The sequence below is a fragment of the Phycodurus eques genome, chromosome 9 (genome assembly GCF_024500275.1).
Source record: "Phycodurus eques isolate BA_2022a chromosome 9, UOR_Pequ_1.1, whole genome shotgun sequence".
Lineage (NCBI taxonomy): Eukaryota > Metazoa > Chordata > Actinopteri > Syngnathiformes > Syngnathidae > Phycodurus > Phycodurus eques.
Window position 1 is genome coordinate 29,164,623 of NC_084533.1, and position 252,200 is coordinate 29,416,822.

Below are 252,200 nucleotides of genomic sequence, written 5' to 3' on the forward strand. Positions count from 1 at the left end.
AGAAAAAGGTGATGGACGGCGGGAGGCGGTCACGTGGTCGTCATAAACGCGAGAAGCAAAGTGGGCTCACGGCGGGGGCGGGGGTTGCAATCAGCAGTAAAAGCTTGACGTCCTCCAAGGGGGGCGAGCGCCGTATGTGATTCCATATTCCAAATGCATCCCGTTCACGAGTCGCCGTTCCCAATTCCTCCTCCCAACATCTGCAACGCCGCAGTCGTACAGGAAGTGGCGGGCGTGAAAAAGGAAGTGCTTCATATTTTGAGGAAGAACACACCAATATGTCTGGTGCAGAGATATTCTGCATATTATTGATCTATTCTATCATTTTTTTTCTTTTACTTTGTTTTATTTTATCTATTGATGTTTCTCTATTTAACTCTATTTCATTTTCTTTGCTTTATTTGTTATTTTAAATTACTTTATTATTTTTAAATTGGTATAGGTATTTTTTTTAAAAATCTATTTAAATTTGAAGAACAATATTTTGTGTTGTATTAGGTGTTTTGTATTGTATTTTGGTTTATTCACATTTATATTTAGTTTTATTTTGTTTTTTTAAAATGGTATTTTATTGCACTGCTGCAGTTTCCGTTGAAAGGCTTTTTGCTTTTTTTACTGTGTACGCTCCATAAAATTATAATGAAAGTATATATAAAGACATACTTTATATATTATCGCACTTTACAGAATGTTTAAATGTGTAGCTAGTATAGCAGACATGAAAGGTCATAAATGTTATATATATATATATATGCATGTATATAATGGTGGAAATACATGGTTCATCAACTGCGCTGTGCTGCCAACATATAAAGTTGAGAGAAGAGCAATAAAGTTGACGTGTGCTGTTCTTCTTCTCCTCCTCCTCCACATGGCTTTTACGCGCCGACTTGTGAATATAAACGCAAATCCGATTATGAATGAGGAGCGGACGCACGACGGGGACGCGGGGATCGAACAGGCGGCTCGTGGCGCCACCGGAGGTCCGCTTCAGCCCCGCGTCAATCATTCATGCGCAGCGCCCTTAATCTCACCTCGCGTCATTATTCATGATGTCACGTGATCAAGCGGCTCCTTATATGGCCTGGCGTCTGATGTCATCAAATGATGTCTTCAAATAATGTCACACTGCATATATGATCAAACTGTTTTTATAAGTTAAGTGTAATTACTGTATGTACTGTAGTCTTTTGTGTGTTGGCTGTGTCCCTTTAAGGGGCGGGGCCTACGGAGTAACGTCAGAAACTGGAGTTGGATTAGTGTACGTGTGAGCGTTCGAGCGTTAATTGTAGCCGACAGCAGCTGCTTGCGAGCGCTGCATCATCTTGGTGTGTGCAATCTTTTTCATTTTTTCAAGATTTGCAATGACTTTTTTACCTGTTTAAATTGGAACAAAATATGTTATTGTATTTTTGTATTGTATTAGTTATTTTGACATGTATTTTCTACTTTTACTATTTTATTCATTTATTTTAGTTTTTCATTTCATCTATGATTTTTAGTGTACTGTATTTTATTTTTTATTGTTTTGATTTATTCATTATTCATTCAAATATTTTATTAGTTATCTTTATTGTGTTCTGTATTTGTCTTTGTTGTTTTTCTTATGTTTATCCATCCATCCATTTCCTTTTATCGCTTCTCGTCACGCGGGTCGCGGACGTGCCGGAGCACATCCCAGCTATCTTCGGGCGGGGGGCGGGTCACACCCTCAACCGGTCGCCAGCCCATCGCAGGGCACATAGAAACAAACAACCATTGGCACTCACATTCGCACCTACGGGCAATTTAGAGTCTTCAATCAACCTAGCATGCTTGTTTTTGGGATGTGGGAGGAAACCGGAGTGCCCGGAGAAAACCCACGTAGGCCCGGGGAGAACATTTAAACTCCACACAGGCGGGGCTGGGATTTGAACCTCGGTCCTCAGAACTGTGAGGCAGATGTGCTAACCAGTCGTCCACCATGCCAGCTTCTTATGTTTATTTTACTTATTTTAGTTTTTAATTCTTGGGTTTTCCCCCCATCTCCTTATTTAATATGATCTATTGCATTTACTGTATATTTTATTCTATTTTTATTTTTAATATATTTAAATATTTACAAAAAAACTATTGTATTTGATTATTTTATTGTACTTATTGTGTTTTTCTTTTTCTTTTAATTACTCATTTTAGTTTTCATTATTTTCATTTTATTTCATATGTATTTTTTCATTTGATTCTATGTTGATTTTGCATTTTAACATTTTATGTTTGTCATTTATTTTTGAAACAATGAACATTTTCCCTTTATATATATTTGATTGTATTTGATTAGTTATTTTCTGATGTTTATAATATATTTTGTTTTTCTATACTTTTGTTATTCATTCAAAGTGGTAAGCTGTCGCACTCACTAGTACGTCAGGGTACGTTGACGTCAGCTGTCATGTGACAGCCGGCCGGGTAAACGAGATTTGTAGGCGTGTGCGATGATGTCATTCGCGATGTCGTGCTATAACGTCAACATGCGCCATCGTGTCACGTTGTGATGTCAAGCTTGTATTCTGCATCAGCATCCAATCAAAACGGAGTTTACTGATGGTCATGTTGATGAGTGACTGAAGTCACGTGGTGTACCTCAGGGCTGTGTTCCCTTCCCACTTTGTTTTCCTACATAGCCTGTGCGCCCACGTGCTCACTTTACAAGCCACCATGCTAACTACTGTTGTTAGGATGTCTTATTTGCATTCAGTGCCAACAGCCAATAAAATCGGAGTTCATAAATTAATGAATCATCACTAATTAGATGAGTGATTGAAATCACATTGTATTCCACACGGATGCGTTCCCTGCTCACTTCAGTTTTCTTCCCACGTAGCGTGTGCTCCCGCGTGCTAACTTTACTAGCCACTATTCTAAGTCATTGTCTTAAACCACATTTCAGTTCTTTTTGCTATCGGCTATCATATCATTTATATTGTAAGACACCAGATACTAACATGTATCCACCTAGCGTGGTGACGCAAGCAGTAAATCTCCCGAAGTCCCTTCTCGACGGACATGAACAAGAGTCGACGTGCTTGTCGGAAAGTGTCGCTGAAGTCGTCGCCTCCTAGCCTAAGCTATGCAAGCTGTGTTATCGTTAGCAGCATTGATACGTTCTGCGTTGGCGCTAACGGCAAACTAATGTTCGAGAGTGTGTTCAGGTTCTCGAGTCGCGCACATAAACATGTTTGTCCTTGACTTTCATGAATAAACAAACAAATGTCCAACGGACACACACACACTCAGGCTACGACGAGCTAACGTCGCGGGGCTAAGCTGTCAAAGGCGATTGGATACGATCTCGCACGCGCACACACAAACGTGCGCACAAAACAGACAAACACACACAACCAACAGACACACAAACAAACACGCACACACTAAACACACACACAAAACATGCACACGATCACACACACGTTAAACACATACAACAAACACACAAAAAACACAGATGCACATAAACGCACTCTAAACACACACACACAGAAGGCATACAAAAAACACACACGTACACACATGCAAACCATGCACAAACAAAACACACACAGAAAAGACACACATCTAAACAAGCAAATATACACAAAACATGCGCGCACACACACACACACACAAACACATAGACACACAAAACATACACGCATGTGAGGAAACACACACAAAACACTGAAATGCACACAGAAAACATAGACATACTAAACACACATTCATAAAACACACAAAAACAAAAGCACCCACACATTCAATTCTGCATCCCTAAGGTAAAAAAGACTGACAGGCTGACAAGCGTCTGCCAAAACCACAGGTTGCGCCATAACCAACAAAAAACATTTGAGCCAATCAGAAACCTGAAGAAAGTCATGAGTGGAAAACAACGATGCTGAAAGTGGGAAAAGTATAAACGGCTCGGGATTGCAATGATATGCTCTGATGTTATGCTAACAGCCACTTATATGTAGACTTGTTTTTTTGTTGTTGCTATTTTCTGGCAGTTCTGGACTTGTTTTTGATGGGGTTTTTTTTGCTTGTTTTCTGACAGCTGTGAACTTAGTTTTGATGTTTTTTGGGCTGTTTTATCGCAGTTCTGGACTTGGTTTGAACTTTTTTTTTTTGCCTGTTTTCTTCCATTTGTGGACTAGATTTTGATGTTTTGTTGGCTGGTTTCTGGCAGCCCTGGACTTGGATTTTTGACTTTTTTCTATTTAAGTTTTTTTTGCTATTTTAGGGCAGTTTTGGACTTGGTTTTTGCTGTTTTTGGGTTGTCTTCTGACAGTTCTCGATTTGTTATTTTAACATTTTTCTCCACTTGGATCTTTTTGACTGGGTTGGGACATATTCACATGCTATCTTGAGGATTGCTATGATATTTATGATACAGTCAATCATAACAACCAAAATAAGCACCATTTTGTATCTTCAGCTAGGCCTGAGTGTGTGCGTGCGGTTGTGTGCGCGCCGGTGGCACCCCCACTCACGCGTGTGGACGGACAGTCGGGGCTGCAGGGTCAGCACGGTGAGCCGGGTGCGGACGTGATGGATGGATCCGGGTCCTGACAGGAAATTGAAAAAAGATCAAGTTCAGCATCGAACTCATCTCCACTCTTGTCGCGCTTTGTCACCCAAGTGCGTGAATGTGAGTGTAGGTGTTTATGTGTGAGTGTGTGTGTGTGTCCTTGTGCGTGCGTGTCCTTGTGTGTGCTGCTAGATTATGCCCCTGGTAGTCTGTGATGGAATTGTATACAATTAAGTGAGGATGTGTGTGTGTGTGTGAAGAAGCGTAAAAAGTAAAGCACAGTGAATCATTTCTGGATGCAGTAGTTAGTTGTTGATTTGTTCATTTTGACCACAGTCACATCCCCACTTTTAAGAGCTACATTATCTCTTGTTTATTTTGATTTCCCCTTTCAAAAATGTATTTTTTTTCAATTGAGTCGTGGAGTAGTAAAGGTTAGCGTTCACATTAATGGTGGAAAAAGTTTTGAAATGATTTATCTTGGTCTAATGTTTTGTATCACAAACAAAATTTTGGCGGGGGTGTTTACACTTTTTATATCCACGGTATTGACTTTTATTTTGTTGTTATAATCAGTTTCAAACATGGAAACTCCACACAGGAAGGGTGAGCCACCCGACAACCATCTACCTTCATCGCAGTCACAACGAACACTACCGGACATTAATCCATCTTCAACACTTTCAGTAGAATAATCAATTCTAAAAGATATTCGATAGCTGCTGACATTCGCTTGATGAATGTCATTTTTATTAGAGGAAAATAAATAGATTCAAATCGGAACTCGGATCTTTGTGAAATTTAAGGCAGTTCGCCCCGGCTGTAGTCAAACCACAAAGTTGGGTTCGGAGTCAAACTTAAAAGTAGCTTACGGCTAACACATGCAGGTGTGCATGCACGCGCACGCACGCACACACGCACGCACGCCCTGAAACTCTGCTGATGTGTTTCCTTGTGTCACTACAGTTTTATTGAGGTGCTAAGTACTTAGTGTTGGAAGTGTGTGTGCGTGTGTGTACCTGTAATTTGCAGTGACAGTGCGGCCTGGCAGCATGTTGGGCGTCACGTAAGCGAGGGCGAAGGAGGGAAGAGGCGCCAACTTGACGTGCACGCAGCCCCCCCCACGTGCACGCCCCTCGCCGCCTCCATTGTCACTTCACTTTGGCGACGAGCGCATCAGCCCTTAGGACACACACGAACACGCACACACGCATCTGCGCGTACGCCCCTAAACTGTGTGGAAGGTCACAAAAGTAAAAGAGTCTTCGAGGGTCGTGGCGCTCAGGTGACCTGCGGCAAACATCCACGCTGTGGAAAGTCACACGATCACGTTGACGTATTCGCACCTCACCGTTACGCCGAATAAGCACGTTTAAGCATCGTAAGGTCGACTGGCCAATGAGCAACATTTGGTGAAACTTTCTTTTGTATTTCAGTGTCGCCTCGTTTTGGTGTACGGCACGATGAAAACAACAAATAAAATAAACAAAAACTCATCTATGACAAATTATTTTTTGTCAATAATTGTAATTAATGCATTTAAATCCCGGTCCCAATTGTATATGCAGTATGTATTTATGTGTGTGTATATTTTTTGTATCTATTTAAAGGTGTGTTTTGTACATGCAGTGAGCGCTACAAAATATGCATAAGGTGTATTTTAATGGGGTATTTCAACATCGCGGCTTTCGCGCTTTGTGGGCGTGGTCTGGAACGTAGCCCCAGCGACGGAGGGAGGATTCTTGCAAATTGAAAAATGACACTCGCACCATATAGTGTAATCTCAAGGCTCTTTTTTTTTTTTCTTTTAAAATGAACCACTTCCAATTGGACGCCTTGTTGGCATGTCCTTATCATATCCTCTCTTAGGGAGCTTTGCAAATGGCAAATGTTTCCAAGAGCGCATTCATTAGAAGAAGAAGAAAAAGGAAATGATGTCAAACTGTGGCACATATTTCATATTTAGCCTTTGTCTGGAGGGCATGTTTGTGAATTCCAAATGTGTCATCTTGTCCATTTGGCTCATCGTCGCCTCCTCATCACGCTCGTCTGTTTATTCAAGAAAGTTCCTTCGCTCCAAAGCGTTCCTTACATTCAGGAAGCATTTCACCTCCTCGAAGCAAAAAAAGCCATCTTTATGCGCGTGTGTTATGATGCGTGCGTGATCGTTTTTAGCTTCATGCGGCGCACGTCCGAGCCCGTCGCGCTCGTCGTCGTTTCTTCTCCATATTTGGCAGATAAGCAAAGAAAGAAAGAAAGAAAGAAAGATGGCGCTCTATCGCTCGCCGCTAACAAAACATAGCAATTTCCCGCCACGGAGGCGGGGGAAGAACGATCCATCACGATCCATCACGACCCCCCCCCCAGCAACCCCACACACCCTCTCAGGAGAATGAGCAGGAAGCCTCCGTTTACCGATGAAGCTGCGGCGGCGAATCATTTCGCGAGTTCACTTTACTTTGTGCGCGCGCGCGCGTGTGTTATCGACGGACAGCGCTGCTGTGAGCGTATCGATGACGGACCGTGACTCGGCACTTTTCGTATCGATGACTGACCGTGACTCAGCACTTTTCGTTCATGTGGTTCATCGTCCGGTGTGAACGCGACATTTAGGACGGCCGCTGTTAGCGCGTGCGCTAATCCATCCGCACACGCTTCTCGGTCGTCTTGACCAACAAACCAAGAAACGGCCTAAAGGCCTCTTTATACTTCCGATAACGCCCGCATTGCATCACGTGAACGACGAATTGCCCCGCGCGGCAAAAATTGTTGCTGCGCGTAGAATGCCGCGGAGATCGTCTCTCGTGATCGGTCCGCTTTGGTCACATGCAGTGACGACGTACTCAGCGTGCCCATCGGTTCGACATATACGATCTACGCCGGTCGATTTTGCAGCATCGTTAACCGTATCATCTGATCATCTCGGTCCATTTGTTCTAGCAGACGCCGTTCCACGCTCGCCATTGTTGTTGCTTTGTTCCTTGTTACTGAAAGGAAAGTAAAAACGGCTCAAACAATGCAGAGGAAACTCCACCCACAGCGGCCGTAGCGACGCCCCCGACTTGGAGGTGAACTGCAGCGCACTTTCAAAACAGCGCGCGTGGCTTGCGCTCGAGTATAAAGGCAAACTCCGTCGGCGCGAATATAAAGAAGCCTTGACTCAAGGCCACGTACTGGGCCCTTGAATATAACAGCGGTGTCCGAACTACGGCCCAGGGGCCATTTGCAGTCCACAGTCTGCAACACTTTTTCTAAAAAACTATTAACCGCCGTGCTAAGCAGAGTGAGTACCGGAGTATTAATACTAATGTTAATGTTAAGAGTATGAACTAGTCTTAACCAGAGTGTTTGGGAGTGTAATCAAGGAGAGTATTAACTAAAGTGTGATGTAACGCGTTAACCGAAGTATTAACAAAAGTATTGAGAGTATTACTACAGTATTGGCCAGAGTATCCATAAGTTTGTAAAAGAGAGTTTTATTGAGAGTATGAACCAGCATATTAACCACAATATTAAGGACAGTGTTTACAGGAGTATTACCAAACGTATTAATGATTCATGCAGCAATATAAGTTTTAACAAGAGTATGTTTACGTTCAAGGAAAGTATTAACGAGATTAACACGTGTAGCTTAGCTGTCATTAGCGTGCAAGCGACAAGTACGTTAGCATACGCGCACCTTGCTGTTGTCATTAGTGGCTGGCATTTGGACGCAGGTCACAGAGCAATGACGGTAACACTACCGAGCAGATGGAGGCTAACACGTGCGTCTGTGTGTGTGTGTGTGTGTGTGTGTGTGTACTGTATGTGAGTATGTACACGGTTTTTCCTGCATCCAATTTTTTAATTTTTTTTCTTACCTGCAACCACTACAGGACAACAATCTTATCTCCCACGCAGTCACTACTAACACTGCTGCAAAACAATCTACGTTCAAAAGAGTCACTACAGGACATCGATCGGCCCAACACAGTCACTAGTGACAGTACTGGACAACCATCCACTTAAAACGTAGTCACCACTATCACTACCGAACAACAGTCTACCCATACAAATTTTCAGTCAGCCCAAAAGTGCATTTTTGGTTTCAGACCGAACGATTTTTGTCACCGAAATGAAATGGCCGAAACACGATGCTGTGACGACGTGGCAAAAACTACGGCCAGCGTGTGGTCGTGTACACTATATTGTATACATTTTTAAAAAAAGCACCAAAAAAAACAGCAACGTTCGACAAGCATATCGGCGAATGCTTGTCGAACGCTACTTTGCGCCCCGCCCAGCAACCTACGAGCTGCGGCTAAATACGACGCTGAGCCGCTGAGGCACACGTTCGCTTGGCGTCCAAGTCACTAATCCTCGCCTCCGCGGCAGCGATTAAGCTACACTCGTGACAAGTATCGTTATCGCCAAGGGAGGATGAGGAGGAACCAACGGGAGAAAGACGGGGACGCCATGCTAATTGCTAGGCTATCGTGATGGAGTCACAAAACATTGAAAAAGGGGCAGTCCATTTGTCCCGTAGTTCTGGCTGCCAAATTGATCTTTCTACAGAGAAAATACCGGAATACGTGATAACGCTACACAGTCACACGTACGGGGCCGAAAGAAGTTATTATGTCACTTGATAACAGGGGCCTCTGAGTTTAAAAGTATATTATATCCTAAATATTTGAAATATAAGATAAAATAGGCTGTATTCGTCCCACAGTGGGTAAATTGGCATCGCTTTAACATCAACAGTGGATAGAGGAAATTGAAAACTAGCATGCAAGAGAAGACGTTTGGCTGCAAATGCATCCACCGTTGCAAGCGTGATGCAATAGATGCGTTCAAATAACAAATATTAAAGCCATCATTTCGGAACAATTATAGAGTCATGATTATCTTGTGCAATTGAACAGTATGCAGAATTATTTTTATCCTATTCCATAACATACGGCAATAACTGTCCCACGGTAATTCATGTTCTTGACATCATTTAAAAAATATGAAAATTGTTCTGGAAGTGAATTTTTATGAGTTGGCAGCTCTGCAGTCATACTACTAACTAACTAACTAACTAACTAATAATTGTCATAGTCAATTCTTAAGGTGCTTCGGCTTTAAGTTCCTCGTTTTCGGTTTGGGCCCAAATTCTCATTTTGATGCGTCATTATTATAGAGTGCTATTTTTCTTGATACAAAAACACATGACAGAATGTTCGATGGTTGTTTCGGGAGGCAGGAACGGATTCGTGCATTTTGCACGTCAAGGCGCCGCTGTAATATCCTGTCCGTGGCGCAGTTTTTCTCTTTTAGCCAAAGTCAGTCACCGACTGTAAATTGTCCAGTCGGGTCGCAGTAGGTCGCGCGGCGCGACGGCATCAAAATGGCGGCGGCGAGGCTGAAGTAGCGATGCCGACGCGCCCGTCTGGATGCTGCCGCAGTGTAACGGCGTTGAGATTTAAAAGCGGCTGCTGCCTGTGCGGGATTTTCTAATTAGAGCCGGTGACTGGGCTCCAGCTCGGCCTGGCAATAAATCATTGAGCCTCTCAGGTGCACGACTCCCCCCGCCCCTTCCCCTTCCCCTTCCCGCTATCAGCACGCCACTGGTGTTCCCCTGATGTTTCACTCCAGCAGGAAGCCACTGAGCACGGCGCACGTTCACCGTCTTTACTAGCAAAACATCGACTTTGAAAGCGTTTCCATTTGGCTTCCGTACTGCGGACCCGTGTGCTAACGTACGGCTCGGGTTCGGATCCTCGCGAGGTGAATCGAGTATGTCGCTCAGGCGAGCCGTCCACTGCGCAGTGGATCCTTTTGGATTACGTCGCATTGTTTTGATCACAACTTCCGCAATCAAATCAAGACTTTTGATTCACAGTAGATCAAAGTGGATTACTTTGGATTGTTTTAGATCGTCATCCAGCGTGATCCGTTGCAACCCGCAATGGTCTGCATGCTAGCTTCTCAAACCTTTGACGCACCTCAAAAAACGTTGAGTCTCCAAGTAGCACCATCGTGACCCACATTGAAATACGGCATCCGAGCAGGTCTTATTGTTCATCAAAGTACATTTAATATTATTGAAAGCCACTGTAACATCAGCCGCATTTGGAAAATACAACAAACCGCACTGAACGGATTCAATTAAACGGTACATACAGGTCCACTCAGTAAATTAGAATATGCTAGAAAAGTTCATTGATTTTAGTACTCATACAGAAAATAGATTCATTAAACATTTGGGAAAATAAGTTTCAGAGGGAAGATTCCTGCCAAATTTCTACATTAAAAAGAATTTCTGTTGTTTCGTGATTGTGCGTTATGTAATAGTCTAGTTTTTAGAGATGGCGAATTATGTGTGTGTGTGTGTGTGTGTGTGTGTGTGTGTGTACGTGTGTATGTATATACATAGTATATATAAATCTGTGTGTAGTGCATCTGAGTTTTTTTAAATTGAAATAACAAAATTAAGCTTTATAATGTATTGTGATGCACCTGTACTGTACATACAAAGTGTACGTAAATAAAAAGTTGACCTAAATCAAAGTTTAAAAGCCAACATTTTGTTTTCTCCCTCCGAAAACCCGTTTTTAGGGAACACAGACATATATACCGTATTTTCGCAACCATAACGCGCAGCGTACGAAAAGGCGCAGTCTCAGAACGGAGTCTATTTCTGCATTTAACACGTACATAAGGCGTCCCGTATTATTGGGCGCAGGCATGGTAAAACATACGCTAGCTTAAAACATACGCTAGCATGCACGCATCCACTGGCGAACCGTGGATTCGTTGATCTTGAATTCTCTGGCGCCCGCTCGATTCCCAAGTTCCTCCGCGTAACTGACAGCGTGCAGTTTAAACTGCGCTTCGTAAGCGTGCCTCTTCGTAGGTGCCGTTTTCGGGGTCCTTAGCCAACATATACCTTCTGTCTTTGCTGTTATAAAAAGAAATGTATTTCACTGGGCCGCCACCATTTGCTCTGTCAATAAGGATTGTGTTTACTATGAATGCCTAACATTTGAAATCATCGATAACATTTTGAAAATGAGATTTGAAGCATGGCTGTTTCAGCATGGGAGACATTTAGCCAGTTAAACCAAAGCGGCATCAAAAAATAGCTAAGTTACATTTTTGTTTTAAATTATAGAGTATGAATTTGACCCATATACTCCTCCCTCAACATGGCAAATAAACTGAGCCCTTTTGGCAAATGCAATCCAGGGTCCGCCGTTTTTGCATGCGCAAACCATGATCTGATCCCGATCTGACACATCCGACACGGCGGACGCACTGACGTACCAGTTCAATCTGCTCAAGGCAGAGTCGATTTACATTCGACGTCTATGGTTTGGAATCCCTGGAAGCAGACGTCGCTTCCTCCTCCTCGCCAAGATGCCGCCGACCCGTTGCCCGTTCACCATCTGGTCCCCGCACAGCCGAACACGTCGCCAGCTAACGGCATGTTGGCCCCGCCCATCGGCCAGCCGTGTGACACACATTCAGGGGTCCTGCAGGCGGCAGCCGCCTCATTTGCATTTCTAAGATGGAGGCAGGGGGGAGCGCCACCAAAATGAAACCAACGAGGACGCTGTCCGGCTAATGGGCAAGCGCGTCTTTTATCAGCGTCTCTTTTGTCTGCTCGCTTGCTACTTAAAAGGTGACATCATCCTTGGAAGTTAACACTCGGCTATGATTGGCTGACAGCTGTGATTGTCGTCTCACACGTTTTCAAAATTGCCCGTTCGGTCAATTTAAGACTAAGGACAGGACAAAGTGTAACACCAGAAACGGGACTGGGACTAACATCGGGACTAATGCTGGGACCGGGGACCAAACTGAGATCGGGGCTGAGACTAGGGCCAAAACTAGAACGAGGACTAAGAGTAGGCCCAGACCCAGGCCTCAGACTACTGCTCGGACTAAAAAAAAAAAAAAAAAAAGCACCGGGACTAGGACTAAAACCAAGATCAGAAGGAAAATTAGGACTAAGACCAGATTGAGACTAAGACCAAGACCAGAAACAGGACCAGGACTAATATTATTACCAGAATTAAGACCTGGACTAAAACTGAGATGGGGACTGAGAATTGGACTAGCACTAGGACTAGTGCTCAGGGCCCAGACCCAGGGCTAGGACTAAAACCAGGACTAAAAAACGTGGACCAAGATCAGAACCACCTCCGTAACAAGATTCAGCACGGAAACCATCAACAGGACTTCCACTAGACTCGGACTAGGATTGTGACATAGTTGATTTGCGTTGTTACTTTGATGATTCCCATATTGCGGTCTTGTTTTCGATCATGTTTTTGTTGATAAAGTCTGCATAGGTTGCCTCTCGTTTGTGGTTCTCTGCTGCACTGTAAGAACTTTGGTGGCTTGATAAGAACATTTATCAAGTGGAGCGCACATTCGGAAGAAAAAAAATCATCTTGCAATGATGCAAAAAGTCCTTTGAATAATTCATACATTTTAATGTTGCAAAGACACTTCCTGGCTATTCAACATCAGGACGCTAATGAACGCGCTAACCGCCTAGCCTGGCTCAAAGTCAGAAAAAGAAGTCAACAACTTGTTCTGTTTCATCCTTTTACTGATGACACAATTATTGTTATTTAACATCTGAGCGGCCTGCTAGGAAGGGGCACGAACAAGAAGCAGGAAATGGTTCGAACAGGATGCAGGATGTAGAACTTACATGAAGAGAAGTGAACAGGAAGTGGGGGGTTAACAGGAACCAGGCAGTGGAGTGACCAGGAAGCAGGACGTTAAGCCAACAGGAAGCAGGTGGAACTGTCAGGAACCAGGAAGTTGGACTAATGGGCAGCAGGAAACGGACCTTATTAGAAGCAGGAAGTTGCGCTACCAACAGGAAGCAGACGGTGGAAATGACAGGAAACAGGAAGTGGAACCAACCATAAAGTGGAATCAAACGAACGAACAGGAGCCAGGAATCAGGACTAACAAGAACCAGGATTTGGAACTAAGAGGAAGCAGGAAGTGGAACTAACGTCAAGCTGGAGATGCCACTCACAGGAAGCAGGAAGTTGTGTAACCAGGAAGCAGGAAGTGGAACTAAAAGGAAGCAATAAGTGGAGCTAACCAGAAAGTGGTATTAACACATCAAAAACGAACCCAGGAGTGCAACTAACGGGAAACAGGAAGTAGTTGGCGTGAAGAAGCCGAGCTGGTGAGCGTGTGCTGTTTTCTGCTGCCTAATGACGACTTGCTTGACTTCCTACTCAGGATGCACACCTGTCAATCACAATCAATGTACATGTGTCAGTGCGCACACACACACACATGTGCACACATTATTAGTTGTGTTTTTTGCTCACAGGAGGAAAATTTGACATCTTTGGACAGGAAGGCCTCATTCCCCTCTGAGTGCATGACTGCAGAAACGTGTGTGTGTGTGTGTGTGTGGCACAGACACACTGAAACGTCAGCTATTTACAAGTCCAATATTTTCCGGCACAGTCAACAGTTGCCTGGAGGCACAGAGGAAGATCCCATTTGGCTCAGCGTGTACGCCCCCCTTCATAAGCGCACACACACACACACACACGCTTGGGTTTAATAAACTATTGCAAGAAAGATTCAAATGGAGAAAACGTCCATTGACTTTTATCAAAGGCTGACGAGCCTCGGGAGCGCCGCGTGAATGAAAATCATGTAACACACACGCATTATGTACACACAAACCTGTTAGATTTGGTGCTGAAAGTGCTCCTAAAGTTGATTTCAGCGAGGATGTTCTTCGTTTTCATTGCGCTCAATGATGCGCTGTATGGCAAACATATTTTAGCTTTTGCGGCATCGCTAATGAATAAACTGTAACGTTAGCCCAGCTACTAAATAGAATGAGGATTTTTTTTTTTTCAAAAAAGTCTTTCATGTGTCAATATAAGACAAACTATAATATTGAAAATACAGTGTTCATCGTTTGTGTTGCCCATATTTTATGAATTTTCTTATGGGTTTTGTTTTTGTGCGCTTTGGGTGTAGTACCACCTTGCGCCACAACACACTGGGCAGCACTGAGCTCTACGAGAAGAGATGCAGTGTAATTAACAGCAAGAAGAAGAGCCAGAAGAACCCCCAATAATATTCGCTGTTCCTGCAAGTATTGCTTTAGACTGTGTTTGTATGCGTTGCTGCTCCATGTGTGTTAAGTATTACTTGCCAGAAGCTTTTTAGTGCTGGTCCTCATCCTGCTCCAAGTGCTGTCCCTGGTCCTGGTCCCGGTCCTGGTCATTTTCTTGGTTTTTGTTTTGGTACTAGTCTCAATCCTGTAGTCCTCTTCCTGGTCCTGGTTTTAGTCCTGCTTCTAGTCTTTGTCCTGGTCATGGTACTAATCCTGGTCCTAGATTTTAGTCATGTCCTGGTTCTTGTTTTGGCTCTTGTTCTGGATTTGGTCCTACTTTGGTTATATTCCTGTCCTGGTTCTTTCCTCGGTTCTAGTCTTGGTCCTGGTTTTCTTTCTGTTCAGGTCCTTGTTTTGGTTGTGATTTTGGCACTGTTCTTTGTCCTGTTCCTATATCTTCTCCTGGTCCTGGTCTTAGTAATGGTTGTATTCTTGGTTTTGTTTCTTCCCCTTGTCTCAATCCTGATCATTTTGCTGGTTTTTAGTGTTATGCCTCGATCAGACTACAGGATTTTAGCCGCGATATTGGCCCGCTTTACTATCGCGGGTGATTTCCCAGACCGGGCCCGACATATTTTGTCGGGAACGACAAAACCTAATCCACGGCCAAGGATTTGGCCCTACGATAGCCCTACGACAAAAAAGACAAATCTAGCATGTTTGATTTTTGGGGATATCTTCCGCGCAGTGTGACATTTCAACGACAACTCTCCGACAGCGCACGTTGCCGTCCTGGTCCTTCCCCTAGTCTTTGTCCTGGTTCTGGTTCTAGCCCTGTCCAGTTTCTTGTTCTGGCCCTATTTTGTCATCAAACAGCTTCTGACAAGCAACTGTACAAGCATTTCATCCCACACATTGAAGCGCTGAGATTTTTAGCAGCGTGCGACGTGCGCGTTCTCCCCTCCAGAGTCGAGCGTCCGTAATGAGCGCGGGATGAATGAATATTGTAATAATGTAATAAGTCACGATAATGTAGTAATTAACGATGTGATCATCGTGAGTCATGAACGGGCTTCATCATCATCATCATCATGGTCTTTTGTCCTTCAGGTCATTTTGAGTCCAGCGTAGACCCTCTTTTTGGAACATTTCCCGACTGACTACATCACACGTCGCCTGTCTTTGTGTTTTAGCCCCGCCCTCCACAGACTCCATCCAATCATTTGAGAGACCAATGTTGACACAAAACAATCGGGTATTTGTTCTGTGTCGTGGTTGTGTTTAGGTGTACTGTGTAGAAAGTGTGTAGCGGGTCTCCATACCATACCAATATAGTGGTCCTGTGTGTAGTGGTTGTGTGAATACTGTGTAGTTTCCCCGTTGAGGTTGCGTCTAGCGGTTGTGTATTAAGGCTTGAAAAAATGAGTGTTGCGATTGCGTGAATGTGGTTCTGTGTCTGTCGCGGTTGTGTGTTGTAGTGGTTCTGTTTCATTGTGCTGTGCAGTGGTTGTGTTTGACGGTTGTGTGTAGTAGACGGTGAGTGCGGATTTGGTGTTTCTGTTGTGTTTTGTAGCGACTGGGCCCGTTTAGCACCGCAGGCTTAATTTATCACCGTAGCGCCGCCCAAATTGATGTGGGGGGTGTTTGAAAGGTGGGGGTTACGGGCGCGCTGGCCCGTTGAGCCAATCAGTGCTCTCGGTTCAGCAGCTTCCCGCGGCCCGTGATGAAGCTATTAAAGATGGCTGACTGAGGCCAGATGGTCGTCGGCGAGTGGGGAAGATGGAGGGTGAGCGAGAGAGGGAGGGAGGGATGGAGGGATGGAGGGAGGGAGGTCGAGGACGCTGCGGAGACAAGGTCAACGCGGGGAACTGGAACATGCACACTCCGCGTACTTTACACTATATTTGCAGTTGTGGTGCCCAACCTTTTTTTCTGACAAAGTTCAACAGGGCTTGAGTTTCCAGATTGGATGGTAATCGTCGGCAAAGGGGCTTGGGGGTGGAGTGACGTAATGTCCCGATCGGAAGGTAATAATCGACCGTCTTCCGCTCCGTTCAAAAAATCCAAGCTCTCTGTGCCACGGCCCAGTGGTTGAGGACCACTGCGCTAAAGTATTAAGTGATCCCTCGAGTTAGCAACATTTTGATACTTTTAAACATAATAACATCATACTAACAACATGTGAAGTAAACGTACTCACTATTGAACTTGATTCCGATTTTGAAAGTACTGCACAGTCACGCTGATATTATTTTCGTCCTTCTTTATGAAACAAACCGAAGATTTGTTCTTGCCATCATGGCTACTGACAGGCGCAGACTTGCTCTCTTCCTTCGACAGGTCGAGACGTTTCTCGCATCATTTCTACTCGTTAGCTTACACTGCCAGCACCTTCAAAGGCACAGAACATTGGCACGGTGGCGTAGCGCTTTAAGTATTGTAACAAAACACGGTGACTGCGAGACGCCAACAAACGCTCTCTCGGCTCCCCCGCCCCTCGGTTGCCCTCGCACGCACGGAGAAGCGATGACTTCGAAGACACTAAGAAATCTCAGCGCTCAGCACAACTGAGGTCTTGTACTGTACAAGTATTTTATTCCTTGTAATATGTGTTTTAATTGTTATTTTTGTAGTCTAGAAAATGCTTATTTTACTACAACAATTAGTCCAGTCCATCCATCCGTTTTTTTTTTTTGCACTTATCTGGGGTTGTGCGCAACAGCTTAAGCAGAGAAGCCCAGACTTTAGACCAGCCAGGAGACGTAGTCTCTCCAGCGTGTGCTGGGTCATCCCCAGGGCCTCCTTCGGGTGGTACGTGCCCGGAACACCTGACCAGGGAGTATTCCAGGGGTCTCGTCTCGACCAGACGCCCGAGTCACCTCGTCTGGCTGCTCTGCTCTCTCGGCAGCGACTCGACTCCGCAGAGGAAACTCATTTCGGCAGCTTTTAATCGTGAGCTTATTTTTTCAGTCACGACCCACAGCTCGTGACATAGGTGAGGGTAGGAACGGAGATCAACCGCTAAATCCAGAATTCCTCTTCACCTGATACAGAGTCGGCACCAATCCGCCTGTCCATCGTCCGCTCCATTCTTCCCTCACTTTTCAACAAGACGCCAAGAAACTCCTCCACTTGGGACGGGATCTCATTCTCATTTCTTCTCAGTCAGCTGCAAACCGCTCCAGCGTGAGTTGAAGATCCCAGCTTTTTGTTTGCAGATCTTTTAGCCCAGGTCTCTCGGGCCACATCTTCTGATGCAGGTAGCCTAGTCCAAACCTCCCAGGTCAAGAACCTCTGGTCCAGTTTGCCTGGTGCAGCTAGCATAATCCAGATTCTGGTCCAGAACTGCTGGTGCAGGCCTCCTGTTCTACATCTCCAGACCTCCAGGAGAAGATCTCCTGGGGCAAATATTTGTGTCCAGATCTTTTAATCAAGGTCTCTTGGTCCATTTATCCTGGTCTAGAGATTCTGGTGAAGATATCCAAGTCTAGATATCCTGCTCCAGATCTTTGTTTCCAGATATTTTAGTCCAGGTCTCTCGTTCCAGATCTCCTGCTGCAGATCCCCCAGAGAAGATTGCCTTGTCCAGACCTCCCAAGTCATTATTTTCTTGTCCAGTTAGTGAAGATTGCATGTTCCAAACCTCCTCCAGATGTCTTGAGCTCGGTTGTCCGGTCCAGGTCAGCTGGTACAGGCCTCCTGGTCTCTACATCTCATGGTCCACACATGTAGATCTTCTGGTGCAGATCTTTGTGTGTAGACCTCTTAGTCCATGTGTCTTGGTTCAGATCTCTTAGGTCTGATCTCTCAGCCTAGATCTCTTGATACTGATCTCCCAGTTCACATGTCCTTGTCCATAGCTCATGTTCCTGATTTCCTAGTCCTGAGCTTCTTGTACAGATCTCCCTGTCCAGGTCTTCTGTTCCCACCCTGTACATACATAATGTACATAATGTAATCTCTGTATCCACCAAGAACAAACGCTGGATCTTTAACTTCAACATCAAATCAGTCTTAGTTTAAGGATCAGAATCATGTAGGACCACAACAAAACAACAACTACAACAACAACCAGGGAACTCCAGAGCATTTTAAACAGATCCTTGCATAATATCCTGGAAATTCACAGGCCACAACTAATAAGTCATGAAAAGCTGTTGAAAATGACCAAACAAAAACGAAGCCACACACAGATCAGACGGACGAAGTGGGGCTGGATGGGACGCCCAGGCGGCCTTATCGTAGAACCCTGTGATCAAGGGAAGACCCAAGACCAACTGAAGGACCAACTAACCAACCAACCAAACAAACAAAAAATCTACGTGTGTTTGTATTGTGTGTTATATGTACACACACACACACACACAACAACAGCAAAGCTGAGTGTCATAAATAGAAACATTGTCTGCATGGAGGCAAGCACTTTATTGACGCTTGTTGTCCCCTTTATGCACACACGCTTTATTTCCAATATTCATGCATGCATGTGGAAACGTGTGTGCGTGTGGTAAATGTGTTTCATTCACTGTGTGCATCACTAAAGGTCTTGTGGGGTGGGGTGGGGTCTTACTATGACTGGAATAAACCACCACATCAAGCTTAATGTGTGTGCACACCAGAAAAAAGTCACAACACGACACCAAGACTGTGTCAATGGCCTGTAGGTGTGTGTGTGCGCGTGTGTGTATTCGGTATTTGTATATTTGTGTATACTGTCAATATATAGTGTGTGTGTTGTATGTGTCTATGTGTACGTTCTGTATATGTGTGTACACTTCACGTGTGTTTGTGTATGTGTATTCTTATGATGCATACTGTATATTCTGCATGTGAGTGCGTTTGGGTATTCTGTATATGCACTGTATGTGTGTGCGTGTGTTCCGTATATGTATGGGTGCATGCGTTCTTTACTGTATATATGTGTGAATGTGTGTATTGTGTATATGTATATACTGAATGTATGTATACTGTATATGCGCACTGCACAATACTAATACTGTATATGAGAATGTATGCACAGTATGTTTGTGTGTGTATACTGTTTATGCATATGTGTATGTATGTGTGTGTCTGTGTATACTAAACATTTACGTGTGTGTGTGTGTGTGTGTGTAATATTGTCAGGGGGAATTTGAAATGCTTATCGCTCCTGGAGCCGCAAAGCACGTTTCACATTAGAAAAAAAATCATTTCCGTGGCGCTGTCACGGCGAATCGTGACGAACGAGTTAAATCATTGTAATGCCGGTCGCCACGGTGACATCCATTCACGGAGCGTGAGGTGCGAGCCCGCTTCCGGAGTGGCCGATCCGGGCTTTTCGGTACCTGTACGACCGATGACACAGTTTGGTCTGCATTTCCCCATTGACTCCGCCTAAGCTGCCCTTTGTCACCGATTCTGTTCATAACTTGTATGAACGGAAAATGTTAGCACCGGCGAGGCGTTGAATGGGTCCGGTTTGGTGGCTTCAGTACTGCGACTCTGGTTTTTGCAAATGATTTGGTTCTGATCATCGGCGCTGCAAGAGCGGCAGCCTGTTTCATTTTGTAACCTTTTTTATCGTGTTTGTTTTTTTTTATTTCTGAACCTCAGTGTGTTTATCCTACTGCCCAAATATGGACATGGATGCACAATTTGTACTGGCTCGGAGCCATGGCTCAGGGTTTCACCTTCGATCCAGAAGGCTTCTTCTGTTTTAAAATTTTTGGTGTGAGTCTTTGTTGGGCGTGGCCAACAATAGGTTGTTGTTGTTGTTGTCCACTGTGGTTAGCGAAACGACCGTCCCGCGTACTATTCCGTCGTTCATACCGCTTGTTGCAGAACAGCTCGTTAGGGCCACTCTCCCTGTTGAATGGGGCGACCTTCGGGGGGAGAGATGTCAGGACGTTACACGCAGACGATTTCTCAAACGTCCTCCGCTGTTTAGAGATGGCTTTTCTAGTTTAACATAGACGGCTTCTCTTACATCTCTTTTAAACCAGCGGTCCGCCCTATCCAGATTTTGGATGCTGTTCTCTTCAAAGGAATGTCCTTTCTTCTTGAACTGCTGACTCGGGACCCGTAGTAAGGGTTTTCGAAACCTCTAAATCAAGCCACAGTCTTCAATTCTCGCTGGAAAATAAAGCGGTCGGATGAGGATCACCACCTCCAAATCCGGGGCCACGGTCCTCAGTCGGGAATGAGATCCTTCCCCGAGCGTAGGAGTTGAAGTATCACGCGGTCTTTTTCACGAGTGAGGGAAGAATGGAGTGGGATATGTACAGACAGATTGGTCAGTGATGCAGACTCTTTATTGGTCTGTCGTGGTCAAGAAGGATTCTGGATTTAGCGGTCGAGCTCCGTTCCTACCCTCACCTCTGCTCACGAGCTGTGGGTTGTGACCCGAAGAACAAGAGAGCGGATACAAGCAGCCCAAATGAGTTTCTCCCTCAGAGGCTCTCCCTTCGAGATAGTTTGAGAAGCTCAATTATCCGGGAGGGGCTCAAAGTAGAGCCGCTGCTCCTCCGCATCGAGAGGAGCCAGATGTGGTGGCTCAGGTATCTATCTATCCAAGCCAGGACACGCCGGAGAGACTATGTCTCTCCCTCGGCCAGGGAATGCCTCAGGATCCCTCGGAAGAGCTGGACGAAGTGGCTGGGGAGAGGGAAGTCTGGGCTTCCCCGCTTAAGCTGCTGCCCCCACGACCCGACTGCTGTTAAGTGAGGAGATATGGATGGAAAATGGCGCAGTCCCTAAGTTCGGAATCATTCACTCATTCCCTAATCACGATGTAGAGATTTTTCGCAGCGGCATAGTGGGCGTGACCCGAGTGAGGAAAAGTGCTACAAAAAATGGATGGATGGAGATTATTAGCGGCCTTCTTCGTCAATTATATTGTGCACTATATACAAATGCTGTAAATCCAATAAGATATACTGTATAGTCATTAGGGAGTTGGGAATAAGTCAACCATTCCCAACACAGCCTTTGTCTTTTTCTTTGACTTCCCTGCGGTGTCACATTCACCAGTGATGGCAGAAGTTACTTCCTGTGTGTGTGTGTGTGTAGATGTGTGTGTGTCCGTCCCATACTGTGTGTATACTCACACACCTCTATAAGCTTTTGACTTCACACTGTGCCGTCCATTTGTTGTAATGTGATGAGGTGCCACCTTGTGTGTGTGTGTTGGTCCGTAGCCAAAAGCACCATTTTGGTATTCGCCTCCTTCATGTCCTCACCACGGGTCGTTGCACGTCTAACACCTCACACCTTGTACAAGGTTACATCGTCACTCTGGGGCAACCAATCGAATGACGATAGGCGTGGCCTATAAGTGTATTCATCGCGTGTGTGTGTCTTTTATTTATCAGGAAAAAGTCAAATATAAGAGAGGTACCGCATTTGAAATAGCAGGCAGCGGCGTGCCAGAGTTTTTATGTGCACTTAGTGCATTTGTTGGTTATTAGCTTCTCTCATGAAATGTGAATGTCGTTAAAAAAAAAAGAGTGATGACTCAGCTCCTTTTCGGACATCGTCTTTATTGGCAAGCATGAGGATGAGGAACAAAAGCAAAAAACATTTGAGGCATGTAGGAGCGATGGATGAGCAATGAGTGAGTTTTGGTGGCCTGGTAAAAACTAGGGTGCAACCGATTAACCAGCTGATATTAGCCCTTTTCAAATCAACAAAGAATCGGCCCATTTCTTAAACATTTTCCTCTCTGTTGTCAACAAATACTGAAGGACAAAGTATTTACAACGGTCGTATGTTCTGCCTGCCTGTAATTCATACTTTTATTGTTGTAAGTTTTAAAGGACCAAAAAGAGAGTTATTTTATTCATTACGTATTTTAAAAATGAATCTGCCGATTGATCGGTTATCAGAATATTACTCTGCCCGATATCAGAATCGGCATCAGCCTAAAGGTATCAGTCGCTTATTAGTAAAGACCTTCGGCCAGGACAGGAAATGGAGACGATGTTTCCCAAATATAGGAAGCAGATGTAATGGAAAATTTCACATTTGATATTCTATAACTGTTTTTTGTCTTTTTGATCACGAATGGCAACAGTTGCGATAATTGGAATACACGCGAAGTGAATGCAACGTCTGCTCAGGGACAATAGCGAAAGCCGGAAAAGCCACGTGAAGCCGACTGCCTGAATTTCCACGAGAGGAAGGAAAAACATCCAGAGTTTCAATCTTGAGGCAACATAATGCCGCACGGCTCCTGCAGAGTGAGGGAGGGAAGAGGCGGAGTTTTACAACACGTCTCAGGGAGTCGAGCGTTCAAGAGAGTTGTTGTTGTTTGTTGTTGGCGTGTGCACCTGTTAATCAGGACCTAGTTTACAACAGCTCAAGTATCCTTCTCCTTTATTTCTACTTTCCACCCTTTATTCCTTTTTGTATCGCACTAAAAGCATGTGCACTATTACAGTGTTGTAGCAGTGATTATTATTATTATTATTTATTTATTTATTTTAGCCGAAAAAAAATCCTTCGCCTATGATTGTACAACCGCTAGGAGATTTTCCCCGATGTGGAGCCGGTTGACGTCTGTTCGGCGAAGAAGGCGTCCTGCGGTTGTTTGTTGACATTCAAACTTAAACTCGCAGCCATCGCGAGCGACGTCATGCGAACTCTGATAGTACGTTTACAATTTCAGCATCCCGGCAACCTCACACTGGAGACTTCAATCATGTTCCTCTGAAGAGATGCAACAATTAATCGATTAATCGACAACTAGTCGATTACCAGATGAATCTATTTTGATCATTGATGAATCATTTAGCAGCGGCGCCAAACTCATTTTTCTCGTGGGCCACACTTTAGCTTCAGTTTCCCATAGAGGGTCGCTATGACTACGAAACCATAGAAATGTGTCATCATTTTAATATTACACATACACAACAAATTGATGGATAATTAGTTCTGAAGTCAGAAGTGACGGATAAAAGTGGGTTAAACGATTGTTCAATTTACTGTAAAAAAGGAATTTGATGACAAAAAAAAAGCTTGTTGTCACGTGTGGGAAGTTGCTGGACGGAGGCAGATGTAAAATGATGACGTTTTTTGAGGAAAGGTTATGGAGGTGGTCCTGGACGTGTGGACAGGTGGCAGGCAGTGGACAGAAAAGGGCGGCAGCAATGGCGTGGGTCAGGAGCACGGGGCAGCGCTGAGAACGAGGAGACACAAGAGTTAACGAGGGAACGAGGAGTTAAGTGGCTTACTTGAGTAAGGCGGGCCGTGGTACCGCGAGGAGGGACTGCAATACTTTGGCGAGGATTTCCGGGAACAGGCGGGCTTATGTGCACCGGTGGTGATGAGGCTGCTTGGAGACAGGCGCTGAAAACAGAGAGGGGAGGGGGGAGCGCTCCAATAATGGAACTGCAGGGCAATATGTGACACTTGTAATATCTCAATGATACCATTTATTACATATGCAGTTTTGCTATGGAAAATGGACAAGTATCATTTGATTTTGCAGGCCACAAAAAATGATATGGCGGGCCAGATCAGGTGCCCCGCGATTGGCTGGCGACCAGTTGAGGGCGTACCCCGCCTCTCGCCCGAAGATGACTGGGATAGGCTCTCGTGAGGATCAGCGGTACAGAAAATGGATGGATGGATGGGCCGGATCAGGCCCCCGGGCCTTGAGTTTGACAGCGGCGGTTTGGAGACATTGTTTGGCTTAAAATTGTCAAAATCCTCCGAATTTCAGCCTCGCAACAGCAAATATTCTCCTGTGTCTGACATCTTCCATGTTTGCAGAGGGATTATCTTTGTGTTTTTTTCCAAATAAGACATTTGCAAACATCTGCTTTTACTTTGGAAAACAACGATTGACATTTTCTAACAGATGTTACGGACCAAACCAGTAAGTGAATCCTAATCGACTTATGTTTGTGCAGTTTTTGAATCAAGGGATGGAAATGATTATTTTAAAAAAATCCGATTCATCGATGAATTGAGAAAAAAATCGACAGATTAACCGATGATGAAAATAATCGTTAGTTGCAGCCTTGCTCTCTCGTCGACAAACCATTTGCACGACGTCGACCGTGCAGCAAGAGCGACTAAAACGTCGGACCTCCTGTACGCCGACTGCTAACGCCTCTTTTGTACCAGATGTGCGTCAGACAGCCAGAAGGAACAGAATGACTCTCATGGTAAAGATTGACTCTCATGCACTGACCTCGCTCGCCTCTTCATCGCCTCCTCCTCCTCCTCCTCGTCCATGCACCCACATTCCGCGTTCTGTCTGTCACTCCGACACGGACGCGAGCAGATGGACGTTAAACGAGCACCCGACGTCATCGAGCCAAATGATGCTGAGTTAATTGCCGTGCTTCACTCAAGCGCCAAACGAGGAGTTGGCGACCAGGCGGGAACGTCCGTCCCACCGACGTTAACGAGCCCGCCTTGAAATGCTGCCGTCATCGCATTTTAATGGACGCGCTCAACTGATGCCGCAACAAGAACCACATAGCTTAGGCTTTAGTCGACTAGCCGAATGCTAACGCTAACACATAATTGGAAACCCATACGGAGCCCTTTAACCAATCGATATTTGAACAACCCATTTAGACATTCAATGTAACAATACTGGCAGCACGGTGTAGGACTGATTAGAGCATCTGCCTCGCAGTTCGGAGGACCGGTGTTCAAATCCCGGCCCCGCCTGTGTAGCGTTTGCATGTTCTCCCTGTGCCTGCGTGGCTTTTCTCCGGGCACTCCAGCTTCCTTCCACATCCCGAAAACATGCACACTAGGTTCATTTGAAGACTCTAAATTGCCCGTAGGTGTGAATGCGTGTGCGAACGGTTGTTTGTTTGTATGTACGACAAGATGGACGATTTTGAATAGCAAAGAATTTGACTTTTCGTTATTGCGTGTGGGCGGAGCATGGTGGCAAAGTTGGATGAGGTGAGTTCAATGTAGTGAAAATGGGTTTGGTTCGGTTGTGCAACCATTGGAATGTTTTGAAAATTCTCCCAGTCTGTTGCACTTAGCAATGTCACATTAGGTAGACATGTCTGTTACGATTAGACCCACAAACAAAGTCTCAAAAAAAACATGCCTGAAAAGACAGTTAGCCATTTTGGTTTGAAGCGGACATTTTAGGTTCATTTTACATTTCGTGGGGTCCCCGAAAGCAGTTTCACCTAGCAACGTGAAATTTGTTAAATATGTCTATCATGTCTATCAAAACAAAAAAATCTTAAGAAGCCATTCCCCAAAAGACACAGGAAGTCAGCCATTTTGGTTTGAAGCAGCCATTTTGGGCCCACAAAGCCAGTTTAATTTAGCAACATGACATTTGGTAGATGTCCATCATGGGGAGAGCCACAAAAAAAATCTGGAGAAACCATGCCTGAAAAGACACAGCAAGGCTGCCATTTTGGTTTAAAGCTGCTCTCAAGGTTTTTTTTTTTTTTTTTTTTTTGCCGTTTACTGGTGTTCTTCAAAGACAAACTCAAAAAGATTGAGTAAAATTGCTACCAAATTTCAAGGAGAGGGACTAGATAGATTGGCGATCCTCAATTGTCAGACATGCACGTATTTTCGCATTGCACGTCAGCAAAGTTGGATGAGGTGAGTTCAAAGTAGTGAAAATGTACGTTTGGCCGTTTAACTTAGCGACGTGAAATCTGGTCGACATGTCTATCATGAGCAGATCCCCCAAAAAAGTCTCAAGGAGCCATGCCCAAAAAGACACAGGCAGTCTGCCACGAAGTGGCCATTTTGACGATTTCCAGGTATTTCCAGCCCCAAGGCCGACTCCCTGTATCCTCGCATCAAGTCGTCCATCTTTCCCGAGCGCGTCCTTCACCTCGTACGCCGGTACTGTTTGCATCTGGCGAGCGGACATCTCTCCGCAGAGGACTCGACGTGTCGGCTCGCCGTGACGTTTCCGGTCTCGACGCCCAACCGGTCGCCGTGACCTCGCGTCGCAACGTTTCAGATCCGACGCCAGCTTCGCTTTGGCGTCTTCGCACTGCGCACACACCTGAGCTGCTGCTTTGGCCACAAGCGCCCCAGACGTGTTGTTCCATGCGCTCGCTGTTATTTGGAGCGTGTATGAGGGTCAACGCTGCCCCCCTCCCCCACCGCTGCCGTATTTTCCGCCTTCCTTGCAGGGTTCATAACTCAGGAAGATTCAATCTTGACGTCTCTCGCGAGGCCGGAGGAGGCGTCGACGTGCCGTACGGGCGCAGAGGGCCGCTCGGATGATGTTCCATTCCGGCAGGCTAACCGGGCTTAGCGCTGCTACTGTGCTGGAATGCACGGAGGACAAAGAGGCAGTCTAGTCTGATACCTCACGTACATCTAATATGCGCATTTTGGAAACGCAGCGCAGTTTACATGAAAAATGTGAGCGTTGGCCTGAACGGGATTTTTATTTCGACACAAAAAAAAGGCAAAAGGGCACGTGCTTGAGCACCGCGTGGTGTCTGTGTGTGCACGTGCCTCGATCATAATGTTCATGTTTTAAAATGTATTTGACAATTTTTTTTAACCCCAAATGGCAGAATACACAAAATAAAACCAAACAAAAATCATCTCCATGGTAGAAGGAATAACATTTTATTTAGTGTGTGCACTGTATTTACAAATACACGTTTTGTGTTGGACGAAAAGCACTCAAGACGTGTCAAAAATCTTTCGTTGCAAGCTTCATTCTCATTGGCTGCGCACCTCCGGTGATTCAACAATGCAGCTTACGATTGGTCCAAACTGAGCCAACAAGGCTGCCACTAAACTGCAATGAACTGCTTTCGAAGTTTTGGATCGCAAGCGAATGGAACGAAATGTGAACATCGGTCCATTAACGATGACAAAGCGCCTTTGGAAGGATTCTAATCGTAAATGATGACACTTTTGAAAGTAAGTCCCAACTTCATCATTTATTCGACAGTGAAAGCAAATTGTGCCACAGCGCTTTTCGGTATTGCTTGCTGGCTGTCGTGAATTCCCACCAAATGTGCGTCGTTAGTTTCCGGGTGTGAGCGTCTAATACGTCAAAAAGTACAAAAAGAGGAGAAATGCTAATGATGCTAGCATACGGGTAGGTGCACAATTCCCACTTCGGTGGCCACTCTTGCGCGTTGAAGCCATTTCATGAAAAAAAAAAAAAAAAAAAAAACTGAACATGAAAATAAAACACACACTAAACCCCCTTTTATCGCGGTCGGTACGTTCCACCAACGATAGGTGAAAATCCGCGATGTTGACGCCGTATTATTTTTTTAAGATGACTTTACTCCTGGTTAACACACATGCCTCACAGTTCTGAGGTTGCGGGTTCAAATCCGGCCCCGCCTGGGTGGAGTTTGCATGTTCTCCGCGTGCCTGCGTGGCTTTTCTCCGGGTACTCCGCTTTCCTCCCACATCCCAAAAACATTGAGGACTCTTAAGTTGTCCGTAGGTGTGAATCTGAGTGCGAATGGGATTTGTTCATATGTGCCCTGCGATCGGCTGGCGACCGGTTCGGGGTGTACCCCGCCTCTCGCCCGAAGATAGCTGTGATAGGCTCCAGCGAGCCCGCCACCCGCGTAAAGAGAAGCGGTACGGAAAATGGATGGATAGATAGACTTTACCCCTTTACCCAGACGATTGCAAGCAAAAAAAACCACCAAAATGTTCAAGCAAACCATATATTAACAAAGGTCTGCTGACTTAATGCTAATATATAATATGAAATGCCATAGACAAGCTAACACAAATTAGCATAGCTTTTATAGTGTTGCAATAATAATATCAACCAGTGATGCCAGTAAATGCCAAAATCCGCCATTTTGAGTAATGAGCAAAGTAACGCGTTACTTTTCCCGGGAGAGTAATTGGACTCCAGTAACGTCTGCAATCCAACAACAGTTACTTTTGCGTCATCGATGTCTCTCACCAAACGGTCATTTGTAGCTGCCGATTTCAACAAGGAACAGTCCAAGTGTGCAGCCGCACTTCACCGAGACCGCCCTTTTTCCGACAAAGAGAAGCAAGCCATCGGGAAGTGATTGTTTATTACGCACGGTGCGGTACCATAGAAGTGCAACGAAATGCACGATTTCACACTATTTTTGTTATTTTCCTTGGTAAAACGTGGATTTGATTGTTGTTAGCTTTTTATTGACACATTCCGAGTACTGTTTTACTGTTAAACGGGCAATGCGTTGTGGGTTAACGATTCATACCGAGTGCGCGATCATCAATCGGTCGTGGGGGGCAAGGTCTGACTCACTGAAGGACTTCCAATACTTAGCTTCAATTATATTTACAATGAAAAGTGAGAACTCTCAACTTGGGCTGTGAGCTGGTTGAACGCGCTTGCACGGCGAAGACAAAAACCTTTTCTCGCTCTTCGCATCAAAATGACTATGGTGGGAGCAATGGTGTGTTTGTTTGTTTGTGTGTGTGTGTGTGTGTGTCTCACTCACTTTCATGTTTACGTACACACACAGTTGCTTTCATGGACCACAATGTACTGAGAATGGTGTGCTTGTTGACGTTTGGGAACTTCCTGTATTGTGTTGCCATGTCAAGTCTGCACTAAGTTGCTGATTTCATGTAGCTTCAACTTGACAAATATTGAAGTTATTGCTTCATGTCGATGACATCCTTCTGTAACTTGTGTGACGTACGGTTGAGCTCATGCTTTTTTTGTACTGTGGATAAGTGATATTCCTGCCACTTGGCAGCTGCTGAAAGTAACTCAAGTATTTTTTTTCTTTTTCTAATTTACTTACTTTTGAAATCAAGTAATCAGTAAAGTAAGTAAGTTACTTTTTCAAGGTGACTGTGGCAACACCGGTTGCAACTAACTATTATTTCAGGAAATCATTCATCTGTTGGGCGGCACGGCGAACAACTGGTTAGCACATCTGCATCACAGTTCTGAGGTTCTGGGTTCAAATCCGGCCTCGCCTGCGTGGAATTAGCATGTTCTTCCCGTGCCCGCGTGGCTTTTCTCCGGTTTCCTCCCACATCCCGAAAACATGCACGCTTAATGCACGTTAATTGGCAAATGGTTGTTTGTTGTGAGTGCAAATGGTTGTTTGCTTCGATGTGCCCTGCGATTGGCCGGCGACCGGTTCAGGGCGTACCCCGCCTCTCGCCCTCAGATAGCCGGGATACGCTCCAGCACGCCCGCGACCCGTGTGAGGAGAAACGCTACGGAAAATGGATGGATTTCATCTGTGGATTCTTTTTTTCTCCAAATAACCGATGAATCTGAATTTTCATCCCTTTATTCAAAAACAGGAAATTATTTCAAATTGACTGTCGAAAATGTAAAAGCATGAATTGATGTTTAGTGACCTTGTTTAACATAAAATTGTCCAAATCCTTGCAATTTCAGTCCTCCATGAAAGCAGACTGATGATCTTTGTGCTGAATCAAAATAAGACATTTGCAAACATCTACTTTTACTTTTGAAAAGAGACGAGTAACGAATCATCATCAATTTGTTTGTCAATTTGAAATAATGCCCTGTTTTTGAATAAAGGGATGGACCTTTTGTATCCGATTATTGATAAATACATTTTTTTTTTGAAATCAATTCTTAAAATAATCAAAGGTTTAAGAACCGGTCCGATTGTTGTATTTTTACAGTGTCCTCCTTTTTGAGTTTCCGATGATGTCCACACGGTCGCCCCGAGAAGACCACGTCAGCCAACTTTGGCCCGCGGGCGAGTTCACCTTTGGCCCGCACAGCGAGCGCCGGCACGTCAACCCGTGCGGCTCTCGTCCGACGTGACTCATGTGAGAGGATGAAGCGCGACAGCGTTTAGAGCCTCGTCCTCGTCTCTGACGTGACGGCAAGACGGGGCCGCCTTTCCCGTGTTCGGCGAGCGCCGGGCCCCGGGGACGTCTAATGAGTCCGGCTCGTCCGTCGTCCGCCATCAGCGTCAGGGCGGGCCGGCGCACGCGGCTTTCCTTACCTTCAGCGCACACGAGTCAAAGCGACGCTCCTCCTCCTCGCGGCAACATACGGCCGCCGGCCCCGGCTCGGCTTTAGTCGAGTTGACAGGCGCAATTACGTAACGCCTCTCCTCCGTTACCCCCGCCGCTTTCCTCCGTCCTCGGCGTGTGTGGTATCGTCCGATGGCCGACGTGCGCGGAGGGCGCGTCGAAATGGACGTGGCTGATAAGTGAGATGCCGTCTTGAAACGCCAACTTCCTACAGCGTAGTTCGCCAGCGACTTCAAAAGCTTGAGTCCGACATCTAAAAACACTAGGGGACATTGCGGGGCATAATAGGAGACGTTTTGGGGGACTGTGGGCAAAAATGACATCATGGGAAACGATTTAGTGTTTTCCACAGGACCGTAATTGATCTGAGGTGGTGGGTACCCGGCGGCTGGCCGAGGCGGGTGATGAAGTTAAACAAACGGCGAATGAGTTATAATATATTTAAACATTTCAAATATATATATATAATTACTTATTTAAAAAAATAAACAAACAAACAAATATAAAGAAATGAATATTAAATGTCAAATCAAAGACTTAAAGGGCTCTACATTCCATTCTTTTCCATTGGTCGCACTGGACCACGCTCCCATAATTGGCATACCGTAACTTCGTATCAAGTAAAGATCGACAGTGACTCGAGTTATAGCTGCAAAATATTTTACTGTGAATATGAAGTTTGTATGCTACAAGCAGTGGCTTTTATATAATTTTCCAAGCCAGAAGTGAAACATGTTCAGATGAAAGCAAAGCACAACAACGGGCACAGGTTTCCATTGATTCTGTTTTGGGACTCTTCCGAAATGCTGCACTGAAATGAACGTGACAGCAGCATTAACTTAATGTCAGCATAAATGGGCGGTTTGGGTTCAGGAAAACAATGATTCTATAATGCACTCATTTATTAACAAGCAGAATTGTTTTTTCTTATAACAACGTAGCTGCTTTCAAAACATGCTATCCATAAAAGTACAACGAAATACTTGAGTTGGAACTGTTTCAAAAATGATTTTAATGAAGAACTTGTTGATTTACAACAAGAGTCACGTGGCAGTATGAAGTGAAGCAGGACACTGCGTAGTAGTTGCAACGACATATCCTTATTTGTTTCACAAAGATCATTTAAACAACTTGTGGAAAAAGGAGTTAACAGAGTTAAGCTCGTTAACTAACCCTCCCCAAGAACAAACGAATCCCGAATCGGAATTTTCATCCAAAATCAAAACAAATCAAAGAATATTTTTTTCTTCTGGTAAGCGCTATATATATATATATATATATATATGTATATATATATATATAAATATATATATCTGTATGTATATGTGTATGTATATATATATGTGTATATGTGTGTGTATATGTGCTGGGCCTAGATCGGAACGGTTGGAATGTATCCCACCAATAAACCAGGGTTAACTGTAGTGAGGTTAATTTAGTGCTTGTGAAATGTTGTACAAGCGGATGTCCAGATGAAAAAATAAATAAATAAAGGTTTTGTTTTAATCAATTGTGATTTATTTCTCTTTATTAGCACGTGCGACGCGCCAGGGAGCTAGCCTCAGCACAATGAATCACGACTACATGAATATGGATGTGTATGTTACATCAACAAGTAAATATTTGCAATTAGCCCGCTGCACTACGTTTGCGCCCACATATTCCCTCATGCGTGCCACAATCTTTTATGGATGAGGCCAAAGCGTTGCTAAAAGTTGGGCGTCGGGCCGCGGGACACATTTGACTAAATATTAACGTCTCGCTGCAGATATTCATGAAATGATTCATCTAAAAAAACACGTCTCCCGTCGAGCGTGAAGTCAAACGTGTGCTCTTAATGACTCCATAGGAGCTTTTGTGTAATTGTTTTTTTTAATTTATTTTTTTAATTTTTCCTTCGGTGGGAGGGTATGTGTAGAAAAAACAAAAAAGAACAAGTGCAGCTCCGGTCGGGGCCGCCCGCGGGAGCACAGCTGGGCTTTCGGTCGGCCTCGGCGGGACAACGCAGACGAGAGCGTGACGAGCGCAGGATGACAATCGCTTCTGCTTTCGTAAGCTGCTAGCGGAGCGCTGACGCTGGGGAGCATGTGCGCTATTGTTGTGCGCCCTTTCTCACTAGTATGGACGTTCGTCTCTTTTCAACACTGTCATTAGAAGTCAAGGAATTGTTTTTGTCATACCGACACACATTTACACAAATGTGTTATCCAAGGTTCCAGTTTTGCCCAAGAAGTTTCAAGCCATATCATGAAATATAACTGGAATAGGAAATAAGATGGAATAAGATGTGTTTTATATGTTCAGTTGTTGTGTTAATGTTGTCTATTTTGTCATGATGTGCTGCTGACCTCTTGACCAGGTCTTTTGACCCTCGTGAAAGAGATCCTGATCTCAGTGGGGTTTATCGCAGTAAATAAAGTTTTTTTTTTTTTTTTTTTTTTTTTAAAAAACAACCGAAAACTTACTTTCAGTTGTGAATGCTTGGAAAGGTGCTCATGCAGCAAAGCTTTGGAAGCAGTGAAAATACAAATTCCAGAGGCTTCACTTGCACATCATGTTTCCATGATATTTCCACAGGCTTTTGTACTTGAATTAAGTGTTCACCTATGGTGAAAAATGCTCAAAGATTTTGCAGCATGAAGTAAGATTTAGCGGTAGAAACAGAGACTCGGACTATTGCCGGGCACCTGCGTTGCACGGAGTCGGTCCGGCAACTCTCGGTAAAGTGTCGTTCGGGATGTTCCGCTTTGTATGTGAAGAACTGAGCATTTCTTTGCATGTTCGTGTGTCGTATGTACGGTTTTACGGAACATTCACTTATCAGGGTTGTCATATGAACATATATTTACGCAAATATTCAATGATGCACATTTGTGAATTGATTGCTAGCATTAATTAAACTCCTAAAACAAGGTAGCATTGTATGAGAAAAGAGACACGCATGATTATAGACTGTATTTGCTCCAATCCAATCCATCCATCCATTTTCTGTACCGCTTATTCTCAGGCGGGTCGCGGGCATGCGGGAGCCTATCGCGGCCGTCTTCGGGCGAGAGGCAAACAAACACCCATTCACACTCACGTACACACCGACAGGCAATTTAGAGTCCTCGATCGACCTAGCGTGCGTGTTTTTGGGATGTGGGAGGAAAGCGGAGTACGTGGAGAAAACCCACGCACGCACGGGGAGAACAAACCTGCTGAGCCTGTTGAAGGAAACGCACGAGTCCAACATCATGGCCTCCATCATGTGGGCCACTGAATCATTCACTAGTCCCTCAGAACAGCTCAGTTGGATTGAATTTTTTATGCTACTTTTGATATCGTGGACTACAGTGGACCCAGGCGGTTCGGCACCTGTGGAGTCACAGATTTGTTTTGTTTTTTCAATTTTTCTCCATGTTTCTCTTTTTTTTTTTCCCCTTTTCATTTGGGGGGAACCAACCCCGAAAGCAGTTATTGGCGGTATATCCCCGCCTATTCAAGAATTTTTGGGCTTAAAAAAATCAATGCAATTAAAATAGGTGTCAATTCTCCGCAGATTTTCGCTATTTGCGGTCCGGCCTTTTTCCTTATAGAGGCCATACAAATCCTGTTGTGGTGACTTGGCATGAGGGAACGAGTGAATTATTTGGAGTGCAGTAACTCCTGCACAGGTGTCAAATTCAAGGCCCAGTTGCCACGTCTGGCCTGCTACGTCATTTCGTGTGGCCTCCGTAAGCAAATTATGTGCGCTACTTCGTCTTCTTCTGGACCAAAATTTCAAACCGTCTTCAAGTTTAATAATGTCGGGAAATTGCAAGCGTTTTAAAATAAGAAAGTTTGGCGTGACGCAGGCAGGTGGACCATTTTAACTGCACCAAAAAGTAGCGGATGTATGAAAAGTGGGTCAAAATGTCTGCCAAAATTGTATTTTTTTCCAAAACTAGCGGGTTCCACTGTATACACTGCAAAAACTCAAACTCTTACCAAGAAAGTTTTTCTCATTTCTAGTCAAAAGTTTCCAAATTAATACCATTAGACTTATGATAAGACTCATTGCCTAAAAAAGCAAATCGTTTTTTGACAATTGTCACTTGCTTGAAGCAAATTTTAACTTGAAATAAGTAGGAAAATATTATTATTTCTTTATTTATTTTTTTACTAACTCCACTGGCATTTAAAAAAAATGGTAAAGGGGTTAAACTCGACTCCTTAGACATTCCACCAGCCCTCCAAAATGCCCACTTGACTGCGTAGCGCATCGGGAGGGATTCCCAACACGGCCGATGACATCCACGCGCTGCTCGCTAGCTTCTCTCCAGCTTCTCATTTCACCCCAGCTTTTTCTTTTTTTTCTTTTTTTCCCCCTTCTTGGCTTCGTGTGTGGCGTTTGCGCTCGCTAGCAGGTTAGCATGCGAGCCCCAGGCGGCCAGTGGAGCCGCTGTGACAAGGTCAAAGTTCCTTTCCCGTTCTTCTGTCATTTGTGCTTATTTAGTTTCCCTTTTCCCGAGGCCGACCTTCACCGGGGCAACCGCCTTGTTTCTAAACAACAACGAGACAAATCCTTTGCTGCTGAGCACGTGTAGTTAGCATTTGATGCTAATGACTTCTTGTGACGTCAATGAAAGCGCTGCTCGCGCCCTTCCTGGCTCACGAGCGGCTGCTGGATTTGGCCTTCTTAGCGTTCACGCCACCGGAGAGGGCCTCATCGTGTTGCCGCAAAGCACCAGAGGGATCTGTGAGCGGAAGTGCCAGGACGAAGCAGCCATTTTACGTTCACACGAGAGCGGACCGCAAAATACATGCTGTTATTTCGCAGACATAAATAGGAATGTTGCTCAAAGTGTCGCAACTGTTGCATGTCTTTACCGCTATTACGATTGTGTAATGTAATGTAATGGCTTCAATGAGTAGTCGGGCTCCCTTAAGCACTTGTATCCGCAGAGTTTGAAGGGCAACGTATGCAAATTGTGCAACTGAAGCCGTTTATGTCTTAAGCGTTATGCGAGAAGTGTATTTCAGTAGGCCGCCACCATTCGCTGTCAAGAAGGATTGTCTTGACTAAGAATGCCGAAAATGTCAAATCATCAAGAACGTTTTCAAAATAGGACTTTTAGGCGTGGCTGGAGACATTTACGCAGAGAAAAACGTAACATAAAAATGGTTCAATTCGAATTGATGAGTACATATGAAAATGATTCCTATATTAACCTCGAACTTGTCGAATAGCGACGGGTTGCGCTCTCATAAATGTGAAGTGTTGCCGCTCTGCGTAAGCGTCTTTTGCATATCCCGCACAAATAAACTCCAGTTAATTGAGAAAATTAATCAATCACACATCCCTACAATTTGTATCCAAGGTATTAAATATTCATTTTCCCATCACGCGTGCCCTTTCGTGAACATGTTGATTGAGTTGCGAAGCAAGAATGCGCTCAGTCACTGAGCCGCATTGGGTTTTTCTTCTTTTTAAAAAAAACAACAACAAAAAACCAAAAACCTGCATGTGCTCCAAATAAAAGATTTTTTCTGTCTCCCTTCGACAGAGGATGCATTGTAAGGCCTGCTGTTTTATTCATGAGCGCCATCATTGTACGGCTAGAGGTCGTCTGCGTCCTGCGCCGCCGCGCTCCAACCATTTGCCTGCACGCGCGCGTGTGTGTGTGTGTGTGTGTGTGTGTGCGTGTGCGTGCGCGCGTGCGTGCACGCGCCACCCGCTAATAGTTTTCCTTGAGCTCCATTCATGCAACCTGTTATCTGGGATTAAAAGCTCTCTCCCCGGAATACAACTGACGACCTTGGCACCTGCCAGTGTTTGACCTTGAGACCTCACTCGTGTCGGCGTGATGAGTCCGGCTCCCGTTTGATTTCTCTTCTTATCGGGTAGCTAGAAAGATTTCACGTACTTGGCAAGTCAAATGTTGGACGTCGATCACGACGTCCTCGCATTTTTAAATCTGTCATCGTGCGATTCGGTCAAGTATTCCTTCCTCGTGTTGCGCTAACGCGTCCACGTGGACAGGGATGTCACTGACTGCTCACGACAGTATATGTATACACACAGACGCGGATACGTGCACTCTAAATGTGCCACATGAATCGTGCTTATTTATTTTTTTTCAGTTCATCGGCCAATTATCTCAATTTTATTCTGCCAAATATGGGAATCGGCCTCCAAGAATCCACATCAGTCAAGCCCGTAAGATGTCTGTTGGATCGCTTTGGTCAAAATAGCCCAGGGATAAAATAGTAGAACGTAGACATTTTTGCAACATATTTCTCATCATGGAGAAATTGTCTTGTTTTAGGGGCATATCTGGCTCATGCGGCGAGCGCTTGGCGACAGGCCGATGGCAAGGCGGTGGCGCTGAGGCGTGTGTGGGGGGTTGTGACCACCTGGAAAGACAATATTATTTTTTTTTAAAAATATTATTTTCACTGGTGGAAAGTGAAATACAAAAACAAAAAATGCTCATGATTCAGTTACTGGTTTGGTCTCGAACGATAGAAAATTGGCAAAAAATATCATCACAAATGTTTCAAAGTCAAATCAGATGTTTGTAAATGTCTTATGTTAATTTTAAAAAAAGATAATCAATCTGCTTTCATGGAGGAAGACAGAAATCTGATAATATTTTCTGGTGAGAGGCGGAAATTCCAACTTTTTGGACAATTTTACACGAAAAGAAATGAACCGATGATCAAAATAGCTGTTGATTCATTTGATAATCGATTAGTTGTGGATTAATCGATGAATTGTTGCACCTCTGGTCCTAATGTTATTGACAGCTTTTCTTGTTGTTGGGAAATCTAATGAGATTGTGTCTGCTGAGTTATGACGTCCAAATCGGTGTGTTGCGGTCGAGGCGTGTCAGTGAACATGCGCGCACGCGCGCCAGCGAGCAGACGCGCTCACACGCACACATGCACACGCTGCAGTAAAGGTCACATTTGATTTTTACAGCTTGAAGAAAATGAAAAGTGACAAAGCAGCTTTTGCTCAATTGACTCCAAACCCTCTTTTCCCATTTTTTCTTTCGCGTGCTCGGCGCAGGTGAGCCGTGCCGTCTCGCGCCGCTCCTTTTCGACAAAATGTCGCCCTCCGTTCGTGCTGTTCGGCAAGCGTGCAAATGAGGACGGCCAAAACCGAAACCGCGCCTCTCGTAGCGTCGAAGCCGGGAGAGCTTCGTTAGCGAGGCGGCGATGAAGAAACGAAGCGCGTCTTAATGCCACCGCGGCGGCGCATTGCCAGCGGGCCAGCGGGCCGGCGGCGACGGAGGAGCTGGCTAATACGTAGCGGCTAACGCTCCGGCCTCTCTCTTCCGCTTCGTGCTGCTCTCTTTTTGTCAGACACGTCTAAAGCAGACGCACGGTGAAACCAACTCCGTTTATTAGGCCGCTGTACGTAGGTAGGGGAAATATAAAAAAAAATCTGCCATATTGAGAGACCATATAGTTTTATATTGTTGTACCCCTCCTACATGCTTTAAACACATTTAAACTTATCAAATGAATCGACAACTATTTTGATAATCGATGAATTGTTTCCAGACCTTCAAACTCCAGACCAGATCTTCAAATTGTCCAAATCCTCGCAATTTCAGCCTCCCAACAGTGAATATTCATCTGAGTTTGAGTGGCGTCTAGAGCTTCAACTCACGGTTATTCCGTTAATTAAGAATTATTAGAAAAATCGTTTGATCTGTTAATTTGCTATCTTTTTTTCTTTTCCATGAATCAATTGATTGGATTTCCACCCCTTGATTCAAAAACAGGATCTTACTTCAAGTTGATAGTGCAGAAAATGCACAAACATAAATTGATGATGATTCAGTTCCTGGTTTGGTACGTGACATCCGTCAGAAAATGTGTTTTCCAAAGTAAAAGCTCGATGTTTGTCTTATTTTGAAAAGATAATCAGACTGCTTTCTTAAAGGACAACATAAATCAGAGAATATTCGCTGTTGAGAGGCAGCAATTCCAAGGATTTGGACAATTCTACAAACAAGTGGTCTCAAAACGATGAATCGATGATCAAACTAGGAATGATTTGATCCTCGGTTAGTTTCGTATTCATCGATGAATTGGTCGCACGTTGTATGTTCTCGGAACGGAACCTTTGCCACCCGGTTGACGTCATTTCACGCACAGATGTCGGGGCTGCCGCTTCGGTCTGCTCTGTTGTGACTATAAATAGCCCCGCAGCACATTTACATAAAGAGCTTTAATGGCACTTGAAATATTCAACGCTTCCATTTTCACCTGCCATCTTCCTGGGAATTGTGCAGAGACGCTCGACCCGAGCGTCCGCTTTCATGTGCGCGAGCGACAACGTTGTAGTCAACTAGTTTCAAATTAGGCTAATGCAGGACAAACATTTGTGTAACACACAGTAAAGTGAAGTTAGTAAAACTTGACAGAGACGAGATTATAATGTTTGTTTGAAGACATCAAAAGAATTTTGTGACAGCCAGATCTCGACAGGACTTGAAGTGCAAGTCCACTCCCTTCTTTCGTCTTAGCAAGACTCCTGTAATATTTGTTGCATTCAGTGAGCAGTTTTCTTTCCGAAAATATCGTGAGTTACAATAAAATTGTATTTATTGGCGGCACGGTGTCCGACTGGTTAGAGGGTCAGCCTCACAGTTCTGAGGACCGGGGTTCGATTCCCGGCCCCGCCTGTGTGGAGTTTGCATGTTCTCCCCGTGCCTGCGTGGCTTCTCTCCATCCCAAAAACATGCGTGCTAGGTTCATTGACAACTCTAAATTGCCCGTAGGTGGGAATGTGAGTGTGAATGGTTGTTTCTTTCTACGTGCCCTGTGATTGACTGGCGACCAATCCGGGGTGTACCCCGCTTCCCGCCCGAAGATAGCTGGGATAGGCTCCAGCACGCCTGCGACCCGCGTGAGTAGAAGCGGGAAGGTAAATTGATGGGTTAATTTTTAAAATTCTTTTTAGTGTTTCAATTTTTAAGGTTTTTTCAAATGCCTTCATTTCATTGGGGAAAGGTTTTTCAATATTTAAAAAACTAATTGAAGGGGGGGGTTAATTTCTTCAGAAATTTTTTTTTTTCTTCACTTATCGGATGTTTTTTTTTCAGCTGCTTTTTCATGTTTTAATTTTTGGGGAGGTTTTTTTTCTTTTTTTATGAGCGGTGGATTTTTTTCAATATTTAAAAGTATTGGTTTTGGGTTTCAAAAAATAAAATAAAATTAATTGCTAGAATCACAAAACAAATTACAATTCATTTTTAAGAATTATTTTTTTTTTTCCTCACAGATGTTGCATCTCAATGGGTTTATCCCACTTTAATAGATGTTAAATATATATATATATATATATATATATATATCAGTTTTTAAAAATGAGTGGTTTTTTTTTGTGTTTTTGTTTTTAACAAAACAACATTTTTATTCCCCCCCCAGTGTGCTAATTTAAATGAAAATGATCCCAATATGCCGACGAGCATGTCGATGACGTTCATAACGGGAGCGTCACGCTGCCTCGCAAATTGTTGAACTTGCTGACTGACACGCGCATCGGCCAATCGGCGGCGGCGGTGGGCGTGTCTGGGTGGGGGGGGGGAATTCGTCGGTGGGGTTAGTTTGCTAAATGACTGCAGCACGAGCATCACACGCGGCCGCGGCGTCCCTCCCTCCCGCTGCCTTTTCGCGTTCCCTCCCGCGACGCGACTTCTTCTCTTTCTCCTTCCCGGCGCGTCTGCACCGGCGGCGGCAGCAGAAGCGGCGGAAAGAGCGGCAGATGCGGCGCGCATGGGAGGAGCGTCCGCCGGCGATGGCTGAGGAGCGCGTGCGCCCCTGAGGAGGAGGAGCAGCAGCAGCAGCATCCTCATCGTTGTCGTGGGGGTCCACTACTCTCCCACTTGGATTAAAACACTTGGCGAGAACCCCTGCCCGCGCCCCCCGCGCGTCCCGTGCCCCCTCATCTGAAGGAATATGCCTCGTTTTGCCGCCAGCTGTGAGGATCTGTAAGCAGGAGGAGACCCCTCATCTTCCTCCTCCTCCTCCTCTTCCTCCCTTCCCACTCTGGAGCCCCATCCCGGACGCCCCCCCCTAGCCCCCCCAACCCAAACCTGTTTTTTCCCCAAGAGGACACAGGTGTGATCGCATGGAGGTCTGACGCCCCCAAACTCACCTTGGAGGTCCTCCACCCCGCACCTGCGCCCTCCCTCTTCCTTTGAAGGGCAAAGGGAAGTGTGACCCCCGCTTAAACCCCCCCCCCCACCCACCCATCTCCCTTTGACCCCCGCCTCCCAAGAAAATGAGACTCTCCAAAATGTGCCGCCTGAACGCACTGAGCATCTACTTGTGGGAGACGCTCGTCTTCTTCAGGTAAGAAAAAACAACTGAAAACACAAACTCAATGGAAGCGGGAATGTTTCTCACTTTGGGGGGGGCAGCGATCGGGCGCAGAAATGCAGCCGAGCGCCCGCTCGAGGGACCGATCGAGCGGGGATGGACGCGGTCCGTTCGACCAATGGGATGCCTCGTTGGCGCAGCGTGGTGGATTTTATGCGGGCAGCCTGTTATGAAAGCACTTCGCAGGTCTGCCTCGCAGTGTCGAGGTTCCGGGTTAGAATCCGGCAAGCGGTAGGTCGAGTTTTTACACCCGGATTTCAAAAACCGAACGGAGCAGATTTCGAATGGCCGTCGACACGTGGCCTCTGATTGGCTGCGGCGCTGGATGAAAAAGAACAACAATTCAAAGGAATTCAACAAACTCAAATTCTCTGCCTAGTCTTAGTCCTGGTCCAAATCTTGGCCCTATTTGAGCTTCTGTTTGTAGTCCAGGTCCCAGTCTTAGTCCCCGTTGTTGTCTTAGTCCCGGTCTTAATAGTGGTCCTCGTCGTGGTCCTGTTTTTGTTTTTGAGGTCACGTGCGACGGCGTCAGGTCTTCTCCCGCCCGGAGACGACTTCCCTCGTCACGCCGCGCCATTGGTCGCTTCGTCATCGCCGTCCGTCCAATCGCTTTCCTCGTGTGCCGCCGGCTGCCGCGCCGTTCAGCATTTGGAAAAATTGAAAACAACCCAAAAAATGGACATTTTAGCCATCCGGACAACTACAAAAAAAAATGAACCCACCGCAAATATTTTGAACTCCTGTAAGAATTCCAATTATGGTTTGAGGAAAAAAATGACCCCCCCCAGTTGTTTTCAAACATGACAATTCCCCCTTCCCAGAAAAGGAAAACATTGAAACAAAATAATAATCATACATGTAAATGATTGTTGCTTCTGTCGTTGAAAATGCATCTACGCTGCTGTGCACAGCTTCCACTAACAGCATGACAAGTTCGACTTTTCTGAGCCCTCGAGAATGGATTTTTCAAAAGCAGCCATAATGCATAAGGTCATTTCATTGGGACGTTTGACGTGAGGTGTGTGCTTCGGAGTGGCAAATGTTTTGCAGAGGTCTTCTTGCCCCACCTGGATGACGCACAGTACATGAGAAATCAATTTGAGAGAGCTGGACAGAGTGTGGCATTACTGGCTCATTTTATGTTGATTGTTTCACTTTTAAGTGAATGGATTATTCATATTTGTCTTTACATTAGGGCCCGACTAATTAATCTGCCAGCCGATTTAATCGGCCGATATTGATTTTTCTATTATTTCTGTGGACTTTGATGCAAGTTAATGCTGAAGAATTCAACGTGACAAAAAAAGAAAAACCTTCTAAAGCTTTGTTTTGTTTACATCAGGAGAAATCAAGCAAATCCTGCAAGGAAGAACACGGAAACATAAGCAAAAGTTGTTTTGAATCATCTAATTGTCACTTGCTGTTCTTTGATTTTGAATTTTTTGTTTATTTTATTGACACTGGGGATGGGGGGAGGGGGTGGGGGTGGGGGGTGCAAACCTTTGTGCTCAAGGGCCACGTTTCATTTCTGGAAGGACCTGGTGCAGCTGAAACTCGGTGAACGGCATCGGCGTTTTAGCCTATTTTGGAGGGTGCTGAAGCGGCCCTAAAATGACTTGAGGGATCCATTTTTGTCCTTTTGTTTTTCAGTTGTATGTTAGAAAAGTGTCAAACCTTACAGAACTTGAAGAGCAAAGATACAGTACATACGGCGCGTCCCCGCATGACCTCCAAAATGGTTCGCTCCACGCAGCCCCTCCCACCTCTGGCTCTGAGCCAAACGCCGCCTTCCAGCGACATGGCCGTAGTACCCGGCCGGCTTCAACCGGGATACAACGTGGCACGTTTTGTAACTTCAACCACTCGGTACCTTGCTTTTCTTTGTGTCAAATGTCTCTTTCCCGTGTTGAAACAGCCATGCGTCCAGTTCTATTTTCCAAAAGTTCTTGTTGATTTCAAATTCAAGGCTTTGGTAGTAAAGGCAATTCTTATTGACAGAGCAACTGAAATACACTTCTTTCATAACGGGAAAGACAAAAGTGCACAATGGTAAAGATAAACCGCTTCATAAAAATGGTGCAAGGTTTGTTGCCCTTCAAACTCTGCGGATATAAATGCATAAATGATTCCAACTCCTCATGAAAGCCATTACACTTATACAATCGTAATAATGGGAAAGACATGCAATAGTTCCCACACTTTCACAAATTCATACATACTGATTCATATCTCATTTTGCTGTCTGCTATTGTGTCAATGCAAAACGGCTGCCTCATCCCAGATCCCTCTGGTGTATTGCAGGAGCATCCGACAATGACATTTCCAAAATGGCTGACAGGAAGCTGACAGGCTGAAACAAAACTTTTTGGGAAAAAAAAAAAAGAAACCTTCAAACAAGTATTTCAAGTACAAATTGTAAAAACGTCTGAAAAAAGCTATGATTACTTGCAGTAGTTTACACTAAACTGGCCTCATTACATTTATGACTGGCCCTCTTATAACTAGCTAAACTAGCTAACGCTAACGTACATGGCATTGAGCTGGTGTTCATCTGTAAAGGTGTCACTTCCAAAAACCTTCTGAAAATCTTGCCGGTGTTCCTGTGAGCTCAACAAATACGGGGGGGGCTGTCGGTGGAGCATTAAAGGCGCATTCATCAGGTCCGCCATCGAGGTTCTAATCAATGTTTAGTGATAGGAGGGCGGGTGCGGGCTGATGGTATCAATTAAACGGCATCAGAGCCCGAGCAGCTGAGGTGGCGATATCCCGACGGCGCTCCATTAACTAAACGGCGCGCTCGGAATGCCAACGTCCTCTGCGGCACCGAGGCGCCGGGGCGGGGGTGACGTCAGGTAGCGCCAGTGCGCCAACACTCCGTAGAATGAAATTGTTCACAGGATGCGTGGGGAATAACAAGAAGAACAACAACTAGAGAATGCCATTTGTGGAGAAATCGGGAGCCAATACTGACGAGACAACACTGAATGGAAATGCTGCGATGAATTGTCGAAGACTTGAACTTGGAGTGATTTGAATAGCTCGAGATGTGGAAGGAGGAAGAAAATAAACTGGGTAAAAATTAGGGTCCGGCTGGTTTAATCGGCCGATATTAGCGTTTTCAAGTCAGCAAAAAACGGCAAATATTTATTTGTTCACACAACATGAGACAAATATAACAACATTCATTCTTCCGTACCACTTATCCTCACGCGGGTGGCAGCCTATCCCAGCTGACTCTGGGCGAGAGGCGGGGTACACCCCGATCTGGTCGCCAGCCAATCGCAGTGCACCTAGAAACAAACAACCGTTCGCACTCGCAGTCACACCTACGGGCAATTTAAAGTTTCCAATGAACCTGCCGCGCGTGTTTTTGGGATGTGGGAGGAAACCGGAGTACCCGGAGAAAAGCCACGCAGGCTCGGTGAGAACATGCAAACTGCACACAGGCGAGGCCGCATTTGAACCCGCAACCTCACAACTGTGAGGCAGATGTGCTAACCAGTCGACAACTTTGAAAGAGAGAAAATATTTTGCTGCTTTTTGGTGGAAGGAGGAGCTGTCGAAAACAAATATGGGTCATTTTCGTATCATTTGATCAACAACAGTAAAGACATGGCCCGCTGAATTTCAATCAATTCATTGTATTAATATGAGCATTTGAATTCTCGGCTGTTGTTATCTATCAAAAGGTCCGAATTGAAATATAAATAGAGCAAAGTAATATTTTTCAAACTGTTAATGCCGAAATCTCTTTACTGACATTTTGTGAAGATGCTAAAGACATTTTTGGATATATCCCATTTTTCTCCTTTTGCTTTATTGATTCGCTTTTCCCATGAAAACTAACACAAACGCATCTTAGTGTTGAAAGAGTTGCTTCTTTTTTTTTCTTTTTTTTTGCTTCTTTTCCAAATGTCACTCAAGCCGTCTTTGGCGTTAGCGCCACTAGAGGGAGCCTCGTCATCTTGTTGCAATACACCAGAGGGACCTGGGATGAGGCAGCCGTTTTGCATTCACGCAATAGCAGACAGCAAAATGAGATATGAATGAATATGTATGAACTTGTGAAAGTGTGGGAACTATTGCATGTCTTTCCCATTATTACGATTGTATAAGTGTAATGGCTTTCATGAGGAGTTGGAATCATTTATGCATTTATAGCCGCAGAGTTTGAAGGGCAACACACCTTGCACCATTTTTATGAAGCTGTTTATCTTTACCATTGTGCACTCTTGTCTTTCCCGTTACGCAAGTCTCTTCGCACACTGCACACCACAAGATAATCACTCTTAACACACACCAGGATAATCACTTTTAACACACACCACACCACGAGATAATCATTCTTAACACATCACGAACCTAAGGATAATCACTCTTAACACACTGTACACCACAGGATAATCCGTCTTGTGTGCAGTGTGTTGAGAGAGTCAGAATCATCTTTATCTGGCCAAGTATGTCAAAAACACGCAAGGAATTTGTCTCCGGTCGTTGGAGCCGCTCTCGAACGACAATAGACGGTCATTTGACAGAACATACTTTACTTTTGCGACACAAAAAACCTGAAAACAGTACGGACAGTCACCGAGCAATGAAAGGTTACCAGTAATGCGGAAAGGCTGATACGTGTTCTTGTTTGGGGACAATTGTGCAAATGATGCTGAGTCCTCGAGCAATTTCGAGCAGTTTGAAATGAGTAATAGAGCAATAATCTGGTCCAGTGAAAATTGTGCAAATGGCGCAGAGACATCAAGAAAGGTAAGCAGTTTCAAGTGACTAGTAGTGCGATAATCTGGAACAGTGTCCATTGTGCAAACGAGGCAGATATTTCTCCGGCACGAGCGGCCAGTATCGATCAACAACAGATATGCAAATAGTGCAGCGTGGCGAGCGCACGAATAATGTGTAATTGGCTTGACTGGATGGATTGTGATGTGTTAAGACTGATTATCCTGGTGTGGTGTGTGTTAAGAGTTATTATCCAGTGGTAATCGTGGTTGCGGTTATCCTGTGGTGTAGATATTAGGCATGATTATTCAGGCGTGTGGGGTGTGTTAAGCATGAGTATGAGGTGGTAAGAGTGCTTATTCTGTGGTGTGGGGTGTTCACAATGATTATGCAACGGCGTGGTGTGTTTTAAGTGATTATCTGGCGATGATACAGTGGGTATGTGTTGTGGAAAGTGTTAAGCGTGATTATTCATTTTGTGGCGATGTGCTAACCAGTCGTTCACCGTGCCACCTTGGTTATCTTTGTCTTCGGTCGTCATATGTCAAAAAATGGCTGATTTGAAACGGGCTAATATCGTCCGATTATTCGCTCGGGGTCCTAGTAACCCTGCTGTGGGGAGGTCACGGGGGGTTGTTTGGCGAGATGAGACCAATTAGGAGTGGAGGTCTTCAGAGGAACATAATGAGTTAGACTTAGTGCTAACGATTGCAGTCCGGCTCGAGCGCAGGCCGCCCTCTCGCCACCCACCGCCTGTATGCACGCACGCACGCACGCACACACACACACGCGCGCGCACGCCATTGATCCGGAATAATCAGAGCAAGCGTAACTTTGATCATGAGAGCAAGAGAACAGGAAGCGAAGGCGGCGGCTTTGAGGCTTCGAGGGCTTCGCTTCTCCGACGTGTCTGAGGTTCGCTTCCATTCTAGCCGTGTGTTCAGCATCCATTACGTACCTTTGACCCCCCCCCAAAAAAGAAGAAAGAAACATTGTTTTCCCAAGCCCTTGAGGTTGGTAGTTTTCCAACTAAGTCTTGGAGCAGTTTTTCTGCCGCAGTTTGGACGGCTGGAGCTTCTCATCGATCGGTTGAAGTTGTCAAAGAGTTGGAAGTATATTTGAGGTCATAAATGTGTACTATAGGCTGTCCCACAAGTTTTTTTTTTCTATTTGGTTTCCGGTATCAGATGTGAGGCCAGCAGCATTCGACAGCTTAGACTTTGCTGTTTTTGTAAGCACATCATACTTTTTTTTTTTTTTTTTTTTTTTTTTTTTAAATCATCAATGAATTGGATTTAAAAACACATTTTTCAAAAGTAGGACATCATTTAAAATGTACAGTGCCAAAAATGCACAGACATAAATTGATTTACCTTCTAACACAAATTACAATAACGATGTAAATACAATCCTCAATAAATAAAGCAATTTAATCACTGAAAAACTGCAAACTCTTGCCTCGTAAATGTAACTTTTTTCCGAGTGAAAACATCTTACTGTACTTTAAGACAGTGTTGTTTTTTTTTTGTTTTTTTTTAATGATCTTTACTGGCTATATCAGAATCATCTTTATTTGACAAGTATGTCCAGAAAACACACAAGGGATTTGTCTCCGGTAGTTGGAGCCGCTCTAGTACGACAACAGATTGACAGAGAACACTTAGGAGACAGAAAGACATTGACAAAAGAAAAACAACTGAGCAATAAATGGTTGCGAGTTATCTGGTAATGCCGGTACATTTTCTTTTTTTGACAATTGTTCAAAAAGATGCAGAGTCCTCTCGCACTTAGAGCAGTTCGAAAGACTCATATTGCAATAGTCCGGTGCAATGACCATTGTGCAAAGGGCGCCGAGACTTCCAGCGAGTAGTGCGATTATCCGGGACATTGTTGATTGTGCAAATGTTGCAGATACTCCTCAGTCAGTGTGCAAATGGAGCAGATGCTACTCTGGCATGAGTGGCCAGTATTGGTCAACAACAGATATGCAAATAGTGCAGCGTGGCGAGACAACTACAGTGAGAGCACGAGTAATATATAATTGGTCCCACAGAAATGTGACAACGAACTCCATCCATCCATCCATCCCTCCGTCCATTTTCTGAGCCGCTTCTCCTCACTTGGGTCGCGGGCGTGCTGGAGCCTATCCCAGCTATCTTCGGGCAGGAGGCGGAGGACACCCTGAACTGGTTGCCAGCCAATCGCAGGGCACATACAAACAAACAACCATGCGCACTCACATCCACACCTACGGGTAATTTAGAGTCTCCAATCAATGCATGTTTTTTTTGGAATGTGGGAGGAAACCGGAGTGCCCGGAGAAAACCCACGCAGGCACGGGGAGAACATGCAAACTCCACACAGGCGGGACCGCGGATTGAACCCGGGTCCTCAGAACTGTGAGGCTGACGCTCTAACCAGTCGCCCACCGTGCCGACAACGAACTCAAGTCAACTAATTGTCAGCATGTTGTAATGGAATTGTAGGTTAGGTGTTTAAGAAGTTGATCGCAAGAGGGAAGAAGCTGTTGTCTGCTAGTTCTAGTTTGCATCGATCGGTAGCGCCTACCTGAGGGAAGGAGCCGGTGACCGGGATGCGGAGGGTCCGAGAGGATTTTGCACGCTCTTGTCTTAGTTCTGGCAGCGTGCAAGTCCTCAAGGGTGGGTAGAGGGGTACCGACAATCCTTTCAGCAGTTTTGATTGTCCGTCGCAGTCGGAGTTTGTCCTTTTTTGTAGCAGCACCGAACCAGACTGTGATGGAAGAACACAGGACCGATTCGATGACCGCTGTGTACAACTGCCTCAGCAGCTCCCGTGGCAGGCCGTGCTTCCTCAGAAGCCGCAGGAAGTACATCCTCTGCTGGGCCTTTTTGAGGACGGAGTTGATGTTGGTCGCCCACTTCAGGTCCTGAGAGACTATAATTCCCAGGAACTTGAAGGTCTCGACTGTTGACACAAGGCGGCTGGACAGCGTGAGGGGTAGCTGTAGCGAAGGATGCCTCCTGAAGTCCACGATCATCTCTACAGTCTTGAGCGTGTTAAGCTCCAGGTTGAGGTTCAGGTTCCAGCAGGGGACCTGTGACGCTCTTGAGGTGGTCCGGCACGAGACGTTCAAAGGACTTCATGACCACAGATGTCAAGGCGACAGGTCTGTAGTCATTTAGACCCGAGATTGTAGGTTTCTTGGGGACTGGAATGATGGTGGAGCGTTTGAAACAGGATGGTACTTCGCACAGTTCCAGAGATCTATTGAAGATCTGAGTGAAGACTGGCACGAGCTGGTCCGCGCAGACTTTGAGGCAGGATGGGGACACATGGTCCGGGCCTGCCGCTTTGTTAATCTTTTGTTGTTTGAAGATGCGTCTCGCATCCTGTTCGTGGATGGTTAACGCAGAAGTCGGTGGTGTGGGGTGCTAAAGAGCCCTTTTCAAATCTGCAGTCGAAGGTATTCAAGTCGTTGGCTAGTATTTCCATCCATCCATTTTTTGTACCAGTTTTCCTCGCTGGGTAAAGTTCAAATTTAATTCCTCTCTATGGTGAGCAAAGGGCATTAACTGATTATCGAAATAGTAGCAGGTATGTACGGTATTGTGTTCGCTGATCCTTCGACGAAAGGCACTGTGAGAGGGACAAAAAAGATTTTTTAAATCTGGTGCATCGATAAATAAAGAAAAAAAATTGACAAATACTGTAAATTGATTAAACTGGTCAAGAACAAATGTAGCTGATTTAGGACAATTTTGATGTGCTGAATGGTTTTGCTCAATTTGCACGATGGCCACTTTTTTGTTGACATGTACAGGTATTTTTGCTTTAGAGGTTCAAATAGACACTGGAATTGTGGATGAGGGTTGATCAAAAAATAATGTGAGTACATTGTTAAATAATAATAATACGCTGCGCCTTATGTATGCGTTAAATACAGAAATAGACCCCGTAACTGAGACTGCGCCTTTTAATACGGTGCGCCTTGTGGTCGCGAAACTACAGTAACCGTTGGTTGCGGCCCTAGAAACCTAATAAAGAAATACGTTGGAATCAAAACATTCTTATTTTTGGAGTTTTAGCCACTTAAATCGAGCAAGCCATTTTAAAGACACTAAATATGAAATAATCATTGAAAGTTATCGTATTATATCATTTAACACACGGGCCAGTAGGGGTGAATTTCCCGATACATTTTTGTTGTTTGCGATGCGTTGCGAAGCAAAGAGTGTCGTCGCGGTCGCGCCGGTCCGACCGAGCTAAAGGGTTCGCTCGCTGCGGCCGTCGGGTTCCAGCGAGCGCTGATGTAATTGCCAGTGCCGCCCAATTAGGCCTCCTTCACGCACAACAAGGTCAAGGGTCAGTCCCGTCCTCGCCGGTCGGCGCTCGCTCGCTTCGTGCCGCCTTCCACGTCATCCGTGTCGTCCGTGTTGCCGCCACGCTTCGCTTCATCTCGGGAACGTTGGCGGGAAGCAAAAGTGACAACCAGGAAGAGCGCGAGCGTTTAGGATCCGGTCATCCTCGTTGTCGTCAGCGGGGTGACTGACACCCTGGACTTTTTTTCCCGACCACCCCCGCAATCGCGGAAATCTGCCAAGTAGCGACCACACGCAAACCTCAATTCCAATGAAGTTGGGATGTTGTGTAAAATGGAACTAAAAAGACAATACAATGATTTGCAAATCCTTTTCAACCTATATTAAATTGAATCCACTACAAAAATAATATATTTCATGTTCAAACTGTGGAACGTTATGGTTTGTTGTTGTCGTTGTTGTTTTTTTTTGTGTGCAAATATTCTCTGATTTTCGCGGTTCCAGACTGGTAAAGTTGAGGAATGTTGACAAAAACCAACACCTGTTTGGAACATTCCACAGGTGAAGACGTTAATTGGAAACAGGTGAGTTTCATGATTGGCTATAAACGGAGCATCCCCAAAAGGCTCAGTTGTTTACAAACAAGGATGGGGCGAGGTTCACCACTTTGTCAACAACTGCGTGAGCAGAAAGTCCAACAGTTTAGGAACAACGTTTCTCAATTGCAGAACAAAATACACAGATCTATATACAGAACGCAAGGGGGGTGTCTGCCTCTATTGTCATGAAAATAGAAATCAATAAAGTTTGCTCTCTTGGGGGCCACGAATGCAATCCAAATGGTCCCGATTTGACAGAATTTGTCCTTTGCTTTTGGGTTCTTATTTTCCCATCCTAAATATGGTTAAAATGATTCCAATTCAATCATCTAGGGGAGGCTGAATATCGTATTTGGGCAAATGGTGTGCAAAAGTAAAAAAATAAAAATAAAAAAAAAACATGACAGTTCTCTATAAACACTGAAAAACATTGCATTGAAATGAAAATAATATTTCTTTCCTCCTGGAAATGGTGTAAATCAAAATTCTGCCTGGCAACAGCTGACGAAAGACCTTCCCTTTTGCTTCTTTGCTGGGTTGTGGATTGACAGCAAACCGCAGATTTCAAAGTTGCGGGCGCCGGCTTCACGCCGCTGCCGCTCGCTTCGCTTGCCGTGTTGTTGTGTTTCGGTCATCCACAGAGCGCCAATCGCGCAAGGCGCCCCCCTCGGGCCGGGAGGCGAATCCATTCAGAGGATTGAATTGAGGAGGGGAATATTGCGATTCATCAATATTTCTACTCACCCCAATTATGTAGTATTACGTACGCTTTAAACACATTTCAACTTTTTAAAACATTCTGCAACTTATTAAAAGACTCTTTATGAAGTATTACTTGACGCCTGTTCTCACTGGCACAATTCTCCAAATAAGAGACAAAGTGTGCTTGCTTCTAGCACTTTAGGTGGTCCACTGTAAAACTGACAAAAAAAAACAAAAGATCATCCAACGATTTATTTAAACACCAAAATGTTCAACCGATCAGATGACGTCATCTAACTAACCTCTGCTAGCTTAATGCTAACTTATAATGCGAAACCCAATAGATGGGCTAAAGGAAATTAGCATAATTCTAACCCTTCAAACAACTGCACGGCGCAGCAACACATACTGTACAAACAGAGGAAACAGCAACACTCACAAGCAGATTTTCTCTCTGCTCTGTGGGAACAACCACTATTACTGGCGTTTAGTTGGGGACCTTCTGTGCCTCTTCTTCTTGCTTTTAATTACGCTGCACGTGTTTCACTAGGGCGGCACGCTGGCCGACTGGTTAGCACATCTGCCTCGCAGTTGCGGATTCAAATCCGGCCTCCCCTGTGCGGAGTTTGCATGTTCTCCCCGTGCCTGCGTGGTTTTTCTCCGAGCGCTCCGGTTTCCTCCCGCATCCCAAAAACAATTGATGTATTTCATACATTTCATACACAAGGTAACTCAATGTGCTTTACATCATTAAAAGCATTCCAAAACAAAGAAAACAAAACTGCTCATAAACATTTGAAATAAAGAGAGAGAAAAAAGAAAAGTACAATTAAAACAGTGTACAGTGCAAGAAATATCGTTTAAAAGTGGAATTGCTCGAAAAAAGAAGAGTTTTGAACCTGGACTTCAAAACATTCCCACTTGGGGCTGACGTGACTTCAGCTGGCAACTTCTTCCATTTGTGCGCAGCATAATGGCTAAATCCTTCTTCACCATGTTTGTTTTGAACTCCGTGCTCCGCTATTTGACCCGAGTCTGTCGGTCTGTCATGCAACTTTACAACAGAGAGAGAAATCGGCAAATAATCAGCTGATTTAGCAGATTTTTAAATAATGTTTGTTTGAATGTCATTATCTTTTTTTTTTTATCTTGTAATGTGTTCATGTGAAAAAAATAAATCAACAAAAAAAGGCCAGATTTTTGCTCATTTGAAAATGGCAAATTCAATCGGCCGATTAAATCGAGCGGCTGTGATAGAGCGTCAACGTTTCTTTTTGTTACAACAACTTTAACGTTGAAGGTAAACGAGTTCAATGTAAATTAATTGCTGATGCTTGTTGTGTCCTGGGGGCCAATTAGCATCTTTTAATTATTGCTGTTGGAAGCTCTTGTGTACACACACACGCAGACACACACACACACACACACACGTGTGTTTCGTGTGTTTGTGTTGAACTGTTGGGTTTGTGACACATACATCATTCTGCCCCACAATTTTTTAAAATGTTTTCTGTGCTTCCACTACTACCACATTTTGGAACGATTTGAAAACATTCAAACTTCCAAATATTTACACAATTCAGGACATCAATTAATAAGCCTTTATTAATTTCATACTGAAAACAATTCCCATAAATGCACATTTTCCACAAGAAACACATTCAGTTGAATGAAACATTCAGCAAAAGAAGTAGAAATCTTTTCCCATTCGAACTTCAAATTGTTTAGCTCAATTTAGGATATCATGGAAAGTATTTTTCACATTTCCCTAATTTTCACAACAAAATATTAAAATGAGATAAAAGATATTTTACATATTGACCTCCTTCAGCATTTCATTTTCTGCTTATTCAGCTCATCCTGGAAACTACTTTTCACTAGGCTTTACACGATCAGGATTTTTGGAGTTTAAAAAACCGATCACAAGATGGAGGAATGTGTCTATTTAAACGACCTGTTCATTGACTGTATGTCCTTGTGTACTTAATTGCTCCCAAAAATCTATTTACAATAAATAATGTTTTTATGCCAGTGAGGTATAGTGACAGACAGAACCAATGAATGGTCTTCTATTAGATGGCAGGAAGTCAATACAGTCATGAATGGATCCACTTTTTGTGACATTTTTGTTTGTTGGTGTGCCGTGAGATTTTTCAATTGTCAAATATGTTCCTTGGCTCCATAAAGGTTGGGAATCACTGCTCTAGTCAGATCGTGTATTCTAATCAGTCAGGTCAAACTAACATTTTAACATGACAGAAATAATGGGTGCTAACTGACTGTAATTAAATTACTTCATTTTTAATTCAATTACTTCACCCGCACCGAAACATGAGAGCATGATTCGACAGAACGGCGGCATGTTAATGTCCAACCGTTCGTGGTACCACTAGCTTGCTAGGCTACACAACGTTTTGTTGCCTGCTTGCGAGCCGTATCGTATTCAAAGTACGTGAACGTACCTCAAGCGAGCCTTAAACCAACGTCCTCTCCTGTACTGCGCACCCGTGACCACCAACACATGTTTTTCCCCATTTTGTCCTTAGAATACAAAGTCGGCTCTGTTGTATCCGGTCGCATTTGAGTTGACAAGATGAAGCCCAATGATCGTAAAAAACGGGATGCGGTGGTTTCGGAATACAAGATTTTATTGCAGTAGTCTCAGTCCTGAAAGACAAATTTGTCTTGTAGTCTGATCCGGCTTTACGCGTTGTTTGTCTCAGATGTGTTGTCGGTTCCACACCGCCGACATGTTTTTTATTTATTTTTCATAACTTTTGGCCGTCAGATATTTCCAATACTATGTCAAAAGACACGCGACAAGGCTAAAAATAAACTAGCTTTTGGATTCAAATATACTGCGCACGCGGCGACGCGGAGTAAATGTCTTTTGCGGATCGGATCGGCGAATTATGACATGCCTCAAACTCTGACACTTGTCATACAGGGACCGAACAGCCCTTATCGGGGGTCCGGTACCCCATACCCCGAGAGCACCCTCCGCAGGACACGAGGGACACGGTCGAATGCTTTCTCCGAGTCCACAAAGCACATGTAGACTGGTTGGGCAGGACCCTGCTGCGGGTGAAGAGCTGGTCCACTGTTCCACGGCCAGGTCAAAAACCAAAACGCCCCCCCCTGAATCTGAGATTCAATTTCCAGACGGACCCTCCTCGCCAGAACCCATGAGTGGACCCGACTAGGGAGGCTGAGGAGTGTGATTCCCCCTGTAGTTGGAACATACCCTCCGGTCGACTTGCTTTTAAAGGGAGACCACCGACCCGGTCTGCCAATCCAGAGGCTGTCTGATCGTGAACAATTGTTTGAAATGAGGCTTCAAGCTGTTTAATGCCACTCTTAGCTGAAGTTGACTCTAAAACTAAACATAAAATGAAGAGAATTACATGTTTTCTGTTTAACACAACCAAATAGCTTTGCCTTAGGAAAGTTCGCTTAGCTTGATGCGATTACATAATGAGAAACACCATTGACATGGTAATTTATAGTCGCAGTGTTATAACCCTTCAAGCAATGGATATTTGAACACGAATGGTGATATATGATAATACTCACAGGCATAACTGCATATTCGTTATCCTCTACAAAGAGCCACTAATATTAATGCTCAGGGGTGACGTCTCCTCTGTGTCAATGTACGTCCGTCCGTCTGTCTTATCCTGCCTCCGGGTGGCCAAGGTGCGCACACCAAAAGAAGCAGAACTATTGAACTCCATTGCACTGAAGCACAAAGTGCGACAAAAAGGGCTCACCATAATTTCTCATGTATAATACGTGACATCTTTGTGTCCGGCAGCCTGGCGGCGTCCAAGGAAGCGGCGGCTCGAAAAGCCGCCTCACCGATGCCGCCCTCCGAGTTCCTGGACAAGCTGATGGGCAAAGTGTCGGGTTACGATGCCAGGATCAGACCCAACTTTAAAGGTAGGAGCGGTCACTGAGACGGTTGCTGCATTTCGTGTGAACATCACACTCTCGTCACGCTAGCTCGCGCTAGCTCACGCAAGCTCCTTAAGACGAAGATGTCACTTTGGAAACTTTTGCAAACTGGTCACCCGGAAAGGTTTGTATTTGTGACTTTGGCTGTGTTCGAAACACTCCCTATTCACTAGGTATGCATTTTTAATGGATGTTTTGGTGAGTTACATAATCCACTATATAAAAAAGTAGCACAAAAAGTTAAATACAACTGAACTGGTCATCTCAAAAATCCACTAAAAAGTAGGGAGTAGGGAATGATGACTGTGATCGCAATCATTCACTACAACAGGGTTTTTAGTGGACTTCTTATGGAACTATCTAGGTCAACTCTCTAAAAAAAAAAAAAAAAAACTATGTAGTGAGTAGGGAATAAGTGAACTTTGACGTGAGACTAAACCATTTGACTATAGCAGGGGTGTCGTCGCCATTTTAATTGACGTGAGGCTGTGGTGCTGGTACTTCAAAGAAGAGCCACTAGATGGCACACGGTACCGGATGCTGGACTCACGCTAGCTCCCGTTGTTCCACCTTAAGTCAAGTCCCCCGTATCAAGTTGTTCCACCTTATGCCTAGATCAGACTACAGGATTTTAGCCCTGATATTGGCCTCATTAGCTATCGCAGCCGATTTCCCATACTTCCCATTAAGAACCCCGAGTCAAATGTTCATCTCGTCTATGCTGCGGGCTGCTAAGAAAATGGATGTTCATCATTTGGACACCCTTTATTTAAACCATGCAAACGTTTTTGACCCAGCCCCCTGAAAGAATTGGAATCGACAGTCGTTTGGAACCGGAATCGAAATAAGGAAGCGGGATTGCTCAAATTCAAACGATGCCCAACCCGAGTTGCCACTGTCTGCCCGAGATACGGCAAGATTTTATTGCAGTGAAAGACCAAATTTGTCTTGTAGTCTGATCCGGGCGTTAAGTCAAGTCCCATATCCAGTCGTTCCCCCTTACGTCAACAACGATTACGTTCCCAGATAATGTAGTTCCACCTCAATTCATCACAGCAGATATTTTCATTTCAAGTGCCGTCGAGAGAGCCAACAGTCCGGAACGTGTGCGGTCCACCCTCACTCTGGACTCTACGGTCTGTCGGGAAATCCCAAACGCAATTGTTGTATTAATCATCTCATGTGCTTGTTCTCAACTTTCAGTGTGGAACAAAGGTAAATGAATGATCAAATGTCCGATCTTTAGAAATCTCCTGCCCCCACTCCCCCTCCCCCACCACCTTTCTCCTGCCCCCTTTTGCACCCAGCTCGCAGGATGTTTTTTCCCACGCCTATGATGCTAGCTGGCTACATTGCTTGTAGCCACATGCTATCCTGACTGCTGCTTGTTTTTTTTGTTTTTGTTTGGTTTTTTTTAAACTCTGATGATGATGATGATGATGACAAATGGAGCGACCCCCACCCCCCTCTCCGAATGGACGCCCCCCTTTTAAGACACATGTCACAGGTTTCTCACTTCGGCAACACAAGTCCGAACCGCGAGGAAGAGTCAATTCAACCAGCTCAACCTTTGCTGTTTATTGCCACTCCCATCTGAAGTTTATTGTCAAACTAAACTGTACTTACAGTCCCCTGCAAAATTATTGGAACGGCAAGCTCAAGTCCTTTTTTTTTTTGTTGTATTCTGAAGATATTTGAGTTTCAGATCAAAAGATGAATATGAGACAAAAGTTAAGAATTCAGCTTTTATTTCACGGCATTTACATCTCGATGTGTTCAACAACTTGGGAGAGAGCACCTTTTGTTGGAACCCACCCACTTTTCAAGTGAGCAAAAGCATTGGAACAGACATTATGAAATGAACTTCAAGTGAATAACATTTAATATTTGGTGGCATAACCCTTACTTGCAATAACTGCCTCAAGCCTGCGACCCATTATATTTACCCATTATAATTGCATTTTTTAAAACGACAAAATAATCTTCAATAAGCAGGTATAAACTGCCAATAAGCGTTTTTGGGGTTGAAAATCGGGAAAAATTTGAAAGAAAAGAAAATGTGCTGAATTGCGACGATGTGTGGGGCCACTGTAGATTGACTGATGATGATGATGATGATGATGATTATTATAGCTTACAGCAAAGCAAACCCCCGAATTCACTGACATAACAAACAATGAAAATGAATTTTGTAGAAATGAGGTCGAAATTTGCCCTCTCCCCTTTTGTCCTCGATACATGAGCTAGTTTTGCTAAAACACGCTATACATGAGCTAATTTGTGTCGTGCTACATTTTATTTTTTGAACTTGTGCTTCAATGCTAACACTCACTTGACTCAGTCATATTTTGTTTAAGATTATCCACGTCTAGTGAGCAGTCCTTTTGCGAGAGGGCCCCCTCGTGTCCAAGTGGCGCTCATCATATTATGATGATGTGTACTTCATATTATTATGCACTTCAACATCTGTTTCCCGTGCTAACTTCCTCAGCATTAGCGAGCTAGCGTCCACGTCTGTGCTCGTTTTCCCATAGCGAACGCGTCACACTGAGCGCGTTATGCCGGCGAACCGGGGCCGTTTTGAGCATTTCTGCGTGAGCGTCTTATTAATGACCGTAATGAGCGATGGCATGATGGTGTTTGATGTTTGCCATGCTACCGATACGGAGGATGAGGAGAAGACGATCTGCGCCTGTGCGATCGTTTAAGAGATAATTGTGATGAGGTGACCTGAATGTCCACGCTCTGCCACGCCTGTCATGTCGTCAGCGTAGCGTGTCAGCGCACACTCGTTCCTTCATCGGGCACTAATGTGTGCGTGTTTGTGTGTGTGTGTGTGTGTGTGTGTGTGCGTGCGTGCGTGCGTGCGTACGCGCCAGTTGAAAAAGGGAAACGAGTGCAGCACGGCTCACTCGTCTCTGACACGCGATCTTGAGCTGACGACAACAGCCAATAGACACGCACAAGGTGATGCTGGAGACACATGCAAAAAATAAAATAAACAAACACAATCACAACACACATACATACACGCACACACAAGTGCTCACACAACACACATGCAAACAAGCACAAAAATGCGCACACATCACAAGCACACAACACGTCTCACACACACATACACGCATGCATATACAACACACACAAATATGCTCGCACAGCACATCACACACACAAATTTACACAAATGCACACACATACTGACAAACAACACGTCACACACACACAAGCATACACACACACGCAATACACGCAACAGTGGTGTTCAATTTCTTCACTTAATAATAATGATAATCATGGATTTTATTTATAAAAGCACTTTACACTGAATAAACCGTCTCAAAGTGCTACAGTATGAAGTAGACAAGGAATAGCTACAATATCTAAAAAATTATTTAAAAAAAAAATAGTGCTAAAACGGAGGCGCAACAGGCTAAGTCAGCCTGCATCTCATGTTAGGTGAAAAGAAATTAAGGACAAAGGCTTTTTCCAAAAGGAGGCTTTTTTTAAACGCATCCCCAATCTGTCATATTAAGGAACACAACTGTTGGGACAGAGGACGATCATAATAATATCGACAACACAATGAAGTACAGATGCAAATTCAATAAAAAACGCTCATCACACTGATCATGATGGGGATGCTGGATAACTACTTTTGCTAAATCAAGTGATACATTTTGTTTGCTGCAACATAGTACACATACACTCTTTTATTTTAAAAAAAACATGCTATACTGTACATGAGCTGAAACATACATTGTATCAGCTGCTTTTGTTAGAACATTTTTACTTTCGCTTTTTTTTATTATTTTTTTTTTACTAAATCATCCAATACAGTTTTCTTAAACGATGCGATAGATCAGGGTGTCAAACACACGGCCCGCGGGCCAGAACCAGACCGACAGGGGATCCAATCCTGCCGGTGTGCATGGAGAACACGTTCACTGCTATTTTTCAGAACAAGGAAATGTTGTTGCAAGATTTGTCCACTGTGGGGCGCACTGACGACACACACATGACATTGATGAGCTCGTGAAGGCCAAACGATGCCAAGTTTCGGGACCACGTTCATATAAAATGCCGTGCCACCTTAGCACTACAGTTCTGTGAAAATAAGTACCTCTTGTAGAAATAATTTAAGACATTGACTATTACAAAATTTCCGTCAAAAGGTTCAGTTCAAAAGAGGTTCGTTTGGTGGAACATTTTTTTAAAAATTTTTCCTGCATTGATATAACTTCTATTTTTATGTACACATTTACAAAGGACGCATAATTGAACGGTGCACGCTCACTCATTCATAATACTGTTGAAATCATTTTTGTTCATTTCAGATTGCTCATGATTTGAAACAAAACTTGCAACAAGATAATAATCAATGAATGGGAGTCTTTTCGTAATGTACTTTTGAATTGTTATTGATGGATTTTTAAGCCACAAATATGGTGGTCCGGCGCACTTGAAATCAAATTGGAGTGAATGTGGTCCATGAACTAAAATGAGTTTGACGCTCCCGCTATACACTAGATGAACTACTTTTGTTCGAACATGCCTTACGTGAGCTAAAACATACTACACATGCTGTGTATGTTCGGTGACAGCATGTATAAACAAGTCGCAGTAGCAGCGAGAAGTTATCAAATCCAAGAGTCAGCTAACACGCTAACCAAACGTGTTGTGTTTGAATGAGTCCAGGTGGGCCTCGCTTTATGAGCTGTCAGCACGGACGGCGAATTGCTGCGGTCAGCGCTTGTTTAATGGACGCTTAATGCCGCGGCTGGACACGCGGTAATGAGCTCAGGAGTGGGGCGGGGGGTGTAAGGTTGCGTGCGAATGCCGTGCTGACGAAGAACAAGTTCAGATGCTTTGAGCTTAGCACACACTTTGGGTGTCACGCGGAAACTCCCAAATGTCACTTTGGGACATGGTGCAAAAGGGCAAGAACAGGAAGACGGGAAAGACCGGGAGACGGGATGAATGGAAGACAAGATGACGGAAAGAATAGGAACAGCATGAAGACGGGAATAAAAGGGAAAAAGACAAGGGACAGGAAGGGAGGAAGGATGGAAGAATGAGAAAAAACAAAGACAAGGAGGCGGGAACGGCAAGAACACAGGACGAACGGACTGACCGGAATGACAACGGGAACAAGAAGGCTTGAAAAACAAAACATGGGAAGAAAGAAGAGAAGAGGAAAATAGAAAGGCCAGGAAGAAAAGAAGACCAAGATGGAATTGGAGGAACAGGAAAAAGAGAAATAACAGGAACAAACGGACAGAAGAAGTCAGGCCCAACCGATTAATCGGCAATTTCCAAATCTTTTTTTCAATTTTTTTTTCTTTTACACATTACAACAACAAAGGTCATATTTCAAACATGTAAAAACTGGCAGTTTTTTTGGTTGTTTTGTTTTTGGAGTTTTTTTTTTTTCAAAATTCCCCCCCCCGCCCATTAACACACTACAAAGTAAGACATTCAAACAAAAATCAGCCAATTTATTTTGATTTATTTTTCCACATTAACACACTTCAATGGAAGACAAAGATTATGACATTCAAAAAAATCAACAGAAAACAGCCACTTTTTTGTAGTTTTTTTTGCTGATTTCACCCCCCCCCCCACCCACCCACACGCACACATACATTAACATTGTAACAAAAGGTAAAACAAGACAAAGATAATGACATTCAAACAAACAAAAAAACTTAACAATAATCGGCATTTCCCCCCCCCCCCTGATTTTTGCCAATTTAGTTTTTTCCACAATAACACATTACATCATGAGACAAAGATAATGACATTCATCCATCCATTTTCTGAGCCGCTTCAATGACATTCAAACAAACATTTAAAATAATCGACAAGAATCTGCAAAATATCGGCCGATTTTTCTCTCTGTTGTATAGTTAAACAAATATTAAAGGACAAAGTATTGTAAGACAGTCAAATGTTCTGCCTGTAATTGATATCTTTATTGTTGTAAGTGTTAAGGGACCAAAAAGAAGTTGTTTTAGTCCTTCTATATTTTTCACATTAATCGGCCAATTATAATCGGTTATCGAAATTTCCGGGATCAGCATCAGCCTCGAAATAATCCGGATTGGTTGGGCGCTAAAAAGAAGGACAGGAAAAAGAAGAAGAGTTTGTGTGTGTGCTTGTTGTCTGTGTGGCGTCCACAGTAGAATGTGAAAATTGATGACAAACGTAAATTAGGAGAAAAAGATTCCCCAAGGACGAAAAGCAGCAAGGAGGAATCAACAGCATCCATTCGTGTGTGTGTGTGTGTGTGTGTGTGTGTGTGCGTGCGCGTTTGGCAGTGACTCCGCCGTCAAAACTTTCTAAATTTCACAGCAATGTCAAAATGAGTCACTTTTATTTCAAATCAAATCTTTGGTGGAACGCACTCCATGCGCTAAAACTTTTTTTTTTTTTTTTTTTTTCTTCGAAATGATGTCCTTTTAGCTCTGAATCAAATCCTTTTTTTTTTAAATTGGTCAATCCGACTCACTGTGTTTTTAATTGTCAAAACAAAAATACAATTCAAATATTATTTTAGAAATTAAAGAATGAGAAGAGGACGAAAACAAGGCCAGTTTAACATGTTTAATCCTCTTTTTTTTTTAAATATTTTTTAAAAAATTCAAATGGGTCAATCTGACCCGCTTTACTTTCAATCATTTAAAAAAAAAAAACACAATGAACAAATAAAATATAAGTAAAAGGCAAAAAACAAGGCCAGCAGACGCCTGTGTCTCTAATTAGCCGCGCTCACGTCTCAGCGGCGGCAAAGCGAGGCGTGTTAGCGGCAGGACGTCGGCGGCGGGGATAGCGGAAGCACGCGTTGAATGTCGGCCGGCGTGATGTTGGGACAGCCTGAGGCTAAACTCCGCCTCCAGCTCAGCTTTAATCCCGATTTTAAGCCTCGGCTTAAGCGGGGTTTAGCGCGACACGAGGGCGAGGCCTCGCGCGGAGGTGGAAGTCGACAACGCGCGGGTTACGGAGAACAGCTCGCCCCGAGTCCGTCTTTTATCCCGCTTGACGATGAACCGTGACAGCACGGCTTCCAGCGGCACCGTGCCTAAATTGAAAATGTGTCAGTAGATTTTTAATTCTTCAAATTCCTGTAAATGCTTCCATAGCAGGTAATTTCACCATTGATGAATGACATATGTGCATGACTTATTTTACTTATTTAAAATGTATTTGCTTGATTCCAACATGTACATCGGTTGCAAATAATGAACATGTCAAGCTAACATCTATTATCCTACCACATTTGAACTGTGTGCAAGCGATCTCGATGCTCTTTTTTTCCCCAGTGCAATAATTCCCCTTTTGTGTTTTTTGAGTGGAGTTTTTAGGACATTTGAACGCGTCCACTTGGCGAACGAACCCCTCAGAATTTGGGGCCATTCGAGTTTACCGGTGGACATTTTGAACTGAAACTTGTCAGCCAATTGGAGAAGGACTTCCCCAAGTCGCGGATGAATCCAAAGGGTCGAGGAGATATGTTGAGAAATCATCAATATATTTTCTTTTTTTTCTAACTTCGGTGTTGTTTTTTTTTTTGTTGTTTTTTGTTTTTTTGTTGTTTTTCAACCAGCTATTCTACAAAAATGTTCCCCAAAAAGGCCATTTTTCGCAGACATTAAAAAAAAAAAAAAGGAAAAAAAACTCAATTTCTTTGGAACCCTTCACCTAATTTTCAAAATTGTTGCTGTGTCGCACTCGGCATCAGATTGCCACTTTTGAGAAATTTTGTCACATTCATTCGAGTGATTGGGGAATTGCAAAGTCGCTACATCTGCAATCATTCACTCAGTCCTCACTCTCGAATCCCGACTAATGGATTCTGAGTGGACATTTTAGGAATTAACTCGATCTGCTACGAGTGATTGGCGAGTCGGTGGGGAATGATGAAGGATTGCCAATTAACTGCGTTCGCAATCATTCGCTCATTCCTGGCGACCGAATCGCTACAAAGGGATTTTTAGTGGACATTTTTGGAACTAACTCGATCTGCTATATTAAAAATCCCTTTTATGTGATCAGGCAGTCGGGCGGGAACGATGAATGAATTATTGGGGATTTTGAGTGAACTTTTTTAGGAACTATGTCGGAGGTGGAGGAGTTGAAGCAGCCAACCCAACCACACTCAACATTTTGAACCACTGTCATTTTGGGGAAATCTTGTCACGTTGCTAATAAGTCATTTGAGCGTATTTCTACAGCAAATTTTTAATTTAATGAATGTTTTTTTTTTTTTTACTTTTGTGACATAACATTTTGGTCATCTTAGGTCTCGAAAGCAGAAGAGAAGATTTCAGTGTTGTTGCCAAACAGAAACTACGTGATTGGTTATTTTTGCCGGCCGGCCACGGTTTTGTGCATGAGCAAGTGTTTAGTGTGTTGATGGTTGTCACGGCGACGTTGAGACGGCAGTGCGACATCACTTCCTGTCCGCAACGAGCGCTCTGGGCTAAAATGAAAGGAAGCCATTTTGACATGTAGTCTCGATGCATTATGAGCCCCCCTCCCTCACCCCCACTTGTCCTTGCATCATCACTCGATATGAAGTCTGTAGTGCATTTTCGAAGATACTAGTGCATTGTGCTTGTTTGACTTCCTCTTCCTCATCTCCATGGCCGCTGCACTCTGGTAGTTACTTTTGTTCTTTTAGACTCGTGCATCAACCCCCCCCCCCCCCTCCTTTTGTCCCGCTGCTACTGCCTTCACAGTATGATGCCCCCTCCCCCACCCTTGCTGCCAACATGACCCCCCCCCCCCCCCCCCGACCCTCCTCCCGCCCCCCCTCCCTTGTTGGCAGCGTGCGATGGCGGCCTCCCTCGCTGTCTCTTGCCCCGCCCCCCCATAGTTGCGTTGTTTTCCTCAACCGGGACAAACAACGAGGAGTTGCTCAGCTGTTGTTAGTCTTGAGTAGGAACAAAATCATCAACAAACAGACAATTTGTGTTGTGTTTAATTGTCATCTTTTTTTATTATTAGACCCCAAAGGCTCCAAAACTGAAGCTACTCACAAGAAAGGTACTTTGCTCTTTCTTTTCTCCCCACAAAGGCTTTTTTTCTTCCTCCATGGCAGCGATGCTGTTTGCTTGGGAAATGAACATTTGATGAGATTTGCAGTGTTGGGAAATTCACTTGGTTACAGTTGCAAGTTAACCTGTTGGAAGTGTAATAGTCTTTAGAGAATAGTGTTTCTTTTAATAGTGTTTCTTTCTCAAAGTAATATAACTAATTACATTTGAATGAATGACTTTTCTTGATTTTGAATGAATGCATCAACGGGACCCTTGGATACTTCCTTGAAAAAAAGTGGATTAAAACCACAGACCATTACTTTGGAATTAACCACATATTTGTTCTTTACACAAATAATATGAATAAATATATGCTTGTTGCATTATAGTTGTGAAGCATGTGGAAAACATAGCATGTTGAGCTAATGACCAATTTTCATCATTTCAACAGTATCGCAATAAGTAAATGTTCCATAAAAAAGAGGAAACTGTTCAAAAGTCAATGTTGTTTTCAAAAGTCAAACTATGAGTCGATGAGTAATAATATATTAATAATAATTGAAGTCGTGTTTTTCCTACCTACCGGTCGTTGATGCATAGCGGCATTTTTTTGTCTCTCTCCACATTTTGTGACGTTGTTCCAAAATGGATTCAATGGATTAATTTCTTCAGAACTGAAAAAGTCTCTCAAAGTGAAGCTTTGTGAATACTTAGTGCATCCGGAAAGTATCCCCAATGCGCCACTTTGTCCGCATTTCGCTATTCCAAAATGGAATACAGCGGTACACAAGATGGACTAACGATGGGCTTCTACGTGGAATTCTGTAGCAACGGATATCTGAACACAAACGGTGCAAACGGACAAAAGAACAACACTCACAGGTGTATAATCTTTATGGTCTGTAAGAACAACTCATATCAGTGCAGTTTTCTGAAGCATGAAGAGTCTCTTTGTATAGCCAAATGTGTGTAGTGGCCAAGGTGCAATGTCCATTCAATTGAATCCAAACTGTTGAATTCTTTCCACTTGATTTCATGATGTCATTACAGTGTCAATTTGCAGACTTTGGAAGGGAACCTATTCCCTGTTAATCACAGAAGCCCACTGCTTATTTGTATTTTTTACCCGATTCCCTGCTTGTTCACGGTGGGTGGGATTCATGATCATTTTAATTACAGTCAATTACTCACAGATTTTTTGCTGTATTTATAGACAAGACATCAATCAATAAGTCCATTTTTCACAATATGAATATACTTGAAATGATTCACTGCACCACAGTCCGCTAGCAGTCGCGGCCATGTTTGACAACGAATGAGCTTCCAGTCGCAGGCCGTAGCGAACGAAAGAAAATCCCGTGTAAGTATTGCGCAACAGACGCTTCATTGTTGTCACCGTGTGGAGTATTTTGAGCAGTATTCCGAATGTTGTCCTACTGTTCTTGTCCTGTTCCCCGTTGAGGCCCCAAACGTGATGACGACATGTTTACAACGGCCCCCGGCAAAAACACACCCAGCCTTACCTTCGTGTGACATTTAAATATACACCATGACCGTGACTCAACCTGGATGCGCGTGTGTGCGCGCACGCGAGTGTAATTGTGCGTCTTTGCGCACGTGCGAGTGCGCTTGCGCGCTCAGCTGCCATCATACATCTTCCTTCCTGTCGAGATGATTCAAAGCATCAAGCTAACAGCACAGCATCAATGCACTTCATTAAATGGCGCGGACGCACACGCAGGAGATCAAATGTCCGTCTGCGCAAAACCAAGCTAACAGCACAGCACCGACGCACTTCATTAAATTACGCACACGTACATTGAAACAATTTATACACACGCACACATTTCCCTAAACACACGCACCTGTAGACGTTTTATGATTTACGGAGTCAATCGCACCGCACTTCAGTTGGGTGTAGCACTGCAGCCCCGTGCAACTCTTTCATTGTTGCAGATGTGTAATGATGGACTTTTCTCATCCTGTTTACAATTAGTGCTTTGTCTTTTGTCTTCGTTTCTCTCTTCCCTCGAGAAACTTTGTTCTGTTCGACTGCTTGATTCTGGTTCTCAATAAACATCAATTATAATACGAAGAAACCACAGCGGAAGCTTAAAAACTCCACTGTGACACAGTAAAACTGTTCCGGCCTCAAAAGGATACAGATCGTCCATTCTGCTTCACCTAACAGCCGAACAGGACAAAATAGTTTTGTTTTTTTTATTAAATAAAGAAATAATATATGTATATATATTTTTTTTTACAAACACACACAGGAGATAAAATGTCCATCTGCACAAAACCAAGCTAACGGCACAGCATCAACACACTTCATTCAATTACACGCACACACAGAGACTCATTGACACACAGATTTAAACGCGCACACACAACCGCACATGCACTCACACACGCATGCACACACACACACACACACACAGACCACCTTTTTAATCCAGTGATGACGAAGCGGGTATCGATGGCCGTCCCTCTGCCGACCCGTCAGGTTTGCGCGGGCTCGACCGGCGTGTGTAAAACGCGTTCCACTTAAGTCCCGCAGGGGTCACTAACGCTCTCCAACTCTTGCAGACTGTCAAAACAAATCAAGAAGACAAAAACATTGAAAAACAACCCGAATTGCTGCGAGACACACGGCCGTGGATGGTCACACAATTCCCCTCGGAACGCGGCTTTGACCATCAAAGACGCACTCGGCGCTATCGCGAGATGGTCGGAGTGGGCGCACAGCGACAGGAAGTGAGCCTTGAATGCTTCCAGCAGATTTACGATTCCAATATTGCAGATCTTAAAACTATCACCAATGTAAAGTCGACACTTCATTAAACTGAAAACAACACCGCCGCCATCACTTTGGTCACACACACACACACACACACACACACACACACACATTTAAACACACAAATACTCTTATTAACTGACACGACAAACTTTCTAGTCTTTGGAGTGCCACAAGCATCAGTACCAGGCCCACTCATGTTATTTTTTTGTGCACAGTATGACGGTATCACGTCACTAAAAATCTGGTCGGCCCAGTAGAGCACTGTCTGTGTATTGTCTGTTGGATATTGTTTGTTTACAGGGCATAGTCTTTGGTGTGCCACAAGAGCCAGCCCCCTTTCCACCAAACAGGTGGTAGCAGGAGTTCGTAGTAGCAAAAGGTTCCTGTGGCCCATGTAGTTTGCGTTTCCATCGCACCTATTAGTTCAAGGTAACTTATACAAATGAGAGAAATGCTCATTACTGACACTTGCTTGATCTAAAAAAAATAATAATAATAAGCCGCAGGCCAGGTTAGGAGTTAGGGTTAGCGTTAACCCGGCCAGGCCGCTCCTTAGCAAGACCGAGACTCAGCGGCCCTCCCGCGGACCCCAGCGCCTTGTCGGCGGCCCCTCCACGGCTCGGTATCAGCGGCGGGCTGTCCGGTGAGCACCAAGTTTCTCCGACTTGCTCCTGCTCCGCATGCACTGTAGTATGAAGGCATCACATTTCTAAGCTTCTAGAAAAGACTTCGGTTGAGAATCAATCACAATACGACACTAAACTAAACTGACTGACCGTATGAGGCTCTTTGCTTCGTCTTCTTCTGTCTTTGTGTCTATTGAAAGCATGTATAGAAAAGCTCGCGTGCGTGTGCTGCTGTGTGATAAAGTTTGAGGGAATAAAAAAAAGCTTGACGTTTTTACTGGTAGCTGTCACCTTGAGTCCACAACAACAATAAAAGGTTCCTGCAGCACACAGTGGTCGCGTTTGCGTACTTCAGACATCAGCGTCACAAATGCGACTTCATTAAAAGACTCACTGGAAGAAATAGATTCTTGAGAAGTTCTCTGCACTTTTTTTGATGAGCTGCGACAAAGAGCATCATTCGGTCTTTCGTTCTCGTGAGGGCTCGGCGACCTGATGAAGAAGTTTCGAGAAGCGAGACGGAAAATGTTAGCAGACTTTCGAGTTGAGAAGACGAAGCCTGATGAGTTTTTCTTTTGTTTTTTCTCAGCCTGAGAGCTGTTAGCGTGTGCAGTAAATGCGGGAAATAGCTCAATAACGCTAAACTCTCCCGCTCGCCAATACCATGAATATTTAACGAAGGAGCACAATCCTCATTAAAGTCTCACAAATTCATGTTTTTCCCTTGCTTTAATGAGCTCTTTTTGCTTGTTTACATCCACTGAAACGTCTTCGAACGCGACACTCAGGATCATGAAGATGATTGGGTCTTTGATTAGCGTCACTTCTTTTGTTTGACTTTTGTGGCTCAATTAAAATTAGAGGTCAATTAATGCACAACTACTGGTAATCAGTTATCAAAATTAATTGACAACTACTTTGATAATCATTTAGAGACCTCGTTTAACTTAAAATTGTCCAAATGCTCAGAATTTCAGTCTGTCAACAATAAATATTCCCCGATTTCTGAAGTCCTCAATGAACGCAGACTCAAAATAAGACATATGTAAACATCTGCTTTTTACTTTGGAAAACAATGATCAACATTTTTTCTGATGTTAAGGACGAAACGACAAAGTGAGTCCTCATCACTATATGTCAATTTGAGATAATGGTCCATTTTTTTTTAAAATAAAGGGATGGAAAATAGAACAAATGTTTTTTCGATCCGATTGATGGCTTATCCATGCATCCAACCGTGTTCTGTACCGCTTCTGCTCGCGGGCTTCATATGCTTTTGATTCCAAAATATGCTCTTACAGCTTAGACAGCTCCAACTCATGATCATTAACAAAGTGCAGTGCTTGGGAACATGAGGCAAGTCAATGACCAAGACACTTGATTCAGTCACAGTGCATGTCATACGTGTCGACCAATTTGCAGCCTTTGTTTAACTAATGACTAATAAAACAAAGGAAACGCACTATATTCTTCACTAGCCCTAACTAAAATGCACACGACGACTAACTAGAATATCGAAAACGATCCGAAATCTTTCTAAACGGAGCCGTCTGGGGCAATGACGCGGCGTGACGTATTGCACGTTTTCAGCACATGGTCGGTCAACTCACGTGCACCCGAGCAGCCAGCGGCGCAAGCGCAACGGCCGGGGACGAGGGATCGGCATGCTCCAGCTGGAAATGCAGTCACTGCTTCGAGTTGGGTTGTGCACTATGCGCACGCACGCACGGTTGCCTTCGTGGCCCCCACACGATGGGCAGAGTTGCTGCGGTCCGTCTGTCTGTCTGTCTGGCGATCCATCGATCAGTTAAGTCGTCAAAGAAGTGTACTGAGAATGGTGTGCCGGTTTGCATTTCGGCGGCTATTTGGCATGCCGAGTCTGCGCTAAGTTGCTGATTTAATGTGGCTTCAACTACATTTTTCTTTTTTTTATTGAAGTTATTTGTTCATGTTGACGACGTCATTGTGTAACTTGTGTGGCGTACGTGACCGAGTAATGAGCGAATCTTTTTTTTTTTTTTTTTTGTACCGTGGATAAGTGATATTCCTGCCACTCGACAGCTGCTAAAAGTATCGAAAAAGTTCATTTTTTCCTAACTAAGTTACTTTTGAGCTAAAGTAACTGTGCTACTTTTTCAAGGTAACTGTGGCAACACTGGTTGTTTCGTAACCCGACCTCGGTTCTGTTTATTCTAGCTGGCTTATAATAGGCACAGTGTACACACACAGATTTGGTCTGTGTAGGTTCCATCTGAATTCTATAGATATTTATGTTTTGTAGGTTTGTGTGTTCTGTCTGGATTATACACATTGTAGGTTATGTCGGTATATAGGATCTATCTGGGTTCTGTAGGTCTTTAGTTCCTTTGGTTTGTGTCTAGCTGGGTTATGTTTCTTCTATACATTTTCTATGGATTCTTTAGCACTAGATGTTCCATCTGGATTCCGTAGATCTTTAGCTTCTATCAGGATTCAGCAGGTCTTTACATTCTGTAGGTTTATACTGTAGGTCTACCGTGGTTATGTTTGTTGTGTCTGGTTTCTTCTATCTATCTATCTATTCTATCTGGGTTATATAGGTCGAGTGTATAGTTTTTATAAGGGTTTTATCATTCTAGCTGGGTTCTATAGCACTGTAGGTAATATCAGGATTCTATAGACCTGTAGGTTCTGCAGGTTTATAGGTTCCGTCTGGGTTCTTCAGCACTATAGGTTCAATCTGGAGTCTGTACGTCTTTACTTTCGGGTGGTTTATAGCTCATTTTGAGTTATGTTTGTTCTATCTGGTTCCTATGGGTTCTGTCTGGGTTCTTTAGCACTTCTATAGATCTTTACGTTCCGTCGCTTTATATCTATTAGGTCTCTTTCGGTTATAGCCGAGTCATATAGGTCTATAGATTCAATTTGGATTCTGTAGGGCTTTAGGTTGGGAAGGTTTATAGGTTCTTCCTGGGTTCTATAGGTGCCATCTTGTTTTTCTAGCTCTAGAGGTTCCACAGGTCCACATTGGTATGTGCTGGTCATCTTGTCGTCGTTATTAGTTTTGCTCGAGTTCCTTACGACAAAGACACTTTTGTTTCACCATCTTTTCCAGCTCGCTCACGGTCCAATCACAGCTCTGCATACGCCGACCAATCGCCATACACGTGCACTCTAAACGGACTACCGTTGTGCTGCTCTCACATACACACACACACAAAGCGCCTGCGGGGATGCGCACACGCTGACAGGGAGAGTGATTGGCAATCAAAGTAATCCAGACTCCTTCCTTCGGCCCGCCTGTGGAATTAGACGGCGTCTTGCAGCAGGATATTAAAGCGCCCGACCGACCCGCTGTGTGCGCGTGCTTGTGTGTTTGCCCAAAGCCCGCCGTGACCTGAAGGCAAATAAATCCCGTAAATAATAAAAGTCCAACAAACAAGCCTGGAGTCAACATGGCGGCGCAGGGCCCCGCCGCTTGTTTGCCGCCATGTTTGTATAGGCTCAGAATGCACTCGTCGATATTTACTGCCGTTTACACACACACACACACGCACACGCACGCATGCAGTAATCACATTTTAATGGACTCGTGTTCTCAGTTGATGTTTCTACTTGGGATGTAACGGGTTTCCTGGTTAAAAGAAATCACAGTCAGTATTAAATGATATTTCATAAGTGATTATCGATTTGCGCTGTTTGGGACTGTGGTCGAACGTTCGCCAAATGGAAGAGTCCAAGATGAAGAACGATGTATTTTTCCACAGCAAAACATTTTGTAAGATAAATCAAGTGACAGCCATCGCAATATCTTTGCACCTCCAACTACAAACCCCAATTCCAATGACGTTAAGATGCGTGTTTTGCCGATGTGGGAGGAAAGCGGAGACCCCGGAGAAAAGCCACGCAGGCACGGGGAAAACATGCAAACTCCACACAGGCGGGGCCGGGATTTGAATCCCGGTCCTCAGAACTGTGAGGCAGACGCTCTAACCAGTCGCCCACCGTGCCGCCGAAAACGTCACCATTCTGAAATATTTATCAGTGAACTTGTTTTATACAGAGTGGAAACATCACGTCCACTCTGGCGCGCGCGCGTGCACACACACACACACACACACACACACACACACACAGGCACACACAGAGTGCAGTGATGTTTATGTAGGACGAAGTTTGACTTTGAAACGAATTTCTGGACGCTGGGGTCCTCACGGGTCATCTGACATGGATTTTTCATCTATGTTAATATTTCATCAAGATGGCGGCTGATGGCGGCGCCGCCTGAAGGACGATAAAACACTTCGATTGACCTCTGTGTGCGTGTGTGCGCGCCCACGCATCACAGCGGACTCAACGTCGATGTTCCCGCTTGGGATGCAACGGGTTTACCGGTTAAAATAAATGACTTTGTTAATATTAGATGGCGTTCAATTTGTGATTAGCCTTTGTACCGTTTTTAGCATCTGGGACTTGAGTCGAACATTGTTCGATAAATGGAAGAGGCCAAGCAGAAGTCCAATGTGTCACTGTGCTACGTCACCGACAGAATCTTTCCACAACGAAAAATGACGAAATATAAAACGAGTGATGACGATGTCGATATTTTTGCACCTACCAAGAAGATTAGTTTTGGGGTTTGTGTCTACCTGGGCTGCACTGTACTGTTCAAATGTGATTCTCGTTGGTACCGTTTTCAGTATGTAGGAGTTCAGCCAAATGTCGTTAGCCTAACGTAAGTCCGATGTGTTACGTACAAAAGTACGTAATGTAATTTTCCACAACGAAACATGACGAAAGACAAATTAAATGACTGCAATGCCGATATTTATGTGCCTACAAACAAGACTCTTTGCATATTTCTTGTTTCGGTGGTATTTATTAAAAGCATTGTGTTTATTAATATTCTTCCAAGCAATGAACGGCCACGTTAAGGACCCCAAAATGCCCAGAAACTCGGGCCCGACCGATATGGATTCCTTGAGGCCGATGATTCCGAGAACCGATTAATCGGCCGATTGATTTAAAAAATAGAAAATAAGGTCCCTTAAGGCTTACAACAATAAAGATATCAATTACAGACAGAACATTCGACTGTTTTATAATACTTTGTCCTTGAGTATTTGTTCAACCTTACAACAGAGAGTCTCCTTTTTTTTTAATGTCATTATCTTTGTATTTATGTTGTAACGTGTTAATGTGTAAGGCGATTTTTGCCGATTTGAAAAGGGCTCATATCGGCCGATGAAATTCGCTGGCCGATGAGTCGGTCGGGCCCTACTAAAAACGATATATTTTTAAGTGCGTGTATCCTGATGCAAATGTCTGCATTTTGGGGTTCCCCAACATGACCGACGGAAATGCACTCAGGACTCCTCGCGGAAAGCTGGGAAAAAAGGAGCCCGGCACCAGTTTGACCGGTAAACGTGAAATTGTCGATCGTAACAGGACGCACGAAAACGGGACGAGGATCCGTGCGTGAAGTTGAATAGGAAAGGAGCCGTTTTTGGAAAAGCACAGCGCTGGTACTTTGATGGTACTTCGGGGGATTCTCTGGTTTAAAGTATGTTCCTCATTTCAGTTTATCGTTTTTTATTTCAATGCAAATAAATGTATATGGTGTATCGGACTGCCAGTTTTTCCTCTCAAAATTCAACTGGGTGTTTTTTTTTTTAAATGTCCGTATAAAATTGCAACAATGACATTGATACGCGTGTCGTTTTTGATTCCCAAAATGTCGAATTGTGAAATGTTCCCGTGGTTTGACGTGTGGCGTGCTCTCCTGCTCCTCAGGTCCTCCCGTCAACGTCACCTGCAACATCTTCATCAACAGTTTTGGCTCCATCGCTGAGACCACCATGGTAAGTCGCTTTGTTTGATGGAATAAGACTTAAGAAAATGTTGAAGTCAACTTCTGCTCTGCATGGACATGCTCAACTCAGCAGCATCAAACTTGTTCTCACCGCATCGTAGTTGGGGTTGCCCTCAGCGGCCGCTATAATGTTCTCAGTTCGGAACGGACCTTCGTTTGAAGTTAGCCATTCGGTTCACGAAGGAACAAAATGCAAAACAAAGCGCTTGTGTTTTGTGTTTGTGAACAGGGACAGACCGATTGAATTGCATTTCAAAGGAAACGGCAACAGCTTCAGTCTTTTCTTTTTAGGAAAGTAAAACATCGATAGTTTGTCTTCTTTTCTTGGAAAATACAAGCATCCCTCACTATATCGCAGTTCACATTTAGTGGGTTCAGTGCAGTGCAGATTTTTTTGATTGTACTTATATCACAGAGTAGTCGCTATATCGCAGTCAGGACGAAAGAGTGCGTAAAAGACATCATGTCCAAAGTTTGGGATCATTTCAATAAAAGAAGCTAAATATGCAACGTGCCTATTGGAAAGTCAAACTGTCTTAAGTTACTCAACTGCACATCTGTGGTAAAGTAAAATTCGTGAGCTAATTGAATATAGCCTACCACTGCTAGTTACAATGAATTGGAATTCATAACAGGTGGTTTGGATAGCGGGAGGATGGAAACAGCCGCTGATGCTCTCTCGATCGCTTTATATAAACGAAAGGGTATCAAAAGACAGTAAACGGAAGCACATCCTCAGCAAACATGCCGGTAGGCTCAACAGATGCCGGCACTGAACACCAGAGTGGCTTAGGTTCAGCCAACCAATTTGACGTTATCCATCGTTGGCATTCATGTGTCAGTCGGCGTCAGGTGTTTGTGTTGGACTCATAAAAGGTTTCAAATCTCCTGCCTTAGTTCATATATTCTGTGGGTAACCCCAATTGTTAAGCAACCCATCATATTACAATATTACACCTGCATTTATTTTCCATCCATCCATCTTCAACACCGCTTATCCTGGTTAGGGTCGTGGGACGCTGGAGCCTATCCCAGCTGACTTCGGGCGAAAGGCGGACTACACCCTGAACTGGTCGCCAGTCAGTCGCGGTGCATTTATTTTGTCATTTTCATTTTTAATGCTATTTTTCAATAGTCAATTTCAGGACAAATTGCGGTAAGCCGTGACGGCCTGCATAAAATGACGTGGAGGTCCGGAGGTGGCCCCCGAGCCGCGAGTGTTACATAAGAAACAATCGAAATTGTTTTTCATATACAAATCAGGTAAGAAATGGCTCCTGTGTGTTTAATAAATCCAATTTTGAATGGAACTTTATTGAAAGGATAGAAGTTTTTTACCTTATTCTCCTGTTCAGTATGTTTTTATTGAGATGCGCGTGTAAAACCAAAATCACTTGCACACGATGCTACGGCAGCCGAACAAGCCAATAAATGGCGTCGGTACCGCTGGGCTTCTCTCCCTGTGGTTGTCCCGCCGGATGGGCCCGACCAGCAGGAGCCATGTCTCTTAATCCCTCACTCAGCACTTTTTTTCACTCGTCACATCCGGGCGCACGCACATACTCAGGGTTTTCCCGGGGGGGCCGGTGAGGGGTCTGGAGAATGCGGGTGTCGGACCGGGTTTCAGTACGTCAGTGCCGTTTCCCGGCTGGGCGTCGGCATCGGGCCCCCGCGACCTCCTCAGTGCTCCGTCCGCCGGGCCGCACTCGAGCGAACTCCTGGGCCCGACCCCGCCTCTCCGTTGGGTGGGGCGGGGTCCTCGGCCCCCGCGGTGCAGGCACGGCGATTGCAGGGCACTTCTGTCAGTCACTGTGCCTGCGAAACGGTGTCCGCGGGCACACACCCCTGGGACTTTTCCACTGGGTGAGGGGCCACTCACTCATTGCGACAAATAATTAAGAACGATGCGAATTTCTTGGGTATCCCCTCACTTGCAATCTGGTCCTCCAGATATTTCTCATTTACATAGCCACTCCCACCGCACTTCAGTTGGACAGCCGGGTTCACGACCCCTGTCCTGCACGCTTCCCCTCCTGTCCTCTCTTGTCCTGTCCTTCCCTCACAGGGTGTAGCACTACTGACCCATACAACACCCGAATCCAATGTGTCATTGTTCGAGGTATATAATGATTTACTTTCCTCATCTTGTTTACAGCTAGTGTCATCTTTTGTTGTCTTCTTTTCCAATATTATTTAGTTACCATTTCATTCTCTCTCCTTGATTGTTTCTGTCACACCCCTTTAAAAACCTTGTTCTGTTCGACTCAGTGGCTGTAATTATCAATAAATATCCATCAGAAACCACAGTGGAAGCGTCCTTTTCATGCTTACTTGGGGCATTAGTCAACTCATTTGCAAATTCCTGGTTTGATTTCTTATCATGAGTTATTTTTGTCGTTATAAATGATGATGCACAATGAGCTCCAATATATTGTGCATCTCGGGAACAACATGTTAAATATTGATAAATCACAGGATTGCGCATCAAACGGGCGTACTCACCTTTTGAGCACAAATCTGCGTGTAGGCACGATTAGCGAATCAGGCCCAATGTCTGCCGCCGATCGCCGCGATAACGCGCCGTCTTCTTCCGCACAGAGAAACGGCGACACCGGTTGCGCAACATTTCAAGGGAACGAGACGAGCTGCTTTGATTGGCCGTCGACGAAAGTGGCTGGAAACGCTGTCGATACACTTTGACCGTTGACCGTGTTCCGTATGCTTTTTGTGTGCGCGTGTAAATGTGCTTGCGTGTGTGTGTGTGTGTTTTCCCGAGAGAGACAAGTGAGCAGTGACTCGTCTGTAATCCGTGCCAGCAGATTAGAAAGAAAAACAACAAAGTACGTAAATAATCGGATTTATCATCTTTTCTCCAAAAGCTAAATCCGTTTAGAAGATCCCGTGACAACAAGTGTGTGCGTGTGTGTGTGTGTGTGTGTGTGTGTGTGTGTGTGTGTGTGTGTGCGTGCGCTTTCTCTCCTTTGCTTGATTTGAATGTAAGACAACGTGGACCTTTTCTTTAAGAGTTCTTATTAGCACATCAAAGAAAATGAATCATCCTTCCATCCATTTTTCTTCCCGCTTCCCCTCCTGACGGGTCGCGGGCGTGCCGGAGCCTATCCCAGCTATCTTCGGGCGAGAGGCGGGGTACACCCTGAACTGGTCGCCAGCCAATCGCAGGGCACATACAGTCGGTACGGAAAGTATTCAGACCCCCTTAAATGTTTCACTCTGTTATATTGCAGCCATTTGCTAAAATCATTGAAGTTGATTTTTTTCCTCATGAATGTACACACAGCACCTCGTATTGACAGAAAAAAATGGAATTGTTGACATTTTTGCAGATTTATTAACAAAACAAAAACTGAAATATCACACAGCCAGAAGTATTCAGACCCTTGGCCGTGACAGTCACATATTTAACTCGGGCGCTTCCATTTCTTATGATCATCTTTGAGATGGTTCTACACTTTCATTGAGTCCAGCTGTGTGCGATGATACTGATTGGACTTGATTAGGAAAGCCACACACCTGCCTGTCTGAGACCTTACAGCTAACGTTTGGGACGACCGGAGCCCTTCCTCGAGCCGGCCGTCCGGCCAAACCGAGCAATCGGGGGAGCAGAGCCTCGGTGAGAGAGGTCAAGAAGAATTCAAAGATCACTGTGGCTGAGCTCCAGAGATGCAGTCGGGAGATGGAAGAAAGTTCTAGAAAGCCAACCATCACTGCAGTCCTCTACCAGTCGGGGCTTTATGGCAGAGTGGCCCGACGGAAGCCTCTCCTCGGTGCAAGACACATGAAAGCCCGCATGGAGTTTGCTCAAAAACACCTGAAGGACTCAAGGATGGTGAGAAATAAGATTCTCTGGTCTGATGAGACCAAGATACAACTTTTTGGCCTTCATTCTAAGCGCTATGTGTGGAGAAAACCAGGCACTGCTCATCACCTGTCCAATACAGTCCCAACAGTGAAGCACGATGGTGGCGGCATCATGCTGTGGGGGTGTTTTGCAGCTGCAGGGAAAGGACAATTGTTTGCAATCGAAGGAAAGATGAACGCGGCCAAGTACGGGGACGTCCTGGACCAAAACCTTCTCCGGAGTGCTCAGGAAATCAGACGGGGCCGAAGGTTCACCTTCCGACAAGACAATGGCCCTAAGCGCACAGCTAAAATAACGAAGGAGTGGATTCAGAACAACTCCGTGACTGTTCTTGAATGGCCCAGCCAGAGCCCAGACTTAAACCCAATTGAGCACGTCTGGAGAGACCTGAAAATGGCCGCCCACCAACGTTCACCATCCAACCTGACAGAACGGGAGAGGAACGGCAGAGGATCCCCAAATCCAGGTGTGAAAAACATGATTCCCCAAAACCCTCATGGCTGGCCACTAACTTTGAGCGTGTGTGGTGCATTCCTACTGTATAATATGACTTTCAGTATTTGAATTGAATTACCAAACTAAATTGATCTTGTGACACTGTTCCGATTTTTTTAACTGTACCTTTATAAAAGAATTGATTTGGTCCCTTAACGCTCACAACAATAAAGATCTGAATGACAGCCACAACATTTCACTGTTTTACAAAACTTTTGTGACAGTAGAGTTGAAAATCGATTTTTGTCGATTTATTTTATTTTAAATGTTTGTTTAAATGTCATTATCTTTCTAATGTTGTGATGTGTTGATGTAAAAAAAAAAAAATTATAATGTATCGTCCAATTCTTCTCGATTTGAAAAGGGCGAATATCGGCCGATTATATCGGCCGGCTAATTAATCGCTCGGGCCCAGTAATTACTGTGCGTACATTAGTATTTGTGTGTTGGATGTGTGCCTTTAAGGGGTGTGACATCAGGGTCAGCCGGCGAGTCTTCCTGTGAGCGTCTGGCCTACAGCAGCCCCTTGCGAGTGTTCTCATTTTGTATTTGTGTCTGACTGTTTGTTCCGAGTCACTGATGGTGTAGCGCGACGCTCGCCTGACTTCGGTGCGGGCAGCGTGGGTTCAGTTCCCACTCGGTGACGGTGTGAATGTGAATGTGAGTGCGAATGGTTGTCCGTGTCTATATGTGCCCCCGCGACGGACTGGCGACCAGTTCAGGGTGTAGTCCGCCTTCCGCCCGAAGTCAGCTGGGATAGGCTCCGGCGCCCCGCGACCCTAGCCGCGGTAAGCGGTGTTGAGTATGGATGGATGGATGTTTTTGCCGTTCGATAAACGGCGACTGTGGCTCCGCTTGCCCGCATGCCAGGGCATCACAGCACCCGAATTGCCACATTGTTTTTTTTTCTGAAGCCGGCTCGTGTCGATCGGCGTACGATTTGTGAAAAGTAGCCCGTGTGTGTTGTGCTGTGGACAGGACTACAGAGTGAACATCTTCTTGAGGCAGCAGTGGAACGACCCACGTCTGGCCTACAGCGAGTACCCGGACGACTCTCTGGACCTGGACCCGTCCATGTTGGACTCCATCTGGAAGCCCGACTTGTTCTTCGCTAACGAGAAGGGGGCCAACTTCCACGAGGTCACCACCGATAACAAACTTCTGCGCATCTCCAAGAACGGAAACGTGCTCTACAGCATACGGTGACTTCCACGCTACACTTAGCATTAGTAGCAATATTAGTTGTAGCATTATCTAAGTATTTGTTGTTATTAGTGGGCGGAAACCCCAAAAATGGGCTTGGTTGCGCCCCTGGAAAAGTTTGAATATTCAGCCCTCGAAGGTAGTTTAACTTTTCTATATGAAATTTGATAGACATGTCTATCTTGACTAGACCCGCAAAAAAATCTGAAGAAGCCATGCCTGAAAACACACAGGAAGTCAGCCGTTTTGCCTTGAAAATAATAATAAAAATAACGGCTGCGCTCATGAGTTGTGAGCAAATTCAGCCCTCGAAACCACTTTTAAGGGTTCAAGGAGGTTCATTATCATAGCAACTCATAATTTTAAACACGATATGGCACAACATTGGTTACCCGAGGTCCCAGATTAGCCCAATAAGTCTCAACAAGAAATAAGATATAATGAGGCAGGATGAAAAAAAATCGCATTTACTAAGCAACGTGAAATTTGGTAGGCTTGTTTATCACGAGTAGACCCACAAAAAAGAAGACGCCGTACCTTAAAATACACAGCAAGTCTGCCATTTTCATAAGAAGTGGACATTTTAGCCATTTCCAGGATGTCTAAAAGATTTTGCCCAATATGTTGCAAATTCAGCCCCTGAAAGCCAGTTTGACTTTGAAATAGGAAATCCGGTGGGCATGTTTATTATAAGCGGACCCACAAAAAAAAGTCTCGAGAAAAGATTTGGTATTTTTAGGGCGCATTTACAAGCATACCTGCCTCTGGAATTTCTTTAGAAAATTCAGCACCCAAAGCCAGTTTGACCGAGTTATCGGAAATTTGGTAGGCATGTCTATCATGAGTAGATCCATAAAAAAAAGTCTCAAGAAGCCGTGCCTGAAAAGAAACAGGAAGGCTGCCGTTTTGTTTTTCAATGGACACTTTGGCAAAGCTGGACGCCATCTGGGTTTAAAGCTGCCATTTTGGCCATTTCCAAGTGTGCTTCAAAGACAAACTTCTTTTTTTTCCGGTTACCAAATTGGAACGTCGTATGGACAATCCTCAACGATGAAGAAGCTGCGCTATGTGCAGCTTTTCACGTCACCGCTCACTGCAAAAGAGTCCCTTTATCAGAGAAACTGAAGTGTTGTCTTGTTTTTATGACTTTGCGGTAGTTTCTCTTGAATCTTCCTCGCAGGAAGGCAGCTCGCACATGTTAACGATCTTTGAGGGAAGACTTTTGAGACCCTTCGCTGCGGTTTGAGGCCGTGCTTTATGGCTTCCTCTGGACGGCGTGGCGGTGACCTTGACGCCGTTCCTCCAGAACTCGTATTGATGCGTCAGAGCGGGACTGGCCGTTTTTCTTTTGGTGGCGTCTCGCCGACATCCAATTCAAGTTATCGCCGCCACGTCCTCCTCGTGCTCCCTTTTATTGGCTGGCCTCGCCTGGCTGGTAATCTACGGAGCTTCTTAGTGCGGCGTCCATCATCGTGTCCACCGGCAGGAGGAGAAGGAGCGACGAGAACCCTCCGCGCCGCTTCCAAACTGGATGAAATCTTGCTTGGCTTCTTCTTTACTGCACTGGTTCTCAAACTCGGGGTGGAGGGGGGGGGGAGGTCCCGAGAGCTGTTGTTTGTAGGTCCCTAAAATTGTTTGCTGTCATTTATTGTGGTATCATTAAAAAAAACAAAAACAAAAAAAAGGGCATACCAGCATATTAGGACTGGCACGCCAATTCAAAAAATAATAACGTAATAATTACTAGGGCCCGACCGATATGGATTTTTTTGAGGCCGTTTCCGATATTTGACAGAATAACATTTTTAAAGTAATCGGCCGAATAATTAAAATAATTTTATCATAAATAAAAGAACTTATTTTTTGGTCTCTTCACCGTTACAACGGTTATGAATTTCAGAATGATGACTTTACAATACTTTGTCCTTTACTATTTGTCATTGGCAAGAATCGGCCGATGTTTTGCCCATTTGATTTTAGCGTTTATTTGAATGTCATTATCTTTGTCTTATGTTGTGTTCATTTGTTAAATAAATAAATAAATTTACAATAATCGACCGGTATTCGCTGATTTGAAAAGGGGGAATTTCGGCCGATGAATCGGTTGGGTCCTACTAATTAGTCCTCCCTACCTTTAGCTTTGGGCCAATCCAAAGCTTTGCTATGATTGTGGCGTATCATCACATAAATATCGCATGCCCAAATGGAATGTTCTTGAAGAATAAAAGTCTTCTTTTAAAGGAATAAAGACTTTTTTTGAGCCGAGGTTCTCGAACCTTACGGGTATCACTTACTGGGAAGAAGAAGGTTTTCCAAGGGGCGCCCTCGTCATCCCAACGCAAATTAAACTACGACCGCATGTCAACGAAAGAAGAAGTTTTCAAGAACAAAAGGTGTATTTTTTTTGGGGGGGGGAGAGAAAGTCAACTTTTCCAGAATAAAGGGTGTAGTATGACAAGAATGTCATTTTTGAAATTCACTTGTTCAAATATTGTTCTTTCCTTGTTAAACTTTGACTTTAATGTAATCAAATCTTGTAAGATTATGATTTTTTTTTCTCCCCACAAAATATGTTTGTTGTTTTTAAAGTGACCTTTTTCTTTAAAAAAAATAAATAAATAAAAATGACTATACTCGCACCAATACTTGGGAAAAGAAACTTTGTCATCCTAATATTACGACTTTATCTTGGAAAAAGGATTACTTTATTTTGTAAGATTATAACTTTTCATCCTGACAAAATACGTCTTTGTTCTGGGAAACATTGACATTTTTTTTCCTTGTAAAAGTGACATTAATCTTACATATTACAATGTTTTCACTAAGAATTTGTCAATGTAATATCTTGGAAAAATATGGCTTTGTTTTTGTAAGATTAGGACATTTTTTACCCCAACAAAATGTCTATTTGTTCTTGTGAAATTAACCTTTTTTTTCTTGAGAAAACACTTTATTCTCACAATATGACTTGGGATGGTAAATTTAATGAGGAAAATACAACTTTATCCTCGTAAGATTACGACTTTTTCTCATCCTGACAAAATATGCATTTATTCTTTTAATGATAACAACCTTTTTTTTTTTTCTTCTGCTTTCGTCGTCGAGCTTGGAGCAGCGGCACGTTTTTATGACTCGCATTTTATGATCCTCGTTTTATTGCCTCCACCGGGGAAAAGAAATGACGCGTTACGGGAGGGCCAGTCCGCACACGCGCCGCACTGCACCGCTCGCTGTCCTGCCGAGCAGTCCGCCCTTTGTCTGTACGCGCCACGTGATGTTGACCGGTCGTTGTTTGTCGCCGGCCGATAATAGCGCGCTTGTTGAAAGTCGTTGTCGTTTTGCCGTTTGCACGAACCTCGTGGTTCGTTTCCTTCCCCCCCATCTCCATCACGACTTGATGCCATGGAGAAAGTCTTGACAAAAAATTGTACAGTATACTGTCGTAAAAATCGCCTTTTTTCAGAACGATACGCAGTGTCAACGAGACTAGAGCACAAGGAGCGCTCGCTCCAGTCAACAACAGCCGTAGATGTCAATGGCGCCGTAGATTCGCGAGATGCCTACGTATCGAAACGTCGCCGCACCCAACATGGCCGCCACATCTGTTATTGAGATCTCGTCTTCATAGTGTATCTCTTGGACAAGCGCTCAACCAGGAAATATGCGTCCCAGTTTCTGGTCACAGATTGCGCCACAGCGCCAGGAATTTTGGAACAAAGTGACTTTGGAAACGGCTGTTTGAGTGAAATTGACACTCTTGAGACATATTTTATGTCCATTACATCCGATATCTGTTAAATCGAGGTCCGTTGAATCAAGGTTCCACCGTTTCGACAAGCGTGTACTCCCACCGATGTACAATTTGTTGGTCTTCACTGAAGCTAACATGCTAACCCTCAAGCCTTGGCACAACATGCTAACTCCACTCAGGAAGGCCCTAACCCACTTTCGAACCTGGAACCTCGTAACTGTGAGGCAGATGTGTAAACCACTCACGCGATGTGCTGCACGTGCTTATTTTTATCATTTGTATTCTGTCCAATTTAAAATAGTGACGAATGGAGGAGTTCTCCATGCAAGTGTAATTCTATTATTTTAACAACTTTATCAACACAGTTGTGATGTTTACACAGCTGATCAAGATCAACATAATCCTTTTAGCAGGAACTGATACCGTGTGTGTGTGTGTGTGTGTGTGTGTGTGTGTGTGTGTGTGTGTCTAACAGAATAACACTGATTCTGGCCTGTCCCATGGATCTGAAGAACTTCCCGATGGATGTGCAGACGTGCATCATGCAGTTGGAGAGCTGTGAGTACACACACACACAGATATATTCCTATATAGTAAGTGTGTACGTGCACACACATTCATAGTATACATACACACACACACACACACACACAAGGTACACGTGCACACACTTTTATAGTATACATATACACACACATTAGGTACATGTTCACACACACAGTATATGTACATTCACACACACAAACGCATACATTTATAGTACAGTATACGCACATTCATGGTACATGCACACATAGTATCTGCATACACACTCACATATAGTACACACACATTTGTAGTGTCCACACACACACACACATTGATAGTACGCAGTATACCTTACAAGTATACGCGCGCACACACACACACACAGAGTGATGCGATCTACGTACGGCAGACGTGAGGCGACCGCGGAGCGGACGGGCCGCCGGCTCGCTCTCGGCCCGTGATGTCGCTCGGTAACCATAGCGACCACATCCTTTGTCCTGCTTCCACCTTTCTTCGCATTTTCATCGCACCTTTCGCAATATGTCCACGTCATAGGTTAAAGGAAGCGGCAGGGAGATGCTAGCGACACCACGCTAACCAGCTCCAAGTCACCAAACATGACGAATACGCCCAAGTGATGCTCAGCTGACGCGTGTGAGTGTGTGTGTGTGTGTGTGTGTGTGTGTCCAGTTGGCTACACGATGAACGACCTGATCTTCGAGTGGGACGAGAAAGGCGCCGTGCAGGTGGCGGATGGCCTGACGCTGCCTCAGTTCATCCTGAAGGAGGAGAAAGACCTCAGATACTGCACCAAACACTACAACACTGGTGAGGCAGCAAAACGCCGCTACCGCGATCAACATTCAGCACAGTCGCTACTGCCACGACAATCCACCTGCCGCACCGTCAACGCTACCGCTATTGCACATCAGTTTACCTTCATATTGCCACAGCGACCACGACTGGACAACAAACCACCTACAACGCACTCACTTCTACCACTACTGGACAACACTTTACCCTGAACACAGTCACCGATAGGCAGGTACCCACCAACCACACAGTCACTGCTACCACGACATGGCGACAATCTACCTTCAGCCCAGTCACTATGACCACTACTAGACTGCAATCTACCTTCAACAGAGTCACTCCTGTCACGTCCTCACGCTCGCTCCTCCACTTTCGTCCTTCTCATGCTGGCATGCTCTTCAGCCCCCTTCCCTCCTCCTCGAGATTCCTCCTTGCTCCTCGTCAGTGCTCCTCCTTGTGGAGGAGATGCTTCTCCATCCCATGTTTGCATTAAGAAGTATACGCTTCCTCCATTTCCTTTAGTTCTTATCGTCCTCTGTGTGTGTGTGTGCAATGTTTGTGTGAGCGCGCATGTGTCTATGTTTTGCTGGCTGGTTTCCGATGGGAGATACGGCAGTAGTGAAGGTGTGTCATGTTTGTGTGTGGGGGGGGGGGGTCTAGGATTTATTAGCTGCAGTGTGACTGCGAGAGATCGGCAATTCCGCCCAGCAACACAAACAAAGAGCGGGCGACGTAAAGCCTCTTGAAATACTAATTAACTTGCTGCCTGCTGCATTGCACAACTCGGCACCGCACGAACAACAACAAGCAGAACAACGAAAAGGAGAACGACTGCGAGCGCTCGCTGGACTTCACGAGGCTTCGTTGGCAACTTGCGCTACATTTTCCTGGCTACAGCTTTGCAATATTGTTAGAACTCCCTTACCACTTTTTTACAATTTCCTTGCAACTTGGTTACAGGCAGGATGCGATATGGATTTTGTTGATACCAATTCTGATATTTGGCAGAAATAAATTCAGATAATGATTAAATTGAAAAAAATATATATATTGAATAATAAAACTTCCTTTTTGGTGCCTTAACTCTTATAGCAATAAAGACAACAGTATTTTGTCCTTAAGCATTTGTCCCTTTACAACAGAGAGACAAATTGGCAAAAATCTGCATGATTTTTGTTTATTTGCATGTCATTATCTTTGTCTTACGTTATAATGTGTTTTTAAAAAAAAAAAAGGGTCAAAAATTACAGATTTGTAAAGCGCGAGTATCGGCCAGTTGAATCTGTCAGGCCCTACTGTTGACAAATGGAAGCTGTGGAAGGGGGGGGGCAAGGAAGGAAGGAAGTTAAAAAGGAAGGATGGAGCAAATAGGGCAGCACGGTGTTGACTGGATAGAGCGTCCGCCTCACAGTTCTGAGGATCGGGGTTCAATCCCCGGCCCCGCCTGTGTGGAGTTTGCATGTTCTCCCCGTGACTGTGTGGCTTTTTTATCCGTGCACTCCGGTTTCCTCCCACATCCCAAAAACATGCATGGTAGGATCATTGAAGACTCTAAATTGCCCGTAGGTGTGAATGTGAGTGCAAATGGTTGTTTGTTTGTATGTGCCCTGCGATTGGCCGGCAACCGCTTCAGGGCGTACCCCGCCTCCTGCCCGATGATAGCTGGGATAGGCTCCGGTGCGCCCGCGACCCGCGTGAGGAGAAGCGGCTCAGAAGATGGATGGATGGATGGATGGATGGAGCCGATGGAGAAAAGAAGAAAAAAAAGCAGGTCTGAGAAAGGAAGCAAGAAATGGAAAAGATGCCCTGAAAAAAGCCCGCCGAGAGGGAAGGAAGCAGAAGAAGAGGTTTCAGCCAAGGGAGGGTGGATGTAAAGATGGAAGAATTAAAAAAAGAATAATCAAAAAATAGGGATGGAAACGATTCCAGGATAAAAACTGTAAATGCAGTAATGCAGAACAATTGTTCACATACAAAAATATAACCTGTAATATGTATATATTTTTTTATTTTATTTTTTTTAATGCAGTGGTTGGAATTAATAGAATGAAATGGAATTTTTTATTTATTTATTTATTTATATTTTTTTTAAATGGACAATGTGCACATACTTTAACCAATATCAAAAGACAAGAAAAACTGCTTGCACCAGATTTAGCCCAATTTCTATCTAAAGTAGTCCAGAACATAAAATCTAACAAAAAACAAATTGGGATACACGACAACTAACACAGACTTGTAAAATATACAATCAAAATGCATCCTAGCTAAAATGATCAAAACATACGATAGTGACAATGTTTTAAAAGTTGACAGTGTGAGAAAAACATCAACACTCGTACGTAATCAATTTCAAATTCCAACCGTGCTTATTAAATACAAAAATATAAGCACACAACTATCAAAAAGACACTTATTTACAGAACATACAATTGTTCACATATTGTCATTTGCTTTGATTTTCCAGAGAAAATATAAAATATATAGTTCATTCTTGCCCATACGCAGCGTTATATTCTATACTACTGTATATAGACTGGCAAGTGTGTGTGTTACGGTCTACTGGACTGTATTGATGAAAGCGAACACACACAGATGAATCATTCCAGTCTTGTGTGGGGATGGAAAATATGGACGTAGCTTAAAAGCTCTCAAGTGTATCGCGCACATAAATCTCCTCTTCCTCATCTTCGTCTTCCTCTCGCGGCGTATGAAGGTTGTCGCCGATATCGATTGCGCCGATTAAATGGCCGGCCGGCCGGGCATCTGCCGCGTTTGTTGCCGTTGCTGCCACACGGCGGCGCCGGTGAGTGCAGATGGCGTGTCGGGAATTCCTCCCTACTCGGGTTGGGCGTCGTTTGAATTGGAGCGATTCCGGTTCTCCGTTTCTATTCCGATTCTTTCAGGGGGCTGGGTCAAAAACGTTTCTATGGTTCGAATAAAGGCTGTCCAAGTTATGAACATCCATTGTCTTAGCAGCTTGCGGCATCAACGAAAATGAACATTTGACTCGGCGTTGTTTATAAGCAGTGTCGCTGTCAACCCTTTGAACTAAAAGGCCAAACGTCGTCGTCCTTTTTGGAACGTGTAGTGAGTAAAGGTTTACCCCTATATCGTGCCTTCGATGACTCAACTATGGCTGGCCGGCGACCAGTTCCGGCTGTACGTAGCCCGCCTCTCGCCCGAGGTCAGCCGGGATAGGCTCCAGCACGCCCGCAACCCTCGTGAGGGCAAGTGCTATGGGAAACGGATGGGTGGATGTCAGACATTAGGGCTGTGACAAAAATTCGACTGAACTCTGCTAAGTAGAATATGTAGATGTCGGTCGACGCAAACATGTCTGTCTCGAGGCAACACAAAAATGTCCCTCAAAGCATATTCGCGCCGCCCGGAACCATTTGGCCGCTGCCCGTGTTGACCGTGCAGACATTACTTTCAGAGGGAAACACTGTTGGAAAACGTCACTAAAAACAAAAACAACAGCGTCTGTAAGTGATTTTTAAGACACTATTATAATTGCAATGTACATATAACATGCATGAGTGAGCTGAATTGGAGTCAGCGTTTTTTTTACCTCAAATCATAATCGCTAATCGCGAATGCTAACCATTTAGCAAGGGCTAAGGGAGGGATTGCTGTTTGCGTGGCTCGAATGTTTTCCGGTGTGGCGTCAGCCATGTTTTTCCCTTCGGCGGCCATTTGACTTCCCGTCTCTTCGCTTTCCTTCCTGCATGTTGATGTTCCCAAAGATGACAATCTGCGTTCTACACCGTCAACTCCTTGCTCCTCATCTCCTCCTCCCGCTTCAGCTGGCGCACACGCCTCCATCTCATCACTCCTCCATCCTCCTCCCTCTTCACTTGTTCATCTGCTCAGTGACTCCTTGCAGCTCCTCACCCGTCCTTGCCCTCCGCCCCTCACCCGCTTGCTCGTGTCTCCTCACCGCCACGTTTACTCGATGTTCTCGGCGACCACGGCAGCCGCGTTTCAGGCCGCCGTTGAGTCCTCACGATCCGATCAATCGTCATTTTCATCTGATTGGTATTGGATGAAAAAGATTTTTTCAATGTTTCTTTTTTTTTTTTTTAAATGTCTTAATTTTTGAAGGGCATAAAGCGACGAAATAATCCTGAGGAAAAAAGGAAGATAACTTGTACAATTCAGACATGCACGCAAAATCGAGCGAGCGGAGAGCGAAGCAAATGCGGCGGCGACATCCCTGCCGTCGACAACACGAGGCGGTCGCGAGGCGGCCGTTGCAGAACGGGGGGCGAGCGCGTTTGAGAGTTGACGGCAAAAAGAAGAACGCTACTCGTTCAAAGCGCCGACGGGGTTTGAGCGGAGTTTGGCATCTTGTGTGAGCCGTTGTTGAGCCTGCGAGCCTGCGAGAATCCGTTCTTGCTTGCTGTGTCAGTCAATCAATCGACCTTCCAACTCGCGCCGCAGACTTCGGAAGAGCTGATCCGGCGACGCCCCCTGGGGTTACAAATTCAGATGGGTGTTGTTTATTCATGGGGTTTGCTCAGGAAAAAAACCAAAACAAGGGTTTCTTCTGTATCGTCATTTTTAGAGGATCTCTCCAAAATAAAATACTAAACGTAATATGCACGTACGGTACAGAGCACGACAAAACTTCACGAGTTACTCTCACTCCATTGTGACGTTTTTGTCGTGCTCCAAATCGGTTTTGGCGTTATAAGCACATTTTGTTGTTTTCTTTTTTTTTCTTCTCATTAGAAGTGCAGCAAAACAGACTCGACGCATATTTGGAGATTAACGTCAACCTTTCGCGACTTTTATCGAGTGGAGGCCCAAATTTGACACGAGGAAAGTGGATGCACTCTTTGTGTGCCTTCTGCCATCTGGTGGAAGAAGATTTCATTCTTCTGCTTGTCACTAGCATGAATAGATGGAGAAAGATGCATTATTTGTCAATCAATCCGAATTTTCAGACCAAGTCACTCATCGACTGCCAGCTGTTTGGACCGATCATTGTGTACTGTGACAATACGTGCACCAAATGTACCAAAAGAGACGGTCGGCTCTCTTCTTTCACCAGAAACAAAACCAAAAAAAAAAAGACTATTTGTGTCCGTTTTCTGTCGTAATCAGCAGCAGAAGATGCGTTGCTTTTGCCGAAAGCGCAGAAAACGAGCTTTTGGCGAAAAGAAACACGTCCAGCAGAAGAGTGACTTGAGACTAAAATATCGGTTGCTTTTGTGACACCTCAAACTATAACACCCGAAACAACAAGGCTGAGAAAGGGCAAAATGGATTTATTCCCAGATGTGCAACAACGAAGTAGAACGTCAGCGGCTTTTTATTTTTTTCACGCTGTCAGAACTGCGTCGAAAGCTGCGCTGATCTCAAATCCGAAGCGATGCGGCTCCCGCGGGGGCTCTGTTAGCCATCGCAGCGCTTTACGAAGCTCAAACTCTCGTCGCCCGCCCGTTTCAAATGTACAACATTTGATGAATCTAAACGCTCGGCTTCCGTTCGACTCGTGGAAACGTCCACGGCGGTCGGTGAGTTCGAACCCAAACGGGATCGTGTTCCTTCGGCGCGAATGATGCTGGAATCGCAGCTGCGGACGTTGCTTATTCCCGTGTTGTCGTCTCGTCGGCGTTCAGGCAAGTTCACGTGCATCGAGGCCCGCTTCCACCTGGAGCGTCAGATGGGCTACTACCTGATCCAGATGTACATCCCGTCCCTGCTCATCGTCATCCTGTCCTGGGTGTCCTTCTGGATCAACATGGACGCCGCCCCCGCCCGGGTGGGCCTGGGCATCACCACCGTGCTCACCATGACCACGCAGAGCTCGGGATCCCGAGCCTCCCTGCCCAAGGTCAGCCGCCGTCCGACCTGCCCGCCGTCCCCCTATCCGCGGGAGATGCACAGGAGCGCGCCGTACAGTCAACCCGCGCATACGCACGTTTCTGCAATTGATTTTGTTTTCACGTTTTTTTCTTTTTTGTTTTGCTTTTTTCTTATATTGTGGGGGGGACGAACCAAGCCAGAAACCACTTAGTGTCCGTCTAGCCGCGCTTATTCAAGAATGTTTGGGGTTAACAAAAAGAAACCCCAAAATCCAAAATATTCTTTCATTCAATGCAATTATGGCGGCCGTCAATTATTTTCACTATTCAGATTTTCAGTGGACATTTTAGGAACTAACTCGGCCTGCGACATAAAAATCCCTTTGTCGTGATTCCGACGATTCCGCGTTCGGTCATTCCTTACTCCAGAATCACGAGAAACGGATTTTTCGAAAACATCGGAGTCTGTCAAAAAAATACGTCTACAAATGAATGAATCCAAACACAGCCACTGTTCACTTGCGCGGTCAAACATAAGAACAAAAAAAGAGGAGAAGTGGAAAAAATATTTTGCTACGGAGGATTTTCAGATTAAAGAAAGAAAAAAACAGTCCTAACTTGCGTGACCCAGTATACGGTTGTATAATTATGTCCAGGGAAGCTGTAATCCCCCAACACACACACACACACACACACACACACACGTGCGCTTTGTGGACATTAGGTGCTTCATGCGCTCTAAAAATTGAACAAGTGAACCGTGATTCCGCTGCAGTTCAGCTGTCACAATAATGATCGCACAGCACAGCTGAGCTTATGCGCGCGCGTGCGCACACACACACACACACACACACACACACGCACACACTGCTGCACATTCAGTGGCTGCACGTCAGGATGGAGGGAAGATTAGCAAAGGATGGAAGTGCACAGGAAACGAACACAACGCACTTAGCGCAGCGCAGTTAGCTTCCTGAACACGAACATGACATGACTTCTCTGTGCTCAGCAGAGAATGGAAATCGTTACTTTTCTTTGTACGCCGAATCAATCGACATTTTGGGGACTTTTTCTCCTCAAGAACTCAAAGATTGGCTCAGTAGCGGCCGTCGGAATGTTTCGATAATTCAGCCCCCGAAGTGGGTTTGACGTACTGTAGCTACACCGTGGCAAATTGTGGAGGCAGGTCCGTCCCGATTAGCCCCACCGGCAAAAAAAGCTCAAGGAGCCGCGCCTGAAAAGACACAGAAAGTCGGCCATTTTGGTTTTCGGCGTCATTTCCAAGCACGAAATTCCAGGGGCAAAGGAACCTCGCGAAGTTCTTTTGAAAGTTCACTTCCCGAAGCCCAGTTGAACTTTTCTACGTGAAATTTGGAGTTGACTCACAAAAATCCTGCTCAAAAAGACTTTTTGATTGACAGTGCAAATCCCCTGGAATTAATTTTTGGGAACACGAACAGAAGAGTCTGTCCTGGGAGGCCCGGTAGATGAGTGGGGAGCGCATCCGCCTCGCAGTTCCGAGAACCCGAGTTCAAATCGGGCCTCGCCTGCGTGCCGGTTGCGTGTTCTCCCCGTGCCTGTGTGGCTTTTCTCCCCGTACTTCGGTATCCACCCGCATTCCAACAACATGCACGCCGGGATAATGAAATACTCTGACTTGCCCGTAGGCGGGAATGTGAGTGCGAACGGTTGTTTGTCGAAATGTTCCCTGCGATTGGCCGGCGACCAGTTCGGGCTCCGGCACGCCCTGGAGGAGAAGCGGTACGGATGTGTATCGTGAGTAGAGCCACAAGAAGGTCCCGAGAAGCCGCGCCTGACGCAGGAAGTCTGCTATTTTGCTTGGAAACTCGCCGCTTGCTAAAAAGCGTGTATACGAAGCGTTGTGAGCTGAGGGGGGCGCTAACACAAGGACGAAGGCGCCATTTGCAGACAAGCAACGAAGCGATGAGCGTCGACGTGTGTGCGCGCCGGAGATGCGTTGAAAAGTCGCCACTCACGCTTCCCTCGGCCGTCGGCGGCCGTCCTTCCTCGCAGGTGTCCTACGTGAAGGCCATCGACATCTGGATGGCCGTGTGTCTGCTGTTCGTCTTTTCGGCGCTGCTGGAGTACGCCGCTGTCAACTTCATCGCTCGCCAGCACAAAGAACTCCTTCGCTTCCGCCGGCGGCGGCGACACATGAAGGTCACTTCCTCATTTTGCTACACACGGAAATTCAGATTTTTGGCCACCTGAAAGTTGTCAAATCTGAGAAAAGGTGTCATGTAACCAGCAAACAATGATCACATAAATGCGTAAAACTGACAAAGAGGTCTGTTTTGGGCAGTCTTCAAATCTAGCAAACCAACAAAAAATGCTTTAAATTGAATTTCAGAAGACAAGCATTGACAAAAATGGATTGATTTTTTATTTTTATGATTATTCATTTTTTCCACCTGAAAGTCCCAAAATCCAGAGGTGGGAACAAGTCAAGTCACGAGTCTTAAGTCTTTGCCCTCAAGTCCTACACTTTGAGTTTCGAGTTGTTTGGGCTCATTTTAGCCCAAAAAATAAAAAACATTCAATACATTTGAATATATAGACATCATAATTTTTTCATTCACATGCATATATTGTGTACTGCATATATTTAATAGCGTTTAAAACCACATTTATTGATCAAAACAAAATTGATAAACAAGTGCATTGAACCTTTCTAAGAAAAGTAAGCGGCTGATAAAAATGTTTGCACTTTCAAAGCCGATCATTTAACGGGCAAGAATTTGCATCCGGTCGTCCCGCAATTAGGAAGGAATTCGTCTGCTGACAGTTCTTTCGGAGTCATCGAGTAGGAGGATAAAATATACTTTTGCTTGGGGGGGGTTCACCTGAAAGTCCCAAAATCTAACAAACTGGCTCATGTCACCGAGGGAACCAACCAAAATAAATTCACTCAAATACTTTCGATTGAGTTTCAGAAGACAAACGTTGACAGAAAGTCTGTTTTTGTTGGCCTGAAAGAACTGACATCTGACAAATTGTGTCATGTAACAGAAGCGGCCAACAAAAAAATATTCACGAAAATGCTTTCAATTGAGTTTCAGAAGACAAACATTGACAAAAGGTTGTCGGACTGAAAAGTCTGAAATGCGACAAATGTGGCGCAAGGCAGTAACGCGGCGTCCCGCATGTCAAAAAGAAAGCAGACAGCAGCTCACACGCAAACATTCCGAATTGGGTTTCGAAGTTACACAAAAAGCTTTTTTTTCTTTTTTGTTCTTTTTTCCTGAAAGCCTTCAAATCGTACGAATAAGGCAGTAACGCGGTGCGCTATGATGTCATACAGAGAAAAGCAAACGCAAAATGTCTGCTTCTGCTTTGTTTGTTCACGCAAATGTTTGAAGTGGACTTTTTATGGGGAGAGATGTCTCCAAATTAATATTTGCCCGATTTTCAAATGCACAAATATGTCCGCGATTTGCGCGTTTTTGTTTCATGTTGTGTGTGCATTTCTCATGACTCATCATTTGTAAATCTTGAACTTTGCGTGTGGATTGTCGAAGGTGCGTTTGCGTTTCTTTTGGAGACGAACATAACGCGGATTAGCTTGGCACGCGTGGGAAGGTCCTCCCTCCCTCCCTCCCTCCCTCCGTCCGCTGCGTCGCTGTCTCCGGTGATGACCCGACTGACGGGAATCCGACACGTCTCCGGTCCGACCCGACCGAAATCCCCGGGAAGCCCGCCGCGGCCGAACCGGGTGGCCGACCGGCGGCCGCGGCGTTCGGAAGAAATCCCCTTCCTCGTCTGTCGGCAAGATAGGAGTCATTTTTTCCATCCGCTTTGTGTTCTCTTCCTCTTCCTCTTGTTCTCACTGTTTATTCCACTTCCTGTCATCTTCTCGAGCTTTCCATCCAGAACTGTTGAACTGTTGTTCTGTTCTTCATTTCTCGCACTTGCAGTTTCCCCTTTGTTCCACTTCCTGTTTTCTTCCTCTTCTTGTCTTTCAAGGATCTTCCTCTTCTTCTGCTCCTCTTTGACTTCCACTTCCTTTTACTCTGTTTTTTTTTTTGACAGTTCTCTACTGTCTCTTCATCCACTTCCTGTTCTCATTCTTTTCAATCCTCTTGGTTTTATTCTTTCTCGTTCTCTTTGAGTCTACCTCCTGTTGTCTCTTTTTACATCCACTACCTTTTCTTCCACTTCCTGTCATCCTCTCACGCTTTCCATCTGCTTCCCGTTGTTCCCTTCTTCCTTTCTTGCACTTCCTCTCGTTGTGTCAGTCAACTTCCTGTTCTTCTGTTCCTCTTTTCTTTCCACTTCCTGGTAACGTTAACTGGGAAGTTGGTTAAGATGCCACCATGGCTCCTCCTCCTTGTCATCTCTGCTCATGCCATCTTCCTTTTCATCTTCCTCTTCCTCCAGCTCCTCATTCTTCTCTTGCTCCTCATTGTGTCTTGTGCCTCTTGTCTCCCATTTATCCTGGCAACAAGAACGGCCAACGTTTGTCATAGTTAGCTCAAGGGCGCGCGGAGGTTATCAGGTGCGCGTGTGTGTGTGCGTGTGAGATAAAAAAAAAAAATGTAATACATGATGTTGCCTGAAGTCAAGGACAGAATTGGGGCACAGAGGCTAAAAATGGAGCTTGTTACCTGATGCGCACACACACACACGGTGAGCGTGCGCAGATGTTGAATATTGTTTGTTGTAGTTTAAATGTAAGTGATGTAAAAAGAAGGGGGGGTGGTGGCGGGGGCTGATTCAGGAGATGTTTGTATTGGTCCACTGATTATGGCCAAAAAGTTCAACCTCGGTTTCATCAGACCTTAATGCATTTTCTCACATGTGGTTTGAAAATGAACAAGGGCCTTAGTCAAGGTGAAGGGAATTATGAACAATTCCCAATAGCAGTCAGGGTTTGCACAAAGCCTTCAGGCTTCTGCTAGAAGGGAAAACGTCACGAAACGCCTACTCGAACATCTGAACTTTATTTGAGGTTCATCAGAGCATGCTCTTGAAATGGTGGCAGGTGTGTGCTGAGTCCCATTTAACATGATTTTGAGTGTAATTGGTTCATTCTGAGCACAGGTGCATCCCCAGTTATGAGACGGTGTGCACACTTGTGCAACCACATTATCTCACTTGTCTATTTTAACAACCCCAATTCCAATGAAGTTAGGACGTTGTGTTAAACATAAAATCAAATCAAATCATGTTCAACCTATATTTAATGGAATACACTACAATGACAAGAAAGTTAATGTTCAAACTGTTAAACTTGATTGTTTTGAGCAAATAATCATGAACTTAGAATTTGATGGCTGCAACACGGTCCAAAAAAGCTGAGACAGGTGGTGACAAAAAAGATGGAGAAAGTTGAGGAATGCTCATCAAACACGTGTTTGGAACATCCCACAGGTGAACCGGCTCGTTGGGAACAGGTGGGTGCCGTGATTGGCTAGAAAAGGAGCTTCCCTGAATTGCTCAGTCATTCACCAGCAAAGATGGGGCGAGGGTCACCGCTTTGTGAACAAGTGCGGGAGAAAATAGTCCAACAGTCCTCAACGTTCAATTGCAAGGAATTTCATCATCTGCGGTCCATAATATCATCAAAAGGTTCAGAGAATCTGGAGAAATCACCGCACGTTAGGGGCGAGGCCGAAAACCGACATTGAATGGCCGTGACCTTCGATCCCTCGGGCGGCACTGCATCAAAAACCGACATCGATGTGTAAAGGATATCAGCGCACGGGCTCAGGAACACTTCAGAAAACCAATGTCAGTAAATACGGTTGGGCGCACCATCCGGAAGTGCAACTTGAAACTCTACTATGCAAAGCAAAAGCCATTTATCAACAACACCCAGAAACGCCGCCGGCTTCTCTGGGCCAAAGCTCATCTAAGATGGACCGACGCAAAGTAGAAAAGTGTTCTGTGATCCGACGAGTCCGCCTTTCAAATTGTTTTGGGAAATGGTGGACGTCGTGTCCTCCGGGCCAAAGAGGAAAAGAACCATCCGGACTGTTATGGACGCAAAGTTCAAAAGCCGGCATCTGTGACGGTATGGGGATGTGTTCGTGCCAATGGCATGGGGAACTTACACATCCTTGAAGGCACCATTCATGCTGAAAGGTACATACAGGTTTTGGAGAAACATGCTGCCATCCAAGCAACGTCTTCTTCATGGACGCCCCTGCTTATTTCAGCAAGACAATGCCAAACCACATTCTGCATGTGTTACAACAGCGTGGCTTGGTAGCAAAAGAGTGCGGGTACTAGACTGGCCTGCCTGCGGTCCAGACCTGTCTCCCATTGAAAATGCGTGGCGCATTATGAAGCGTAAAATACGACAACGGAGACCCCGGCCGGACTGTTGAACGGCTGAAGCTGTACATCGAGCGAGGATGGGAAAGAATTCCACCTACAAAGCTTCAACAATTCGTGTCCTCAGTTCCCAAACGTTTATTGAATGTTGTTCAAAGAAAAGGTGATGGAACACAGTGGTAAACATGACCCTGTCCCAGGTTTTTGGAACGTGTTCCAGCCATAATATTCTAAGTTCATGATTATTTGCTAAAAACAAAGTTTATCAGTTTGAACATGAAATATCTTGTCATTGTAGTGCATTCAATTCAATATAGGTCGAACATGATCTGCAAATTTATGTTTAACACAACATCCCAACTTCATTGGAATTGGGGTTGTACATCCCTTTCTAAAGGTTTGGGGGTTCAATTGAGTTGTACAGGTTACATCAGAATCATCTTTATTTGCCAAGTATCTCCAAAACACACGAGGAATTTGTCTCCGGTCGTCGGAGCCGCTGTAGTACGACGGACGGTCAATTTACAGAACACTTTGGAGACATAAAGACGTTGACAAAAAACAATTGTGCAAAACGATGCAGAGTCCTCGAGCACTTAGAGCAGTTCGAAGGACTCATATTGCAATCGTGCGGTGCAATGACCATTGTGCAAAGGGCGCCGAGACTTCAAGGAGCGGATGCGGTTTCAAGTGACGAGTAGTGCGATCATCTGGGACAATGTCGGTTGTGCAAATGTTACAGATACTCCTCAATCAGTGTGCAAATGGAGCAGATGCTACTCTGGCATGAGCGGCCAGTATATGCAAATAGTGCAGCGTGGCGAGACAACTGCAGTGAGTGCACGAGTCATACATCATTGGCCCCACACAAATGTGACAACCAACTCAAGTCAAAAAATTGCCAGCTTGTTGTAATGGAATTATAGGTTAGGTGTTTAAGAAGTTGATCGCAAGAGGGAAGAAGCTGTCGGAATGTCTACTAGTTCTAGTTTGCGTCGATCGGTAGCGCCTACCTGAGGGAAGGTGCCGGAAGAGCCGGTGACCGGGGTGCGGACGGTCCGAGAGGATTTCGCACGCCCTTGTCTTAGTTCTGGCGGCGTGCGAGTCCTCAATGGCGGGTAGGGGGGTACCGACAATCCTTTCGGCAGTTTTGGTTGTCCGTCGCAGTCGCAGTTTGTCCTTTTTCGTAGCGGCGCCGAACCAGACTGTGATGGAAGAACACAGGACCGATTCGATGACCGCTGTGTAGAACCGTCTCGGCGGCTCCGGTGGCAGGCCGTGCTTCCTCAGAAGCCGCAGGAAGTACATCCTCTGCTGGGCCTTTTTGAGGACGGAGTTGATGTCGGTCGCCCACTTCAGGTCCTGAGAGATTGTAATTCACAGACTCTCAAGTCATATGTTTAGAATGCGTCTGATATTGTGGCATCTTGGAAACCTTGTTGGTCATCAACAAGCAAATTTGGCATTTTTTTTTTTCTCGCCTTTTGGAGAGAAGCTTGCATATTATTTTTGGACCACATCCCATGAGACTCATCCAGCTTTATGACAAGCACTCTGTTGGCGGTTTGTTGGGCTTTGAAATAATCTTAACGAGTCTGGAGAGCACCGAGTTCAAAAGACATATTAAGAAATGACTGTATCAATTTATTTGATTTGAAGATTTTTCTACAATTCTACCGGTAGTCCGTCCAGTCCCGGTGCTTTGCTGTTATTCATGTCATTAACAGTTTCTGTCGTTGATCGTGATTGGACTTTCGAGTATTCATTTATTTTCCTCTGAAAGAGTTTGAAATGGTATTTTATCTCGAACTTATTTTTTTATTTCGTCCTTTGGATGACAATCTGATTGCTATCACAATTCATAAAATGTTGTAAATCTTTTGTCAAATTGTCCTCGATAGTTTATGTACCAAGCGTTGCTCTCTCAGCCTGTTGTTTTTTTATTTATTCTTCATGCCAAAAATGTAGCTGCTTTTTCTATTCTTGCTTCTTTCGTCCACAATATATTTTTGGACACTTTATGGGTTGTCAGTTTATCGTATTTAGTGCTCATGATAGTTCATTTGCATAGATGTTCAGGATGATGACTATAAAGGTCCTTGCATTCCTTTTCCAGGGTCTTAATTTGTTGTTGTAATGACAGTTTAGTTCATGTGCCTTTCTAAGCGCTTCTCTCTCCTCCAATATAAGCTTGAAAACCTTCCCGGCGTTTACCGGCTGCAGTAGAAATGTTTGCAGTCGCCATCGTTTTGGGGACCGTTGGACTTTAGCTAATTGTATTGTTATTTTGTATTTCTTGTCGCACGCGTGACGTGCGTTCGCAGGAGGACGACGGCGGCGACGGTCGTTTCAGCTTCCCGGGTTCGGGCTACGGCGTGGGCCCCGCGTGCCTGCAGAAGGACGGCATGGCGGCCATCAAGGGCAACAACAACAACGCGCCGGCGGCGGGCGGGCCGCCCGAGAAGAGCATCGAGGAAATGAAAAAACTCTTCATCGGCCGCGCCAAACGAATCGACACGGTGTCGCGCGTGGCCTTCCCCCTCGTCTTCCTCATCTTCAACATTTTCTACTGGATCATCTACAAAATCATTCGCAGCGAAGACATACACAAACAATAAAACACAACGACCGCAAGGACACGATATACTCAAACGACTGTCCTCCTCTTCTTTATCTTGATCCCCCTCTCCTCCTCCTTTTCTGTGTCCTCCTCTTCATCACCTATCTTCATCCTTTTTCTTCTCTTCGTCTTTTCTCCTCCCCTTCATCCTCTCCTCTTCCCCATCTTATCCGCCTCCTCGTCCTCTTCCTCCTTTTTAGCCCAACCATCCTTTTACTCACTCATCTTCTCGTCCTGCTCACCTTCCTCCTCTTGTCTCCGCTCTCCTTGAACATTTTCGTCTTCCTCATCTACTCTTCTTCCTCTTTGCAGGATGGTACACAACAAAGCCAAACACATTCACAATCAACTCCTCCTCTTCCACCAGACAGGAAGTGAACAGGAACATGACAAATGAACCTAAAAGAAAAAAGGGGGAAAAAATCTATTGAGGAGAAGAGGCCACGCCCACCCGGCCATGTGGGCGGGGGGCCGGGCCGTATCGCATTACAAACTCAAGCTCCGCCCTCTGACGGGACGCTACCGGAATATTTACGAACATTTTGCTTCGACGTTAATGCTAGCACGCTAACCTCATCACATGACCCCGCCCCTCCAGCAGCGGCCACACACACACACTCAGCAGTCTGTGCTTTCGGTCATTAATGAATAATTGTTCAACAGATATATATATATATATATTTTTTTTTTTTTTTTTTTTTTTTTTTATTGCAGTAATTTTATTTTTTTATATTGATATATCTGGTTTTTGTCATTATTTTCTTGTCATTTTGTTTAATTTATTCATTATTATGAAGTGACTGGTTATTTCTATTTTGTATTACTTTTTTATTGTATTTTTGCATTTGTTTCTTTATAATGATCTTTTTTATTTTATATTTTTATTTTATTCTTTTTATTTGGTATGATTGGATATTTATTTTTTTAATTGTTATATATATTCCTAATTTAAAGTAATATAAATATAAATAATCTTTTTATTTCTTTGCGGTATATTTTTTGTTATAATTGTTCATTATTTTATCAGGAATGATGATTTCTATTATATAATTTTTGTTATTCGTTTTCTATTTATTTTTCATCACAATTTTTTCTTTTAATTTTAATTATTGTATTGTAACTTGTCATTATTTATTTAGTTTTTTTATTGATTTTTTTTTTTTTTTATTCTAAGGACTGATTTCTTTTTGACGGCCATGCCAAACAAGCGAGCGTTTGACTTTGCCGTGATTTCGTGCTTCCTGAACTTCGGCTTCTCTATGCAAAGCGCTCCCTTCGTATGCAAATGATGTCGCCATCGCCCACCAATCATCTGCCGATTGTGTCGATCATCATCCGTCATGTGACACCAAGCCAGAACTCAAATTGTCGCTTTTGTCTCATTTGGACAAATGAGATTTTAAACGACAGAACTCGATGACAAACTGTCGAAGTTGTCACATGTTTAGCTTTTCTTTTCTTTTCTGCCAGATGTTGTCTCCATCACACTCCGAACCAGCAGGGGGCAGCAGCAACGTGCAAAAATATTGTCAACTTCAATATTTGTGTTTGATTTTCCAAGGTCAAAGACATTTAAAAATAGCGTACTAATGCTATTTAGCTAACAGCTAGCTAAAATGCAAATCAAAGCCAATTAAATTAGCTTCTGCGCTAGCCTCATCAGCAGCTGCTATTTTCAGCCTAAAAATCATTCTGTAGTTTTTTGTGTGTCACATTTTTGAGAATCATTTCATTTAGTGAACGCGATCGCACAAGCCACTAGCAGCCAAGTTTTTAGGTTGTTGTTTTTTTAACGTCCTGCAAAACATTTCATTGTTGACTCACTCGCAAGTTGACATCGCATCGCAGCCAACAAAACGCGCGCGCTAAATATCGCTAAAAGACTTGACGTGGGACATAAACAAAAGCTAAGTTGCAAATAGAAGCTCTTTTTGTGACGCACAAAAGCGCCCTTTAGTGCTTCTCTCGACATTTACCAACACAGCAAACTTTTAGGTTGTCAACTTAAAACATTTGCTTTTCAATGAATTTTTTGCACACTGAAAATGAAGCTGAAATTGTTTTATTTTGTTTTAACTTTTTCAGCGTCACATTCCTGCTGCTTGTTTCCAGTAACAGCACATCCGTCGCCATCTGGTTGTCACAGAGTCATCTGTTTGTAACAAAAAAATGTTTTTATTACAGTTTGTGCCATAGCCGCTGCTGCTAACTAGCTAGCTGGCTAACTAGCAAGCTGCCTAACAGTTTGAGGGCTCGCGCGTGAAGGAAAATAAAATACAAAACGAGGACTGACATGGAAACGGGGGTGGGCAAAGTTTTGATTTTGAAAACCGACACAAGGGCCAAGTCCAAAAATAATGTAACTACATAAGGTCATTTTCATTTGTATGGATATTTATAATTATTGAATTAGAAATGTCAATTATAATTAAATTGAGTTTTTTCCTTTTTTTTACAACTGATTTAATTGATTATTTCCATTTTTTATAATGATATATATATATATTTATACACATGTATATATATTGATTAATAATTTAAGTGTATTAGAAATAATACATCATATAAAGTAACTTAAGTCGTAGTTTAAAATATGCATCTCCTTGTTTATTGTCAAATGATTTATTTTGATATTTTTCATTGGATTATTTACAATAAAATAGTTCAATGAATGAGATTCAGGAATAAAACTAACAAATTGAATTCAAATTATTATTTTTTTTTCTACTTACAATAAATCAAATGTATAGATGCATTAAAAATATATTTATGAAAATATTTTGTATTTCCTTATTTACCATCAATGATTTATTGAGATGAGTGACTCAAAATGGTGTGTATATTTTGCCCACCCCTGACCTTTGACCCGCAAACATTTTTGTGCTTCCAATGGCGTGAGGTCATGTGACTTTCTCACGTCACAGTTATGAGGCGTTATTAATTATGACTTGGGAAGTTTGGGTGGGACTTGTATATTTTGGGGGTTGTCTTTTCAAGTAGCATGTTTGATTTGTTGCATTTGACGGACGGCCGAGACGATTGACTCCGGATTCTTGCCGATTCTTTTTGCACATGTCGGAATGGCCTTACTCTTCTCTTCTCTTCTCTTCTCTTCTCTTCTCTCCCTTCCTTCGTTTCGCTTTTTGAGCTTCTGCGGTGGGCGGCACGAAGCGCAGCGGCCCTCTCGCTTCTGCCAGCCGGCGCAAGCAGGATGGAGGGGGAAAAAAAAAAATCTATATTAAAAGTCCAGTAAAAAAGTGACTCCAATCACTTTTATTTTCTGGAATCTGAATATTTTGCATGAGTATGAAGAAAAAGAAGAAGAGATTGGCAGATGTTTTGCTTGCACACAACAACAACAAAAAACTGTGAAACAATTTGAAGAAAAAAAAAAAAGAATGTAGCGTTCCTGCTGTATCTGTACATATATACATATATTCTATTTATTGAAATATGTCCTACTAATTATTCTATTATTGACCTTTTATCGACATAATTTTGAACAATGTTGGCGAACGCTTCCTCGAAGATCTGTCATGTTCAAAAAAAAAAATTAAAAACTGAAAATAAATCACGCTGCTGTCTGATTTCTTGATGAGCATGCGGCAAACATCTCGATTTGTTTCGTTTCGCGGTGATGCGCGATAATACGCGGCGATACTTTGATATTTAATGATACGCGAGAACACGGCAAAACACATTGATACGAGGCGAGGATACATAATGCGCACGGATATGAAATGATACGTGACGATGATACGTGGTGATGAGATGTTACAAATCCAGAGAATCACATCGTCTGATTTTTTTGGGGGGAGAATTGATGAACAAATTATGGTGGAAAGTACGCATTTGGCCAAGAACAAAAGGGCTGTCGTTGCCAGCCCTTTGCTGGCAACGACAGCGGTGACAGGTTTTCACGCACTGTTGCCGGTATTTTGGCATTTTGGCCCGTCCCTCCATCGCTGCTCTCCTCTCGAGCAGTGATGTTTTGGGGCTGTCGCCGGGCAACACAGGCTTTCAACGCTTTTCTTTGGGGTTGAGATCTGGAGCCCGGCTCGGCCACTCCGGGACCTTGAAACGCTTCGCACGAAGCCGCTCCTTCGGCGCGTTTGGGATCATCGTCATGCCGCCAGACCCAGCCACGTTTCATCTTCAGTGCCCTCGCTGATGGAAGGAGGCGTTCACTCCAAATCTCACCATACACGGACGGTGGCCCCGTTCGTCCCGGTCCCTTTGCAGAAAAACTGCCCCAAAGCATGATGTAGCTACGGTCTACAATTTTGTTTCTGGTGTCCTTTGGTCTCGGCCGTAGCGGAGTTCGGAGTGTGACCGGTGGAGGTTGTGGACGGGTGTCTTTTATACGGATAACGAGTTCCAACAGGTGCCGAGTGGAGGACAGAGGAGCCTCTTCAAGAAGACGTTGCAGGTCTGCGAGAGCCAGAAATCTTGCTTATTTGTAGAAAACATTTTCCACCGTAATCCGCTCATACATTCTTCCAAAATCAGACCATGTGATTTTCTGGATTTTTTTCCTCCTTTTGTCTCTCATAGGTGAGGTAGACCTATGATGAAAATGAAAGGCCTCCCTCATCTTTTTAAGTGGGACAACTCGCACCATTGGTGGCTGACTAAATACTTGTTTGCCCCACTGTGCGTAATATCTGATGTGTGTAGTCACGTGTCAATAGCTCCTTAATTTAGTTTGCCCTCAGTGATGACGTCGCACCGGAAAGCTGATTTCACTTTAGTGACGTCATGCTCCGTTCTCCAAGTCCAGGAGTGACGCAACGTTAGTGCCTGTTCAAACCTTAGCTCAAATACCCCTTGTGTGATGATCAAAGTCACGTGAAGTAAACGGACGTGACCGTAAAGACACCGTTTTGGCCAATCACATGACAGGACAAGTTGAGCGAAAGACTGCATTTTGTTTGCGGTGCGTCGCTACCCCCTGCCGGCAGGTTCCAGTACTGCTGCCTTTGTTTTCATGGCGCCGAATTTTGGGGCTGTGTCGGGATTCGAACCTTGGCCGCCGCACAGCAGAGCTGCCAACCTATAGAACAGTTCTACTTTTCGATATGTTCAACGTTTTGTCAAGAACTTCATCGCAGAACAGTTGTTGCAGTATATTATGTCATAAAACAAAAATCAGTTGCATAGTTTCAATTGCACAAAGTAATCTTTCATCCTAATCCTTAGTAAAATATGGCTTCAATATTTGTCATTTTAATGTTTTGATTGCACCAACCTTGTGATGGCGGATGCAGTTGTAGCCTGAATCGAGCTATCTGAACATTCGACATGCCATCGTCAAAAATATCTGGAATTAATTCGCCTTTACCGATTGTTTTCAACCCATCCATCCATTTTGTGAGCCGCTTCTCCTCACTGGGGTCGCGGGCGCGCCGGAGCCTATCCCAGCTGTCATCGGGCAGGAGAGGGGGTACGTCCTGAACCGGTTGCCGGCCAATCGCAGGGCACATACAGACAGACAACCATTCGCACTCACAGTCACACCTACGGGCAATTTAGAGTCTCCAATTTATGCATGTTTTTTGGGGATGTGGGAGGCAACCGGAGTGCCCGGAGAAAAGCCCACGCAGGCACGGGGAGAACGTGCAAACTCCACACAGGCGGGGCCGGGGATTGAACCCCGGTCCCCGGAACTGTGAGGCTGACACTCTAACCGGTCTTGTCACCGTGCCGCATGTTTTCAACCCTGGTGAGAAAAAAAAACAAAAGAAAAGAAAGTTACATCAGATTAATCCGATCTCATAGGTCCAAATTAAAACGCAGCACTCTAATTTACAAACAAGCAAATAACATTGCTGATAGATTGAATTGGATAGTTTGCGCGTGGGCAATCGTGGAGGTTTGTATTTCGGGTGATGCGCTCGAACAGATGTCTCCTGTTGCATTCTATTCATGGGACGTATTTGCTGCGACCGGTTCGGGGCGCACCCGCCCGCCGCCCCGAGTCGGCTCGGAGAAGCGCTTCAGAAAACGGAGACATCTGCTGCTGAAATTTGGAAAGTTCATTACAAATACTTATTCATAATAACAATCCGTGGCGTCGCTAGATCGATTTTAGGGGGGGCTTCCGCTTCCGAGCCACCGGCATTTACTTCGATCCGATCATCAATCTTCCGGCTTCCCTCGACTTCATCGTGTAGGATTGCGAGCCGATCCGAGTCCACTCGTCACGGGAAGTCCAGTCCAGGTTTTTGCATTTTGCTCCCGCAGCCTTGCAGTGAGCCAATCACAACTGGACTTCTGTCTAAATCGCTACCTCAGGAAGCGTGAGTGACGGTAAAATCGCCGGCAATCGTGCAAGTGCTTTGGTTTGGAGTCGTGCTTGGAGCAGATGCGGCCCCTCACGCCGAGAAGTCCTGGAAGAGACGTGCCAACTGGGCTATTTTGCGTCAAGGATTTTCTTGTATTGCAGCCACTGCGAGAGATTTTGATTTTGCCGTTTTCTTTGTTTGACTCTGTCAAGTCCGCCGTTTCACTGGATCCGGTTCACTCGAGCGTACAGTATTGTAGATGACCTTTCGTGGGACTTTTTGGGGTTCATTGCAAATGGCAGGTTAACCGAAGACTAAATGATCCGGGGGTGTGAACGAGTGCGAAGCAACAACAATCGGTGTCAGCGTCCTGGAATAGTTCTGGAATAAAATACGGACACCTGATATTGTGAGTTACCCGTTTTGTCGTGCCGCCAAAAAAAATGGCCTTTTCACTCATGTCCGTACTCCCAAATCACTCAAATAAATTTTAAGGATTTTAAGTGGCCATTGTAGGAACTAACTAGATCTGCTATATTAAAAATCCCTATCTAGCGAATAAGTGAAGGATTCCGAACATTCTCTCATTCCCTACTTCCCTACTTTTAGTGGACATTTTAGGGACTGATTAGATCTCCTGTATCAAAATCCCTTTGTCGTGATTCGAGAGTAGGGAATGAGTGCAGGAACTGCATTCGGAATCATTGAGTCCTTCCCTACTCCCGGGTCACATTATATCGGGATTTTTATAAAGCAAATCTAGTTCGTTCCTAAAATGTCCCGAATCACTACAAAGGGATTGTCAGTGGACATTTTCGGAACTATCTCAGACCATTAAATGTGTGGAAACACGGTGTGTTGCTGACATCGTGAAGAAGAAGAGAGCTTGGCCGTGCAGTTTTTTAAAAGAGCAAATGACTTTAATTTAGTTGCGTGCTGGGCGGGCCCAGCGGGAAGCGTCGCCGAGCTTGCTAAAAAGACGCCGAGTGCCTCCAGCACTGGCGCGGCGTTCCTTTAAGGAACAGAACAGGCGGGAGATTCAAGTACACCAGTCCACTTCCCACTTCCAGTCCGCTTGGGGGAAGAAAGGAGAGAGAGGAGAGAAAGAGAAAGAGAAAGAGAGAAAGAGAAAGAGAGAGAGAGAGAAGAAAAAAAAAAAAAAACACTGAGACAAGACGCGTCCGGGAGTCAAGATGGCGGTGGGGGCAGGACAGTGACGCGACCAAAAGTTGCTTACTAAACTAAATCCAAAGACATGAAGGACGCTTCGAGGTCAATTTGGTCAAGTCCAATTGTCAGAATGTGGTCGCCTCCACCTCACGGGCGCTGCGCCGAGTAGCGCCCCTCGCCGGGTGCCGCGCCGCGCCCGGAACCGAAGCTGGGCTTCTGGGCGGCTCCCCCGCGGGACACGCCGGGAGGGCCCCTGGGACCGCCGCCGACGCGCTCCCGGGGACCTCCGGGTCCTCCCGGCCCGCGAGGCCGCACGTCCCGCCGCTCGCCTTCCCGGGCCAAGCGCGTCTTCTTCTCCTCGACGTTCAGACGCACCTCGCCGCGGAGCTTGATGGGCTGAAGACAACGGTCACAACATCAACTCACTTCCTGAGGAACCTTATGCACAATCAAACGCCGATCAAATCTTTTGATTGCTCAAAAGTCCATTTCCCCTTTGAATTGTTTTTTATGCCGATTCCAAAATGGCAGTCAGTTTTTTTCTCTCCACAGTTTACCCTCCGGATAAGCAAACTTCCACTGATTAGCTGTAGTAAGACTTGCCAGCCGATTACGATTGGACTCATCTCCAGCTACGTGGCAACTTGTTTGTGCAGTCACAACTGAGAGTGCGGTGAGACGTGTGTGTAGCTCCCGATAGGTCAGTACTATCGATATCTGCAAACAGAAAGCTAGCATAGTAGGAAATAAGAGGATTTGTGCCATATCCCTTGTAAAACAATCATGTCAAACAGTCATGCCTGTTTCTTTCATATTTCATTGTATGTCAATATTTGAAAAGTTTTATAAAACAAGCACGTACCTGTTAAGTACGGTATTTTTCATATTTTTTAAGGAAACTATAATTCAAAAACTTGATGTGATACAGATAAACTGAGATCAGTTTTGGATTCCGCACCCAAAATGTAGTTAAACAGCTGTCAGACCTAACGCAATAAAAATTATCTTTCGTGTTTCATCAAAATAAGACATTTTGTAAACATCTGCTTTTACGTTGGAAAACAAATTTTCTGACGAATGTTCAGGACAAAACCACAAACTGAATCAGGTTTTCGCCCCCCCCCCCCCTCCAATCCCCTCATTGTCTGACGCTGCAAACGCGAACCAATTCCAAATGGCTGTGCCTCATTTGTAAACCAGCACCTCGCCCGCCGTTCACGGCTGTTACAGCATAAGCAGCAGCCACGGGGGGGACGGACTAAAGAGAGAAGAAAGAGAAGGTCCTGACCCAAAAACCTAATAAAGCCTTTATACTTCTTATTGGGCCAGCCCTACTCGACGGAAGGCCAAACTCACTCGACTGTTGAGGATCTTCTGGACCGGCTCGGAGTTGTCAAACACCACGAAGCCGAAGTTGGGAAGTTTTCCTCCGCTGTTGATCCGCAGCTCCAGAACCGTCCCGTACTCTGTGGACCGCCAGGCACGGCGCGTGACATTAGCAACATGCGATGTCATCTACAGGTACAACTATGAATCGGCAACTCATCGATTTTTTTTTTAATTGATTGTTGATAGATGTTAAAATTGTCCGAATCCTCGGCACGGTGGACGACTGGTTAGAGCGTCAGCCTCACAGTTCTGAGGAGCGGGGTTCAATCCCCGGCCCCGCCCGTGTGGAGTTTTCATGTTCTCCCCGTGCCTGTGTGGGTTTTCTCCCACATCCCAAAAACATGCATGAATTGGAGATCTAAATTGCCCGTGGGTGCGAATGGTTGTTTGTTTGTATGTGCCCTGCGATTGGCTGGCAACCAGTTGAGGGTGTACCCCGCCTCCTGCCCGATGATAGCTGGGATGGACTCCAGCACGCCCGCGACCCGCGTGAGGAGAAGCGGCTCGGAAAATGGATGGATGGGATGGAAATTTTTGTTTTTTAAAAAAATCCAATTCATTGGAAAAAATAAAATAATCGACAGATGAATCTATCTACTAAAATTGTTGCACCCTTAATGTCGTCATTGACGCCGTACTTGCCTGCATGCATGTTATTCTGTAGCCCCCAAATGTTTTTTAAGCGAGTCTCCCCTGTTAAATCCTGGTTCATTGTTTGCAGCCCCAATATCGCAGATTTATAAGCGATTTGTATTTTTGTGGATTTTTACAGTACGCAGCAAAGACCTAATTTCGAGTTGCGTGCCTTTAGTGTAGTACCAGGTGTTGCTACAACATGCCAGGCAGCACTGAGGTATACTGGAATACATGCAACGTAAGAAGAAGGGGCAGAGAAGGTCCCCAGCTTAATGCAGCAGAGAGAATATATCCCTTGAGTATTGTATAATCTCTTTGTATGTGTTGCTGCTCCATGTATGTTAATGTAGCAGTTGTCTGAAGGTTTGGAAGTATGTAATATCCATGCTCATTTCTGTTAGTCCGCCTATGGAGTTCTGCTTGAAGCAACCGAGGAACTGCGTCTTGTTCTCGTTTCCTCAGTGATATCGCACAACAGTCTCCAAATTCACAACAGGTGTTTGCGGCATGGACATTTCCGAGGACGTCCACTTGCCTGCCTTTCGGTGACTCTTCCAGTCTTTCTGTTGCAACCGGCTCAGTGGCCGCTTCCTAAAATGTGAGCGGCATGATGAAGACGACTGTTTCAATACTGATTTAAATTCAACCGGGACAACTAGTGGTCCATTCATGGAACAAACACCTGTTGTGAATTTTTCTGTTGGTTCGGCTCCTTGTTAGGAAACTGCAAGTTGTGCAAAAAAAAGTAGCTAACCATTCAACAGTTGGACATGTGCGTCCAAAGGTTCACACAAGGTCAAATTGAGTTGACCCGTGAACGTTGAAAGTATATTTTAGGTTCCGCCTAAAAGTCAAACATCCCAGACATTTTTGGAGTGGTGTACGACAGGTGACGATGGAAAGGAAAGGCATGTACGTGGTCACATGACTCACGCTCAAAGAACTCCTTGAGCTCGCTCTTGTCCACGTCGTGCGGTACGTTGCCGACAAACAGCTGATGGGCGTCGGGGTAACGCACCGTCCGTCGGACTTCCACCTCGCCCTGCTCGCCCTCGTGAACTGGAAACAAAACAACAAAATCGGCACACTGCCGTCCGCTCGGGAGGACGTCACTTTCTGTTTCGAGCGTACCGGGGCGTCCTCTGTACACTGGGGGGGGGGCGCCCGGTCGCTGCTCTCGGGGTCGGGGGTCCCGCTGCGGAGGTCTCTGCGACGCCGACTGAGACTCAGACTTGACGTCGACGCGCGCCTGCCAACAAAAAAAAATAAAATGCACATCATTGAGTCCGTATACGTTAAGGGTGTAGGGACGCGTCAACGAATCAAGTCCAAAGAGAAATTCTCGTCTGGAGAGAAGGTGCTCGCCCCAAACGAAGGTTGCGGTCCAGAGATGGTTCTGGTCACAAAAGAAGGTACTAGTCCCCAGAAGGTTGTCATTCAAAGGTTTGTATCAAAATTTGGACAACTTCATATTTTTCAGCAATCGATACGATTGGTCAGTCCCTACGCAGGTGTGTTATTTTTTATATGTTGAGGCTGAAATTCTGAGGATTTTGGACAATTTGAAGGTCTCTAAACCATCAATCAATTATAAAAATAGTTGCCAATTAATTTGTTAATCGATGAATTGTCGATGACTCGCTTAACTGCGACACCTCTATGCCTTTTTTGAATGTTTGTTTTTACATCTACCCATGTAGCACTGTTACTGTAATGATGTATCTTGAAATATTCCTCTATTAAATATTGAATCTGTCTATAATAAGCAGATCCTGAACTGTAGAAGTGATGAGCGTTATCTGAATAAAGAGCACTAGCTAACTAATTGTTTTTAATGAATCTCTTTGATAGCCTGTCATTTACCTTCTGTAATGAAAATGATGTGTCAGTTAGGGTTACGGTTATCAGTGCATCCGGCTGCTTTCCCAGTCCTTCAAATTTTGGGAAACCTCGATCGTTGGAGAAAAGTTAGCGAAGCGACCAACAATAATCCGGCTACAGTGGAACCTCAGTTGACGAACATCATTCTCAGAGAAATATTGCTTGGGTTCACGACTCCACTTCAGTTGGCGAAGTCTCGGCCTCCACGTGGAACGCTCGGTCATGAACGTCGTTCGCACCGTGTGACGCGCTTCACATACAGTTGCGCACCATTCGGTTTTGTGCTGTAAATGAGCGCTCAGTTTGGCTCCCGAGAAAGTGCAGTACAAGTAAGAACAGTCAACACTCTGCTTGACAAGAGTTTCGTTCCTACGACCGCGGAAAAGCAGCTGCGCCAATCTGAGTACCGCAGAACGGCCGATCGGAACCCTTGCCCAGAACAGACAGACGGCCTCCTTCAAGCTCATGAACCGAAGTTCCACTGTGGGGCAATTCAGTTTTAGTTGTACCCCACTTGAACAGATCAAGCCCTGTGCCGAGCAGCAGCGGAATCACATCTCCACATTCGGGACTATTGTCTTAATATCGCCATTACGTTCAATTAAAAGGTAAAAGTGATGTTTAATGTTCATTTATTCAATTCATTAGTCATTTAAATTTATACCCCACTGCTTTTTGTATGTTAAATTATCGTATTTTCTTTGTTATTTTTTGTCAATATTTTTGTGTGTCTGAAACGGATAACAGCGCCCCCCCACTATTCGGGATAGGGACTAAGCCCGAACGTGAATAGTGAAAATCCACTATAACTGGATTCACATTATTTTCTATGGCTAACACTGCTTTTGTTTCATGCAATGCAGGCAAAGTACACGAGCCTCGTCAATTGCGAAGGTTAGAACACGCCGAGGGCCGCGAACAAACACACAGCGAGCAGATGATGGCCCCCGGACCGTAGTAGTTAGTAGTTTGCCCATTTAAGGTGTGACCTACCGGTGCCGCGGGGGGGGCTTTGACGACGTGTGGCGAGATTCCTGACACGGGGATGGCCCCGCTGGGCGGGAGGTTCTTACTGGTCACAGACGCCCACGAGAACGGCTGCGAACAACATGTCGTGTCACGTTAGCATCGTGTTAGCATGGCGTCGGCATGGAGAAGGCAGCCGCTGCTGACCCTGTTCTCTTCCGGTGCAGCGGTTGCAATTTCAGCAGGTTCTGTGGCGGCGTTCTTGTCTGGCTGCTCATTGACCGAGTGTGTGTGCGCGTCACTTTGCGTCTCTGGCGTAGCGGCGGCCTTCACCTCCACCGCGGCGACAACCTCCGCTTCCTTCTCCACTTCGGGTTCTGGCTCCGGACTGGCCGTAGCTCCCGCTTCGTCCTCGTCAGCGGGGTGGGATGATTCAGGACTGAAGGCACAACAAAGTGTGACTGTGTCCTGCTTTGTGTATTACAGGCTGCGTTGGGGATCACTCCCTCACCTCTATATAGTGAGTTCGTCATTTTGTTGTGCTGACAAATGATTCCAAATGCACTCCCGAATCGCTACGAAGGGATGTTAGGGAAGTTCATAATGATGAGAGAATGACTGACTGATCCCCAACAGTCAGCTGTAGTGTTACTTAAGTCATTTTGTGTGTGCTTACATGGATGCAGGTTGGTAAAAAGCAGGTACGGACTCGTCGGCCATGACGCCCGGAGAGGCAACTCGCTCCTCCAGCTCCTCCACCTCGTCATCTGACTCTGAACACACACACACACACAGACACACACGCGTCACGCACGCTTAGCCTTTTTTCCCCCCCCATTGTTATTACATGTTATGATGACAATAAAATGTGTAACCTTCGGGTGGTTCCGAGTCCGAATCAGCAAAGACTTCATCCTGGTAGCGAAAGACGTCGTTGTGGACGTAAAACTTGTTGGTCACTGTACCCTGGATGACGATGAGGACAACAATATTAGAATCTTTTTACACACCACGCAAACACTCACGAGCGGTCGAGCACGTCTGCCTCACATTTCTGGGGACCGGGCTACAAATCCCGCCCCCGCCTGTGTGGAGTTTGCATGTTCTCCCCGTGCCACCGTGGCTTTTCTCCGGGCACTCCGGTTTCCTCCCACATCCCAAAAACATGCACACTAGGTTCATTTGAAGACTAAATTGCCCATAGGTGTGAATGTGAGGGCGAATGGCTGTTTGTTTCTATGTGCCCTGCGATTGGGTGGCGACCGGTTCAGGGTGTACCCCGCCTCCCGCCTGAAGATAGCTGGCATAGGCTACGGCACGCCCCCGACCCGCGCGAGGATAAAGCGGCACGGAAAATGGATGCCTGAATGTTTGAAGTGCTAAAAACATGCAAAGACATAACTACGTAGTGCTGAATTGTTGATATAGTTTAAGCATCTTTTTCACCATTTGAATGCTCCTGATTTTGTGAGCGGGGCAAAGACACAGGGGCGTATACTTTCTAGCGCAAGTTCTCTCCGCCTATATATATATATATATATATATATATATATATATATACACACACACACACACAAAGTGTCGTTTCATTTGGCTGCTCAGTTGATTGTTAGCTGCGCTTAGCGTCCATAACAAGCCCCTTTTACCACTCCAGCGTGCAGTTAGCAAGCTAACGATGGCTACACCCCGAAGATGCGTCTTCGCCGGATGCCTCAATTTACAGAACAGCTTGATGCCGTTTTTTTTTTTTTTTTTAAAGTTAAGAAATACAAAGCAATGGATTGACTTTTTAAAGAAACACGCAGATGGCGCGCTAAACATCACCGCGACTGCAGTGCACATTTTACGCCAGATAGTTTTGTAAACTTTCAGCAGAGACAACGCGGCTTGGTGGGTAACTTGATACTAATGAACGGGGCAGCGCCGACCGTAAAACTACCCGGGCTTCCTCCGCTGTCGTCAGGTGCAGTGTTCGGCTGTGACATTTGATTCTCGTCCACAATAACTAAGTTGAGCGTCTTAACATGATTTTACATCGTATAAGCTATCACCCCGTCAGTATGTCTGATTCCTCTTGGCGCATCCATTCGGCACGCCCACAGTGTCTTGAGAGTTGAGAGGGGGCCCTTATTGTTCAAGTTTTGAAACATGATTTTTATATACTTGGTGATTTTCTTTTTTTCCCCCCTCCAATTTATTCAAATTTGGCTGGCTTGTTAACATTACTCTTCTCTGTGGTGTGTCGAATTTACATGCCATTTTTTGGGCCTGCTTAATGCAACTTTAAGTGGTGAAGCGCCAACATTGTGAGTTGGTTGAATTGTGAAGTTGTTAAATGGTGAAGTGGTGAAAGGGGACAGTGGATGAATGGAGTGACATGGTAATTGTGAAATTATGAGGTGGTGAAATTTTGAAATTGTACAATCATGAAGTGGTTAAAAGGCAATTTTGTAAAAGGTTAAAATGGTGAAGTGGTGAAACTATCAAGTGGCGTGAAGTGGTGACACTGAAAGGATTAAGTGTGGGAACAGTTAAACGAGCAAGTTGTGAAATTGTTAAATGGCGAGGTGGTGAAAAGGTGAACTTGTTCAAAAATAGTGAAAGAGGTGAAACAATCAAATGGGAAAGTGGAGTGGCGACACTAAAATGGTGAACTGGTCAAATAGTGGTGGGGCAGTGGGCTCCGTCTTTGCCTACGTCCGGGGCGAGCACGAAGGTCTGCATGAACTTCCTCATGGGCTGCATGTTGTTGGAGAGCTCGCCCATGACCTGCACCACCACGCCCTCGTTCAGGGTGGCGTGCGCGTCCACGTGGCGGATCTTCGTGTGGCAGTCGCGGAAGCTCAGTGCCATCACACGCTTGTGGATGTCCTACAACACACAGACGGAGCACACACACAGACGCCGTCAATGTTGTTGCATGTGTGGCCTCTCGTAGGGCGCCATCTAGCGGCAGCAAACGTGAAGAAAAAAAAAAAAAAAAACACTCACTTATGTTTTATTGATTTGGATTTGTTTTATTGGATTTTATGTAAATTGTGCTCTTAAATTTTATTTTTGGTATTTTGTTTATTTAATGTCAATTGTTTTATAATTGTCATACTATTAAAAATAAAATACATCTTTGCCAGATGCCTCAATTTACAGAACAGTTCGGTGACATTTTTTTAAGTTCCCCAAAAAAGTGGAAATAAAAAAGCGACGGATTGACTTTTTAAAGACACACGCTGATGGCGAGCTGAACATCAACACCCCCAGCCGACTCTGCACTGCGCATTTTACACCGGATAGTTTTGGAAACGCTCACCAGAAAACATGGCTCGGTGGGTAGATCGATGCTCGTGAACCGGGCAGTCCCGACCGTCTAACTACCCGGGCTTCCTCCTACCGTGCCGGTGTCGTCGGGTGCCGTGTTCGGCTGTGACATTATGTCGCTGACAACGAAGGTAAGTTGACGTGTGTGCTTACTTTTATGATTCTAGTCCACAATAACCATTTAGTTTTGAAGTTGAGCCTCCTAACGTGATTTTGCATCGTATAAGCTGTCACCCCCTCAGTATGTTTGATTCCTTTTGACGCGTCCATTCGAAACGCCCACAGCGCCTGAGAGTTGAGAGGTGGCCCCTAGTTTTGAAACCTGATTTTACATAGTGGTTTTTATTTTATTTTTTCAATTCATTCAAATGTGGCAGGCTTGTTAACATTACTCTTCTCTAGGGTGTGTCGAATTTACATGCCATTTTTTGGGCCTGCTTAGTGCCACTTTAATGTATTTTACTCTAATTGTGTAGCAAGTGTTGTGCAACAAGGATTGTGTAGCAATTGTTATGTGGGAGTTACTGGGTAACAAGGATTGTGAAGGAAGGCATAGCAAATCATGTGTAGTAAGTGTTACATAGCAATTGTTGTTTCGGAAGTGTTGTGTAACAAGCATAATGTGAAAAGTGTCATGTAGCAATTGTTGTGGAGGAAGTATTAGGTAACAAGGATTGTGAGGGAAATGTTGCAAAGCGACCGTGTGGCACATGTTGTGTAGCAAGTGTTGTGCAACAAGGCATAGCAAATCATGTGTAGTAAGTGTGACATTGCAATTGTTGTAACAAGCATGATGTGAAACGTGTCATGAAGCAATTGTTGTACGGCGGGTGAGTGGTAAACATTGTGGAACAATCGTGTCTGGATTGTTGCCCAGCAGGTGACTGACATTACCGGTGACTGGCTCGGGGCCACCACACAATTGACAATTGTGTAGTGTCGCAATTGTTACGTAATAAGCATTGCATAGAAAATGTTGCATAGCAATTGCTGTGTGGCGATTTTGGAGTAGGAAATGTGTAACAATAGTGTAGGGATTGTAGTGTAGCAATCGTGTAGAAAGTGTTACTTAGCAATGTGTCTGTGTTGTGTCGGGATTGTTGCGTCGCAAGCGTTGTGAGGCAATTGTTGTGTAACAAAAGTGTGTCTTAACTTTGTTCAAATGAATGACCAGTCGCCTCAGTGCAACACTTGGAATAAGATTATATTGTGCAAAGGAGGCTTTCCCGATGTGTAGCGTCCGACGCGCTCCGAGCCTCACCCTACACCGCGTGGAGCGAAGTCAAGTCAACTCTCAGTCAACTGGGTGAGTGAAACAATAAAAGTGAAAACAGTTCATAACTTTTAACAATTTATATTGATTATATTATATATAATATTGATTCAAATATTTAACTTTTAGATGAAACATTGATGAATGACTGAAGTCAATTGGGTTAGTTCCACACACATTGCCTTTTAGTTCATAGGCTTGATATTGCTACTGGTTGTAAAGAACCTCGAGTCAAATGCGCATTTCAGTCGATGCTGCGGGCTGCTAAGAAAATGGATGTTCATAATTTGGACACCCTTCATTTAAACCATGCAAACTTTTTGGACCTAGCCCCCTAAAAGAATCTGAATTGAGAATCGTTTGGAACCAGAATCGAAATAATTCAAATTCAAACAATTGCCAACCCTAACAGTGATTGTTGCGTAGCAAATGTTGTATCCCAAAGATTGAGTAGAAAGTGTTACCTAGCAATTGTAGTGTAAAAGTATTGTTTAGCGGTAGTGTTACAATGGCTGCATAGAGTGTGTTGTGGAGCAATGGTTTGTGTTTAAAACACAGTAATAATGCTATTTTCTTGTGTCGCAATTGTGCCGTAACATTGTTGTGCGGCAATTGCGTGACCCACCGACTGTCCGTATACGGCCTCCAGGGGCTTGCCGCTCGTGTCCAGCCCCCCGTGGACGTAAGATGAGTTCTTCCCGTAGAACCTAAACACAAAAGGCAAAAGGCGTACGAACGCTGGCGGGCAGGCGAGCATGCACGACGCGGGCGTACCTGTGCAGGTAGTCGGGGGCCTTGTTGAGCAGCGTGTAGTACTGTCGGACAAACTCTCGCCCGACCAGCTGGGCACTTGGCTTCTCCATCACCATTTCTTCTTCTTCCGTACTCGCTGGATGACACAAACACCTCGTTCGCAAGAGATTGTGATATCGTGGACCTCGATAGTTCCCGAAAATGTCCACGGAAAATCCCTTTACTGCGTTTGGAATCATTCCCGACTCCCTAAACACGACTTTGTCCTCGAGTGACCACCCTAGATGCATTGTGGGATACATTGAGGGCTTTATAAAGGCGATAACCTCTCCTCCCTGCGCATAGGGTGGAATAGAGTGATTTCCAACCACACAACCGTATGCGTAGATTTGTCAAACTTTTTGGTGGGGCCCGGAAGCTCGTCGACGACCGGTTAGCACGTGCCAAGTGTCGAGTTCAGAGTCAAATTTTTACGACGTTAGCCTGTTAGCTTGGGGAGCTAGTTAACGAAAAGAGCCGAACGAGCTTCAGTTGTAGTTCGCAGAAGCCACCGGCGTAACAGCTCATTTCAAAAATCTAATTTTAAAAAAATGAAAGCGGGAAGAAAAAGGACGAGAAAGGCACGCAGCGGCTTGGACCGAAAATGAAACCGCGCAGCATGGCGAAGAAGAAGCAGAAGGATGCGGGCTAATTCCCGGACTAAATTAACGACGAGAAGCCCGACCATCCATCATAAAGGCGTTTATCATAGGGAAAGTCTCACCGCTACACATAATGCCGTCATTTACTGAAAATGTGACGCCTTTTTTTTGCGAACGGAGCGCTCCTCATTCCAGGACATAGACGGCGCCCTGCTCATCGACCCAATTAGCAAAACCGATGCGCCGGGAGAAGCAAAATGGAAACTTTGAGCAGTAACGCGCGACACAATCCAGGATGTTACTCACCTGGTGTCGAATGTCTCAGATTTGGTTGCTTTTCTACTGAAAGTGGTCTTGGAATGAGTGAAACGGTGAAACACAAGCACTTTGACAACGTGCTCGCTTGCCGGTTTCAGCTGCGCAGCGCTGCAACGAGACCGACGGTGCCGCCCCCGTCGCCGCACTTTCAACCAATCGCATCCGCGTTCGGCTGCTCTCGGCCAATCACGCAGAGTTCTCGCCGTGACTATCATTATCAACCAATCGCGACAAGCTGTGCCTTCGTCGAAGCTGACAGCGCAGCCAATCGTAAAATGTTTCGCGAGAGCTCACGTAGATATGAACACGTCAAGGCTGCTCTGCTGCTGGTTGGCCGCTTGGGGGCGAACTAAACGTAACTCGGGAGGATTGAAGAATGTACAGTACGTACCCTACTGTACAGTACTGAACTCGGAAATATATTTCTATCGTCAAACGGATGTTTTTATTTACAGTATTGGTTTTCTTTTTCCCCCTCACCACTTCATAGAGCTGCTGTTGGACGTGTACACAAGTCTCTTTTTTACCGTCATTTTTGGCACGACGGACATATAATCTCCGTAAAGTACAACTAACTAAGTAGCAACCATATAACACTGATTTGTGCAAATTACATATAGTTGACGGAAGCTGCACTCGTAGCATAGTATATCGTAGTATTACTGTATATGCGCATTGACCCAGCTCTCCTTTCTTCTGCTTTGCCTTCTGGAATTATGACAGACTGTTCAATTTGGGGCTCGTCCTGTTCATTTTGGGGCAATTCCTGTAAAATGATGGATACTTCTGGACCACTTCCTGTTGATTTTGGCTCACTTTGGAGTCACTTCCTGTTCATTTTGGGGCACTTCCTGTTCATTTTGGTGTACCTCAAGGTCACTTCCTGTTCATTTTGGGGCACTTCTGGGTCACTTCCTGTTCATTTTGGGGCAATTCCTGTAAAATGATGGATACTTCTGGACCACTTCCTGTTGATTTTGGCTCACTTTGGAGTCACTTCCTGTTCATTTTGGGGCACTTCCTGTTCATTTTGGTGTACCTCAAGGTCACTTCCTGTTCATTTTGGGGCACTTCTGGGTCACTTCCTGTTCATTTTGGGGCAATTCCTGTAAAATGATGGATACTTCTGGACCACTTCCTGTTGATTTTGGCTCACTTTGGAGTCACTTCCTGTTCATTTTGGTGTACCTCAAGGTCACTTCCTGTTCATTTTGGGGCACTTCCTGTACAATTTGGGAGCCCGCTGGACCACTTCGCGTTCACTTTGGGGCACTGGGGTGGTGGGGAAAAAAGAACAATTTAAAAAAAAAAAAGGAAGTTTATGATAAGTATGCAGGGTAGTGACATGGGCCTGCTTGTGAAGTGCAACAAGTCATTTTGTGCATTTTTTTCCCACCAAAATCGGCTCACTGGAAATGTTCTTATTATACGATGTTTGTCGTGCACGTCGACTCGTGCGGTTCACTCCGCTTTGTCGAAGGAGCCCCGGTGCGTCTCCCCCGTCCCGCTACTTATCCGAGCCGCCGTTCGTGTAGTGTTGGCGACACTACAGTGGCATTAAATAATAATAACAACGCATTACACTCATATAGCACTTTTTCAAAGAGCTCAATGTGCTTTACAATTGCACACATTATTCATTCACTCCATAGTCACACCAGGTGGTGGTAAGATGCTTGTGTAGCCACGGCTGCCCTGCAGGGGGAAGTCTGACGGAAGCCTGGCTGCCATTCTGCACCTACGACCCCTCCGACCTCCACCGACCATACGCCGCATTCATCCGTAGGCAATGTGGGTTAAGTGTCTTGTACAGAAAGATGCGCGCTTTTCCAAATCATGTCCAGTCCACAATGAAACTACTTGAGTTAAATAGTCAGAATACATCAAATCGAAGGGGAGCGCCGAGTGGCCTGGCCTGCACCCACGGGGCCCGGCCGGGCACAGCCCGAAAGGGTAACGTGGGTCCCCCTTCCCGTGGGCTCGCCACCTGTGGGAGTATTTGGGTGGGCCTCACTTGTTTTCATCCTCGAGACGCAGGGTTTCTTCAGTTCTTATTGCGTCAACACCGCACGAATTGATGGCTTGCAGGTCTTAGGTCAGTCTGCTCTTTCTCCCTCTGACCTCAAATTCTGCATCACTGAGCAAATGATGCAGAAATGTACAAAAGTCTGGAATTCTAAAGTCTCCCGTGTTTGTCTGTCAGATTGCAGTGGACAGGACGAACAGTTATCTCCGGTCTTCCCCGCGGCCTCCTTCCTTCTTAACTCCCTCCCGCTTCTGATTGGTTTCATCTCGGACCGTTTTGGTACTTCCGTGCTGCGGCTCTTGGGAATGTGAGCACATTCGGTTCCCATTGTGCGCAACACAAACAAAGTATTGCCCAAATGAGTCAATGTTCATTTCAACCTGTTACCAGGTGGACACAAACCGAAGAAATCTAACATGATCGCAATACACCGATCCAATGTTTTTTTGCCATTAGTCATTTTTTGAAGCTGTACTTGTAAATCTGCCCAATTATGAATTCTCCCATTTCTGGGAAACGATGGCATGACGATGACGCATGAAATATCTTTTCATGACACCAGATGTCTTTACACCACGGGAACCTCGATGCCGCCATTCTCGACTGCGAGTCATTTGGTCTGCTTTTGTAGATTTATTTTCCAAACAAAAATAAGGAATAGAAAGACAGAATATCGGGCATCCACAAGTACAAAAAAAGTCCCGCGAACACGCGATAAAATCCTTCTATATAATCCGCCGCAAATTGAACAAAACATACCTGATAAAATAAACAACAGCAGAACCTCTGTGTGAATTGCACGGCCGTCCGTCCACTCGAGCTCCTCCACAAAGAAAATGCAGATGACGACATCGACAACCCCGAAGTCAGTTCGGCTCGTCACAGAGTCAAGCCGACCATCTTCAACTGTTCAAAATACTATTTGGAAATTCAACTCCCCTGACATGTACCCATTATGTGACAGGAAAAGACATAACAATAACACTGAGTGACGTGGGATGCATGTAATAAACAAAGAGAAACATTACGATGGTTCAGGATTACCAACCGAACGAAATATGGTCACCCGCCTCGCCCGCAGGAGGATTGTACAAAAGGGCAGCAAACATTTGCAGTGGGACCACAGACGAAGAAATGACAGAGGAGCAGCACCCAGCTACATACACAGTTTACACTTGATTGGGAGCCATTTTCTTGTCAGGCAGTAACAGGTTTTGTGGAATTATATATAAACTTCATTCAACACACAGCTTGACCCGGTCACACGTAGACACGGCACGCGCGCACACAGTTGCCTTCATGGATTGCGTTGGCATGTCAAGTCTGAACTAATTCCATGTGGCTTCAACTTCACTCATATTGAAGTTATCGCTTGACGTCGATGACATGATTCTGGAACTTGTGTGGCGTACGTTACCAAGTCACGCTAACGCTTTGTTTGTACGGCCACTTGGCAGCTGCTACGAGTAACTAGAAAGTGACTTTTTGACTTACTTTTGAAATCAAGTCATCCGTAAAGTAACCACCGTAAGTTACTTTTTCAAGGTAACTGTGGCAACAGTGAAGCGCTTTTATATCTTTAGGTTTTTAAAAATAGTTTCTGTGACAGTGGGCTCTTGGAAAAGTAATTTCGGCCCTCTGCATGTTCCACATACATTGAGGACTGAATATCAAACGCTAGCATACAGAAGCTAGCTTGAGAGTAGTGTAGCGTCCCTCTCTGGCGCGCGAGGTCGGGAAATTTGACTAGATAGAGTCGGACTCTCCTCCACGCACGGCTTGGACTCCGGTACCAGACTTCTCGAGAGGGCTTGGACTCTCCTTCCTCCTAGTCAGGCGGTGCGCTGGTGCCTTTCTCAGCTGACTTCGGGCGAGAGGCGGGGTACACTCTAAACCGGTCGGCAGTCAATCACAGGAGACGCAAACATCTTCAATTAAATCCACACGGGCAGGAGGAGAACGCGCAAACTCCACATAGGAAGGCCGCAGCCCGGATTTCAACCCGCAACGGCGAGACGGCTATAATAGCCGGCCGTCCACCGTGCCGCTATATCGCGTCATATCTTCGTCACAGCACCACACTTTTTACCATCCTGTATATCGCGTGTGTCATATCATGTGTAAATGTGTTGGTGTGACAAATTCCCTGAATGCTGAAGCCATCTCATGGTGTATCAAAATACGACACAGAAAATAGCTCCAACGAGCTTAACGTACAGGGGAGTTGAGACTAGCTAATTGGGTTGAAAGTGTCTGAAAAGGGATAACTTGAGTAAAACTGATCACGCTTTCGAGAAGTTTAGCTAAATGTACACAGATGTCTATAGCCCAAACCATTTCCATGTATAACAAGTCAATAACTCCAGTCATTTAACTGCAAATTAATACGTGTACATAAAATAGCTCAAACTGGCAAAATTGTGAGGGAGTTTCAATGAGCTCAATGCATTTAAAGTAGCTGAAAGTATCGAATATAGTTCAAGTCGATCGAGCTAGCTAGCTGGAGTTTTACAGAAGTTGAACTAATGCTTTTTTTTTTTTTTTGCTCTAAGGAGACCAAACCATTGAAATATATATACAAAGTCATCGAAGCGCATATGGAATCGAAGTACGTAAGTAGTATGTATATAAAGCAACTTAAACCTGCATGTAGTTTAGACTAGCGAACTGTTTAACAAAGGTGTTGACACACAAGCGTTCATCATCAAATGAATATGATGCATGAAACCGAAATGTACAAGCTTAAGTGTCTATTTTCTGGTCAACTAGAGTATTATTAGACCGAGTGTGAGGATTATTTAACACTAATGAATTGTTGGGACATTTTGTTGAGATTTGTGGATTCAAGAGTGACCGGGCGATTTGTTTTCCTTTTCAGGATCTGAAGTGTGTTGTTGGTGTTTTCCTTCTTCAGCCAAGTCGGGATGGGGTGAGCGGGCGCGCACGGTGACTGGGTGCGGCCCGCGCTTGCTAACGTTAGCATTCCGACGCCAGGTGATGAGTTGAGGCACGCGCGCTGTTTGAACATTTCAGCTCAAAACATCTGGTTCACCTTGATGTAGTACAGTAGACCACAATCGAAGTCAATTATTCCCGTTCACTATTCACACTACCGTGACACTTGTAAAAGTCATACAAATAGGTCATTTATCTTTCATTTTAACGTTAGTCTTCATAATTGACCGTATTATTCATCGAATAAGTAGTTTTTGTTCAAAGACAAATGTGTCCAAATTGATGAGCACGCAAATGCTAACAGCAGGTCTCGTAAATGGGAGCTAAGGTCAGGTGGACGTGTCTAATATGTGAAGCCTATTGTGCCACAGTTTTGGGTTAAATGAAGACTAACGTGTCTTGTATGGAAGCTAATGTCAGTGTGGGACTCGTGTAATATCTGCACGCAAGGTTTGCATTTTGTTAGACACATGATGAAGATGAGGAGGTCCAAAGTGTCTGCTGAGTTTCTGATGAAGATGCGAAAGTCATGTACACAGTATATTTCGTTTATTTCAAAATGATTATGCTTTTCCAATTACACGTGCCATTTGGTTAAACGAAGATTCAAGTGTCCAGATTAATTGGTGTAAAATGCTAATGCTAGCCCGCGACCCTAGTGAGGAGAAGCGGCTCAGAAAGTGGATGGATGGATGGATGCTAATGCTAACAGCAGGTCTCGTCAGGTCTCTTCATGGAAGCTAATGTGTCACTAATATCTGGAGACTGTTGTGCGAAAGAATTTAAATAAATAGAGACTAACGATTCTTCTATGGAAGCTAATGTCTGTGCGGGATGTGTGTAATAGCTGGCGAAAATGCTATGATGCAGAAAAATGAGGTCCAACGATGAGGTTCTGATGAAAATATGGAAAGCATGACATGTTATATGTAGCTTATCTCAGACTAATTCTTACGTATAGCCAATTTTTTTTTTCTATTTGGATGAGTCCAAATTAATTGACACAATGATAATGCGAACAGCAAAACGTTTCCTGTGGAAGCGAACGTGATTATGGGATGTGTCTAATATCTTGAGAAAACGCTCAGATGAAGATGAGGATGTCCAAAGTGTGTGATGAAGATGCGAAAGGCATGCAAACGTTTGATTGATTTTATTTTATTTCTTCAAGGAAGCTTTGCTGCTGTTGTCAGTAGAAACACTTTTGAGAGAAAAACATTTGCCCAAGTTAAACAAGCCCATCTTCTTTGAGCATCGTCACTGTGGAAACAAGGCTGGAACGAGCGTCACCATGGAAACCAGGTGAGCGCAAGCGAGTAGTAGCAGTAGTAGAGCACAACAACTAAACAAAGTAGGCGGTCGAAAAGCAAGCGCAGGGAACATTTATTTCCAAACTTTATTTTTGGACTTATACACTTCAGTCTGATTGATGTCGAATGGAAGCCTTTAAACATAAATTTAAATATCATTTAACAAAACAAAACAAAACAAAACAAAAAAACATTTACATCCGAAGTCTTTTGTTTGATGTTAGTTTGTGCACATTTCTCTTTTGGAATCTTATCTTTGTTTAATTAGTGGTATAGGCAGCAAAGTTTGTTACTTAAAAATCAAAATCAAAAAGCAATTAGCACCAAAACTGATTTTCGTATTTTTTTTCCTTAAAGTTAGCGATGAGCACCAAAGAAGCGACCGGTCGCGTGGCGCCTCCGCTGGCGGGCGGAGCTTAGATGAGGAGCTCGTTGTCCACATCCTCTGGAAAGACACAAAACATGAGCACGTCAATATCAGTGAGGGGAAATAATTACTTGCAAGGAACTCATCTTGTTTTAAAGCCATATTTAACTCAAATACAAACGGCAGTTGTTGCTGTCCTGTCGGTGTCGGTTGCGCTTTCAAAGTGTTGCCAGCGACACTCAAAACAAATCAAGAATAAACTCCTTCCATCCATTTTGAACACCGCTTATCCTGGTTAGGGTCTATCCCAGCTGACCTCGGGCGAAAGGCGGACTACACCCCGAACTGGTCGCCAGTCAGTTGCAGGGCACATCAAGAATAAAGTATTGCTGCTAATACTAACAACAAACTTTATTTCTCCTAATACCAAACAAGCCGTTAAAGTTTTTTTTTCTTCAACATGAACTTGCATCAACTTCAAACTGACTGAAATAATATCATATTTTGGGGGGTAAAAATAATTGCCGACTCTTATAAAAATGTGCCTTTTATCCAATTTTCAATTTTCTCCCCCTGACAAAATGCAAATGACAATGACGTTATTCCATTTTTGTTTGGGTTTTTTTCCCCTACTGCGATTTGCTTCATTTCTCCTGACACCAAGCGAGCTTTGAAACTAAGTCTGCATCAAACGATTATTTTAATAATCGATTCATCTATCCAATTTTTGGATGATTCGGATTTGAAAGAATAATAATTTTCCTCAGTTTATTCAAAAACAGGACATGACCTCAAATTAACAGTGGCGATTATGCACAAACATAAAATGATGTTGATTGTTGTTTTCCAAAGTAAAAGCAGATGTTTGCAAATGTCTTATTTTGATTCAACACAAAGATAATCAGTCTGCAAACACGGAGAACTATCAATCAAATCGATTATCAAATAGTCGTCGGTTCATTTGATTTGAAGTAGTTTTTTTTCCAGCACATTAATGTGCATCAACTTCCTGAAATAATAGAAATATATATTTCTTGCTCTACAGATCATGTGAAAATCAGTGCTTCCTTTGTAAATAGGATCCTTAATCAAGTAACATTTAAAAAGTTCAATAATTGAACCTTATTTGTAGCTTGGAAGCACATACCTCAGGTCAAAACGTCCCGATGTGCTTTGAACTAAGGAAGCCACTGAAAAAAAAACGGTTTTAACCAATCGATAGAATTGGTTCACCGCCCTGTTCGACGACTTGTAATTACTCATCACGTTACGAAGATCAAGATATGTTTTTCAATTCCAATTCCCCTTTAAGTCAATTAGTTGTCAGCACAGTGACCCCAACATATTCGTCCTTCGGCATTCGCACATTTTCTTTCCCGGAAACGATGCTCCATTATTCACTGAGAAATTGACGTAGTCGCTCTTTTTGTGTGCAAGCCGTCGTTAAAAAAAGAAAACAAAAAAGAATAACTTCGTGATAGAGTTGTCCCGATCCGATCACATGATCGGAAATCAGGGCCAATCACATAAGCAGATCAGTATCGGGTGAAAAAAATTAATAAATCTGATTTTGTTTTGTTTTCTTGATTTGGAAAGGTCAACAAGCGGCAAAATAATCCTGAGGCACAAATATACAGTGGACCGGGGCGGACCACGAATAGCGAAAATCATTATAATTGCATTGAAAAATGTTTCTTTGAAATTTGTTTAATTTTTCAATTTTGGGGGGTTTTTAAACCCCCAAACAGTCTTGAATAAGCGGGGATAAACCACCACTAAACCTTTTCTGGGTTTGCCCCCACAAAAGAATTTTTAAAAACAAATTGGAAAAATAATCTTTCAAAAATCAGTGGTTAGGTGAATCCATGAGTGCAGCAACAAATTAGTTTTATATACCTTTTTTATCCGAATAAATCAAATTGAAGACACATTTGAGACAATTTGATGTGCGCTCTTTTCAATGCATTGTCGAGCTATCGGGTTCAGTACTCGGTATCGGCTGCGACGCAAAATCAAGCAACTTGGAGCTAGCTTCATTTAGACAAAAGTTGTGCCTTGGCACCCTCGTGTGGCACCTGGCGTGTCCATTTCTGGCGCATTTTCGCTGTTCAGTCCGGGTCCCTATCACTGTGACATACGTTTCCCACTTGCTTAGCGTCGAAACGAACGAAGCGATTCCTCGGCCAATGCCGGCGCGCGCGCAGGCGGGAAGTTGTCGGCGCCGTCGGCTACTCACGCTCCTTGATGCCGAAGCAGGCGGCCCACTCCTCCAGGGCGATGTACTTGTCGCCGTCGCCGTCGCATTCCTCGAAGAAGCGCGTGGTGCAGTGCTCCATGGGAATGAGGGGTGCGCGCAGGGGGGCCAGCTCGCTGTGCGTCAGGTAGCTGTCAATCAAACGAGCACAACGGAGTCAACCTCCGCTGTACCGCCATTCATCGGTCACGCCACGCGAAAACGCGGATCTCTGTTTTGGGTTTTTCTTTAATGGGTTTTGACAGTCTGCAGGCAAGTACGGATTTCGAGTTGCACGGCTTTCGCGTAATACCACGCGTGGGCCTATCACAAGCTGAGATAGGCCCAAAGATACTGACGCAAATCGAGATTTTTCCGGCCTCGGCGTAGGTCCGTCTCATGCAGCGCTTCTCAAACGAGCTTCCCTGGGAGCCGGCGAGCTATTGCTCTCCAACTCGGGGGTCCGTCGTATCGTTTCAAATATATATGTCAACCGTAACCGTGACGACGCAAGTGACGGGGTGTCTGCGTACCCGTCGGCGGGGTGCTGGTCCAGCTGTCTGAACTGCCAGTGCACGGGGAAGATGTACATGTTGTAGTTCTTGACAAAGTCGTGAGCCAGCAGGTCCAGGGTGTGTTCGCCCTCCTTCAGCCGCTTCTCGTTCTCGTAGATCTTCTTCACCTGCCACGACGGAAGCCGCGCGAAAACAAACAAGCGTTATCGCACTGGATCTTTCAAGGAACATTTGGATATTTCATGGCACAATTCTTGATGTCCATCACTAGAAACGTCCTCCTTTTGGCGTTCTACTTTTTGTATCGTCTGTGGATGAGGAGCACGAACCTTGGAAAATTGGCAATTTTCATGTATTTTATGGAATTTGGATTTCACGGACAACGGCAGCGATGCTTTGTTTTGTTGTTTGCCACTTACGGGACTGGGATGGAACAGTTAGGAAGGGGCAGCTGTTTGAACGAACAAATTGCAGTGTTCCCGGGCGTATTTGCCATTTTGCATTCGCAAATTCACCTATTTGCTATTTTGGGGGTAAAAGCAATTATTTTGGCATCACCTTGTGGCATCTTGGTTCCAAGGAAATAGGTTGAAGTGACTCGATAAGCTTCATTTAGACAAAGTACTACTACTTTGCCCCATCTTCTGGTATCTCGGTGTCAAAGGACGATGTTGAAGTGAGTTGAGGAGTCTCGTTTCGACAGAAATGGTGACTTTTCTTGTAGCATTGATAGCTAATTAACAATCGTTTTTTCTGGGGGGTCAATTACGCACAGATTTGTACTATTTGGGGGTTGAGTCCCTATCCCTTGCCAATGGGGTGGGGCGGCACTGCATTGGTTTGAATGAATGAATTAGAAGTAGACAAATGTCATGAGTGTCTTTTATATGAAATGAGTTTCCCCAAACCGATTCGTCCGGCCTCGGCGGAGGTCCGCGCTCCACTTTTGAGACTATTCTGTCATTCGAGCGTGGAAACCAAAGCCTGCGAAGTCATGACGTGGTGTCAAACCGCGCCGCCGCTTTCTGCGTGATAAATGCCAGATTTCGTGTCCCGCGCGTGTGAAAAGCGCCTGTGACGAAGACTCACCCTGAGCTTTTGTTTCTCGGTCAGCAGGTTGTTGTCCTCGTCGCGCTCGTACAGAGTCACCAGGACGTTTTTCAGCCAGTCCCTCATACGCAGAGGAAACTGGTTCAGCTCGTTGTCCAGGCAGGCCTCGATGTCTGCGCAGTCAGAAACGCAAATCAAGCGGCGTTGAATCGGCCCTCGCGCCCGCTTTTTCATGGTAATTACTCAATGGCGTGGCATAGGCAAAGAAAACGTGGTCATTTAGCGTCACCCGTCCGTCAAGAATATTTGCCTCCGGTTAAGGCTCATCTGGGTGAATTGAACCTCACGATTCGATTCCTAAGGTTATGATTCAGTTCAATATTGATTGAAATGCTTTAATGTCGATCCAGTAAGAAGCAGAAATACAACAAATAGAGTACCTTTGACAGTCTAATCGTTCTTCGATCATAGTTTGCCTACCGAGCGAACGGGTCTGCGGATGATGCAGTCAACGTGGGACCGCACTTCATCCTAGAGCATCGACAGCGCAGGGACCTACGCCAGGATCCTGTTCGTGGACTTCAGCTCAGCGTTCAACACCATCATCCCTGAACTCCTTCCCTCCAACTCGGCGTCTCGCCTGCCATCTGCCGGTGGATTTTCAGCTTCCTGACGGGCGGGACGCAGCGGGCGAGGCTGGGCGAGACCACCTCATCCATACGCAGCATCAGCACTGGGGCGCCCTAAGGTCGTGTCCTCTCTACGCTGCTCTTCTCTCGCTGCACGAACGACTGCACCTCGACGCACCCGGCTGTCAAACCCCTGAAGTTCGCAGATGACGCCGCTGTCATCGGCCTCATCAAGGACGGTGACGAGTCTGCATGTCGACAGGAAGCGGAGCGGCGGTGCGGCCCGACAAGCAGACATTCCGACAGCTTCTTCCCTCTTGCCGTCAACTTCTTAAACAGCTAACCTACAATTGCATTGCAACATGCCGGCAATTCTTTTTGTCTGAGTTTGCTGTCACCTTTCTGTGGGGCCAATTATATACATGACTCGTGCACTCGCTGTCGTCGTCTCGCCACGCTGCACTAGTTGCATAGCTGTTGTTGACCGATACCGGCCACTCGTGCCAGAGTAGCATCTGCTCCATTTGCACACCGATTGAGGAGTATCTGCAACATTTGCACAATCGACAATGTCCCGGATTATCGCACTACTCGCTGGAAGTCTCGGCGCCCTTTGCACAATGCTCATTGCGCCGGACGATTGCAATATGAGTCTTTTGAACTGCTCTAAGGGTTAGAGGACGCTGCATCTTTTTGCACAATTGTCAAAAACAAGACAAAAACATTTGTACGGGCATTACCAGATAACTAGCAACCCTTTATTGCTCGCTGACTGTTTTTGTCAATGTCTCGCTGTCTCCAAAGCGTTCTCCGTCAATCGACCGTCTGTCGTCGTACTCGAGCGGCTCCGACGACCGGAGACAAATTCCTTGTGTGTTTTTGGACATACTTGGCAAATAAAGATGATTCTGATTCTAATAACGTCTTTATGATCGTGAGAGGCCAACATTGCAATCACGTTTCAAATTCGATGAATCCCCCAGCCCTAATTGTGAGTCCTTGGGACTTTTTTTTTTTTTTTTTTTCTTGGGCATCCCTTTTTTTTCTTGGGCATCCCTTTTTTTTTTTTTTTTTTTTTTTTTCTTGGGCATCCTGCCGCCCGATTTCTCTTGATTGCTAAAAGTGGTGTCAGGGGCACATTTTTAAAAAACTTTCTGAGAAACCGCAAAATGATGATCGAAGTTTGACGCCATGCTGTGCCATCTTAGACGGCGTAGGAAACAGGGTGTGGCAATTTATCGTCTAGGGTACCCGCTTCCGATTGGACGTCATCGCAAGTATGAGATCGTCAAAGTAAGGAGCCCTGGAATTGGCCCAACATGGCAGCTCGAAACCAAAACGTGTGACTTGCTGTTCACTTGAGGCTATTTCGTGCGTCTGATTATGGTAGACGTCCGCCCAATTTCACGGTAATTGCTGAAACCGGCGTCGGGGGCAAATTTTGTTCTCGGCATTTTCACCAGGATGCACGAGTATCGGGCGTGGTGTAAGCAGCGTGAAAGGTAAAGAGCTGTCTGTGTGTGTGGAAAACCCCGCAAACAAACAAGCGGCGGTATACACTCGTTCGCGGGAATCTGTGATTGGCCAATCATACAAGAAAGTGAAAACAGCGCCTGGGTTCTCGGGCCGAGATGGTGCTGATGGGCGCAGCTGTCGCGGCTAACGTCGACTTGCGAGCAGGCTGGCGGCTCATTCATCTGACTGGTGGGAAGCGTCTCCGTGTCGATGCCCCTCAATCTGTTCTCCGCTTGAGCCCTGCACTCCCTCCGCCAGCTGACTTTGAGCGTTTCCACAAAGGAAAACATAAACGTGTTTGGGCGTGTCGCAGCCGCTCGCGCGCGGAAGTATCGACCCGCCGCACGGTACGCGACAGTGCAAGTTGAACGTTTTCAAATTTCAGCGTTTCCCATACTGCCAACTGTTTGAGAACATTTTGCCGGATACTTCAAGACACAAACAAGATTGTGTTCTGTGACAGCATAAACATTGTTCGGTTTGCTGTTATACTAGATTGGCTCCAACTAGCGGAGACAAATTCCTTGTCTAATAATCATTTATTTACAGGTTTCAAACTGTGAATCGTGCCCCGAGCCACGCTGACTGAGCGCGCGGCTCCAGTTGAACCTTTTTACAAGCCGCTCGCATTCACTCCATCAGTTGCGTCGTCTTTTTTCACCGTCGCGACGCACACTTTCGACTGCCTGCTGCCACACGCGCACACAGACACACTGTTCACACCATACCCGTGCGGTAACACGGCGCCAACGCGCTGCGGGCCAACTTCCAAATAAAAGCCCAGCAAGGCATTGACGTCCACGTAGGCTTTTATTTTGAAGAACAATCGTCGCGGCGGCTGGCTTTGATTTCGGTCTCTGACCGCCGATTATAAAGCCGTCTAATGCCGTTGCCGGCCGCATGAACACAACGCCATCCCCAAAACGGCTTCAATCGCTAATTCAAGACGCCAAGCGTGACTTAGGGTAAGCCATTTTTTCCCCCTCATGTTTTAGAAAAATATACTAATATTAGAAAAAACATTCCAAAATACAGAAATATTTAAAGAATTTATTAGACAAAAATACACGTTGGGGAGAAAATAGGAAACAAATGTAAGCCCAAATAGAATGTATTTTCTAATACTTTCTATTTTGGAATATTGGAAAGAGGAAATTATCGGGGGGGTTTAACGTTAGAAAAAGTTAAACGATATTAGACAAAAATACACAAACATTATAAAAAATACAGAACTATTGAATAAATAGAAAAATATTGAGGGACATATCGAAGAAAATGTTCGGAAAAATAAAAAATATTAAACCAAAAATCCACAAATATTGGGGAAAAGAATTGAAAAAATGGAAATTTTGTTTTTCCAATAATTACACAATTATTGGAAAAATAGGAAGTTTAGTAAAATGATCAGGAAAAAAATGTTTTATAAAAATGAAGAATATTCGAAGAAAATACGAGACTATTGAAAAAATAGAAACATTAGAGGAATACGAAGAATGCTAAAAAAAAAAAAAGGTCAAATATGAGATCCAAAATACACATTGTTCAAAACGGTTTGATTGTGTAGTATATTTCAATAGCACCACAATCCGAGTTCCTTTGCAAGGGCCAAATGTTTGGAGATCTGTATTCAAGACAACCATCTTTTCTTTGAAGTTCTACGTCAAAGGACTTCCTTCAACCGGTTGTGCGTTTATTCGAGTTTTCATTCTCCGCCCAGACAGGAACATGTCTTGGGTGCACAACAGGCGTCCCGGTCAGCAAAGAGGATTGGTTTGCATCTTATAAGGCGGGTGCAATTCCAAATATGGTCATGAGGAACGGCCATCTTCCACGCCCAGAGAATTCAACCTTGATAAACTGAGATCCAGGGGTTTTCGGGGGCTTTTTCGTTGTTCTGGCAATGTAAGCGGCTGTTATGACACGAAGGCTTCGAATGAGCCCAAACGCCAAGTGTCTCGAAGTCTTCATTCATCCCACGCCCGACGGAAACCCCCGGGTGACCACCACCGCCTCGGAACCACAGGCGAAAAAATCCACCTCCATACAGTGGCGGTTGCCGGTGTTAGCGGCTGGCGCTATTGCAGTTCCCCGACACGGCACCCCCTTGAGATTGACGCATCGCGTGTTTATTTAATATTATTCCACAAACGCAGCGTTCATCAGAGTAGCGTGTTTAGCCGAGTGCTGGCGCATACAACCTATACTTGCAAAAACGAAATACAATTGGGTTTAGTTCCCCTTTCAATGAAGTGAAATGATCCTAAACAACACACATGCCAAATGGATATTTCCTTGGAAGTTTTGTCGAATGCAGCCTTAGCTTCGTTGAGCTCGGCTTAGTTGAGGTCGGCGTGGCAAGAGGATCAATATTTGGCGGCTTTACCTTTGCAGGGTCCGATGTAGTCCAGGTGCAGCTTGTGACCTTTCTTGGTTCCCTCCAAAGCGCACTTGGTGGCGAAGAAGTGGCAGGAAGTGTCGTAGGTCTTGTTGTCGGTGCCGCAAACCTGAACACAACAACACGACGGTGACTGTGTGGTTTTTTTGTTTTTTGGTTTTTTTATTGTTTGTTCGTGTCGTTTTGGTTTCTTCTCAAGTGGAACACTGGAACTTTATTTCGACGGCGGGACCTCAAGGCCTGAAAAATAGCCCGCTAGCGTGGGTAGCGCTTTTGAGCGATGCAGGATTGTCCCAGAATTTTTTGGGGTCAATTTTGACCCATTGTGTTTTCTTTTCTTTTCTCTTTCGGAGGGGAACCAGCCCCGAAAATGCTTCGTGGGGATCGATGTGAGTTCCTGGAAGCAGTGGCGCGCCAACGCGCGTTGCCACCCGGGGCACGGAACGCATCGGAGATGCCCCCGGAAAAGCAATCGTCGGCGTGTGCGCGCGTGTGTGTTTGCGGGGCGTGAAAAAGAAAAGCCGCGCGCGGAACGGTCGGCCGGCGGTGACAAACTGACGTGCTCGAACTGTCCCTCGGCGGGGCTGCAGGTGGAGGGGTCCTGACACACGCACATGGGGGTGTTGCTCTCGTCCACCTCGCACACTTTGCCCTTCTTGCACTGGTGCTGCAGGCACGGGTCTGAAGTCACAAAAAACACATTCGCCGTCATCGTTCGTAGCCTCGTCGTCAGCAGTCTTTACAAACCTTTCCAAAACACGAAAGGAAATATTTGAAACAAAGTGCGCAAAATGTCGGAAATATGAGAAACTGCGCAAATATTGTCCAGAATTTCATCTCATAAAGAAAGATAAATATTAGACGGGAAAAAGACATACATATTCGGGAAATCTTGAAACGTTCAAAGGAATTTAAAAAATGCACAAATATAGGAAATGTAGAAAACTCTTTTCTTATTAAAAAAAGTGAAAAATATGGCAAAAAGTACACCAATATGAGACAAAATGGACAACTTGAAGGAAAATGAAGAATGTTCGAAGAAAATATAGAGGATACAATTTGTTTTTAAAAAGGCAAAATATACATGTACAAACGAGAAAATGAAAACAGAATTAAAAAAATAAATAATTTCGACAAATACTGGAAGATATTGTGGAAAAAGGGTTTTTTAAAAATTGAAGAATGTTAAATTAAATAAAACACAAATATTGGAAAAACAGATAAGTATGAGAAATAACTTTTGGAAAGAATATAAAAATATGAATCCAAAATACACAAAGAGTAAAATGTAAGGGGGGTGGGGATATCTGAAAAAGAAAGCAATTCAATTACATCGTAAACCCAGGACTGCTTCTATATTTCTTCACACTTTATGTTTGAAATGAGGAAAGGTTTATATTTACAATTGTTATTTTGGTGAAAAGATCACACGTGTGTGTTGTTGCGGTTGGGTTTGTGTTTCTCGCGGAGGCCTGCCACAGCGGGCACTTTACACAGCGGGCACTTTACGATGACTGCCTAATTCTCCTCATTTTCCAGCCCGGACGAGCGCGTAACAAGTGAGACGTTGCGGTGGCGGCGCTGTGCCACGAGAAGACAAAACCAGGAATTTGCGTGCGAGGCCGCGCGCTCACTCTCGGCGACGTCGTCTTCCAGCTCGATGGCCTCGTCAAACTCTCCGACCTCCACCTGCACCGGGTTGGCTCCCACCTCCGCCTCCTGGAAGGCAGGCAAAGTTCAAAGTTCAGCGTTCGGACGGGAATTTTTGAGTCATTCCGGACTTCCAAATCACCATGTTAGGGATTTTGATATAGCAGGCCGAGTTAGTTCCTAAGATCCACCCACCCATCCATCCATTTTCTACACGGCTTCTCCTCACGCGGGTCACGGGCATGCCGGTGCATATCCCAGCTAACTGCGGGCGAGAGGCGGGGTACACCCTGAACTTGTCGCCAGCCGATCGCAGGCCGCGTATAAACAAACGAGCATTGGCACTCGCGTTCACACTTACGGGCAATTTAGTCTTCAGTCAACCTACCACGCATGTTTTGGGAATGTAGGAGGAAACCGGAGTGCCCGGAGCAAAGCCACGCGGGCACGGGGAGAAGATGCGAACGCCACTCAGGCGAGGACGGATTTGAACCCGGGTCCTCAGAACTGTGAGGCGGATGTGCTAACCGGTCGTTTCGCTGTTCCGCGCCAATTTCGAGTCTTCGATTAAAATGTCCATTAGAAATAACCTTTGCAGTGGTAACGGAGTACGGGATGAGTCAATGATTCCGAACGCTTTATTCGTGACCACGGAGGCTTTGAGGTCCGGCTGAAGCGCGTTCCGGAAGGTTCCGCCCCGAAGGAACCGGGCCTCGAGCGGCGGGACCGAAACGGCTGACGGTAACGAGCAGCTGCGTCCGCATGCGGTGAAGCCAGGAAGACGTCAGCTTGCATTAGGCTATTTTTTTCCAGCTGTGGTGTTTGCGGTCCCTGTGGAGCCAGGGAGGAGCCACCGCTCACACACTAAAGTTCCTTTTTTTTTTTTTTTTTTTTCCTTCAACAACAAATCGCTTCCAGAACATTCCGTCTTGGTTTAAGGCCTGGTGAACGTGGGAAGGTTCCTGCTGTTTTTTTCACATAAAAGGTTTCCGAACGATTTGATAATGATGGCTTTGCAGAAGATTGGGAATGAAAGTAAACAGGATGACGTCATCAGGAACAGCTGGAGAATCAAAGTTCCTGCTTGTCTTCTTGCCTGTTTTCAACATCAACATCTGGGATGTTCCTCAAAGGTGGAATAAGGGCAACCGGACTTGGTTTTTGAAGACATTTCACCTTTGAGTCAAAAGATTTCTCCAGTTCAAAATCTTTGATGCAAAGTCGCTCACGATTTCTCGATTCCACTTTTGCGGGTTGCCGTGACCCGGATGACTACACAGACACCGTCGTCGATGTTTTTGTCGGTCCACCGGCGGATCAGATGATCTTTAGATCCCAGGAGATTCTAGATGCTTCCATGTGGTCTTCATATTGTTCCATGTATGCTGCTTCCTGGTTTCTATCTTCTGCCATTTTCAACTCAACTCTTCCCACCTGATCGTGTTTGTTCACATAGACCAAAACAAGCATCGTTGTGCGAGTATCACAGGTCCATCTCGTCTTCTCACCATCAAGAATGTTTTTGATCAGACCAGATGATCTTTGAATTACAGTCGATTCTAGATTCTCTTCTTCAAACACCTTTGGACTCAACTGCAAGAGGTTGCTGAGACGGACTGGGGATGAAGCATGCAACCTTCTTGTTTACGGACGTCTACTGTACCAACCACTAAATCCCGTTTAACTTCACACGGGACAAAAACAAGCAGTAACATTTGGATTTGGTTTTCTTCTTCCGCCGTGGAGGTTTTCTTTAGGTCTAAGCTGACAAACTGCAAACACTGCGGAGGAACATTTCTGGCGTATGACTGCTTGTGACTCACCTCAACAACCGAATCCTCCACCACCAGCTCCTCGTCTGCCACCAGCTCCTCGTCCATCGGCTGCTCCTCAGTCTGACAAACACACGTAAAAACTGTGTCAATTAAACAGAAAGTGAACGTGTAAGAAACATGGCCAGAAAGAACTTGTCCACAACTTCGAACGAGCACTAGACTGACGATTTAAAGACCCCCTTAAAGACTGAGTTTTAAAATATTTCTAACCAAACATTTGAGCTTTTTGTGGAAGCTGAGAACTTTACAGTGATTGATCGTCAGAGAGAGAACTTACAGGAGCGGCCGTGGCGTGTCCGGCCAGGCAAACCAGGAAGAGGAACCACATCCTCATCTTCAGTGTCTGCGGACACAAAAACAAAACGAGGAGACATTTCATTTGCATTTCCTCAGAAGGTCCCCCGAAGAACACCGACCGATGAATGTACGGGATTGGGACCGGAGACGGAAATGAGGTAAAAAGATACAATCTGGCACAAAGAATTTCTACACTTAAATTGAACGTTTTCTCTACGTGGTCCCTGACAAAGAAAAAGTAAAGTTTGGAGAATGCGTGCCCTTTGAAAACATCTCCGCTGGACGTCGAAGGCTCTTTCTGCTCAAGACGAAAACGCTTCAGACGTCAGCGTGATTGCACGCTTGTTTTCCAGATGTCTAACAAGCGAGCGTTGCGTCCGGTCCGTCAGCGGGCGGCTGTGTGAGCTTCCTTTGTTGCGGGATTCCGTCTGCCTCCAGCTCTCGTAAAATGAGGAATTCCATAAAAGCGCTGTTTGTTTGGGTTGACCCCCGCTTGGCGTTTCTATCGTGCAGACATCAGGAACGTATGAGCAACGCACGCCGACTCACGAGTGCCGCCGTCAAAGCGTCTTCTGGCCTCCTTTCAACATCGACATCCGGAATGTTCTCGTCCTCGCTCCGCCGGCTGATCTGATCGACTTCTTTGAATTGCTGCCTCAGCGGCTCGACAGTGTTCTCAATCTCTGGGAGATTGTCCATCTTTCTTTGTGGTTTGCTGCATGAAAGAGTTCGTTGAGGCGCACAGAACGCAAAAAACACTCACGTTGTCATTTTCCTTGATTCACTGTGGACACAACAGGACAGAAAAGAACTTCCTGTCCTGATTGAGGATTATTCCGTCATGTAGTCCGTGTCAACTCTATGTGCTTCCCAGCTATGTAGTACAGAGCAGTCGTCGTCGTAGTAGACGAGTCATGTTATTTTCTGTCTTGTAATTTGATGTCGCCGTAAAGCACTTTGAATTGCCTCGTGTACAAACTGTGCTCGACAAATACGAACTGTAGTGGCAGCAGTAACAGGAACAATAGTTGTAGTAGAAAAAGAAGAAGAAGAAGAAGAAGAAGAAGAGCAGCTAGCTGCTCGTGGTAAACTAGCAAACCAGCTGAAGTGGTTTGAATGGAGGGAAATACCATGAATGCATTTGTTTTTTTTTCGAATGCCGCCGGAGAGAGCCTCGGGATTTTGTCGCCATACGCAATACACCGTTTGTGAAGAGGCAGCCATTTTGCATTCACACATTAGCAGACAGCAAAAGAAATGCTGTTATTTCTCAGATATGAATGAATATGTATGAATTTGTCAACGTCTCGCATGTCTTTACCGTTATTACGACTTGATTAAAGACAAGCGTGTAATGGCTTGAATGAGTAGTTTAGTGATCATTTGCAGAGTTTGAAGGACAGCGCATGGAAATTGCGCAACACACAACATTTGTATCAAATTGTTCTTTACCGCGACGCACGTTTGTTTCTACCGTTATGCGAGGACTTTATTTCAGTGGGCCACCACCATTTGCTCTGGCAAGAAGGATTGCTGTCACTAAGAAAGTCTCCAATTTGAAAATACCGAACTTTAAGCGTGGCTCGTTCTGCACGGGCGAGAAAACCAAGGTGCCATCAGAAAAGCTGTCTTCCTGGTATTGATCAAATTATTTGAGAATGACCCAAATGTAGATTCAAAACCTCTTTTAGCGTACAGCAATCGTCATAGAAACAAGTACATTTCATACTGATTCAGCTGACATTGTATTCTTTATCTCTTAATCGCATCCATAGATCATCTGGGATTGGATTATACGGTTTATATATCCGTGTGTGTGTGTGTGTGTGTGTGTGTGTGTGTATTAGCGTACGTCTGCCATAACACAATTGCTGCTAATTGGCTTTATTTGCCAAGTCTCCAATTTTCCAACAAAACAAAAGGAACTTCTGTGTTCCCACAAAGATGAAAGCGTACAATTGTCCAAAATGCATTCAGTTGATGATGATGACGATGACGATGGCGATGGCCAGCGAGCATGTTCGTTTGTTCACTGGTGGAAAGTTCCAGAGCGGGAACCGTCAGCACAAGGCAGCATCTCTTCTAAAAATAGCAAGAAGGCAACATTGAGAATGACAAAACAAAATCCCCAAATCTCATCTGAGTGTTTGACTTGGAGGAACACCGCCATCCTCGTTGGGCACGAGGAGGACGAGGAGGTCGAGGAGGTGACGCAAGAGCCAAACAAAGTGTTTTATTTGGAAAAGTCCCAGTCCCGCTCATAAAGTCGCTCTTTGCTGCGCAAAGCTCTGTGATTTGCTGCCGGACTCGCACGCGCACACGGGGTGAGCGGTGCGCTTTCAAGGATTTCGAGATGGACGCGAATACGGTCTTCTCCTCGCCGGTAAACATCCTGACGTGCGGACGCACGAAACAGGAAGTTCACCAAATGCCGTTCCCATCTGGAATGCCGGTTACTACCGCGACTGGTCTATAAATCACAAAATGGTTTAGGTCCCGAATAGCATCTCGTGAAAGTGCTCAAATCTGTGAAAGACCACAGAAATGAGCAAAGATGTTGCAGTCATTCTGAACCTGGCAAGCAACTTCTGCTTTGACACAAACAATCCGAACAACCACTATTCGTGAACTTCAGCTGGCGACCTTCTCTGCCTCTTCTTCTTTCTCTGAATTATGCTGCAAGTCTTTCACTCGAGCTCAGCACTGCCCTGCATGTTTTTGCACAATGTGGCAGTACACTAAAGTTGCGCAACATGAATTTGGGACTTGTATGTGTACTGTAAAATCCCATGAAAACACTTGCAACTGTACTGTTGTATTTCGCTGCATTCCAGCTATGTGAACCACTACGCTATCAGTGTTGCTAGCGCCGCCGCTAGCACACAGTCGCCTCTTACTCAGTCTACTGTGCGAACCGCTACGCGAGCGGTGTTGTTAGCGCAAGTGAATTTCCAATGTCATCTTCCCAACTGGTTAGCGTCGATGTTCCTTCAAGAACATTTGAGACCTTCCAAGTGGGTGTGGAGACAAAAGCGCCACAGTCCAGAAAGAAAGGAAAAAAGAGAGAATGAGAGATGAGCTCAGTCAAGTGGAAAAGTAACCTGAGATCTTTTTGGGGGTTTTTTTTTCCCCCCGTCTCGGCTTTTGTTCGTCTTTTCCGTGATTTTCCACGGAGGCGCTCGCCCATCCGCAACTTCTTTTAACGTGGATTTTCATCCAGTTTGACGGCGATATGAATAATATACACGAACACGTTTACACTGCCGACCAGTTCCGTCTTTTACCCCAAGTCAGCTGTAGCGCTTCAGAAAATGGATGGAGGAATTTCTTAACATTAACTAGCATGGTTTGTTTGTTTCTTTCTTGCAGCCAACATTTTCCCCAAAACAAAATGTTCCTCCTGCGACCAGCGCGGGGGGTGGGGTGGTGGTGGGAGGGAGGGGGGGGGGGGGGGGGCTGTCGCCCTCCCAGAATGCACCTGCTTGCGTCGCACACAAACTTCTATCAGTAGAGATGAGGAGGCCCCGCCCACCTGGGAGCACACCTGCCACCCCCCCAAAAAAATACAAAATGTACGCTTTCATGCACTCGAAACGCTCGACCGGACAAAAGAGACGGCGACGAAGAAACTCTTGAAGTCGACGAAAATCCCAAGTTTGTGTGAAAAAGGGCTTCTTCGTTTTCATTTGGGAGCACTTGAGATGCACACTTGCACAACAGACGTTGATTCTGGCAAATATTCTACGTGTGCCAACTTTATACTCCATTTTTATTCGACTTTTTTTACTCCTTCGAGTACTGTACTTAGGTTTGTTTGTACAAGAAAAAGTAGAGAAGACTGACGTGAGGTCAACGGAAAACCTCAATAAAAAAATGTGAGCGTCAATGAAGAACGTTTTTTGGGGAGAGAATTCTAGTTTGACAGCAAATTGACGTCAAACTGCAAAACCAATCTACCGACTGCTGTGAAAAAAGTCAACTGAAGTGAACCGAACTAACCTAATGTCTGTCAGCGAGGGAGCGGTTGCCATGACAACCTGCATTCCTTCACATAGGAGCGAGGTTGTCTCCGTTTTCAAGTCTTTTCTGGACATTCCAAGTCAGATGTGTGACCCTGGACTGCGGACCCAACCCAACCCAACCCTTACCCTCCCCCACACACACCCCCAACCCCCAACCCCCCCGCTGCCAATGTGGCAAACAGTCTTCATCCTGTAGAATCTTTGTTGTTGCTCAGCTGCTTTGCTGCAGACGTCCAAACTTTAAATCCTTTTTTCTTGGGTCAATTTGCTTGTTGATAACAAACATGGCGAGAACTTCACCAATGTGACTTTGACGTTTCGCGTCGCGAAGAAAGTAGTTGAGCGCTGACGACGGCTGTCAATCGACAAAACGACAAAAACAAAAAGGGGGTGCAAGTAGTTTTTCTTACCTACGGAGCAGAGAAGCAGCAGCAAAGTCGGCACGGAGAAGATCTTTGAGGACTCGGGAAACCCTTCCCACTGTAGACTCGTACTGCGGTGGGACGCCCCTCCCCCTCCCCCTCCCCTCCCCCTCCCCCTCTTCTCACCCCGCCCGGCGGGAGAGGCCGAACTGCCGCCGCAAATTGAGCTGCACTTGTTGACACTGAAAGCCAAAGCGGTCCTGAAAGAACACCAGAGTAGCGGTCCCGCATCTCCGCCCCGAGTCTCGACAGCGATTCCGACCGCAGATAATTGATGTCCGTTACAATTGCGTTGAAAAGTCTTTCTTTTTTTCCCCAAAACCTGCGGTCCCTCTTCTGGCCAATCCCAATTCCAAGCTGCTCCCACCTGAAATCGAACAAATTGAAAAAAAAAGATAGAAATGGAAAAAATAGAAATATATTTGGGGAAAAAATGGAAAAGAAATCCGCGGCTCGGTGAATCCGCGGGTGCCGAACGGTGAGTGTGCCGGCCTCCGCCGTAGTACGAGAAGAACGTCAACATAACGTACGCGTGTGCGTCTCACATTTACGTCATCCGGCGTAAAAACCGTTTTGCAGGCCACGTACAGTACCGGCCTCTCAAGGTTCCTTCTTGACTTTTTCCTTGCCCGGTCGGGGGTCTCGTTCAGGGAAGGTCGTCCATCTTTGAGACTCTTTTGTGATTCAGGGCGATACGAATCGACATGACTTATCGACAAATAGCGGACAAGCGGCGGTGACGTCCGTTCCGAGATATTGTCGCTTCAGAGTTCAGTTTTGCGTCTGCGGTGCGCTCCCAAATTTTCCACCATTAATGAATGAACGAATTCATGAATTGGGCACCTGCTGCCAACAGCACGCGCAATCTTTTCGAGCACAGGCCTTCAACTTGCGGCCCGGGGGCCACGTTCAGCCCGCCGCATCGTTTGACGTGGCCCGCGACAGCAGATCACGTGCGTCAAAAGGGCTCGCCCATGTGACCGCGGACCAACGCGGCGCCTGAGCTCCCCGCGGGATGTTACCGACGTCGCCGGCAAACGACGACGCGTCTCGTGGCTCCGATTTGCGTGGGCCTCGTCAGACAGAAGCGATCGAGCGCGCGGGCCGTCCGATCTCTCGGAGCCCCGACGACGGGAACGGCTGCATGTGGGGGCGGGGTGCAACGTGGCGTTTTCCGTCCTGCTTGGGAGCTTCCAGAAAGGCTGAGAAGGGGGAAGGGGGGGGGGGGGGGGGAGACAGGAAGGGAGGGGCTCACTCTCCTCTTCTTTTCTGCCAGACTGTCTCCCTCCTTTATTTACCTCCTCACCCCCTCCTCCCTTCTTCTCCTTCTTCTTCCCGCCTGGCGCGCGGACGTGGCATCCGCGCGGGTTGCCGCGTGACCGGGCAGCCAGAAGTCACGTGTCGTCGGGAAGCACGACAAGGCAAAAGGTGACGAGAAGAGAAGCTGGGATTGGATTTCATACGCGATAGCTGAAAATCCACGATATATCTTCAAAGGAAACAAAGTTTTGAAATACTTTGACTCCTCCCACACGTTAAACCCGTTTCAACGTATTAAAAGCCCACAAAACTTATTGTCTGTTCTCACTCTCTTGCTGCTGTCAACAAACGTGAGATTTGCGTATGACGTCACGTGACATTTGACATCGACTGCGAAACTGACACCCCAACAATGAAACATGACCTATTTGCACACCAAAACCATATACAGCGATTACGAAAGTCTGCTGGCTTCAAGCTGGCCGATAATGCAAAATCTATCAGATCATTTTACTCCTGAAACGATGTGAGTCCCAGGATACATATGTCTAGAAACAACGAGTTCCAGGCCGGGATCAATGAGTCTCCGCAACTTATCATGACGCGGCACAGATACCGTCGTTGCTTGTTGCTTGTTGCTTCGTGCTCCTGCTAGAGTGCTTTTTTTTTTTTTTTCATTCTCCATTGCTCTCTCTCTCTCTCAAAATATGAGGTTGAGTTTTTTCATTTTCCTTTTTTAGGACGATATATTTTCCCCCAAACTATCACGGCAAACGAGAGGATCGCAGATGTTTTTTATGCTACTGATATACAGTAGTGATATTAGTAATAACAATAAGGCAAGGACATCCTTTTTAAGAACAATTGACTTTGAAATACTTTGAAACGTCCGAAGTGCCCCGCCCGCCCGCCGCTGTGTTGCAGTCATTCTAACCATCCCAACAACCGCTACTTTAACACAAACGGAGCCTGCGACAATACTCGCAGGTAGGATTTATGTTCAACAAATCTATTTTTGAGATTTAAGTTGTAATTTTACAAGACAAATAGTGGCACTTTATTTTTACAAGGGGAAGTGAAGGAATGATTTCAAAGGAGAACTTTGTTTATTAATTTGTTGCATGATTCCTTATTTACTGTATTGTCCAATCTTCTTCTTAATTTACAACTGTCATGTAGTTTGGTACTTAGTTCGTGAGTTGTTTCCTTTTAACACATTCACTGCCATTGACGGCTTTAGAAGTCAAATATCCGTGTTAACTGGGAAGGCTGGCAGTGAATGAGTTAATGTAGGTGTGACTTAAATCAATGGTTTGTACTATTGGTTGCGACAGTCCACTGGCATTGGGGCCAAGTGGGGCAGTGACCCACCAGATCCACTAGATGGAGCTGTAGTGGAAAAAAAGCATGTTGTGCGTATGTAAAGTGTTGCATCGCTTTCTTCAGGTTGAACGTGGCGAATAAGGTCGTACAGGGAACGCAACAACAACAAAGTGAATGTCTTGGTTTCAAAAGATTTTTACAGTGTGGTCAAATGTTTTGCATGGTTTATGAACACGTTGGAACGTGTTGCAACAAGCTGACAAGATCAGAAAATGTTGGGAGATGCAGATGAGATCTTCCAGACACCACCGCCATATTGAGATCAGATTAGCAGCGTTGGTAGACGAAACCACGTCAGCAGGTCTCAACCTAATGAGTGCTACCGCGACGACGGCCGCCTCCGACGGAAAGACATGCTCTCACTCGTCTGTACACGCACACGATCTTCATCAAGGAGACAAACAAACTGATGATCATCTGAGGGAACTCTGAAGTTCCAAAGTTTTGTTTCTTCGGTGACGTTGACGTCTGCTGTGATCGCTGACCTGCCTTCTTCAACTCCAGCCAAGCGCTCTGCCGCCCCCTGCTGTCTGTTCTCGTCATGCTCAGGGAGGAGTCGCAGCGCCAATAGCTTTACGCCAATCTTCTCAGGATGATTTCCTGATCATTTCTTGATGATGTCCTGTTAAATTTCTGAGATGACCTCTTGATGACCTCGTGAGATTTGCTTTGTAGTGGACACTAGTAGCAGTGACTAGTGGACATTTTCTAGTGCTCCATGTGAGCGTGACAAATGTCAGAGGAAAGACGAAAGGTTCTTGTTAGCTTGTGGTGATCTCCTCCCTACAGTGAACTTCTTGCTCTTCACCAGAGAGGGACAAATGTCAGAAGGAACAGACAAAGTTCTCGGTAGAAATTTGGACCTTCGGAAGTTCTTTTGTTCTCCAGGAGAGCGAAACACGTCAGAAGGAACAGCAAAAGGTTCTTAGTAGCTTCTGAGGATACCTGTCGGCGAATCGATCGGATGCCGACAAATCAATGAGGACCACGAAGGGTGGAAATGAAGGGTGGGGGCGGTTGACCGAGAAGTTAGTTCGTTAGCTTTACCGCCATCAATAAACATTTGGAATCAACTGAGAGCATGCTGCAAGGAAACAAAATCGGATCAAGAGGCAGCTTAGGAGTACAACGCAGTATCGGCGTACACACAGTACGATCCTTGGAGTTACATCACAGATGTTGTTTCCATACCAAAGAAAGAAAGGCGGTCCTAAAACTGAACCCTGCGTAAGCCCCTTTTCTAAAGTGATTCGGTCAGAGACAATGATGCTTTGCTGATCTTCTGCAATGAGCTCCTTTGTGGACACCCGTGGCTAGTGGACAGGCCCTCCACGAGGGGCCACATTTTGCGTGAGGGGACAAATAAAAGGTAAGTCTGACCCGGGATGCAGGTTCGATAATTTGCTGTACCTGAGGACCCAGTGTGGAGTTCCGCTCCCACTAAGTTGGACGTACACAAGTCAGAACCTGTTCAATCACAAACCTTCACTAACACAAAAGTAAAGTCATAATTACACAGTATTTGTAAAAAAAAAAAAACATTACAAAAGGAATATAAAACAATGAAATTAAAAACATGAAGTTGTATATAGGATCCCCGGTAATGTTTTACTACCTGTCTGCGACCCACCTATAATAAATCTCTGACCCGCATTTGGGTCCCGACCCACCAGTTGAGAATCCCTGGAGTAGTGTAATAGTAGCAGTTGTCATTTTTATTAGATTTAAATTCCTTTACATGAAATATTTCTATCTAAATATACTATTTATATTTATATTCTATTATTTATATATTCATCTCAATGTAATCATTTGCATTTTAATCTTGATTACATGAATAAACATAGATGATGGATGGATTACTTTTCTGGATCGCATACATGAATAAGCGGGTCAATGCTGAAATTTGTCACCGAGCGAGACTCGGAGGCGGGATCGGCGGAGTCGATAGTACGAGAACGAGGGTCGGCCATCGACGATCGAGAACCGATTGGAACCGGGACGAACGTTCAAATTGAAACGTTTCACTTCCCAGTTTCGATGCCTCGTCCTCCGGCCCCGAATAAGAAGCGGCGAAAACCAACGAAGAAGAAGAACGCGCACGAACAAAAGTGTGTCCTAACTTTGTTCAAATGAACGAGCGGCCGCCTCAGCGCAGCGCTCGGAATACGATTATCTTGCGCAAAGGAGGCTTTCCCGATGCGTAGCGTCCGCCGCGCGGAGCGAAGTCAAGTCAACCCTCAGTCAACTGGGTGAGTGAAACAATTCATTACGTCCATGCCCACATCGAGACAGCCAACAAGGTCAACGGTTGCTTGCACTTTTGCACTGATGGTTTTTAGTGTTTATTTTAGTCTTCGAACCAACGTAAGCGCCGATGACAGAAATTAAAAAAAAAAAAAAAAAAAAAAAGCTTAACATTTCGCTAAAACTTCACCGTCGCAACTTTACATCACAATGAATCGGGACAAAATTCACATAAACGTCGTCTCACGGTATCACAAACGCTAACATTGCGCCTCATCGGTGGGTAGGGGAAGGAATCAGGAAAACAAATAAACAATAATAATAATCACCGATGCCGTGCGAAGTTGCTTTTCGTGCCAAAATCCTGCGTTCCGGTGCATAGCCTTCAAAATAAAAGGCTACAATTATTAAATTATTAAAAGGCTACATTAATGAATGAATATTAAGTCAATTGGGTTCGTTGCCTTTGATTTCATAGGTTCGACAGCGATACTGGTTATAAAGAACCCCGAGTCACATGTTCAATTTAGTCTATGCTGCGGGCTGCTAAGAAAATGGATGTTCAGAATTTGGGCACCCTTTAAATCAGGAAGACTTTGTTGATCCAGCCCCCTAAAAGAATCGGAATCAGAATCAGAATCAGAATCGAGAATCATTTGGAACTGGAATCGAAATAAGCAACCGGAACCGTTCAAATTCAAATGACGCCAAACGAATTATAACCTTACCTTTTCCTCGCCCCTTGTCTCGCTTTCATTAGTAATATAGCAAAAGTGTTGTGGAATAATCATATCCACTACAACAATATATTTTTAAGGTGGCAATAACAAACAGAAGCAAGACAAAAAAGGTTGTTGGTAAGGACTACTGATTAATTTATTGACATGATGTTCGGAGCTTTATTGGCTCTTTTTGTATAAAAGTAGAAATGTGAAGACATGTAACACAAGTAGCAAAATTGTACGTACAATTCAAGTTTGTATTAAACGTAAAGTCTTTGACGTGACGCTCGGCGCTCGTCAGTACGCTTTGGACCTGCAGGAAGAAAACACGAAGGAACATGTTAGCACCTGCACCTTTATGGTGGGGGGGGCGTTCCGGATAAAGGGGCGTGTTCAGCTCACCTGGCGAAGGCCGACAGGGCCAGCACGCTGAGCAGGAACTGGAGGCCGTAGAAGCAGAGCAGAACCAAGCCCAGCAGGAACTCCAGACGCAGCACGAAACTTTGCAGCAGCAGGAAGTAGGCGCACAGCGTGATGCACGGCAGGAGCAGGAACAGAGACACCGCCGTGGTCACCGCGTGCTCGCACAGGTTGCCCTTCCAACCTGAAGCGCACACACGCGTGCGCGGTCATCACCTGCTCGATCAACTCCATCGAGAGCAAGAAGTTTGTCTTTGAAGGACACCCGGGAATGGCCGCCTCAAACCAAAACGGCACACTTCCGCTGTATTTTGAGACTTTTTGGGGGGTCTCGTCATGATAGGTAGGTCTACCAAATTTCATGTTGCTAAGTCAAACTGGCCTCAGGGGCTGAACTTTCAAAAGAAATTTCAGGGGCAAAGATGCCTGGAAATGACCCCTAGAATGGTCGCTTCCAACCAAAATGGCACACTGCCGCTCTATTTTCAGGCATGACTTCTTGTGACGTTTTTGCGGGTCTACTCGTGATCGACGTGTCTACCACGACAAGTTTCATGGTGCCAAGTCAAACTGGCATCAGGGGCTGATTTTATTTCTTTATTTTTAAATCCCAGTTGGTGCTAATGTGTGCCAACTTGCTCAGGGCCAAATGAAAAAATCCCAAGTGCAGCGTCAGCGCCCACCGTAGAAGATCCGGAGAATCTCCAGACCGAGGAAGAGAACCAACAACGCCACGTCCAGAATCAGATTGCTAGACGGGTAGGGCAGCAAAAGGCCTGCAGAGAACAGAACCTTGTTGACGCCGACGGTGGTCGCAATGAACGTTTGCGGGCGGACGACCTTTATAGATGAACATGAGGACGCTTGCCAGGAAGAAGGCGGCAAAGTACCAGCAGTTGAGGTACAGGATCACCTGCAGGGGAGTCGACGACAGCTGAGGGTGCGTGTCAAGGTCTCACACACACACACACACACACACAAGGTCAAGCACACAGACGCAAGGTCAAGGACACGCACAAGTGAAATTACATGACGCGAAGGATACGATTGGCTGGCTGCCTGGAGAGAAATGATGACGTCACAGTTAATACGACAGCATGAATAGCATATGAATGCTAACTGGTGTTACAGGAATACGCAATGGCGCTCGTGCTATTGATGGTTTTCTTATTTTTAAAGCCAACAAAGTAACCTTGTCTTTATTGCGGTAGTGGGAAGTAACAAGAGTGCAAATATATTTTCCAGGTTTCTGTACTTGAGCAGGCTCATTTGCATTTGAACTTTCTGATCCTTCCTTTGTCAATATAGGCTCGTGACTTTTTTCAACCTATCCCGATTACGAAATGAGGTATAAAAAAAAGACAAGAACTAGATTGAGATTGAGATTCGGGTGTCTTGTAAGGACACGGAGGAACAGAAACGGGGAGCGTTAATTCTTTGGACAAGCGAGATCCTCTCCATTCATGACCATATTTGAGATTTACTGTCAGCTCCAAGTTGATTCATTGACGGCAGCCTCCAATCATCCGTTTCTGGGATTCATAAATTCAGCTTCCAATCTCACGGTCACAGTGTATACTTTCAATTGATCTGATTATATATGTGTATAGATTTTTGGGGGGAATAATTATTAGCTGGTTCACAACATCAGCACAGCTGTGGCAACACATTTGGTTAGCATCAAAGTGTGTTCATTGTTTATATAATTTTAGGTTGGTTTTTTTCCCCCATTATGCCAACTCTTAAAAATGGGTATTGTACATGATTGACGGTAAAAAAAAAATCCTTTTTACTTCTGTACTTTTTTACATTTGCTTAAGTAAAGGGGTTGTATCAGAACTTCTACTCGTATCAGTCTTCTTCTACTTATTGAGTGCCGAGTGTGAGCCCTTTTGCCACCTTTGTTCACTGTGGTTTATCGAGCCCATTCATCAATTACCTGCACAGAAACGGACGTCAAAAGAACCGAAGTTTTAACATTTGGTACTAATTGGTGCTTTGTAAAGTTTACGATGGATTAATCCAAATATTCTACAGTTTAAAGTAGTCTTACGTGTTCTTTAAATGAAAACGTGTTCAAGCACATCGCGTGACAAACAGTAGCACTTCGCATTACAAATATGAGGACGTTCATGACACGAAAGCCTAAAGAAAAAATAGAATTGCCGACTTTCATGATGATGATTGCGGGCGGCATATTAACGTGATCGCTTCAGAGACCGAGCTACTTACCAGGCGCCATTTCTAGTTACCATGGGAACAGCGTGGCGGAAGTGACACGTCTTCGCTTGTCGACTAAACCGCCGGTGTTTTTTTCTGCTGCCCTCGACTGGATGAAAGGCGAATGACTGGGCGCTTTTAAATTACAAATATTTTACCATCATGATTTTGTATTTTTTTTAACCTGAGCGTTCCTCTCGTTCATTATAACAACAACAAAAAAAAGATAATTATCTAGGGCGCTGATTGGCTGGTTGATGTCTTTGGTTGACGTGGCATTGGCGCTTGTGCGCATGCGTAGTAGCGCCCTCTCCCGTCAGGAAGATGGCGGCCGTCGGGATGTGCTGGGCTCTGTTGACGTTTTTGCTTCTCAACGTTTTTTACGGCGTCGTGTCCGCCTTGTACTTCCACATCGGAGAGACGGAGAAGAAGTGTTTCATCGAAGAAATCCCGGATGAGACGATGATCATCGGTGAGCGCCTCGGCGGCAGGCCTCGCTAATGCTAGTGCTAGTGCTAATGCTAAGTGCTAGCTCACCAACTTCAATCATTGAAATAAATTGGCGTTTTCGCAGAAGTTGCTGCCTGACATTTCACAGAGGTGGACTAAAAAGTGGACATTTTCGTCCAACTCTGTAATTTTACATAATACTTGAGCTGTAAGATCATTTGAATATGCAAATTATTTTTGTCATGTTTACTTTGACAATTATTTGCTGTCGATAGTTCTTTACAAAGTACAAATTACATTTTACAAATTTGCAAAGTACAAATTAAGAAAGATGGTAATTGCGTGATGGCACTTTATTTCAGGTTTTATGTTTGAATGGGGAAGTCATTTTAGTAGAGATGAAACATTAATCGACTAATTGGCAACAACTCGTTTATCAAATTAATTGTCCACTATTTTGTTTCGATTGTTGATAGAGACCTTGTTTAACTTAAAAAAAATAATAAAAACACTTTTTAAACCGATTCATTGATTCATCAAAAATAAGTAATTGACAGAGGAATGGGTTTTTATTGGCAATCAATTCACCTTGTTTGTTTGCAGGCAACTATCGGACTCAACTGTACGACAAACACAAAGAAGAATACCTCCCGGCCACTCAGGGGCTGGGCATGTTTGTGGAGGTCAAAGACCCCGATGAGAAGGTTGCTTATTCTGCTTGAAATAGGAATCTTGTAGTTGCGTTTTTATCCGCTGCAGACTTCTCACATCCGGACTTGTTTTGTTTGTTTGGTTTTGTTTTGCAGGTGATCCTGTCTCGACAGTACGGCTCGGAGGGGAGGTTCACGTTCACGTCTCACACGCCCGGAGAACATCAGATCTGCCTGCATTCCAACTCGTCCAAGTTCTCCCTGTTTGCCGGAGGCATGCTGGTGAGGACGCGCCGCCGCGCGACGCGAGCAGACGTCTGCCGCCATTTGCTTTGACCGCCCTTTGCCGCTTGCCCGCAGAGGGTCCACCTGGACATCCAGGTGGGCGAGCACGCCAACAACTACGCCGAGATCGCCGCTAAAGACAAACTGTCGGAGCTGCAGCTGCGAGTCAGGCAGCTGGTGGAGCAGGTGGACCAAATCCAGAAGGAGCAGAACTACCAGAGGGTCAGTGGACAGACAAATCAGGTTTAGGCACGCGGAGAATAAGGCACAGTTTCCAGAGGCGTGTGTTTTACGTTATCAAAATCTCACGGCACAAAATTCATTCTCAACAAGGCAGCTAGTGAACAATTCATCAAAAAAGAGGCTTCAAGCTGTTTAATGGCACTCCCAGCCGAAGTTTTCTCTAAATTGCTGTCAATATTATGTGCAATTCAAGCCTCTGGCATTTGTTTACACTGCATCCAAATCTTTGCTGCATTTGCACCTTTACAAACATTCACAACTGCAAATAAGTATCTTTTCTATCTTGTTATTGTATCTTATTTCTTCTTCTGTTTAGCTTTCATAAATCTTGTGAGTTATTGGGTTAATCAGGGACCTCGGCTATCAAATGTAATGCCATATTATGCTTAAATGTGTCAACGTTGGTATGACAGTTAAACTCCTTGAATCCTTGAAAAATATGCAGCAAACAGAATACTACACTTTATGAATATAAAACAAACTATGTTGCTTTAAGAATGGCCCGCTAGCTTAATGATTATTTTAGACACGCACGATGATGGGGGGGGGGGGGTCAAATGTAACAAAAATTGTAGTCATGGAAATTTCCAAATGCAACTGTAATTTACGTAGACATTTTCTCCCAGTAACGTAATGGATTGCAATTCCATAAATTTCGTCGTGAAATGACGTCATCTGGTCGGTAAGACTGATGGCAGTCGTCTTGACGTGCGCCCCCTGCTGTCCGCATGTCTTCCTGCAGTACCGGGAGGAGCGCTTCCGCCAGACCAGCGAGAGCACCAACCAGCGCGTCCTGTGGTGGTCCATCGTGCAGACGCTGATCCTGGTGGCCATCGGCATCTGGCAGATGAGACATCTCAAGAGCTTCTTCGAGGCCAAGAAGCTCGTCTAAATGCGCGTCTGCGCCGCCGAGTCTCCGACCAGATGCGATGCAGAGCTGAGATGCGGCGCACGCGAGATACTCGAGACCTTGGCCAATATTCGGATTTCTATTTGGACTGAAAGCTTTGGCCGACCCCGTGAAGTGCGAAGCGGGCCGACGGCGTGGCGTGTTGGTGGATTTTTGTATTTTCGAGCCAGCGGCCGCTCGCCGACTTGAATGTGTGCGACGCCGTCACGCGTGATCGCTACACGCGCGTGGGAACTCGTGTCAAGCAGTTTCATTTTATCGGTTGGAATCCTCCCCAAAATCTAAGAGTTTGTAAAGTTTTAGCAGCTGAAGAGTGAAAAGAAGGAGTTACTGCGTCCAGTGTGAATGTTGATTTGTTTTGCCTGTTTTGACATGTTCTACGTTTCATCGATGCCGGAAGGAGGAGGTCAAAGTTGAATTCATCAGTAGTGTGACACTGGCAATTTTCTTTCAGGATGTTTGTGTCAATATTTGATTTTAGAAAATACTGAAAAGGGCTTTGTTTTTGTTTGAAGGTTTGCTAATATTTTTTCAATACAACGCTCACATTTAAGGTTTCGCCAACTTTGCTCAATTTGACCGTGTTCTTTATACTTCCATCTAAGAGAAAACATGTTAACACTTTTGTTTTCACTGACATGCGATTGGATTTGTCAAGGTAAAGATTGAAATGATGTTGAAATAAAAGTTGCAATAATTTGACCTGATTCTGTCCGTTTTGTCGGTCTTCACGCTGCAAGAATGCCAACGTTACCCAACGGATTTATCTTATTTCTAGTGAAAAGGTCTTCCTGTACTTATTTTAAAATGTTTGACTTTTCTAAAATTTCAGCAAGACAGACAAGATAAAAGAGTTACTTTTAAGAAGTCAATTTATACAAGTTGCATTGGCAGAGTTTTCACTTAAAACAAGACGTTTTGTCTCTAGAATAAATGAAAGAAATCTGCCAATGGAACGAGTATGAACCTTATCGTTGATAAGATTCTTAAAATAAGATCTTGTATCATTACAGTCCCGTGGGCACCAGGTTGATCCCAGTTGATCCCAAGGACCACAAGTAGCCTCAACTGCGGTGGCACGTTGTGATTTCCTAGGAATGTTCAAGATGTGATCATTTGAAAATGTATACGTTTGCAGGCGGACATAGAAATCAGATCAATATCGATGCAAAACCTATCCTTATGAAGTCATTGTTGATCACCATTAACCTTGGGTGGTCGGAAAGTCGTCAAATGTTTGGAAAGCGCTGAAATGTTCGTGATATGAAATAAATCCTTTTGGTTGTGTCCGTGCTTTGTTTCCGCTCGAGCGTCAAGTCAAGTTCAACGCGATCACGTTCATCTCTTGTTCGGTTTGTTTCCTTCTTGCGTAGAAAAAAGGAAGAGGAACACGTTGACGATTTGTGTGTGTGTGTGTGATTGCGCGAATATCTATTGTAACCACTAAATGTTACAATAGAAACGAAATCAATCCCTTTCGTTGTTTGGAACCTCTATCACTTGTGTGCTCTGTTTCCGCTTGAGCGTCAAGGTGAACCCAATCACGTCCTTCAGATGTCTTTTTCTTCTGACGTGACGTTAAAAATGACGGTTTATTAGTGCGCGCGCAAATATTGTTCGTGATACGAAGTAAATCCGTCTACTTGTGTGTTTTGAAAATGGGTCGCTGGTGGAACCTTTTCACTTGTGCGCTTTGTTTCCGCTCGAGTGTCAAGTCAAGTTGAACACAATCATGTTCGGCTCAGGTTTTTTTTTTTCCTCCTCGCGTGAAAATAAAATGAAGAAAATTGTACTTGTCCTTATTTAGGCTGGCGTTCTGTCCGCTTTAAGGGCGCTCGTCGCCGTCACGGAGGCTAACGTTAGCTTGTTAGCATAGCTCGGCGCAGGTATGCTAATGATAATGCTACATGCTACGTGCTACGTGTCCAGCCGTCGAGGAGAAAACGAGGACGCCGCGGCCGACGCGAGCGAGGCTTGCCCGGGAAGGAAGAAAAGTTGGAACGAAGTCCGATTAAGTGTGACACGTCGTCAGCATGCCGGACACTGCGGGCGTTAGCGCTGTTCTTTCGAAAAACTTGTCAACTTTTTAAGAAGCATGATGATGTTTTCATCGAGGAGGAAACCTGTGCTGTACTTTAAGGAGGAGAGAAGGTACTTGCACTCTGTCAAACCTCTTCATTTCGACCAACGCATGTATTGTACCGCGACTCTTCGAAATTCATGCAATGGAGGAGTGTGATTCTCTCAGTTTATCATTTCAATTGCCATCTAACATGCGTTCAAATGCGTTTTTCTTTCTCTCAAAAAAAGCACCTGAGGTGCGCGCGCATTGACTCCACTAAAGTGGCTTCCTGTTGCCCGAAAGTGCCAACACGACAAATACGATTTGACAGAGGAGCTTTGTTCCGAGACTTGCTGGAATGTTGAAATGGAGGCTCATTGGACACGTCATTAGGCACACCTTGAGGTGATGGACGGACGGACGGATGGATGTGAACTTGACTGAGTGCACGTTGTGACTTGTAGACACGTTGTCAGCTAGCAGTAACGTCTCACTTTTCTTTGGAGTGACTTTTAGTGCGCTTCACTTCACTTTACAATCATTTGGGCTTCATGCTGGCAATTTCTGTCCGACTTTTTTATTTTTTTTTTTTATTTTTTTTTACAATTTCAGCTATGTTGCAATACAATGACATTTCCCACAGGTTTGGCCGCGAGCTTTGACAGCAGTTTAAACGCTACATGCGTGCTCGGAGGCTCCGTTCAAACAGTTGGTGTTTTTGTTTGTTCCTTCTTCTTTTACAGAGTTGTGATCTGCTCAGAGTTTGGATAAAGATGTTCTACTTGGTGTAGCGTACTTGAGTTTGGAGAGCGTTGGAGATAGTTTGGACAGTAGAGAAAGCGAGCGGGCGTCAAGGTCACCTCTCGGATGTCCTACTTTTTTTATTACCGTTTGTTTCTTGCCTACTTTCCTACTCTCACCGTCGTCTGCCCGCTGAGACCCGTGCCGTTTTCCCAAACACAATACAACTTCCATATCATGTGATGCTACCAGTGTGGCAACATTTCATGTGCACCGAATACGTTCCAGAGTCATTTATTATACACTTTATGTTGAGAAATGATTTGTTTTGTAATACAAAGTCATTGACAAGAGCCAAAACAGATGCCAAAATGTAACCCATCACACATGATATGCTGTGATTATACACTTGGCCAGCAGGTGGTTTGGTGTGCCCGCCAAGCGTCCAGGAATGAAGCGTTCAGGCCTCTTTAAGGCCTCTTTATACTCCCGCCTCGCACGCCCGACAACGCCCGCATTGCGTCACGTGACCGACGCATTGGCCCGCGCGTCGCTGGAGGCGCACACGGCACAAATTGTTGCTGCGCGTAGAATGGCGCGGAGATCATCTCTCGCGATTGGTCCGTTTTAGTCACATGCCGCGATGACGTAACCGGCGTGTCCCTCGGTTCGACATACCGTCTACGCCGCCGCCTTCTCGATCGATTTTGCGGCATCATCCGGGGCCTCGTGTACGAAGATTCCCTACTACAACACGGCGTACGCTCCAATCCAGAAAACGTCGTACGCACAAAAATATCCAGATGTCTGAAACTCTGCGTACTCATGAATCCAAGCACGTTTCCTTCGTACATTCCAATCAATGTTCTATGTGCGGTATTTGTAATCAATCTTTGGAATTCAAATAGACGCACATCAGCATATCACAAACTTTGACTACTTTTTGATGACTCCATTTATTATTTGAATACACAGGAGAGGACACGCGTTTGGTAAATTATGTCAATTTCAACACATTTTAATCGTGTGCAACCGATGTACGTGTTCAAATGAAGTCAATTCAAAGGAGTTTTTTTTCAGTGCATGTGCTGGAAGTCACGAAGCGATCGTGAGGGCAAAAGGCGGCATCAATGATCGCCTCGATCAATTCGTAGCTGTCCTCACAAATAGCAGTGGTTCATTAAATACGCTGGTTGAATTCTCAGTCCTGGCCTCAATTGCATTGTTGAAATCAAATGTTGCCGGGCATGAACTGTTCATCGGTGCTAATTATTCATGTGTCTCTGGTGTGCAGATTTCTGAGAACAGTTTCCCAGCATCCCCTGTAAGTGTCGCCAAAGCGCCAAAAGCTGCGGAAACGTGCGTACGCCAGCCACGCGGTTGGCGTGAGGCACCGCACATTTCCACGCTCATGTCACTCTCGATGCATCGGAACTTTGCCGTGGAAAAAAAGCGGACGCCACGTTTTTGTGTGTACGCAGCTTTTGTACATGAGGCCCCCGGTCATCTCGGTCCGTTTGTTCGAGCGGACGCTGCTCCACGGTCGCCGTTGTTGTTGCTTTGTTCCTTGTTACTGAAAGGAAAGTAGAAATGGCCCAAAAAATGTCAATCGGACGATTAATCTGTTATCGGGATTTTATTCTGCCCAATATCGGCATCGGCCTCAAAAAAGAGACAAAAGGCACATTGTAATAATCTAATAATAATATCAAATGTTTTGGAAATACATTTGCATGAATGCTGAGGACACCACGAGCAGTAACAATGCAGCGTTGGCGTTTTGTGGCTCCAGGTCCGCGTGGGGCCGCTGTTCCGTGTACAAGCTGTTCGGGCTCTGCGTGCTGCTGCTGACGTCGTCGCTGCTGTGGCTGCAGCTCGGCTGTTCGTCCGACACGCGGCGCCGCGGCGCCGGCCTCCCCCGGCGGCCGGACCCCCCGCCCCCGCCCCCGCCGTGCCGCCCCGAGAGCCGCCCGCCGGACGAGGCGTCGTGGGGTCCCCACAAGCTGGCGCTGGTGGTGCCCTTCCGGGAGCGCTTCGACGAGCTGCTGGTCTTCGTGCCCTTCATGCACGACTTCCTCAACAAGAAGAAGATCGAGCACCAGATCCTCGTCGTCAACCAGGTGGACCACTTCAGGTGAGACGCGCCCCGGGGCGTTCGAAAAGTTTCAGTCGGCCAGACGATTCATCCGTCGGGCCCGAGAACAAATCCCGTTAATTCCACGGGCTCAAGTTGGCTAGCTTAGTGCTAACATACAATGCGGAAAGCCATAGATGGGCTAACGGATGTTAGCGTAGATGCAAAAACCTTCGAACAACTGCACAGAGCAGCAACCCATACAAACGGAGCTTAGAAAACTACTCGGGAGGCGTTGATCGTCGTGACGATAACCGCAGCTTCTCTGCGCCTTCTTCTTGCTCTTAAGAGGAAGTAGAGCTCAGTGCTGCCTGGCATGTTGCGGCACAAGGTGGTACTAAACTGACGACGCGCCCGTCCGTCCGTCACAATCAGGTCGTGCCTGTATGCTGTTGAAAAAAACAAAACACCTCATCGTTTGAAAACGGGCGCTATTGCGGCGGCGCCGACGCTGACCTTAGCGTTTGCGTGGCTCGCGCCAGGTTCAACCGAGCGTCCCTGATCAACGTGGGCTACCTGGAGAGCGCCAACGACACGGACTACCTGGCCATGCACGACGTGGACCTGCTGCCCCTCAACGAGGCGCTGGACTACGGCTTCCCGGCCGACGGACCCTTCCACGTGGCCTCCCCGGACCTGCACCCCCTTTACCACTACAAGACCTACGTGGGCGGGATCCTGCTGCTCACCAAGAAACACTACCGCATGGTAACAACAACAACACGAGGGGCGCCTAAAAGACACGCAAGGTGTATGGCACGTGCGACACTTGTAGTGCATGTGTAATAAAGCACGTCACACATGAAAGGCGTTCTGCATGTCGCGCACCTTTCATGAGTGCAGTGTGTCGTGCGTGTGCGGTACACGTGTAGCTCGTGGAAGGCACCTGCTCAGTGCGTGCGTCCTAAACATGTAATGCATGTTGTGCAGTGCGGCGTATGTAATAGGGCCTGCCCGATGAATCGGCCAATATTAGTCCTTTTTGTTTTTTTGACGTGACAAAGATAATGACCTTCAATCAAACATTTTCAAACATCAGCAACAATCGGCACAAGATCAGCCATTTTTTTATTTGATTTAATTACAAGAAGCCAATGACTCCAAAACAAAAAAATTGGCAAAAGACACAAACACGTTACAACGTAAGACAATGATGATTATGACATTCAAACAAAGTTTTCGGTAAGTGTCAGCGTGTATATAGAGATATATATATATATATGTTTTAAAATTATTATTATTAATTGGGCCGCAACGCTAGTGAGGATAAGCAGTAGAGAAAATGGACGGATGGCCGAATAATCGCTTATTGGAATTGTATTGTGCCAAATATCGGAATCTGCCTCAAAGGCTCGGTCTCGGTCGAACTTGTTTCGCCTCCGACGAGTGCGGCAAGTACTTGTGACGTTGTTTTTGCGCAGTGTAACGGGATGTCCAATCGTTTCTGGGGCTGGGGCCGCGAGGACGACGAGTTTTACCGCCGTCTGAGGAAGGCCGACTTACAGGTGAGCGCGCGTCTCTTCGCGATAAAAGGCGGACTCGGCTTTTGGAAGTAAAAGCGGCGCCGCTGATTCGCAGCTGTTCCGGCCCAGCGGGATCGGCACGGGATACGGGACGTTCCGGCACGTGCACGACCCCGCCTGGCGCAAGCGCGACCAGAAGCGCGTGGCGGCCCAGAAGCAGGTTGGCCTCTCACCTTCGCTTTTGACAAGGTCAAAAGGTCCTAAGCGGGACTTTTGCTTGATGTTTTTTTAAAAAAACATTTTTTAACTCACATTCTGTTGTTAAACTATTTTTAAAAACTTTTTAGCTCTTTATTCCTAAATTTGGTTCATTCAAAGTCTTTATTCCATTTGAATATGTTTATTCATCTCATTCAATAATTGATCAATTGATATATTGTAAATAATAAATGAGGAAAATAATATAACGACTCTAAAAACATTTAATGTTTGGTAAATTCATTCCACTGAAATTTTTTATAAATTACACAAAAAATGAGCTCTAATTATGTTATGATTAATAACATTTTCTTTGTGTTGTGGTCATTTTATTCTTTATTGGTTAATTAAAATGTAATAATTCCATTAGGGTTTTTCTTCTTCATTTATCTAACTAGATATTTGGTTCATTTAATTATTGTAAATAATAAAATGAAATGGTAAAATGTCACCAAATTTTTCAAATTGGATTAAATATTGGTAGATTTATTGTAATTCAATGAAATATAAATAAGAAATTGTAATTGAGCTCTCTGACAAAAATGAGCTTGAATTATTTTTTAATATTCATTGTTGTGTTAATAGTCACTTTTTCTTTATTTTTTAATTTAATGGTATTTTTTTCCATTCATTTTTTAATTCATTTATCGACTTAAATATTTGTTTAATTGATTTATTGTCAATAATGAAATAAAATGGTAGAATAAAGACTGAACATTTTTTAAATTTGATTAACTAATTGGTCAAATCATTGTCATTCAATGAAATAAATATACTGTATATCCATAAGTATTTTATTATTAAATTGATACCATTTTATTTGTTGCATAATATATACTCAGTTTCCTTAATATTGCTTAATTAACATGTATTTAGTCCATTGGTTTTATTTTTGTATTCATTAATCCCGTTAAATGGTTGTTTTATGCGTTGTAATAATGAAATGAAAAATCTTGAAATAATGTTACAGAATTGTGTTAATGTTCTTAAATAATGGGTTAAGTCATTGTAATTAAGGAGCAGTTCAAAGTGGATCCTGAAGGGGGCCTCAGCAACCTGCGCTACCATGTGGAGTCCCGCCAGGAGCTGACTGTAGGGGGCGCTCCGTGCGTCGTCATCAACACCAGGCTGGAGTGCGACGCGGACAAGACGCCCTGGTGCCTCCTGGCGTAGGACGCGCCCGCCGCGCCCTTTCTTGGGGAAAGCCGACGCGGGCACACTTTGCCTGTGTTGGGCCTCACTCCGTGCCCGCTTTTTTGAGGCGCGGGGGTTTTCAGCTCCAATTTAGGAAAAGGTCCAGATGGAGAACATTTTGGGGAAGCAAAAGAGCCGGAAGATCATCAAATGTCCATTTATATTTAAGTAGCCTAGTCGTCGTCTCGACACGTGCTCAAATGTATTTAATACGATTCCAAAACATTTTGACGTTTGCTTTTGTCAAGTACCACAAAACTCAACAAATATGTCTGACTGCTGAGCTCGACAGTTGCGCTCATAAGTTTACAAACCCCCGGCAGAAGTTGTTTTTTTTAATATGACTGAACAAGGATTATTTTGTCGACTATGGTTTTGACTTTCTGAAAAGCCTTAGTTTATTTGAACCACATTTAAAAAAAAAATAAAATAAAATACAAATCAATGTTTTACCTGATAATTCAGGTTTTCTTTAAGTCAATAAAAAGCCAGAAGAAGAAGAAGACGTCCCTGTGCGCTGAGCAAAGACTATTTGATTCATCGGTTCGACGACGGATTCGCGAATCATTCGTTCGGCTTCCCGACTCCCGAATCCCTCCGAAGGGATTTTGAGTCAACTTTCGAGCAACGATCAAGGTCCGCCCTAAATCAACGCGTACGCTCAAATCGACTGTATAGCGATGACCGATTCCCACCGACACGGGCCCGAATTGAGTGTGAGAGCGGCAGGTGGCGCTGTTGCATCCGCTGCCCCAGAACGTGCGCGGGCGGGCGGGCGGGGAAGCAGCGCCCCCAGCTGGCAGACATTCTCGCCTTCGCGCTGCTACCAATTCTCAACGTGGAAACCGACGGGCCGAGGGAGGCCCGGGAGCCACGTTTTTACTTTGAGTTTCTTCGTCTTTGTCACCAGAAATGCTTTTCAAAATTGATTTATTGTAAATAGAAAATGAACAATTTAAGTGCAGAGCAGATAGTTAACATGTTTGAAATGAATTGTAATGAAAAATCAGATTTTTAAAACGATTTCTTTTTTGCATGAAGGTTGTATTTTTTCCCCTGCAAAATCGGTGCATCGAAATGTGTTCATTTTGTATTCATTTATCTCATTGATTTATTGTAAATCATGAAATTAGAAATGGTAACAGCGGCAAATTTACATTTTGGATTTTTGGGTGAAATGTAATCAAATCCATTTTAAATCGTAAAATAAAACAGCAAGAATTTATTGATTGCATTAATTTTGTTTTCCTAAAATTGGTTAATCCAAATGCTTTTATTCATTTTGGTATTCATTTGATCTCACGAACTATTCATTTGTGTTGAGTGATTCAATTTAAAAAGTGACCGTTTAAAGAAATATTCATGAAATATAATTCAATGAAGGAAAAAGTACACCATTTATTCCAAAATTCGCGTGAATTCTTTTATTGAAACAAACGATTGTATGTTTTGCATTTAGTTTATTTTCCACCTAACATTTATTTTATTTAGTTTCATTGAGAATTGGCGTCACGGTGGAAGACCGGTTAGCACATCTGCCTCCCACTTCTAAGGTTGCGGGTTCCAATCCGGCCCGGCGTGTGTGGCGCTCGCGTGTCCTCGGGGTACTGCGCGTTCCTCCCACGTGGTTGTTTGTTTGGATGTGCCCTGCGATTGGCTGGCGACCGGTTGAGGGTGTGGCCGCAGATAGCTGGGATGGGCCCGCGTGAGGAGAAGTGCGACAGAAATTGAAAATTACTTTTATAGATTGATTTATCTCATTATGAAATTGGATGATTGATGTATAGGAAATAATGACACATGTAAATAAAGTAAAGAATTGTGCATAATCATGTCTTTGTTAAGTTATTAAAAGGACAAGCCGAAAGGAAAAGAAGATGTATTTATTACATTGGTTAGTTCATTAGAATTGATGATACTTGTGCCTATTCATTTTTATGTTGTTATTAAAATGGACTATTTGAACAATAGCTGATGTAGGAATGAGCTGTCCTATTTAAAAAGTCAAACGGGGCCCCTTAGCACAAAAGTCTGCACACCCCTCGCCTGCGCTAACGCGTAGCCTGGCTAGCGAGCAGCCAGCAGTCTTTTTTTCTCGTGACTCAGTCTTGACAGAAAGTTGTGTCGAGTGGACAAAAGGCAGCACAATTATTCAAATGTTTCATTTGGGTTATTTTGGTTGCCCTCGACTCCTTCCCTATTCCTGAACCAGTTCGGGGGAAAAAAAAGATTGACAAAATCCAGGATACCCAAACCCCAAAAATCTTTGTCACCTTTGTAAAATCCCCCCAATTGCGCCATTTTCATGCAAAACAACGTCATTCAGCAACTATGCTACCGGTCGGTCTTCCTCTTCCCCAAAATGGCCAAACGGAAGATGGAAAACGGTTCGCCTCCAAGGCAGGTGGGAGGCACGTCGTCCGCGTTCGTCGTGGCCGGAACAAAGCATAGAACATCACCCGATGCAGGTTTTTGTTCGTGCTCTTTATCCACTCCTGGGCACGGACGGTTAATAGTTTGAGGTTGGGATTTGTATTCTTTCTTATTGATTGTTGTTGGCCTTTGAAAAAAGATTTACATCGAAAAGAAAGGCAGTTGGAGAGACAGAAGAATTCCCGTCATCTATTTCAATACAAAACGACAAACAAATACCGCTGATGTCTTTCACCGCAAATTTGATGTTTTGTGTTTAGAATATGAACGTTTTTTGTCACGTGATAAACTTTAACGCTACTTTTCTGCAGAGTTTCAAAACAGAGAATAGTCATTTATTGAATATGTATTGAAATCAAAAGCTATTTCAATCCAAAAATAGACATTTTTAAAAGAATTGAAAAAAAAAAGGGGCAAAAAACACATACAGGCGCAACACGAAAAAGGACACCCAAGCCAAATATATTGTTTTTTTCCCCCTCTTTGTTGTAAAGTTAAATACAGGACAAAGATTTGTAAAAGAGTCCACATGTTCTGCCTGTCATTCGGATCACTGTTGTTGTAAGTGTTCCAAAAAGATTTGATTCATTACATCATTCAAATGAATCGGTCGATTCATCAGTTATCGGAATAACATTTTATTCTGCCAAATATCGGAATCAGCCTCAAACAAATCTATATCGGTCGGGAACCCGTTCTCCATAGGGTTGAGGTCAGGGAGCTTGGGGGCCACATGGCAGTCTCGGGTTAAAAACCTTTTTCAAAAACTACAAAATCAGTTGTGCGACGCCTCGCCGTCAAAATCGGCGATATCCTGTGTGCAACTTGACAGAAAGGAAACAATTCTTCAGATCAAAGGCAAAACGTGCAGATGTCGATTTGTCACTACCAGTGGGAGCGGAGGCTAAAACAACAAAGGCCCGCTAGCTTGTGCGAAACGCCACCGACGGGCCAATAAAAAGTAGCGTAGCTCAAGTTCAAATCGGAAGGACGCGATCATTCGGTACATTTGAAGCGTTGTCCTTTTTCCCCTACAAAACACTGTGACGATTGGGAGGTTTGCTGGGAAACATTCAAACGTTGCTCTTCGCGGTCGACGACTTGAAAATGACGGCGACTGTCATTTGCGTGGACTAATTAGGAGAACGAGAGAGAAAAATCATTTGCATAATTATTTGGAACGCCACGCAGCGGCTGTCGCCGCACTTGGCGGCGTCTCCCGGCAAGCGCGTGACCAAATCGCCGGACTTCGCCTAGCGACTCCGCATCTTCGTATCCGTACGACGCTTACTTATCTCTATCTACATATACTGTATATCTCTGTCCGTTGCATTTATGGACACCGCTCTAGTTCGACCGTATAGCCACCTATCAGTGCCGTCGTCGTTCTATTTTGCATCACACTACACACTCGATACTTCATCTATGTATACTAGTTGTGTCTAGATTACATCAACAGTATCTACAAAAACAAAAAAACAACCTGTACATCTAGCTATACCACATCTATGCGTAGTATTCCTATACTACATGCAACTGCGTTACACATCTACAGTATCGAGTCTGTCGAGTTACTGTTACCTATCTACATTGCACACGTCTATACTGTTCTACTATCGAGCTGCACTACTCCCGCAGTACAATAGATAACGTCTTCATGAACGCACTCTATTGAGTACATCTGTGTACACGACACAGCTCTATACCGCATGCATCTTGAGTCCATTTATATATATATATATATATATATATATTACATCTAGAGTACCGTATACAGTACAAAAACCAGCCTCCACAACATGTATGTGCAGTGCATCTACAGTGTTTATATGACAAGATCGACTAGACATCTTTATTTCATCTATCTTCATTACAGCTCCAGGATCTATGCTTGTGATCTATGCTGCGCTAAACTTATCCAGAGAGCGTTTATCGACACGACACGTTTCGATACTTCCGGATTGCGCTCATCTAAACGATATAGCTCGACATTGCCAATATCTTATGTATGCTACAGTACCTCCACCACATCTGTGTAGACTAGATCTACGTCTTGTAGATTTTGTAGGGGCGTGAGTAAGACGGCCGCGGGGCTCCTCAAAGTCCAAGCGCGTAATTGTGTCGAATTCCCGTAAAAAGCAAAAACCTTTGAGCCCCGAGGCCCGAAGTGTCAATCGACGCGCAACTTCCACGAAGCGCAACCGCAAATTACCAAACGGCGAGGGGGGACAAATTGATAGCTATTAGCGAAAGACACGCAGGCGCACGCAAGTTACCACCTGCACTACAACTATGACAAGAATGTCACGAGCTCAAAACTCACACCAGACATGACCAGTCGACTCGGGAGAACACGGGGCCGCTGTCAGACATGACGAGTCGACTCGGACGAGCATTCCTTTTCTTAACCCGAGACTGCCACGTGGCCCCCAAGCTCCCTGACCTCAACCCTGTCGAGAACGAGTTCCCGACCGGTATAGATTTTTCGAGGCTGATTCCGATATTTGGCAGAATCAAATTCCGATAACTGATGAATCGACCAATTCATTCGAATGGTGTAATGAATCAAATCTATTTGGAACACTTACAACAACAGTGATATGAACGACAGGCAGAACATTTTGACACTTTTACAAAACTTTGTCCTTTATTTAACTTTACAACAACGAGAACAAAAAAATATTTGGGCTTAGTGTCCTTTTTCGTGGTGTGTGCGTGTGTGTTTGCTGTTATGGTGTTTTGGATTGAAATAGCTTTTGATTTCAATAAAGACAACCTCCTAACGCTGCAAATTCAAGAAATGACTATTCTCTGTTTTCGTAACCTACGAAACGATTTGAAAATCTCGTCTGTAATCATTTGGAAAAGTACATTGAAAAAAAAAAATACTTTGATCATCGGGAAGTTTGTTCAAAAGCATTTGAATTATAACTAATGACTTGAAAATGATGCAGACTGTCATTTGCATTGACTGTTTAGAATATCTGAGGAAAATAGCATTTACGTATTCATTTGGAAAGCGATGTATTTGTCACTCCCACTTGAAATTCACTTTCAAACCGACACGCAAAACAAAAGAGCGTTAAACTTGATTTCAACACCAAAATGTTCAAGCACAGCATAAAATAGCCAGTCTAAATGCTAACATAAAATGTGAAACGCCATAGACAGGCAAACGGAAATGAGCATAGCGTTACAGTCAAACAACTGCTACATGAACTCACATTGAGCAGCAAGTCATAGAAACGGAGCGTACGACGATCGTCACAGGCATACGTTCTCTGCGGTCGATTTGGGAAACTTTAGAATTATAATCTTTACGACTGAGGACTTGAAAATGACCCGGATCGTCATTTGCATCGGCTGTTCAGAAAAATCGGAGACAAATATCACTTGCTCATCATTTCATCATTTGGAACGCAGTGTAGAACATTTGAGGTGCTTTGCGATTGGCTCTCTGGAGCTTTTGGGGCGTGTCCGAGGGGGGGGTCCTTCAGGCACCGCACCGCACCGCCCCCCGACAACCCTCAACCCCGCGGCGGAATGCTTTGCGTCCGTCCATCTGTCTGTCGTCACTTTGGCGAGCCGTGAAGTTCATCGTCAGCTGGCAGCGAGTTTGTTCTCAAAGGTAACACGAGAAGAAAAATCAGCCGCCAGACGAGTGTCGCTTGAAAAACAACACGCGCGCACAAAAACACCATACGCAATTTCTGTATCGTATTTTGCTTCTATAGAAGCGTCGTCTGTCCCCCAGATTCCGCCTCCGTCTGCTCCATACATTTCCTTTCTTTTTTCATTTCTTCCTTCCTTTCCAAATGTTGTCTGACATCAACAACGCTTATGTAACTTAATGACAACATTTCCACTCATTTACTGTAGGAGGCGCTGCGTGGATCATTTGCTATCTCAAATGATCCACGCAGATAGTAGACAAACACACTCAGAAATTTCATACAGCAGGTTCGTCACACGGGCGAGCACGTCTGCCTCGCGTTTCTCAGGTTGCGAGTTCAAATCCCGGCCCCGCCTCCGGCGTGGTTAGGGTTAAGAGAAGACTCTAAATTGCTCGTAGGTGTGAATGTGAGCGAGAATGGCTGTTTGATGATGAATGAATGAATGAATGAAAGTTAGTCACACTAATAAAAGTTGCTCATAATGTTACTCATGCAATCGGCATGCTAATTACGAGAATGCTAGGACGAGCCCTTTTCGGTCGCGCTAATAAACATGCTACTGACGACAATGTGGCACGGAGCACTACAACTAACGATTATTTTTGGAAAATATTTTTTACCCTCATCCCTTCATTCAAAAGCAAGCCATTGTGTCAAATTAACAGTGGCGAAAATGCACAATCATAAATTGATTAGAACTCAGTTACTGGTTTGCTCCCTTAACTTTTGTCCGGAAATCGGCAAAAATGTTCATCATTGTTTTCCGAAGTAAAAGCGGATGTTTGCAAATGTCTTATTTGGAAGGAGCAGACAGATCATCCATCTGCTTTCACAGAAACCGGAGAAGATTTCATGTTGAAAGCGTAAAATTCCAAAGATTCGGGCAATTCAACAAGGTCTCGAAAAGATCGTTGCCGATCATTTTGGTAACCGATTAGTTGTCGATGAATTCTTGCACCTCTAGTAGCGTGCTAGTAATGCTCGTCAACGATAAACATATAAACATTATCCGTCCGTCCATTTGGTGAGCCGCGTCTCCGCACACGGGCCGCGGGCGTGCCGGAGTCCGTCCCAGCTATCGCCGGGCGGGAGGCGGGGTACGCCCTGAAGCGGTCGCCGGCCCATCGCAGGGCACGTACAAACAAACAAACAACCATTCGCACTCACATTCACACCTACGGGCAATTTAGAGTTGTCGATGAATGCATGTTTTTGGGATGCGGGAGGAAACCGGAGCGCCCGGAGAAAAGCCACGCAGGCGCGGGGAGAACACGCACACTCCACACAGGCGGGGCCGGGGATTTGAACCCCGGTCCTCAGAACTGCGAGGCAGATGCGCCGGTTTCAAACATTCTAAACATGTTCATTGTTAGGAGGGCCCGATCAATTTCTTGAGGCCGATTCCGATATTTGAAATGCAGGTGACCGATTAATCGGCTGATTAATAAAAAAAAAAAAAAAAATGAATAAATCGCTTATTTTTCGGTCCTGTGTGCTTACAATAATAAAGATAGGAATTATAAGCAGGTTTTAAATACTTTGTCCTTCAGTATTTGTTAAACTTCACATCGGAGATGTTTTTTGCCTCTTTTTTTCTGTCAAGTAAAAAAAGGGCCAAAAATCAGCTGATTCTTACCTATTTGAAAAGGGTTTCTATTGGCCAATTCATCGATTGGGCCCTATTAATGATCATAATACATAACGCTAGACGTGCTTATCATGATATTCCATTGTTCAATCTGCTAACTAAGAGCCGAATCAACAAATAGTGTTTGTGACGCTGATAAACATCCATCGTGTTAGGCTCGCTGGTAAACATGCTCCTAAACATCGCACATCATTTAAGATGCGTTCATCAATATGCTCCTAACCGCAATCTGTCACGTTAGCCACAAATCATAATGCTAGGAAGCATTATCCAAATAAGAAAATTACAAACATTCAAATGAGAAAAATGAGGAAAGAAATGGTGTGCTCATAGTTTGACTTTGAGTTTGTATTTGGAAGTTGTTCAAGTTTGCGGAAGAAGAAAATCTTGTTGGTGTTTTGTCATGATGGCAAAGTTGACACCTTGGCCTTGGGGAGATCGGCTCGCTTCTTCTTCTTCTTCTTCTTCTTCTTCTTCTTCTTCTTTTTTGCGCGCCGACCCGATGATGTTCATGATGATGTCGGCGTGTCGTGTCCTGCCGCTAAAACGCAATTTGCGCCATTTCCATCTTCTTCCATCTGCTCCCGTGTTTCCATGATTCGGTACATTTGCAGCTTCTCGGACAAGTCTGAACACAACAACAACAACAACAACAACAACAACAAGGTCGTCATCTTTTGAGAGCACAGTGAAGATGAAGTTCATTTGGTACAACCTCGAGACGCAAATCCAAAATAAACCATTGTTTACATCGGCGGACGCTCCTGAAGGCGACGCGGCGCGGCACCTGAAGGCAGCACGGCACTAGTATGGCTCCCGGAAGCAACACGACACCAATGTAACAACACCCGAAGGCGACGCAATGCCAACGTGACAACACGGCACAGCCGCGGTGCCCGAAAGCAACGTGACCCAACAAGTCACCTGAAGGAAACACAACGCTGACACGAATCCGGAAGGCAACACTGCGCCAAGCGAGTGTCCGGTCAACCGAATCGACTTGGAACGTGAAGGCGACACGTCAAAAACATGGTACCTGAAAGCAACGCAATCTGCCACCTGAAGGGCAACTCTAACTCGGCCCCTGCAAGCAACACTGCAAAAACATTGCAACCAAAAGCAACACGACTGAAACCTTGCACCCGAAGGCAACACGGCGCCAAGCCGGCGGCGGGCGAGGAAAGGAACGTGAGGGACGGGGGGCGTTTAGGCTCTAATCGTCCCGACTGGGGAACAGCGGAGGACCCTCCCGCGCCTCCCGGGGGCCGCAAAAGGGGAGGGGGCTACAGGAAGGGCCTGGGGGGGGGGGGGGGGGGGACACACCAACAGGGGCTGTCGCTCACTCACGCACACACCTCTCCATCTGTGAGAACATCAAAGCGTTTGGATCGGCGGTGTGCCGAGTGACGGACCACGCCCCCTCCTGCGATGACATCGCCGCGCACACCTGCTCAGGTACATTTTTGGGGGGTCACGTTCTCTTTCGGGGTGGAGGGTGGGCTGCGACTTCCTGTTGCTGCTTCTTGCTCCTGATTGGTTGCCGCGTTAAAGGGGGCCGCATCAGATAAGAACGCACACACCATTACGTGCGCGTGCGCGTGTCCATTCAGCGTGTTGTTGAACGTTTTGAATTCTAGTACAAAGAGATCTGGAATAGATGGCTCTCGAAATCAAATGTATTTTGTTCCTATACATTCGAGCTAGTATAGCTAGATTACGCTAGTGTACGTGGGTCTGGGATCAATAGCTTCATGTAGTACTAGTACAGATGGAGCCGCAGAGTGCAGACCATAAGACAACACGCACCGGCCGGCACCGGCATATTCTCCATCCTCTGCAAGGAGCGACTAATAGTGACGCGCCGATGAGCCGAACGAACGGTGTTTAGCTTCTACTGCCCCCAGGTGGCCAAGGAGAGCGCACCAGAATGAGTAGCGCAATGTGCATTAAAGAAGGAAAGGTGACAAAAACTTGAATTCTATTTAATTATGTTAGGACTGTATGTTTTTATAATGTTATGGTGTGCTATTTCTTCTCATTAGAAAACACATTACGCTGTTTTTGTTTTTGTACAGATGGAACAGATTAACGGCATTTCCATTCATTTCAATGGAGAAAGAGGATTTGAGCGGAAACGCTATTTATATCATAATTTGATTCCAATTTTACGTCAACATTCTGAAAGATGAAATGCAAATGTAGTGTACTTAAAAGTTCGATTGACTTGAACCGTAATTGACTTAGTTGAAGATTGAATTCAGTAATTCTGTCACGCACCACCAGAGGGAGCTTGCATACCACTCGTGGTGCTCGTACCACACTTTTGAGAACTGCTGGAAGAGATGACTAAATCTTAGCTCATTTTACAGAAGTATAAAATAAGTAGCTATGGTATGGACACACGTAGTACAGGTAGATGTAGTATCGATATACTTTGGATGCGCAGCAGAAGGACAAATCAGAAAAGGATTGATCGGGATAGAGATATGCGGAAAAGTATATCGATTGTAATAGATTGAAAGTGTAGCCGGAATAGCGCCGCACGGCGGTCACGTGACGGTCACCATGCCGACGTCCAATTGGTCTTTCATTCATTTCCGTGTCGCCGTGCAAATTTAGCTCAGATGTGTGCGTGTGCGTCGCCGCCTTCCAAGCTGTTTCTTTGCTCACACACAAAAATCCAATCGTCACTTCTCCTTTTCAACCTTCTGTTCTCCTCCTCCTCTCATTTCCTTTCCTCCTTGCACACCTTCCTCCTCCTCCTCCTCCTCCTCCTCACCCCCCAGCAAGTGTTGAAGTGTTTTAATTGTGCTGAGCTGGAATCAATTAAATACGGAATTAGCAGGCACTGTTGAAACTACTTACACACATGCACCGTTCCAAAGACACTCATTAGCATTAGCACTAGCATTACGCGACACTGCATAGCTTATACTTATACTTGCGCTTAATAATCACAATTAGCCACAAGCTCACTGACTTGCTTTCATGATAATAACATATAATTACACACACTGACTAAGTGTCCTAATGACTCACTTCCACTCGTGTGTGTGCGTGCGTGCGTGCGTGTTGCTTATGCGTCAAGTGACTTTTGCTGGTCGGACGCCGAGTCCACATTTTCTCGCGGGCAACAGGCTAACATTAGCTCGCAGGCTCACAACCATTTAGCATCAAGTGTCGTGATTTGATCGATCGATTGATTTGAACCAGATGCACGGCCGGCGTTGTGAAGATATGACTTTGGAAACTCACTTGCTGAAGATGAACTTGTTGAAAAGGGAATAGTCATGGAACTATTTCACTGACTTTCTCAAAGAGAATATAACTCATTACATTTGACAACATTTGATGACTTTGCTTCATTTGGAACGAATGCGTCAACAGGACCCTCGGATGTTTCCTCTCAAAAAGTCGATTCAAACCTCAGATCATTATTTTGGAATTAACCAACTCACTATTTGCTCTTTACACAAATAATAATCTGATCACAAAACCTGATGAAATGTAAATAGATCATTAAAAAAATTTTTTTGTTGCATATTTGTGTACAGCATGTGGAAAACGTGATAGCATATTAACCTCATGACAAATGCGCACAATTTCAACAATATCACAAGAAGGGAATGTTCCTTAATAAGTTCCAAATGATCAAGATGAAACTGTTCAAAATTCAACGTTCCTTTGTCTTCCAAAGTGTAAATATGCGTCGAACGGTTCCAAAATCTCAGACGAACTCATAGATTTCCCCACAAGGTGGTACTTGGGGGCCATGTTTGTTTGAGATGAAGGCAGAATGGCACGTGACCGGAGAGAGCCAATCGCAGAAGTCAGCTTTGAAAGGACGTCGTGAGACGAAAACAGATATTTTTCCGACGTAATCGATATTGTAATCGAGCAGCTGTAATTTCATTTTCCCACTGATGTAAACGACGACAGGTACGTACATTTTGTCATGAAATGTCATAATCGCGTTACGTGTTAGAAGGTTACGTTAGAAGGAACCGCCTCGTGACCCGATCGGTCTCGTTGCGCGCATTCCGTTGCGTGCGCCGCCGCACCTCAAACTCACCGTAAACCTGAAACCGAAGGCGCAAGACAAAACTGCAAACTTGAGCAAGAATCACGGAAGTTGATGCAAATGAGCGTTGCTTTCGCGGGCCCAGAAAACGATGTGACGGGCCAGATCTGGCCCCCCGGGCCTCGAGTTTGACGGCCGCGCGTCACTTCACGAAGACGCCGATCGCGGCGCGACGGCCGCGTCGGTCACGCGACGCCACGACCGTGAGCGTCGGCGTTTGGCGAGATGAGCGGCCGCCGGAAAAAGATTGCGCGCCGGCGGCGAGAGGAGAACCGAGAAGACAATCGTGTTCTCCCCTGCGGCGACCCGGCCGCTAGGGGGCGTTCTGGTTTGGCGGGCAGGAGGAAACTCGACGCGGGGACCGGAAGTCCTTCCTTCCCTCGCATCGTTGTCGCCGCTTCCTGCGCGACGCCTTCACTCGGGCCGGACGTTTGTCTCCTTTGCCTTTGCCTCTGCCTCGTCCTTCTTGTCAGCACGCCACCCGCCTCGCTTTCTCGTGGAAAATCACCCGGACGGCCTCGGGGACGACGCGCCCAACACACGCACACACACACAAACACACACAATGAGACAGGAAGTTCAAGAGCGTGACGGTCCAAACGTGTCAACTGTTGCCACAGGAAGTGAAGTCACGTCAACATTTCACACGCACACACTCGGCGTGAGGTTCTGTGTGTGCGTGTGTGTGTTAGACATGAGTGTGTTGTGTGTTATTGTGTGTACACGTGTTATTGTAGCCTGTGTGTGTTAATTACCTGTGTATGTTTTGGTCTTTGCATGTTTTTTGTGTGCATATATGTCGTCGTCGTGTAGTAATTGTCTCTGTATGTTATTGTGAGTCTGTGTCGTGTGTGTTATCGTGTGTATAGTGGTGTCATGTGTGTGTGTCATTGTTTGTTGTATGTAATGTAATGTGTATGTTGTTGTGTTAAAGCATGTAGTTATTGTATGTTATTGTGAGTGTGTGTCATTGCGTGTTTGTTATCTTGAGTGCGTGTTTGTGTTATGGTGTGTGTGTGTGTGTTTGCGTGTTCCAGTGTGTTATTGCATGCATGTGTTGGGAAGTGGCTGCCGTGGGTTGGCGCCAAGTCGCCTTGTTTGGCGTTGACGCCTCAGATGTTCTCGGGGGCGGGGGGGGGGGGGGGGCTCATGAGGGGCCTTATGGGGGTGATAATGAAGCTAACACCTTTGTCACTGCAGATTGTCACACACACACACACACACACATACACACAATGCAGGTGCAGAGTATTAGTATTAGGAATATGAGCATGTTTGCATTGCTACATGCTAACAGTGCACTCAAACTACACTGAAAACAATAACACACTCACACAACACGAATAATTAATCACCCTAACAGCACACTAACAACACAACACAAAGTAAAAAACACGAACAACACATTCCACTAACAATACAAACACACACATTAAATGCTAACAACTCACTAATGCTACACTAACATAATACAAACACACTATGAATACACAAATACGATAAAAACACTAACACTAACAAAGTAGTTGTGCTGTACAGTCATAAAAATAATTAATGATAACATACATGACATGGTGAACAAACATTTTTTCAAATGTGTTTTTCATATCTTTTGGTGAATCAACATTACACACACACACACACATCAAAACACCAATCATAACACACACGACTTATTAACCTGACCTAAACACACTAACAATAGCACACACACACACACACACTAACAGTACACCAAAACTACACTACACACTAGAAACAAAAACACACTCACAACACGCTAACACAACAGTACACATTGTAAAATACCCAAAATAGCATCGAGTGTAGAAGTACACTAAATTGCTGGTGAGGTTGTGTGCATGCATGCATGCGTGTGTGTGTGTGTGTGTGTGTCCACTTGTGTGTGCATGTTAGCATAGCATAGCAAATAAAATAAAGAAATATATAGGCACTGTAACAAATACACACAGTAACAAATATATACATGCAATGGAAAATATACACACACCGTTACAAATACACAAAACACACACTTTATTAATACTGTACACAAACGCATACATAGGTACACACAAAATAAAAATAACAAAGTATCAAGCACACACACATAATTACAAATACACGAGTTCAACTAGCAAGAGTAAATACACACACACAATCAAAATTGCACACATGCACACACAACACAAAGCTGTGGTGCTGTGTGGGCATTGTATGCGTGTGTGCTGGTGTTGTGTGCGTGCGTGCGCGCGTGTGCGTTGGTGTTGCGTTGGCACGGTCGCGTTGGCCATCTGCGTCCGGTGCTGACATTGGCGCTAATCGCGGCGACTAATGGCGCCTCATTAGGCGCTGGCCATGATGGCGCCATCAGATGTGGCACTTGTTCACAGCTAAACGGCTAAATGGCCAAAGGGCTAAATAGCTAAGTGGCGAAAAGGCTCAACGGCTAAACGGCTGACTAGCTGAGCGACTAAACGTCTTCTCAGCTAAATAGCTAAATGGCCGAAGCATAGATATGAATAGTCAGCTACGACTCACCTCTATTGAGCCGCGTGCCTACGGTGACGGTCGCTACGAGAGGCAAAGTCGTCAGCGCATTCTGACGACGTACGGTGGCGTACAATTACGCCAATGGAACTGGCAAGAACCTTTCAGCGGGTACACTTTGGCATTGACAAAAAAGTAAACCTCCAAAAAATTGGTTGATACGTCTTTTTCAATTTCCATGTCCGTGCGTTGCCTTTGATAGGAACATTGCCCCTACCGACACGGCTGCCGTGTTGGCGCATCAGATAGCTGGGCTGCTATAGCGTGCCGCCGTATCTAGTCTTCTCTTCGTATCTGCGGCCGAAACGATTAAATGGCTAAAAAGCTAAACAACTAAATGGCTACAGACGCTAAATGGCCAAAGAAGGGCTAAAAAGCTAAGCGGCCGTTACCTTTCCTGCTTCGGTCACCCGAGGAGAAGTTTCCCCCGGGGTCGAAGCCGTCCTCTTCGGGGTTAACTCCGTCCGGCGGTTCCGGTGGCCGAGTGAGAGGCAGGCGGGAATAAACACCACAGGCACCCGTATGCTGCGCCGGTAGCGCTTTACTAGCTTTACTGCACTCGGTGTTGTTGGGGACTAACGGCTTCTTTATACACGCGCTGACGTCGCTGCGGCGATCCGGCGCGCAGTTTGCCTTGATGCTGGAGCGCAACCCGCGCGCGCTGTTTTGAAAGCGGGCTGCGGTTCTCCTCCAAGTCGGGGGTGTCGCTACGGCCGCTGTTGGCTAGGACGCCACGGGGTGGAGTTTCTTCGGTATGTTTGGGCCATTTCCGCTTTTTACTCTCCGGGACAAGGAACAAAGCAACAACAATGGCGACCGTGGAACCCGCTAGAGCAAATGGATGCGTTTAACCATGTTGCAAAATGGATGGAGAAGGCGGCGGCGTAGGTGTTTTTTTTTTTAAAGATGGCGGTATTGAGGAACCAAGCGGAAAGCCGAGTACGTCGTCACAGCGTGCGACTAAAAACGGTCCGAATCACGCGAGATGATCTCCGTGGCGTTCTGCGCGCGCCGACAATTTGCACAAACGCGTCGGTCACGTGATGCAAAAAGTATGAAGAGGCCTGAACCCGTGACATGAGTTCCACGAGATGATGTCATTTCATTACACAATGTTTGTAATCTGTGACACGACTGCGCGAAAATGTGCTTTGGAAATGTCCGTGATTGCAATTTTAGTTACATTTGAAAAAGCTGCAAAAGCTCCGATTTTCTTTCACGTCACTTCCTCCTTCGAAAGCCGACGCTCGCGAGTGGCTCTCTCTGGTCACGTGTCATTGTCAAACATGACCTATTTTTCCAAATATGAACTTGAAGCGCCACCTTGTGGTGCAATCTATTAGTTTGCCTGGACTGGTAGTTACACTTTTGGACACATCAAAGTACATGGGACATTTGAGTTTTGGGACTTTCTTATGGAACACTCACGCGCGCATTTGTCATTAGGTCAACATGGTATCACGCTTTCCACACGCCGGACACATTTTGCACGATATATTTACTGTACGTCTTATCGTGTTTTGCTATCAGTTTATTCTTGGCGTAAGGAACAAAAATGCGGTTAAGTCCAAAATAATGATCGATGGTTTGGATCCACTTTTTTCTGAGGGTCCTGTCTCTGCATTCTTTCAAAATGAAGAAAAGTCAGCAAATGTCAAAAGTTGTATTACTTTGAGAAAGTCAAAGATTAACTTTTCCACAGGATAACTTGGAATTGGAACCAACTTCCATGACAACGTTAGTCTCAGTCAACGCGCGCATTCTAGAAGCATCGCACGCACGCACGCACGCACGCACACGCACTCACGTGCGCACGCACGCTAAGCTCGCGATCACGTTGACTTCCGGCAAAACGTGGAGAAAAGGCTAAATTGCTAAATGCTAAATAGCTAAACTCCCTCAAACTGAACCCGAATTGTCCTTCCTAAGAAGCAGAGCCTCCTTCTTAAGGGAACCACAAGTTTCCTTAAACAGAATCTGGACGTCGAAGTAGCACGATGAGGCGTGAGCAGCTCGCGTCATCCCTCCGTCTGTCCGCGGCCGCCGCGCTGGTGCGGCAGCTGGAGGTTCAAAGTTCAAGCGGGTTCCGCGCGGAGCCTCTCGTCCACACAATGACGGGCGGGAGGCGGTCCGGCGGGAGGCGGTCCAGGTGGCCGTCTGCGGCGCGGCGCGGCGCGGTGCCGTCGGTGTGGATGAAAAAAAAAACAAAAGCTCCTTTTTACGGAGCTGACCGCAAACGCGTCACACGCACGCACATCCAATGGTACATCAAAACGCCTAAATGGCTAAACAGCTAAAAGTTTCAAAATCCAAACAGGTAAATGGCTTAAAGGCCAAATGGCCAAAGGGATCAGAATCAGAATCAGAATCAGAATCAGAATCAGAATCATCTTTATTTGCCAAGTATGTCCAAAAACACACAAGGAATTTGTCTCCGCAAACCCCGCTATCTTTTGAGTCCGTCGAGGTGGCAGTGGCTTTTTATTATGATTTTTGTTGTTGTTGTTGTTGTTGTTTTTGCACGGTGACCTTTTGGTCAAGCGACGGCCGGGCCTTCTCCGCCAGCCCGAATGGCGCTCGGCTACGTCGACGAGCTCCGTTGCGACGGGACCCGAGCGCGCGTTCCTGCCGAGAACTTCATGTCAGCTTTTGTCTTGTTGTCGTTGTTTCGGGGTTCCCGAGTCTGCTAATAATAGTTACTTAGTGTGTGTGAGTGTGTGTCGCGTGTTGTTGCCAGCGCAGTTGTAAAGTTGTAATGCGAAGCATATGCGGGCCAGTCTGTTGCGTTATTTATTGCGAACGTGCGCGACCGTTTCACGCGTCATCTTTCAGCGCCGCATGACTCTAATTAACGCATCATTAAAAGCATAATTCGCATCATTATCCTTTCGCGCCAGGCGACGAGGCGGCGGGAAAAAAAAGAAGAAGAAAATGTGTCTGTGAAGAAGCCAAATTGGAAAGCACGGCAAAACAAATCCGCCAACCGTCCTCTTTACTGGATCATTAGAGCGTATCAATATCCAAAATCATCTTTTGGAACAATTACAAGATACCCTGTTCAAAATTGAAACTATTGCAGTGAAAGTCGTGCAACTGATTTCATTACTTTTCTTCATTTCGAATGGATGCTTCAACAGCACTCGTCGACGTTTGCCCTAAAGAAAAAAAAAAGGGCATGAAAACCGTCCATTTCCATTTTCAACAGCGCTCCGGTCGCCCTTCCCGGCTGACTTCGGACGAAAGGCGGACTACGCCCCGAACTGGTCGCCGGTCGGTCGCGGGGCACATATAGACGCGGACGACCGCTCGCACTCACATTCACTGAGTGGGAACTGAACCCACGCTGCCCGCACCGAAGTCAGGCGAGTGGACCGCTGCGCCTTAAAACCACGGAATGAACCCCATATTTGTTCTTTCCACATGAACTCATCACAAAACACGACGAAATGTAAATACATCATAAAAAAATGCGTTTGCTGCATTTTACGACCCCGATTCCAATGAAGTTGGGACGTTGTGTTAAACATCAATAAAAACAGAATACAATGATTTGCACATCATGTTCGACCTATATTGAATTGAATCCACTTACAAAGACAAGATATTTCATCTTCAAACTGATCAACTTGATTGTTTTGAGCAAATCATCATTCAGTTTGAATATTATGGCTGCAACAGGTTCCCAAAAAGCTGGGACCGGGTCATGTTTAGCACTGTGTTCCATCACCTTTTCTTTGAACAACATTCAATAAACGTTTGGGAACTGAGGACACGAATTGTTGAAGCTTTGCAGGTGGACTTCTTTCCCATCCTCGCTCGATGTTACAGCTTCAGCCGTTCAACAGTCCGGGGTCTCCGTTGTCCTATTTTAGGCTTCATAATGCGCCTCGCATTTTCAATGGGAGACGAGTCCGGACCGCAGGCGGGCCAGTCTAGTACCCGCACTCTTTTACGACGAAGACACGCTGTTGCAACGCGTGCAGAATGTGGTTTGGCATCGTCTCGCTGAAATAAGCAGGGGCGTCCGTGAAAAAGACGTCGCTTGGATGGCAGCGTATGCTTCTCCAAAACCCGTATATACCTTTCAGCATGAATGGTGCCTTCACAGATGTGTAAGTTACCCATGCCATTGGCACTAACACAACATCACAGATGCTGACTTTTGAACTTTGTGTCCATAACGGTCCGGGTGGTCCTTTTCCTCTTCAGCCCGGAGGACACGACGTCCACCATTTCCAAAAACAATTTGAAATGTGGACTCGTCGGACCGCAGAAAACTTTTCCACTTTGCGTCAATCCATCTTCGATGAGCTCGGGCCCAGAGAAGCCGGCGGCGTTTCTGGGCGTTGTTGGTAAATGGCTTTTGCTTTGCATAGTAGAGTTTCAAGTTGCACTTCCGGATGGAGCGCCCAACCGTATTTACTGACATTGCTTTTCTGAAGTGTTCCCGAGCCCGTGCGCTGATATCCTTTACACGTCGCTGTCGGCTTTTGATGCGGCGCCGCCCGAGGGATCGAAGGTCACGGGCATTCGATGTCGGTTTTCGGCCTCGCCGCTTACAGGCGGCGATTTCTCCGTAAACCGCTGGATCTTGATACAAGGTACAAGGTACTTTTATTGTCAATTCGTCAGTATGCGTAACACATACAGAGGCTTGAAATTACGGCACTCAATGGCCCGAGGTGCTACAAAAGACACAAATAATGACATCAATATTAAAGCTAAATAAACTGTAGTACATATGCAGTATAAAAAGTATTAATTGACTGTGCAAATATCATAGTCGAGGTCAGAGAACAAATAAGACATTTATAAATGAGATGACAAAACCCCATTGCTGTTGAAGTGGCTCGCGCAACCCTGGGTCTGGTGTGTGCGCGTGTGCGCGCGCGCGTGCATCTACATGTTTCGTCAGAGTTCAGAGTTCAGGTGGGCAGAGGACACAAGAGGCAAAGCGGGCAAAGAGTTCAGTTTCCCGACAGCCCGATGAATAAAAGTGTCTTTGAGTCGGCGAGTCCTGCCCCGCAGACTCCGCGGTCTCCCGCCTGATGGCGCCGTAAATAAGAGCGAGAAGATGGGGCGGAGAAGGTCCCTTATTGAGCTCCGGGAATAACGGCCGCTCCCACGTGCCGCAGCCGACCCACGCCTGCGAGTGTTGTCGTTTGCCGCTCGGTTCGTGCGTTAACGTGGCACCTTCGAGCTTCCCGGCAGCCTGGCCGTAACATTTCACATTTGATGGATGGATGACGCTAGCAGACGTTTAAAAGATGCTTCGCTTGAACAATCTGCTGTTGAAATACATCGGGTTTAATTCTCCCACCTGTGTGGAGTTTGCATGTTCTCCCCGTGCCTGCGTGGCTTTTTTGGTTTCTTTTTCGTTCTCTTTGGTTTTGTTCCGTGATAAACTTCGGCCGGGAGCGATCGGTAGACTGCGGTCCAAACGATATATATTTGTCTGCGATTTTGCTAAATCGACGATGCAAGAAACGGTCAGCATCATTTGTCGGTCATCGCTCGTTAGATTGAGATTTTTTTTTTTAGATTTGTCATCAAACCTCTTCACGATGAATCGCTGGGAAAAAGAAACGATGGCGCACAACAGCGTTTCAGCGCGTTCAATAGGTTGTAAAAATGAAACAAAGACATTTGTGGATGACGTGAACTGATGAATACGACAATAATAATCATGATAATAATAATCGTCATTTGACTCAACGCCAGCAGAACCATCGAGTGCGGAGCATAAGACGGCGGCGTGTTACGACTAAAAGCGTGCGTTAAAGGTTTCGTTCACGCTGCCGTCGCCGGTGACGACGGCCAGCAAAATGGCGCATTTGAGTCACGTGGGTTATCATCACAACGGAATGCCAGGCGGCCATCTTGGCGCGGCGGCGTGACATTGAGGGAAATCGCTCGGCTCGTTCGCCTAAGGGGCTGAACGCAAGCAGCACGTCGTTTTGTTTTGAATTTGAGCGAGGCCCTCGGGTGCGCCGACGACATTCCTCGACTTGTACTCGTGTCAAAATATCAACAGAAACATTCTCATCCGAATCAAATGACATCAACGAAATGAACGTCGACGACGTCGACATCGACCGCGTACTGCGCGTCCGTCCGTCACGTAAACAAAGTTGATGACATTAGACCTTCGCAATGTTGACATCGATGCCGTCACTAACGACGTTAACGTCGCCGACGTCGAAGATTAACGACGTCGACGGCAGCGACGGCGTCAAGAACGATGTCGGCGACATTAACGCGAGCGAACGACGTCAAAGGCGTGAACAATAGCACTTAAATGTACGACGTGAAGACGCCATTCATCGCCTTCGTCACTGACAAACAAGATGAACGACTTTTCAAATATCAACAACGAGAACAACGACGACACTATAAAGGACGTCGACAACATCGACGAGAAAGTTGGCTAAAAACCTCGACGACGTCAGGAACGATGTCGGCGACATTAACGCAACGGATGGCATTAACGAGACGAACGACGATATCGACGACATCGCCGCACCGGTGGCGCCGACATCGAAGACGCCGCGAATATCGGCGGGACGTCCGTTCGTAACGGGCGAACGGCGGCGCAGGCGCACGCGTGCCGTCGATGCGTGACGAGCGCCTCGTTTGAATGCAAATCGTGCGAGTGACGTGTTAATTTACCGAACGAGCTTCAGAAGGTCTTATTATTATTCTTAACTCATTCGCGTCACGCATCTCTCTCTCGATATACGTGCATATTGTACACCCTATATATATATATATATATATATATATATATATATATATACACACATACTACAGATGCAGTATGTTGTATAAGTGACCGATGCTGCGTTATGTCTTATTTCTTCCTCCGTGTTGAATCGTGTGACTTTAGTGTAATTAGCATGTCATTACAATGTCATTATGAGGTGCTTAAGTCATTTTACACCTTTTAATCTTCTCTGGCACAAAAACCTGCTGACATTTTGGGAGCCGGTCTGTCGTTGGTCGCCGTGACGACAGGAAGCGATCCCGCCGCGTCCCGCCGTCGGAGTCGATTCGATCGGATTTGGGGAGGCGGGGCGTCCGGGGGCCACGCCCCCCCCCCCCCGTACGTTGGCCGATCGTAGCGTCAGTTGTGCGTTTTGTTCCAAATGTGGATAAGTGTGATCCGGGTACAATATATGTAGTCAGTACATACTTACGACAAGTATTTAGTTGGCTGACGCGGACGTACTTTGAGTTGCGTGTACTTGACTCGTGGGCGGGACGACGCCAGCTGTCCGTCAAGCACACAAAGAAAATTGGCGCGTCGTTGAGATGTTCAAAAAAAAGAAAATGACGAGAAACGTTTGACTTGAACTGCTCTGCCATCTGTCGGCGTCTTTCTTTGTTTCCGTGGCAACGCCGTCAAACATTTGATTCTATTTTTAAAAAGGATTCTCCCCAAAAAGTCAACATACGTGCGTGTGCGGAGTTGTGAGATCGTGTCTTTGTGTGTGCGCACAAGTTGGTGTGTATGCGTGCGTTGTTGATCGACTTATTTATAACACAGGAAGTAGAAATGTTTCTCTGGCCCCGCCCCTTTTCCAGAAGAAGACCACTTCAAAGAATTTTTATTGTAATCATTATTATTGTGGTTATCAATCCTATTAGTGCACGACAACATCATCGCATGAAGAGGAAGAAGAGAGGAAGATGAAGAGCTACGTGAGAGGAGGATGAGGTCAACGTGCAAGAAGAAGAACACGAGAACGACTGCGACGCTCTTAAACGTCGCCCGTTGTCGTTGGTGGGCAACCGAGGCGCACGTGCTGACCACTAGTCCGACGCGAGACCAAAAAAATAAACAAAAAAAACATCAGCACAACTTCCTGATGGGTCGGTTTTTTTCGGACATGAATTTGTTCTTGTTCTTCATCGTCGTCATCACAATCAAGCCTTGTTTTGGTTGTTTCTGAACGCTTTTGCTTCAATATTGATGGAAGTGCCACAGGGTGAGTGTGTGTGAGAGCCGGTGTGTGACTATGTGTGTGTGTGTGTGTGTTGCGTGCGATGCTTAGAAGCTAACGTTAACTCGTGTTCAAGAGTGTGTTTTGTTGTCGTTTTTTTTGGCACATTTGAAAGTCAAGAACGTTCCGTCTCCCTCATTTAGGTCCAAGTCGACAAACAAAGACGAACGGCGTCCACGTAGGGCGGGCGTTTCCATCGGTTAGCGTCCGCCGCCGCGCGGGCTCAGTCGTCGCCGGTGACGTCGACGTGTTCGGCGTCGGCGTTCCGCTGCGTGGCGGCTCGCCATCTGCTCACGTGCTGGCTGGCTTTGGAGCGCTTGTGTTGCGCCTCGGGGGATTCCTCCTCCAACTTCTGCCGTTTGTGTTTGGTTCTGCGGTTCTGGAACCACACCTTCACCTACACACACACACACACACAGGTCAGGACACGCTAAGATGGACGCACGCTAACAGAGGCGCGCGCAGACGTCCGTCCGCCTTCGTGAGAGCGCTTCCTCGGACCGGATGCCGTGCGGCGCCAATCGTCGTCCTTTACGGGCGGCGCAAGAACCTCGGGCAACTCAGCGACTTGCAACCTCGAGCGAAGCGACCGCGCCTCGGTCCCGAGAACGCGTGAAAGCTCGCACCGACGAACCCTCCCGCCCTCGAACGCGCTCGACCTCGCACCTCAGAACCGATGCCGTCGTACGCCCTTGAAGCGACCTCACGTAGCGGAAGCCGCCGCCCGGGACGAGACGACATCTTCCAACGCTCCGCCCTCCCGACCCTATAGCGCCTTCAACCCGAGGACCGAGCGACGCCTCGCACCCTACAACCGAGCTTACGTACCGGGACCGGGCCCGCTTCGCACCTTACAACTTACAACGGCTGACATCTGACGCTCTAGAAGCGAATTCACACAGCAGTAGCCGCGGGGCCCGACGCCGCAGAAGTATCGTTCCGCCCGAGAGCCTCCGCAGCTTTCACCGGAGAACCTTCGGCACCGTGCGCGCTTCGAGCAAACCGGCCCCTTAAAACCTTCGACAAACCCTCCAGCTCGGATTCCCGACCGGCGCGCCGTGGGAAATGATCACATTGGACCGGATCGATTTCTTTCCGAGAAATCGCGGATCTTCGTTCGACGAACGGACAAACGAACGCTCTCGTCTTCGACGGCAGGAAGCACACGCAGTCGTTCGTTCGGCGGCGTTGCGAAGCCCGCGCCTCGGAAATCGCCGCTCTCGAGCCGAACTCGTCCGACGACGCGCAACGGACACCGCCTCGCGCCCTCGAACCGACCTTTGACCCCTCCCGGCGCGGCCGTTCGCTCACCTGCGTCTCGGTGAGGCGGAGCGCCGACGCCAGCTGTTTCCTCTCCGCTCCCACGACGTAGCGGTTTTGGTCGAAAGCTCGCTCCAGACGCAGAAGCTGCGATGGAGAAAATGCCGTGCGGATCCGTTTGGGTTTGCGGGAGAAAGCGCCGTGCGGCAGAAGATTCCCCGCGCCGCCGTCGTCACCTGAACGCAGTGCGAAGGAAGTCATTAACGGGAAGTCGAGCTCACAGCGGGGCCTAGCGCGTTAGCAACGCCGAGCCATTTTCCCCGCTTTCTTCTTCGTCTTCTTTTTTCATTTTACAGTTGGAGTCAGTCAGGTGGAAGTGGAATAGAGGTCAACTACAAAAAGATCTGATTTGTTTGCCACCTACGGGTGGCGGTTAAACGTCCGCCGATGGCGTGCGTGTGGCGTGAAATGTTTGATACGGTTTACATAAAAACAAAGGCCGAGATCGTCGGTCCGCCGCCGTCACGCCGCACGCAAAAACGTCGGTCGAATCGCCGGCGGTCGGGACAAAGACGACAACAGTGACGGCGAGCGCCGGCGGCCGCCGTGTCGCATTCGCATGCAAACCACGCGCCGATGATCGACGGCAAACGGAATCCGCGAGCACAACGCGGAGATGTTTATAAAGCGCGCCCGCATAGTTCCCAAAATGGCCACCGAAAATACTTCGGTCGTGATTCGGGAGTCGGGAGCGAGTGAACGATTGACTCGCCGCCGAGGGTTTCCGAAATGCTCACTCAAATTTGAACTGCATTGAAAAAAATAACATAAAAAAGAATCAAACATTTTGATCCCACAATGGTGGGCGACCACTTCAGGGGTGAACCGTCAGCAAGTGTTTTGGGGGATTGCCCCCCCCTCCAAAAAAAAAAGAAAAAAAAATGGAAACTTACATTTTTTTTTTTTAGATTTGAAAAAAATGGGGAAAGTTTTGTGTTTTGGTTTTAAATGAAAAAATAATCTGCAAATAGGTGAATCACGGTTGCAGACGCGCGAGTAGGCGCGGGTCCACCGTAGTCGCGCTTGTAGCGGTCGGGCGCAAATGTCTTTGTTGTACGTGCCGCGGGCCGGCGGGCGGCAAACGGCCCCCACGCTGTAGTTTGGTGCAGCCTGTTTCACCGTGACCTCAAAAGGGGCAAAAGGTCAAGCGGCTTTCAACGACGATTTTTTGAACAGGTAAAGGGATTGAAAAATAGGCGTGGCCTAAGTTCCGACACGGTTCGACCGTCATTTTCCGAAATCACCCGAGACGACCGGAGCAAACCTTTTCCGCCGACTTGTGAGAAAATATTTCCCACTAAGCCATCGACGGACATTTGCGTCCGAGGTCGTCCCTTTACAACTTTGTCGAATTACAAACTCAAGGCCCGCGGGCCAGATCCGGCCCGCCGCCTGATTTTACGTGGCCCGCGAAGGGAAATCGTGTGTGTCAACTTCCAAATCTGTCACCGGGATTTCAAATTGTCATATTTCGTAAATCACATTTAGATATTGCAAGCATTTTTGTCTTACCAAATATGAACAAGATTCCCCTTGATTTCTGATACCAAAAGCAGTTTATGAATTTCGGGTGTAATAATACGATGAGGTGATTAAATATATATGAGGTGATTTATCGTCTTCCTTTCGGCTGACGCTTCGCAAATTCAAACCGCTGCGATTGAGAATGAGGTTCAAATCCTCATTTTCCTCAATGGCCCAAGGTTAAAGGTCGCCCAAGAGTTGCTTTACGAACTTTTGCCACCCGGAAGGACATCGTCGCTTGACGTCGCGGTGGAAAAGTCTAGAAAACCACACCAGCGCATATGCGGGACAGGACGCGACGAAGGCGGGGGAGGGGCTGCGGATGGCACCGAAGAAGAAGACGACGACGGCGACGACGAAGCTAAGCTGCCCCCGCCCGGGAAACAAGTCAGGCGAACACGTCACAAACACGCCTGACGACGCTCATTTGCATATTACGCCGCGGCTAACATGCTAACCCGACTTGGGACAGACTCAACTACTTCCTGTTTCACACATCATATGTTTGTTTTGATCTTTCGTCTAAAAATGAATCCATCAATCAAGCTCAAATAAAGAAGAATCTTCGAATTCGTTCGTAGAAGTTGGGAATGTTAACACGAGACAACCGAAGAAGGAACTCGTCAATAAATGTCAACGATGTGTTCAAAAAAAAAAGCTAACTGGTCCACACACACACACACACACACACGCACAAGAAGACGCGTGGGCGCGCACACGCAGCATCGAGCGAGTGTCGCGCGCACGTCGCCCGCAGGCCCTCGGTGAAAATCATCTTCTCGTCTTTCATATTTGCAATCGGGGATCCTCTGCCCTCGTCGATGACGTCACTCCAAGTGTTCAAATTCAAACGAAATCCTGACGAAAAGAAATCGAGGGAGTTTAAAAAAGGAGTTGACGAAAGAAAACCTTCGACAAAAAATTTTTCCAAATGTTCAAATAGCATTTGACCTTCAAATGGGTTTTGTTTGTTTTCAATCTGATTTGTTCCAGTTACGAGAGGAAAAATTCACCTTTCATTTTTGAAATGACCACCAAACGTTTTCCTATTTCACTTCTTTCCAGAGGAATATGATTGATTATTATTTCAAGACTTGAAAATGCGCTCGTAAATATGAAAAGATCGCAATCGTGACAAACAAAGTCTTTGGGGTGAATATTTGTGTTGGACTCTCAAAATCATTGGAATTTTGACATTTTGTCATTGGACGTTTAATGCTAACAATGAACGCGATAACACGTGCGTGATGAAAATTAACATTTGCTCACGTCATCATCTTTCGAATCATTCCTACTTGCATCTCGTATTTCTTGACATACCCCATTGAGAAACGATGCAAGTGTGATTTAAAGGTTTTATTTTGAGGTTTGTCATTTGTCTTTTTTATTTTATTTTGATGATCCGATTCAGGATTTCATTTGTATTTTCCGAATTGATTTTTCTCTTCTTTTCCAAATCTGTCATCATAATAGTCATGATCATCGACGAAACGAAAATGAGAACAACGACAACGAGTTAGTGGTTCATTTCTGAATGATTGTTGTTCTTGACAGTCCAAATCCAGAATTGTGAATCGATTTTTTTTTTTTTAATGCTTCGTTGAAGAATGACTTGTTCTGTGGGGGGGTTCTAAACAAATCGTTTGATCTATTTTGTTTCATTCTAAAGAGAACAATTGGAATTTGGAATTGTTGTTCTTTTTTGTTTTGTTAGAACTTTTGATGACACCCAATAAAATATGATTTGATGATCCTGTCCGACTTTGGCCGCAAATCAATTCCGATCCTGTTTTGGGAGGACAATCGTGAAAGTCGGGATTGGTTTCGTTTTTTTAGTTCTTGTTACCTGCGTGCGCGTGCACGTATCGCCGGTGGTCGTGCAGGATCCAGGCGGGGGGGTACAGCAGGCTCAGTCCGGGATGGGGGCGGCCGAACAAGTGCAGGCCGGGGTCCCGCGTCAGCGGGGTCGCTGCGGCGGGCGGCGCGAAGCGGAGCGCGGTGGGCCGGATGGGCTCGTCGAAGGCGCTCCGGCTCCGGCTCCGGACGGGCCGCTGCTGCTGCTGCTGCTGCTGCTGCTGCTTCCCGACCAGAGCCTCGATGGAGAAACACCTCTTGACGCCCCCCGCGAGGAGCTTCGGCTGCGACATAGCGAACCGGCCGCCCGGCGGGACCGAAGGACGCCCGAAGCCGAAGCTCACGCCGAAACCATCCCGAGTTGCCGCTTCGGATCCTCGCAAAAAGTCACGAGCGACTTCGGCTGGCCGACTCAAAAAGAAAAGAGAAAAAACACGAACGAACGAACGAACGAACGAACAAACAAAAAACACAGCGTGCGTGCGGGCGTGCGTGCGTGCGAGACGCACCTGGACAAGATTCGGCGGAGGTGCGCCGCGCATGCGCAAAACACGCCAGGATGACGAAGACGACGGAGGAGGAGGAAGAAAAAAAAACTCAACACAACCAAAGTCGAGCTTTCGTCACGTGCACGAAAATCCAAGAATCACAATAGAAGTGAGCTCAATCAAATATTCCAATCAAGTCACTTTGCATGTTTCAATCTTTCAGGTACTGTCAACTATTCCGACGTCGAAACAATCCAACTGCATCAAAGTACTGAAAAAACACACGCACACAAAACTATTTGTAGATGAAATATATTTACGCCGTCATTGGAATTTGGAACGAAAACGCTCCGAGAAATGAGACGTCATCACTTTCCAAAGCGCAACCTCGTCATGTGATCACGAGCGAGCGCTTCTTCTTATCCATTCTTATATTCTTATCTTTCGGATAGAAACGACACAAAAAGATACTCGGACTTTTATTTGACTCGCTACTTCGGCTTTTCTTTTTCACACAAAGCCCGCCGCCCCCCGCCCCCCGCCGCCGCGGGCCCCCCCGTAGACGCTCCGCCATTTGCGCCCCAGGCGAAGAAGCGCCAAGACCCGGCCACGCCCCCTCGTGAGCGACAACTACAACCGGAAGTGGCCTTTTCCTTCTTTTCTTCCTCGAGTGTACTTGCTGTGCAAAAGGGGAGGGGCATCCATTTGAGCCAAACGCGGGTTCAGGTGGGCGTGGACCCCGAAAATTTCTGCTGCGCGTGGAAAAGAAGATTCATCATTTCTGTTAGTCATGAACACGCACGCGAAATCGGTTCTTTGCATTTCCCCATCGCAGTCAACACGCACACGCGGTGTCGGTGCCTTGCTCAAGGACACCGCAGCCGTGAGTCCGGGGGATGTCGGCGGGTGGTCCGCTCGGGGTCTTCAACTTCGTCCCCCCAGGGAGGCAGGCGACGATCTTAACCAATGGGCCGCGGCCACCCGAACCTCGTGACGACGATCCTCTGCTGCCCCCCAGTGGCCCAAAAAAATAATAATGAAGACTTTTCTGCTAGATTAGAACGTTTTTGGGAGGGTATACTCTCCCCCCCAAAAATATTACATTTAAAAACTCTTTTTTAAACTAAATGAATCTCTAGGAAATAAGTAGAAAATGTAATTCGCTGAAAATAATATCTTTTGGGAAAAAAAACAAAACTTTTTGGAACCCTTTATTTCTAGAAATGATCTTTTTTTTTTTAAAAGTCACTTTTGTCAGGTATAGAGATTAGTTCTGAAAAATATTTTAAATTCCATACATTTACACATTTCTTGAAAATATGCAACGAGAAAATATAGCAAAAAAACCCCACAAAAACCAGTTTGAACATTTTATTATGCCGTCAAAAACATGCGCAGAAACTCACAACACTTGAAAAAGATTTACAGAACGTGAAGAAAAAGTTGACACGCATGTGGAAAAAGTGCGAGTGCGTGACTACCATTTTCATTTTCACCATAACAACAAGAACAAACTTTTGACAAACAAAACCTGAAAACAAATTCACAGAAAATGTTCATACAGTAGAATCAAACAAGTGGCTTCAAATGACGCTACATGCTACAGTGCTAACATAAGTGATCAAATGGAACATTTATTTTAAAAGCGCGGAAACACTTAACATGACACACATCCTTAGGTGGACCAAGCTACATGCTGACTAACGTCACAAGTCAACATGTAACGTTTCGACATGAGGACGTGCTCACCACTTGTATATTTAAAAAAAAGAATAAAAAAAAAACATAATTCCTAATTATATAACCATTAACAAAAATAAATGCTACATCCTAACATGCTAGCACATCCCAAGCTGAGTGACATCACAGTCACATGACTCAGCACGAGGCACTCCTGAAATCTTGAAAAAGTTTCAAAATTCCTGAAAAAAAAAAAATCCAGTCTGTTGCATTTGTGAAATAAAAGTTTGTAGCGTCATCCAGAATTATTATTATATTTTTTAAATGGACTTCCTGTTGGCGGCGTGGCCAATGTAAAGGCGACGTCCTCGGGGGCCAATCAAGACGGCGCGATGGCGGCCACGTCGAGGGCGGGGCACGCGTCGCCGTGTCGGAGTTTGAAGAGGAGCTCCTCTTTCTCTCGCATCAACACCTGGTTGAACAAACGCTGATGCTCCAACGACGCACGCACGTCTTCGTGCTCGCGGCACACGTGTCTTAACCACAACAACAACAACAACAACAACATTTAGGGCGCAGTGCTGCCGCTGGTAAAAAGGCCAGCTCCTTTTTCTGTTTGCGCAGCTGCGGCACCCCATGAATTTGATACTTTTTTGTCTTCTTTGTTTTTATTTTCAAGAGTTGAGAGCTTCCGTTCACATTTTCACGATTGTGCAAATGTTGCATACTACTCAGTGGATTGTGCAAATGGTGCAGATGCTACTCAGGCACATGAGTGGCCAGATTATTGGTCAACAACAGACATGAAAATAGCGCAGCGTGGCGAGACTACCACAGTGAGTGCACGAGTAATATATAATAGATAATTGGCCCCACAAAATGTGACAACAAACTCAAAGACAAAAAAATCGGCAGCATGTTGCAGTGATGATTGTGTTTTTGTGGTGTCGCGTTTGTGTGCATCGCGCACTCACCGCAGGACGCTTTGATTTTTGTCCACACGAACTCGCAAGTCCTCGTTTTGCTGCAACGTTTGCGCCAACTGTTCGTCCACGCGTGACTTTTCCTCCGCCTGAAACGCAACAAGCGCGTTAACAACTACATGACTTGCTGCTGCTACTAGAACTGACCATGAACAAGTACAACAGGGGTCATGATGCATAATATGGGACAGTCGGTCGACATGTATTTCTACAAATGTGATCTGTCATATGCGTAAACATGAACGAGTACTCGCACTCTTTTGCTAGCAAGCCACGCTGGCGTTGTCTTGCTGAAATAAGCAGGGAAAAAGACGTCGCTTGGATGGCAGCATATGTTGCTCCACAAGCCGTATGTACCTTTCAGCACGAACGGTGCCTTCACAGAAGCCCGAGTTACCCACGCCATCCCGATTGCGCTACGTCAGACTACCGCAAATAAAATCTCCTATTCCGATACCACCGCATCCCGTTTTTTACGGTCATCATCTTGTCAACTCAAATGCGACCGGATACACTCGTTACCGTGGCGACGGCAACAAGAGTGGATCGCGGCGACTTTGTATTCCAGGGACAAAAATGGGGGAAAACGTGTGTCGGTGGTCAGACAGGAGAGGACGTTCGTTTAAGGCTCGCTCGAGGTATGTTCGCGTACTTTGAATACGATGGGCAATCAAATGTTATGTAGCCTAGCAAGCTAGTGCCAGCGCTGACGGTTGTACTGCCGTTCTGTCGAATCAGTAAGTTAGCGCACATTCTTTCTGTCATGTCGTAATGTCGGGTTGACCCGACCGATTAGAATCCACGACCTGACTAGAGCAGCGATTTCCAACCTTTATGGAGCCAAGGAACATATTTGACAATCTCACGGCACACCAACAAACAAACAAAAATGGATATGTATGATATGACAGTATTTCCTTCCTGCCATCTAATAGAAGACCATTCACACACTCACCTATTTCTAATTACCCTGCGCCCCTGTGGAATGTTCCAAACCGGTGTTTTTGAGCGTTCATGCCTTTTTTGCGCCTGTCCCAACTTTTTGGAAACGCGTTGCAGGCGTCACATTCAAAATGAGAGAATATTTGTAAAAAACAAAGGAAAACAATCACATTCCATATTTTGTCTTTGTAGTGTATTCAATTGAATCGAGGCTGAAAAGGATTTGCAAATCACGGCATCGTGTTTTCCACACGGTCCCGACTTGATCGGAATCGGCGTTGGCATTTCAACATCGGCAACTGACCAGTTGTTCCGAACGTTGCAACTTCTTGCTTTGCTCACGGAGGCGTTCGCTCTTCATCTCGATGACGAACAGCAACGACTCCTGCTCCGACTCCCAGAACGCACCTGGGCTGCCGTGCGCCTGACAACGAGCACGCGTGCGCAAAAACGCCTTTTATGATAGATTTAGGATATGGGGGAAGCGGCTGGTGGTTGCCATGGAGACGTGCACAAATGTACACTCACCTGAATGTTTCTGAGGAGATCTTTCTTGAAGGTGGACTCTTGGACACGCCTCTTTAGCTCGTTGTACGGCTCAAGCTCCGCCTTCAACTCGCTCAACTCCCCCTGCACACACAAAAAGTGACATGCGCGCACACACGCGGGCTGAAGAGTGTGCGTCCACCAGTGCACGGGTGTGTGTGTTTGTGTCACAGGGTTGCCGTGGTTACCTTCAACAGGTTCTCACCGATCTGAAATTTCTCCGTCAGCTGAAGTTTGACCTCCTCGCGAACTCGCTCGACATCTGCGGAAGACGACGCGCCGATTACACACGCGCGCACAACCGCATACATGTACATACACAACACGTATATTATATACTTGTACACATAACGCCTAAATACGTAATCCCTAATATTTCTATCCCATTGCTGATAGAAAACGTTCCGTCCCGCAGCTCTAGTTACTCGCCCATCCATTGTGTTCCGCTTATCCGAGGTCGGGTCGCGGGGGCAGCGGCCTCAGCAGGGACGCCCGGACTTCCCTCTCCCCAGCCACTTCATCCGGCTCTTCCGGGGGGGATCCCGAGGCGTTCCCGGGACGTAGTGTCCGGGAGACGTCCGAATCAGATGCCCCGGCCGCCTCGTTTGACTCCTCTCGATGCGGAGGAGCAGCGGCTCGACTCCGAGCCCCTCCCGGATGACCGAACTCCTCGCCCCATCTCTAAGGGAGAGCCCGGACACCCGGCGGAGGACACTCATTTCGGCCGCTCGTATCCGGGATCTCGTTCTTTGGGTCGCGACCATAGGTGAGGGGAGGAACGTAGATCGACCGGTAAATCGAGAGCCAATGGTTGTTTGTTTTCTATGTGCGCCCTGCGATTGGATGGCGACCGGTTCAGGGCGTACCCCGCCTCCCTCCCGAAGTTAGCTGGGATAGGTTCCGGCAGCCCGCGACCCTAGTGAGGATAAGCGGGAAAGAAAATGGATGGATGGATGGATGGATGGATGGATGGCTTTGTTTTTTGTTGTGGGTTAAAGTGTTTGAAAGATTTGATGGTATGCTCAATTGCCACAATTTACTGCCAGCGGGCCAGACTTCCAACAAGCTTGCATTCAAAAAATAAATGTGGGTCAGCAAAGCATTGCGGGCGCATTAAGAACCCAACGCTGGCAACAATAATCTTACGACGTACGCCGACTAAATTAGAAGAACGAGACGAGGCGAAAACAACGGTCCCATCAAAGGCAATATCGAACATAAAGCATTTCTCAACCTATTTTCATGACGTTTACTTTTTCCGACATCAACATCAAAGCATGTGCAATTATATATCCGCGTTGTTTCGCTTTCGATCCGTTCACAAACATGGAAAGCGCCCACACTTCGCCCCCACTAGCTTAGCGTGGCCGTCGGCGCGCGGCTAAAAGGGGCGCGTCGTATGTACGATGGCTACGGTTTCTGGTTTGCCGCCGCCGAAGTTTTCACTCCGTTTATGTCGTTTTGTCACTGACCTTCAAAGTTTTTTAAAGGAACAAGCTCCTTTTTTAAATGTAAGCAGTACAAAGTAGACATTTGTCTGGAAAAAGTCAAAACTCCCCGCAAGCTAAACTCAAAACCGTCTGACCTGATCTGATCCCTCGCGACAGCTTTGTTGAACTTCTGAGAAGCTCGAACGCAATGCTTGACTTTGTCTCGCTTTGGAAATGACTTGCCACACGTTTTGTTGATTCTTTCATTTGATTTATTGCATCAATGTTGTCGTGTTATGTACTGTCGAATTTCAGCTGCCTCGTGGCCGGGTCACTTTTGAAAAAGACATTTTATAACTCAATAAGCTTTTACCTGGTTAAATAAAAGTTCAAAAAGGATTCCAAAGCGAGAAAGGAACACTCGAGTCGCACCTCCGCTCGGATTTGCGGGCAGCACAAACGCACACGTGGCGTATTTATCGTACTGTAGATACCTCGCAGGTGTCGCTGTAAAGTTTCTTGTCGTCGATGATGATGAACCGCGTTGAGCTGCGCGCTCGTCTCCGTCTTGACCTTCACAAGGGGCCCAAGGTCAAAAACCACACGCTAACATTAGCCCGCGCGGCACGTAAAGCCGACTCCACCTTGTCGAGTATAGCGAGCACCAGCGCGCACGCTTCCTCGTCGGCGTGCGCCTTGAGAAGCTCCGCCCTCTCCGCGCCGCCGTTGGCCGACGACACTTCGTCGAGGGTCCTCAGCTGCCGCTCGAAGCGCTCCAGACGCTTCTCCTCCGCCGCCGCGTTCGTGTCGGCGACGCCGCCGCGCTCAGCCCGCGCACGCTTGGCTGAGGGACAGGAAGCGACACGTCGACTGCGCCAAAGATGACATCGCGTCCTCCGGGACATAAACTTCGGGGGGTGCGGGCAGGGCTTGACGTCCACTTTTTTTGCCGAACAGCCACTGTGGCTCGCGGTTTCCCAGAGTTACTGGCCACTCAGCATTTAGCTGTGGATAATCGGGGTTAGGCGCCGGCCGGCTGACTCAAAATTGACCCAATCAAATGACATCTGTTCACCGGCGGCTTCACGAACGGACCAACCGGCAACCGCTAGCGAAAGCAATTGAATACATAAACGTATCCAAAATCCAAGCTGCCGAAGCGGCTAGTGAGAATGGCGCCGTTAATCGCCAGTGCTGAAATTCAGCCGCATTTGCCGAGTCGGCAGGTGTGAATTAAGGTCAAGCCCTGGCAACCGTGCGTGGGACATTTACGCGCGTGCGCGCGCACACTCACCTCCATTCGGTCGGCTGTTGTCTTTCTTACTTTTCTTCTGCAACAACAAACCAACATGTTAGCGCTGCGACGAAAAGCTCGCTGAGCTCCATTTGTGTGACGTCGTCGCAGCCAGTTCAGCTGAAATCAAACGTATTATTTTATGGCCTGCGGCGGTCCTGCCAACGTTTTCTTTTTTTTGCTCTAGCGGGCCGGATCTGGCCCCCCGGGGCCTCGAGTTTGACACCGGCGGTGTACGTGTTTTCGGATTTGTTGTGTGTACGTCTACGTCACGCGGTTTGTTTGTTTTCCTCTACCGTCTGCCGCCAGGTCGGAACTGCAAAAGGCAATCTGTCCTCAATCGCCTCGCCTGGGAAAACTCACGTGCAATCCATACAAATGCAAATTTCATTCCTGCTACGAAACCGACATCACGAGTAGAATCATTTTCAAAAAGTTCTGCGTAAGATCCGGGATCCGACACGACGCCAACTTCGAGGCGAGAGGCCGAAGTATTTTGCACCGGACGGTCGCCCGGCAACAAACGGACGAGCCATCTTTTTGTTTCAAGCGCTCATCTCGTAAGGGTTGCGTTTGCGCACGTTTTGACCAGAGACGACGCCATTTTCTTTTCAATGACAACGTGACAAGGACAAAAAAAGCAGAGACGCGTGGCGACATTTGAAGTCGACGGGATGCGAGCTCATCTTGTCAATTGTTGACTTTCAATGTCATCGCGATGACTTTCCATTTCCCGTCGCGTCGACGTTAAACGGCAGCGTGACAACTTGCATCGTGTCGCAGCTTTTTTCTTTTTTGAACCTCTCTCACGAGGCGATCCTCATACGCCGCCGTAATTTGAACATGATGGACGGAGAGGGGGAAAAAAAGATGATTTCTGCGGAAGTTGATGCAAACGAGCTCGTTTTGTTTCGGTGAAATTGGAGCTGGGCGATACGATCTTCAAATCAAACCCTCAACTCCCCCGTTAATCAAAACTTGGAGAAAAAAAATGTTCCTTCACTGTAGTTGACTTGACTTCAAAAACAAATGCGCAAACTTGTTGCTTCAAAACGTGCGGCTTAAATCATGCTAATCAAGTTTCTTTTTTCAGGTATTGCAGTCAACTTATTTTTGACAGCGTTAAACACAACGCTAAATAAATGTTAATAAAGCATTTTATATGTTCAACAATTTAACATCAATACATTTACGGTCGTCAGGTTACGCACGCCGCGCCGCGAAGGTGAAAAGTCGATTTTCAAGGGCAAAATATTTTGTCTTTTTTCTCCCAAAGAACTTTTTATCAATTCAATCGATTAATCGCCAGCCATACTCGAATTCCAAGAATTGAAAACAAACAAAAAGCAAACGCAAATAAGATGACAATGACAAATAATATCTTGTTCATTTGCTTTTTCTACCAGGAACTCCCATCAGACAATTTATTTGAAGGCCCACCGCGCTAGCAGCTAGCACATTAGCATTATGCTCATTGCGCGCAAGTTGAGCCGGTCGGCGCCGCCGAACCAATTAAAGCGACCGAAGCAATCGAAGAGATGAGCGCCTTTGCGAAAAGATCGACGTACGCGGTTTTGGAGCCCAGAGGGGAAGCCAGCCAAAGCGTCAAAGTCGTCAACCGTTGGTGAGTTAACGCGTTAACGAGTTAGCGTCTGATGTTTTAAACGAGACGTTGGGCATTTCAAAAGCTTCCAACCGCGGCGGCGTCGCAACGTGACCTTCTTTTTCGACCAGTTCGTTGATGAAAATGATCGTTCGTCGCAGCCCTGAAGATGTCCGCTCTCGTTGGTCGCTCTCGCTTTTGAACGTCACTGATTGGACGAGCGATGACGACGACCCTTCGCATTCGAAAGCTCTTCCAAACCGATTCCGTTCGGTCTGGTTTTTCATGTTATTTGACGGATAGCTTTTTGTCACGTCCAAAGCAGCCCTGCTATGACGTCATCAAGGTTGAAAATGACTTCGGAAATGTCGGCGAATCTTAAAAGGTGGCGTGATCTCGCCTCAATTTTGTTGGACTTCGTCGAGATTCAGGTTAAATCGAAGCGCAAAAGTCAACAAAAAGTGGCGATGATGTCATCGTTGTACTTGGGACGAATTTGCCTGTTGCAGAATGTTGGAGACAGACGCGCACTCATTAAGACTCAAACGTTGGCGTCACGTCGCTTCCTCCTCGCGTGGTGAGCGTTGCTGACAAAACGTTTCGACTTGGGTGTTTCGTGGCCGCCCCGAGGGCCGGCGGCCTGGGACCGGGGGACCTCCGTCCTCCGTCCTCCGTCCTCGGCGCGGGTGCTCACCTTGCTGTGGCCGCAGCCCATGCCTGCCTCGTCGCTCCAAGGCGTCTTTTTCGGCCGGCTCCCTCTTTCGTCGCCGTCGCCGCCGCCGCGTGACCGCTGGAAACTTTTCAAAGTTCCTGAACGCACCGCACCGCTCCGCCCGCCCGGATTTACACGCCGATGCGTTGACGGACGCCACGGGAGGAGAGCTTCGGCTTTCTCTCGGCTCGTTGACTTCCAACATTGGAAACATTCTGTCAAAAGAAAAAAAAAAACATAACAGAACAAACGTTTCATTCCAAGAGGGAAACATCTTAACTTTTGTGTGTTTACTACACTTTATCGCCGTTTTAAGGGCACAAACGTCGAACATTGAAATGAACCGAACGTGATTGTGTTCCGAGTTGAACTTGAATTTAATTTTTAAAGTGTAAAATGTGAAGAGTGACTACACTTGAAGTCTGAAGTATTTGTCATTTGGCTCAAATCAGAGCATAGCGTGAAAAAGGGAACGTTGGAAGATGAGAAAGTTATTCATTCTTCGCCTCATTGAACGCATCGGCGGTCGAGCCCGGCACATGCGCAGTAGCGAGACTTTTGTCCGCGCTTCAAAATTACCGTAATAACCCCAACATACGAAACCACCCCCCCAAAAATGCGTTTGTAATGAGACCGCAACGAACACATACACACTCACGAAGGACACGCAAATGAGGCCGTTCGACGCCAAACTGACTTTAAAGCGGACATTTGCACGCTTTCTTCACAAATGAAAACAAACAAATCGGCATAATGTCATTTTGCAAAACAAGCAAGTGGCCAAGACACACACAACATTTTTTGTGGCGCGTGAACTCATGGCCAAACCCAACGCGTCACAAGTCCAACGTTGAAACAAGAAAGCGCTGCAAGTCATTGAAGTGCCATTCATGTGTTCTAGCCCCCGAATAAAGCCCGACATTCTCCATCCCTCCATTTCCAACAGCGCTTATCCCGCTTAGGGCCGCGGGGCGCCGGAGGCCATCCCAGCTGACTCGGGGCGAAAGGCGGACGACGCTCCGAACCGGTCGCCGGTCAGTCGCGGGGCACGTATAGACACGGACGGACAAGCGTTCGCGCCGTCAGCGAGCGGGAACCGAACCTGCGCTGCCCGCACCGAAGTCGGCCGAGGATACCGCGACGCCATCGGTGACCGAAACACAATATATTTACTTCATGAAAACAACAGTTTCGGATATCAGATGTCAAGAAATAAACTGTTCTTGCAAAGTTGAATGACTGTACTTTATTTGTGTGTTGGATGTGTGCCTTTAAGGGGCGTGGCGGCGCGAGTTGCGGCCGACAGCGGCTCCTTGTTGTCGTTTTGCATTTGCACGTTTGACTGTCGGTGCGGCGACCCGGGCGCTCCTTGCCCACGTGCCGGGGAGTCGCACGTCGCTTTCATTCTTTGCTTTTTCGTCCCTCGAGCGGCGGTGCACATCAACTACAAATTTGGCTCGCCGCACAAAATAAAAAAATGGCTCAGAGCTTAAAAAAAAAAAGACAGTATGTGAGCGTGCGTCTGACAAAACCCATGGCCCCCCCCCAGTAAAAGTGCTCTAGAACCGCCACTGATGCGAACACTGCAATAAGATGACTGAAGAGCGCCCCCAGAGGCTGCAGTGAGTTGTTACAGCCGTTTTGAAGAAGGAAAGTGCACGCACACAAAAAACGTGACGCTGATTGAGTCGATGTGAAAGAAGGAAAGCAAGCAAGCAAGCAAGCAGCTGTTGTCGCTGCGCGGAACATTTTGCTCTCGCTTCTCGGGGTGACAACTGCGGGCACGCGCACGCCGGAAATAGACGCGCGACAAATTCCACACGAGTTGGCGTGCGCGTGACAGCTCATCACGGACTCCACATATCGATCAGCACAAAGACAACGTCAACTAAGTCATCTTTGTTGGACTCGTTGATGATTTGGTCGCAGCTGACATCAAAAAAGGAAAAAGTTGGATTTCATGCTCACAAAGCAAAGTTTGTTTGGTGTCAGGTCAGATGACGCCGACGTCATCAAACACTTGGGACATTCACGCAATGAGTTGTTTCCCCGCAAGGGCTGCCGGAGCGCAGCGCCGCCTGCCGGTCACGCGAAGCCCATCACAACTCGACGAGTGCCGCTACTGTTTCGTGTGCGTGCGTCAAAGAAGAAGCTCATGCTAACGTTGCGAGAAACTTGCTGACAGATTTGAAATATTGATATAATTGTGAAGTTTTTTTTGAATTTGCAGACATACAGTAAGTACTCCTGTCGGATGTGCAAGGTGTCTGAAAGCAGAACACAACACTTGTCATGCTCATCATGAACACACAAAAAAGATCATCTATCAATTAAAAAGCTATTATATAAAAGCACTTGCAATAGTATTTCTACTCCCATGCATCTGTATTTTTACAAATTTGATTATAATGAACTTACTTATTTCAAAATGTTAAATGTATATGTACATTTGGTTATTTGGCTCATATTTATGGATAATACACCGATTATTGAACAAAATAAATGTATTTGAAAAATGACATTTTATTGAAACAATCTATGGAACGAATGGCCGAATTAACGCAACAAATATTCCCAGACTTTTATGTAAATCGGTGCTGCTCAAAGTGTGCTACTCGCGCCACTAGTGGTATGCGGACTCCCTCTAGTGGTAGATGAAAGAATCACTGCCCAAGTACAGTTCAGTTGTATTTAACTTTTAAATGTATTACATTTCATCGTAAGAACTGTTTGTAAGCGGTTACAACTTGGATTTATATTTGATAAGAAATACAACAAAGTTGTTTTTTTTCTATATTTAAGTGTTCAAACTGTGCAAAATGTTACAATAGCTTACATCAGTATTATAATGAGAAATGTATGAAAATCATCGTCGTAATAAAAACAAAGTCGGTGAAAGTCGAGCAGATTGTATGCTTTATTTGTCGTCGGGGTGACGTTCAGAAGGTCCGCACGGCCGCGAAGATCGAGTCGAGCGGGTCGGCGCGGGCGTAAAGTTGACAAAGGGACGACAGGACGCCGACGCACGAGAAGCCCACGAGGAGCCAGAGGAGGCCTGCGCTCACGTACAGAGGTCGCAAACTGACACGCACGCAAACACAACAACAACAACAACAACATCACAAGGATCATCGTCACGTGATCACGTCGTAAGCGCTCTTGCCGAGACCACGTGGGAAATTCACTCGCTCACAATTTAATGACCGTAAGTCAAGTTACCCTGTGGGAAATGTCGTCGTCGAGGAACGACTTCAATGACCTTCTCAAAGGAATAGAAGTCATCACATTTGATTGCATTTTGAGGACTTGGCTTCATTTCGAACGAATGCATCAACAGGACATATTTGTTCCTCACGCAAATCATCAACGTATGACAAAACATGATGAATTGGAAATACATCGTAAACATGTGGAGGAAAACAGGAAGCCGCGTTGACCTCGTGACAAATGTGCATCATTTAGACAATATTGCAATAAGTTGAACGTTCTCTAAAAAAAAAAAAAAAGCCTCAAAATGAAACAATTCCAAAGTGTAACAACTATGAGTCAAACTTTTCCAAACTAAGAGATTGCACCACAAGGTGGCGCTTTGAGGTCGTGTTTGGAAAAATAGCTCATAGTTGAGACTGGGGCAGAACGGCACATGACCAGAGATAGCCAATTACGAGCGTCGACTTCAGTTGATACGAAAAAACGAAAATCTCAAGACGCGTTTGATCCACAAACGTCCTTTCTGTGACTCCTCCAGTCGCTCGGCTGCAACCCGCTTCCTTGTCAATGTTACTTGTAACTGTTGTGAATTTAAGTTTTCAAAACTAAGAGACCTTTCTAAATTCACGATGGTAATATTAGTATGTACGTAATTTGTTGAGGAAGTTCATATTGACTTGGGTTACGGCACCCTCTGCTGTTTTATTTGCGCATTGCATTGAGCGGCGCAGCGAGATTATGTCATCGGACGCTCGTTAGTTAGTTTCGAAGAAAGGGACGCGTGTTGTCGTCATGGGGGGCGCGCGCGGGGCACCCCCGAGTTACTGTGCCCCCCGTTAGCGCGCCCTGCAGTGTAGCTTTTTCGTGCCAAATTATACATCTCATCCAATCAAAACGTAAATGGATTTATTTCAGCTTCGAACTGAGAGGACGACAAAGGAGAATACAAAAATACTCAAATGCAAAATTGCAGACAAGTTCTAACATTGGCTGAAGAAGATTTTGGAGCAAAGAAATAATTTAGCGAGCTCATTCTTAACACAAACAATCATACTAGGGGGGAAAAGTCTCAATTATTGCATGAGTCTCCATTAAAGTTCATTCTTCGTTTGTACAATGCAAGATTGACTTGTTTTTTGAATTGTTTGTTTCCTTGATTCTAATTGTTGTTTGCCGTCGCAGTATTCTTGATTGAACATAACTTCATATCTTTTAAAAAGGGTACATTAAGGTTCACTTCAGTGTTTTCTTTCATCAGCACGCAAGTGTGTATGTTGATGAGGTGGGGGTGGGTTGGGGGGGCATTCAAGCTAGGACCGCCACTGGTTTTTCAAAGGTTCGCACAAGGTAACATGTACCCCCCCCCCCCCCCCCCAAAAAAAACAGACAAACGGACAAAGGTTCGTGTGCATTTTAGGATCGCAAACCTCTTGTGAGTTGTGTTCATGTTTGAGAAAACGAGTATCATTGAGACGATGACGTCACGTGTGCAGACTGACCGTTGCTGTGGCGACATCGCGTAACCTCGGAAGTAACGCGCGCGCGCGTACAGGTACGCCACGCCGCACACGCAAGACACACCTGGGTGACACACGCGCACACACTTTAGTATTGACGTCGAGACAACCGCTCGAGGGCGGCGGTGACGTCACCTTGGCTGAAGAAGACGCCAGACGTCCACAAGATGGCGATGAAGAGCGGAAAATATTCGGAGCAATTCACTCTGAAATTGAATCACAATTAGAAAAGAAGAAACTGCGATGATTATTATTTTTTTATGATGATTATCTCCACAACTTACTGAGCCCTGAAGACCCTCTCAAAGTGGGGGGGACCACTGGTAGACGGGGGGGGCACGCCAAACTTCCTGCGGGCGCTGATCACCTGCAGGGAGAAGTAGGCTACACGCACACAATCAAACAATTATACACCCACGGCAACCCTGGCGCGCAACTGCCAAACACGTTTTCAAACGAACACACGTACACGCAACATCAACGACACGAATCACACGCACGCAATTTCGACAAAACTAACCCGATTCCACTCACGCAACGCAATTCCACGTACACGGGACACAACTGCCAAACACGCTCAAGTCAACACAACCGACGCACACGCATCCCCCCCGGATGACGGCGCGTGGGCGACCTTGCTGCAGGACGGCGGCAACGGTGACGGCGGCGAGGCCGACGACCTGACGGCGATCCATGGCGTCCGCTCGCGTGTGCGGTCCCGGCGGCGACGCGCGGGGACCCTCGGGCGGGCCGGTGGCCAATGATTGCCAGCGCATGCAAATGACGGGACGGCGGCTGATCTTTTCACGCACGCACGCACGCAGGCACGAAGTGGTTGTGGAGTATTTTATATTTACAGTACATAATCTTCTTGTTTTACACAAACATATCAAAAGTAGAAAATACTTACAAAAATGTTCTGCCAGATATAAAAATAACATCTATGTCCAGATCGTCACGTTACATAGAAAAAATAGATTTGCAAACATTTACAGACGGCCGGCTAACGGCGACGTCGGCACGCCGGTCCCGGCGACCAATCGACGCGGGAGCGTCCGGGGGAGTGGGCGTCGGCCGCGGGGATGGCCGATACCAGTCCGAGTACTCGCCGATACCCAACAGCGCCATTTCTTCTGATACATCCAATTTCGATTTTCCCTCTTTCTGCCAACGGGTCAAACCGCAGCAGAGTCGCGGCAACCGCTGGTCAGGAGGACGTAGGCCCGGTACACACAAAAAGACAATCGGCCGGTTTTAGCGCCGATTTTGCCCCTTCCCGAGCCATCGTACGCCCTACGAGATGACCCTCGGGCCCGAGGCGCGTCGAGGGTGGATCTGTCCTGATTTTAGGGCTCCAAACGGGTCGGCGGCGACAATCTGAAATATTCAACGTGTTCGATATTTACGAACAAAAATCTTCACGCGTGCGGAAAGCCGACGTCTCCCCGAGTCACGACGCCGAGAATTGCGACGTGGGAAGGACCTGACCGACGAACGAGGGGGCAGGGCCCGACCGATGAATCGGCCCACGTTAACCCTGTTCGCCTTGCCGACTTTTCTTTTGAACACATTACAGCATAAGACAAAGATAACGACATTCAACCAAACATCCCCCCTCGGGGAAAAATCGGCGAAAAAAGGGCAAACCCCTGATTTCTTTCTGTGTTGTCAAGAAATATTGCAAAGCAGTCAAATGTTCTGCCTGTAATTCAGATCTTTATTGTTGTAAGCATTAAGGGATCAAAAAAGAGGTTCTTTTATTCATTTTATGTTTCTTAAATTAATCGGCCGATTCATCAGTTTCCTGCCAAATACTGTAATCTGCCTGAAAAAAACCCATATCTGTCGCGCCCTACAAGGAAACAATCGGGGTGGGGGGAGGGACACACACCCTGCACACATCAGTGCAAAATATCCGGAAGGGCCTGTACCACGATGTTTTTTTTTTTCGTTCGATCACACTCGATTTCTGTCTTGGAGGGCTAGATTGGAGATCGATGGTTCGATGGTGGAACATCTTAGTGTGTGTGGTGTTCGGTGTGTGGTGAGATTATCGGAGCGCACTGTAGCAGGCCAGCTAACCGATGCGTCTACGTGGCGGCCATGTTGATGGGGGCGACGTTGACTTGCTCATTTCTCAACCAATTTTCATGAGGTTTACTTTTTTGTCAACACCAAAGCACGCATCCTCAATTTCGAATTTCTCATTGCCGTGCACAACCGTGTGCAGCACAATGTACCGCCATCCTCGGTTGTCTTGCCGTCCACGCACATGGAAAGTGCCCCTCCTAGCTTAACGTTGCCGTAGGGACGTGTCCTACCTACCTATTCTTATCTGTGGGCCAAAACTGAGTAGAGACTTGGCAAATCCTTGTGTGTGTAACAGGCCTTACTCCACGTCAATTTTTTTTGCCTTTAAGTATCGGCGGCTGATATCAGATACATTAAAATAAGGGCGGTATCGGCCGGTATCGATTCCTGGCGTCGCTACTCGCCCGTCCCTGGGCAGAAGATGAAGGGGGCGTGGCAACGTGTTACATGTGACACGCATCACGTGACATGTAACGTGCAACCACCGAGCGGCGGCGGGCGGCGCATCTACTGGTGCGAGGCGAGCAGCTCGTCCAGGTCGGCCATCCATTCGTGCGTGCTCTGCCCCTTGAGCAGCGACTCTACCAGGTCGCTCTCGGCCGCGAAGCTTCCCGCCGCCGCGTTGTAGCCGAAGGAGAGCTGCTGCTGATTGGCCGTCCTGCTGACCTGGTAACCTTGGTTACAGGCCAAGCTCGGCCGCCCGCCGCTCGCCGCGGCCCCGAACGCCGCCAGGTCGGGAAGGACGTTCTGATTGGTCGGGTGGTTCTGAGTCGCTTGTTGATGTTGAGTCTGGGGCGGGCCCAGGCTTTGCGGGTTGGACGGCGCCCGCTGCTGGGCGCTCTGCATCATGCCCGCCATGGGCCGCCCTGCGGGGTTGGCGTTAAAAGCGGCGGCGGAGCCGGCGGTCATTTTGGGGATGCGAGGCTGCTGCTGCTGCTGCATGTGGAAAGCGTTGGGGGCGTTGGCGAAGGCGTTGGGGGCCAGGCCCTGCTGCTGCCACACGGCGTTCGGGCTGGCCTGCATGTTGGCGGGCATGCGGGCGGCCGCCATCTGCTGCTGCTTCAACAAGGCTGCGTTGGGTTGTTTGTTGAGGTGCTGCTGCTGCTGCTGCTGCTGGGCCAGCAGCGCGTGCCTGTACATGGGTTGGCGCTGTTGGGGCGCGTGCCCGCCACCCGGGTGAAGGTTCATGTTGTTGTACAGCACCTGCTGCACGTCCCCGCCGCAGGACGTCAGCCCCAGGTCCGCCTGGCTCGCCGTCGGGGGCGGAGGCACGCCGCCGGCCGCCATTTTGATTCCCATCATGCCTTGCGGCTGGGGGAACATGCGCTGGCCGGCGGGGGCGGGGCCTCCCATGGAAGACACGCTGGCCAGCGACGGACCTGAGGGCGCAAGGGCAAAAAGGTGTTAGCCACAACGTAGACAAGAACATTCGCAATCAAATGAGCAACATTCAAGTCTTCCTTGCATTTCGTTAGCCTATTAGCTTAATTGTCCAAGCCACTTACTAACACAGCAGAAAAGAAAATTACCAATGTGCTTGCTCAACATTGTATTGGTTTTGTGTATTTTCTCAAGGTCATGTTCATCCGGGTAACTGGACTCTTTGTCCATTTTGTTTTTTTCTTCACTGTTTTCCTAAAACATTCAAAAACATTCCATTATGCTTTTAGGCTAACGCTATATACAAATGTTGGCATGGTAGTCAAATCATGAAACAAGAACATAATTCAGAAAAGGAGAAGCGACGTTGACGTCAATGATGAAACGGCCGAGTTGTATGCAAATGAGGCAGCTACCTCGTTATACAAAAATAACCCCGAGCGAGCCTTACAACTGTGCCAACCACTCGTCCGCCGTGTTTATTCCAGAGAAACGGTATTCGAGGTTTTCGTGCACATTCGATAGAGCCCCAAAATGCCGCAAGATTGCGCCAAAGTCCTGAGAGTAAGAGTAAGTTGTACTCGTAAGATTACGTAGAGTGGAACCTTGATAGAACGGACAAATGGGGGCGGAGGCCAGTGGAGCCGGTTGTTTGATTGAACATTGAAGCTTTTTTTTTAGGCCATATGCACCCATATTACTGTACAGTACAAAATTCTTGTTTTGTAGGTTTTTGTCATGGCCTAAAACGTTATTGTAAATAAATATCGAAAAAAGCTTGAAAAGGTTTGAAAATTGCACATTTTATCCACACTTACCACGCCGGTGTGCTTGGTCGTGGTGACATTGTTGACGTACAGTACTCATCGTAGGCGAGTCGCTTTTATGAGCCGCGAGGAATTAGTGCGCTTCCTGGTTCCAAATCCGTTGCCAAAACAAAATCGAAAAATAGCATGCTCCGGACGGACTCCAGAGACTTGTGTTTTGTATTCCTCAGAATTAACACCGCCGCCATGCCGCGCTCTCTCCCTCTCTGCACAGCGCTCTACGCACAATAGACAATAGGTAGAACCATTACACCGTGGCCGCCACGTCAATGGCTGTCAAATAAATCAGTTCCGTTGTGCAAATTCGAGGTCACGGTAATGGTGGAAAAGGTTACAAAATGATTTCTTTTGGTCTAAATTCTTTACATTAAAAAACTGGCATTTGAACAGGGGTGTGTAGACTTTTTATGTGTCCTGCAGCTTTGTTCCTGTTTTTCTCATCTCTGCCTGGTGATCCTATTGTGCTGTTTAACAAGTGGGGGGGGGGGGAGACCATTTCTTGGAGCCGGATTTGATGTCATTTATGTTTTAGATGAAGTGATATTGTCCAGCAATATCATTCATATTTTATTGAGTGATTTTCATTTTATCTGACAGCCATCCTCTGACTTAAGTTACTCAGTACTTGAGAATTGACTCTCTTACTCAAGCAATTATTTGGAGGGCAACTTTTTACTTTTACTTGAGTCATATTATTCAAAAGTAACAGTGCTCTTACTTGAGTACAATATTTGGCTACTCTACCCAGCTCTGGTATAATGTTACACTGGCTTACAATATTTAATACACTCTAGCAGTCAAATGTTTTGAAACACTTGGTCATGCTATTAAATTGAGAAGTGCAAAGTCCAAACACGGCGAAGTTCCGTCAGCCACCGGAGGCGCCGTTTGCAGAGCACCCGGCGACACGCCCGCAGCGTCCGGACTCTTGATCATTTTGAAGTCTCATTTCACATATTCATTCATTCATTCATTCATTGGCCGGCTTGTTAACGTTACTCTTTTTTGCGGCATTACCGCAACCGTGATTGACGTATGTTTAAAAATGATTGCATAAGTGTACCACCACCATATAAAGTATCGTTTATGATTAGTCGCACTATTTTTCAAATGATTACGAGCAAAACAAACCAATTTACCGACTTAAAATCATAGCCCCAAACAGAACATGGATAAATCATTACTACTGCAATTTTTGCAATTTATTTGAATGATAGTTTGTTTTCCTATACAACCCTCTTTAAAGGAGTGTTTTTTTTTTTTTTTTAACTTTGCACATATCTTCATATTGGGCAGCACAGTGATCAACCGGTGAGGACATCTGCCTCACAGTTCTGAGGACTTGTGGCGAGAGTTTACCGGCTTGCCGGACTTTACTCGGTGCAGGCTAGCAAGCTTGCTCACGAGAAAGTCCAGATGAGTTGAAGGCTCGCACTTGTCATTTCAAATGATGAAGTAGCGAGCCAGCGTCAATATAGGCACGCGGTGGCCACTTGGCAGACGCAACAGAGTAGGTTGTGGTGCGCGTGTATGCGACGTTGCTGTGGATAACAGCAGCAGTCAATTATGTTGCAGCGGGAGGCCAATCGTATTGCAGCTTTTAACTCAAACGCAATTCATAACAATGATTGACATGGCGTCACAGCACTCTCTCGCACACGCACGGGAGGAGGAGATCGCAGTGGGGAAAAAAAGGCGACAAGATGAAATTTTGAATCGCACAAGCTGGAAAAAAAATAAATAAAATCAAGCTCATATGTGCGACCAATTACATTGCATTACATCCTGCACATTTTAAACAAATTGTACATCACTGTTGTTTCTGTGCTATAGAAAATTGTTTAAATAAAAAAAAAAATATATATATATATTTGCCCTAACTTCTCTTTTTTTTTTTATCTGGTCTTTCATTCCTTTCATCTTGTAACTGTAATGTTCTGAAAATATCAATAAAGAGATTGTGGAAAAAAGTGTGCTCAAGAAAGCAAAACATTTGGATTAGATTGGATAAAAGCGTGAGGATTGATCATGGAGCACTTATTGATGATGATGATGATCTTTCTGACCTGTAAACTGGCTGACCGGCGTTTGAGGGAACGCGTTCTGATTGGCTGTCTGTCCGGGCTGGTCCTGGTACTGAGGGGGGGGTCTGGTCAGGTGTCTCTGGAGCTGCTGGTCCTGCTGACGTTGCTTCTCCTGCACACATTTGACCACAGGTGGGAGGAAGTCACATACGGACGGGCACGTCACCATTAACAACAATAAGATACAATCGCACATTAGCCGCTTTGCATTCTCGGTCTGTAATAAGTGAACAAGAACCAGACCTGTTCTGCCATCATCTGCTGTCTCTGCAGGTACTGCTGCTTCTGCTGCTCCAGAATTTGTTGTTGCTGTTGCTGCTTGAGCGCCGCCGCCTGGCTGTTGAGGTAGGCCGTGTTGCTATGGTTACCCGCCAGGGCGTTGGGCCCGGGCGGCGCCGCCATTCCGCCGTTGCCCGCCGCGGACGTCAAGGCATTGGCCTGACCGGGGCCGTGAGAAGGCGTCGGGTACGAGTTCTGGTCCTGTTACGCCAGACGGCGAGGAAGAGAGCGAGTGACGTCAACGGAAAAAAACATTCGAGTCACAATTCGGCTCACCAGTGACCTCAACAGGACAAAGTGCGTATTGCATTTCTAAAGCAAAGTCATTGAGCCATAAAGCTGATTTCGGAGGGCACACCTGATGGACAATTTACAGTCTCAGCTAACATGCTAACATGTTTTGGGAATGTGGGAGGACGAACCCAGAACCCAGAACCCAGAACCCAGAACTGCGAGGTGGACAACACCAGTAAGTGCAGGTTGAACGCCTGAAGAAATGTTGTAGTCGACTCTAATGTGATCGAAGTCTAGTCGACGCTGATTAGCTGATGACGTCGTCGATAGTTTTCCGGTCTCACAGACCGGTTTCACGTCAAAGTTGACGGACTGCCAGTCATGGAAATAAATAAAAATATGATTAAAAATCATCACCATTGCACTGAATGTAGTTCTTGAAATTCCACGAATCCCTCGCCGTATCGCGGTTCACTTATTGCGGATTCAACGCATGGCAGGTTTCTTCTTTTTTATTTTGTTTCAATTGTTCAGTCTAGTGCAGTTACTCACCAGCGCATGTCTGGTTGAGTTGACATTAACTCATTCACTGCCAGCCCTTCCCTGAGCAGGGACCCCACGAGACCCACAGAATATTGTGTACTAATAAAAATGATTGATTTACAAGTATACCTATGTAAAGAATTGACATTAGACAAAACTGCATGTACAAATGGGGCTCCCACACTAGCACCTTTTTCCTCCTAATAGTCCAGGTTTTTACTACCTAGCGTATAAAATCTAGCCAATCTAAGTTTTATCCACATCTGGATTTTATTCTTTGGTGGCTGTGAACGGGATCTTGTGTGATTGTCATTGTCCTTGAAATCAGTCCCAACTTCTGCTCGAAGCACAACCTGTGCAGTTTAGAAATATAACTATTACTATAAAAATACGTTGTTGAAATTGCTGTAGTGGCACGTGGAGAGGAAAAGAAGCTTTGAATAACCTTTTTTGCTTGCACTGTGTACTGGAATGCAATGCAAGAAGACAGCCTTCAACAAAATTATTGTTTTGTTTTTTTTTAAACAAACTTTCAAGCAAGTATTTAAACTACAAACTGAACATCCATCCATCCATCCATCCATCCATTTTCTGTACCGCTTCTCCTCACTAGGGTCGCGGCATGCTGGAGCCTATCCCGGCTATCTTCGGGCGAGAGGCGGAGTACAGCCTGAACTGGTCGCCAGCCAATCGCAAAGCACATAGAAACAAACAACCATTCGCACTCACGCTCACACCTACGGGCAATTTAGAGTCTTCAATCAACCTACCGCGCATGTTTTTGGGATGCGGGAGGAAACCGGAGGGCCCGGGGAGAACATGCAAACTCCACATTTCTGAAAAAAACAATGAGTAGGTTAAATGAAATGAGGCTCATTACTTTTTGACCGACCCTCTTCATAAAGTCAACTCGTCTGTTCAACTTACCGCTAATCACAAGGTCACCACGCTGCCCTATCATATAGATTCCGTCAAGCAATGCTTTGTAATGTCCTCACTCTGGATCTCATCCACAAAACCAAACCACACACACACTACAATGTGTATGCGTGTAAGCGCTGGGCCAAGCCTGTCACAACCGTAACGGAAGAAACTTTGACTCGAGTCAAATGAGTCCTGTTTAAACTGCTGGATGTGGTGTGTAGCGCCACCTGCAGGACAAACTACTGCACATTGGGGGTGTCGACCACCTGCTGGGCTCGTGTTAGCAATTAGCTCATTTTAGCAAGCAGCTATGTTGCAAGGACACCTGGACCACCACGTGACTTTAGAAATGGTTTCTGGATGACCTGGAAATAAAATTGGGAACTGGAGGACTAGGTAATGGATCATACTGAATACCCAACATATTGCAGTTTTTTTTTTTTTTTTTTTTTAAAGAAAATGTATTAAAAATAAAGAAAGAAAGAAAAGAAAAGAAAGAAATGGCTTCTGCATTAACTCTCAGGCCCCTTCACCTTGTTCATGGAAATTGCTGGCCACGTATAAGATTTATAAATATATTTACACTGCATAACATTTTTAACTAATATCATTTCATTTACATTTTTTAAAGTTTGTTTGCAGAATTTGCAGATTGTAAAACGACCTAAAAAAAAAAAAAAAGAAATTTTTAGACAGGTACATCTCAATCAAGTCGTCCATCCATCCATTTTGTGAGCCGCTTCTCCTCACGCGGGTCGCGGGCGTGCCGCAGCCTATCCCAGCTATCACCGGGCATGAGGCGGGGTACGCCCTGAAGCGGTCGCCAGCCAATCGCAGGGCACATACAAACAAACAAACAACCATTCGCACTCACATTCACACCTACGGGCAATTTAGAGTTTTCAATTAACCTGCATGCATGTTTTCGGGATGTGGGAGGAAAGCGGAGCGCCCGGAGAAAACCCACGCAGGCGCGGGGGAACATGCAAACTCCACACAGGCGGGGCCGGGGATTGAACCCGGGTCCTCGGAACTGTGAGGCAGACGCTCTAACCAGGTCGTCCACCGTGCCGCGTCAATCAATTCGAAGTTTTCTAAAGCAGGAATGCACAAAATGTTTTTGCCATCGATACCAATGACCGATAACGTGTTGCTTTTCCGAGCCGATACTGATCGTTGCGTTTGTTTTTTTTTAATGGTTTTCATGAGGAGTCTTCAACGATTTCCAGGGACCAGAGCAGGGCCCCCAGTAGGTAATAGTTTGATATGAAACTGGTTGCATTATAGAATGCCTTTATATTCATATAAAATATCATTAAAATGGTATTATCCTAATATCATACCACCATTTATTATCATATGTATGTAATATAAGAATAAAATAATGCCTTTTTATTGTCAAAACAATACAATATATAGTACAACAAGACTGCGATGAGATGTGATGCATTTTGTTATGGTGCAATCAATACTATTGTCATGTCTTGAAGTTAAAAGACATCCAGCTTTCATAAGGTTAATAGGTTAAGTTCATATTTGCTGATATAAATGTTGTTTTCATCGTGTAAACTGTTAAAAATAACGTTTAGGGTCAAATTGTCAGAGTGATCTTTAATCGATCTTTTAAGGATGGATTTATTTACCGAGGGAATCCACTGCCATACTGCTCGTGGCAGTCTATATTCCTCCAAATTCCAGCAACAACAGGAGTGAGGCGCTAAATGCGCTGCACAATCACATCAGCGAAAGTTGACGGCCCACCGAGATGGTTTCCTCATCCTAGCTGGGGATGAGGAAACAATGCTGACCCCAAGGCTGTGTTTCCAAAACTCTACTCAAACAATGACTTTCCAACACGGGCAAATAACACTCCGGACAATGTTTTTACCCCCGAGAGAGGCCTACAAGGCCCTTCCCTTCCCCTCCCCCACCTCAGCGCCTCAGACCATCTCACTGTTATGCTAATGCAAGTTTACACACCACTGGTTGAAGTCTCCCAACCAGTTAGGAAACGGGTACGAGTGGGGCCAGGAGGGTCCCTTGAGGCACTTCAAGACGGTTTCGCCGCCACAGATTGGACCATGTTCAAACAGGCTGCCACCTACAACTCCATCACCGACCTTCAGGAGTACACAGAGACTGTTACTGCCTACATCAGCAAGTGCATGGATGATGTCACCGTCACCAAGTCCATCACCGTCCGTGCTAATCAGAAGGCGTGGCTGTCGGGGGAGGTCTACAGACCACTGAAAGGTCCGCAACGCAACTTTTAGATCTGTCACGTGGCATCAGGGAGGCCAAGAGGGAGTACTCCAGGAAGCTCGCCCACCGCTTCAGTGACAGCAGTGACACCAGGAGTCTGAGGCGTGGTATTCAGACCCTTACTGACTATGAACCCTCACCACAGACCTGCGACACCTCCACCTCCCTGCTAAATAAGCTAAATGACTTTGAGGCACACAACAGCACCCCTGCACACTAGACTCCACCCCCTCCTGGTGACCAAGTGCTGACACTGACCCGGGACAGCGTGAGCAACACACGAAACACCTCGGGCCCAGATAACGTAGCAGGTCGTGTTCTGAGGGACTGTGCAGCTGAACTCACAGATGTCGTCAGGGACATTTTTAACACCTCCTCGAGTCAGGGTGTTGTCCCCACGTGCTTCAAAGCTACCACCATCATTCCCGTCCTGATGAAGCGCTTCGAACGGCTAGTCACGCACCACATCAAGTCCTCCCTCGCCCCTCCTTGGACCCAGTTTCCAGTATCGGTCAACCGATGACACCGTCTACATCGCCCTCCACTCTGCCCTCACACACCTGGACTCTAAGGACTCGTATGTCAGACTGCTGTTCATAGACTTCAGCTCAGCATTCAATACCATCATCCGTCAACAACTGATCTCCAAACTGGACCAGCTGGGGCTCAGCACTTCGAGGTGCAACTGGCTGCCGGACTTTCTGACAGGGAGACCACAGGCGGTACGGGTCGGCAGCAACACATCCAGCACCGTCGCTCTGAACACGTGGGCTCCTCAAGGTTGTGTGTTGAGCCCCCTCCTCTTCACCCTGCCGACCTAGGACTGCACACCGACATACAGCTGTAACCTCTTCATCAAGTTTGCAGACGACACAACTGTGGTGGGTCTCATCAGCAACGGGGACGAGACAGACCACAGGAGTGAGGTGAGGCGCCTGGCCGGGTGGTGCACGGACAACAATCTCTCCCTAAATGTGCGGTGGAGAGGGTGCGCAGCACCAAGTTCCTGGGAATGCATATCACCGAGGACCTCTCCTGGACCAGCAACATCTCATCACCAGCCAAGAAAGCTCACCGGCATCTCTACTTCCTGCGCAAGCTGAGAAGAGCCAGAGCCCCGACCTCCATCGTGCGCTCGTTCTACACAGGGACCATAGAGAGCATCCTGATCAACTGCATCACTGCGTGGTACAGAGCCTGCACCGCATCCTGCCGCATGACTCTCCATTGCATAGTGACGGCAGCTGAGAAGATTATCGGAACCTCTCTTCCCTCCCTGCAGGAATTTTACAGCAACCGCCGCCTCACCCGCAAAGGCCGCCGCATAGCGGGGGATGCCACCCATCCGTCGCACAGCCTCTTCCGTCTGCTGCCATCAGGGAGGAGACCGCGGCGTCTGCGGGCCAGGACGAGCCGACTCAAAGACAGTTTTACTCATCAGGCTGTCAGGAATCTGTACTCTCTGCCCGTTCTGAGCCCTCTACATCTTCTGTCCTCTGCCCACCTGAACTCTGACGCGCACGCACGCGCACACATATTTTCCGTACCGCTTATCATCCCACGGGTTGCGGGCATGCTGGAGCCTATCCCAGAGTCAGCTGGGATAGGCTCCATCATGACTCTGGGAGAGAGGCGGGGTACACTTTGAACTGGTCGCCGGCCAATCGCAGGGCACATGGAAACAAACAACATTCGCACTCGCATTCACACCTACAGCCAATTTAGAGTCTTCAATTAACCCACCGTGCATATTTTGGGGGATGTGGGAGGAAAGCGGAGTACCCGGAGAAAAGCCACACAGCCACGGGGACGACATACAAGGCCGCATTTGAACCCACAACCTCAGAAATGTGAGGCAGAGGTGCTAACCTGTCACCCACCGTGCCGCGCTAATAGTACATACTTGTTAAATTCAAAGGTGACTGCTGTCAATGGTCAGCAGGGGGTACATCCAGTAAGCCACTAAACACCTGTTAAGAGTATGGCATGAAATTGATCCCTTGTCCAAAAATGGATCAATGAAAACATTACAAAACAAGAAAATAACGAGGTAGAGAAAAAGAAAAAAAAGTAGTTTTCATGGCGCTTCAATTGGCCGCAAGTTGCAGCAACGCAGCCAAAAGGAACAATTTGATGTCAACTCTATATTATTGATCAATCTAAAAAGCTGACAAAATCAGACCAAAATCTGATGCGCATGTGAGAAAATGTGTGCGCCTATTACCTGCGTGTGTGTTAGATGTTGGCGGAAGTTCATGTTGTTCTTCTGCTTCATTTGTTGCTGTTGCTGCTGCTGTTGTCTGAGCAGGCTGAGGAGGGCGGCCTTGTTCTGGTTCTGGCCGTTGGGGGGCCTGGGTGGACCGGGCCCGGCCTCAAAGTGGGACAGGGGTTTGGTGTTGTTGTAGTTCAACACGGCCGCCTGAGCCCCCGGCGCGGGCGGGTGGTTGAGAGGGGGTCCCTGGGCCGGGTGGCCCAGCACGCTGGGGTGTCCGGCGCCCCCGGGCGCGAAGCTGTTGGCCCCCGCCTTGGGCGAGCCCTTGGGGGGCTGGACGGACATCAGTCGCTGCTTCTGCGCGTTGGAATTGAAGTCCTGTGGGTACAAGGAGGGGCCGGCGGCCTTGTCCATGCCGAACGCCGGCCCGAGCGGGCTCTGCGGGGGGCCGGCCAACTGCGTCCAGGGCGGTGGGTGCGCGTGGGGGGGGCCCTGGCCGTGGAACTTGGCCCCGGCGGGCGGCGGCTGTTTGTGCTGCAGCTGGGTGTGGAGGTGCTGGGCCCGCTGCTGCTGGGCGGCCAGCTGCTGAAGCTGCTGGGCGGGGGAGAGGTCTTTTGCCAGTAGGTGGTTAGGGGGGGGCGGCGGAGGCGGGTGCTGCCTGGGCAGGGGCGCGGCCGGGGAGGAGGCGGCCACCGGAGAGCCCGTAGGGCGAGACGGCCCGGAAGACGCCGAGCGGACATGAGGGGAACCCGTGCGAGAGTCCTGCTCGAAGGGGGACGGGGAGAACTCTGCTTTCACGCTTCCCAAATCCAGAGGTAGGAGACTCTGGGAGGACTGGGCGCCCCCGCCCGTGGCCCCGCCGCCTCCCGGATTGGGCGTCATCTCCAGAGGGTCTTTGCGGTCCTCGAAGCCGTCGTTGAGGATGTCCTGGATGTCCTCGTAGGCCACGGTGCGGTTGAGCTCCTCCATGAGCTCCGTCCACTCCTGCTCGTTGAAGTTGAGGTCCGGGAACAGGTTGTTGTTGTTGTTGTTTCCTCCCCCCGAAGGAGGCATGATGGGCAGGATGTCGTCGGGCTCCTGCTTCATCTCCTTGCGTCGGAAGTCGGCCGCCGCCTCCTTGGCGCCGTCCGCCGCCGCCAACTCGCCGCGGGTGCCGTTGGAGGCCAGCGCATCGCCCAGGCCCAGTTTGGAGTCCACGGGGGAGCCGTTGGCGCCGGCGGCGTCCACGCAGGCTTTCTTGCTGGCTGGGAAGCCGTCCGAGAAGCCGTTGACCTGCTCCCGGTCTAGAGGGGAACCGGCGCTCTCCAGCTTCCTCTTCACTGTCTCCTGCAACTGGACCGCAAACATGGGCCATTAAACTCACATTGATGGCTTGACTAGCGCGTATTGGTAGCGGCCTTATTTCAACACTGCAAAAACTCAAAATCTTCCCAAGAGTATTCGTCTTATTTGGAGCCAAAACTCATCTGATTACACTTCAAAATATGACTCGGCACATAAAAACTTGCTTTTGGACGCTTTCACTTGTTTCAAGCTCATTTTTACTTGAAATAAAAAGGAAAAACATGGCAGCCCCATAATAATACAAATAATAATTGCAGGGCTCAAATTAAGCGGTCTAATGGCAGTTTGTGGGTCAAAATGTGCATGTTGTGCATCAAAAAACATTGAAAAGCAAAACCGTGCATCAGTTTTACCACAGAGACGGTCAAGAGGAATAAGAGTAAAATGGATCATCACCATCATCGTGTTCCCAAACAGAGGAAGGTTTTGGTGAATGAAATATTTGTTTTCTCTCAAGATTTCTTCATTTTAGCTTGAACAAATTGAACACTTCCAAAACTTGTAGTCGTACTAAGAACATTTGCCTTATTCCTAGTCAGCTCATAAATGCACAGCCATGAATGTAATGCATTAGTGTGTCACAAAATGCTAAAATGCTAGCTGTTTAAGTGAATAGGCACAAAGGCTGCGAACCCTTTACAGGGCACTCGTTGAAATACTTCGAAATTAAAAAATTCACACCAAGAGTGTTGTTGGGGGTTAAAGCAAACATTTATTTCTGCTTAAATTTAAAATCCGAAAATAAAAATTCGGGACCATTCAGGAAAATCAACCTGAACCAAGTTAGGAAATTCGGTTCCTTGCAAAATCAAACAAGTATATCTCGACAGAATACAAGAAAACACCTTTTAGGTAGAAAGACCATTGCAATACAAGTGCTTGTACAGTACAACATATGCAGTATCGCATTGAACACCACGAGGCCATTTTTTCATGGTACCTAATGAAGCAGTCGCACACACTTTTGATCTCATAATGCTGACTTGGCTGCTGCGGTACTTGCAGGTCTGGCTCTTGGCGTGGACAGGAGCATGGAAGAGGGTCCGATCAAAATGCACAGTCTCGTTTGGTGTGCGACTGCGGTGTCCCCGGACAGGCTGAGGGACGACCGAACCGGTGGTCAGGCATTCAAGTGACGAAGATGAACTTCTTCGGGAGCAAGATGTGGCAGGCATCTGATCGCCGGCGCTCTTGAACACCTGGATTTGGAAATCCTTCAGCGGCTGGCCTTTCGACCCAAGGGCTTTACAGTCCCGCTTGTACGCTACCCGGGTGTTTGTGAGGAAGAGATCAATTGCATACGCGAACAGACGCAGGTTCCACCTTTTGGACTTGATGGGGGTGCAGTCGAGGTGTACCAGCATGTCACACTCATCGATGACCCCCATGTTGGCATTAGAACTCCTGATGACCGCCGGACAGGTAGGTCGCAAGCTCGTTCTTCTCGGTCTCACTGCTGTACCCGATGACTGAGGACTTCGGCCCCACCCCCATGTCTGTTGACCGCTTTGTTGTCCTTCCGCCTGACGACCAGTCTGCCGTCATCTCTTGTGACATCGTCACAAGTACCGCAAGGGAACGAGGGACAGCCTTTTTCTCCATCTCCTTGATGGACTTGAGTAGAAGATTTGGGATTTTTTTCCCCGTCCCCGGCCGTGGCCGTGTCCCCGCGGTTCTGGTCTTTGAGGTTCCGCACAAGTTCAGGGCCGGTGAAAAAGTTAACAGCAAAGACGGCCCGACATGCTACTGGGCAGGACAGCGACAATCTGGCGGGTGGCACCCAATTCTTTTTGTTTAGGCTGTTTGCTTCGTTGACAGGCGGTTGGCCCGGTTGCTGATTTCCTGGTACGGCTTCGCCGCCGGGCTTGTGGCGCTAGCTGCACATCGTCCTCGCTGTGACTGTCCTGGAGCGCCTTCACCGCAGCCTTGATGCATTTCTTCTGAGCAGAGGGGCCAATGTCACTCGGGACCGGAATGTCCTGGTTGTGGGTGGGTGGGACGTAGTCAGGATCTGCCACATCTTCGTCATCACCGACGGCAGGGTGGGCTGGCAGGACAGCAGTCGCACTCCTCCTGCCGTAAAACATTTGTGCTGAAATTGCCTATGGGTTACACACAATATAACAATCGTTAAAATGTCACCAACTGCAGAAAATGACCCATACTCACTCAAATGTTTTGAGAAATTCTTGTTCATTGCATCGGGCAGATGTCCAAAAACGGACAAATGGATTAGCTCTTGTTTTTCAGCGAACCGGGCAAATGATCAAATAGGGCGCCCACATTTTTCATGCCAAAATGTCACTCGTTTGACTAAGTCCTCCGCAAACAACACATATGTCATCGCTTAGCACAACTACTCAACTATAAAATATGCGAGTTTCATCAACTTACCATGGTTCGTTTCCTTGTTTTGTCCAAAAATGTGCAGAGAGTCAAGCAGCATGAGTCATTTTTTGGCTTTTCAGAAAAAGGAAGAAGTTGAATTCACACCAGGTCTCTTCTGATTGGTCAAATTTCACACAGGCGCGATCTGTGACGAAGATTGGCCGAGGGAGGACCGCAGCGTTCGAGACCTTCCTGCGGTACAGCGGGGTGGCCGTTTGTAGTGTGCGTGGAAACGACCGAACATAGTCACTTGCCCGATATAGGGTTAATGCTCTTCAATCAATAATAAGAATAATGCCTCACCTTTTATGCACAGTGTGAATTCAAGAAATAAAAACTGTTGATAATATTAAAAAGGAAACCAATTAGTAGTAGTTTATTAAGTGAAAGGTCTTATTTTCTTTTTTTGTCTTCAAAATTGCTCTTTTCACTAAGCAAAAATATAGTTTGTCCAAATAATCGATTGTTTGATCAAATTCACAGTAGGATACTCCAGTACTAAAATATTGTTAGCTGCAGCCCTACAGTCAACTCCCCCGTGATATTGTCATATTTTGATTGTTTCATAAAAGCCTTCCTTCGGGTCCCAGTGCAATTAAGCTTCAAAACATTGTTCCTCAAAATTAGAACGTTGCTCCTCAGATGAAAAAAAGATGAGCAAAACTGCTCCTTCAAGAAAAAAATGATTAGCATAATATTTCTTTTGGCTTTTCAGTCACAAATTTACATTTCGGTGAATCACTAATAGTAACATAATTACAGCAGTAGTAGTAGTAACATAGAATTAAGTCATTTGTGCATTGTGATTTAATGCTGCTATTGTAATTATTGCTCCTTCTGGTGTACCGGCCTTGGCCACCGGGGGCAGTATAATAAATACATTCATGCAGGCACAAACGAAGAATAGTCCCTCCAAGTGACTCGATAAATTGCTGGCATAATCATTTTTCAAAGAGGATAAAGTACTGTCACATGATCTGTCCACATGTGTCGCTCCACCATTTGCGTGCAAATATCCATTACTTAAAGGGTTCCGATGCGGACCGTTAGCTCGTCAATGGCATTTTCCATGATATATTAGCATCAAGCCAGGAACATTGTTTGGTTGTTCCAAAGTACACAATGTGCAATTCTCTTTTATGTTTAGCTTTCCAGTAAACTTCGTATCTCAAGTTTGAGATAGACTAGGCTGTAAACCTTGGACATGATTCATTCATCACGGTTAGAATAACCGTAACATCTAAGCTAATTCTCCTTAGCACGTCTATGGCACTTCGCATGATATGAAAGCATGAAGCTAGCAGACTTTTGTGAGATGGAATATTAATATGGAACATTTATGTGTTGAAATATTTCATTCTGTCACTTTAACAGTCACAAATAGCTTGGGGGGTAACCAATAGCTTGAAACAAGCACGCTTTGCCTCTTCTTTGGAGAACAGGTGCCAAAAGTTCAAGTTCCAGAGTGTAGGAGCAGTACAACTACATCAAAAATGCAGAAATGTTTTTCTATGATCTCTATCGCATGTCTTAACCTATTGTCAGTGGGTGATAAGGGAGTCGCTGTAAGTGAGGTTGTCATTATTACTGTCGGTCTATTTCTTGTAGTTTAGGTTTTGCGTTTCATCTAATGTCCAGTTGCGGCTGTTGTTAAAGTGCTCTATAAATCAAGCGGAGTCGAGTTATGCGGTGTCTTGAAGTTGTTTCTGCAACCTGCAGAGGGCACCTATCCTACACGTCCAATGTCCAAGGAGTGACGAAGAATTGGTGATTTTTTTGGAATGAGAACCGACAGAGTGACAGTAATGCTCGGTTTGGAAGTATCCAAGAACGCAAAATGAAATCTCAAAAGAGCAAAAGGGAACAGCTGACTCGGCACGGAGTCATGTCGTAATCATGCCTTTGTTAATAAGAGCAAATTGTCGTGTTCCCTTTATTACAACTTAATCAGCGGATTTCACACACGTGGAAAGGTGTGAAGTGAAAGAATTTAAACGCGAACAAGCATGCGAACGCAAGCGAGCGGCTTGTCAAAACACAAAATGAGTCAGACGAGGACACGGGCCGGCGCCACGTGAAAACTGCTGCGTCAAAGCATTCCGTTCGAGGAGACGAGGCAAAAGGATTTCGGGGTGGCCCCGTTCCGTCCCGTCCCCCGACGGAATAGATCCGCCCCTGCACTGACTGAGCAGATCTCCACATTCAAAAGCAAAACAAGAACAATCTTTACCGTGGTGGAGATACACAGAGCGGTGTTTACTTGAGGATCGCCAAGTCATCGCCTGCCAGCTGTTTTCAAAGCGCAGTTCCCCCGTGTCGCCAGTCGGCTTTTGGACTCATCTTTCAATATTGTCTTCTGCCGCGATATAAACACCAAAAGAAAGAAAGAGTCTTTGGGCAGAAAAAAAGTTGGTTTCCAGCTTTTTGTATGATTTAGCAATCGGCAGTACAACATGAGTTTCTGACCCAAAAGCAGAGAAAAGACGCTTTTGGGAAAAAGAAAGGTCAAGCAGGCGCCGATATTTGTTTCTTTCCCGACACCTCGAACTTCGAAACAACATAAACGAGACTGAGAAATGGCAAAATATGAATTTCTTTACGAATATGCAACTCAGAGAGGTGCCTAAACTTGCCCGCTGACCTCATAAGCGACCCCTCTCCATTTATCTCATTGTATTGGCTAACTGGTTGTTCACTTATTGTAAATCATTTTAAAAACACGGACTATACATTTAACATTTTATTTGGTGAAATAATTGGCTCATGAATTACAATTAACTATAAATAATAGGGTTAGGGTTATCCAAATTACACGTGCATCCATTGTAATTGATTTTTTTGATCTCCAAATTAACGGGCCTATCTGTCCACTCGAAAAATAACAAAGGTTTGCCGGGGTTGGACGAGACGTGACGAACGTCCGACAGCAACCGTCAACGCCACGTCGACGTCAAGTCATGTGACAAGTCACTGAGTAACAACGATTGCTTTAATAATCGATTCATGTGTTGATTCATTTTTCAATTAATCGGATGAAAAACATTTGTTAACTTCCATCCCTTTATTTGGAAACAGGACATTATTTCAAATTGACAATGCAGAAAATCCATGAACATAAATTGATTGCGTTTCAGATCTTGGTTTGTTCCGTAATATCATCAGAATATCAGCAACATTGTTTTCCAAAGTCAAAGCAGATGTTTGCCAATGTCGGATTTTGAAGAAACAAAGATAAGCAGCCCGCTCCCACGCAGGACCACAGAAATCAGAGAATATTTACTGTCGAGATCAATCTGTCTATCTATCCGGATCAATCGATCCACCAGACTCTACATATCTGGATCTGTCGATCAAGCTATCGATCTGGGTCCATCTATCTATTTGGCTCTGTCGATACTTCTCGGTCGATTCGCCTATCTGGATGTATCGATCCATCCGGATCTAGTCTGTGCGCCGAATGCTAGTTTGTCATTGTGTGAGTAAATCTACAAGCAGACGAAAATCTAGCGCTGCGAGTGATGGAGGTATTTTTACGTTAGATTGTTTGTATTATTTTTGAAGATTAACAAAGACGAACGACAGAGGTCATCCTTGGTGGTAAAAGCATGTGGACATCACAGCTGACGGGAAATAAATATAAACATTCATCAGCAAAGAAAGGACGACTCTGCTCGTGTGCGCTCTTCATTTTGGCTCCATGTTTGGCACAAAAATGTCAAATATTCATGACTGCACTTGAATGGAATGCTAAGCTTGAACTGGTCACATTTTATTTTGTCTACATTTATATCTATTGTTATATCTCTCGAGCCGTGTATCTCTGTTGACATCTCCATAGCTACGAGCGTCCAACAGCTAATGGATGGATGACGCGTGACATGATCAAACAGTGGGTGCCTGCTACATACACACATTAGAGGGGCAGCAAATAATCGATTCCAACTACTATTCGGATAACAGATTCATCGTTTAGGGACCTTGTTTAACTTCAAATTGTCCAAATCCTCTGAATTTCAGCTGCCCAAAACAAAATATGCTCTCATTTCGGTTTTCACACGGTGGACGACCGGTGAGCACATCAGCCTCACAGTTCTGAGGACCGGGGTTCAAATCCCGGGACCCGCCTGTGCGGAGTTGGCACGTTCTCCCCGTGCCTGCGTGGCTTTTCTCCGGGCGCTCCGCTTTCCTCCCACATCCCAAAAACATGCGTGCTAGGTGAATTGAAGACTCTAAATTGCCCGTAGGTGTGAATGTGAGTGCCAATGTTTGTTTGTTTCTATGTGACTTGCGATTGGCTGGCGACCGGTTCAGGGCGTACCCCGCCTCTCGCCCGATGATAGCTGGGATGGGCTCCGGCACGCCCGCGACACTTGAGAGGATAAAGCGGTACAGAAAATGGATGGATGGATGGATTTCTGTTTTTTTCCATGAAAGCAGACCGATTATCTTCGTCCTAAAAAAAATATTTGGAAAACAACGATCAACATTTTTGCCGGCGCAAACCAGTAACTGAATCCTCATCAATTTATGCGTTTGCATCAATTGGAAATTAATAAAGGAACGGAAATTTAAAAATGCTTCACCGAAAAAAATGTATCGCCAAATGCATCCATCCATCCATTTTCTGTCGCGCTTCTCCTCACGCGGGTCGCGGGCGTGCCGGAGCCCATCCCAGCTGTCATCGGGCAGGAGGCGGGGTACGCCCTGAACCGGTTGCCAGCCAATCGCAGGGCACATGCAAACAAACAACCATTCGCACTCACATTCACACCGACGGGCAATTTAGAGTCTTCAATTCACCTAGTACTTTTTGAGTAGAAGACAAAGATTGGGAGGCTCGTCTCGGCTCGTCTCGTCAATTTTAAGGGAGAAAAACGCAAACGCGTTGGAAAGCGGACAGATTTAGGCACCTCAGACTTGAACAGAGTATGAACATGTACGGTATAGCGCTGCGACAACGAATCGATAAAATCGATAATGAAAAGTGAATTTGATTATTGATTTGTTGGGCCGCGCAATTATTACGTCAGTCTGCACTGCTGTTATGTGTGCCTTGTATTGGAAAGAGTTTGCTGTTCCCGCTGCGCACGCCGCGGCCTCTTAGGGGCAGTGCGGCGCATGCACGCAGATAAAACAACTTCATCAGAAGACCTCAGACCAGAAGAAGGATCGCGTGGCGCAGAGGGTAAGAGTACGCCCTGCAACCGCAGAGGCCCGTTCATATGCATCCCCGGCCTCGCTCGAGTGCATGTCGTCGTCGGGACCCTTAACCCGCATACGAATGGCAGCCTCGCTTCCGTCACACTACCCCATGGCACCTGTGGCTACACAAGTAGCTTACCACCACCGGGTGTGACTGAGGACTGAATGAATAATGTTGAACATTGTAAAGCGTCTTGTGAGTACCAAGAAAAGCGCTATAAGCGTAATGCATTGTCACTATTATTATAAAGAAAGTCGCGCTTAAACTGCATAAAAAATAACTCATTTTTCACAGAATAGGAAGAATATTGTTATCCATCCATTTTCTACCGCTTATCCGGGACGCCCAGACATCCCTCTCCCCAGCCAGTTCATCCAGCTCTTCCGGGGGGATCCCGAGGCGTTCCCGGGCCAGCCGAAGTACGTAGTCTCTCCGGCCTGTCCTGGGTCGTCCCCGGGGTCTCCTCCCGAAACTCCTTTCCGCCAGACGTTCCCAGCAGACTCTCACAATACATTTGGGGCCGCCACGTCGGACCGGCATCTTCCCCACCATCGGAGCCAACTCGCCACCAGGTGGTGATCAGTTGACAGCTCCGCCCCTCTCTTCACCCGAGTGTCCAAGACATGCGGCCGCAAGTCCGATGACACGACCGCAAAGTCGATCATCGAACTGCGACCTCGGGTGTCCTGGTGCCGAGTGCACGTGTGGACACACTTATGCTTGAACACGGTGTTCGATATGGACGTTATCCGTGACGAGCACAGAAGCCCAATAACAGAACACCGCTCGGGTTCTGATCGGGGGGGCCGTTCCTCCCAATCACGCCCTTCCGGGTCTCACTGTCATTGCCCACGTGAGCATTGAAGTCCCCCAGCAGAACGACGGCGTCCCCTGCGGGAGTCCCTTCTCCAGCACCCCCTCCAAGGACTCCAAAAAGGGTGGGTACTCTCAACTGCTGTTTGGTGCATAGGCACAAACAACAGTCAGGACCCGTCCCGCCACCCGAAGGCGGAGGGAGGCTACCCTCTCGTCCACCGGGGTGAACCCCAACGTACGGGCGCCGAGCCGGGGGGGGGGGGCAATAAGTATACCCGCACCTGCTCTGCGCCTCTCGCCGTGGACAACTCCAGAGTAGAAGAGAGTCCAACCCCTCTCGAGAGGACTGGTACCAGAGCCCGAGCTGTGCGCGGAGGCGAGTCCGACTAGATCTAGTCGGAACTTCTTGACCTCACACAGCAGCTCTGGCTCCTTCCCTCCCAGAGAGGTGACATTCCACGTCCCTAGAGCCGGCTTCTGTAGCCGGGGATCGGATCGCCGAGGTCCCCGCCTTCGGCCGCCGCCCAGCTCGCGCTGCGCCCGACCCCTACGGCCCCTCCCACTGGTGGTGAGGCCAAGGGAAGGGGGACCCACGTTACCCTTTCGGGCTATGCCACGGGTGCAGGCCCGGCCACCACGCGCTCGCCTTCGAGCCCCCACCACCGGGCCTGGAGGTGGGGGCTCGCCGCCACAAGGTGACGGCTCGAGGAGGGGAGAATATTGGTATAGTACAGTATTTGTATGTGTACATTGCGGCAGTGTTTGGGTGTGAATATTCGTTATTTGGAGGGATATAAGTATCACTACTTTGATGCTAGCTCTGTTAGCTTGTCAACAGGATTTTGCATTGAGCTGTTAGCATCAAGTAGGTGATGCGTTTAAAACAAAATATGTTGTATTCAAATATACAACGCTTGTCATTCTTTTTGTCGTGGGTTTAGTTTTACAGTCAACTTCAACTGGAGTATCAATAAAAAGTAATCGACTCTTTTTGGGCTGCGTAACATCACACGATGAAAAATGACTAACAATATCAAAGAAAAAGATGAGTGTCTGCTAAAGGCTGTAGGTGCTACAGTATAACGCCGCATGGAACTACAGTAAATGACTTGTACTTGTAGTACACCTGCTATTGAGCAGGCAGACTTGTGGGTGTAGACTGTCAGTCATCCAGGTCAAGTTCATCCGCCAAAGTTGGATCAAGGAAACTAGACTGTTCTTGTTTGTTGAAGACGTTTCACCTTGAATCCAAAAAGCTTCTTCAGTTCTACATTTCCGCTGCGGAGTCGGAGAGCGGTGTTTTTGGTGAAACCGAGCCTTGCTCTACTGCTGATTACAAACCAACGGAAAAAGCGAGAAACAAACTTTTTCAGTCTACAATTTGTTGTGGTAGCTTCGATGTTCATGTTGTCGTACAACACAATAAATATTGAAAGATCACTCAAAACGCTCAAAACTCTGCTTTAAAAACAGCTGGCAGGTGAAGTACAGTAATTACACTTTATAAAACCAGTTTATTTATTTCTGCAGTGGATCCCCACTATTGATCGGGGCGGGGCCGGACCTCGAACAGCGAAAATCCATGGAGAATTGACGGCCGATATAATTGCATTGCTTTTAGGTAACCCCCCCCCAAAATTCTTGAACAAGCGGGGACAAACTGCTAATGAGCCATTTCGGGGTTGGTTCCTCCCGCAATAAAAAGAAAAGCGGAACAAAATTTGAACAAAAATGCGCGAATAGGTGACTGCGGGTGAGTGTGCAAGGGTCCACTGTATTCTCTTTCACTGTTTTATGATACATTTCTTATACATCACAGTGCTATTTGGATTTCTTAAAATCGCATAACAAAAACAGTGGCGTTTTTTGAGGAGGCTGAAACAGATTAATTGCATTTCAATTCATTTCAAAGGGCAAAAATGTATTTAATATAGAGTGTAGTACCGCACACGTTCGGTTCGGCACCCACCGATTCACCGACCCCCCCCATTCTTTTCCTGTTATTCTTCTTGGGTTTTTTTCTCCTTTTTTGTGGGGGAAGCAAACCCAAAACACTCACTGGCGGTTTATCCCCACTTATTCAACAATTTCTGGGATTTCAAAAAATGTTTTTTATCTAATGCAATTATAATGGACATCAATTATCCGCTATTGGCGGTCGGGCGCAATCGTGGTAGCACTAATATCGTAATACACACTGGTTGCAGTACTGATAGTGCTAGTAAAGCACAAGCGATGCTCAGTATTTGTGGTCATCGTAGAAGTAGCTGTACTAGTAGGAGTAGTAGCAGTAGTCAGTGTATTAGGAGTACTCATAGTAGTAGTCATAGCAGTAGTAGTAATCGTACCAGTAGTAACCAGAGTAATATGAGTACTAGTCGTAGCAATAATTGTAGTCGCAGTAGTAGTCACAGTAGTGACATTTGTAGTAGTAGTAACAATCGTAGTACTATTATTAGTAGTGATGAGTAGTAGTAATAATTGTAGAAGTAGTCACAGTAGTAGTCGTAGTAGTGACATGAGTAGATGTAGTAATAATCGCAGTAGTAATATTAGTAGTAGTCTTAGTAGTGATACGAGTTGTAGTAGTAATAATCGTAGTATTAGTAGGAGAGTGATATGAGTAGTCGTAGAAATAATCATAGAAGTAGTTGCAATAGTAGTTCTTGTCTTGACAAGAGTAGAACAAGTAATAATCGTAGTAGTAGTAGTAATAATTGTAGAAGTAGCAGCATGAATAGAAGTAGTAATAATCTTAGTCGTAGTAGTAATCGTAGTGACATGAGTAGCGGAGATAATTGCAGTAATGACATGAGCAGTAGCAGTAATATTGGTAGTCGTCGTCGTCGTCGTCATAGTATCGGTAGCGTTGAAGTTTGACTCACGGCAATGAGCGTGCTGTTGCGGCTCTGTTCGGCGGCTCCTCCTCCGCCGCCGCCGTCTCCGAGCTCCGCGCTCGCTCCGCCGCCGCTCCCGGGCGCCCTCTGGCCGCCCTGCTCCGCGGCGGCGGCGGCCGGGGGCTGCCTGTGCTTGTTGGTCCTCTTGGCCTTGGCCTGCAGGCAGCGCTGGTGCAGGGCGAAGGTCTGCTGCCTCTCCAGCTCCAGGCTCTCCAGCGCGGCGGCCTCGTAGCGGCTCTCGCAGCTGTTGTGATGCTGCCGGAAGAGCTCGATCCTCCGCCGCAGCCGCTCCATCACCGCGCTGTGTCGCGGTGTAACAAAATCCGCCATCATCAATTTAAAAAAATATATATATATATAAAAAAAAAAAAAAAAAAAAAAAAGAAAAAAAAAAAGGTTGCGGGATCAGGTTTGGTCCATAAAACGCTGACTGTGCTTCTCTTGCTCTCTCCTTTTTGTGTTTTTGTTTGGCGTGTACACCACCACCACCACCACCACCTTCCTCCCTCCCTCCCTCCCTCCCTGCCTCGACCCTTACAAAGCCTGCCGGGCTGCTGGCTCCATTGGAGGCGACCTTTGTCTTGCTAATAGCCTTTAGTCACCGCTGGCTGGCCAGGCGGCAGGCCGGGGAGGAGATCGAGAGGCGACGAAGACGAGCAGCGAGAATCCGCAGAGAAAGTTGGGCACCAAGCTAAACTAGCGCATTAGCCCCGTTTGTGTGTGTTTTGTTTACATGCTTCCTCCAACAAGCACATTCCTCCACTCGCTAAACTTCCAAAAACTGACGGGAAAAATAGAAAAACAGTCATTCAAGCGGTTGAGTTCGGCCGAGAGAGCTCACGGAGCAAACGACATGTTTTGGGGGGACGATTGAGTGAAACTTATCAACTTGGTTGCAAGTGAACTTGCTCGATGCTGCTGGCTGCTAAAAGCTAAACGCGATCTCAGCCCACTCGGCGACTCTTCGGAGCGGACTTTCTTGTTGCCCAACTTCGGCCGCCTTTCCAGCGAAACGAGCGCACGAAAATTGTATCTTATTTTCTTTCGGCCACTACGACGAGAACATTGTCCGTGTGTGTAAAAAGGACTTACTGTGGACGTGTAGCTGTGCGCTCTCTCTACGGCATCTGTTGAGGCAACAGCTGATCCTCCTCCGCCTGCCTGCCTGCCTGCCTGCTTGCCTGCCTGCCCGCCTGCCCGCCTGCCTCCTCCTCCGCCACCCGCCCGCCTGCCTGCCTCCCTCCCTCCGTGTAGCCGTTAGCCGCGGCTAGCTTCTCGGCTAGCTCTGTTCGAGGGGCTGCCTGACTAGTTAGTTAGCTCCTAAACGCAGCATGCTCGGGCCAGGCTCGTTGTCAATCGTCGCCTGGGGTCGACGGCTCTCCTCCCGGGAGGACTGTTTGTACGCTGGCGCTCCTCTCTATTGTTTTCCAGCGGACGGGCAGGTTGACGCCGCCATTTTGGTAACTTTCTCTCTTTTCTTTTTTTTTTTTTTTTTTTTTAAATCCTGCTGGAGAGGAATGCCAACGCCCTGCCCCCGCACTGGTGATGGACAGCGCAAGAGGCCAATAGACGGCCGCCGATGGGTTGTACGCTGTACGCATGCGCTCCAGCATGGGGACGAAAATTTATTTTTATTTTTTTTTTTTATTTTTAAATGGGGCACATTTTCCATTTCATTTTCTAACGCTCCATTCTTTGACCATACAAATACAGCACTGCATTCTGTTTTGGAAGGTTTGACAGTATTTCATACTTTCCAACGTTCACAAAAGACATTTAGATTTTTTTTTAAAAATATACTTTTAGCAAACTTTATTTTTTCGACACTGACTTTTTAAACACAGAATTTTTACAGATCAGGGTTTTTTGTTGTTGTTGCTTTGTTGCTTTTTTTCCACCGAAACTTTCAAGATGCTTGATTGACTTATTTGTAACTTGATTTTTGTTTTTCATTACAAAATGTTCGTTTTTTTTCCCCTACAGAAGTTTGAGATTTTCTGAACTTTTAAGTTTTTTTTTTTTTTTTTACACTGGATTATTATTTGTTCTAACTTTCTATACATAATTTTTACAGATCAATTTCTTCTATGTTGCTTTTTTAACACTGACAGTTAAAATGTAAATTTATTTTCAATGAATTATTTGGAGCTAGTTTTTTTTCCCCCAAAACAGAAATTGAGATTTTTTTTTTTTTTTGCACTGAAATTATGATTTGAAAATGTTTTGGGGTGGATTAAATTATTATTTTTTAATACACAGAATTTTTACAAATTGCTTGTCTACACAGAATTTTTCAAAGATTCATTTTACATCATCTTTGCCTATTTGGATCTGTTTAACAGAAATTTTTTTAGATGTTTTTTTAAAAAAAAATATTTTGGGGAGATTTCTGTTTTTCTCCACTGGTTTTTTTGACGACAACTTTTTCAACACAGAAATACTTATACTTAATTTTTCACTTAATTTTGGGTGATCTCGATTTTTTTTTTTTTTACATTTTCTTGAAATGTTTAAGATTTGAGTAAGCATGATTTTTCTGATTTTTTTTATAACATCGTTTTCAAATTTATTTTATTAGACTGGATTTTAGATTTTTTTTCTCCAGATATACAGTTGTGTTGGGAATCCTTCACTCCGACTTATGTTTGCACTGATAGAGCGGTTTGCCTTCAAAACATCATCATGAAAAAAACAATTTAAAAAAAGCAGCTGTTAATGTTCCATTTGGCCTTTTTATTCATCAAAACACATCAGCGTCTCACAGTATTTCTAGTCAAAGTTGGACCATTTTTCCGGCGGCGTCTCACTCGCCACACCATGTGTGCAGCAGGAACAGGCAGAGCCAGCACTTTAGTTTCAACACAAAAAGCTAAAACTGAAAAATCCAAAATAATAATAATTAAAAAAACAGCAACCAAGAGGCAGTTAGCAAGTGGATCTGATGTACAGTGTTAGCAGGCAGTATCACCATGACAATGCCGACGCCAGAAGACTTGCAGAACTATCTAGGTTCCATATATGAAAATGTGTACGTAGTGAGGAATGAGTGAATGATTCCGAATGCAGTTGGACTCATTCCACTCATTTCATTCCCTACCTACTCCCCAATCACAACAAAGTAATTTTTATATAGTGAACCAAGATAGTTCCTAAAGAGTCCACCAGAAATCCCTTCGTAGTGATTCGGGAGTCAGGAATGATCAACGATTCCGAACGCCGTCGCTCATCGCTACTCCTGAATCACTACAAAAGGGATTTTTATGTTGTGGACCGAGATAGTTCCCTAAAAATGTCTACAATATAAAAATGTCTTTGCAGTGAACAAGGAGTAGGGAATGAGTAAAAGCGTTAACACAAAATCAAAGGAAGAAGCAGACTCAAGCACCACTGCTAAGGCTAAGCTAATTTGCTGACAAAACAAAGACGTGGACAGAGAGACGCGTCCAAACAGGATGTGCGACTCACTCACTTCCTGTTCAGTGCAGAGCTACGTCGAAAGATTCGATCAAATAGGGGAGGAAAAAAAAAAAAAAATCATCATAGCAGACACAGCCTTTTCCATCAAGCTTCAGATTTGTTTTGAGAAAGACTTGTTTGGCTAAAGATGAAGAGAGCGGCGTCGGGACACGTCCAGACGGTGACGTCATGTGACGAGGAGTGATGTCATCAACGTGAGCAGCATGGCTTCTATCAAAAAGACACTTCATCCCAATTATGCTGAAATTATCCAATTTCACTTCATTGGTTTGAAAATGGTTATGTATTTTTTGTTCACCCATCTATGCCAGTGACGTATAGTGACAGGCAGAACAATTACACGCTCTTCCACTAGATGGCAGAAGGTACAATTACGCAGTGGATTTTTTTGTTTGTGGAGATTTTTCTCATGTCCAATATGTGCTCAAGAGCGGATGGAAACAGCTCTTAAGGGTCCACTTAATCAGTTAGGAAACTGTTTACCCACATTATCTGGTCTGCTGCCAGCTGTTAGCGCATCATTAACAGGCTAATTAACGGCTGCTAATTGCTAAACCATTCGATTAGGTGTCACCAAAGGCTTGTTGGGATTTATCATTTAAATGCAAATCAGGCTCATTAGCAACTCTGTGACATCATCCCCGTGATGTCTGATTGGCCCAAAGGCTGCAAGCGGGCCGTCCGACGGGTGTGAGTCTGCTCTGGCTTTGTGTTAAGGAATGATGCAGGAAGTTGCAAGTGGACTTGGATAATCTCTTCAAAACAAAACCTTACGTCTACGTCGGTCCTGTTGGCGCTGGAACTCATCTGCGCTGTTTGCTTTCGTTCTTTTTCTGCCCGCTTCCACGTGGGAGGAGAGGGGGGTATTAAATGGGCATGGGGGACCTGGAGGGGGAGGGGGCAGTTGCTCGAGATTGATCAGTCCTTTCTGACCTTCCTGTTCCTGGGAGATCTCCGCAGAATGTCATCCTCCAACTTCGGACACAAAAGGAAACAAGTCACGTCAACGTCGGGGTGTCAAATTCAGCCTCAAAGAAAAAATACAGTGGGCCCCCGCATACTTGCGCTTCGCAGCTTCACCTGTTCGCTCATTTTCCCCCACGTTTTTTGGCAGGAACACACCGTATATGCCGTTCATCCACACCAATTAAAGACTTTTTTTCTTTTTTCTCCTCAGTGGAATTATAAGGGGCACCAACTATCTGTGGATTTTCGCTATTCACGGTCCCTACCTCCCGCCAGTGGCGGGGTCCACCGTACACTGCGCTTCAAATTATTATGCAAATGATACTGTTCTCTGATTTGCCTAAATAGTCGATACGAATGACAGTCGGCCTGATTTTCAAGTCATCAACCGTCAGAATATGGCTTCTGAAAAGTATGCAGACTTTCTGACTGACCTCTTTCTTCCGTGCTACCGAGAGAAGAGCTGTGCTTTCAGTCATCTTCAAGCACGACAAGTCAACAGTTCAAAGAAATTCAAGCAGAAACTCTCCAAAAAGTCACAAGTAGAATGGATGTAAGAATTGTGAAGCTGCTATCAAATAACGGTCATCCAAATGTAACTTGACTTAAGATGTTTTTGTTTGGAATTGCTTTGGATTTCTGTACATTTGACCTCCTAATACTGCAAAGTCAATAAATGACTATTGCAGTTCTTTAAAACCCATAAAATGTCTGGGAACTTTGTTGTGCGTAATAGTTTGAAACAGTGCATTTTAAGTTTTAGATTTTCCAAAAAATACGGTTGTCATTGGAAGGTTTGTTCAAAAATATTTAAATGATATTCTGACAGTTCATGACTTGAAAATTATGATGACTGTCACTTTCATCAACTATTTAGGGAAATCAGAGAAAGATATCACTTGCATAATCATTCGGAACGCAGTGTAGGACTGGCAGTTTATTTTCAATATGTAAATGTGTCATGTTTTATTCATGTTTTTAGGTTATTCTTTTCAGTATTGTATTATTTGAAAGGCCCGAACGATTAATCGACCGGAATCGAATTAATTGGCTCAATATTAGCCCTTTTCAGAGATCTGTTTGAACCACATTAACATAACGTACATCATAAGACAAATATATGAGAATTTGACATTTAAACAAAAATTAAAAAAGTTAAACAAATATTTAAGGACAAAGTATTGTAAAATATTCAAATGTACTGCATGCAATTTATTTTATATCTTTGTTGTTGTTTTGTTGTTGGGGCAAAAGAAGAAGTCATTTTATTCATTATATACAGGTACATCTCACTAAATTAGAAAATTGGATATTTCATGATTTTATTTTTATGTATAATCTAGATGATTCTATTTTACAGCAAACAAAAACCCAAAATTCAGCATCTTTAATTTGGAAACAGTTTCTTTTTCTATTAGTTCTGCTCAAGTTGAAGTTAATGCTTTGTTTAAAATAATTAAAAAAAAAAAAAAAAAATCAGTTTCTATGTTGGTTTGTTAGGAGAAATAAAAGGGAACAAAACTAAAGCAAGACTTATGTTGAAGAATAGGATTGTGAGTTTAATTTTGCACAAGCAACGGGAGGAGAAAAAAAAAAAATTTTTTGCGGCACATGGGTCGGCAACATCATGGCAATGAAAACAAAGACGAGTGTTTTTGTTGTTGTTTACCTCCTCCGCTGACGCCGCCTCTACCTCGTCCTCCTTATCACCGCCTGCTTGATCATTGTCGGCGGGACTTTCCTCATTTTCCTCTTCCTCCTGCTGCTGTTGCTCGCCGTCTGCAAACAAGCCAACGCACCTCGGGTCACAAGAGCGCAAAGAGCAAAAAAAAAAAAAAAAAAAAAAACTGCAAAGGGAAATCAATAGTTTGCTTGCTGGGCTGAGAGACCTGGGCTAGTCTTGTCCTCCTCTTCGGCCTCCTCGTCCTCCTTCACGTCAGGCTGGGCCTCGTCCGTTTTCTTGTACTCCGCCGCTGCCGGGGCCTCGCTCTTCTTCTACACGGAAACCATCATCATCATCATGTTCAGCTCTCAAGAGGAGGCACATCACTTGTGAGATCATTGCACGTAAGATGCAAATGTAGGATGATGACATGTTTTCCAGAGCCCCCCTCCTTGGAGAAAAGTTGCATACTTATATGTAGGGTTGGGCATCGAGAACCAATTGGAACCGGGACTAACGTTTGGTTCACCCGGAACCGCTCAAATAAAAAAAAAAAATCGGTTCCCATTTTCGATGCCTAGTCCTCCAGCCGCGAAGAAGAAGGGCCGTAAACCACCGAAGAACACCACGTACGAAGACGTGCTTGTGCTCAACTGCGGTGAAAAAAAAAAATTGTCTTAACTATCTTAAAATGAATGATCAGTCGCCTCAGCGCAACACTTGGAAAAAGATCATGTTGGTCAGAGGCTTTCCCGATGTGTAGCGTCCGACGCGCTTCGAGCCGCAGCCTACACCGCGCGGAGCGAAGTCAAGTCAAGTCAACTCTCCAGTCAATTGGGTGAGTGAAACGATAAAATAAGTCTATGCCAACATTGAGACAGCTAACAAGGTAAACGGTTGCTTGCATTTTTGCACTGGTTTCTAGCGTTTATTTTAGTCTTCAAACCAACATAAGCACCGATGACAAAAAAAACAAACAATTGCTTAACATTGGGCTAAAACTTCACCATAGCAACTTTACGTCACAATGAATTGGGACAAAATTGTCTCACAGTATCACAAACACTAACCTTGTGTCTCATCGGTGGGTAGGGAAAGGAATCAGGGCTTTACAGCGTTTGGTTCCATCCATTAAAAAAAAAAAAATTTTGAAAAATAAATAAATCACCGGGGCCGTGTGAAGTTACTTTTCATGTCAAAATACTGAGTTCTGGAGTGCGTACCCTTCAAAATAAAAGGCTAGAAGCTTCAAACAGGAATTCAAGTTAAAACTTACACATACAGTGGGGACGGAAAGTATTCAGACCCCCTTAAATGTTTCACTCTTTGAAGGAAAAAAAAACAAAACTGAAATATCACACAGCCGTCAGTATTCAGACCCTTTGCCGTGACAGTCACATATTTAACTCTGGTGCTGTCCATTTCTTCTGATCATCCTTGAGATGGTTCTACACCTTCATTGAGTCCAGCTGTGTTTGATTATACTGACTGGACTTGATGAGGAAAGCCACACCCCTGTCTAGATAAGAACTTGCAGCTCACAGTGCATGCCAGAGCAAATGAGAATCATGAGGTCAAAGGAACTGCCTGAAGAGCTCAGTGACTGAATTGTGGCAAGGCACAGATCTGGCCAAGGTTACAAAAAACATTCTGCTGCACTTAAGGTTCCAAAGAGCACAGTGGCCTCCATAATCCTTAAATGGAATCCGTTTGGGACGACCGGAACCCTTCCTAGAGCCGGCCGTCCGGCCAAACTGAGCTATCGGGGGAGCAGAGCCTCGGTGAGAGAGGTCAAGAAGAATTCAAAGATCACTGTGGCTGAGCTCCAGAGATGCAGTCGGGAGATGGAAGAAAGTTCTAGAAAGTTAACCATCACTGCAGCCCTCCACCAGTCGGGGCTTTATGGCAGAGTGGCCCGACGGAAGCCTCTCCTCTCCTTCATTTTAGTCTACGTGGCGGGCTGCTAAGAAAATGGATACTCATTATTTGGACACCTTTTATTTAAACCATGCAAACCTTTTTGACCTAGCCACCTAAAAGAATCTGAATTGAGAATTGTTTGGAGCCGGAATCGCTCAAATTCCAAACGATGCCCAAACCTACTTATATAATCCCCCCAAATTGTTTTTCTTCTTTCCCTTTTATGGAGGAATCAACTCCAAAACATTTAAGGGCAGTATATCTGCACTTAATTCTTCGTGGGACCAAAACTAAATAAATAAAATAAATCTAATAAAGGGCAACAATTGTCTGAAAATTCGCATTCATCCAGATCATTTCAACTGGACTGTCCTTTTGCCTCTCATTCAAGCAGGCTTCATCAGTACGTGCAACGAGGCTTAGTTGGGACTCACCAGCCAGTGTGTGTGTGGAAAACAACTATTTATGGTCCAATTTAGAGGCATGCACCACACCACGTATGGCATCCTTCTTTTGGAATGCAAAAAGGGGGCGAGCCATTAAGCCGACTGGCCGAGAAGCCATTGTGCGTTCACCAGATCGTTGGGTGGAAACTCTGTCATCAATCGTCTGTGGATCTTTGCCGTTTGGGGTCAAAACTCGAGGTCCACTCCATCTCCAAAGAGTAGTAAAAACGTGGCATACAGTTTAAATAAATAAATCCTAAATCATATTTTCGCAAGCAGATTGAGAAAGAAGTTGTATATGAACTAGAAAAGTGGTATATCTCCCCAAAGGTCGTATTTTCTAAAAAAAAAAATATTTGGAAAAATTACATTTTCTTGGAAAGTGATGGAGACAAAAGGTCAAAAGTCGATTTCCATGCCGTGCATTTGTGCGCGTTACCTTGCCAGTGCAGCAGAAGACGAGGACGAGGACGAGCGGCAAGGCCACGGTCAGCACGTAGACGACCCAAAGCCAAGGCCGCTCCTCTGCCGCGGTCATCATCTGAGCGGCCAGGCCCGGCTGCACACAAAACGGTCGTTGTACTCGAGTTGAAATTTAAGGGGACGGCAAGTCACTTGGAAGGCTGACAGTTTCAGGGAAAAAAGTTGGAGATTTTCCCAAGAAAGGGCTGTATATTTTCATAGATAGTTGAAAGTTATGGGATGCTGCGCGGATGTGGTGGCGTTCTCTGCCACCAACTGCCATCTTAAATCTTGGCTCGCAACACAAAGGAAAAAAGAAAAAAACATTGACCAAGTGACAGCTTGTAACTCAGAAAACTTAAGTTACAAGTGTATTTCCCCAAAAATGTGTACATTTTCTGTAAAGGAGTATTACGGTAATCCCTCGTTTACCTTCCAGAAAACCTCCGCAATAGACGAAAGCTGCTAAGTAGCGAAGAATGAGTTATAGGGATGTACGATACCCGTAACTTGTTGCTTCTCCAAGCCGATCACGATAACGTTTTTTGATGGTTTATATCAGGAGTCTTCAATGGTTTCCAGGCACAAGGACCCCCAAACTGATGGAAACCTGGAGCAGCGAACCCCTACTTACTTGTATATTGTATATAATTGTTTTATATCAAACTGGTATGCTAACTGTACCACAGATGTGCAGGTGAGTAACTGCACTACACTGATCAATAAAAAAAAAAATAAACATCTGCCCTGCACTAAATCCACAATAAATGAACCTCGATATCTTGAGAGAGGTACTGTATTTCAGGAAATGTACATTTCAGGAAAAAGTAATTTGAGAAAGTCATATTGCAGAAAAAAAGTCTCGACAAAATAATTGCATCTCTCAGGAAAAAGGCCTTTAAAAAACATCTTTGGAAAATATACAGCCCCCTCCAAAAGTATTGAACGGCAAGGTCAATTCCTATGTTTTGTTATATGCTGAAGACATTTGGTTTTCAGATCAAAAATTTAATACGAGACAAAAGTTTAGAATGCCAGCTTTTATTTCGTGGCATTTACATCTAACCTTTACTGCTCAGTGACTGTTTTTTCGTCAATGTCTTTCTGTCTCCAAAGCGTTCTCTGTCAACTGACCGTCTGTTGTCGTACTAGAGCGGCTCCGACGACCGGAGACAAATTCCTTGTGTTTTTTTTGGGACATACTTGGCAAATAAAGAGGATTCTGATTCTGATGTGTTAAACAACTCAGGACAGAGCACCTTTTGTTTGAAGCCCCGCACTTTTCAAGTGAGCAAAAGTATTGGAAAGGACAAATTACCTTAAAGTGAATAACATTTAATATTTGGTGGCATAACCCTTACTTGCAATAACCATAACAAGCCTGCGACCAATTGACTTCAGACAGTTGCATTCTTCATTTGAAATGCTTTTCTCGGCCTTCACTGTAGCCCGTTTCAGTTAGTGTTTGTTTCTAGGGGTTTCTCCCTTTCGTCTCCTCTTCAGGAGGTAAAATGCATGCTCTTCTGGGTTAAGGTCCGTTGACTGACTTGGCCAGTCTAAGACGTTTCACTTTTCCCCCCCTGATGAAGTCCTTTGTTGTGTCGGCAGTGTGTTTTGGGTATTGGCTATGCCCAATGTTTGTGCAATAGCTCTGATGGATTTTCCCTCTTCTCTCAGCTTTAAAATGATTGGCTTTTCTCCCATAGACGGCTCTCTGGTCTTCATGTTTGCTTTAGAGCAAATGCAGTTTTCCAAGGTGAAACAAAAACGAGCACTATTTAATGTTTAAGGAACCAATCTAAAAGGTAACACCTGAGCAACTAGTCACATGTTCCAATACATTTGCTCACTTGAAAAGAGGGTGGCTTCGAACAAAAGGTGCTCTGTCCCGAGTTGTTTAACACATCTAGATATAAATACCATGAAATAAGATGGAATTCTGAACTTTTGCCTCATATTGTTTGATCTGAAACCCAAATGTCTTCTGCATAAGTTAAATATTTCCCAAAATGACATCCATTTGAGAAAAAAGGTGTGTAAATATTCCACCATAAAGTATTTTGGAAAAAAGGTGGCCTGTTCTGTACCTCTGCGGCGCCCTCGGCCGCCTTCTTGAGGCCCCAGCCGTCGTTGGCCCAGCGCTCGGCCACGTTGCGGTCGTTGGTGACAAGGAAGTTGTCGAAGAAGATGTCGGACGTCATGGACCACAGCTCCAGGCCCACAGCGCTGAAGGCGCTCATCCGGAACGGGTGTAGGTCCTCAAAGAACTCCGGGTTGGCGATCTTACGGGGCTTCCACACGCCCTGCCACAGATGCCCACACAACCTGGTCACGACGGCACCCGATCATTCACCCGTACAGGTATTTTTATATCGTGCTCTTTCATAATTCCAAAAAGGTCCACTGAAAATCTCCTTGCAGTGATTTGGGAGTCGGGAATTATGACTGATTCTGGATGTAACATCTGCCTTCGCAATCGGTCACTCATTCCTGACTCCACAATCACTACACAGGGATTTCTCGGTGGCCTTCAGTTGTATTTAACTTTTATATATATATATTTTTTCATGCAACAACTTACGAAGCACTATTTTTGTCTAAATGAAGCTCCTTAACTTCAACTTAGTTCATTGGCACCAAGATGCCATAGGATGGGAGCACTGCACTACTTTGGTCTATCTTAATTATCATCAACTCCAACGTAGGTCCTTGGACCCAAGATGCCACAAGATGACAGCAAAACAGTACTTCTGTCTAAATGAAGCTCCTCACTTCATGCCAACATAGATCCCTGGCACTGAGATGTTACAGGCTGATGGCAAAGCACGACTTTAGTGTTACTTAGGCTCCTCAACTCCAACATAGTTTCTCGAGCACGACATTAGTCTGTCCAAAACTCCTCAACTCATTTCAACATTGTAGGCACCAAAAAGACCCAAAACGCTGACAAAACAGTAATTTTTCTAAAAGACGCTCCTCCTTACAGTTTCTCATTACAAAGATGACACAGGATGGCGGCAAAGTACTACTTTTGTCTAATGAAACTCCTCAACTCGAACAGCGTTCACTGAAACCAAGGTGCCACAGGATGGAAGAAAAGCAGTATTTTTGTCCAACCAAAGCTCTCCAACTCACTTCAACGTAGTTACTTGACACTAAGCTGCATCAAAGCAATACTTTTGTCTAATTGAAGCTGCGCAACTCACATCAATATGGTTCCTTAGCACCCAGATGCTACAAGAGAGCGGCAAAACATGACTTCTTTAACTGAAGTGCCTCAATTCCAACATAGTTACTTGGCACCAAGACGCCACCAAAACAGTACTTTATGAAATGACGCTGCCCAATTCACATCAACGTAGTTCCTTTGGAACAAGTTACCACAAGATGGTGTTAAAGCACTACTCTTGTCGAGCTGAAACTCCTCAACTGTGGCCGATCGCACGTCACCTGGTAGTTGGGGTTGTCGATCATTGGCGCCTTCCACTTGCCCTTGTATTCGGGGTTGTCGACCATGGGCCGCTTCCACTGGCCGCAGCCGGACGCCACCTCGCAGGCCGGGTTGGGGATCTGAGGCGCCTCCCACTCGCCATCCATGTCCTCGTCCCTGATCGACACACCCATAGGCGACACATGGAGACACGGCGGCGGCGGAGGTGTTGCTAAAGCTGGCCGGTCGCCATGGTAACACACCAGTCCTCGGGCTTGACGGCGTCAGGGTCTCCCACGTACTCGGGCTCGTCGTCCAGCCAGCCGTCTGGTTTGACCGCGTCCTCGTCGGGAACCTGAGCGGGAGCGTCCTCGTCCCTGCAATTACAGTGGTACAGCCGTGTGTAAACAGATGCTCCGTAAGACTCAGACGAACGACCGGAGGTGACGATCTGATATTTTTACTGACACAGAGCCCAATTATACACGGTCAGCAGCCTTTCTCGGAACCCGGTTCCATTCTTGGAAATGGTGGGCAATCAAAATAATGAGAGATTCTGATTCTCTAGCTCACTGATTAAACATGTTCTTGTTCAGCGAGGTCCAGCTGACCTGGCCTCACAAAATGTTCTCTCTCTCGCTATTGGCTCGTTAGTTCCTTCTACCATATATCCCCCTTTGGGGGTTAATGACCCCATGAACCCTCTGGCTCGACAACCTTTAACATCATGAAAACAAGTTCGCTGCCCAACTTGGGTGTCATTTTGAACTGCAATTGCAGTGTTACGCCACACTGACAGGGTGGCGCTATATCAGAAGCAGTTGGAAGTCACCACTAAAACTGTCAAAGAGTTGCAAATGAAGGATATGCTTTCCTACTGCAAATGTGTTGGATGATTTTGCGGCGTTTTAAAGACTTCAATATTGTTTCTTATGTAAGCAAGCACATCTAATTTAGAGAGGCTGTGACATCATCATCGGTCACCAGGGTAACCAGACAGGGAGCCCTGTACGTTTTACTGACCAGTCTTCGGGTTTGGTGGCGTCCGGGTCCTGGATCTTGGGCCTCTCATCCCAGTCTTCGGGCTTCCGGTCGTCGGGGTCCTCGATCTCCGCGGGGGGGTTGACCGGGGGGCTCACGTCCGTTAGCAGGCTGCCGCTGTTCACCACGGTTTGGTCCACCAGCATCTCAAACGTGTTGTCGGGGTTCACCACTGGGGGGAGCACACGAGTGAGTCATGCACATGTTTGTGCGCCTGTGTGGGCGTGCGGGCATCTGACCCAGCGTGTAGAGGTGAGTCTTCTTGTCGGTGAAGTACGTGCGCAGGTCAGCGTCTGGCTTCTTGGCGTGCTTCTCCTCGTATGTGCCCATCTTGGGATTCTTGTGCCTGAAGATGAAGTGCAGCTTGTAGTCCTCGCCGCATTTGTCCGGTCCAAACATGATCGTGTACGCAGTCTTGTCCACAAACTCGTCCTGCACAGACACACACAGTTAAGACACACACAAACACAGCTCACAGTATGTGTGCTCTTATTTTTTTAATGAAATGTGGGACTGTTACATGAAGCTAATATTGTGAGACAGCACAGTATGCGGTGTCCTATAGTAAGTCACATACTGTATAGAGTAATATGGAACAAATGTGTAACATACAGAACAGGATATCTGCAGGTTTAAGAAAGACATTTTTAAGACGAAGGCCACTTTGATAACATTTAGGATCTAAATATCCACTAAAAAGCACCATTAGGAGAAGGCTTATATCAGTGTTTTTTTATTTTTTTTAAGACATTTTGCAAAAATAATTACTATTTTTGATATACACTGCCTCCAAATATTTTATTATTTTGCATTCATTTTGATGAAACAAACTACAAATTTGTAAGCTTTTCAAAATGGTTTCAATTGCCTATCACAGTATTTGTACTTTTGTTTTTAATTTTTACAATAACAATTGCTTTAACTATTTTTAATGTAAAACCCAAATTATTAGTGGTTCCACTTGTTTGGATTCTTCCTGTGCAAAAACAATTAGAATTGCAATTACAAAAACGTAGAATTTAAAATTATATAATATACAACAATAGCAAACACTAAAATAACAATAGCATACAAATTTGAAAATGAAAAACTACACAATATAAAATAATTTAATAAAAGAATTTCAAAAATAATGTAAATATATTTTTAAAAATTACAACTTAAAATTATCCGTTATTTCCCCAGGTAATTAAGATCATTTTGGAAAAATTAAATTGAAGACTGAGGATCTGTGGCCCCCTAAACCTGAAATGGCGTGTGTGTGTCTAAGATTTAACGTATAGTGTTTGGTGCAATGTGTGTTTTTGCACAATTGTTTTTTGTCAATGTCTTTATGTCCCCAAAGTGTTCTGTAAATTGACTGTTTGTTGTACTAGAGCGGCTCCAACTACCGGAGACAAATTCCTTGTGTGTTTTGGACATACTTGGCAAATAAAGATGATTCTGATTCTGATTCTGATAATAATTTACAGTGCTGTGAAAAAGTATAGGGCTCCTTCTCAAATTCTTAGATTTTTGTATATAGACAAATATGACCCAAGTGAACTTCAAATGCGGTTTTTAAATGATTTCATTTACTAAGGAAAAAAAACTTCATAGTTACCTGTCAATGTGTGAAAAAGTAATTACCTAATTATTAGCTAAATCACAATGTTTGGTAAATTTTCACTGCTCACCTCCAGATCTGTTCAATCAAGAAATCACAAACAGAACCTGTCTGACAGAATCAAGTCAGACAAAAGACCTAAAAAAGCTGTGACAAAATGACAATCTAAAGAAATTCCAGAACAGTTGAGAAATAAAGTAATTGACATCAGTCTGGAAAAGGTTACAAAAGCCATTTCTAAAGCTTTAGGATTCCAGCGAAGCATAGGGAGAGCCATTATCCTCACATAGACAAAAAAAATGGAAGAGTGGTGAACCTTCCCAGCAGTGGCCGGCCTACAAGAATTACCCCGAGAGAAGAGCAATGACTCATACAGGGGTCCACAAAGGAACTCAGGACAAATTGTAGAACTGCAGGCCTCCTTCGCCTCAGTTAAGGTCAGAGTTCATGACACAACAACGAGGAAGAGACTGGGCAAAAATGGCATCAATGGCAGAGCTCCAAGGCCAAAATCACTGCCGACCAAAAGTAACAAAAGCTCATCTGAATGATTCCCAAGACTTTTGGGAGACTATTATATGGACTGAAGAGATGAAAGTTGAGCTTTTTGGAAGGTGTGTGTGTCTCGTTACACCTGGTGTAAATGGACTACAGCATTTCAGAAAAAGAACATCATACTAACAGTCAAACATGGTGGTGGTAGTGGTCTTGGGCTGCTTTGCTCCTTCAGGACTTGGACAACTTCCTTTGATGTAACCATGAAATCTGCTCTTTAACAGAAAATCCCGGATAAGAATGTTCAGCCATTAATTTGTGACCTCAAGCTGAAGCGCACTTGGGTTCTGCAGCAGGATAACGAGCCAAAACACACAAGCAAGTCAACTTCTTAATGGCTTAAAAAACAATGAAGGTTTTGGAGTGACCTAGAACCCGATTGAAATGCAGTGGCATGACCTCAAAAAGGTCGTTCATGCTAACCCTCAAACCCTCCATTTAGGCTGAATTCAAACAATTGTACAAGGGAACAAGGGGCCAAAATATCTCAACAGAGATGTGGAAAAACTCATTGCCAGTTCTAAAAAACGCTTGATTTCAGTTGCTGCTGCTCAGGATGGCCAACCAGTTAAGTTACTTTTTCCACACAGGACCAGGTAACTTTTAATAGTTTTTTTTTCCCCTTAATGAATGAAACCTCCATTTAAAAACAGCATTTTAAGTTCACTTGAGTTATATTTGTCTGATATCGATATGTTTGATGACCTTAAACAAAGTGGGGAAACTATGCAAAAATATAAGAATTTGAGAAGGGGGCCAATACTTTTTCATGGCAGTGTCGTATGTAAAGGCGTGATGAAACTGACCAGGTCCAGTTCAGGCGTCTGAGTGAGCAACTTGACGTAAGCTCCGCCACAGTCTATGCCAGCCTGGAAGTTCACCTCGTACCTGGCAACACACGAAAAGCACAATCACGGTTGAGCTCAAGCGTGTTTAGACCGTGTGTGTGTGTGTGTGTGTGTGTGTGTGTGCGCGCTCGTGTGTGTCTTTTCTCGTACTGAACAATGAGCGGCGCGGTGCCAAATGTGAATGGCCGCAGCAGCGGAGCAGAAATGGCGTGATGTTTGGCTCGAGACTTGAGGACCAGACCTTTGTCACCAGGAAGCTTGCTGTCCTTCATCTCCTCCACCTCCCACTTGCCTGGTCAACATCATCATCATCATCATCATCATCATCATCATCATCACCACCACCACCACCACCACCACCACCACCATCATACATTGTTTGTGGCACACCCACCATCATACTTTGCGATGTCCTCGTCAGTGTCCTCCTTCTTGGCGCTGGACAGCACCCAGCTGAAAGATGATTGACAGCCCGTCAGATGTGCACTATGACCTTTAGAGGTCAACTTAATTTGACCTCCTCCAAACCTTTGAATGTACGTGTCCAACTGTCCGATGTTTTCAAATTCACAACAGGTGTTTGATTCAAATATGTTCGAGGAAATCCACTTCCTGTTTGACGGCGAGGTACTGTTGGTCAATTGTTAAGGGGTTCAGGGTAACGCACAATGCAAAAAATGCCATGCCATGCCATGCTAATGAGTAGCAACTGTGTCACGGTGTCAGCGACCCATATTTGAACTACACGTCGACAGACAACAGAACAATATTCCTCTGCGAAGAAAGACTTATTACTGCAGCTTACTGAGAAGCTGTGACCGTGTCCCTCATGTACATCCATCCATTTTCTGAGCCGTGTATCCTCACTAGGGTCGCGGGCGTGCCTGGAGCCTATCCCAGCTGTCATCGGGCAGGAGGCGGGATACACCCTGAACTGGTTGCCAGCCAATCGCAGGGCACATACAAACAGACAACCATTCGCACTCACAGTCGTGCCTACGGGCAATTTAGAGTCTCCAATTAATGCATGTTTTTGGGATGTGGGAGGAAACCGGAGTGCCCGGAGAAAACCCACGCAGGCACGGGGAGAACACGCAAACTCCACACAGTCGGGGCCGGGGATTGAACCCGGGTCCTCAGAACTGTGAGGCTGACGCTCTAACCAGTCGGCCACCGTGCCGCCCCCTCATGTACAGTCATGAAAAAATGTTTTGACCAACTTTGTTTCTTCAGATTTTTGTTCATTTTCAAGGCCGGTAAAACTAAAGGCACATCTGTTTGGACAAATATAACCATGACGATGAAATAGCTCATAAGAGTTGAACTTAAGAGCTGATATCATAACACTTTCTCTGGTTTTCTTGTTTGTAATGAAAGTCCCTGGGAATACAATTAAGATAAAGCATTTCAAATAGGACATTAAGTATTATGGAATCAGCTATATTTTATTCATTGTGTTTTGTGATCTGGTAATATACCTCTAGTGCAGTGGTTCTTAACCTTGTTGGAGGGACGGAACCCCGCAAGTTTCATAACGAGTGCACAGAACCCTCCCTAATTTGAAAAATAAAACTGTTTATTCCTAATTCAAAACAGGTATATATTTTATTGTCTGTGTAGATTATCAGTCAATCAGGCCATGCACAAAATGAACCACGCATCAGTTGCACACAAAATTACTGTGTTCAAAGAATAAAACCAACAAAATATGAATTTCACACAAAAAAAAAAAAAATGCAACGAAGATTCACTGTAAGTGACCGTGAATTTTGCTGTTGCCATTGCTGTGGCAACAATAGAGGAATAAAGTGGATGAGCCACACAATGAAGTTATGGGAAAGAGTCGTGGAGGCTAGACTCAGGACAGAAGTGAGTATTTGCGAGCAACAGTAACCCTAACCCTTTCATGCCTAGAAAGAGGACCACAGATGCATTATTTGCCTTGAGGATGTTGATGGAAAAGTACAGAGAAGGTCAGAAGGAGCAACATTGTGTCTTTGTAGATCTAGAGAAAGCCTAAGACAGAGTACCCAGAGAGGAACTGTGATACTGCATGCGGAAGTCTGGAGTGGCAGAGAAGTATGTGAGAAGAATACAGGACATGTACGTGGGCAGCAGAACAGCAGCGAGGTGTGCTGTAGGTGTGAGAGACGAATTTAAGGTGGAGGTGGGACTGCATCAGGGTCTGAGCCCCTTCCTGTTTGCAGTGGCGATGGATAGGCTGACAGATGAGGTTAGACCGGAATGCCCGTGGACCGTGATGTTTGCAGATGACATTGTGATCTGCAGTGAAAGCAGGGAGCAGCTGGCGGAACAGTTAGAAAGATGGAGGCGTGCACTGGAAAGGAGAGGAATGAAGATTAGCCGAAGTAAGACAGAATATATGTGCATGAATGAGAGGGGTGGTGGGGGAAGAGTAAGGCTACAGGGGGAAGAGATAGCAAGGGTGGAGGACTTGAAATACTTGGGGTCAACCCTCCAGAGCAATGGTGAGTGTGGTCAGGAAGTGAAGAAACAGGTCCAAGCAGGTTGGAACGGGTGGAGGAAGGCGCGCCATAGATTTTTTTGAAAATTAAAGGCTTTAAGTGCGCCTTATAGTGCGGAAAATACGTTAATTTTGAGCGATTCATCGGTCGGGCCTTACGATCAAGGTCCACAATTTCATAATAAAATCACCTTTCCTGCATAGTCGCTGCTCACCTGTCAAGGGTTCCGCGGTCGAAAGACTCGGCAAAGAAGTGTTCTCCCATTGGCTCCGGGGCCTTGTAGGTCACCTGCGCCGGCGCCAAAACGGCAACATCATTACACAGAGCCGACACACGTCGTCAACAAGCGGCCGACCGGCCGGCTTACTTTGGGGACGGGCGGCGGGGCGGCATGGTCGTCCTCCAGATCCTCGTACGAGCCCACCATGTCCACGTCCAGGTCGTCTTCCACGTCCGCATCGTGGGCCTGGCACGGCTGCACCAGGCTCAAGCAGAGGACACCCGTCGCCATGACAATGCACAACCACACCCACCGATCCATCGTCTGCGCATGAGATGCACGCAACCGCACACGGAATGAGATTGCGGGCTTTGTTGTCGACACGCACGCAGAATCGCGTGTTTCATGTTACCGCGGCAATGGATGGGCACCATGGTAACCGGGAAGCACAGAGGGGATACACAAGTCTCAGCCCCAGTCACCCTCCTGACATCATCATCATCATCATCTCTCTCTCACACACACACACACACACACACACACACACACAGAGAGAGAGAAAACAACACAAACAGAGACATACGCACACACAGAAACAGACATAAACACACGCCTAGACACATGGAAAATAATACACGGACACACATTCAGAAAACAACAAAAAGACAGGTGGGTTGGCCCTTGTGACACGCACGCGTAGTGATGCATGCTTGGACTGAACCCAAACAAGCAAAATGTCACATGACCGTCACATTTTTGTCAATAAAAAGCTGCCTGTGCCGCCGCCACCTCTGATTAGCTTGTTAGCCCGCAGACGCTAATTGGCTAATGAGCTTAGCGGGATTGACAAGTGGAATGTGGCTGTTAGCTTAGCATGGCGGCCATCTGGCACACACGAACGCTCATTTAATCATGAATGTGTGTTTCATAAAAACCTTGCGTGGGCGTGGCCCAGTCGTAAGAAACTTTGGTCTTCTCTGATTGGTTGATAAGTTGAAGTGAACGGGCCGCTACCTTCTTTTCATGACAAGTTAAAACTTCATTCGCACTAAACAGTATTGACAAGTAGCAAATAAATGGGTATGACTATACATTCCAGATGTGAAGAAAAAACTATTTCACTCCAAATAAATGAATAACTATTAACGTTTGGTGCAAATTAAAGTGCATGAATAAACATTTTGACGAGTGGTGCAACGCTTAACTAATCGATCATCAAATTAATCAATAAAGATTTTTGATCATCGATTAATCGTTTAGAGACATTGGTTAATTAAAACTGTCCAAATCCTCGAAATTTCAGCCTCTCGAGAGTAAAGAGCTTTTCCCCCACCATTACGATAACCGAAAACTACTTCTCCAAACCGATACCGATAAAATAGCTTTATGGTTTATATGAGGGGTCTCTAACAATGTCAAGGCCAAGGACACCCAAACTGATGGAACGCTGGAGTGGGGACCCCCTACCTATGTATATTCTACACAACTGTGTTTGATATTAAATTTGTCCTACAATAGAAAGCCCTTTTACTCTCAAAAGCTAACAATATCGGTCCGATAGTTATTGGGCATCCCTATTATATTTATTAGAACAATGAAACACTAATTATTCATAATTATATTAGAATAATAAAGCAAACTGAGTATCCTTGTTTCTCATCAAAATAATACATTTGCAATCCTCTGCTTTCACTTGCAAACAATGATTGAAACCTTTGCAGATTTTCCAACAGACAAAAGCAGGAAGTGAATCATAAATTTTTGTTTCTTCATTTGATGTAGTCAATTTGTCATAATCGCCTGTTTTTTTAATAAAGGGATGGAAATTCCAAACGGTTTCTTTTAAATCTGATTCATCAAGTAATCAACAAACAATCGTCAGACGAATCGATTATTAAAATAATCATAAGTTTGCAGCCCCAAAATGTATTTATTTATTTATTTATTTTTTTACACACAGCCGTGGCCCAATGGTTAAGATCATCGCCTGCCACCGTTGGGGACCTAGGTTCAAGACCCCGACCGGACCATCGGCCAACATCCCCGACTCACGGCTGCGGTGTCCTTGAGCAAGACACTGATACCCCGAAATGCTCCCCGGGCGCTTCAGCCGCCCCCTGCTCCAGTGTGTTCCACTAACGTGTATGTGTTCACTGTGATGGGTAAAATGCAGAGAACCAATTTTGTGTGCATGCATGCATGTTCATGACAATAAAAGGTGATTCTTCTTCTTCTTATATGCAAGTGTCCCGGCATCAGCGTGCACGCTCACCAGGTCGAACCGGACCAACCAGACAGACTGGATCCAAACAAATGGATTGGCCTCTGGTCTCCTAGCAACCAGCTCACAGATTCTCATCGTTAACACCCGCTCACTTCCTCGAACGGCAAGTGGCAAATTCAATCTTCAACACAAACAATATTTTCAGACAAATATTGTCTGGTGGAGGCACGGCGGATGACCGGTTAGCACATCCGCCTCACAGTTCTGAGGGTCGGGGTTCAAATCCTGGCCCCGCCTGTGTGGAGTTTGCATGCTCTCCCCGTGCCTGCGTGGGTTTTCTCCGGGCGCTCCGGTTTCCTCCCACATCCCAAAAACATGCATGCCAGGTTAATTGAAGACTCTAAATTGCCCATAGGTGTGTGTGTGTACCTCACCTCTCGCCCAGAGTTAGCTGGGATAGGCTCCGGCACGCTCGCGACCCTAGTGAGGATATGCGGTACAGAAAATGGATGGATATTGTCTGGGTTCACACAGACTTCGCATTCACCAAGAGTCTTGGCATGAACTAGTTGGGCTTTTTTCGGTGCATTAGAGAAAGAGAAAATGCTAGCGACAAGGCTATTACAATCCTTTATAAAAAAATTTTTTTTTTAAAGTAGTAGTAGTAATAATAGCTGTTTGATGAGGCCAACTCTACAATGCGTACTAGTATAGTTAAGAATACTGTGGCAATAAAGCGAAGCCCATGTTGAGTGGTTAGGTAAAAATAAATACAAAAATATATAAAAACTAAAAATAAAATATTTGGTGCTAGAATCTAATACGCGACAAGGTCAAGACATTGCAGTGATTTTCTTGTAAACAAAACTTTCGCCTTTTTCAATATTGCACTGTACTTATCCTTAAATGTCGATACAAACAATGTAAAAATAATTAGCTTCTGGGGTTGGAACAGATTAATTCAAATTACAATCATTGCAATGGGAAAGAATGCTTTGGCTCGCATTTTCAGTCTTGGAACAAATTAAGTTTCTCAACCGAGGTTCCACGGCATATTACTTAATTTAGTTCAACATGTAAGTGATATGATGACATTTAATAACTACAGGTAATTCTCAATAAATCTGAATATGGTAAAACGTTCATTTATTTCAGTACAGGAAGTCCTCGATTTACGAACGAGATCCGTTCCTACGCTGGCGACGTAACCTGAATTTCCGCGCAAGTCGGATTTCACCGTTAAAGTTGAAATTTATGTCGAAATACTTCCGTTACGGGTATTGTCCCACGTGATTGTGACGGCAAGCTCAGTGTGCGTGGGCGTGTGAGTGAGACGTGACTGTGAAGGAGGAAGGAGTGCGCGCAGGTGCGATTGTGTACAGTAGCAAGTGTAGTGACGGCGACCGGGGAAGAGCAGCGCTTTGCGGAGGACCCGTTGACGTCGAATGTGCAGAGGAGCTAATAAAGCCATTAAAGCAGCACATCGGTGCGTCGTGCCTTTATTGTTGCCGCCACCCAGCTCAGCTGTGCAACGAGAGAAGGGATTTAACGCCAAGGAGGACAACCTCGGCAGTGGAGAAGGCGTCTCCCGACCACGGACAGGTGACCGTAGCGGGAAAGGTTAACACTTCGTATAAACAAAATAAAATACATTAAAATAAATAAATGCGATGCTGTACTTACCATTACTGCTGAGAGTGTGAAAAAAGGAGGGCAAAAAAAGGCAAAGATACTCCCGGCGCACAAACACAGACAAGCACTATGAACTAGTTAAGCAGAAACACTATGGTGCTGGGACAAAATGGCGGACGAGGCACGGGCGTCGTAAAGTCGAAACGTCGTAGGTCGAGAACGTCATAACACGAGGACTTCCTGTACTCATACATTAAATAGATTCATTAAACACTTGGGAAAACAATTGTCAGGTGGCAAATTCATTTCTTCAAAATTCTACTTTTGCATTTATTCATTTTTTTCCCCCATACCGCTTATCCTCAAGCGGGTCGCGGGCGTGCTGGACCCTATCCCAGCTGACTCTGGGCGAAAGGCGGGGTAAACCCCGAACTGGTCGCCAGCCAATCGCAGGGCACATAAACAATCGCTCATTCGCAGTCACTGTCACGCCTACAGGCAATTTAGGGTTTCCCATTAACGTACCATGCATGTTCTTGCATGTGGGAGGAAAGCGGAGTACCCGGAGAAAAACCACGCAGGCCAGGGAGAGCATGCAAACGCCACAGAGGCGAGGCTGGATTTGAACCTGGGTGCTCAGAAGTGTGCGGCGGATGTGCTAACCAACGTGCCGCATTTATATTTAACTAAAATATTTCACTGAGTCTGTGTCGTGCATTTCAACTAAATTAAGCATTTGTCACTATTCGAATTTACTGAGATGTGCCTGTATATAACATTTCTTGTGTCAGTTCCAACCAGTCATTTTAGAATTTCATGAAAAAAGGGCAAAAGGCTACTTTTCGGTTGATAAGTATAAACATTATTTGATTATAATAACGAACATTAAGAATGTAGATGTCCAACAACATGGTGACTTACTTTCCATTTCCCCCATCGAAGAATCATTACTTATCGTAGTTGACCTCATCTTATCTTAAAGAGGTAGCTCAGTGGAAGATGACGCAACCGCTTCAAAAAGCACTTGAGTGATCCGGAACCATAAGTAACAATTAAAACAATCAATCAATCAATAAATAAATAAAATAAAACCAGCCGCCCCGGAACTGACACGGATAGCCGCTCACTTCGCCTAGGCTGCTTACGAAACAGACACTTTTCCATCAGCCCGACAAACGTTTAATTATTCATCTCAACTCGAGTGGACGTAAAGTTCGAAACCGTCCACAAGTCAAACATGAGCAGCTAGCTAGCCAGCTAAAGTAGCATGCTAGCATTAGCGGGCCAGCCTGGTGAAGCTAACTTTAGCGTCTTACTCGACACAATGCCCACAGCGTCAGTTTCTTTTACATTTTGGCCACGCGAGTACAGCGGCAACAAAGCAACGCTTAAAACGACGAAAAGTGTTGCGTGCGGGTAAGGAGATAATGGCATTTGTTGGCATTTGTCACATTTGTGTATACTCACGTCGGCTCGGTCGCCTGGCTGGGAACTAGTGTCGCCTATCACGTGGGAATATTGGAGACAGGCAGAGACCGCCCCCGCCCGCTCCTGATTGGCCAATGAGAGGGACTTGCCTGACGTTTCCGGTCCACTGTCACGGGCCAATTGGTTGCTCGGGGAACTGCAACTCGTGGAGAGCGATTATTGGTCAAACTGGGAACGGATGCCTCAGCTTGATTGGTTCGTCGGATGAAAAAGGTTCGTTACGAAAATGCATTTTTTTAATGTGTATTATTTAGGTATGATTTGGAGGAGAAATCCTGTTTTCTATTCTCGTTTATGCATGTGTACGATATCACCAAAGCAAAGCCAAGCAAATGTATTTATATAGCGTATCTCTTACACAAGGTAACTCAACGTGCGTCACATGATTAAAAGCATTTAAAAACAAAGAAAAAAACACCTTATAAACATTTAAAACAACTCGGGTTATTTACGTCATTGCATTGCTGTCGCATGCCGTCCAAGCTGCCACGTGTTACATTAAACAATTAAGGTACTAAGTACATTTGAAAAAGGCCACACAAGAACAAGGGACTATTGAAGGAATAAAATAGCATATACAGGCTGAACAGGAGGGGTCCAAGAACTGACCCTTGGGGGACCCCAATAGGTCATTGCCATTCGATGAGATTGAACACTTCCAATGGTTGCAAAATAACTCCTTTCCTCCAAGTATGACCTGAACCATTTGAGGACTGTTCCATTTAGTCCTACCCCGGTTTCCAACCTGTTCAGCAGTAGATTATGATCTACCGTATCAAAAGCCACACTGAGATCCAACAGGACCAGAATTGTCAGTACTCAACCTTATATCATTTAGCACTGTGATAAGAGCTGATTCTGTGCTGCGATGAGTTCGGAAACCTGATTGAAGTTTGTCAAAAAGTCCAATTAAGTGCAAGAAATTGCTGAGTTGATTGCGAATAACTTTCTCAACAATCTTGGCTATGAAAGGGAGATTTGAGACGTGTCTATAGCTTGCTACCATGGACGTGTCCAGCGTTCTATTTTTTCGAAAAGGCTTTTAATGGCAGAGCTGCCTTAGGGAACTCGCTTGACTGAAGTGAGCAATTGATTATTTGCTGCAAATCAGCTAGCACAGACTTCACTTCACAATGGCTTTGAAAAAGTCCGATGGTGTGGAGTCAAGACAGCTCGTTGATGGTTTCAGCTGCTGAACCGTTTTTTGGTCAACTATCAAATTCTGACATGGTAATAATAAGAGTTTTTCCTGGGTGGCTTCAGATTGAGTATCATTTTATCATTTTGCTGATTTGTGCTGATATTTGACCTGATGGATTGTATTTTTTC

At 45.5% G+C, this 252,200-nt stretch overlaps 10 protein-coding genes and 1 long non-coding RNA gene across 22 annotated transcripts; 4 read left to right on the forward strand and 7 right to left on the reverse strand.

The window, feature by feature from the left end:
- The first annotated feature begins 27,394 nt into the window (after positions 1-27,394).
- glra1 (glycine receptor, alpha 1) lies at positions 27,395-102,517 on the forward strand. Of its 4 annotated transcripts, XM_061685246.1 has the most exons (11): positions 40,213-40,904; positions 55,079-55,203; positions 56,422-56,433; positions 64,228-64,266; positions 73,461-73,528; positions 78,893-79,116; positions 83,344-83,426; positions 84,087-84,224; positions 89,840-90,054; positions 92,060-92,206; positions 98,647-99,031. In XM_061685246.1, the coding sequence occupies exons 1-11, from the start codon at positions 40,834-40,836 to the stop codon at positions 98,938-98,940; spliced, it is 1,416 nt and encodes a 471-aa protein (XP_061541230.1). In that variant the 5' UTR covers positions 40,213-40,833; the 3' UTR covers positions 98,941-99,031. The 4 variants fall into 4 exon arrangements, with proteins under 4 accessions (XP_061541228.1, XP_061541230.1, XP_061541229.1 ...); XM_061685245.1 differs by lacking the exons at positions 56,422-56,433; positions 64,228-64,266; XM_061685244.1 differs by lacking the exons at positions 40,213-40,904; positions 56,422-56,433; positions 64,228-64,266; positions 78,893-79,116 and adding an exon at positions 27,395-27,485 and having other exon boundaries at positions 98,647-102,517.
- Positions 102,518-106,124: 3,607 nt separating this feature from the next.
- g3bp1 (GTPase activating protein (SH3 domain) binding protein 1) lies at positions 106,125-117,706 on the reverse strand. Of its 3 annotated transcripts, XM_061686638.1 has the most exons (12): positions 117,557-117,705; positions 116,631-116,745; positions 116,482-116,563; positions 113,966-114,139; positions 112,144-112,234; positions 111,945-112,041; positions 111,476-111,707; positions 111,296-111,400; positions 109,553-109,670; positions 109,355-109,480; positions 107,753-107,862; positions 106,125-106,792 (listed from the first exon to the last, which is right to left on the reverse strand). In XM_061686638.1, exons 2-12 carry the CDS (start codon positions 116,723-116,725, stop codon positions 106,544-106,546), a joined length of 1,479 nt encoding a protein of 492 aa, XP_061542622.1. In that variant the 5' UTR covers positions 116,726-116,745; positions 117,557-117,705; the 3' UTR covers positions 106,125-106,543. The 3 variants fall into 3 exon arrangements, with proteins under 3 accessions (XP_061542622.1, XP_061542621.1, XP_061542624.1); XM_061686637.1 differs by having other exon boundaries at positions 109,355-109,670; positions 117,557-117,706; XM_061686640.1 differs by lacking the exons at positions 116,482-116,563; positions 117,557-117,705 and having other exon boundaries at positions 109,355-109,670; positions 116,631-116,711.
- Positions 115,587-124,334, forward strand: LOC133408134 (uncharacterized). The gene is made up of 4 exons (XR_009769239.1): positions 115,587-115,889; positions 122,147-122,202; positions 122,473-122,588; positions 123,721-124,334. It is a non-coding gene; the product is annotated as an uncharacterized LOC133408134 (long non-coding RNA).
- On the reverse strand, positions 123,692-140,883 carry sparc (secreted protein, acidic, cysteine-rich (osteonectin)). Its single transcript, XM_061686641.1, has 10 exons — positions 140,778-140,883; positions 136,326-136,391; positions 136,037-136,108; positions 134,198-134,282; positions 133,123-133,244; positions 132,552-132,672; positions 128,064-128,197; positions 126,993-127,141; positions 126,463-126,611; positions 123,692-124,304 (listed from the first exon to the last, which is right to left on the reverse strand). The coding sequence occupies exons 2-10, from the start codon at positions 136,380-136,382 to the stop codon at positions 124,276-124,278; spliced, it is 918 nt and encodes a 305-aa protein (XP_061542625.1). The 5' UTR covers positions 136,383-136,391; positions 140,778-140,883; the 3' UTR covers positions 123,692-124,275.
- A 5,625-nt stretch (positions 140,884-146,508) lies between these two features.
- tmem216 (transmembrane protein 216) lies at positions 146,509-149,082 on the reverse strand. 3 transcript variants are annotated; one of them, XM_061685565.1, is made up of 5 exons: positions 149,054-149,082; positions 147,662-147,734; positions 147,505-147,597; positions 146,804-147,005; positions 146,509-146,714 (listed from the first exon to the last, which is right to left on the reverse strand). In XM_061685565.1, exons 2-5 carry the CDS (start codon positions 147,675-147,677, stop codon positions 146,699-146,701), a joined length of 327 nt encoding a protein of 108 aa, XP_061541549.1. In that variant the 5' UTR covers positions 147,678-147,734; positions 149,054-149,082; the 3' UTR covers positions 146,509-146,698. The 3 variants fall into 3 exon arrangements, with proteins under 3 accessions (XP_061541549.1, XP_061541548.1, XP_061541547.1); XM_061685564.1 differs by having other exon boundaries at positions 147,662-147,755; positions 147,867-149,077; XM_061685563.1 differs by having other exon boundaries at positions 147,662-147,880; positions 149,054-149,074.
- A 241-nt stretch (positions 149,083-149,323) lies between these two features.
- Positions 149,324-152,281, forward strand: tmed9 (transmembrane p24 trafficking protein 9). Its single transcript, XM_061685562.1, has 5 exons — positions 149,324-149,513; positions 150,095-150,195; positions 150,298-150,423; positions 150,502-150,648; positions 151,412-152,281. Exons 1-5 carry the CDS (start codon positions 149,366-149,368, stop codon positions 151,559-151,561), a joined length of 672 nt encoding a protein of 223 aa, XP_061541546.1. The 5' UTR covers positions 149,324-149,365; the 3' UTR covers positions 151,562-152,281.
- Positions 152,282-153,309: 1,028 nt separating this feature from the next.
- b4galt7 (xylosylprotein beta 1,4-galactosyltransferase, polypeptide 7 (galactosyltransferase I)) lies at positions 153,310-161,305 on the forward strand. Of its 2 annotated transcripts, none has more exons than XM_061686457.1 (6): positions 153,310-153,730; positions 156,175-156,516; positions 156,999-157,224; positions 157,938-158,021; positions 158,095-158,199; positions 159,255-161,305. In XM_061686457.1, the coding sequence occupies exons 1-6, from the start codon at positions 153,675-153,677 to the stop codon at positions 159,408-159,410; spliced, it is 969 nt and encodes a 322-aa protein (XP_061542441.1). In that variant the 5' UTR covers positions 153,310-153,674; the 3' UTR covers positions 159,411-161,305. The 2 variants fall into 2 exon arrangements, with proteins under 2 accessions (XP_061542441.1, XP_061542442.1); XM_061686458.1 differs by lacking the exon at positions 153,310-153,730 and adding an exon at positions 153,752-154,046.
- Positions 161,306-181,451: 20,146 nt separating this feature from the next.
- On the reverse strand, positions 181,452-186,811 carry emx3 (empty spiracles homeobox 3). Its single transcript, XM_061686216.1, has 3 exons — positions 186,511-186,811; positions 183,132-183,316; positions 181,452-182,217 (listed from the first exon to the last, which is right to left on the reverse strand). The coding sequence occupies exons 1-3, from the start codon at positions 186,809-186,811 to the stop codon at positions 182,044-182,046; spliced, it is 660 nt and encodes a 219-aa protein (XP_061542200.1). The 3' UTR covers positions 181,452-182,043.
- Positions 186,812-188,369: 1,558 nt separating this feature from the next.
- ccdc69 (coiled-coil domain containing 69) lies at positions 188,370-203,493 on the reverse strand. Its single transcript, XM_061685042.1, is given in 14 exon segments — positions 188,370-189,222; positions 189,661-189,758; positions 190,916-191,035; positions 191,140-191,241; positions 191,346-191,419; positions 193,082-193,160; positions 193,232-193,431; positions 193,882-193,918; positions 196,179-196,245; positions 196,247-196,411; positions 200,906-200,987; positions 201,059-201,129; positions 201,208-201,307; positions 201,558-203,493. Coding segments are annotated over 14 exon segments (1,659 nt in total). The 5' UTR covers positions 201,865-203,493; the 3' UTR covers positions 188,370-189,065.
- On the reverse strand, positions 202,620-227,872 carry maml1 (mastermind-like transcriptional coactivator 1). Of its 3 annotated transcripts, XM_061685041.1 has the most exons (6): positions 227,500-227,872; positions 226,396-226,708; positions 213,772-215,091; positions 207,549-207,785; positions 207,288-207,417; positions 202,620-204,393 (listed from the first exon to the last, which is right to left on the reverse strand). In XM_061685041.1, exons 2-6 carry the CDS (start codon positions 226,699-226,701, stop codon positions 203,522-203,524), a joined length of 2,865 nt encoding a protein of 954 aa, XP_061541025.1. In that variant the 5' UTR covers positions 226,702-226,708; positions 227,500-227,872; the 3' UTR covers positions 202,620-203,521. The 3 variants fall into 3 exon arrangements, with proteins under 3 accessions (XP_061541025.1, XP_061541024.1, XP_061541023.1); XM_061685040.1 differs by lacking the exon at positions 227,500-227,872 and having other exon boundaries at positions 213,772-215,085; positions 226,396-226,740; XM_061685039.1 differs by lacking the exon at positions 227,500-227,872 and having other exon boundaries at positions 226,396-226,740.
- A 1,247-nt stretch (positions 227,873-229,119) lies between these two features.
- canx (calnexin) lies at positions 229,120-250,901 on the reverse strand. 2 transcript variants are annotated; one of them, XM_061685126.1, is made up of 15 exons: positions 250,851-250,901; positions 245,675-245,851; positions 245,522-245,595; positions 243,216-243,274; positions 242,972-243,113; positions 242,780-242,861; positions 240,052-240,244; positions 239,795-239,984; positions 239,035-239,148; positions 238,792-238,948; positions 237,429-237,644; positions 235,319-235,438; positions 232,740-232,842; positions 232,520-232,629; positions 229,120-230,859 (listed from the first exon to the last, which is right to left on the reverse strand). In XM_061685126.1, exons 2-15 carry the CDS (start codon positions 245,846-245,848, stop codon positions 230,803-230,805), a joined length of 1,791 nt encoding a protein of 596 aa, XP_061541110.1. In that variant the 5' UTR covers positions 245,849-245,851; positions 250,851-250,901; the 3' UTR covers positions 229,120-230,802. The 2 variants fall into 2 exon arrangements, with proteins under 2 accessions (XP_061541110.1, XP_061541109.1); XM_061685125.1 differs by having other exon boundaries at positions 232,740-232,845.
- Between the last annotated feature and the right edge of the window lie 1,299 nt (positions 250,902-252,200).

Coding starts and splice junctions, on each gene's coding strand:
- glra1 (XM_061685243.1), top strand. CDS start 40,834: ATGAGACTCTCCAAAATGTGCCGCCTGAACGCACTGAGCATCTACTTG. Junction 55,204..73,460: donor GATCAGACCCAACTTTAAAG/GTAGGAGCGGTC, acceptor CCTGCTCCTCAG/GTCCTCCCGTCAACGTCACC. Junction 73,529..83,343: donor CCATCGCTGAGACCACCATG/GTAAGTCGCTTT, acceptor TGTGTCTAACAG/AATAACACTGATTCTGGCCT.
- g3bp1 (XM_061686637.1), bottom strand. CDS start 116,725: ATGGTGATGGAGAAGCCAAGTGCCCAGCTGGTCGGGCGAGAGTTTGTC. Junction 116,564..116,630: donor GCCCCCGACTACCTGCACAG/GTACGCCCGCGT, acceptor TTTTGTGTTTAG/GTTCTACGGGAAGAACTCAT. Junction 112,042..112,143: donor GGACTCGGAACCACCCGAAG/GTTACACATTTT, acceptor GTGTGTGTTCAG/AGTCAGATGACGAGGTGGAG.
- sparc (XM_061686641.1), bottom strand. CDS start 136,382: ATGAGGATGTGGTTCCTCTTCCTGGTTTGCCTGGCCGGACACGCCACG. Junction 133,245..134,197: donor GGAAGACGACGTCGCCGAGA/GTGAGCGCGCGG, acceptor TTGTGACTTCAG/ACCCGTGCCTGCAGCACCAG. Junction 126,612..126,992: donor GACCAGCACCCCGCCGACGG/GTACGCAGACAC, acceptor TTTGATTGACAG/CTACCTGACGCACAGCGAGC.
- tmem216 (XM_061685565.1), bottom strand. Junction 147,006..147,504: donor GATTCTCCGGATCTTCTACG/GTGGGCGCTGAC, acceptor TGTGCGCTTCAG/GTTGGAAGGGCAACCTGTGC.
- tmed9 (XM_061685562.1), top strand. CDS start 149,366: ATGGCGGCCGTCGGGATGTGCTGGGCTCTGTTGACGTTTTTGCTTCTC. Junction 150,196..150,297: donor TCAAAGACCCCGATGAGAAG/GTTGCTTATTCT, acceptor TTTGTTTTGCAG/GTGATCCTGTCTCGACAGTA. Junction 150,424..150,501: donor TGTTTGCCGGAGGCATGCTG/GTGAGGACGCGC, acceptor GCTTGCCCGCAG/AGGGTCCACCTGGACATCCA.
- b4galt7 (XM_061686457.1), top strand. CDS start 153,675: ATGATGATGTTTTCATCGAGGAGGAAACCTGTGCTGTACTTTAAGGAG. Junction 158,022..158,094: donor TGAGGAAGGCCGACTTACAG/GTGAGCGCGCGT, acceptor GCTGATTCGCAG/CTGTTCCGGCCCAGCGGGAT. Junction 158,200..159,254: donor GCGTGGCGGCCCAGAAGCAG/GTTGGCCTCTCA, acceptor ATTGTAATTAAG/GAGCAGTTCAAAGTGGATCC.
- emx3 (XM_061686216.1), bottom strand. CDS start 186,811: ATGTCGCAGCCGAAGCTCCTCGCGGGGGGCGTCAAGAGGTGTTTCTCC. Junction 183,317..186,510: donor ATACGTGCACGCGCACGCAG/GTAACAAGAACT, acceptor CACTGCGTTCAG/GTGACGACGGCGGCGCGGGG. Junction 182,218..183,131: donor TCCGCCTCACCGAGACGCAG/GTGAGCGAACGG, acceptor GTGTGTGTGTAG/GTGAAGGTGTGGTTCCAGAA.
- maml1 (XM_061685039.1), bottom strand. CDS start 226,740: ATGATGGCGGATTTTGTTACACCGCGACACAGCGCGGTGATGGAGCGG. Junction 207,786..213,771: donor AACATCTAACACACACGCAG/GTAATAGGCGCA, acceptor CTGGCGTAACAG/GACCAGAACTCGTACCCGAC. Junction 204,394..207,287: donor GCCGGTCAGCCAGTTTACAG/GTCAGAAAGATC, acceptor TTGCGCCCTCAG/GTCCGTCGCTGGCCAGCGTG.
- canx (XM_061685125.1), bottom strand. CDS start 245,848: ATGGATCGGTGGGTGTGGTTGTGCATTGTCATGGCGACGGGTGTCCTC. Junction 237,645..238,791: donor TCGACAACCCCAACTACCAG/GTGACGTGCGAT, acceptor CATCTGTGGCAG/GGCGTGTGGAAGCCCCGTAA. Junction 230,860..232,519: donor AGGCGGCGTCAGCGGAGGAG/GTAAACAACAAC, acceptor TTGTGTCCGAAG/TTGGAGGATGACATTCTGCG.